Source organism: Anomaloglossus baeobatrachus, chromosome 2 (assembly GCF_048569485.1).
Source record: "Anomaloglossus baeobatrachus isolate aAnoBae1 chromosome 2, aAnoBae1.hap1, whole genome shotgun sequence".
NCBI classification, from domain to species: domain Eukaryota; kingdom Metazoa; phylum Chordata; class Amphibia; order Anura; family Aromobatidae; genus Anomaloglossus; species Anomaloglossus baeobatrachus.
The window spans coordinates 737,517,101-737,800,131 of record NC_134354.1 but is presented as its reverse complement, the minus strand read 5'-3'; the positions used below and the strand labels follow the sequence as shown (position 1 = coordinate 737,800,131).

The 283,031-nt window shown below is 46.0% G+C and overlaps 1 protein-coding gene across 1 annotated transcript; it reads right to left on the bottom strand.

Annotated features, from left to right (window-relative positions):
• Positions 1-56,176: 56,176 nt before the first annotated feature.
• Positions 56,177-270,570, bottom strand: CRYL1 (crystallin lambda 1). Its single transcript, XM_075334644.1, has 8 exons — positions 270,402-270,570; positions 246,405-246,512; positions 233,733-233,859; positions 122,489-122,650; positions 116,103-116,297; positions 91,859-91,964; positions 71,258-71,364; positions 56,177-58,024 (listed from the first exon to the last, which is right to left on the bottom strand). Exons 1-8 carry the CDS (start codon positions 270,440-270,442, stop codon positions 57,911-57,913), a joined length of 960 nt encoding a protein of 319 aa, XP_075190759.1. The 5' UTR covers positions 270,443-270,570; the 3' UTR covers positions 56,177-57,910.
• Between the last annotated feature and the right edge of the window lie 12,461 nt (positions 270,571-283,031).

Sequence of the window (283,031 nt, the reverse complement as noted above, 5' to 3'; positions counted from 1 at the left end):
TTTTTCAGAAAAATAAAACCGGTGTAGGACGGCAGCCCGCGGACGGTCTGCATTTTGCTAAGGGGGAATGTGACGCCCTGGGCAAGCCAGGGGTCACAGGTCACAACATCACCACACCCCACACCCCAGGTAGGCACATCACAGCTAAACTACAAATCCTTGTTGCCTTCCTCCAGAGGCTGATGATTCACACCAGGGGGTGGGCCAGGCGGTGGGCTCCGCCCACAGAGGAGGTCACAGCTCTGGAGGCGGGAAAAACCAGGCAGTCAGCTCAGGGACGAGCTGGAGTGAACAACAGAGATTAGCCCAGGCAGGGCTTGAGTGCAGACAGCTCAGGGAGGAGCAGGAGTGAGGAGCTAAGTAGAGGAGTTAAGAAAGTGAGAGTGAAAGTAGAAAAGTGGAAAAAGGAGGAAAGCAAGTGAAGTGACAGAAGAGAAAGAAAGCCTGAAGGGTCCAGCTTTGTGTAGGGCCAGATCAGCAAGGTCAGCGACGGCGGTGACTGTCTGGAGGGGGACCGTTTGGAAGTTCCTGGAAGGACCCCGTTGGCTGTATGCCCGGTGGTCTGGAGCAGTGTTCCGAAGGACAGTCAGCACCAGGGCAGGGGCCTCTCGGACCCCGGCAAGGCTAGGAGTCGCCAAATTTGCCGAATCCGTCAGTGAAGGGGACGTAGATCCCCCAACAACCAAGTCCCGATTGAAGGCAACAGCCCAACCCGAACCGGAGAGACACCGCCACCGCCACGGCACCAGTTTCTCAGGGCCAGCGCCTGCGGGCAAAGTGTAGGGCTCCTCCGGCCCAGATTGAAGCCGGGGAGCGGGTAACCGGAGGGAATCCACCGCTACCACAAGTCAACCATAGGTGCAAGGAAGAGGGACATCACCGTCACCTACCGGGAGTGCAGGTGCAGCCGTCTGTGGGACCGTCCTACCAGCCGTTTGGTTTACCGTAAAAACTGTGTCCACGTCTCAGGCTGAGTGAGTACCACAGTGCCGCAAGGCACAGCGCTGCCCCCGCGTCCCTGCGCCCACCAGGCCCTACACTTTACATCTCATCACTGGGCCCCGGGATCACCAACTCCTACCCACGGAGGGGCAACACAACACCTGGCTGCTCCGCATCACCATCCCCGGGACCCCCATACTGAGCAGCGGTGGTGCAATCACCACAACCGTGGGTGGCGTCACGGACAATAATCAACCCCACACCCAACAACCCCCCTTTCACTCACGGGCGAGGAGTGCCGCTCGAGAAACCCCCGGGATCCGGCCTACAGCTCGAGCCACCACTGAGCAGCGGCCGCCGGACCCGAGCAGAAGGAGGTGAGCGCGGTGTGCTGACACCCTCCTCCCCGCCCGCGACAACTGTTGATGAGGACAGGGCTGGCGATCAGTCATGATTATGTAAGAATGACACCACTGGACACTTTAAAAGGAGGCTGATGCTTGGTATCATTGTTTCTTTTCAGTTAACCATGGTTATCTCTAAAGAAACATGTGCAGCCATCATTGCTCTGCACAAAAATAGCCTAACAGGGAAGAGTATCGGAGCTACAAAGATTGCACCTCAGTCAACAATCTATCGCATCATCAAGAGCTTCAAGGAGAGAGCTTCCATTGTTGCCAAAAAGGCTCCAGGGCGCCCAAGAAGGACCAGCAAACGCCAGGACCGTATCTTAAAACTGTTTCAGCTGCGGGATCGGACTACCAGCAGTGCCGAGCTAGCTCAGCAATGGCAGCAGGCTGGTGTGAGTGCTTCTGCACGCACTTTGAGGTGGACACTGCTTGAGCAAGGCCTGGTTTCAAGGAGGGCAGCAAAGAAGCCACTTCTCTCCAGAAAAAACATCAGGGACCGACTGATATTCTGCAAAAGGTACAGGGAATGGACTGCTGAGGACTGGGGTAAAGTCATTTTCTCAGATAAATCCCCTTTTCGATTGTTTGGGATATCTGGAAAACAGCTTATTAGGAGAAGAAGAGGTGAGCGCTACCACCAGTCTTGTCTCATGCCAACTGTTAAGCATCCTGAAACCATTCATGTGTGGGGTTGCTTCTCAGCCAAGGGAATCGGCTCACTCACAGTCTTGCCTAAAAACACAGCCATGAATAAAGAATGGTACCAGAATGTCCTCCAAGAGCAACTTCTCCCAACTGTCCACGAGCAGTTTGGCGCCCAACAATGCCTTTTCCAGCATGATGGAGCACCTTGCCATAAAGCAAAGGTGATCACTAAATGGCTCATGGAACAAAACATAGAGATTTTGGGTCCATGGCCAGGAAACTCCCCAGATCCTAATCCCATTGAGAACTTGTGGGCAATCATCAAGAGACAGGTGGACAAACAAAAACCAACAAATTCTGGCAAAATGCAAGCATTGCTTATGCAAGAATGGACAGCTATCAGTCAGGATTTGATCCAGAAGTTGATTGAGAGCATGCCAGGGAGAATTGCAGAGGTCCTGAAGAAGAAGGGTCAACACTGCAAATATTGACTTGCTGCAACTGTCAATATAACCTTTTGGTACTCATAATATGATTGCTATTATATTTCTGTATGTGATGTAAACATCAGAGAAACACAATTAAAAACCAGAGGGCAACATATCATGTGAAAATATAATTTTGGTGTCATTCTCAAAACCTTTGGCCATGACTGTACAGTATGTCCACCCATATCCTGTCCACCGCCATTAACTTGAGAACGGCGGCAGCTATAGGCATAGAAGTGGTGTCTAGGTATAGTAAAGTAGCCATGCGCTGCGCATTGAAACCACCTATTGCGCCACCTGGTGGAAAACAACGGAGTTAGCATTTTTATCTTGAAAACGGAACGAGATAGAGAAAGTTAATGGCGGTGGCCAGGATATGGGTGGACAGACACACTGTATTTGAACATTGTAATAAAATCACTCCTATTCCTTTGTTTTTCCAAACTGAATAACCCCAAGTTTAATAACCTGTCTTGGTATTGCAGGTCATGCATTCCTTTAATAACCTTGGTTGCTCTTCTCTGCACCCGCTCTAGTTCAGCTCTGTTCTCCTTATACACAAAAATTGTACACAGTGTTTTAAGTGTGATCGCACTAGTGACTTAAATAGCGGTAAAACTATGTTCTTCTGATGAGCATCTATGCCTCTTTTAATGCATCCTATTATTGTATTAGCCTTGGCAGCAGCTGCTTAACACTGGTCAGTAAAGTTGAGTTTGCCGTCCACCCATACACGGTGGATGACCTTACATTTATCCACATTAAACTTCAATTGCCATTTCTCAGCCCAAGGGTGGTGTCACACACAGCGACGACGACAATGTCGTCGCTGCTACGTCACCATTTTCTGTGACGTAGCAGCGACGTCCCATCGCTGTCGCTGTGTGTGACATCCAGCAACGACCTGGCCCCTGCTGTGAGGTCGCCGGTCGTTGCTGAATGTCCAGCTTCATTTTTTGGTCGTCGCTCTCCTGCTGTGACGCACACATCGCTGTGTGTGACAGCAAGAGAGCGACGAAATGAAGCGAGCCGGGAGCAGGAGCCGGCATCTGGCAGCTGCGGTAAGCTGTAACCAGGGTAAACATCGGGTAACCAAGGGAAGCCCTTTCCCTGGTTACCCGATATTTACCTTCGTTACCAGCGTCCGCCGCTCTCGCTGCCAGTGCCGGCTCCCTGCTCTCTGCACATGTAGCTGCAGTACACATCGGGTAATTAACCCGATGTTTACTGTAGCTAGGAGTGCAAGGAGCCAGCGCTAAGCAGTGTGCGCGGCTCCCTGCTCTCTGCACATGTAGCACAGCGACGCGTGTCGTTATGAACGCTGCTGCTTCTGCTGTCTTTGACAGCTAAGCAGCGATCTTAACAGCGACTTACAAGGTCGCTGTTGCGTCACAGAAAATGGTGACGTAACAGCGACGTCGCTATGTGTGAACCCAGCTCAAGCCTCCAGGTTACATAAATCCTTCAGGGATATTAAATTATCCTTCTCTGAACTGATTACCTTGCAGAGTTTAGTATCATCTGCAAATATTTAAATTCTCCTTTCTATGCCCCATACAAGGTCATTAATAAATATGTTAAAAAGAAATCAATTACGGTAATATACCCACAGAAATAATGAAAAACACTGTATGTGACGCAGCTACTGATTGGCTGAGAAGTCATTTCCTGTCATTTCTTATGTATTGACACATGACCAGGAAGTAGAGACAAGCAGAATCTAACTCACAGCAATCACACATAGAGTTACAATACGTGATCAGGAGGAAATAAAAAGCAGGGAGCAAAAAAACAGACAAGAAAATTCCCACAACACACCAAACAGCACTCAGTAGTTCACCAGCAACTAGATCACAATAGTATATGGACTGGTATCGCCTAAAGCTATAATCGGCACAGGAAGTCAGTTTCCACCCTCTTAAAAAGGTGGATAGAAGCTGTGATAGGTTTCTGATAACGTGATCCTAAAGGTAACTAGCAGGCTAGGAGACATTGACCCTTACCAGCCTGATCACTAATGAGCACACAACTGGTGAACACCTGAACCTGCCTGTGCAACTCAGAAGCCCCAGAGAAACCATAGTGTGGAGTGTCAGATTCTGTGGTGTGAATAGCACCAGATGCCGCCAAGACACTTGGCGAGTTTTGAGCCAAACGCCATGTGACACATAACTAAGAAGTTCCCCAATAATGAAATAACAAGGTGATGTACTCTCATATACCAATGTAAATGCACCCAGCAGAACAACTGGAGTAACACAAAATCGCCCACATACTAATATAATATAATATTTTAATGACAAATAATTTTAAACAAATGATTAAAATAGAAAGGTCAGTAATAGAAATTACAAGATGAGGCGGAACAACAGGGGTATATTATGAATTCCAAAGGAAGTATCACTATTTGACCAATGTCATAAAACGTTCAAAGCGCAACCGTGATTTATCAATGTGATGGTAATTAAAAAAAAACAGATGGATATGGAAAGTCAAAGAATAACTGATATAAATAAATATAACAATACAAATATTATAAGGTAAATTTAACCATGAACTTTCTAAGTCTTCTGCACTTGTATGGGAAATTGGCTGAAGACAAGCTTCTTACTTTCTGGATGAGATGTTGTAAAGCAGCATCCAGGAGGGTTACCTAATTTTTAATTGTTTTGTATATAAACTCCTTTTCTCCCATGTCTGCCTGTAAGAGGTTTAGCTTTCGGGGTGCAGCCTTTAACACTTAACTTGGTACCCTACTTGAGGATAACTTAGCTACTCACAAGGACTCCTCAACTGCAAAATGAAGCAATTGTTTACTCAACAAAGGGCACAATCTTGGCAGGTACCTAGGTTAGCAGTTACACTTCAGTGTTGAGGCACAGAGCTTGCTGGTTGTAAAGCAGCAACAAGAGAATTCTCTTAATACAACTAATACAGTATATCATTGCAGGGTTTAGCAGGATTTAGCAGGCTTGCTCAGTCATTCTTATAACCTGCCCAGACATAGGCTTTAGGCCTAAAGGCTGCTTTACATGCAGCAACATCGCTAGTGATGTCGCTGGTGAAAGTGTCGCGGGCGGGGAGGACGCCGTCGATGCTGCGCTCTCGCTGGCGCTCGGCTCCGGCGCTGCTGCGGCTGCTGCTCGGTGGCTCGAGCGGTGGCCCGGATCCAGGGACTCGAGCGGCGCTCCTCGCCCGTGAGTGAAAGGGGTGGTTTGGTTTGGGGATTTGGTCCGTGACGCCACCCACGGGTTGTGGTGAGGTTGGACACCACCGCTGCTGTTGACGGGGATCCCGGGAGCGATGGCTGGGAGCAGCTGGGATGTTGTTTCCCCCTCCGTGGGTAGGGGGTTGGTGGTCCCGGGGCCCGATGAGGTGACGGGGAAGCAGGGTTGGCAAGGTGCAGGGGGCGCTTGGACTGCGCAGCGCGGTGGCGGACGGCACAGTAGCACTCACTCAGCCACAAATGGATGCAAGTCTCTGGTAAAACAAATGGCTGGATGGACGGGTCCCGCAGCCGGCTGCTGTGGTTTCTCCCGGACGGTTGGTGGTGGCTGCCTTTCCCTGCACCTTTTGTGTATCTTCGGTCCCGATGGCTTCCCACCGGTAACCCACTCCCCAGCGTGGATATGTGCCAGAGGAGCCCTTTTGCTCGCAGACTCTGGCCCTGGGAACTCTAACTGTGGCAGTAGCTGTATTTCCCTTGTGCTGTTTGGACGGTTGCCTTCAATCAGGTCTTGGCTGTTTGGAAACCCCTGGGGTTCCAGTCACTAACGGATTTGACCTGTTTAACGACGACTCCAAGCCTAGTCGGGGTCCGCAGGCCCTGCCAGTTTGTGCTGGCTTCACTTCGCTCCCCGGTTCGGTACCGGCGGGTCACCGCCTGTCCCCGGTCCTACGGTTCCGCGTCGATTTGCCTCTCCTGCAGACGGCCACCACCGTCTGCCAACCTTGCTCTCGGTGCCCGGGCCACGTGCCCGGACACGGTCAGTTTTGCTCCTCACTACTACTTCACTCCTCTCCTGACTCCTACTCAGATCTGAACTGACTTCCTTTTTCCCGCCTCCAGGACTGTGAACTCCTCAGTGGGTGAGGACAACCGCCTGGCTCCACCCCACCTGGTGTGGACATCAGCCCCTGGAGGGAGGCAACAAGGATTTGTGTCTGACTGATGTGCCTATCTCGGGGTGGGGGGTGTTGTGTTGTAGTACCTGTGACGACCTGGCTAGTCCAGGGCGCCACAAAAGCACCCACCCCCGTCGGTTGTGCGTCACGAGCAATTCACTGCCCGTGGCGCACAATATCGTTAATCCCCATCACACGTACTTACCTGCCTAGCGACTTCGCTGTGGCCGGCGAACCACCTCCTTTCTAAGGGGGCGGTTTGTGCGGTGTCACAGCGATGTCACACGGCAGCCATCCAATAGAAGCGGAGGTGCGGAGAACAGCCGAAAGAAAGTGTCTCCCACCTCGTGTTACGTCACCGCCGGAGTCTGCTCCAGCAACTTCTGCTCCGATCGCCAGGCGACACCGTGTTCCTGCCGTGGATGGTGCTGGTGATGGGAGAGGAGTCGATGCCAGCAGCACCGGTGGGCGCAGGCTCCGATCATCCACTGGGCTGGGTTATCTTGGGATCTGCAGTACCGCTGGCTGACTGTAGGTGGCGGATGTCTCCCAGCTGAAGTACCATCATTCAGCTACAGCTAATGGGAATACACCACACCCTTCTTATTCCCCCTCCTGTCTGCTGGACTCTGCCAGAGATAGTTCTGATTCTGGCTCATGTGCTGTTTGTTTTGTGTTTCCTGTGCGCTGACTTGCTTGTTGTTGACTTCCCTTCTGCCTGCTGTTTTGTACCTCGCTGCCCGACCTGGATCTGACCACTGCTACGTTTTCTGTTTACGCCTTTGCCTGCCGATTCTGTCCCTGTTCTGCTGTTCCTGGTTTGACCCTGCCTGACCACTACTCTCATCGGACTGCAGCCTTCCACGGGTAGAGATCTCCAGTGCCTTGTGTAATTCCAAATCCCTGTATAGGGGTTAAAGGGTTTCAGGGTTCTAGGGTCCTGCTTGGTGAGGCGTTTCCCTTTAGTCTGTCCATTACATCCTACCTGAGTCTGTTTATCCAGGCAGGCGTTACACCTCGTTACCGGAGGACGCAGGTACGGTGTTGTTCCTCGTTCCTGGGGTGTCACACGTAGCGATGTGTGCTGCCTCAGGAACAATGAACAACTTGCGTCCTGCAACAGCAACGATATTTGAGATTAGAACGACGTGTCAACGATCAACGATTAGGTGAGTATTTTTGATCGTTAGCGGTCGTTCGTACGTTTCACACACAATGACGTCTCTAACGAGGTCAGATGTGCGTCATGAATTCCGTGACCCCAACGACATCTCGTTAGCGATGTCGTTGCATGTAAAGCCCCCTTAAGACACACGGCATGAAATTCGGAGCGAGTGGAATGCGCTAAAATATGAGTGATTATTTTCTCAGCCCTAATCAAACCGAGAAAATAGTCGCACACCATTCAATTCTATGGGGCGAGAGAAAAATCGCACTGCACTCGCAAACACCGGTGTTCTGTGAGTGCAGAGTGAGAATGGCAATAGCAATGGAGGAGAGAGGGAGATAAATCCCTCCCTCCACTCAACAGCGCTGGTCCGCCCCTCCTCAGAACTGGCCCGCCACCCACAGCTGTGGTCCGATCGTATGATCGGACCTCAGTTGCAGTGACACTCGCATGACACTTAGCTCCTGCTGGTCGGCCAGCGTGAGCCGAGTGCCATGCGAGGATCGCAGTAGTCTCCCATGTGGCCCCGGCCTTAGGCTGGAAATAATCTACAATAGCTCATTATATCCAGTGTCACCAGTATTTATGGTGCTCCAGTAGGTTCAATAACAGGGGTCCAGACCAAATACACAGCAAAAGTGGCATTACATAATCACCCAGTTTGCTCTCACTAATCTCTCAGCTGGCCTTACTCAAGTTACAAATACAAACACGCTCAGTTAACAGAAGCATGCATGTTGTTAGGGCCAGGTGGACGGGCAGACCCAGGAGGTGGATCCACTGGGCCGAACTCCTTGATGATGGTAAGGGATCCGGTAGCTGGAGCACTACAGGTAGCAGGACAGTCCGTGCACACGAGTATAATGGAGAAGTCCCTGGGACCACGGAGTCACTGATGGTAGTCCGGGTGACGGAGCTCAGGTTCGGAAGCCGAGATGATGTCAGGCGGAGTCCGGAACCGATGGAGCGAGATGACGGGTCACCGCAGGGATCAGAGATGGTACGGACTGTCAGGATGGCAGATAGACAGCGTTCGGGGTTCGGGATTCGGCAGGACCGGATGGCAAGGCAGGATCGGCTCTAGAAGAGAGAGAGGTGAGTATCTCACAGGAACACAAGGAGACCTGACTCCTAGCTTGGGAAACACGAAGAACAGGCCCCGCCCACTTGGACACTAAACCCCTTTATACCCTGTACCTGTGTGCTTCATTTCCTGTCAGTGGACGCTGGCCCTTTAAGAAAGGGTCAATGACCGCGCGCGAGCCCTAATGCGCATGCGCGCGGCCCGGGTGCCAGAAGCCAGAGCAGGAAGCTGAGAGGAGGAAGCAGCAGAGCCGGGCTGGGGCTGGGAAGCCGACGGGCGCCGGGAGCGGGGACCAGGAGGCCTGGGAAGTGCAGGAAATGGAGGCTGGAGAGCGGGGAGCGTGGCATGTGAGCCGGGGATCAGAGCAGGGGACCCGGGGAGCGTGACAGTACCCCCCCCCACGCCCCCCTCCCCGCAACGGGACAGGAAGGCACGGATCAGAGGAGTGCCCACATTCTCCCGGGGCTCCCAGGACCTATCCTCAGGACCATACCCTGCCCAGTCCACCAGGAAGAACTGTCGACCCCGTACGGTCTTCATGGCCACAATATCCCTTACCGCATAGATGTCGTCATCGGCAATAGGAGGAGGAGCCGAACTGGCAGCAGCGGAGAAGGGACCAAGGACAACCGGCTTGAGCAGGGAGACGTGGAAGGAATTGGGTATCCTCATCGTGGCCGGGAGCTGTAGCTTGTAGGAGACCTCATTGATCTTGCTGAGGACTTTAAACGGCCCGATGTAGCGAGGTCCCAGCTTGTATGATGGTAGCTTCAATCGGACGTACTTGGAAGCAAGCCAGACGAGATCTCCAGGAGAGAAACACGGAGGGTCCAGACGTCTCTTGTCTGCGTGTCTCTTCATCCGCAGGGAGGCACGTGCAAGGGACGCCTTAACAGAGTCCCAAATGGTTGTAAAGTCACGGGCTACAGCATCAGCAGCAGGGACATCCGAGGAAGAGGATACAGGCAATGGGACGGTAGGTTGAAGTCCGTAAATGACATGGAAGGGAGAGCTGGAGGAGGACTCACTGACGTGGTGGTTATGGGAGAATTCAGCCCAAGGAAGAAGCGTGGACCAGTCGTCATGATGGGCGTTGACGTAGTGACGTAAGAAGGCGGTCAAGATCTGATTGACCCGTTCCACTTGGCCGTTCGACTGAGGATGGTAGGCTGAAGAAAAGTCCAGAGTCACTCCCAGATGTTTGCAGAGAGCCCTCCAGAAGCGGGAGGTGAACTGAGTTCCTCTGTCGGACACAATGTGTGATGGAAAGCCATGCAAGTGGAAGATGTGATGTATATAGGCGTCCGCGAGTTCCTGGGCAGAGGGCAGTCCAGCCATAGGGACGAAATGAGCCATTTTAGAGAACCGATCCACCACGACCCATATGACTGTGTGTCCGGAGGACAATGGCAAGTCCGTAATAAAGTCCATCGCAATGTGTTGCCATGGAACTGAGGGTATAGGCAGAGGCAGAAGACGGCCATATGGCAGGTGTTTGGGCGTCTTGTTCCTGGCACAAGAGGAGCAGGCAGAGACAAAAGAAGCGACGTCCGTGCGAAGGGATGGCCACCAGTAATGATGTACAATCGCACTCCAAGTTCTCTTCTGACCAGCATGACCGGCTGTTTTCGAGGCATGGCCCCAGTGTAACACTTTTTGCCTGTCAGTCTCAGAGACATAGGTCTTCCCGGGCGGTATCTGGGCCAGGGTGACAGGGGCCACCGGAATGATTTTACTAGGACAGATGATGGGTTGGGATGTCTCCTCCTCCTGCTCCATGGGCATGAAAGACCTGGACAAGGCATCTGCGCATACATTCTTGTCCACGGGTCGGAAATGGAGCTGGAAATCGAATCTGGCAAAGAACAAGGACCACCTGGCTTGCCGTGGGTTCAGTCGCTGAGCAGACCGCAGGTATTCCAGGTTCTTGTGGTCCGTGTAAATAATAACGGGGTACACTGCTCCTTCCAGAAGGTAGCGCCATTCCTCCAGAGCCAGTTTGACTGCCAATAGCTCTCGGTCACCGATGGTGTAGTTGCGTTCAGGCGCTGAGAAGCTCTTGGAGAAGAAACCGCAAGTCACCATCTTCCCGGAGGAGGACTTCTGCATGAGCACTGCTCCGGCTCCCGAGGAGGAGGCATCCACCTCCAAGGTGAACTGGCGGTTTAACTCCGGACGGTGGAGTACAGGAGAGGAGGCAAATGCCCGCTTCAGAGAGCCAAACGCGGCGTCGGCCGCAGGTGACCAGTCCTTTGGATTAGCCCCCTTCTTAGTCAAGGCGGAGAGAGGAGCAGTCAGAGCAGAGAAGTGAGGGATGAACTGGCGGTAATAGTTGGCGAATCCCAGAAAGCGTTGGATTGCCTTCAGTCCAGAAGGAGGAGGCCAGTTGAGAATGGAGGAGACCTTCTTTGGATCCATCTGTAGTCCGGTATCGGAGATGAGGTAACGCAGGAAGGGGAGAGAAGACTGCTCAAAGACACACTTCTCGTACTTGGCGTACAGACGATTCTCTCTCAGTCTCTGTAGAACCAGCTGCACGTTCTCTCTGTGGGTCTGGAGGTCCGGAGAGAAGACAAGGATATCATCCAGATACACCACCACACAGACGTAGAGAAGGTCCCGGAACACGTCGTTCACCAATTCTTGAAAGACTGCTGGTGCGTTACACAGGCCGAAGGGCATCACGCAGTATTCATAGTGCCCATCGCGAGTATTGAACGCGGTCTTCCATTCGTCCCCAGAGCGGATGCGGACCAGGTTGTAGGCACCCCGAAGATCCAACTTGGTGAACACACGAGCTCCTCTAAGCCGATCAAACAATTCGGGGATGAGCGGCAGGGGGTACTTGTTTTTCACGGTGATTTGGTTCAATCCCCGGTAGTCTATGCATGGGCGTAAGTCGCCCTCTTTCTTCTTAACGAAGAAGAAGCCTGCTCCAGCAGGAGAGGAGGATCTCCGAATGAATCCCCTTGCCAGGCTCTCTGTGATGTAAGTAGACATAGCCCTTGTTTCGGCTGGAGACAGTGGATATATCCGTCCTCGAGGTGGTGTAGTTCCCGGGAGCAGGTCGATAGCACAATCGTAAGGACGATGTGGCGGAAGTACCTCTGACTCCTTTTTATCAAAGACGTCCGCGAAGGACCAATAGGCCGGGGGCAGTCCCGGTAGGGACTCTGGGACCGGGGGTCGTCGGATGGGTTGTATGGTCTTCAGACAGTTCTCATGGCAAGAAGAGCCCCATCGGGTGATTTCACCAGTGCCCCAGCTGACTGATGGTTCGTGTGTCCGTAACCAGGGAAGTCCCAGCAGGATTTGATGGGACATGTGTGGGAGGACGTAGAGAGCGATGTTCTCGGTGTGCAGGGCACCGATACGCAGTTCGACCGGCCTGGTGATCCAGGAGATGGTGTCAGAGAGGGGTCTCCCATCCACAGAGGCTATCACGAGGGGTTTGTCGAGTGGAGTAACAGGCACCTGGTACTTGTCCACCGTGGCCTGCTGGATGAAATTGCCTGCTGCCCCAGAATCGAGGTACGCCTCAGCCGTGAACCGCGTCTCTCCCGTTGTCACTTGCACAGTCCATGTAACCGGATCTGAGAGAGTCCCAGCACCTAGGGTGGCCTCTCCTACCAACCCTAGGCTTTGGAGTTTCCCGGCCTCTCTGGGCAGGAGCGTAGCAGGTGTGTGCCCTCTCCGCAGTAGAAGCAGAGACCCTTGGCGAGCCGCTCTGCTCGACGTTGTTCAGACTGCCACACACGGTCGATCTGCATGGGCTCGTGGACGGAGACACCAGATGCCGTTGACTGGAGTACGGCGGGCTTCTGCGGAGGAGAGGAATGCCGTACCGGACGTCTCTCACGGGACACCTCTTTGGATCGCTCCTGAAAGCGAATGTCCACTCGAGTCGCTAGGGTAATCAGGGCATCCAGGGTGGACGGTACGTCACGACCAGCCAGCTCATCTTTAATTCGGCCCGAGAGTCCTTCCCAGAAGGCGGCGGTTAGGGCCTCGTTGTTCCACCCGAGTTCCGAAGCCAAGGTGCGAAAACGGATGGCGTATTGACCCACCGTCAGAGTCCCCTGACGTAACCGGAGAAGAGATGAGGCAGACGCGGAGGCGCGTCCGGGCTCGTCAAAGGTGCCACGAAAAGCCTGCAGGAACTCCTGGATGTTCGTGGTCACAGGATCCTCCCTTTCCCACAAGGGGTTCATCCACGCCAGTGCCTCACCCTCTAGATGGGACATGATGAAGGCGACCTTGGCTTGGTCGGAGGCAAACAAATGCGGCAGCTGTGTGAAATGGAGGGAGCATTGGTTTAGGAATCCCCTGCAGGTCTTGGGATCTCCGGCGTACCGGGGTGGTGAGGCCAAACGAAGTCTGGAAGCATCCGAAGAGGCTGCCACGGGAGCTGGAGCCGTGGATTGACTAGTGGAAGCCCGAGATGCTGAAGATGTAACTGACGCTTGTAGCGTGTTCAGGCGGGCGTCCACAGAAGACATGAATTGCAGCATGCGGGTCTGAGTCTCACGCTGGCGTGTGAGTTCCTCCTGTAAGGCTGCTAGTGCTGCAGCGGGATCCATGGCCTGTTCTTACTGTTAGGGCCAGGTGGACGGGCAGACCCAGGAGGTGGATCCACTGGGCCGAACTCCTTGATGATGGTAAGGGGTCCGGTAGCTGGAGCACTACAGGTAGCAGGACAGTCCGTGCACACGAGTATAATGGAGAAGTCCCTGGGACCACGGAGTCACTGATGGTAGTCTGGGTGACGGAGCTCAGGTTCGGAAGCCGAGATGATGTCAGGCGGAGTCCGGAACCGATGGAGCGAGATGACGGGTCACCGCAGGGATCAGAGAAGGTACGGACTGTCAGGATGGCAGATAGACAGCGTTCGGGGTTCGGGATTCGGCAGGACCGGATGGCAAGGCAGGATCGGCTCTAGAAGAGAGAGAGGTGAGTATCTCACAGGAACACAAGGAGACCTGACTCCTAGCTTGGGAAACACGAAGAACAGGCCCCGCCCACTTGGACACTAAACCCCTTTATACCCTGTACCTGTGTGCTTCATTTCCTGTCAGTGGACGCTGGCCCTTTAAGAAAGAGTCAATGACCGCGCGCGCGCCCTAATGCGCATGCGCGCGGCCCGGGTGCCAGAAGCCAGAGCAGGAAGCTGAGAGGAGGAAGCAGCAGAGCCGGGCTGGGGCTGGGAAGCCGACGGGCGCCGGGAGCGGGGACCAGGAGGCCTGGGAAGTGCAGGAAATGGAGGCTGGAGAGCGGGGAGCGTGGCAGGTGAGCCGGGGATCAGAGCAGGGGACCCGGGGAGCGTGACACATGTACAGTATATCACAAAAGTGAATATACCCCTCCCATTTTTGGAAATTTTTTATTGTATCATTTTATTGGACAACACTGTAGATTGGACACTTTGATACCCTGTAAAGTAGTCAGTAGGGATGAGTGGACCCATGGAACTTTGAGTTTGCTGTGTTCTGCCAGACTTTAGTTAAAAGTTCAGTTCGGGACTCCATATAAGTGAATGGAGACAAGCACTTCTCTTCTGTAAAATGTAGTAAGGGCTAGGGGGCTGCAAAAGGAAGCAAAATGGGGGGCAATCTCAATGCAAACAAATTTCGAATAGTGCAATTGTTTAATTAAACCCCATTTGTTAAAAATATTTTAACCCCAAATACATGCACTTAAGTTAAAAAAAACCAATATCCCCAAAGGCAGGGAGGGATACGCTCGCTCAGCTGAGTCCAGACACAGCGGTGATTATCACAGTGAGTCCCCACCCCTTGCCTCTATTTATACACCACCGGCACACTGCTGGCCACGGTCTCCCGTTGAAGCACATGCGAAACACGTGTCGGGACCGGGTCCACATGTGAGGCTGACAGACTCCCTTTCTGGGTGCTATACATACCACAGGTAGGTCCTTCAGGTGCCAATTTACCCACCACTATATGACTTTTTTTTTCTTTCTGAGATTATTCTGGTGGTGTTACATACTGGTGTACTCAGGCCCTAATTTGGACCTTATCCTGTTGGTTACTGTTTAATGTATGGATATTCCATCACTCCACTAGCCCAGGGGGTATACTATTGATATCTTTTGGTTACTTATATGCCCCCTGGGATATAGTAATACCACTTTCTTCCCAGTTTTAGCTAAGGGGTAGTCTGTCTCCCTCCCTGGGACCTTTTTCCCTCTCTGTCTCATCTAATTGGATTTTAACTATGTATGTCTAACTACCAACTGTCATCACATGTGATTTTTTATATTTGTACTTTTTGTAATAATAACTGTATACTTTTTCACAACTGTGGTACAGTAGTTTTACTGAAAAAAACATGATAAATACCCCTTCTTGTTCACAAGTTTTTGTATCCCCAAAGGCAGGTAGCCTCCAATACTGACTTTTAATGAATACTAAATAAACAGCGTAACATATGGCATAAAAGTAAGCTTGGTGGTCCTGTTGTGTATTTCCCAGTGTGATACATTTGATCAGTTATTACAATGCTATTTACAGTGTAGACATTTTACAAAGAGTGTCTTCTTTGGTCCATTAGACAAAACCCTAAAACAGATAATTAGGATTACCTAAATGACTGAATGTTTTATTGTCCTAAACTGAGACACAATAGGGATATTTATCCGCAGAAATTATGCATCTTTCAGTTCCCATCACGCCCCTTTCCATGCCATTATTTTATATCTTCTTGACGATATTATAGTCATTAAAGTAATAACTTTCTCACATACAAACATGTATTCTTCATTATTTACCCTTAGGCCCAAAGAGAAGAAGCATATGGAGACAGTCAGGATTAAATATTCTCATTAGTAGATATATGGTGGATATAGGAGACTTTGAATTAGCAAAAATCTCATTTACTGTTCAACAACATGTTCTAAAGTCCAATAATTGGGGAAAACGATTGAAATTTTATGTAGAGTACAATTATAATGTAGTCACGTTAATATGCTGTACACTACGTGCTAAAGTTCATGTGAAGGTGCAAAGCAGCAACACGTTCTACACGTTGATGACTAAAAACTCATATTAATGGTATTGCATCAGAATAAAAAAGATATAATATGTAATATAAAATGTAATATATATAACACGTTCTATGTGATATTGAGAAACCAAGGAAAAAAATGTGAAAACATACCCTGCTGTAACTAAATAAAAGCATAGTGCATATAAACATAGGGTACTTAGTAAACACTGTTTTTGATCAAAAAAAAGCATAAAGCTATCCCACCAAACGTCAAGGTGTACCAAGTTGGGATAGTACCTACACTCTCTAATATTAAAACCTTACCATGGGTCTAAAATAGGCCTCAATGTGGCTAAGGGCTGAGAGCGACCGGGTCCCAACAGGACACACACAGTCAGGGGGATTCACAGAATGAAATGTCCAGCTCGCTAAGAAGGGGGCCACTCCCTGTTTGTACTGAATACAAAAAAACTACATAAAAACAAAAGTGAGCCGGAGTATGAGATGGTATACATGGAACTTGTGAGACCATGTTCACACTGGCCATGAGACAAAGAGAAACCAAGGAAAAAAATGTGAAAACATACCCTGCTGTAACTAAATAAAAGCATAGTGCATATAAACATAGGGTACTTAGTAAACACTGTTTTTGATCAAAAAAAGCATAAAGCTATCCCACCAAACGTCAAGGTGTACCCAGTTGGGATAGTACCTACACTCTCTAATATTAAAACCTTACCATGGGTCTAAAATAGGCCTCAATGTGGCTAAGGGCTGAGAGCGACCGGGTCCCAACAGGACACACACAGTCAGGGGGATTCACAGAATGAAATGTCCAGCTCGCTAAGAAGGGGGCCACTCCCTGTTTGTACTGAATACAAAAAAACTACATAAAAACAAAAAAGTGAGCCGGAGTATGAGATGGTATACATGGAACTTGTGAGACCATGTTCACACTGGCCATGAGACAAAGAGAAACCAAGGAAAAAAATGTGAAAACATACCCTGCTGTAACTAAATAAAAGCATAGTGCATATAAACATAGGGTACTTAGTAAACACTGTTTTTGATCAAAAAAAGCATAAAGCTATCCCACCAAACGTCAAGGTGTACCCAGTTGGGATAGTACCTACACTCTCTAATATTAAAACCTTACCATGGGTCTAAAATAGGCCTCAATGTGGCTAAGGGCTGAGAGCGACCGGGTCCCAACAGGACACACACAGTCAGGGGGATTCACAGAATGAAATGTCCAGCTCGCTAAGAAGGGGGCCACTCCCTGTTTGTACTGAATACAAAAAAACTACATAAAAACAAAAAAGTGAGCCGGAGTATGAGATGGTATACATGGAACTTGTGAGACCATGTTCACACTGGCCATGAGACAAAGAGAAACCAAGGAAAAAATGTGAAAACATACCCTGCTGTAACTAAATAAAAGCATAGTGCATATAAACATAGGGTACTTAGTAAACACTGTTTTTGATCAAAAAAAGCATAAAGCTATCCCACCAAACGTCAAGGTGTACCCAGTTGGGATAGTACCTACACTCTCTAATATTAAAACCTTACCATGGGTCTAAAATAGGCCTCAATGTGGCTAAGGGCTGAGAGCGACCGGGTCCCAACAGGACACACACAGTCAGGGGGATTCACAGAATGAAATGTCCAGCTCGCTAAGAAGGGGGCCACTCCCTGTTTGTACTGAATACAAAAAACTACATAAAAACAAAATTTTTTTTTAGAAGGTTTTAATATTAGAGAGTGTAGGTACTATCCCAACTGGGTACACCTTGACGTTTGGTGGGATAGCTTTATGCTTTTTTTGATCAAAAACAGTGTTTACTAAGTACCCTATGTTTATATGCACTATGCTTTTATTTAGTTACAGCAGGGTATGTTTTCACATTTTTTTCCTTGGTTTCTCTTTGTCTCATGGCCAGTGTGAACATGGTCTCACATGTTCCATGTATACCATCTCATACTCCGGCTCACTTTTTTGTTTTCATGTAGTTTTTTTGTATTCAGTACAAACAGGGAGTGGCCCCCTTCTTAGCGAGCTGGACATTTCATTCTGTGAATCCCCCTGACTGTGTGTGTCCTGTTGGGACCCGGTCGCTCTCAGCCCTTAGCCACATTAAGGCCTATTTTAGACCCATGGTAAGGTTTTAATATTAGAGAGTGTAGGTACTATCCCAACTGGGTACACCTTGACGTTTGGTGGGATAGCTTTATGCTTTTTTTGATCAAAAACCGTGTTTACTAAGTACCCTATGTTTATATGCACTATGCTTTTATTTAGTTACAGCAGGGTATGTTTTCACATTTTTTTCCTTGGTTTCTCTTTGTCTCATGGCCAGTGTGAACATGGTCTCACAAGTTCCATGTATACCATCTCATACTCCGGCTCACTTTTTTGTTTTTATGTAGTTTTTTTGTATTCAGTACAAACAGGGAGTGGCCCCCTTCTTAGCGAGCTGGACATTTCATTCTGTGAATCCCCCTGACTGTGTGTGTCCTGTTGGGACCCGGTCGCTCTCAGCCCTTAGCCACATTGAGGCCTATTTTAGACCCATGGTAAGGTTTTAATATTAGAGAGTGTAGGTACTATCCCAACTGGGTACACCTTGACGTTTGGTGGGATAGCTTTATGCTTTTTTTTATCAAAAACAGTGTTTACTAAGTACCCTATGTTTATATGCACTATGCTTTTATTTAGTTACAGCAGGGTATGTTTTCACATTTTTTTCCTTGGTTTCTCTTTGTCTCATGGCCAGTGTGAACATGGTCTCACAAGTTCCATGTATACCATCTCATACTCCGGCTCACTTTTTTGTTTTTATGTAGTTTTTTTGTATTCAGTACAAACAGGGAGTGGCCCCCTTCTTAGCGAGCTGGACATTTCATTCTGTGAATCCCCCTGACTGTGTGTGTCCTGTTGGGACCCGGTCGCTCTCAGCCCTTAGCCACATTGAGGCCTATTTTAGACCCATGGTAAGGTTTTAATATTAGAGAGTGTAGGTACTATCCCAACTGGGTACACCTTGACGTTTGGTGGGATAGCTTTATGCTTTTTTTGATCAAAAACAGTGTTTACTAAGTACCCTATGTTTATATGCACTATGCTTTTATTTAGTTACAGCAGGGTATGTTTTCACATTTTTTTCCTTGGTTTCTCTTTGTCTCATGGCCAGTGTGAACATGGTCTCACAAGTTCCATGTATACCATCTCATACTCCGGCTCACTTTTTTGTTTTTATGTAGTTTTTTTGTATTCAGTACAAACAGGGAGTGGCCCCCTTCTTAGCGAGCTGGACATTTCATTCTGTGAATCCCCCTGACTGTGTGTGTCCTGTTGGGACCCGGTCGCTCTCAGCCCTTAGCCACATTGAGGCCTATTTTAGACCCATGGTAAGGTTTTAATATTAGAGAGTGTAGGTACTATCCCAACTGGGTACACCTTGACGTTTGGTGGGATAGCTTTATGCTTTTTTTGATCAAAAACAGTGTTTACTAAGTAACCTATGTTTATATGCACTATGCTTTTATTTAGTTACAGCAGGGTATGTTTTCACATTTTTTTCCTTGGTTTCTCTTTGTCTCATGGCCAGTGTGAACATGGTCTCACAAGTTCCATGTATACCATCTCATACTCCGGCTCACTTTTTTGTTTTTATGTAGTTTTTTTGTATTCAGTACAAACAGGGAGTGGCCCCCTTCTTAGCGAGCTGGACATTTCATTCTGTGAATCCCCCTGACTGTGTGTGTCCTGTTGGGACCCGGTCGCTCTCAGCCCTTAGCCACATTGAGGCCTATTTTAGACCCATGGTAAGGTTTTAATATTAGAGAGTGTAGGTACTATCCCAACTGGGTACACCTTGACGTTTGGTGGGATAGCTTTATGCTTTTTTTGATCAAAAACAGTGTTTACTAAGTAACCTATGTTTATATGCACTATGCTTTTATTTAGTTACAGCAGGGTATGTTTTCACATTTTTTTCCTTGGTTTCTCTTTGTCTCATGGCCAGTGTGAACATGGTCTCACATGTTCCATGTATACCATCTCATACTCCGGCTCACTTTTTTGTTCTATGTGATATTGACTGTATTGGATCAGAACAATATATTTTGCATACATACACACATATGTATATATATATATGTGTGTTTATATATATATATATATATATATATATATATATATATATATATATATATATATATATATATACACAGTCACGGCCAAAGGTGTTGACACCCTTGAAATTGTTCCAGAAAATGAAGTATTTCTGGAAGAAAATGATTGCAATTACACGTTTTGTCCTACACGTTTATTTCCTTTGTGTGTATTGCAATGACACTATTAAAAAAAAAATCAGAGAAAGAAAAAGGCAATTGGACATAATTTCACACAATACCCCAAAAATGGACAGGACAAAATTGTTGGCACCATCAACTTAATATTTGTTTGCACACCTTTTGGAATAAAAAATTGCAATCAATCACTTCCTATAACAAGCTTCTTAAACCTCTCAACTGCAATTTTGGACTCTTCTTTTGCAATCTGCTCCAGGTCTCTTATATTTGAAGGCGCCTTCTCCCAACAGCAATTTGAACATCTCTCCACCGGGGTTTAATGGGATTTAGATCCAGACTAATTGCTGGCCACTTCAGAATTCTAGGCAATTCCACATTACTGGTAGCACAAAGGCTCTGGGAAAGTGCTATGTCTCTCACCCAAGTAAAAATTCAGCTAAATCTGCACTCCCAAATCCAAATGGCCGCCTTCCTTCCGATCACCCCGTGTCTAAATCACAGTTAATGTCCACATGTTTGGCATTGTTGTAGTGAGGAGAGGTCCCTTAATTTACGGGGTGTATGTCTCTAGAAGCATGAACTGGGCTCAATTACCGGGTACTACAATGTAGTGGGCATTACAAGAGCTTATTTGCAATTTTTAATTCTGCAACATTCACTGAATTTGACTTTATGGGTGTTTTCTACAGACTAAATCAACAGTTCACCTGTAGATGAATTCCCAGAGGTGTAATTGCCAAAATTTGGTTACTTGAGGGGGTTTCTTCTGTTCTGGCACTTAGAGGCTCTGCAAATGGAGTCCACAAACTATCCTAGGAAAATCTGTGCTTCAAAAGTCAAATTTACTCTCCTTCCCTCTCGAATCCTGCAGTGTTGCTAAACAGTGTTGTACAGTCCACATGTGAGTTATTGCTACATTTTTGAGAAAATGTGTCACACATTATGGGGCCTTTTTTTATCTACTCTCTTTACGATAATTGGAAATCTGGGGTTAAAACAACATTTTAGTGTTGAAAATGTAATTATTCTTTCTTCACAGCCCAATAGTCTAAAATTTTGTGACATATATCAATATGCTCACTGCAACACTAGAAGAATTCATTAAGGGATGCAATTTGTGAAATAGAGCCACTTGTTGGGGATTTCTGCTGTTTTGGCACCTCAGGGGCTCTGTCAATGTGACATGGCACCCGCAAACCATTCCAACTAAATCTGAACTCAAATATGGCGCTCCTTCCCTTCTTCATTTTGTACTGTGTCTCAAAAGTAGCTTTCGATAACATATGGGATATTGGCGTACTCAGGAGAAATTGCACAACAAACTTATGACATATTTTCTCCTGTTACCCTAGTGAAAATGAACATTGTTGGGTTAAAATAACATTCTTCTGGTAAAAATGTATTTTTGCATTTTCACAGCTCAACGTTAAAATATTATGTGAACCTAAGGGTTTAAGGTGCACATCAAACATCTAAATAATTTCTTGAGGATCTAGTTTCCAAAAATGGGGTCACTTGTGGTCACTTGTGGGGGGGTTTCTCTGTTTAGGCACATTAGGGGCTCTCCAAACGCAACATGGCATCCGCAAACAATTCCAGCCAATTTAGCTTTCAAAATATCAAATGGCGCTCCTTCTCTTCCAAGCTCTGCTGTACACCGAAATAGTAGTTTTCCACCACATTAGGGGTATTGGTATACTCAGATGAAATTGCGCAACAAATTGTATGGTGCATTTTCACCTGTGACCCTTGTGAAAATGAGAGATTTTGGGTTAAAGCAACATTTTTGTGGTAAAAAATATTTTTTTTCATTTTCACGGTTCAACATTATAAAATTCTGTGAAGCACCTGGAGTTTCAAGGTGCTCACCAAACATCTTGATAAATTTCTTAAGTATTCTAAAATATGGTCACTTGTTGAGGGTTTTCCCTGTTTAGGTACATGAGGGGGCTATCCAAATGCGATCTGCTAGCTGTTTCAGACTATTTTTCGCTCTAAAATTCAAATTCTTCCCTTCTGAGCCTTGCCATGCGCCTAAACAGTAGATTTCTACCACTTATGGGGTATTGGAGAAATTGCACAACAAATTGTATGGAGCATTTTCTCTTGTTGCCCTTGTGAAAATGCAAATTTTGGGGCTCAGTTATAATACTGTAATATATTATTTTGTATGTAATAAAATATCAAGGTTTTCAGGTCCCAGTCTAATTTTTACTTTTAATATAAAGTGGCCAATTTGTTCTGTAAGTACTTTCCTGTTATACGTATAGTCTGTATAGTGGCAATGCCCATTAAATTACACATAGTCAATGTTTACATACATCTTAGCACTTGTATATAATACAGTCACAGTAAAGCCCCCGTCACACATAGCGAGATCGCTAGCGAGATCACTGAAACATCACTGGTTTTGTAACGTATCAGCGACCTCGCCAGGGATATCGCTGTGTGACAAGCAGCAGTGAGCGGGCCCCTGCTGCGAGGTCGCGGATTGTGACAAAACGATCAGGACCATTTTTTGCTCGTTGGTCTCCCGCTGTGCAGCACGCATTGGCGTGTTTGACGGCGGGAGACCAACGAGCGTCGGTTCTGAGTGTGCAGGGAACCGTCATTACACGGGTCGCTGGTGGCTGATGACTGGTCGCTGTGGAGATCTGCCTGATTGACAGCTCAACAGCGACCATGTAGTGACGTTCCAGCAATCACTGCCAGGTCGGATTGCTGGTGGGATTGCTGGTACGTCGCTATGTGTAATGGGAGCCTAACTTGCACATCTTCCCACTTCTTTCTTTTAGGAGGTGCCGGTCAGTTTTTTTGTTTGTTTGTACATCATTGAAACATGTCAGAGTTTTGATTGTTGGGAGCTGGGATGCAAACAGTTCCAATTCCTAAAACAAGGAGCAAATAAGATAAGACAGAGTGATAATCCGCTGCCACATAAATCTGGCAGCAGCTCCTTCATTTGGAAAACAGAACCTCTTGTGTATTCCTGTGTATGGGAGAGATAGCTGTTGGACAAATGATAGGTCAGCCAACAGCTATCTAATATGTATGGACACCTTAAAATTAGATTCTTCTCCTTCGTTTTAGCGATCAATGGGGGTCTCAGTTCCAGGATCCGCATAGATAGTTTTTTTAAAAGTGCGGTCAAACTTTTATTAACTAACTGAGTTTTAATTAGGGAGATGTTACCATCTGTGACTTGTTGTTGCCAACATGAATGGGTACAATAATGAAGGATTTTCCAAACTGTGCCCATCAGTTCAATCCACCATTTGTCTTTGCTGCAGAGAATCTCAGTCATCTGTTTTGAAGGCGAGCGATCAAATGTCCCTTCCTTTGCATCCACGTTATTATACTCAAGCCAGAATCAGTGAGTGCTCACAATTATCTACTCTTTCCATGATATTGGACACAAAGACCATTTGTTCAGCTACCCTTTTTTCCTAACGTCTCTGCGCCAAGAAGTTTTCATGACACGGATATTGACTAGCTGTTATGAGGATGAAATATCAGGGAGAAGGAATCAGTCTTTCTCTCTGTAGAACAGCTGCTAGAATCCAAAATCCTGTTCTATGGTCTCTCTGTGGAGGTTAATTTAGGAGGTACAATAATAATAATAATAATAATTTTATTCATTTATATAGCGCTATTAATTCCACAGCGCTTTACATACATTTGCAACACTGTCCCCATTGGGGCTCACAATCTAGAGTCCCTATCTGTATGTCTTTGGAGTGTGGGAGGAAACCGGAGTACCCGGAGGAAACCCACGCAAACACGGGGAGAACATACAAACTCCTTGCAGATGGTGTCCTTGGTGGGATTTGAACCCAGGACCCCAGCGCTGCAAGGCTGCAGTGCTAACCACTGAGCCACCGTGCCGCCCAATTAATTACCATTTATTTAAGCTAAAAGGTCTTGTTCTCACCTAACATATTTTGTGGTGGTGGGGAGGGGGGAGAACTGCATTTTTCTACATTTTAAAAAATATCCAGATTTTCCGTGAGACCCAATAGCATTTTTAAAAAGCTGATCTTGTTGAGTTATTGGGAAGCCCCCGTCTGACCTGCCTGTTGTGGTATACTGCAATAACTGGAAACATTTTTCCAGGTTTTTGTATTGCGTATTGATTAATTATGGCATAACACACCAATAAGACTTTCTTCACATAGGCTTTGTTGCTTCCTTTTATAATTAAGCCACAATGTTGTGCCAGTGTTATGGTCTGTACAATCAAAATGATGTGCTACCACATTTACCACAACAGTAAAGGTGGTAATTAGTGAAATTCAGTAATAACATAGTTAACAACTCAACGATCAAAGCTCTCTGAGCTTCGTATATGTCGAAAGCACTTTTGTGCCAGAAATTGTCATCTGACAGAGAGGCAAAATGATTTAAAACTGGTATTCAGGGAGTGTTCAAAGTCCCCCCAGATCTCACAAACCAGCAGGAAGGGTAGTATCAGGCCAATATGGCTTAAACCCAACTGCCATATTGTATAATGCTTGAGGTGCGCTGGATATAGAGCTAAGGTCATTAGGGGGCACATTAGTCTTATTTTTTCCTATATACCACTAACTCACTTCTTACTGTCAACTTAGCAGAACTTAAAGGGGATGTCTACTTTATAACCTCCAACTATCTATCTCACAGCTATAGTCAAGCATGTTTTTAATTATCTTTATGTACTTTAATTCTGTCATTTCATGTGTCATACCAGTGTCAGACTAGACTGCTGAAATTTCATCAATAACATTAATTCTGGGAGTCCATTGTTTAGCTTTAGCAATTTCCAGACCAAAAATAGGTCTCTTCAAACTAATAACCTCATGTATGCATATGAGCCCTAGTGCATGCCCTTATTATCTCCCGCCTGGAATATTGCAACCCCCTGCTCTGTGGCCTCCCTTCTAACAGTCTCGCACCCCTACAATCTATTCAACACTATGCTGCCCAACTAATCCACCTGTCCCCCCCGCTACTTTCCGAACTCTCCTCAATGCCAATCCCTTCACTGGCTTCCCATTGCCCAACAACTCCAGTTGAAAACTTTAACCATAACCTACAAAGCCATCCACAACCTGTTTTCTCCTTACATCTGTGACCTAGTCTCCCAGAACGTACCCGCATGTAACCTTCGATCCTCACAAGATCTCCTTCTCTACTCCCCTCTCGTCTCCTCTTCCCACCACCGCATCCAAGATTTCTCCAATGCCTCTCCCATACTCTGGCATGCTCTGCCAAAACATACCAGACTCTCGACTACCTTGACAAGCTTCAAAAGGAACTTGAAGACCCACGTCTTCCGACAAGCCTACAACCTGCCGTAACCCTCAGTCCGCTAGAGCGCCTCAACGACCATTTCTACCCTTACCTACTGTATCCTCACCCATCCATTGTAGAGTGTGAGCCCTCGTGGACAGGGTCCTCTCTCCTCCTGTACTAGTCTGTGCCTTGTTTTGTTTATGATTATTGTACTTGTCCCTACTATGTATACCCCTTTTCACATGTATAGCGCCATGGAATAAATGGCACTATAGTAATAATGATATGGATCAGAAGACCGAAGACCTGCAATCAGTCCGGCAATTGACGTCTGTACAAGGACCATTATATGCAGACTTAGATTGATGCCTTGGACTAGGTGTCTTATTAAACGCAACAAGGTTAAACAGAAAGGCAGCACTCACCGGAGTTGAAGGCACGGTGCATTTTTTCTTGAGAACGGTGCTCTTACATGTGGTGGGACAGGTACAAAGGCGGGGAGGTGAGGGGAGCTAAGACGTCGGATGATGGGCCGTTTCACACAGCTTGTGCTTTCACGAGTCCAGTTTATGTGCACAGCAGGGCTCTGAAGGGAACGATTGCTATTTGAATTTTGGAGACCAAACTTAGCTGGAATAGATAGCAGATGCCATGTCACATTTAGAGAGCCTCTGATGTGACAAAATAGTGGAAACCCCCACAACTGACCCGTTTCTAAAAATTAGACCCCTGAAGAAAATTATCTAGAGGTGTGGTGAGCACCTTGAACTCACAGATGCTTCACATAATTTTATAATGTTACGCCATGAAAATTAAAAAATACATTTTTACCACAAAAATGTTACTTTAACCCCAATCTCCCAACATCCTAAATGCAGAGATCGTTATTGAGTATGTCATTTAAGGGGTTAAATAGTCAGAGGCACTTGCCCTGGCTGTGATTGCCAGAGCTCAGCTATCACTTAGGCATCCTTCATACATCCGTGTCTCCGGTATGTGTGACGTCCGTTTTCACATGTACTGGAGACATGGACATACGTAGACCCATTAAAATCAATGGGTTTGAGCACACGTCCTTGTTTTCACATGAACTGTATGTTCATGTGGAGCACAGGCATGTCCGTGTACTGCACATGGCGACATGTCTATTTTCTGCCGGCAGCACAGGTGTGACACGATGTGATCTGTGTGACATCAGTGTGACATGTACCTAAGAAAAACAGGTGACATAAAAATGAAGAATTTTTATACTTACCTGTCTCCGGCGTTGCTGTTTCTGCCTCTGCTGTTGCCTCCGGGTCCCGCCCATTATGCTCATGAATATTCACTGCACTCACCGCAGACCCGGAAGTAACAGCAGCGCGAGAGACAGGTAAGTATAGCAGCTCATGCTGTCCGTGTGCTATCCGGATGTCACACGGCTAGGACAGGGACATCACAGGTAGAAAACAAACATACGCACCTACACCACGGACCATGCAAAACGCTAGTGTTTTACATGGACGTGTAAAGGAGGCCTTATGCCAAGCTTCCGGCACTGATAATAAAGGCACAGCTCCTATGCCCGCACTATTGCCATGCAATAATGAATTAGGCCCTTTAGTTTGCAGAACTTTTTTGACAACGGATCTTTGCTGGATCCATTCTAACAGATGATTACAGGACATGTTAACTTAGCCAAACATAGGTAGTTTGCACAAGATCCCCTTTGTTTTATATATTTTTTTTTGAGGTGTCAGAAATTGACTAAAGTGGAATGATTTAATAATCCTCATTTGATGCATTTTTACATTAACTTACATTAACAATGGAGCAGAAAGCCACACAGCCTTGCCTGTATTCAGTACTCATCTGTTTGCAGGTTGTTATGGTCAGCTCAGGTGTCATTGTTTCTTTAAGGATTCTTTGCATTTAAAACAGTAATCTTAGTTATCAAATCACTACAAATAGTGATATCTTCTTTCTTCCACAATAGCTCTTCTCTATAAGTATTCAGGAAATTGGGTTTCAGCTATTTAATTGCATTGATCAGTAAACAGTCCAGCAAATCAGTGACAGACTATCCAGGATTTAAGAGATTTTAGTATTTGAAGAGAATCAATGAAAAACAATGGAAGTCAATAGGAAAGTATGGACGAAACAATAACACTTAACACGTCAGACATGCTGCGATTGCATTGCATGGTTATATACATAAAGGTTTGTCCCCTAACCCTGATTTATAGGACTTTGCTGTGAGATCACTTAAAATTGGGGGTCAATGAGTAAGTGATAATTGTAGACATAATGAACAGTGGAAGAAGAATCTATTTGGCTTATTAACATGTGTTAAAACTGCTCCTGCTGTCTGTCAATCAAATGATCTTAAGGCTGCTCTCCATCCTCTTTTTTGTTGTTTTCAAAGACCATGTGTTGAATCATATTTTTTTTATCCATTTTTGGTCAGTGTTTCATCAGTTTTTCTTGTATACAAAAAGTAAGAGAAAATTCAAGCTTGATGACCTGTCCATTTAGACTGAACTTAATTCTGCTTAATATTAATATTAACATTAATTATAATATTTTATATTAATATTAATTGTATCACTTAATTTTGAGCAGAATTAAGTATGCTGACATCCCCAGATATACAGAATAAGTCAACACACAGCCCCTATACACAGCATGAGCCATCATATAGCCTCCTATATACAAAATGAGATGTCAGACAGCCCCATATACACCATATGAGCCCACATACAGCTCCCTAGATACAGTATGAGCTCCCCATAGCCTCTCTATATATAGTGTGAGCCCCCATACAGCCTCTGTATATAGTATAAGCCCCAACACAGTCTCCTAAACACAGCATGAGCCCCACATAGCAACTTTTATACAGTATGAGCCCCCACATAGCCTCCTATATACAGTATGAGCCCTTACATAGCCCCATATATACAGTATGAGCCCCCACATAGCTTCCTATAAGCATTATGAGCCCTCATATAGCCTCTATATACAGTATGAGCACTCACACAGCCTCCTATATACATTATGATTACACAAAGCCTCATATATATACACACATATATGTGTGTGTGTGTATATATATATATATATATATATATATATATATACACACACACACATATATGTGTGTGTGTGTATATATATATATATATATATGTGTGTCGTTGGCGGGGAGGGGGGCCGCTGCGCTCGGGTCCGGCTCTGGGGCTGCTGCTTGCTCGCCACTGCTCGGTGGCTCAAGCGGTGGGCCGGATCCGGGGATTAGAGCGGCGCTCCTCGCCCGTGAGTGAAAGGGGTGGTTTGGGGTTGGAGGGTATGGTCCGTGACGCCACCCACTGTTTGTGGTGAGGTTGGGACACCACCGCTGCTCTGGACTGGGAATCCCGGGAGCGATGACAGGGAGCAGCCGAGATGTTTCTCTCCCCTCCGTGGGTAGGGGGATTTGGTGGTCTCGGGGCCCGGTGAGGTGTCGGGGGAGGCAGGGTTGGCGAGGTGCAGGGTCGCGGGAGCAGCGCGGTGCCTGACGGCACGGTGGTACTCACTCAGCCAATGATGAATACAGAGTCTCTGGTAAAACAAACGGCTGGATGGGCGGGTCCCGCAGCCGGCTGCGGTGGTTACTCCCGGACGGGTGGTGGTGGCTGCCTTTCCCTGCACCTGTTGTGTGTCTTCGTCCCAATGGCTTCCCACCGGAAACCCACTCCCCAGCTTGGACGTGTGCCGGAGGAGCCCCTTTTGCCCGCAGGCTCTGGCCCTGGGAATTCTAGCTGTGGCGGTAGCTGTATTTCCCTTTCTCTGTTTGGACGGTTGCCTTCTATCGGGTCTTTGCTGCTAGGAAACCCCGGAGGTTCCAGTCGCTAACGGATTTGACCGGTTTAACGGCGACTCCAAGCCTGGTCGGGGTCCGTAGGCCCTGCCGGTTTGTGCTGGCTTCTCTTCGCTCCCCGGTTCGGTACCGGCGGGCCACCGCCCGTCCCCGGTCCTACGGTTCCGCGTCGATCGGCCTCTCCTGCAGACGGCCACCACCGTCTGCCAACCTTGCTCTTGGTGCCCGGGCCACGTACCCGGACACGGTCAGTCTGCTCTTTCTCCTCAACTACCACTTCTCGCTCCTTCTCCTTAACTACACTACACTGACTTCCCTTCCCGCCTCCAGGACTGTGAACTCTTCAGTGGGCGGGGCCAACCACCCGGCTCCACCCCACCTGGGGTGGACATCAGCCCGTGGAGGGAGGCAACAAGGATTTGTGTGTGACTGATGTGCCTATCTCGGGGTGTGGGGTGTGTTGTTGCAGTACCTGTGACGACCTGGCTTGTCCAGGGCGCCACATATCCCCTTAGTTAAATGCAGACCGTCCGCGGGCTGCCCGTCCATCACCGGTTTTATTTTTGTAAGCAGTTCCTTACGCATGGTTGCAAAAGGTCCCTACGGGGACTAGTTGCCGGCAACGGCTGGTTCAATAATGGTTGACAATCTGGTTACAGTTCGGGTGATTACTTTTCATTTACTCACATAACGGTGCTGATGGTCAAAACGGGGACACCTGTGTAACAGAGGGACCGCTGACTCACTTCAGGTCCATCCCACAGACCGGGGGAGGGGGCTGGGCTGGTGCTTGGGGCACCTGGCCTCCTCTCAGCTTGGCGTCCAGGGCAAACCAGCCCCTCTCTCCACAATGTCGTGTGTACTGGACCAGATCCCCTGGGAGCAGGTTACGGCCCGGGTGGTCCTCCGGTAAGTGGGCATTAAAGTCCCGGCGGGCTACGAAGACTTCGGCCTCCAGGCCCGGCTCAAAGATGAATCCGTACCCCTGATGGACATCAAACTTCCTTACTTGCCCCTCGTGGATTGGGCCCCGTACCTGGAAGGTGGCTCTGCGGAGGCTCTCCTCCTCTTGGATGGTGCGGGCTATCAATTCAGCCTTCCTCTTTTCTCTCTCCGCAATTTCTCGGCCCAGCGGGGTCGGTTCCCTGTCCCAGTAAGGGGCTACTGCTTGCCCCTGCGCGCGAGTCGGGCCTCGCGAGACTTCCACTACACTGCCCATTACTGGCATCCTAGGTGGAAGTTCCCGCGGTGACATGGCCTGGGGCGCTGCCTCGCAGCAACGACCCGGCACAGCCTCAGCCGAGGCATGGGGGATGGGTACAGGGGTCCTCTCCCGCTTGACCTCCGCCTTCTCCTGCACGGGACGGGCCGCCGGTGCCGGCACGGAACCAGGCACGATCGCCGCAAGTGCCTCTGGTACATCTCCATCAGCGGGCCACGGCTTCGGCATCTTCCGGGGAAGTGGTTCAGGGCGGCCACGGGCTTCGGCTGCAGGTCGGTCCGCTTGGGCGGACGGGCAGGGTGTCGCTACCGGTTGTGCGGGTAGCGGGCCTAGTGGCGGGGCAGCAGCAGCCAAGACGGGTAGCGGGGGAGGCAGCAGGACGAGCGGGGGCAGACCGGGCCCCTCAGCCGCGACGACCGATCCAGTAGGAATACAGGGGCATGGGTCGCTTACCCGCTCTTCCAGAACTTCCTCCAACTCGTGTCTCTGTATGGCTGCCACCACGTCCGCCATGTCGGCCTCCCACTCCTCTAAGAGGAGTTGCATTCGGACCTGCAGACAGCTACTCAGCTGGACGGACCGGACCTCCACCCACGCCGCGGTGCCGGGCGCGGGGGCTACGGTGTTGCTGGACGGACTATGCATGCTGATAGCGGTATGTTCCAGGAACCAAATATGGCCGCAGAGTCCTGGCGTCCCTGCTTTTATAGCCGCGGTTTACATGCGGCCGGACGCCATCCGTCCCCCTTAGTCTTTTCCCAGCACCTCCTCTTCAGGGGCGGAGCTTCGGCTTTCGCGCCTCCACTGCTCGAGAAGACGCTCGAGCGGGAAGATCTTCGCGCCCAAGATGGCGGCTTCTGAAATTTTTCGGCCGGACACCTCCGGCGGGACACAAGGTGCACTTCTACCAGCCGGTAGAATGGTAAGATCCTGTTCGTGACGCCAAGTTGTCGCGGGCGGGGAGGGGGGCCGCTGTGCTCACCGCGCTCGGGTCCGGCTCTGGGGCTGCTGCTTGCTCGCCGCTGCTCGGTGGCTCGAGCGGTGGGCCGGATCCGGGGACTAGAGCGGCGCTCCTTGCCCGTGAGTGAAAGGGGTGGTTTGGGGTTGGAGGGTATGGTCCGTGACGCCACCCACGGTTTGTGGTGAGGTTGGGACACCACCGCTGCTCTGGACGGGGATCCCGGGAGCGATGACAGGAAGCAGCTGAGATGTTTCTCTCCCCTCCGTGGGTAGGGGGATTTGGTGGTCCCGGGGCCCGGTGAGGTGTCGGGGGAGGCAGGGTTGGCGAGGTGCAGGGTCGCGGGGGCAGCGCAGTGCCTGACGGCACGGTGGTACTCACTCAGCCAATGATGAATACAGAGTCTCCGGTAAAACAAACGGCTGGATGGACGGGTCCCGCAGCCGGCTGCGGTGGTTACTCCCGGACAGGTGGTGGTGGCTGCCTTTCCCTGCACCTGTTGTGTGTCTTCGGTCCCGATGGCTTCCCACCGGTAACCCGCTCCCCAGCTTGGATGTGTGCCGGAGGAGCCCTTTTTCCCGCAGGCTCTGGCCCTGGGAATTCTAGCTGTGGCGGTAGCTGTATTGTTGGGTGTGTTGTTGCAGTACCTGTGACGACCTGGCTTGTCCAGGGTGCCACATATGAGCCCCTACATAGCCCCATATATATAGTATGGGCCCCACATAGCCTCGTATATACATTAAGAGCGCTTATGTAGCCCCCTATATACAGTAGGAGTCCTCGCATAGCCTCTTATAAACCCATAAGGAAACTAGAGTATAATCTCCAGCACTTCAAAGAAGGTTAAAAATATTATTGAGGTTCTATTAAAAAAGATCCATCGATCATGAAAACAGTGAGGCGGGACACATTAAGAGAAATCCAACATGTTTCAGCTAGTAGAGCCTTATTCAAGGATTTTCTATTTTCTTATAAACCTATAGACTTGAATGGTCAAGTTACATCCAATTCTTGACGTCAAATTGGGCATGCTGTGATTTTTTTCCTCGGACCACTTGGTCCAAAGAAAAAATTGGATAAGTGCACTGCCTCACTGAATATCGGTCTGAGTACAATCCAATGTTTTAACCAATAACCAGGACTCATCCAACACATAACCATGGAAGCTCTTCCACTGGGACTGGACTAGGGTAGGTGCTGGAGTGGCCATCATGAGGTATGGGACCTTTTGCCCATTAGTTCAGTAACCCGGGAGGCGGGGCACCAACAGGGGAACTTAAGAGCCATCTCACACACACAGTTAGTTAGCTCCGGACGCGGCAAGCAGCAGGTCGCACTTAGAAAGAGACAGCAGTCAGAAGTGACACGGACAGTTCGGGGGCCTGAGGTCTGAAGCTGGTGGCTCGACCCGGGTTCTTAGGAAAGAAGGGGGATTCCAGAGTTCACGGGGAGTGCAGAAGGCACCCGTGACCCGTTCCACGACCCAGGAGCTGGGGTGGAGGGAAACGGTCGAAAGGTGATGCACAGAATGAAAAGCCAGCCTTGACCTCTGAAGTATCGGGGATTAGCTGAAGCTCGGTACTTCAACGGCAGCATGTTTCCAGTGAGTAAAAGAACTTGAACTGCACCCTCTGTGTCGTTCCATCACTGCCGGCGCTCGCATTTTTACGCCCCTTCGCCATAGGCGACTACTACCACCATCATCCTCCCTGGGGCCTGAGCTCTGCCTGTGGAGAGCTGTACCATCTGAGCTGTGTCATCTTCCCCAGAGAAGAAGTTCCGCAACAACGGCTAATATTGGCCGCACACCACAGGTGGTGTCACGAACAACTACTCCCATCATCCCCATCCCCATCTTTATTGACACCGCCAGGGTCACGGAACCGGGCAAGGCCACTGCGGTGACCCAGGAGAAGAACCGCGGCCCAGTGACAGGTAACCCCAGACCCAGTGGGCGCGTCAACTTGGCGTCACAAACAGGAGTTTGTGCCCGCAACTGCGGGTACTGTGCGCCTATAAACTGTATACTAAGTGACTGTGTAACACCCCTGGACTATCGGGTCGTCACAGGGTATTGCACAATCTGCCCTCCCGTGCAATATCTGCCTCCTTCTTGGTTGTGGGTCCCTAACTACATGTTGTTGCCTACATCAGCTATTAAAATCCTAGGTACACTCTGCACCACACTCACCAGACACACCAGTGGACGGCCTGAGTGGAATAGGGTCGCCGACTTGGGGGGTTGGTTAAGGGGAGGTCAGAAGTGTCAGGAGCAGGAGAGTAGAGTGTTAGAAGTGAAGGAGAGAGGATGTCAGGAGCCGGATTCCTTGGAAACACCTAGGTAGCAGACGAAGGTCTGGACCTAGTAGGAGCTGGACCCCCGGTCGCAGGGGATCGTGTCAGGGGCATGGAACTGTCGAGGAGGACAGCCAGCGGCCTTGTACCATCACCGGGCTGGGACCAGGGCACGACTGGGTACGTGGACCCTAGGTCAGGGAGTAGCTTCAGGCAACCTGATAATTTACACGACGAGAATGGAGCCTTCACGATCCGCTCTCCACCCACTCCAAAATCGGGGTACTAGCGCAACGAGGGGGATAGGACTTTCCACAAAAACGGTCCAGAAAATCGCAAGCGTGAACCCTGAGAGCAAGCTCCCACAGTTACCCATACTGGGGAGCGGGACCTGACTAGTTCCATACTACCGGGACCAACAGAGAAGTGAATTTAGTGCCAGGAGAAAGGTCATGGATCACCAGGCAGCACCATTGGGGACGGGACCTGAACTAGCTCCCCTCAGCGGCAGCGGTATCCAGCACTTTGGTTTATCCAGTTGTCGGTGTCAGTTTACTGGACTGAGTGAGTACGCAAGTGACCCCCTTCACTCCCCACGGCACTCCACAAACACCATTACAGAATACCGGGGCATTGCACCCTACCCGTGGAGGGTTCTAAAACCTGCCTGCCCCATTCCATCACCCCTGGGTACTCCCAACTGCAGCAGTTGTACTCCAATTACCATATACCACGCGTGGCGTCACGAACTCTAACACAATCCCCTGTAAATACCCCCTTCATTTGAGTGGCCGCACGACCCCCGGGTCCGGAGACCCCTCGAGCCACCGCGGATCCGGATCCAAGCAGCTCGGCTGCTGACATGGGGGCTGCACAACTGTACACTAGCGGCCATTGAAAACAACAGGCGCCATATGTAATCACCCTGTCTGGGTGTGTCCACCCTTCGTGGGCTGGGTGACAGAATGACGCGAAGTGTTGTGCCTGCCCACCACGGCTAGAACAGAGAAACGAAACTTATCCAAGAAAACTGACCCGCCCCCTGGAGAGTGCATAAGAATGGGCTGACTGTGCAGCCAGTGACCAAATGTAAGATGGCGGAGAGCAATCGGAGCACCCAGGAGTGCAGGGTGGAAGCGGCCAGCTCCCCTGGTCGTCACGAGGAAGCACCGGTGACGCGACCAGTGATCGCACCAGAGCTACAGGAGGAAGAAGTGAGGCGGTTGAGGGCTCAGTTGCTGGAGCTGCAGAAGGGAACTATCCGGAGGTCGGCGACGCCGACCCTAGAGGGGAAGGAACCTGACACCGATGGAGTGCATGGAGCGTCAGCGCCTGTGGCCCTGGAAGCCGGCGATGATGATCTGGTGGGAACATTAGCAGTGCCTCCGGCTGATGCACCTGGCCGCGGCAGATCAAACGTGGCCTGGGACGCAATGGTCGACAAAGAAAAAGGGCTGCAGGCTCCCTTGGAACCGTCCATCACAGCGGGCTCGATTGCAGTGGCCTGCGAGCAACAACTGAGAAAGTTGCTCGAGAACAGGAGGAACGCCAGGCTCAGTTTGAAAACTTGGAAGTCTGGAACCTGGCTGCCAAGGGTGGTGCCGTAAGGAGCGACCCTCAGCACAGGAGCTGCTGAGGCACGGTGTGGTGGTTCGCTTTGACCTAGAGCTGGGGTGGGAATCCGGGATGATGAAGGACGTATTTGTTTCCCGGAGGGACGTGGAATCCCACCTCAGCAGAGGACACCCAGATCATGACCTGTACCCGGGCCATCATGTCACCTACACCCGTCAAAGAAGTGAGAGGGGATGGCATGCCCTGGATGTGCGGGTAGACTGGTTACATGAGCACATGGACTTCGACAGTAAAATGGACCTGAGTCCTGACACCATGGGATCTTGTGACCAGTAGACCCAAACCAGGATGTCCATGGCTTACTTGCAACCCCGGTAAGCTGCAATGACACTGAGAACTTGGGACTAGCAAGGTCCTGTATATAGTTCCGCTGATAAGTGTTGATATGGACAGCAGGACCTTTGAACTTGGTGTGGCCAAGACTTCCATTGCAAATAATTTGCACCTGTTGTGCACCCTACAAGAATTTACAAGACCCAAAAACCTGTTGGTGTGCTGAAGAGGAGAAGCAGGGTCTGGAACGCTCTGAGCACACCAGGAGCCTACGTTGGGGGTTCGGGGCAGTTCCCCAATATTGTTATTGCTGCTAAATTGTTACACTTAAGTGAAAAAGTTTTATGCAAAGTGAAAAGTTTTATGCCAAATGAAAAGTTTATTGCACAATTGAGAGTTTGATGTAGAAGGGAATGTCTATTGCCCAAAGTGAATGCCTAATATTGAGAACCAATGTTCATTGCATTTACAGTGTCAAAAGGTTTTATGTGACAAATGTGAACTTTAGGGAAGGTTGTAACGTTCAAGAAACCGTGCCTCCCATAAGGGGAAGAAATGTTATTGTTCTTACGCATATCCAATTTTGCAGTTTCACTGTATTGCTTTAATTACAGTCCACAGAAGTGCTGTGATTCACTGTGGGGGTATGTGGCGCCCCTGCGGCTTCAGGCGCCACAGGGTACTGCACCTCACCCGGGGTGGAGTATTCATCTTGGATTCGGAGGAGGTCATCACCGGTAAACACCACCAACACACTTATCCAACACATAACCACGGGAGCTGTTCCACTGGGACTGGGCTAGGTAGGTGTGGAGGTGGCCATCATGAAGTATGGGACCTCTTGCTAATAGTTCAGTAACCCGGGAGGCGGGGCACCAACAGGGGAAGTTAGGATCCATCTCACACACATAGTTAGTTAGCTTTGGGTGCGGCAAGCACCAGGTCGCACTTAGAAAGAGACAGCAGTCAGAAGTGACACGAACAGTTCGGGGCCCATGGTCTGGAGCTGGAGGCTTAACTTGGGTTCTTAGGAAAGAAGGGGGATCCCAGCACCCATGACCCGTTCCACGTCCCAGGAGCTGGGGCGGAGGGAAACCGTTGAAAGGTGATGCACAGAAGGAAACGCCAGCCTTGACCTCCGAAGTATCCGGGATCGGCTGAAGCCCATCACAGCGTAGCTCGGTACTTCAACGGCAGTGTGTTTCCAGTGAGTAAAAGAACTTGAACTGCACCCTCTGTGTCGTTCCATCACTGCCGGCGCTCGCATCTTTGCAGCCCTTCGCCATAGGCGACTACTACCACCATCATCCTCCCTGGGGCCTGAGCTCTTCCTGTGGAGAGCTGTACCATCCGAGCTGATTATCATCCGCCCTGGAGAAGAAGTACTGCCGCGGCAGCTAATATTGGCCGCACACCACAGGTGGCATCACAAACAACTACTCCAATCATCCCCACCCCCATCTTTATTGACACCACCGGGGTCCACCCAAGAGAAGAACCGCGGCTTGGTGATGAGTAAACCCAGACGCTGTGGGCGCGTCACCTGCCCAATTGGTTTAAAACAGATGTAAGAGGGGGAAAAAATCCACCACTTCATACGAACCAGGTTCCTGGAAAAATTGACATTGTCTGTGGTTTGATAGTTGGTTTGTATATTGAGCTCCTTGTCGTTCAAAGATTCTGACTGAAGAGTCAATAAAAAAAAGTACTGATTGTAGACGGGTACTGATAGCAAAGTACATTGTAGGAGTTGGAGTTTCAAGTTATTTATGCTGATTCCACAATAAACAAACAAAGGTAAACAGTAAACTATTTGTAAGAATTGGAAATGAAAGCTAATGCTGGACTCCTGGGCCCCAGTGTTGGGATCTAGTAATAAGCTGAAAACTGTGGATGAACCTGGCGACATTCCCCTGCAGCCCCAGAACAGAATATTACATAGTCCTCACTGAAATCAGTGATTTACAGATATCATACATGGACATGGTGAGAGGGGCAACATCACTCACCCCTTTTTCCACAAACACAGAAATGTTTTGTTTTTTTTTACGGAAGCAAAATCAGGAGCAAATCGGAAGCAAAATCAGGATCCTCTTACGTGAACCCGTTGACTAATTCGGTAAAATTGTACCTGATCAATCACTTTCATCACATACAGCCATGCAATATTTCTGTCATATCATGAAAATTAGTCAATGACTAAACACAGTACATCAGTACTCCTTTTTAGGCCCGTTACAGTACACAGTACTCCTTTTTAGGCCCGTTTCACACATTCGGCATTTCGCCGGATTGCCGGATCCGGCACACTCCAGTACAGTGCAATACAGTACAATGGCATCGCTATGTCATGCTGTCATGTGACCGGTGCATGTGACCAGATCTTGCCGCGATGCCATTGTACAGTATTACACTGTACTGGAGTGTGTCGGATCTGGCAATCCGGCGAAATGCCTGATGTGTGAAACGGGCCTTACTCAATCAACATCCATGCAAAACAGACTGGCACACTGCCCTTTATATGAAGAAAATGTGAATAATATTTGAGGAAGAAGAGTTTAGATGACACAGTGGGTGTTGGAGGTTCTTTAGTGACTGACATAATGAATTAAACTTGTAGTCCTCAAACTTGTTTGGTTGGGATCGTCCTTAGGGTATGATCATATTTGCGTTTGACTTGGACGAGTGGTATCTGATGTTTTATCGGATAGCACTCACTCCAATGTTATACTATGGGGCACTATCTTCTCTGCACTTGTGCTCCGATTCTTGTATGCAAGAAAATCAGAATACAGTGATTGACACCCGGCTCACACTCTTAGCACAGATTGAGCACAGTGTCATTACCATACTGCATCTGATTCTCTTGCATGAGAATTCTGGACACATATAAAGAATAATATTACTGAAGAAGCCAGAAATCCAGTAAAAAAAGAGTTAGAAAAGACCCCCGCAGCCATGGTTAACAGAAGAGACCTAAAGATCATCAGAGAAAGACAAACGTCAAAATCAAAAGATAACAAGCAGGACACAGATATCATCAGTAAAAGACTAAAGAGAGCCATTCAAGCAGACAAAGAACTTTAATACCAAAAGATATGTACAGAAATAGAAAATGAACATCTAAAGGGCAAGACCAGGAAGGCATACCAAAATATCAAAGAGATACGACAAACGTTTCAGCCAAGAGTGGGACTGTTGAAAGACGACAATGGGAACAAACTAACTGAGCTAGAAGAGATCAAGGAAAGAAGGAAAGAATACACATTTGCAAGTATGACTCAGTAATACGGGAAGAGACTGAACCTGGAAATGATAGAGAACCAAACATCTTGAAAGAAAAAGCTTCTGCCAAAAAAACAAATCCCCTGGATTTGACAATATTTCACTAGAGCTAATAAAGTTTTCTGAAGCAGCAGTTGATGTCATCACGCCCCTGTGTCAACAAATATGGACAACTGGAAAATGGCTCAATAACTGTACAAAAGTGTTTGTTTCTATTCTTTTTTTTTATCCAATCAATTTTTATTGTAGAAAGTTACAGTACAAAAAAGAAGAAATTCAGGTATCATTGGCAATAATACACAAAAGGAATAACGCAGTAACAAGTAGTAATATAACCTTTGATTGCGATTCATATTTCCTATCAGACCACCAACAATCATGTCTGATCCATGTTGCAACTTTCTTAGGTTAATCAATACCCAATACGTATAGAGTCAACCTACCAATTTAATCTTTAATCCTCAAAACGAGGGATCCAAACAACCAGAACCAGAGAGTAAGAAGGAAGAGAAGAAAGGGGAAGAGGGAGAGAGTTGGGGGAGAGGGGAGAACCATGGAGGGTTGCAAGGAGGTAACCAGGGAGGGGTGTAAGGGGGTAATTAGATGGCGTTGCGGGGTAGCCCAAGCAGTAAAAATATCAGAGATATAAACACCTTGAATATTGACATGTGCTACGAGTGATCTCCCTGCATAACACTCTCTTTGACCCTATTTGACCCACTTTTTTTCCTATCAGACAGTTTGCCCTAGAAACAGATGCCTGACAGGGCCTATTCGGAAGAAAGGAGATGCAACCAACTGTGGAAACTATGACTATTCCGCTCATACTTCATGCCAGCAAAACACTACTGAAGAGCCTACAGCCTTGTTTTGACATAGAGCTGCCAGAGCTACGATCAGGGTTTAGAAATGGAGGAACAAGACATGTAATTGCTAAAATCAGATGGATAATGGAAAAGGCCAAAAATATAACAAGGAGCTCTGCTTTTGCTTCTTCGATTACAGCAAAACCTTTGACTGTGTTGATTATCAAGGATAACAGATTATTTAAATAGTACAAGGAGTAACATCACATATAGTATTTATAGAAAACCCCTTATTATTAATTAATAAAAACCAACAATTTACATAATATTATTAAAAACATCCCATGGACATAAGGTGATACTTTGTGCAAATAAACGTGACTTAGTTAAGCAACCCGTGCAAACCTATTGGTGTTGTAAGAGTGGGTATAGAATACAGCATGAAATTGTGGCGGGTAAGGGGCAGTACTAACTGTTCCCTGATTAACAACCCGACCTCCAGCAGAGGTCGGCAACCTAAATAGCAGCTATGGTGTCTCCACTCAATGAAGGCTGAGCCTGAAATAATCCCTTACTAACCTAACTGAACAATAGTCACTAAGTTAGTGAATGACAATTAACCCCAGTGGGCCCACCCAAATGGCAGGTCTAGGTAAAAAAATAAACAGGGTTCATCAGGAAAGTCATAGGTATATGGCATAATGGCTCAGCATTAAAGATAAATGCTTCTTTTCGGTAGATGAAGCGGGGGACTAATGAACACATTTTTTAATAGATAGCTTTGCGCCAAACACACATTAAGATCCGGTTTAACTATGTACCGGATCCTTGGATACATTCGGGACAGTGTTAGGGAATCCACTTCTGTCTAACATCAAAGTTAATCCGTGGACCGCAAATGCGCTCCACGAAAGAATGGGCCGTTTGGAACCTCCCCTTGCTGGAGCACAAATGTGATCCATTGTGGAGTTAGGAACCTGAAGTTCATGCCCTGAAACGCAAATGCTCTCAAGGGGGCGCCCGCTGATTCGGATGTAAAGACAAGTGGAACACAGCCATAGTCACGTAAGCAAACATATGCATTTCACCCAGCCATATAGTAAATTAAATTAGGGGGCAAAGTGCTGTGCCAAGACTTCTATGAATAATGCAAGCAGATTAACACTTATAGATATTGACCCAATGTAGTTAAATAAATAAAATAATAAAGCCCCATATAAAAATGGGAAAAAGCTTTTAAGGTCAACAACTACAAAGATCAACCACAGATCAAAATAAAGAAAATAAGGGGAAAAAAATCAATATTGATTTTAAATATAAAAGGGTAAGACGAAATGGTCCATCCAGAAGGTAGACCCCATATTGGACCAATAGTATACCAGAGGTGGTGTTTTCAGAAGAACAATGTAGTCATATTTCATGCAGCTTTTTAGAAAACAGAAAACATAATTTTGGGGGAATAACTCATTATAAAAAAAGCAACCAAAGATAAGCTGCTTGTTCAAACCCCTTGGTTAAACAGGGTAAAATCTAAAGACTGACTCTCTTTTTGCAACAAACGTTTGTTCCAGCCACCTTTTATCCGGAAGGGTGTCACTACCTCAATGACCAGGAAAGATAAGTCACTGACCACCCCACCATGTAAATATCTCAGAAGTGAAAGAGGGATACCAGGGCACTACTTTGCATATAGCCAGCCATTCCATCCAATGCAGAAAAAAGTCACGTATTCAGTGGCTAGAGGCAAACACTGGGGTGCTTATATCCATAGATAGCAAATCATGCAGTGTTCAAGTAGAAAAAATATAGCACTCACCAGATTATTTTGCTGTGCAGGATCCTGTTTATTTAAACAGCGGAGGTTACATGTGCGGAGAGGGCTGGTGGGGAGAGGGAGTGAACGCCTTGGCAGACGACGGCCGTTTCGCACCTGTCCGGTGCTTCAGCTGGTCTTTCCAGCTGAAGCACCGGACAGGTGCGAAACGGCCGTCGTCTGCCAAGGCATTCACTCCCTCTCCCCACCAGCCCTCTCCGCACATGTAACCTCCGCTGTTTAAATAAACAGGATCCTGCACAGCAAAATAATCTGGTGAGTGCTATATTTTTTCTACTTGAACACTGCATGTAAATATCTCATATGCCTTGCCAAAGAGTTCTCTGTATTGTTTCTGATGCCCCCTAATCCTCTTGCAGAACTCTCTTTTTGTTTTTCCAATATAATTTAAGGGACCACCATAACTGGCCGGATAAACCACCACTTCTGTTCCACAATTTACAAAATCCCATAAGAGAGTAACTTTGCCCGTAATGGGACGTACGAAATTTTTTCAGGGTGTCACCAATCTGTCAAACTTACAATATCCGTATTTATACATTCCCAGTAGAAACTATGAACCAATCTGTCTCCAACCCTTTCTGAAAGAAACTGAGGGAAATCGTGGGATGAATTCTGTCAGAATAGGGTCAGCCAAAATAATCCCCCAGTGTTTTCGTAAAGAGCTTAATACTTTATACCTACAATTGTCAAATGTGCCTATGACACTCGTGATAGCCCTCAAGTCACTTTTTATTTGGGCATCCACAAGGATTTTCTCTCCTGACCTACTGCATATTTATAAACCTTATTCAAAGTTTTTCCATGGGTGGCCCCTGTATTCCTGGGTGATGGCTACTCCAGTGCAATAAATTGTAGCAGTGGGTTTCCAATACCTTCTGGTCTTAATAAGCCCTTGTTTCTTAATCAAAGCTTTCAAAAACGCCAACTCACAGGTGTGTATCTCTGATGTGAAAAAGAGGCCCAAGGAATTCCGATTAAGATCTGTTACAAAATTTCAAGGAAAAGGCATCGCTCGTCCAGAGGATAAGAATATCATCGATGAACCTCCTCCAAAATAAAATATGGTGTACTCATTTAGAGGGAGGTTCACAGAAGACATGAGCATCCTCCCACCAGCCCAGTAACAAATTGGCATACGATGGGGCAGAGGGACTCCTCATCGCAGTGCCCCTGAGCTGGTGGTAAAACCAACTAGGAACCTTCACAGCAACCAAGAAGGAAAAGTCCATACAGAACATTCTGACACAGCGTAGTTCAAAGTAGAGCACATTGTCGAACAAGGCTGCATCTTCTCACCATTTCTCTTCAATTTATATGCAGAAGCTATTTTCTGCAATCTTCACTCCGCTTAGCTACCACTGTCCCACACACTGCCCTGGTAGTAGCACCTGGCGTATATTAGTAGGCAAGCCCATCTTCACCATTAGAGGCTCTGGTAAAAACCCGGTATGCGCTTATTTAAGTCCCTCCCACATTCAGGGTAAGCATGGGTCCACCTGTGGTCCAGGGGGTCCACTCCTGTTCGCAACTATGAAAGTGATAATCTGCAAGTAAAAAGTGTTTTTAGAGGTGACGGGTTCCTTTTAAAGTACATTGAATCCATTTCCTCATGTAGATTTTATCAGTTGTCGCCATCTGATGAATGTCACTGAACAGGGAGGACTATTTGTATAGCAAGTGAACACAATGTGCATAACAGTTACTTTTATAAAGTTGACAAAGAGATTATATTCCTGCGAACTGAATTTCTCTGCAAACATTAAATTGCACAGACACAGTGTTCCTATATAAAATCATTGGTGATACTGGATGCGGAAACCTCTCACTAACAACTGATATAAAACAAAGACTAAGATAAATCATTATGATGGGAATCATTGTCACTGTACAAAATGGGCCAGTTACTACTATGTTTCTGGTTAAGGATTATCTTTTTGGTACATATTATATGTGCTCAAAGGTCAGGAAGTAGAAGTACTAGGTTTTTCAGGGTAAAGAAAGCATAGAAAACACATTTTTATAAAGCACTAGTTGTAGTACCTGGCATTGCCCGGGATAGTAACTGTCTCACTGTTTCTCTCCCAGGCTCTGTCTGTCTCCCTCTCTGTCTGTCTCTCTCTCTGGGTCCGTCTCTCTCTATCTCTTTGTCTGTATGTCTCTCTCTTTCCCTGTCTCTTTCCCTGTCTGTCTCTATCCCTGTCTGTCTCTTTCCCTGCAGGTCTCTTTGTCTGTGTCTGTCTCTTTGTCTGAGTCTGTCTGATTCTATATTTGTCTGTCTCTTTGGCTGTCTGTCTCTGCCTGTCTGTCTCTTTCCCTGTCTGTGTCTGTCTGTTTCTTTGTATGTCTCTGTCTGTCTGTCTCTTTCCCTGTCTCTTTGTCTGTCTGTCTCTTTCCCTGGCTGCATTGTAACATCTCAACATTGCATTCAAGGGCATGGCTGTGCATTCTTCTGAAGTTCTGGCTGCATTGTGGCTCCCAGCTCCATTGATTTCAATGGAGAAATGTTTTTTGGCGAATAACTGTAAAGTGCGGGGTTAAAATTTCCCCTCAAAACACACCAGATTGCCTTAAAGGGAATCAATCACCAGGATTTTCAGATATAACCTAAAGCCAGTGCTATACTGGAACTATCAGGCTGAGTCTATACATACCTTTAGTGGTCAGCTCGGGGGGGTGAGGGGCCTCAGCCAACAGAAAAATGTTGCTTCATGGTATCAGCTCTGTTGGTTGGTTGACCCCTTGTGGTCACATGGGTATGACCTCACACAGGTCCTGCAAGGGAAAAAGTTAATTGTTTGTATAATTCTTATGCTAATTCTAACAGGGGCAGGGGATAACTATGAATACTCCCTCCCAGATATTATCTGATCCTCAGCTGCTGTCACTCAAAAAGCTGCCGATTTTATAACATTTACTTTCTTCGGTTTCAAAACCTATACATACAATCTGACCACTACAGGTATGTATACTGAAGAATAAGCCTGATAGTGCCAGTATAACACTGGCTTTAGGTTATATATGAAAATCCTGATGATTGGTTTCCTTTAATTACACAGTGATGTAAAATTTGGGTTTTTCAAAAGTGTTTGAAACCCAATGTTTTCTTATGCACTGATTTAAAAAAGCACTTCTATTTTTAACCATCACCTATGGATTTTGCACAAAATTAAATATGTACAAGCGAGAGGAACAAGAAAAATCTTTATTGTAGCCAAAAATGTACACAATATTATATATAAATTATTGAACATTCATTCTGCAACGTTATTGGAAATTAATTCTTGCGCCTTTTCCTTTTCTCTTGAAAGCTTCTCTTGATCCCTTTTCTCTTATAGAAGTCCTGTAGATCTTCTCTGTGAAGCAGCAGCAGTTATCCCCCATCATGTTGACGTTCTATCTACCTTGGTATCATCGTTCTATCTCCTTCATATCCTGATGAAATCTTTCTTACAGCACCAATGTTTTTAGGAAAATAGTATAAATGGGGTGGCTTTGAAACGTTTCAGCATGTTCTACACCATGGACATAAATTATAGATCTTTATTACCTAGAAAGGTCTTCATGTTTTCTTTAAAAGAATCCAAAGTTCTTTTCTCAACAGCTTTTATTTTTGATTCAAACACGTCGTCGTTTATGAGTTTCTGAATATCCGGACACACAAAGCTACCTTTTTTAAGTTTTGCTTTAGACAGTCCCTGAAAATTGGTACACAGGTACTTAAAAGTCTGAAGATTACCAAACGATTTTGGGTTCCAATGTAATACCCAGTGTCGGAAAGCTGAGTTTGCATCCTAGGTCATGGGTCAGGTCGTCACAGGGTACTGCACGCTCTTTATCTCGTAGTGCAGGACTCAACCCCTCTTGGTTCCCAACTTGCAGCATTGCCTCCATCAGCATTCAAAATCCCAATCACACTTCACACTACACCCTGTCAGGCACACCAGTGGGCTGCTAAGCTGGAATAGGGCCGCTCACCTAGGGGTCAGGCAGGGAGGTGGGAGGTGACAAGGGAGTTGAGTGGGAGCCCTCGAGCAGTGAGGAGCTTGAGGGAAGCTGGTTGGAGCTCCCAGGGGAGAAGTAGATTGGGTTGGAGATGTTGGTCTGGACCCGGAGGAGTCGGAGACCCGGTCGTGGGATATTGGGACTGGGTGCCTGGACTAGTCTTGGAGGACAGTCAGCAGCTCGAGTACAATAGCCGCCTGGGACCGAAAGCACGTCGGGGTACTGGACCCTAGGTCGGGGAGAGGCTTCAAGTAACCCGGCAATTAACCCGCGGAGGATAGGGCCTTTATGGACTGTCCCCACGAAGCTCAGAGATCGGGTGCACTAGCGCAACGAGGGGGATAGGGCTTTCCAACTAAAGCAGGCCACTGAAATCCCAAGCGTGAGCTCCTGAGAGCACAGCTCCTTCACACCAAAAAGTGGGAAGCAGGGCCCAGACAGTTTCAAGCTTACGGGCCACTTTGACTACTAAAATCTGTGCACACAGGCAGGCTCCGGACCGTCAGGCAGTGCTGCAGGGGACAGAACCCGGATGAGCTCCCCCAAGATGCCAGCGGCACACAGAGACTTGGTTTACTACATTGTCAGCGTCTGCTTTCCTTCTGAGTGAGTACCTGATCACCCCTTGCCCCAGCGAGCCTGCGCTCCCCTGCAATCCATCCCACCATCCAGAGTCACGGGGCCTTCCTTACCCTTGGAGGGTAACGTCATCTAGCTGCCCCCATTCCATCACCCCGGTTACTCCCAATGGCAGTACTCCATATTACCGCACACCCCGGGTGGCGTCACAAACTATCTAATCCCCCTGTAAATAACCGCCCATCATGTTTTAGAGTGACCCTGAGCCCCCAGGTCTGGAGACCCTCGAGCCACGAGCAGTGACACCCGGATCCGAGCGGTTCGACTGCTGCAGGGGCGGTACACTTTTACGGGTCCACCATGGACCTGTAGAAGTGCTACTCCAAGGGCGAAACGGCAGCCGTCGTCCTTGCTTCCCACATCCTCCCTTTGTTTCTTGTTGTCCATGTAAAATAAAGGACTGTTTTTCCCCTGCTTTGGGTGAGTGCCCCTCTATTTTCTACGATTTTTTGGACACAAAGGAAATAAACACTTATAACAAAACGTGTGATTGCAATCATTTTCTAGGAGAAATACTTCATTTTCTTGAACAATTTCAAGGGTGCCAACACTTTCAGCCATGACTGTACATCACCACCAAAACTACATATCACAGAAACACATTACAAGATATCACATTACATTCCTTTTTACATGGCATAATATTCACAAAAGACCGGATATATTATTCACACTACAGTATAATAACGTGATTGGTGTCTTCAGGGGTAGGAATGCAAGAGCCACAGTCTCCAATGACTCCTACATCAACCTTTACAGCTGGCAAAATGCAGTCACACATAACATTCTCCTGCCTTTTGCCAGTCACAAACTTGTCCATCAGATTGTCAGAAAGTGAAGTTTGATCTGTCTCTCCATAGAACACATTTACACTGACCCAGAGTCCAGTGGTGACATGCTTACTAGAGATGAGATCGCTTTACATATCTACTATACAGGTGAGTGGTCTTTGGCTGGAGACAGCAGTTGCACAAATTTCATCATCATCATCGGAGATCCCACGCTCATCTTATAACTTGTATGCTGCACGCAGCAAAGATGACGTTACACCAAGCCGACAAATTAAACGCCACGCTGAAAGACCCATAGTCTTAGGAAATTTGTGCAGCATCTGTCCACAGCCAGAGAACACTGACCTCAACCATTGGCCAAGGTGTCACTAAAGGTACCGTCACACATAACAAGATCGCTAGCGAGATCGCTGCTGAGTCACGGTTTCTGTGACGCAATAGCAATCCCGTTAGTAATCTCGTTATGTGTGACATCTACCACCGATCAGGCCCCTGCTGTGAGGTCGCCGGTCGTTGCAAAATGGTCCAGGCCATTTTCTTCAAAGGCGATGTCCAGCTGGGCAGGACACATCGCTGTGTTTGACACTGTGTGACAGGGTCACAGTGACTGCTGAGATCGTTATACAGGTCGCTACTGCGACCTGTATTGTTCCTGCATCGCTGGTAAGTTCTGACTGTGTGACATCTCACCAGCGACCTCCCAGCGACTTACCACCGATCCCTAGTGTGGCACCCCTGAGGCTTCCGTTGCCACAGGACATTGCACCCCATCCAGCGGTGTGATGTCCCATTCTGGGTGAGGAAAGGAGTGAACGCCGGTCCCCTGGCAAATCCACACTACACCCATTTTTAGGAACACACTGGGACCAGGGATAGTGGCAGCTACCCTCCCATGCTGCACGCTGGGAGGGGCCGTAAGACCAATCCCTGCTCCTATAGGGTAGATCAGAGCAACTGGGGAGGTGGGAGGAGCCACCAGAGAGCAGACACTGAAAGGAAGGTCAAGTGTAGTCAGTTGAAGTGAAGAGTTGAAGAGAGTGAGGGGAAGGAGAAGGAGGTCTGCAGGAGGCAGACGGGAAGGAGAAGCAGAAGAGAAGCTCTAGTCAGACAGGAACTAAAGAAAGAAGAAAGTGACGCTTCCTGGTGAAGAACCTGGGACTCAGAGGGTCCAGGTGACACCAAGCAGAGGAAGATAAGCGATTCCAGGGCCACGGATAGCTGGTGAGCTGTGGTGGCCTGTTCCACAGGAACATCGGTGGAGGGATCAAGCTGCAACAGGGGACGGTCCCTAGAAACAGAAGGAGTGCAAAATCATCTCCAACAGTAAAAACCGAGGCCCAGGGAAAGTTGCAAACTCCCCGGGCTACAGCCCACAGCAGAACCTCTAGAAAGGGGATAATCATCCGACAGGTGACCCCCCCAGCCTGGAGGCTGTAGTGGAGGCCGAGCCAGATTCATCCTAAAAAGGCAAGGTTTAAGGAGACAGCTGCAGACAGAGACACTTGAGAGAAGGGTACCGGCTTTCACTCCAGAAATTACCCAGGATCAGTGGAGGTCCCTGACAGTGGGTCTCAGCAGTCCAGAGGCACCAATGTGCACCTACCAGGAACTGTGAGTAAACAACTTGAACTGCACCCTTGGTGTTGCCTCTGTTATTTCATCTGCATAGACACTCACAAGCACCAACTGTGCCCCGGGGCACCGCTCCACCTGTGGGGAGCAGTACCATCATTGCTGCCATTCCATCACCCCGGAGGCCTCATACAGCAGCGGCGGCTTAATAGCCGCATACCACAGGTGGCGTCACGAACACAAACTTTATTCACCCCAAGTCTGAAGCCATATTTAATTGACACCCACCAGGGCCTCGGAGTTGGGCCCCGCCACCACTGACGACCCCCGGACTAGTCCGGCCCGGCACCGGGTGTCCCATAGCCCTGGGGTGGGCGAGTCACTATCAGGTGGCATCGTTTTAAGGATCGTTGGTAAGTCGTTGTGTGTGACTGGGCCTTTAGTGTTCTGCCTATCTCTAGTGCATTGCATGTAATGTGCTTGGTAATGTAAGACTTGCAGGCATCTACTCAGCCATAGAAACCCATAGCATAAAGTTCCCAGTAGACAGCTTTTGTGCTGAGGTTAAAACCAAAGGTTTGGATCGGCAGTTATGGAGGAGTCAGCAAAGCATTGGTGACTTTTCTGCCCTCTGCTCCTCAGCACTTGGTGACCTCACCACCTCACATGGTCTCTTCATGGCTGAGTTGCTGCACCTCCTTCCACTTCTCAATGATACCAGTCACAGGTGATGGGGGAATATTCAGATAACAACATTAAAAGCTGTCTTCATACATTAAAGATGGTTGAACTCACCAATCTCATTGGCATTGCAAACAGTATAATATACAGTGCCTACAAGTAGTATTCAACCCCCTGCAGATTTAGCAGGTTTGATAAGATGCAAATAAGTTAGAGCCTGCAAACTTCAAACAAGAGCAGGATTTATGAACAGATGCATAAATCTTACAAACCAACAAGTTATTTTGCTCAGTTAAATTTTAATAAATTTTCAACATAAAAGTGTGGGTCAATTATTATTCAACCCCTAGGTTTAATATTTTGTGGAATAACCCTTGTTTGCAATTACAGCTAATAATCGTCTTTTATAAGACCTGATCAGGCCGGCACAGGTCTCTGGAGTTATCTTGGCCCACTCCTCCATGCAGATCTTCTCCAAGTTATCTAGGTTCTTTGGGTGTCTCATGTGGACTTTAATCTTGAGCTCCTTCCACAAGTTTTCAATTGGGTTAAGGTCAGGAGACTGACTAGGCCACTGCAACACCTTGATTTTTTCCCTCTTGAACCAGGCCTTGGTTTTCTTGGCTGTGTGCTTTGGATTGTTGTCTTGTTGGAAGATGAAATGATGACCCATCTTAAGATCCTTGATGGAGGAGCGGAGGTTCTTGGCCAAAATCTCCAGGTAGGCCGTGCTATCCATCTTCCCATGGATGCGGACCAGATGGCCAGGCCCCTTGACTGAGAAACAGCCCCACAGCATGATGCTGCCACCACCATGCTTGACTGTAGGGATGGTATTCTTGGGGTCGTATGCAGTGCCATCCAGTCTCCAAACGTCACGTGTGTGGTTGGCACCAAAGATCTCGATCTTGGTCTCATCAGACCAGAGAACCTTGAACCAGTCTGTCTCAGAGTCCTCCAAGTGATCATGAGCAAACTGTAGACGAGCCTTGACATGACGCTTTGAAAGTAAAGGTACCTTACGGGCTCGTCTGGAACGGAGACCATTGCGGTGGAGTACGTTACTTATGGTATTGACTGAAACCAATGTCCCCACTGCCATGAGATCTTCCCAGAGCTCCTTCCTTGTTGTCCTTGGGTTAGCCTTGACTCTTCGGACAAGCCTGGCCTCGGCACGGGTGGAAACTTTCAAAGGCTGTCCAGGCCGTGGAAGGCTAACAGTAGTTCCATAAGCCTTCCACTTCCGGATGATGCTCCCAACAGTGGAGAGAGGTAGGCCCCTTGCCAGCCTTGTGACCCTCCACGATCTTGTCTTTGATGGCCTTGGAATGCTCCTTTGTCTTTCCCATGTTGACCAAGTATGAGTGCTGTTCACAAGTTTGGGGAGGGTCTTAATTAGTCAAAAAAGGCTGGAAAAAGAGATAATTAATCCAAACATGTGAAGCTCATTGTTCTTTGTGCCTGAAATACTTCTTAATACTTTAGGGGAACCAAACAGAATTCTTGTGGTTTGAGGGGTTGAATAATAAATGACCCTCTGAATAAACTTTTCACAATTTAAAAAAAAATAAAAAAAGAAATAACATTCTTTTTTGCTGCAGTGCATTTCGCACTTCCAGGCTGATCTACAGTCCAAATGTCACAATGCCAAGTTAATTCCGAATGTGTAAACCTGCTAAATCTGCAGGGGGTTGAATACTACTTGTAGGCACTGTACATGAGGGAAGTCAGCAGGCCCCTCTCTCCTTCCTTCCCTCCTATTCTGTCAGGAGGTAGGACAGACAATGTGAAATTCATGTGGTATCTGGCAGCATTGTTCTCCGCATTAAACCTATTATGCATCTTAGATAAGTGGTTAATGAGGAGTCAAGAGAAAAAAGATCAGACATATGAACCTTTACACATAGTAGGCTACCAAAACTCACTATCATATATACATTACTTATAACCTTCTATCTCATCCCTGATTAGAAAAGTCAGGTTCTACTATTGATTTAGGGGTACTTCACACACAGCGAGATCGCTACTGAGATCGCTGCTGAGTCACAGTTTTTGTGACCTCATTAGCGATCTCGCTGTGTGTGACACTGAGCAGCGATCTGGCCCCTGCTGTGAGATCGCTGCTCGTTACACACAGCCCTGGTTCGTTTTTTTATTGTTGCTCTCCTGCTGATAAGCATACATCGCTGTGTGTGACAGCGAGAGAGCAACAATCCTGAATGTGCAGGGAGCAGGAGCCAGCGTCTGACAGCCTGCGGTAAGCTGTAACCAAGGTAAACATCGGGTAACCAAGGTGGTTACCCGATATTTACCTTCGTTACCAGCCTCCACAGCTCTCACGCTGCCAGTGCCGGCTCCTGCTCCCTGCACACACTAAGCGACCAGCGACCATGTAGCGATGCAGCAGCGATCCTGACCAGGTCAGATCGCTGGTCAGATCGCTGCTGCATCGCTAAAGTGTGAAGGTACCCTTAGAGTAGAAAAGACCAACAAATGTACCAGTCAACCTTTTCATTGTGAGAAGAGAACTGAACAGTATGGATCTAAAAAGATGTGAAGCTGTCAAAAATCCATTGTAAAAAAAAAATAAAAAATTAAAAAGACAAAAAATTGCGCTAGAAAAGACCCAAAAATGGACTTTAGTTGCATATTACAAACAAACACTGTGTAGCCTAAGCTTGCAATCATGAGTAACTCTATGTGCCCAAGTGCGTAACAATCACAGTCGCAGAGGTCGTGACCATGACCGGGCCCAGGAATGGAGGGGGACCCATGATGCCAGTGCCGACCTCAGCTGGTTGTGCGTCTGAGGATCTCTGCATCGCAAGACACACAGCAGGCCAAACAGAGGCCGTTAGCTGACATCAGAGTCACATGGCAGTAAAGTCATACTTCGCCATAGCAGGTATATTGATGTCAGTTGCCGGCCACTGCAACAGCTACAGAGGAGCATGCCATGTGACATGGGAAGAGGAAAAGTGAGCAGAATGATATTTATATATGAGGTTTTTTTATGCGTCATAGGCAAAACAAGGAACATCTATAACTGAAAGGGGCCCTGGATGGGGACATATATACCAGGATGGGGGACACACTGTATATACCAAGATGGGGGAAATGTTGGAAATGTTTACCAGGATGGGGGATATATTTACCAGGTTGCAGTGGGGATTGGGACATATATGTGTATATATTATATTTGTTCAGGATGTGGGTCATACGTACCAGCAAGGGCTCAAGATGGGAACATATATACCAGGATGGGGGATATATATACCAGAATGAGGGATATATTTACCAAGGAGGGGCTCAGGATGGGGACATATAAACCAAGATGGGCTCAGGATGGGGATATATTTACCAGCAGGCGGGACATATATAACAGGATGGGGTACCTATTTACTAGGAAGGGGCTCAGGATGGGGACATATACATCAGGATGGGCTCAGGATGGTGACATATTTAACAGGACAGAGGACATATTTACCAGGATTAGGGACATATACCTTGGATGGGGTACATATTTACGAGGAAGGGGCTCAGGATGACGACATGTGTACCAGGATGGGCTCAGTATGGTGACATATTTAACAAGATAGAGGACATATTTATCAGAATGGAGGACATATATCCCAAGAAGAGGCTCAGAATGGGGGACATATATACCAGGATGGGAAAGATATATATCAGGATGGGGGATATTACTACATAATAACAGGGGAGGAGAAGGCAACACATATGTCCTGATAGGATTTAGACTGCTACAATGACCCATATATCTGACCTACATGCAGAGGGGGTCCAGGTTCAAATTTTGCAGTGGGGCCCATCTAACTCTAGTTATGCCACAGTATGTGCCCCTTCTTACCATGAACAGGGAGAGGTAAGTGATCTCTCTCCCTGCCTCCTGAATGCTGCGATTGCATTGCTCGCAACATTCAGGGGGTTAAAATACCCGAAGTGGGGCGGGCACCGCTCCGGGCAGTGAGTGCTAGGTCCTGGCTGTAACATCAGCTGGAGATCTGGTAGCAATCACGGGTTTAGCCAAAAAAAAGCACAAAAAAGCAGGAAAAAAGGCAAGTGCAAAAATGCACAAAAGCAATAAAAATACACGTGTGACGCCCTGGCAAAGCCAGGTTGTCACAGAAAGAGTTAATCCTCCTTGGTAATCTGATCCCACACCGGTGCAGCAAGACAAACCACATCCCCCAGGGTAAGAGAAAAGCAGAGCAGAGGGGAGGGGCTGGAGCAGAGTGTTTGGAGAGGAGACAGAAGAGGAGTCTGGAGTTGTAGCTCCCAGGCTGATAGTGAAGCGTGCTCCGAGAGGGCCGGGACAGGCCGTAGTGAGGAAGGGGCCAGAGGTAGCCGGAGCAGGGTAGTGGCCCCTCGGTACCTAGGGTGACCCGGATCACTACAGGGGAGTGGATTCCCTCTTCCCGGCTGAGGAGAAAGAGGAAGAGAGTGGAGAGAAAGGCACCTGGCTGCAGGGAAAGAACAGGAGCTGCTGCACCGTGTGTGGAACACTAATACCCCCATACCGAAGGCTGCGGACACCGGCAATTCCTAGTTTACCAGTGACTCTGTGTGGAATACTTGTGAGTACGCCCGTGCCCTCGGGCATCGCACCGCAGCCCTGCGCCCTGCTCCCTGCTTACCCCATCACCGGGCCCCGGGACAACCAACCCCATACCCACGGAGGGGAGAAATAACATCTAGCTGCTCCATACCATCGCTCCCGGGATCCCAGTCCAGAGCAGCGGTGGTGTTCCAACCTCACCACAACCGTGGGTGGCGTCACGGAAAATCTCCCTTACCAAATCCCCTTTTACTGTGGAGCCTGGGATCACAGACCGGGTCACGCCACCGTGATACCCACAGAAGTGACCCTGTGGCCCGGATCTGAGTACCCCTGGTCCCCGGGCGACACATTTGGCATCACGAACAGGATCGAACCCATCCAGTTACCTGGAGGAAGTGCGCCTTGCCCCGTCCGTCAGCGGCGTCCCGCTGAGGAAAAATCCCGAAGTCCGCCATTTTAGCCGCCATTTTAGGCGCCAAAAACAACAGCTTGGCGCCTTCTTCTCCGAGCGGCGGGCGCGAAAAAGAGGCTCCGCCCCCTGAGAACGCGGGCGGAAGTGAAGCTCCGGAGGACCGGAAGCGAAAAGGGAAACTTTAAAAGTTGCTAGAAGGACTGCTCCCGAGTACCAAGGGGGAGCAGGAAGAAGGAACCGCAGTTTATGTGACTAGGACTGTAAATGCAGGGACGCCAGGACTTTGCCTAATTCCGTTCCTGGACAAGCAGTAGCCGCAACCCCGATGACATCTTACCCGGCTCCGGCAGTCCGCCCAGCCGCCACGGTGATGACGTCGGCTCCGGCAGTCCGCCCGGCCGCAACGGAGGTGGCACCAGATTGGATGTCTGCCCCAGATGTGGCGCCAGCCGCTCCCAGGTACCCCGTCATGGCTGTGGAGCAGCCGGAGTGCACCTGCAGAGAGGAGGAGCAGGCCAGTGAGAGATGGAGCCCTCGGCAGTTAGCGATGCCGGTTGTAGCCGGCGCCGAGGGAATCCAAGTAGGCCTGGCTTCTGAGCAGGAGGCAGAGCACGGAACCCGTGCCCCGTACTGGGAGTGGCGGCAGCGGCAGTGGTAGTGGAGAATGGACGGCTACCCACAAGTTAAAAAGTTGACTGTTTTATGGACTGTCACCCCTGTTGAGCGCCCTCAAGTTCAGGAGGAGGCCGTCTGCTCCGCAGGTGTGGGGTGGCAGAACAGTTTAAAGTTTTAGAAAACGTACCTCCCGATGTGGGAAGATGTATGACTGTAATGTGTTTATTTTCCCTTTTTCCAGTTTAATAAATGTTGGTGCCCAGACGGCCCGAGGACGGGCCATGTTTTACCAAGGGGGTGTGTGACGCCCTGGCAAAGCCAGGTTGTCACAGAAAGAGTTAATCCTCCTTGGTAATCTGATCCCACATCGGTGCAGCAAGACAAACCACATCCCCCAGGGTAAGAGAAAAGCAGAGCAGAGGGGAGGGGCTGGAGCAGAGTGTTTGGAGAGGAGACAGAAGAGGAGTCTGGAGTTGTAGCTCCCAGGCTGATAGTGAAGCGTGCTCCGAGAGGGCCGGGACAGGCCGTAGTGAGGAAGGGGCCAGAGGTAGCCGGAGCAGGGTAGTGGCCCCTCGGTACCTAGGGTGACCCGATCACTACAGGGGAGTGGATTCCCCGTTCCCGGCTGAGGAGAAAGAGGAAGAGAGTGGAGAGAAAGGCACCTGGCTGCAGGGAAAGAACAGGAGCTGCTGCACCGTGTGTGGGACACTAACACCCCCGTACCGAAGGCTGCGGACACCGGCAATTCCTAGTTTACCAGTGACTCTGTGTGGAATACTTGTGAGCACGCCCGTGCCCTCGGGCATCGCACCGCAGCCCTGTGCCCTGCTCCCTGCTTACCCCATCACCGGGCTTCGGGACAACCAACCCCCTACCCACGGAGGGGAGAAATAACATCTAGCTGCTCCATACCATCGCTCCCGGGATCCCCGTCCAGAGCAGCGGTGGTGTTCCAACCTCACCACAACCGTGGGTGGCGTCACGGAAAATCTCCCTTACCAAATCCCCTTTTACTGTGGAGCCTGGGATCACAGACCGGGTCACGCCACCGTGATACCCACAGAAGTGACCCTGTGGCCCGGATCGGAGTACCCCTGGTCCCCGGGCGACACACACGTTTTTTCAGCTGCTTTTTTCCTGCTAAAACATGCTTTTTATGTGCAGAAAAGAAGCTCACAAAAAAGCAACGTGGGCACATAGCCTAATAGTGAAAACTTGTCACTCTTATGTAGGAGCACATATAACAGACCTATGAGCTGCAGAGAACATTAAATAACAGAAGGGTAAAATCACATCCAACTTTAATGGAAAATTTTCAAAATACACAAAATACAGAAAATATTCTCAGATATGTGAAACGGAATGTGAATAATTGAGGCTGCTATTTTATCTGAGCTACCATTTACAGCATTTAGAGATTTGCTTTACGCCAGATACTTGGATAATAGGCATTAACTAGAAAGAACTCACTTCATTTATGGGAGAGTTGTGCTCTGTGATCTCTGCAAAACTCATTCTGCAGCCTGGAGAAGGAGATGATCTATGAACATCACCTATTGTGAATGATGGATTTTGCGTTATCTGTATATGTGTTACGTTTCATTACAATCATGCCTGTGGTAAGGAGACAACTGAGAAGTGATCTCTACATAATAGGAAGTATCAGTCCAATATGAGGCTCAGCAGGAGAATGAAAACTGCAAGTTTTCAGGATTTTATTTCAATCTAGAGACATCAAAGTATGAAAAAAGCACCAAAAATTATCAAAATGGGTTTCACATAAAAACTTGATTTAAACAATACGCAATTTTCTGATAACACATTCCCTCTAATTTAAGAGGTCAGCAGTGAATAAACTCGAAGACATTTACAAATCTAAAAAATGAGGGAAAAAAGTACATTTTTCTTTACTGAATTTGCTACAGTCTTAGAAAAAATGTTTCTTGTGGGAACATGGTCCAAATACGCCATTACTTTCCGCAGTATTCAATGAGAATATCAGTAGGCTTGTCCCAAACTTAAAAGAATAGGTACAAAACAAAGCTCCCAACAGGGATACTCTTTCGGAATGAGAAGTACAGATGGTTGAAGAGGAGCAAATTATTTCCTTTTATTTGACCATACTGCGTTTTGGGTAGGTGTTTACCTTTTTCCAGACTAGATTATCAGTTAATCTGAAAAGGGGGTGCACACTACACAAAATTCAAAAATGGAAGTTGAACCCTAAGGTTTGGGTGGAACTGGTCAACTATCTAATGTGTAAGGGGACCTCCTGATTCTCCACCGACAACATAAGGGAGGAACTGGAATTGTGCTGTTGGACTTTAACTATCCAATATTATTGTCCACTACTAACGGTACAATTAGGATTCTATCTGGTCACAAGAAAGGAATACATGCCAACTGTTGCGAACTTACTGAAACTGTAGCAATTTTTCAGAAATAGTTCCAGCAAATTCATGTTGTCCGAGGCCAAAAGTAATGGAGTTTATACAAATCCTGCCCACAAATGGTTTCTAGGCGGTATTGGGGATGGGACTAAAGCTTCCTTAAGTTGCCAGCACCAATATTGTTAACTATAGAAAGGTTAGGGCAAAAATATAGCACCTTGTAACAGGGTAGATGTTATCAACCCAATTTTGAAAGCACTTCCATGGTCATGCTCGGAGCACCTAGCAATCAGGAAGGTTTCTAATAATAAAAAAAGCAAATTCTCTAGTAAACAAAATGCAAAATCAGTAAAAAAAACCTTTATGATAGAAGAAATATTTTTTGATAAATGGTCCCTGTGTATAAGCTAATACTATACAGAAATGGCCTCTACGTAGGCACATAATCAAACATGAAGCACATAAAATCATGGTAGAAACATAAGATCTCACTCGAGTAATATTGCTCTGCAATATAAAAACACCAGAATGCCCTTTTTTTGGCAGCACATGTATGTATTCAAGCCAAAGGGCAGGGATTAACAAGTGCACTGAATGACATTTTGAATCATCTGGACGCAAACATGAATTAATTCTTTTTCAGTTCTTTCTTCAGCTTGGCTAGGTGACTCAGGCATGCATCCCTCCATTCTCTCCGTGCCTTAAGCTGGTCAGGTTTATCCGTTTGTTCCTCCCACAATGCCTGCAAAAGAATGAAATATGGATTGAATCATGCCTCGTTAAGTTGTTTCATATGGATACAACCCAGGCTACTGTTTTTATCCTACAATGTGGACATTATATATGAGTAGTAGCTGAATGTCTAAGAGAATGATGCAACAAGTAGGTCCACATTTCATCAGAACGTATATTGTGTTGGGTATTATACCGGATACTACTGAAAAGGATCTGCTTGTGATCAGTATGGCTAGAGTTCTGTATATAGCACGGAAAACCATTGCCTCGCATTGGAAGCAGTCTGCCCACCGATGGTGGAGGAGTTTATCAATAGTACTATACGGTAGGAGAAAAGGGTACCGTATTTTTCGGATTATAAGATGCCCTTTTCCTCCCAAAAATTTAGGAAGAAAATGAGAGGCGCGTCTTGTAATGTAAATATAGCTTACCGACAGGTGGAGAATGGGCGCTGTGCTGGGGGCTGTGCTGGCTGTGGTGGGGGCTATGCTGGCTGCAGTGGGTGTCACGGGCGGAGGAGGAGACGCCGCGCTCTCCCACTGCTCGGGTCCGGCTGCCGCGGCTGCTGCGGCCTGCTGCTGCTCGGTGGCTCGAGCGATGGGCCGGATCCCGGGGACTCTAACGGTGCTCCTCGCCCGTGAGTGAAAGGGGGTTGGTTGTGGGGATTGTTTATTGTCCGTGACGCCACCCACGGTTGTGGTGATTGAGTGAACACCACCGCTGCTCTGGCTGGGGAACCCGGGAGTGATGGTATGGAGCAGCCAGTTGTTGTTTTGCCCCTCCGTGGGTAGGGGTTGGTGATCCCGGGGCCCAGTGATGGAATTGAATGGTGGACAGGCGGGTATGGGGCCTGTGGAGGTGCAGGGGCGCAGGGGCAGCGCTGTGCCGCACGGCACGGAGGTACTCACTCAGCCAGTAAACACGACACAGTTCTCGGTAAACAAACGGCTGGTTGGACGGGTCCCTCGGACGGTTACGGTGCTGATGTTCCCTGCAGTTGACGGTGACGGTCTCTTGCCTGCACCTATGTGTAGTTGTTTGGTAACAATGGGTTCCCACCGGTAACCCACTCCCCAGCTTGGATATGAGCCGGAGGAGCTCCACTCTTGCCCGCAGGCGCTGGCCCTGGGAAACTGGTGCCTTGGCGGTGGCGGAGTCTCCCCTTAATGGTCGGACTGTTGCCTTCAAACGGGACTTGGTTGTTGGGAGACAGTCGTCCCCTTCACTGACGGATTTGGCAAATTATGGCGACTCCTAGCCTTGCCGGGATCCGAAAAGCCCCTGCCCTGGTGCTGACTGTTCTTCGTATACCGCTCCGGTACTGCCGGGTCACCACCCGTCCACGGTCCTTTCGGCAACCTCCGAGCAGCCTCTCCTGCCAACCTTGCTGTCTCAGTTCGGGGCACACACCCGGACCAACTTCAGGCCTCTTGCTGTCACTTTCTCTGTCACTTCTCTCACTTTCCTCCTTTACCACTTCACCAGCTTCACTCTCACTTCCTTTCACTTTCACTGCCCTAGCTGGACTCCTGGTTTTCCCGCCTCCAGAGCTGTGAACTCCTCGGTGGGTGGAGCCAACCGCCTGGCCCACCCCCTGGTGTGGACACCAGCCCCTGGAGGAAGGCAACAAGGATTTTAGTTTTGACTTTGTGTGTACCTGCAGGGAATGTGGGGTGCGTGTGGTGTTGTGACCTGTGACCCCTGGCTTGCCCAGGGCGTCACATTCCCCCTTAGCAAAACGCAGACCGTCCTCGGGCTGCCCGTCCAACACCGGTTTTATTTTCCTTTTTGTTTTTCTGTGAAAATAGAAAAAACGGTAACATGTTTACAATTAAAATAACTTCTTCCCACATCGGGAGGTACTCTTACTTAAACGGTTTCAAACGGTGTACGGTTACGGTCTCCGCTCTCTCCCACCCAAGTAACCTCGCCCTGATGCTGCCCCTAAAGCCCAGGCAGCACCCCTTGACCCCAGTCCTGCACCAAGTCACCCGAACGAGATCTGTCCTTCCCCTCCAGAGGGTAGCCACCGGTTCCTGTGGTGGCTGGGCCCCAGCCGGCTCCACTGCGGGCCCTCCCTCCAACCTGCCGGAGGCGGCAACTGCGGAAACGGTAACGGTAGCACAATTTATTTACATTCCACTTAACGTTTGTGGTTGCCCTGCAAGTTCACGGGCTTGTCCATAAGGAGTCCCTTATGCAACTTTTTTAACGGTCCCCACGGGGACAACGGTGCCGGCAACGCCCGGTTTTCCCAATCACGGTGCAAATCAGATGACTGTTCGGTTCTATTTACTTATCATCATTTTTCAAACAAACACCAACAAACTTCCTCCCCCCTTTTAAAGGACGGTTTCCCTGTACCTAAGTGGGGGTCTACCTAGGTTGGGACGGGTGGACCTCCGGGGTCCAGTGTAAGTAGGGCTAGGCGGTGGGGTAGAGGGAACAATCAGTTCCTCCTCCCTGCTATCGTGTAGGGCAGGCGGAGGCATAGGGGAGTTGGGTACAGGTTCATCCTTGGGCACTGGTACTGACTCACGGCTGACCGCTTCCATCACATCTTCATCCACGGGTTGTGGGAACAGTATCACTGGAAGTATCACCGCGCCGTTCTGTGTAGGCCAGTCCGCTGGGAAGTCTCCCATCGCAGTGTGGATCACCTCTTTTGCCTTCTCTGCTGATCGGGGAACCGGTACTTCGGCCGCCGCTCTTAATGCTGGGGGGCACCTTTTCAGATGGTCCCGGGAAACGGTGGCCAAAGTGCCCCCTTGGTCACGACTGATTTGATAGGCCTTCCCATCTTCCCATCCTGTGGGCTGTATGACGTACGGACTTTGTTCCCACTGATCATCCAGCTTGTGGGTTCTCCTCTTCCGCTTCAGTACGACATCTCCGGGTTGAAAAGGGCCAGCAGACGCCTTTTGATTGAAGCGCTGCTCCTGCAGTTCCCGACTCCGACTCAAGTTCTTCTCCACATATTCTTGAATCTGCCGGTATTGTACCCTCCGCCGAGTTTCCCATTCAGCTGTCGAAGGGAGTGCTTCTGGGGCCCCCAATCCCATTTCCAGGTCCACCGGCAGTCGGCCGGGGCAAGCCCTCATCAGATATGCTGGTGTGCACTTCGTTGAACTGGACGGGATGTTGTTGTACAGATCAACCAAGTCGGGTAGCTTCTCTGGCCACAGGTTCCGCTCTTCCAGCGGTAACGTCTTGAGGAGTCCCAGGACCAAATGGTTCATTTTCTCACACATGCCGTTGTTCTGGGCATAGTAAGGGGTGGTCCGAATCTTCTTACAGCCGTACAACTGGCAGAACTCATGGAACACCTCTGCTTCAAAAGCCGGGCCTTGGTCAGTAAGCACCTTTTCTGGGTATCCATGTGGTCGGCAGAAATAAGCCTGGAACGCTCTAGCGGCAGTACGACCAGTTAGGTCCTTGACTGGGACAACCACCATAAATCTTGAATAGTGGTCTACTATGGTCAACGCGTAGGCGTACCCACTTCGGCTGGGGGTGAGCTTGACATGGTCCAGGGCGACCAGCTCCAGCGGCTGATGAGTGATGATCGGGTGTAGGGGCGCCCTCTGGCTAGCCTCGTCCTTCCTCCTTAGCGTGCAAGGACCGCACTCTCGGCACCAGGCTTCCACCAACTCCCGCATCCCGCTCCAATAGAACCGCTTCCTCAACAGCATTTCCAGCTTCTTCCATCCGAAGTGTCCGGCACCATCATGGTATGCCCGCAAAACAGTGGATACATCAGCTTGGGGAATAACCAACTGGCAGATTTTCTCATGAGTCTTCGGGTGGATCAGCTCGCGGTACAGCTTCCCTTGATGTAGATACAGCCGTTTCCGTTCCTTCCACAAGCGTTGGGCTTCAGCTGGGGCGGCAGGGTCCATTCCAGTAGCGCCTTGTTCCACCAGGGTCTTGACGAGGCGGACAGCCGGCGCCTGGTTTTGAGCTTCCTGCCACTCTTGACTGGGCTGTGGATCCAGGTCCACCCGTTGTTGGTGAACATGTACCTTCTCAGTTGGCGGCTGGTGAAATGCAGGCAACTCGATCTCTTCGAGGTCGTCATCCTCGCCCCCTTCTTCCGACAAGTGGGGCATCCGAGAGAGTGCATCAGCATTGATGTTGACACGACCAGCCCTGTATTTGATGGTGAAGTCATAATTGGCTAGTCTGGCCACCCACCGCTGCTCCAACGCGCCCAACTTGGCCGTGTCCAGGTGAGTCAACGGGTTGTTATCCGTGAAAGCGGTGAATTTTGCTGCGGCCAAGTAGTGGCGGAACCGCTCTGTGATAGCCCACACCAGTGCCAGGAGCTCGAGCTTGAAGGAGCTGTAGTTCTCAGGGTTCCTTTCAGTTGGCCGGAGCTTTCGGCTAGCATAAGCAATCACTTTCTCCTTCCCATCCTGGACCTGAGACAGGACTGCCCCTAATCCCACATTGCTGGCGTCTGTGTAGAGGATGAATGGGCAGCCATAGTCGGGGTACGCTAGGACCTCTTCTCCGGTCAAAGCCGCTTTCAGCTGGCAGAAGGATTCCTCATGCCCTTCCTCCCACACCAGCCGGGCTCCGATGGGTCTAGCACCTTTGGTCTGTCCCACGAGGAGGTCTTGCATGGGGGCAGCCATCTTCGTGTACCCCTTGATGAAGCGCCTGTAGTACCCCACCAGACCCAGGAACTGCCTTACTTCTCTCACTGTGGTTGGTCTCGGCCAGCCTTGGATGACAGTGATCTTCTCAGGGTCGGGAGCGACACCTTCCGCACTCACCACATGGCCCAGGTACTGCACTCTGGGTTTCAGCAGGTGACACTTGGAGGGCTTCAACTTCATCCCGTATTTAGCAAGGGAAGCGAACACCTCGGCCAGGTGCTCCAGATGGGCTTCATACGTCTGGGAGTACACAATCACATCATCTAAGTATAACAGGACGGTCTCGAAGTTGAGATGTCCCAGACAGCACTCCATCAGCCGTTGGAAGGTTCCTGGGGCGTTGCACAGCCCGAACGGCATACTATTGAATTCACAGAGCCCCATTGGAGTAGTGAAGGCGGTTTTCTCCCGGTCCTCCGGTGCCACGGCCACCTGCCAGTATCCGCTGGTAAGGTCAAGGGTAGAGAAGTAATTTGCAGTTCTCAGTGCGGCCAGAGACTCTTCAATACGGGGCAGCGGATAAGCATCTTTATGCGTTATCTGGTTAATCTTCCGGTAGTCCACACACATCCGCATGGTGCCATCCTTCTTCTTGACCAGCACCAACGGGGCAGCCCAGGGACTACAGCTGTCCCGAATAACCCCTGCCTCCTTCATGTTCCTCAACATATCTTTGGCGCACTGATAATGCGCAGGGGGAATAGGCCTGTACCTCTCTTTGATAGGGGGGTGCTCACCGGTGGGGATGTGGTGTTGGACCCCCTTAATCTGCCCAAAGTCTAAGGGATGTTTGCTGAAAACTTGCTCATACTCCCGCACCACCCTGTACACCCCCTCTTTGTGATGTGTAGGGGTATCGTCAGTGCCCACATGTAGCTGTTGGTGCCACTCATTTAACTCCCCTTGAGGCAGGTGAGTGCTGGCAGTAGGTGGAGAGACCGGGGGAGCTGCCTCATGAATCGTGTGGGGATCTAGGGTGAGCAGTTTGGCAAGGGTAGCATACCGGGGAAGCCTGACTTCTTCCTCCCCACAATTCAGCACCCTCACGGGCACTCTCCCCTTCTTTACATCTACCACCCCTCGGGCGGCCATTACGATGGGCCAGTGTTCAGAGGGCATGGGCTCTATCATGGCAGGGTAGTCACGCCCCTGGGGTCCCACTGCCGCTCTACACCAAATCATCATTTCACTCCTAGGGGGTACAATCAATGGAGCAGCATCCATCACTCTCACTCCACCAATCTCTCCTCCTGTTGAGTTCACATGTTGGCGGTACATCAAGGCTCGGATCTCACGCTGTACAGCTCTCTGTCGGCTTCCCGCCGCCGTGGCGGCCAACTGCTGCAGTAGGGCCAACACATCACCCATACACTGCTCCATCACATTGGTTCCTAGCACTATCTTCGGGTTATGGTCACTGGGTTCGTTCATAATCACAATCATACCCTGGTGTTGCAGTTCAGCTCGCCCCACAGTCATAGCCACTTGTTTATACCCCACTTGGGTCAATGGAAGTCCATCAGCGGCAATCAATGTTATACTAGTATCGGGGGGTGCCAGCTCGTCTGTCCCCCAATACCGCTGGTATAATGTGTAGGGTATGGTGGTTACCTGTGATCCAGTGTCCAAAAGAGCCATCACCGGTATGCCGTCCACAGCCACGGGGATGATGGGTCGGGGACCGATGTACTGGTCCCGCCAGTCTGGGGGGCCACGTGGTTCTACTCCTGAGGATTGGCCCGTGGCCCCAGGGGTTGCTCGTTTAACGGGCACTGTCGGAAGTAATGGCCAGGCTTATTGCACTTGTAGTAGCAGGTTGAAGGTCTGCTCCGTGGGTTGCTAGCACCTTTCCGCTGCATCCAGGGAACATCTTCAGGGCTGTCGGCGAGCTGGATCCTGGGTGGAGGCTGGGACCTGGTCAAAGGCTGAAGTGCAGCGAGAATCTTGGCGAGGTCTCCATCCATTCGACGGACTTGGGCTGCCAGTTCTTCCATTGTGCTGCTGGGGGCTGTAGGCCGTGGAGAGGCTGGTGGAGCAGGGGCCACTGTGACAGGGGCTGTCTCAATTGGCCACGGAGCTGACTCCGAGATTTCTGAAGCTGGGGGCTGCAGTGCTTTAATGGCCCGTTCCTTTAATACAGCAAAGTCCACATCAGGGTGTTCCAGGGCCCACAGCCGGAGCTGTTTGCGATCATCAGAGGACCTCATCCCCTGCACGAATTGCTCTACTAACATCTTGTTGCTGTCCGCCTCATTGATAGTGTCTACCCGCTTTAGGGTGCGAAGAGCGGTTTGCAGGCGTAAAGCGTAGTCCCGAATGCTATCCGCAGGCCGTTGCCGGCATTGGTAAAACTGCATCCTCAGCTTAGCTTCGGTACGGGTCTCAAAGGCCGTCTGTAGCTTCTCAAAGATGGTGGTTACAGAGAGCCGGTCCCCCTCGGCCCAGGTCTCCGCTTCCTGCTCAGCCGCGCTGGTTAACTGGCCCAGCACTACCGCTGCACGTTGCTTATCAGTCAGGGGGTACAATTCCAAAAGCGGATTAAGTTTTTTCCGGAAGACCTGTAAAGCATCAGGTTTCCCGTCATACTGCGGTAGCCAGGTAGCTCCAGGAGCATAGAGCAAGGAGAACGGCATCACCTGAGCGAGAGCGGGGGCCGCGGCACCTCCCGCCAGCACGGCCGGGACTTGGGCAGGCCCATTCCCATCCACAGGTGCCACTGCGGCTGGGACCACCGCTCCTCCAGCGGCTCTGTCAGGCGCAGACATCTTGTTTCCGTCCCCCTTAGCTTCTTTCCGGCCCCTCCTCTATCGGGGCGGGGTTTTGGCCTTCGCGCCTCTGCTACTCGAGAAGACGCTCGAGCGGGAACTCTTCGCGCCAAGATGGCGGCTTCTGAAATTTTCTGGCCGGACACCTCCGGCGGTAACAAGGCGCACCTCTACCAGATGGCAGAGCGGTAAGATCCTGTTCGTGACGCCAAGTTGTCGCGGGCGGAGGGGGGACGCCGCACTCTCCCACTGCTCGGGTCCGGCTGCCGCGGCTGCTGCGGCCTGCTGCTGCTCGGTGGCTCGAGCGATGGGCCGGATCCCGGGGACTCTAGCGGCGCTCCTCGCCCGTGAGTGAAAGGGGGTTGGTTGTGGGGATTGTTTATTGTCCGTGACGCCTCCCACCGTTGTGGTGATTGAGTGTACACTACCGCTGCTCTGGCTGGGGAACCCGGGAGTGATGGTATGGAGCAGCCAGTTGTTGTTTTGCCCCTCCGTGGGTAGGGGTTGGTGATCCCGGGGCCCAGTGATGGAATTGGATGGTGGACAGGCGGGTATGGGGCCTGTGGAGGTGCAGGGGCGCAGGGGCAGCCAGTAAACATGACACAGTTCTCGGTAAACAAACGGCTGGTTGGACGGGTCCCTCGGACGATTACGGTGCTGATGTTCCCTGCAGTTGACAGTGACGTCTCTTCCCTGCACCTATGTGTAGTTGTTTGGTAACGATGGGTTCCCACCGGTAACCCGCTCCCCAGCTTGGATATGAGCCGGAGGAGCTCCACTCTTGCCCGCAGGCGCTGGCCCTGGGAAACTGGTGCCTTGGTGGTGGCGGTGTCTCCCCTTAATGGTCGGACTGTTGCCTTCAAACGGGACTTGGTTGTTGGGAGACAGTCGTCCCCTTCACTGACGGATTTGGCAAATTATGGCGACTCCTAGCCTTGCCGGGATCCGAAAAGCCCCTGCCCTGGTGCTGACTGTTCTTCGTATACCGCTCCGGTACCACCGGGTCACCACCCGTCCACGGTCCTTTGAGCAGCCTCTCCTGCAGACGGTCACCGCCGTCTGCCAACCTTGCTGTCTCAGTCCGGGGCACACACCCGGACCAACTTCAGGCTTCTTGCTGTCACTTTCTCTGTCACTTCTCTCACTTTCCTCCTTTACCACTTCACCAGCTTCACTCTCACTTCCTTTCACTGCCCTAGCTGGACTCCTGGTTTTCCCGCCTCCAGAGCTGTGAACTCCTCGGTGGGTGGAGCCAACCGCCTGGCCCACCCCCTGGTGTGGACACCAGCCCCTGGAGGAAGGCAACAAGGATTTTAGTTTTGACTTTGTGTGTACCTGCAGGGAATGTGGGGTGCGTGTGGTGTTGTGACCTGTGACCCCTGGCTTGCCCAGGGCATCACAGTGGGGGCTGTGCTGGCTGCAGTGGGGGCTGTGCTGGTTGTGTAGAGCAGGGCAGTACAGCGGGTGAGATGCTCTGTCAGCGGTGCCAGCTTCAAATTATAGCGCCCGTAGTCAGCATAGTGCACAGATGGAGCTCTCGGCTCAAGAGCTCATCTGCACACACGCCGCCTTCCGTCCATTGATCTCCCAGCAGCGGACTTAAGGAAAATGGCGCCCGAAGGTGGCGCATGTGCAGATGAGATATCGGCTTATCATTGAGCAAAACACTCAATCTGCGCATGCGCCAACTCCGGACTCCATTTCTTTGAAACCCGCACCGCCCTGCTCCACACAGCCAGCACGGTGCCCACAGCCAGTACAGCCCCTACCACAGCCAGCATAGCCCCCACTGCAGCCAGCACAGCCTTCAATGCAGTGCCTGCAGCATCGCCCTACTGCAGCACTGCCCCTGCCTCCTGTGACGCCGCTCCACCACTGCTGCCGCTCCCCCTCCGGTGAGACACTACCGGAGTATAAGACGAACCAAATTTTTTTACCTTTTTTATCTCTAAGTTTGTGGTTCATCTTATAATCCGATGCATCTTATAAAATGAAAAATACAGTATATATTCAAATAAAGTCTTTCGAAAAAAAATGTGATAAAATCTGGAGCCCTTGGCTCAATACCCTGGGGCTCTATTCTCAAGTTTTACTATTAGAGAACCTGTTTCCTATGCTTTGGTAATTACCCTTATATTCCTAATTAGCTCCCTCTAATTTTCTACTTTACGATAAGGTTTCATGACTATGTTCATTGCTCACTACTCATACCACCTGGTATTAAATGTCTGAAAGTTTTTAGTTCAATGCTGTAAAAGTTTCTCTGTTCCTTTTTTGCTGTTTTATTCTTCTCTCTTCTATATGTTTATATATAGGTCGACCCAAGGCAATAATAGTTCTAATGTGATATTGGGGGAAGGGATCTCTTTCTGTGTCGTGTATTGCTGCGTTTTTCCACCCATCCGATGCATTGTAAAAACGCAGTGAAACGCAGTAAAAAACGTAGTGTTTTTACAGCTGCGTTTTTGTGCGTTTTTAGCGGCCAGAAATGCAGCGTTTTTGATGCCACAAAAAATGGTAAGGTGCGAACATAGCCTATAAGGTGTTTGTCTTAAATTAGTATGCAAAAAATCTATAATAAAAATAATCTGATTTAAAAAAAAAACTTGGTCCACACATGAAAATGTGTTTGCAGGACGCTGGTGGATTCCATGGACTCTAAAGGGCACTTTACACGCTGCGATATCGCTATCGATGTCGCTAGCGAACGTACCCGCCCCCGTCGGTTGTGCGTCACGGGCAAATCGCTGCCCGTGACGCACAACATCGCTTACAACCGTCACACGGACTTACCTTCCCTGCGACATCGCTGTGGCCAGTGAACTGCCTCTTTTCTAAGGGGGCAGTTCGTGCAGCGTCACACGGCAGCCATCCAACAGAAGCGGAGGAGCGGAGATGAGCAGGCGGGATATCCCGCCTACCTTCTTCCTTCCTGATTGCCGGTGGACGCAGGTAAGGAGATGTTCGTCGTTCCTGCGGTGTCACACATAGCGATGTGTGATGCCGCAGGAACGACGAACAACCAGTGGCATGCACCACCAACGATATTATGAAAAGGAGCGACGTGTCAACGATCAACGATTTTTGACGCTTTAGCGATCGTTGATCGTAGCTCCTAGCTGTCACACGCTGCGATGTCGCTAACGACGCCGGATGTGCGTCACAAACACCGTGACACAGACGATATATCGTTAGCGATGTCGCAGCGTGTAAAGCCCCCTAAGTCAACAAAAAGACCAAACGTCATCAGGTTCTATCGGGTATTACCACACTGAATGCTGGGTCTTCAGGGCTCTAGTGGCAACCTATGATCAATGAAATTCTTTATAATTTCCCTTAATTTGCACTGTAGTTGAAATTCTTTCATTGGCCCTATTAGTCTGTGCGCACCATGAAAAAAAGCACCATAAAAAAACACTAATGGACACTGATTCATGGGCTGTATTTGATGTTGTTCCACCAAGCTGATCAAGAAACATTCCTGTACAATCTTACTGTAACTTAATTACAAAAGATAAGGGCTCATGTGTATGGTATAGGACAGGACAGGATGCGAAACCTGTTTGGCTTCTTAGGCTGAGTTCACACGTCTAGCATTTATACATTTGAAAGGGATCCAGCAGCAATCTGTTATCTTAGCCAGAAAACAAAATATTCTTGCTGGGTTTAAAAAAATAAATAAATAAGATTGTTACTGGATCAGATTTTTTTTCTTGTTACATTGAAGTATTTGCAAAATAGATTCATTAAACAGTCATCCTTTTATCCATGAGCATCCCTACAAGTCAACAAAGGAATGGCTTTGCCATAACATGATCGAAGTTTTGGAGAGGCCCAGCCAAAGCACAGTCCTGTACGTGACCTGCATGGGGCCCATTAGATGCCCTCGTAATCTGACAGATTTGGCAGAGCAATGGGCCAATTCTAGATGTTGTCATCAATTCAAAGGGTATTTTAACAAAATATTAATTTAAAGGATTATTCCCATTTCCAAGATCCTATTCCAATATGTAGTAGGCGTAATAATATTAATATTGGCAAATGCCTCCAATTACACTGGGGAACGCAATTTTTTAGGAGTTAGGTCAGACAACTGTTCTTAATTAATTTTTGGATGCTGAATCCAGAAATTATCTCAGTTTTTCTCTATCACGTCAAGTTTTTGAACTATAGGATTTTTGTCTTCTCAAAAATATGTAAACTACTGTACCTAAAAAGTGTTTGTTTTTTTTTAAATAGTACAAATATGAGCAAAAAATGAAATATATAAGAAATAGGCACTGTCTCAGTTGTGACTACTCTTACAAGTTGCCACGTAGCTCTATATGAGTCGAATTGTACTCAGATAACAAGTCTTATTACAGAAATCAGTGCAATTGTGCTTCTATGGCAGGTAAGTTGAGGAGGAAAAACTTGACGTGATAGAAAAAAACTGACTACATTTTTGGAATCAGGAGGCCAATTTTAGTATAAATCAGCTCAAAAACCTAACTCAACAGAATTTTTTTTTCAAATTGTTCCCCAGTGTTATATATGTAGTCTAGTTCTCCTGATATAGCCACGTCTGTTACCTTATGTGCAGAGCACTACAGCTTAGGTATCCATGGTTACATCCACTCATATAGTGACAGTTAGTTGCTCATGGTCATAACCATGGATACCTATGCTGCAATGCCCTCCACATGAAGTAAGAGACATGGCTATATCAGGAGAACTATACTACATTTGTAATTGGAGGTATTTGCTAATATTATTATTACACTTACAACATATTGGGATAGGATCTTTAAGACGGGAAGACCCCTTTAAGGGTGTACGTATTTATGCAATCACATTATTTTAGTTCATTATTTTTCTTCTAATAAAAAGTCCAAAACAATTCTTCTTGGTATGATTTTCCTTTTGTTTACATGATAAAAACGTTGCATTTTAATAAGGGTATAATAAAATATAATAGACTAAACATACTGAGACACATTTCTTCATACATGAATTCAGATTTTTCATTCATTCCCATTGCTCCAACTCAGCAATTTAGCCATCAAGTGGAAACGTGTTCTGTGGAGTGATGAATCACGCTTCTTTATCCGGCCGGCTGAGGGATGAGTCTGGGTTTGGTGAATGCCAGGGAATTGTTACCGGTCTGACTTTATTGTAGAAAAAGTAAAGTTTGGTGAAGAAGGGATAAATGATATGGGGATGTTTTTTCAAGGGTCGACTTTGACGCCTTACTTCAAGTGAAGGGAAATCTTAATGCTTCAGAACAAGACATTGTGTGGAAACATTTTGGGGAAGGCCTTTTCTGTTCCCCATGAATCTTGTCACAATGCAAGGTCAATAAAGGTTTGATTACTGTAGTTTGGTGTGGAAGAACATGACCGGCCACACAGAGCCCGAACCTCACCCCCATTGAACACTTTAGGAATAAACTAGAACAGAGATTGGGGCCCGGCCCTCTCTTCCAACATCAATGTCTGACCTCACAAATGTTCTTCTGGATGAATGAGCCAAAATTCCCACAGACACTTTAAAAAGTAGAAAGGCTTCCGATAATTGTGGACCTGTTATTTTTTGCTATAAGTGATGGACTCCATATAAATGCCTTTGGATTTAGAATGAGAGCTCATAAAAGCTCCTGAAGCGGTTACTTCCTAATATGTAGGGGTCCCAATACTTTTGTCTATATCTAGTGCATATTATAACAATTGTGATAGAAATTTGGTCCTAAAAACATTTTGTGGTTTAGAGTTGGTCATTATTTTTAAGCTTACTAAGAAACTATAGAAACCAATACATTCAGATCCTTCTCCGTACCTGGTCAATTTTTTCTGCAACGTCACCTGAAAAAGGGGGAACTGGTCCAAAAGTTCCCAAAACTCGTTTCATGCCTTCTCCATATCGTTCACAGTAACTTTTAAAGCCTGGAACATATCAATGAATATATAGCAGTATTTTATTTTGAAGAAAATAAATGTATTTTTAATAACAACATCAGTAACCAATGCAACGACACAATTCCTGCTTCACCACATAGCTCCACACTGGTTTGTTGTAGAGAATAATGCTTCAAATAAAGTTGATAAATGTGGCCATTTTCTTTCTACAGGTTGCTAAAACTTTTACATAAATTTCCAAGTCACCACCATTTATTATAGTTTATGAATGTCTTTAAGTTTGATGAAGAAATTTTTGCCTAACTATTAGTGATGAGTGAGCACTAATATGCTCAGGTGCTCTGTACTCGTAACTAGTGATGAGCGAGTACTATCATGCTCGGGTGCTCTACTCGTAATTAGTGATGAGCGAGCACTACCATGCTCTGGGGTTCGGTACTCATAACTAATGATGAGCGAGCACTATCATGCTCAGGTGCTCTGTACTCGTAACTAGTGATGAGCGAGCACTACCATGTTCAGGTGCTCTCTACTCGTAACTAGTGATGAGTGAGCACTACCATGCTCGGGTGCTCTGTATTCGTAACTAGTGATGAGCGAGTACTACCATGCTCGGGTGCTCTACTCGTAATTAGTGATGAGCGAGCACTACCATGCTCTGGGGTTCGGTAGTCATAACTAATGATGAGCGAGCACTACCATGCTCAGGTGCTCTGTACTCGTAACTAGTGATGAGCGAGCACTACCATGTTCAGGTGCTCTCTACTCGTAACTAGTGATGAGTGAGCACTACCATGCTCGGGTGCTCTGTACTCGTAACTAGTGATGAGCGAGTACTACCATGCTTGGGTGCTCTACTTGTAATTAGTGATGAGCGAGCACTACCATGCTCTGGGGTTCGGTACTCATAACTAGTGATGAGCGAGCACTACCATGCTCGGGGTTCGGTATTGATAACTAGTGATGAGCGAACATTACCATGCTCGGGAGCTCGGTACTTGTAACTAGTCATGCATGAGCACTACCGAGCTCGGGTACTCAGTGCTCGTAACGAGTAGTGATGAGCAAGAACTACCATGCTTAGGTGCTCAGTACTTGTAACTAGTGATGAGCGAGCACTACCATGCTTGGATGCTGTGTACTCGTAACTAGTTATGAGCAAGCACTACCATCCTCAGGTGCTCGGTACTCGTAACAAGTAGTGATGAGCGAGCACTACCATGCTCCCGTGCTTGGTACTTGTGAAGAGTAGTGATGGGTGAGCACTACCAAGCTTGGGTGCTCGGTACTCGATACAAGCAGATGGATGCTTGGATGGGCGCGACCCGAGTATAATGGAAATCAATGGCGGACTCAATAATTTTTCTGAGAAATTTGGAAAAATGCTTGAGTCCCTTATTGACTGCCATTACACTCAGGTACTTGAGTCGCGCCCATCGACGCATCAACTGCTCGTTACGAGTACGAGCACCAGAGCATGTTAGTGCTCGCTCATCACTAGTTATGAGTACCAAGAACCTGAGCATGGTAGTGCCCGCTCATCACTAGTTATGAGTACCAAGAACCTGAGCATGGTAGTGCCCGCTCATCACTAGTTATGAGTACTGTGAACCCAAGCATGGTAGTGCCCGCTCATCACTAGTTACGAGTACCAAGAACCCGAGCATGATAGTGCCCGCTCATCACTAGTTATGAGTATCAAGAACCCAAGCGTGGTAGTGCTCGCTCATCACTACTAGCTACTTAGCAGACATTGTGTCTGTAACATACACTTATTAGAATTACAAAAATATGTCAGATTTCTTCTTGAAACAGTCCATATCTGTCAACAAGTTGTTTGTGTTGCTGCAGATCAGACCCAGTGAACAGACCCAGATGAGCTGCAATACCAGACATAACCAATGGACCAATGTGGCGCTGTTTAAAGAAGAAAGCAGCCATATTTCACTAATCCTGAACAACTGCTTCAAAATGCAAATTCTCCAACTGAAAACAGGCCAGCCAATCTAACAAATCTAAAAACGATTAGTGTACTGTAGGCAGAAGTAGACTGAATTCTGTACTACTTTACTGCAGCTGCTCAGGGGACACAAGTCTGGGTCTGTTGTGCCATAGGCAGAAAACAGACTGCTGCAACCTATGGTCTGAATATCAACTGAGAGGACAATGCCTGGGACCTAACGCTGCCAGATCTACACCTGGATGAATCTGGGTCATCTTCTGTAAGGTTATACAACGTACAGTATAATAACAATTACAGTTCCATACATATGAAATACTTTTAATTTTAGAATACCAGTTAATATGGCCATATCCAGTCGGTTTTGAAAGCTTTAGTGCATTAAGAATCTAAAAATTAAGCATCTTTGCAAATAGGGTTGATTGAAATATAGAGTCGTGGAGCAAAGTTTTAAGACTGACACAAATTTTGGTTTCCATAGCTTGCGAATTCAGTGTTTTTAGACCTTTTAGTCACGTTTCTCTGGTTACTGAAGTAAAATTGTAATCCTTTCATACGTTTTTAAAGTTTTGTTGATGAATACATTAAGTTTATGCAAACACTCAATATTTACAGTGCTAATCTATCAAGGGTGTGTCACGGGTGACAGACAAGTCCTGTGGTGTCCGGCTATAGAAGGTAAGGAGGGAGAAAAAGCTCTGCATGAAAAGTAGTGCACACCGAGAGAAAATATTAACAATAAATACAATTAGAAAATATTTTATTAGATATCAACCACAAACAACACATTAAAAACATTTAAAATACACCATAACCCTCACACCCCATGCGTAATGCAGTCCACAACATCAAAGATAATACAATTGTAAAAAGAGGGACCTGCAGAATTGAATAACAGTAACAAACACTAGCCTGTAATAAATATCCAACCAGGACCAATATGGCCTGAATAGCCTAATAGTCACAATACAGTATTGTATATGTGCATAAATAATACAAAAATAATAACATATACTATCTCAAAATTTGTATTATACATTGAATGCACTTAGTGAAAAATCCTAATACACCAAATATAAACTGATGAAGCTGCTGTGTGGTGTGGTAAAGGGACAGAATCAAACCTAGGGTAGATAATACTAAGCCTGAGGTAAAATGACCCCATCATAGGCATACAGAGCTAATCACTCCATTGGGAGGGATTGGCGGGCTAGTGTAACTGCAAAAGACCCATAGCAACCTGGGGGTGGAGGAAAACTGACCCTACGTGGCTTTGTCAGGGGTAAGTTTGAAGAGCAATAGTTGGTCGTTTGTTGTTTTTCCTTGTTTGTTATTCCTGTGTGTCCATTAGCGCCTACTGCCTAGTTCATAGAATGGTAGAGTTGGAAGGGACCTCAAGGGCCATCAGGTCGAACCCCCTGCGAGTGATGGCTTTCCTAAATCATCCCAGCTATATGTTTATCCAGTTTCTGCTTGAAGATTTCCATTGATGGAGAGCTCACCACCTCTCGCGGTAGCCTGTTCCACTCCCTGACAGTTGACAAAGAGCTCATCCCATCCGCTCCCTACCTAGGGCCCAGATCAGGGCTAGCTAAGCAGATCGGCGCATAGGTGCGAAAACTATCTAGTAACGTGAAGGAACCCAGCGGTAGGCTTGGTCAGGGGTCACCAACTCCCCCTCCACTAGACACAGGATTTCCCTTCCCTTTCGCCAATGGTTTGACACTTCCCTGTACCTAGTGTGACATGATCCTTGTTTTTTCAGACTATTTCCTCTAGACCAGATATGCTGGACATCAGCTTCTGGGCCGAATCCTGACAGATGACAACCAATTCTTGTCTAGTCAGTGCTTAGAGTTTAACCCAAATTCTGTGTTGTCCACTTACTTTATAAGAACGGACCACAGGTTCTAAATGAAATTGAAATCTAGGGAGTTTCCTGGCCATGGACCCAAAATGTCAATGTTTCGTTCAGTGAGCCACTTAGTTCTCATTTTTGCACTGTGACATGGCTTTCATCGTGCTGGAGGAACATTGTTCGGCACTAAATTGGTCCTGGATGGCTGGGTGAAGTTGCTTTTGGAGGATGTTTATATCCCATTCTTTATCCATGGCAATGTTCTTAGGTAATATTGTGAGTGAGCGTCATCCATGGATGACAAGAAGTCCCACAAATAAACCTGTAATGAACAATGCTTTTTCCAGCACCATGGCGCACCATTTCACAAGACAAAATTGATAATGAAGCGGATCAGGGAACAAAAGATTGAAATTTTGGATTCATGGACAGATTTCAATCCCACTGAGAACAGGTGGTTAATCCTCAAACAACAGAAATATAGAAACTGGGCTATACTTCAAGCACAGATTAGACAAGAATGAGTTGTCATCAGTCAGGATTTAGCCCAGAAGCAGATATCTAGTTGCCACGGCGAAGGGCAGAGGTCTTTAAAAATAAATAAGGGTCAACACTGTAAATATTGAGTCTTTATATAAATTCAATGTGTTAAAAGTTTAAAAATTCATGAAATGTTTATTTAGTGTACATTAAGGCTATGTGCACATGCTGCATTTTTTTGATGCTGTGTTTTTGGCCGCTAAAAACGCACAAAAACGCACCCGCGGCAAAAAAAAGCGGCAAAAAACGCATGCGTTTTTGTCGCGATTTGGTGCGTTTTTGGCTGCGTTTTTGATCTCTGCGTTTTGCTGCGTTTTTCCAATGCATTGCATGGGCGGGAAAACGCAGGAAAGAATTGACATGTCCATTTTTTTTTTTTAAGCTCAAAAACGCAGCTTAAAAAAAAAGTTGTGTGCGGACAGCAAAAATGAAAACTCATAGACTTTGCTGGGGAAGCAAAGTCATGCAGTTTTGAGGCCAAAAACGCACCCGAAAAACGCGCAAAAACGCCGCGAAAAACGCACTGTGTGAACTTACCCTTATAACCGACTGACTACAGGATCGAAAAAAAACACAGAAGCAACAAACTATATGGAAACCAAAATTTGTGTCGTCTCCAAACTTTTGTCCACAACTGTACAACCATTTTATGTACAGAGCTGCTATGCATACATGTTCTTTAATCGTATGGGGAAAATAAAGGGTTAAAGAAGTGGTTCACCGATATTCATTATTGGCTACAGCGATAGTATGTTGTGAAACAAGGCTTCTCTCAAATACCTTGTGTTTCCAATACTGTAGTGCATGTGAGCGGCGCTATTGCGGACCACTCTTCCCCATTGCTTGATCCCCGGGCTGCGTGACCTCGGGGATCCGGTGATGTCACGTCAACTTCCTGTTCACCTGACATCACCGAGGCCGGCCCCAGTCTCTGTGAGTCACTGGGCTGTGGGCAGAGTTTCACCGCTCATCACAGCCCAGCGTGTCTCCTGCTTGCGGCTGTCTGCAGCAAAGGAGGAGGGAGCAGGGTGATGGTGGGCTGTGACGCAGGGCTGTGCTGAGTGGTGAAACTCCTCCCACAGCCCAGTCACTCACAGGGACCGGGGCCGGCCGCGGTGATATCAGGTGAACAGGAAGTTGACGTGACATCACCATATCCCCGAGGTCACGGATCCTGGGGGTCAGGTGATGGGGAAGAGCGGTCCGCAATAGCGCTGCTATTAATAGGCACTATTGGCAGCACAAGGTATTTGAGAAAAACCTTGTTTCTCAATATATCGCTGTGGCCAATAATGAATATGGGTGAACCACCCCTTTAACCATCTGATCTACCATGAAGAATTCAAGAGACTTATATGGTTGAACAGTGATTTATTTTACACGTTTCGGAGATCGTAGTCTCCTTCATCAGGAAATTAACAGATGTACCAGATGTATTTTCCTGATGAGGAAGACTATGATCTCCGAAACGCGTAGAATAAATCACTGTTCAAATTTATAAGTCTCTTGGATCCTTCACGGTAGCATGGATGGTTAACCCTTTCTCTTCGCCATACAATTGATTCTAAACAAGGGCTGCAGCAGCTGTATCTTTAACATTCTTATAGCAGTTGTGACTTCACGTCATTTTATCCACTCCTGTTATAGGATAAGACCCTATGTTTGTGCCATTATTTTTTTCCAGCACATCTTTACATGTTTCTCCATTGTTCTAAATAAAGAGTCTGGGTGTATTCTGATCTTGAAGCCATATGTCCTTTCATTTACCTATTACTTTTCAAGAATGCCAAAGCGATTGATTCTCCGCTGTAGTCGTGGTGCACATGGAGGGTAAATAGTGAAAAGTCAGAGAAGTTCCAGAACTCACGGAAAAGAAAATCCTTATATCATTATTACGTCATCCTAATCCAAATGAATGTTTCATTCCATTTAGAGCTTTCAAAAGCACTATGTATAAACCATAGTACTACGGTATATTCTGCTGTGGAAAGCTCGGGATGTAATGAAATGCTCAGTTGGATCAGGGTGAAGTAATAAAGATATAAGGTTATCCCTTCCATGAGTGTTGGAGTTCTCAAATTTTGCAACTGTACAGTCCCTGACAGAAGTTCTGTCTCTTATCTATGTTATGTAAATAAACGCTTATAACCTGACTTTAAATTCATCCATTGGTTTTATAAATTACTCTTTTGAAAGCTGAAACCCTCACAAATTTGGTTTAGGTTATGAAAATAAAGTTGCTGCAAAGCTGAAATATTGATCATTTAATGAACACAGAAAGGTCAGATTTTGGCAAGACAAAAGTTTTGTTGCCTTGTCATAGAATGCACCCAATCCTAGCTTACATCCTCACCTGTGCTCACTAAATGATCGGTTAATTGGTGGGTGTGTATAAAAAGAAGCCCAGCACCCCAGACCTTCAGTTGAACTGCAACTTGACCTCTGACAAAATGCCAAAAATCCACCCTTTGACCAAAGCCTTGATTATCAAGAGGCTGAAGAACAGATCCACTGCAGAGGTGGCTGGCACCTTTAATGTGTCTCAGCGTCAAGTACAAAGAATTAAAAAAATATTTGAAGAGACTGGAGATGTTTTTGACAAGCCTAGATACGACAGACCCCGCAAGACAACTGCTCAGGAGGAACATTTGTTGGTTAGAAAATCCAAATCCTGACCCTCTTCCACTGCAGCAGAGCTCCAACAGGCCTGGTCACTTCAAGTCCCTGCGTCAACTAGAACAGTTTGTAGGATTCTGTCTCAAAATGGCCTCCATGGTTGAATCAGTGCCCAGAAGCCAGCACTAAACAAAAGGCAATTAAAAAAACGCGTAGCATTTGCCAAGTCCCACAGCCTGCTAAACCCATGGACGCTGGAAAAGTGGCAGAAGGTGGATTTCTCTGATCTTCAGTCTTCAGTTGAATTACACCACAGACGCCGCTAAAACTGCAGGAGTCCTACTGGAGCCCGTATGGATCCAGAAAACAGTTAAGTTTGATGGTGGAAAGATCATGGTCTGGGGTTAAATTCAGTATGGGGGTGTGCGAATCATTTGCAAGGTGGAAGGCAATATCAATAGCCTAAAATACCAAGAAGTATTAGCTACCTCTTACATTCCCAATCATAAAAGGGGTCAAATTCTGCAGCAGGATGTTGCTCCATCTCATACATCCATCTCTGTAACAAAGTTCATCCTGGCAAAGAAGATCAAGGTGCTCAAGGACTGGCCAGCCCGGGCACCAGACATGAACATCACTGAACATGTTTGGGGTAGGATGAAAGAGGAAGCTTGGAAGGCAAAACCAAAGAATCTAGATGAACTCTGTTAGGCATGTAAGACTGCATTCTTTGCTATTCCTGATGACTTCATCAATAAATTGTATGCATCATTGTTGAACTGCATAGATGCAGTCCTTCAAGCTCATGGAAGTCACACAAAATCTATATATATAATTGCCTTATTCTGTCTGTCTGTCTGTCTTGCTCCAAAATTGTGTCCTTACAGTGACAACCGTCGGATTGGCCACTGGGCTCGGCCTGGCCCCGCCCCCCCCACGGATTGGCCACTTGGCTCGGGCCCGCCCCCGCATGGATTAACCGTTTGGCCAGGCCCGCCCCGCGCACGCGATGCCCGCTAGGCCACGCCCCCCGCACGCGATGCTTGCTAGGCCACGCCCCCGCACGTGATGGCCGCTAGGCCACGCCCCGCGCACGATTTCCGCTAGGCCACGCCCCCTACACACGATGACCGTTAGGCCACGCCCCCTCATACGATGCTCATTCAGAATGGGGGGATGAAACACGATGGGGGGTGTGCAGCATAGAGGATGGAGCATGATGGGGGGTGCAGCATGGGGGTTGGACCACGATGGGGGGTGCCAAGAATGGGGGGATGAAACACGATGGGGGGTGTGCAGCATGGGGGATGGAGCACGATGGGTGGGTGCAGCATGGGGGATGGAGCACGATAGGGGGTGCGCAGCATGGGGGATGGAGCACGATGGGGGGTGCGCAGCATGGGGGATGGAGCATGATGGGGAGTGCAGCATGGGGGATGGAGCACGATGGGGGGGTGCAGCATGGGGGATGGAGCACAATGGGGGGTGCAGCGTGGAGGATGGAGCATGATGGGGGGTGCCCAGAATGGGGGGATGAAACACGATGAAGGGTGCGCAGCATGGGGGATGGAGCACGATGGGGGGTGCGCAGCATGGGGGATGAAGCATGATGGGGGGTGCGCAGCATGGTGGATGGAGCACGATGGAGGATGCAGCATGGGGGATGGACCACGATGGGGGGTGCACACCTCCCCCCAAAACACACACACACCGCACAACATACCACACACACACTGGGAACCACAAACACTGCCCTACACAGACACCCACACACACAACACCCAACACACAAACACCGCGGCACACACAAATATACGCACATACCGCACAACACACACATTGCACAAAACATACCTCCCCCCAAAACACACACACGCACCCCACAGCCACACCCACACAAAACCGCGCAACACACACAGCACCACACACACACACAACGCTACAGACACACAGCGCTCCACAAACAACGCAACACACACAACGCAACACACAAACAACACCGCTCTCACACACACACCCCCCCGCACACCACAACACATATATATATATATATATATATAACAGAAATCATGCATTAACTACACAATACTTAAATTCTAGAATACCCGATGCGTAGAATCGGGCCACCTTCTAGTATTAAATATGGCTCTAATAGCATCGCAACTTCATTCACCAATGTTATGCAACATACAGTTAGGTCCGGAAATATTTGGACAGTGACACAAGTTTTGTTATTTTAGCTGTTTACAAAAACATGTTCAGAAATACAATTATATATATAAAATATGGGCTGAAAGTGCACACTCCCAGCTGCAATATGAGAGTTTTCACATCCAAATCGGAGAAAGGGTTTAGGAATCATAGCTCTGTAATGCATAGCCTCCTCTTTTTCAAGGGACCAAAAGTAATTGGACAAGGGACTCTAAGGGCTGCAATTAACTCTGAAGGCATCTCCCTCATTAACCTGTAATCAATGAAGTAGTTAAAACGTCTGGGGTTGATTACAGGTGTGTGGTTTTGCATTTGGAAGCTGTTGCTCTGACCAGACAACATGCGGTCTAAGGAACTCTCAATTGAGGTGAAGCAGAACATCCTGAGGCTGAAAAAAAAAGAAAAAATCCATCAGAGAGATAGCAGACATGCTTGGAGTAGCAAAATCAACAGTCGGGTACATTCTGAGAAAAAAGGAATTGACTGGTGAGCTTGGGAACTCAAAAAGGCCTGGGCGTCCACGGATGACAACAGTGGTGGATGATCGCCGCATACTTTCTTTGGTGAAGAAGAACCCGTTCACAACATCAACTGAAGTCCAGAACACTCTCAGTGAAGTAGGTGTATCTATCTCTAAGTCAACAGTAAAGAGAAGACTCCATGAAAGTAAATACAAAGGGTTCACATCTAGATGCAAACCATTCATCAATTCCAAAAATAGACAGGCCAGAGTTACATTTGCTGAAAAACACCTCATGAAGCCAGCTCAGTTCTGGAAAAGTATTCTATGGACAGATGAGACAAAGATCAACCTGTACCAGAATGATGGGAAGAAAAAAGTTTGGAGAAGAAAGGGAACGGCACATGATCCAAGGCACACCACATCCTCTGTAAAACATGGTGGAGGCAACGTGATGGCATGGGCATGCATGGCTTTCAATGGCACTGGGTCACTTGTGTTTATTGATGACATAACAGCAGACAAGAGTAGCCGGATGAATTCTGAAGTGTACCGGGATATACTTTCAGCCCAGATTCAGCCAAATGCCGCAAAGTTGATCGGACGGCGCTTCATAGTACAGATGGACAATGACCCCAAGCATACAGCCAAAGCTACCCAGGAGTTCATGAGTGCAAAAAAGTGGAACATTCTGCAATGGCCAAGTCAATCACCAGATCTTAACCCAATTGAGCATGCATTTCACTTGCTCAAATCCAGACTTAAGACGGAAAGACCCACAAACAAGCAAGACCTGAAGGCTGCGGCTGTAAAGGCCTGGCAAAGCATTAAGAAGGAGGAAACCCAGCGTTTGGTGATGTCCATGGGTTCCAGACTTAAGGCAGTGATTGCCTCCAAAGGATTCGCAACAAAATATTGAAAATAAAAATATTTTGTTTGGGTTTGGTTTATTTGTCCAATTACTTTTGACATCCTAAAATGTGGAGTGTTTGTAAAGAAATGTGTACAATTCCTACAATTTCTATCAGATATTTTTGTTCAAATCTTCAAATTAAACGTTACAATCTGCACTTGAATTCTGTTGTAGATATTTCATTTCAAATCCAATATGGTGGCATGCAGAGCCCAACTCGCGAAAATTGTGTCACTGTCCAAATATTTCTGGACCTAACTGTATCTTTGTAGTAGAAGTTAATTATTTGTTTGAATTTCACATTACTTTCTGTGGGCAACAAAACTTTTGTCTTGACAAATTCTGACCTTTCTGTGTTCATTAAATGATCAATATTTCAGCTTTGCAGCAACTTTATTTTCATAACCTAGACCAAATTTGGGAGGGTTTCAGCTTTCAAAAGAGCAATTTATGAAACCAATGGATGAATTTAAAGTCAGGTTATAAGCTTTTATGTACATAACATGGATAAGCGACAGAACGTCTGTCAGGGACTGTAGGGTTAGCCTGCACTCGACTTGATTTGTAGTCTGTTACCGTTGAGACCCATACGTCTGTCAGGGACTGTAGGGTTGGCCTGCACTCGGCTTGATTTCTAGTCTGTTGTCGTTGAGACCCATAGATCTGCAGAATATGTTTAGTCAAGATTTGTGCAAAGCCGTTTTTCCTTTAGCTACATTGTAGTAAAAAAAAAAATGGAATGCCGAACATAACATTCAAGAAATAAAACTTCCGACATAATTACCGGTAAGTCTAATATACTGTTTCGATTATCAGTGCTTCTTAGCTACATGAATGAAGAGTTCTGGAACTTGTACAGTGCATGGATTCCAGACAACATCAGTACTGGAATCAGTTCACACTACTATCATGTTCTGCTATTTGAGGCTATTCTGCTGTGATTCTTGCTAAAATAATGGACAGATTCTTCTTTCCCTGAGTTGAAGCATTATAGTCTATTCAGCACTCAGGTTTCCGTCTCACCAGAGTCTGGTGCTCTCATTGTCTTATTTATTTTGTCTTTAGGATTCAGTCCAATTTACCTTTTAGCCAAAAGGTCCCGTAGGATGTACAGGATTTTCTCACTAGGTCACCTTTTGAACTATGAGGAAGACGGGAGAGCAGGCTGTAGCCTCGTGGTGACATATTACTGACACTTCTGTCTGTGATCCAAACATTAACTAGTCTCTGATCTTACCTGACAACTTCTTGGCTAGATTTATACTCCTTGTGTTTACATTTCGTGGAACTATTGACCATGTCTATGGGCATGTCACCAAACACACTGGGAGATTTCCAATGACAATATAGCACAATGTGAATTGAGCCATGAAGGATGGCCACTGGGATCCCCACCGATCTCAGTAACGAGGCTCTGAAATACCCTGTTTAAATGCAGGGGCGGCAGACGCACTCCACTACTCCATTCATTCTCAATGAGACTGGCACCGTATTCTGGCGCTGTGTTCTGCTATGCCTGGCAGTCCGAAAGAGAATGAATGGAGCATGGAACAGTAGAGCCCGTGTCCGTCCACCACTTAATTCAAAAAGGCATTTCGGAGCTCTATTACCGGGCTGGTGGGGGTCCCAGCGGCCAAACCCCAAGTTATCACATATCCTATGAGAACATGTTAAATGTTATTTATTAAAGGGAACCCATCACCATGAAAATGCAGTTCAATTTGCTATTTCTGTATGCACACTTATACATAGAAAGCTGTCAATCATTGATAATGCACAAAATCCCAGAAAAAGCAGAAGTATAAGTGATTAAAACAAAAAAGTTATACTGAATCTTTTCTTAGAAATTTAATAACATCAATCTACTGTGCACCCCCTCCTCTATAACATAATGACTGCAGATTGGATTGCATTTTCATGTTGACAGATTCCCTTTAACAATTTAAAAACTTGTAAAAGGTGGGACGGACCCTTTAAGTTAATTAAAACATTATATTTTTACAAAACTTACAATCAATATGGTAATAAAATATACAGATAGTTCTAGTTTAAAGAGCATGCCATCTTAACTATCGGCGGGATGTTATAAAGCAGGAGTAGCTGTGTAAATTGATATATAGTTTTTATGGAAAAAGATATACCTTGTATTTTATACATTCAGATCCCGGCTCACTTGGGAGTCCAATGTGCGGTCCTAATCAGTGATTGACATAAATCACTATTTATGCTCATGTGACGCCCTGGACCAGCCAGGTAGTCCCAGATAGAGCCCCGCACAACACCAGTCCCCTAACAAGGTGTCAGCAGCCAAACCATTAAAACCTATTCACCTCTCTCAGTGCTTGATGGACACACCAGGGGGCAGAGCCAGGCGGTTGGCCACACCCACCAAGGAGTTCAGAGAGCCTGAGGCAGGAAAAACAGTTCAGTTTAGTCTAGGAGTGGAGTTTCAGAGTTGAGTGGAGGAGGTCAGGCCTCTGTGACAGGCCTGTAGCAGACTGACAGGTGCCAGGGTAGGAGCCCGGGCACCTTTGGCTAGGAGGCATACGGAGGCCTCTGCCTGCAGGAGCCGGGAAGACGGCTCGGTAGTGGCCCGCCGGTACTGACCCGGGGAAACGACTGGAAACCAGAGCACAAAGGGGGGTACTCAGACCCTGAAGCTAGGTCCAGAAGCTGCTGGGGGCTAGCTAATTAACTGACTGTGGCCAGGACTATAGGTCCTTTCCCACCCAAAGTTCCGACTGAAGACAATAGCCCAACGAGGGGGATAGAAAGCCACCGCCATGGCAAAGAGATCCCATGGGCCAGTGTCTGCGGGCAAAGGGCTCTTCCGACATCTACAAGCCGGGAAACGGACTCCTGTATTGCAAGTTCAGGTAGTCCATCATCACAAACAGGTGCAGCAGAAAGGCAGAGACCACCAACCGGGTGGGGGACCAGACTGCAGCCGGTTGCGGGCACCAACCACCATCACCTTGGTTTACCAGAGACTTGTGTGTGTTTCTAATCGTGAGTACACCAGTGCCCTCCGGCTGCCCATATCCCTACACAGCCAAACACCCCCCCCAACGGATCCCGGGGCCACCATCCGTACCCACAGAGGGTTTAACAACTTGCTGCGTAACATCTCCCCCGGGTGCCTGGTAAACAGCAGCGGTGGTGTCCACCTTCACCACATCCCGCGGGTGGCGTCACGAACTTAACCACGGCTTCGGCCGTACACCTACGTCTTGTAAACCAGCCCCTTTCAGATTAAAGTGACCACAGGGCCCCCGGGACCGGAGACGCTCGAGCCACCCACCAGCGAGCCCGGATCGGAGTGGCTCGGCTGCAGCCGAGCACGGGGCGGTACACTCATACAATAAAGAGTGTCAATCAATCATTTAGTGAAACCACCCACTGGATGAAAGTAAAGCCAGCAGGAAATGCACTGTATTTTTTCAGATTATAAGACACACTTTGCCTCCCAAAAATTGGGAGGAAAATGACCACTCACCCCTGCGTCTTATAATCCGAATGTAGCTTACCGGGAGGAGGTGGAGAATGGTCACAGGAGGCATGGGCAATACTGTGGGTGCTGTGCTGTGGGCGCTGTGTTGTGGGCACTGTGCTGGTGATCGCTGCAGGCACAGTGCTCGTGATCGCTGCAGGGGCCATCCTGAAAATGTCGGCAGTGTGGGCTTCAAATAATGGTGCCCTGAGTCGGCATGTGCGCAGATGGAGCTCTAGGCCTAATATCTCATCTGCGCATGCGCTGCCTTTGGCCCATTGATCTCCCAGTATCAGACAGATACTGAAAATGGTGCACATGTGCAGATGAGATCTTGGCATGTCATTGAGCAGATAGCTCAATCTGCGCACGTGCTGACTCCAGGCGCCATTTCTTTGAAGTCCGCAGCGCCGACAGTTTCTGGATGTTCCATGCCTCACAGTGCCCGCAGCGCACATCTGGGACACCCGCTGCACTGCCCGCAGCATCGCCCTGCTCCACCACCTTCCCTGCCTCCTGTGAGCCTTCACCACTGCTGCCACTCTCAGTAAGACACCACAGGATAAAACGGACTCCATTTTTTTTTTTACTTTTTTTTCCTCTAAATTTGGGGTGCGTCTTACAATTTGGTGCATCTTATAAAATGAAAATTACGGTATATACGCTACATATGTAGAAATGCAGAATTACTGCTGCATCAGCTTATTGATTAATATAATAGCTATTCCTTTTTACCAGATAAAACAAATGACTAATCTGAGAACAAACCTACTGCACATATTTTTTATATTTGAAGCTGATTTTGCAATTTCAGTGACGTGTGTGCTTAAGGCTAAGTTCCCATGATGAGTATTAGGTGAGTTTTTGATGTTGCACATTTTCTGCACCTATTAGGTAAATTAGATTACTTGTGTTTTTTTAATTGCATTTTAAGTGCCTTTTTTATCCCTGCGGTTTCTGTCTCTTATTGGTATTCCACGTTTTAAATAAAGCCGCTTTGTTTTTGATACTTCCTGGTATCTGGCTTTGATATAATTTTATGGATACAGTCATTTCTGGATTACATTCACGCACTAAAACAAAAAAGCGTTTACTTGCGGAGAAAATCTGCCCATAAAACTTAGCATGAAGCAAAGAGTCATCTCACCTGTCTGGTGAGCGGTCAGAGGCTCCAATATTCAAGACCAGAAAAAGGGGAAATTTGACCAGGACACAAGTCATTCAAGATAAAAACTCAATTTATTGAAGTCCAAAAAAAAATCAGTGGCACTTCCGGTACCAGCGCTGAGATGTGAGGAGGTGGAGGAAAGAGCTCTGGAGTACCCACAAGCCTAATACCGGCTTCTGAACACAAAAATCACGGCATAACAACAGGCAGAGGAGGAGACAGCGGTAGATGGAAAGATACCTGCTACGGAGTGGGGATACGCAGTGAAAATCCGGCGGGGACTAGTCAGGCAGACCAAAGATGGCATCCAAGATGGCGCTGGACATGATGCAGGAGGAGAGGAGGGAGAAAGTGCAGTAGCGTTCAGCAGGGAGCGAGCGCGGTAAACAGAGCGAGCAGGTCAGAGAAGTACAACAGACGCGGGGAGGAGAAATAGATTACCCCCGGCTTGTAAAGGAGGTCGCAGAGCACCTGACAAGCGACATCAAAGAGGCACTGTCCTCCTTGGTAAAAAAGGCCTTGACAGGATTACAGGTGACTGTAAAGCACAGCATGATAGCCAGCTAGCAGAAATGAAACAGAGTGCCAGAGGCAGAAGATGTGGCTGACAGAATGGAAGGTTGACTTAAAGATCTCGACATATCTAATCAGGCAATGAAGGAAAAGATAGATGATCTTCAGAACAGATCCAAAAGGAGTAATATGAGGTTAGTGGGGTTGACGTAATCAGTTACAGCCAGACAATTAGATCTGCTAGGTGAAGCTGACCTGCCCCAAGTATTGGGCCTGACCCATCGGTACTAGGTTGAAAGAGCACATAGAGTGGGCCCCATAAGAGAGCCAGAGGGAGGGAGAGGAGTGGGTGCTTCAAACAATTTGGGCAAGCTACAAAAAGCCAGACAGATTATTATAAAACTCCTTGAATACAAAGACAAAGAGGAGATCCTACAAGCCTTCAGAAATAGAAAGCAGCCTCTGGCACTTAAAGGCCATAAGATCTTATTGTTTGGGGACTACTCAGCAGAGGTGACTAGAAAAGGAAGGAGTTCAGTAAAGTTTGCACAGCACTATATGGCAAGAGGATCAAGTTCCAATTATTACTATTATATCCCGCCACATTGAAGGTGCAAAGTCAAGATGGAGCTCTTCAGATATTCCGGGATCCCCAAGAAGCAGAGGACTATCTCCAGAATGGGAGGTTGATAGCATCACAGGAAAAAAGGGAGAGACAGGGGGGAAGCTACCGAAGTAGACGGAGACGGATTTTCTCAGTCAACAGTGGTCGGAGAGCCGAGCCAGGATCCAGGTCAAGATCTACCAGTCATTTATCCGTCAAGCCCAAAAGAGAAGTGATGACCAGCGAGTACTGCAGCAAGACGAGGAAAGGGGGGAAACAGTTACGCATGAAGCGGACTGGCGAACAGAGGAGCTGGAGGTCGGGAACAGGCCCATAGTTGTTGGAGAACTCTAAATTTTTTCTTATATAAGTGTACCTGGTTACACAGGATGGAGGAAGAAAGTAAAGAATATTTTTTTTTTTTGCTTTCGCTCTCTTCTTTCTTTTTATTTTCCTCTCTCTCGTTTTTTTCTGTATCTCCCTCTTCTGCCTTTCTTTTATTTTTCTTCTTAGATCTGGTCTGGACCTTCCCCTCACTTTTTCCTTCAGATAATGTCAAAGCTTGTGAAGGACAGGAAATGTGTGATATGATACTGTGATCCAGCAGGAGTCGGGGGGTAAGAAGGAGCTGATGATATCTTAGAAAATATGGAAGTAGATTATTATGAGTGTCATGTTAAGTTGGCTGGTTGCCATATAAAGTTGTGGGGAGGTGTTAGGGAGGGGGCATATTTCTCTGAAGGGGCGATATGGTGAAGCACTTACAAGACGGTGGAACTTATTTCAATAGATCATGGTTAATATAATAACTTGGAACGTAAAGGGGCTGCGGTCGCCACACAAACACAACATGGTCCTGAGACATCTTAAAAGATTAAGGGTGGATATTGCCCTCTTACAGGAGACACTTACTGGAGAAGAATTTCTTTCGTACGAACAAAATGTGGGTGGGTGGCGTTTATGGTTCCCCTTCTGTGGGAAGGAAAGCAGGGGTCTTAATTTTGATTAACCGGAGTTTTGTACACACAGACGTGTCCCAAGACAAAGATAAGGAAGGGAGACACATTCATTTGGTCATAGCCAGTCCCCAGGGAAACCTAAGCATTCACAATATCTACACCCCTAATACAGACCAGAAGTCTTATTTTGAGTCCCTGACAAACAAATTATTGACTGATGTAGCTACTAACAAACTAATAGGAGGAGACTTCAACACAGTTTTGTCGGTGGATAAGGATAGACAGAGCGCCGCGGGTAGGGGGGGGATATCAAGATCTGAGGGCAATACTAACTCCTAACGTCCCGGGTAAGACGCTTGGAGCATGAGCCCAACAGCTAGCAGATCAGGAGGGGGAGGAGAAGATTTTGCTAAGGTGGATGGAGAATAGGAAACATGTTGTTAATGAAAGCTGGAGGGAATCTCAGTTCCGTTTAATGCATAGAGCTATATATGGATTTAACATCCCTAATACAAAACACCCGGACAAACTATTATGCTGTCCAAAATGTAAGGCGGAGAGGACTGATTTGTTCCATGGGATATGGCAATGTAATGAAATTCAAAAGTTTTGGATACAGGTCCAGTCACAAATTTGGGATGTATGGAAAATAAGGCTGGAGTTGGAACCGATCTTTTGGTTATTTCATTTTAGATGGCAAGAAGAGGGGGAGGAGGAGAAAATAAGATGAAGTTGCCTGTCTTGTTCCATTCCATAGTGATGTTGGGCAAGAGGGCAATATTGCAGAAATGGCTAGTAAAATAAGTTCTGTCACGAGAGGATTTAGTAAAGAGGTTAAAAAATTTACTCTACTTGGAAAAAATGGGTGTGGAAAGAGATAAAGACAAACAGACAAAAAAATTTTTTTTGGGAAAGTGGAGATCATTCATAGTAAGATTTTGCTCGGAAGAAGAGATCCGTCAGGTAGTTTCTCCATTTGCAAACATGGAATGTTACCTTACTAAAGATTTGAGGGGCTCCTTAGATAAATTGAAAATTCAGGAGAGATGGGGGGAGTTAACTTGTTAACTTAGAGATTGTTATTGATAAGACTGAGGCAAGGTCCGGAAGTGGTGCACCTAAAGAGGGTAAAGTTGGGCAGGGTTTTTTGTTGTTGGAGGTTTCGCTAAGAGGGTGGAGGGCGGGTAGGGAGGATAGATTAATATTAGGGTAGTAGCACTTGTTGAAGGGGGAGGAAGGGATATACATGAGAGGCCTTCCCTCCTGTTAGGCTGTTAATTCGATATATATGTTTTTGTCCCTAATCCCTTTCTTTGATTCTGTACCCTGATATAAGAAAATTTTTTAATAAAGATTATGTTTAAAAAAAAAACAAAATCAGTGGCAATATGTCCAATATCATGGAACAGAGCACAAAATCGGAGAAATATAGCATATTACATATTGGACATATTGCCACTGATTTTTATTGGACTTCAATAAATTGAGTTTTATTTTAGATTACTTGTGTCCTGGTCAAATTTCCCCTTTCTCTGCCATAAAACTCAGCATAGCCACAAGAGAAATTGACACTGTGGATTTGAAACACACACCGCAGGTCATTTTATGCATAGTGGGCAGGGGATTTTTAGCAATCTCATCCACTCTGCTGAAAATGCAAGACGCCACGTTTTTGGCGAAAATAGGCAATTTCAAAAAACCCTCCTGTGCAAACAGCCTAAAATGTGTTTTCTGTTTATGGGATTTGCATACAGTGCTCATACCGTGTTTTTTCCAAAAGCAAGACCTCCCTCAAAAACAAGCCCTTGCAGGCATTTTCTGCATTTTCAGAACAAGGCTTAAATATAAGCCCTTTGCCGAAAATAGCCCTAATCGTGGTTGAATAATGAAGTGTCCATGCAACTAAAAATGTTAAAGAATACCGCATGACACTTCATTATATACAGTGGACACTCGCACACATCAGATCTCACACACACAAACATCAAATCACACACACAATCACCCATCAGATCTCATACACACTCACCACATCCAGCGATACCGATTTCTTCTGGCTGGCAGAATCCTGAGACACAGTGCAGTGGAACGCAGAGGACCTGCGGTGGAATGCATCAATGTGTTCCACTGCCAGGTCCTCCATGCACTGCGTCCCAATCTTTCCCTGCTGGCTGGAACAATCAGTATTGTTGGATGTGGTGAGTGTGAGTTTGTGCGATCTGATGTGTGATTGTGTGTGTGATGTGATGTAAGTATGAGAGTGTGTGTGTGTGTGTGTGTGCGTGTGTGCGCGATCTGATGTATGCGAGTGTGTTGGTCAGAAGCAGGGGATGCAGCATAGAGCTTACCTGCCAGGAGCATCCGCCGAAGCTCACAGGACGACCTGGGAGCCACACAGATGTCTGGGGTTTGGTATGTATGGTTCTCCTGGGAAAGGGTGTCTGCTTTTTTTGGCGGGGGGTAAACTTACCCCCAACCATGTTTCTCCAAGAATAAGACCTACCCCGAAAATAAGCCCTAGTCCTTTTTTCGGGGCAAAAAAAAAAGTATAAGACAGTGTCTTATTTTTGGAAAACAACGGTATCTGCAGGATGTAAGTGATACACAAGCCCTACAGTTGGGGTATGTGCATACATGGAGTACCTGCAGCATATGTTTCTGCTGTGAAAACCAAACTGTCGGTAGCAAAAACACTGTGCAAATGTACTTTTTTTTTGCTGTGTTTTTGCCACATTTTCAAGTGTGCTTTTGATGCTTATTAACTTGCGTTTTTTTCCCCATTCAAATTTGCATAGATGAAAAATGCTGGAAGAAATGACGATACAGATTTGAAAAATTTGCAAAGAAAAAATAAGCAACATGTAACAAGTCTTTAGGTTGGGCTTAATAGAGTAATGTGAAAAGAAACTTCAATAAACACATTAGAACGCTACGATGGAATCTTACTCATATATTTTATGGAAAGGCAGACACTTATTCCTTAAGTGAGTGAAGAATATATACCCACCATCATACATTGTAAATTAAGTTTCTAATACTCTGCATTTTTACTGTGGGTGGAGATGATCAAGTAAATCTTCATTTTTGGATATTATGACTTACAAAGTTGTAATAAAAGCCTGTATAATAAAACATACAGCCCAGATATAAAGAAAGGGTATTAAGTCAATGACGTGGCTTTGTTATAGAGTGGTTTGTATGATTTCCTTGTCATTAGATTCACGGTTACCTTCTGCATTCAGATGTGCCGTTTCAAGGGGACCAAGAAAAGCGTATCTCATTCCAAGACCTTCGGACATGACAGTGTCCACATCTCTCGGTGATATCACTCCATCCTGTTTAATAAGAGCACAGCAATCGAAGAAAGAGAACCTGTTAACCATTTTAAAGCTGCTGAATTTTATTACACAGGTTTATACATTTCTTTCTTATTTCCTGTTATGTATATACAGTGGCGGAAAAAGGTATTTGATACACTGCTGCTTTTGCAAGTTTTCCCATCCACAAAGAATGGGGAGGTCTATAGTATTTATCATAGGTAAACTTCAACTGTGATAAAATAACAAAAAAAAAACAAAAAACAGAAAATCACATTGTATGATTTTTAAATAATTAGCATTTTATTGCATGAAATAAGTATTTGATACAATAAAAAACAGGACTTAATATTTGGTAGAAACCTTTGGTTGCAGTTACAAAGGTCAGATGTTTCCTGTAGTTCTTGACCAGGTTTGCACACAGAGCAGCAGGCATTTTGGCATCTCCCCCATACATCTTCTCCAGATCTTTCAGGTTCCGGGACTGTCACTGGGCAACACTGAGTTTCAGCTTTCTACAAAGATTTTCTATTGGGTTCAGGTCTGGAGACGGGCTAGGCCACTCCAGGACCTTGAAATGCTTCTTAGTTGTCGTGGCTGTGTGTTTCGGATCATTGGCATACTAGAAGACTCAGCCATGACCCATCTTCAATGCTCTTACTGAGGGAAGGAGATTGTTGGCCAAAATATTACGATACATGACCCCATGCATTCTCCCTTGAATACGATGCAGTCATCTTGTACTCTTTGCAAAAAAAGCACCCCAAAGTATGATGTTTCCACTCCCATGTTTTATGGTTGGGATGGTGTTCTTGGGGTTGTACTCAACCTTCTTTCTCCTAAAATACCGAGTGGAGTTGATACCAAAAAGTTCTATTTTAGTCTCATCTGACCACATGACCTTCTCCCATGCCTCCTCTGGATCATCCAGATGGTCATTCGTCATCTTCAATTGGGCCTGGATATTTGCTGACCTTGTGGGCCCTGCAGGATTTTAATCCATGACAGCGTAATGTGTTACTTACTCTAATCTTTGAAACTGTGGTCCCAGCTCTATTTAGGTCATTGACTGGCCCCTCCAGTTTCTCAGAATCATCCTTACCCCATGAGGCAAGATCTTGCATGGACCCACAGACCAAGTAAGATTGACAGTCCTCTTGTGTTTCTTCCATATTCTATTACTTGCGCCAACAGTTGTCTTCTCACCAAGCTGCTTGCCTATTGTTTCGTAGCCCATCCCAGCCTTGTGCAAGTATATAATTTTGTCCCTATTGTCTTTAGAAAGCTCTTTGGTCTTAGCCATGCAGAAGAAGTTGGAGTGTGATTGATTGTGTGTATGGACAGGTGTCTTTTATATAGCTAATGGGTTCAAAAAGGTGAAATTAATACAAGTAAGGAGTGCACAGTAGGAGGAAAAATAATAGGTCTGTGGGAGCCAGAATTCTTCCTGGATAGTAGGTGATAAAACATTTATTTCATGCAATAAAATGCAAATTAATTATTTAAAAATGTGATTTTCTGATTTTTCTTTTGGATTCTATGTGTAACAGTTGAAGTGTACCTACCAAAAAAAGTACAGCCCTCTCCATTCTTTGTAGGTGGGAAAACGTGCAAAATCGGCAGTGTATCAAATACTTATTTTCATCACTGTAGATACAGTGCCTACAAGTAGTATTCAACCCCCTGCAGATTTAGCAGGTTTGATAAGATGCAAATAAGTTAGAGCCTGCAAACGTCAAACATGAGCAGGATTTATTAACATATGCATAAATCTTACAAACCAACAAGTTATGTTGCTCAGTTAAATTTTAATAAATTTTCAACATAAAAGTGTGGGTCAATTATTATTCAACCCCTAGGTTTAATATTTTGTGGAATAACCCTTGTTTGCAATTACAGCTAATAATCGTCTTTTATAAGACCTGATCAGGCCGGCACAGGTCTCTGGAGTTATCTTGGCCCACTCCTCCATGCAGATCTTCTCCAAGTTATCTAGGTTCTTTGGGTGTCTCATGTGGACTTTAATCTGGAGCTCCTTCCACAAGTTTTCAATTGGCTTAAGGTCAGGAGATTGACTAGGCCACTGCAACACCTTGTTTTTTTCCCTCTTGAACCAGGCCTTGGTTTTCTTGGCTGTGTGCTTTGGGTCGTTGTCTTGTTGGAAGATGAAATGACGACCCATCTTAAGATCCTTGATGGAGGAGCGGAGGTTCTTGGCCAAAATCTCCAGGTAGGCCGTGCTATCCATCTTCCCATGGATGCGGACCAGATGGCCAGGCCCCTTGGCTGAGAAACAGCCCCACAGCATGATGCTGCCACCACCATGCTTGACTGTAGGGATGGTATTCTTGGGGTCGTATGCAGTGCCATCCAGTCTCCAAACGTCACGTGTGTGGTTGGCACCAAAGATCTCGATCTTGGTCTCATCAGACCAGAGAACCTTGAACCAGTCTGTCTCAGAGTCCTCCAAGTGATCATGAGCAAACTGTAGACGAGCCTTGACATGACGTTTTGAAAGTAAAGGTACCTTACGGGCTCGTCTGGAACGGAGACCATTGCGGTGGAGTACGTTACTTATGGTATTGACTGAAACCAATGTCCCCACTGCCATGAGATCTTCCCGGAGCTCCTTCCTTGTTGTCCTTGGGTTAGCCTTGACTCTTCGGACAAGCCTGGCCTCGGCACGGGTGGAAACTTTCAAAGGCTGTTCAGGCCGTGGAAGGCTAACAGTAGTTCCATAAGCCTTCCACTTCCGGATGATGCTCCCAACAGTGGAGACAGGTAGGCCCAACTCCTTGGAAAGGGTTTTGTACCACTTGCCAGCCTTGTGACCCTCCACAATCTTGTCTCTGATGGCCTTGGAATGCTCCTTTGTCTTTCCCATGTTGACCAAGTATGAGTGCTGTTCACAAGTTTGGGGAGGGTCTTAATTAGTCAGAAAAGGCTGGAAAAAGAGATAATTAATCCAAACATGTGAAGCTCATTGTTCTTTGTGCCTGAAATACTTCTTAATACTTTAGGGGAACCAAACAGAATTCTGGTGGTTTGAGGGGTTGAATAATAAATGACCCTCTGAATAAACTTTTCACAATTTAAAAAAAAAAAAAAAAAAAAAAAAGAAATAACATTCTTTTTTGCTGCAGTGCATTTCACTTTTCCAGGCTGATCTACAGTCCAAATGTCACAATGCCAAGTTAATTCCGAATGTGTAAACCTGCTAAATCTGCAGGGGGTTGAATACTACTTGTAGGCACTGTAACACCAATTTATTCTGTGGGGTTGTAGACAAATTATATACACTCACAACAGTCCCACTAGTTGTCCACAATCTATTGTTAGGAAAAAAATTCTGAAAACAAACAGTTGAGGGGAATTCATCAACACTAGAATTTTTCTACATCGGTTTTGAATCAAAGCTCCCTGCAGAAAGATGCGTCAAATTTATTAGGAGGAGGCATATGGCTCTTAAGTTTTTAGAGGATGTTTTTACGGACTGTCTGTGCACCACAATACGAAATTTGAGTTGGAGAAAATTTCTAGGATAATTTTATGTTGTAAAAATGCTAAAAGCTATAACATTTTTGTGCACAGACTGAAATAAAAAAAATGCAACTTTTTTTCATTTCTTTTTTTTCTTTTTTTTACCAGGTGTGTAATGTGGTTTTTCTTATGTACTTACATTTTCTATATTGTATCAGATTGCCAAAAGATACATTCTAACAGTTCTGAGTTTTGATAACACTTGTAAGTAAGAAAAATAAATCTAGAAAGGTACGGTAGTTACTATAACACTTCCAACAATGCACAGCACAATAGAGGGTGTGATTTCCTTGTATCCTTGCATAATTACAGTTTTTTATGCACAAGCTTCATCACAATGAAAACATACACATTGACATTTGTTGGAGATTGATAAATGTTACCATTGGATAACTACAAACATAATACAGACTGGATAAGATATGCTGTACAAGTATTGTGACACCTACACATTACACCTACAGGAGCTTTTATGACATCCTATTCTAAATACTTAGGTATTAACCCCTGAAAGAGAATCTGTCACCAGGAGTTTGCCCCTACACTATTCCACTCTCAGGCAGGCTTTGCAGGTTGCGACATCGCGAGCCGATGCTGCGATGTCGCACGCGATAGTCCCCGCCCCCGTCGCAGGTGCGATATCTTGTGATAGCTGCTGCAGCGAATATTATCGCTACGCCAGCTTCACATGCACTCACCTGCCCTGCGACCGTCGCTCTGGCCGGTGACCCGCCTCCTTCCTAAGGGGGCGGGTCATGTGGCGTCATAGCGACGTCACACGGCAGGCGGCCAATAGCGGCGGAGGTGCGTAGATGATCAGGATGTAAACATCCCGCCCACCTCCTTCCTTCCGCATAGCCGGCGGCGGCAGGTAAGGTGATGTTCCTCGCTCCTGCGTCGTTATACACAGCGATGTGTGCTGCCGCAGGAACGAGGAACAGCATTGTACCTGTCGCTGCAGCATAACTATGAAAAAGTCGGAGCCTGCACCGATGATAAGATAACGACGCTTTTGCGCTCGTTAATCGTATCATCTAGCATTTACACACTACGATCTCGAAAGTGACGCCGTAAGTGCGTCACTTTCGATTTGACCCCACCGACATCGCATGTGCGATGTTGCAACGTGCAAAGCCGCGCTTAGATTAGGTGATGACCCTGATCCCAGTGATGTGTTACTTACTGGTCTGTATGTTGTATTTTTTGGAAAAATCACTATTTTATCAGCAGGAGATTATCACTAAAGGACAAGTAAACTGGTTCCATGTAGTCAATCATGAACTCTGGTTAACTCCTCCCCTACCACTGATTGGCATCTTTCTGCCTATGCACAGTGGAAAAAGAAACAGAAAGCTTCCAATCAATGGTGTAGGTTGCAGAGAAAACAGTGATTTTATGAAAATAAAAAAAATACAGCAATCTGGCCAGTTGAATGGATGAATCTCCCCCGACATCTTGCTGATCTCAGATAGTATAGTGAAAATCTGGTGACAGCTTCCTTATAACAAAGGCCGTAATAAATGTACAACTGCGCTATCTTTGTAAGAAGCGAGCTCAGGATCTGATCCCTCTCTGTATATCACATGTGATGGCTATGTTATACAGCCAGCAACCTATAGCAATCATCAAGTCAGTTTAACTCCTTAATACCCCACTCCAGCGATTTTTTTTATTTTTTTTCCAGAGCTGGAGTGGTGCTTAAAATTGAACTCCCCAGCCCTCAGTCCTATACTCATCCTCCAGTGTCTTCACCTTTTTTCAGCATCGCTCTGGTCTTGCAGCACTATCTTGTAACTGTAATTTCTGACTGGTTGGAAGTAAGGTAAGAAGTTACGTCACAAGCTCTCAATTCAAGTCTATGAGGGCCAGAACAGGACTCCTATAGACTTGTATGGAGTTGTGACCTCTGGTGAAACACTGCAGCTGTCGGCAAGTCACAAATTAAGGAAGACACTGGAAACAGATGAAGATGGCGGCAGGTTGGTATAAGACACGGGGCAGGGGACTTAGATGTATATACATAGTACAGACAAAAAGTTTGGACACACCTTCCCATTCAAAGAGTTTTCTTTATTTTCATGACTGAAAATTGTAGATTCACATTAAAGGCATCAAAACTATGTATTAACACATATGAAATACTTAACAAAACAGTGTGAAACAACTGAAAATATGTCTTATATTCTAGGTTCTTCAAAGTAGCCAACTTTTGCTTTGATTACTGCTTTGCACACTCTTGGCATTCTGTTGATGAGGTTCAAGAGGTAGTCACTGGAAATGGTTCTCACTTCACAGGTGTGTCCTGTCAGGTTTAATAAGTGGGATTTCTTGCCTTATAAATGGGGTTGGGACCATCAGTTGTGTTGTGCAAAAGTCTGGTGGATACACAGCTGATAGTTCTACTGAATAGACTGTTAGGCTATGCGCCCACGCTGCGGAAAATTTGCGGAATTTGCCGCGATTTTTTCGAAGAAATTCAGCGGATTTTTCGAAAATCTGCAGTACAGCGAGTCCCCAGCAATTTCTATGGCATTTTGGAACTGCTGTGCCCATTCTACATTTTTTTCCACAGCGGAAATAATGCGGATTTCCCTGCAGAAAAATCTGCAGCATGTGCATTATTCCTGCGGATTTTTCCGCACGATCCCATCCTTGATAGAAGATACCGGAGCCACTTCCTCCAGTGCAGAGGAGCACGGTGGAGCCAGGAGCAGGAAGTGGGTGGGGCATGCATGAGCTCCGGTTATGTGACAGCAGAAGCTAGTTCAGGCCCGCCCACCTTCTCCGGCAATGTGCAGACAGACATGGCCGGAGAGTGAAGTGCTGCGTGATGGAGGTAAGTATGAACTCCCGATCACTACAGAACTTGTTCTGCATTGAGGATGCAGTGCCGAAGCCATGGTACTGTATCCTCAATGCAGAATGCCCGCAGCATATCCACAGGACATTCCGCAATAAAACCACAGCACTTAAACAGACAAAGTTGTGCTGCGGTTTTCTGAGAGCTCCTGCGGAATGTCCTGCGGATATATCCACAGGACACTTTACCTGTGGGCACATAGCCTTAGAATTTGTATTATGGCAAACAAAAAGCAGCTAAGTAAAGAAAAATGAGTGGCCATCATTACTTTAAGAAATGAAGGTCAGTCAGTCCGAAAAATTGGGAAAACTTTGAAAGTGTTCCTAAGTGCAGTGACAAAAACCATCAAATGCTACAAAGAAACTGGCTCACATGAGGACCGCCCCAAGAAAAGAAGGCCAAGAGTCACCTCTGCTGCAGAGGATAGGTTTATCTGAGTCACCAGCCTCAGAAATCGCAGGTTAACAGCAGCTCAGATTAGAGACCAGGTCAATGCCACATAGAGTTCTAGCAGCAGGCACATCTCTAGAACAACTGTTAAGATGAGACTTTTTGCAGCAGGCCTTCATGGTAAAATAGCTGCTAGGAAACCACTGCTAAGGACAGGCAACAAGCAGAAGAGACTTATTTGGGCTATAGAACACAAGGAATGGACATTAGACAAGTGGAAATCTGTGGTTTGGTCTGATGAGTCCAAATTTGAGATCTTTGGCTCCAACCACCGTGTCTTTGTGCGACACAAAAAAAATGAACGGATAGACTCTAAATGCCCGATTTCCACTGTGAAGCATGGAGGAGAAAGTGTGATGGTGTGGGGGTGCTTTGCTGGTGACACTGTTGCGCATTTATTCAAAATTGAAGGGATACTGAACCAGCATGGCTACCACAACATCTTGCAGTGACATGCTATTCCATCTGGTTTGCGTTTAGTTGGACCATCATTTATTTTTCAACAGGACAATGACCCAAAACACACCTCCAGGCTGTGTAAGGGCTATTTGACTAAGAAGCAGAGTGATGGGGTGCTATGTCAGATGACCTGGCCTCCACAGTCACCAGACCTGAACCCAATTAAGATGGTTTGGGGTGAGCTGGACCGCAGAGTGAAGGCAAAAAGGGCCAACAAGTGCTAAGCATCTCTGGGAACTCCTTCAAGACTGTTGGAAGACCATTTCCGGTGACTACCTCTTGAAGCTCATCAAGAGAATGCCAAGAGTGTGCAAAGCAGTAATCAAAGCGAAAGGTGGCTACTATGAAGAACCTAGAATATAAGACATATTTTCAGTTGTTTCACACTTTTTTAGGTATTTCATTCCATATGTGTTAATTCATAGTTTTTATGCCTTCAATGTGAATGTACAATTTTCATAGTTATGAAAATAAAGAAAAATCTTTGAATGAGAAGGTGTGTCCAAACTTTTGGTCTGTACTATATATATATATATACATATATATATAAATATAAACACACACAGTGTGTCCACCCATATCCTGTCCACCACCATTAACTTGAGAATGGCGGCAGCTATAGGAATAGTAGTGGTGTCTAGGTATCGTAAAGTAGTCACGCGCTACGTAATTAAACCACCTATAGCACCACCTGGTGGAAAACAACGGAGTAAGCATTTTTATCTTGAAAACAGAACGAGATAGAGAAAAAGGTGAATTAAAAAATTGTAGGGCATCATTAATTCAATACAAATCGACACCTTGCATACAGAAATGCTATGATATGAAACCCATGACCCCCCCCCCCCCAAACATTGAATGCGGGTCTCAATGAAACCGCAGAGACTATGTCCGCTTGTCCTTGCCGGCGCAACCCGCATCATCCTTCCTGGGGTCCGCTCCACCTGTGGGGAGCAGAAACATCTTAGCTGCTACAACCATCCGCCCCGGAGGACAGTGACAGCAGCGGCGGCTAATCCCTGGCCGCGTACCACCGGTGGCATCACAAAACAAACATCCTTCATCATCCCAGGGCCACCTGTGACATCCCCAGACACAACATCACCAGGTCCTGCGACGAGTAAAGTTAACCCCTTGGGTGCTACAGAATCAGAGAGCGTTGGTGACTTTTCTGCCCTCTGCTCCTCGATATTTGATGACCCTGCTCTTTAACTTTACATAGTCTCCACTTTCATGGCCAAGTTGCAGTGGTTCCAGTTTCCTATGATATCACTAAGGGTGTGTTCACACATGGTTTTTTTTTTTCTGCATTTTTGGTGTGGAAAACCAAAGTGTTTTACAGTAGGAAAACGGAATGTAATGTCTTAAATTTCATGCATTTGCAGCTTATTTGTTTCTTGCAGATTTGAACCCTCAAAGCAGTTTTCATATCTGAGGCGTCAATTCTTTCAGCATTCTTTCACAAATTCTCATGAATAGGAAAAAAACACGAGTTAAAACATATCAAAAATTTAAGCACTAATGTGCATACCTTATGCAGGATTTTTCCTACTAACACATTTTTGCTGCAGGGAAAAAACGCTGCAAAAACGCAATGTGTGAACAAACACAAGGCCACGTGCACACGTTGAGTATTTGGTGAGTTTTTATCTCAACATTTGTAGCCAAAACCAGGAGTGGAACAATCAGAGGAAAAATATAATAGAAACACGGGCACCACTTCTGTATTACCCTTGTCCATATAGTGTATATATCACTATAGTGCATGCATGTGCGTGTATTTTTGCAATGTCATAAGTTTTTATTTCTAAGGCTCATGTGCATGGAGATGTGCCAGGGTGTGACTAAGAAAGGCTGGCAGAGCATATGCCGGAGGTGCAGGAGTGGGTGAGAGGAGTCACCGCTACTATTTTTTTGTAGAATAGATTGTGTAATGGAGCAGAGAGATCAGCACTATTTTAGGCCTCTTTCACCTATAAGTATTTCATCAGTATTTGTATGTCAAAACCAGGAGCATCTCCTAAATACAGTTTTTTTTCTATAAGTTCCATTCTTGGCTTTAGCATACAAACAGTGATGTAAAAATAGTGACGTGTGAATGAGGCCTTATGGGGAATATGGTATAATCGGCCCTATTTTGTTGTCACTATTGTGAGATTAATACCGTAATACAAGTCTATAAAAAAATTAAAAATTTAGGTGCCAAGGTTTTTGGAATGAATTTAGGGTATTTTGAAGGTGCTGAATGAAACAAAAAATACCATTACTTTTCCTGAATTGGTTCTAGTTCGGATAATAGATATACATGAAAATAATAAATTCCCCCAATGCGATTTGTGTGAGATAATAACAATTTAAGAAAACAAGAAGATGGAAAGAGGTGTGCAAGAAACTTTTTGGGATCACCAAAGAATATAAAGAAAATTGATTTTTATTCAATATATGCAAAGCCAGATGTACAAACACAACAAATAGATATAAAAACACTTAAAAGCAGTGAGCACAAAGTCACGCACACTGTGTTCCTGTAAGGAAAAACACACAATGCTCAGGCATCTAAATACAAATGGCAAAGAATGTGCTGTAGAAAACCCAAAACCCTGACTACAAGAGGGAAAAGTGGGTCAGTGCAAATACACAACAAAGTAATAATGCAATCACATATGATAATAAACAAATCAATCATAGTGATGAGAAAAAAAACAATCATCCCATGTTTGGTCACAGATATTAAACGTTTCTTGCACACCACTTTCTGTCTTCTTGTTTTCTTAAATTGCTGATATTTGACTTGTTTTTTGGTTGATCCCTCTTTATTATCTGTGGTGTCCGCCAAATGTTTTTTTTTCTGGCCCTGTGTGATAATAACAATTGCAATAGTTTTTGGTCTATCTTTTGACTTTTTAATAGAGATGAGGGAACTTCTGGTTCGTTGTTCGTACCGAACACGGACTTTGCAAAAAAATCAGAGTTCGGTTTTGGAGTTAAGGTGCTTTACATATGCAAACCACTTGATCTTGGGTACGTTTGGTTCTCGGCTCAGTGCGAGCCACTTGTAGAGTTTGAATGGGTTACACTGGTGGTAAAACAGCGTTATCCGATGTAGTTCCCCCCCCAAAAAAAAACTGGGGAAAAAAACTCGCCCTCCCCCAGAAGTGCTCTTTTTATGGCTGGTTGTGTGTGGGCATACAGCTGAACTGTCTAATGAGTGATTTCCATTGGGGTTCAGGTCAAGTCCGGGTCCCACACTAAAACGTTACCTAAGTCTGAACCCGCCAAACCTGAACTTCAACAGGTGCACTCATCTCTACTCTTTAAGTGTGTCCTAGCTAATGAAGTATCCCAAGAAATTATTTTGTATTTCAATCTGTAGGCCTACAATGCTATAAAAGCGACTTTGTGAAGCAAGAATTCTACTGTGAATTTTCTGAGGAATGAAGTCGGCTACAGTAAAAGTTTGTAAATCCAGTCTTGGTTTATACCCAAAAATTTCTGTCTTAATAAGTAAATAAATACATGTAAAAATGAGCCTGCATGAACAATCCTTATGTATTCTGGTATGTTCGGGGAGAGTAGATGGTTGAAAAACAAAGAAGAAATATCACAGACTTTGTGGATCGAGTATACTTGGCTTATTTTAGAGTACAGCTTGGAGACCAGGTTAAGTCTTGTGTTCCATGTATGGTTTTGCAAAACATTTATGGAGCACCTACAACAATAGACAAAAGGTGAAAGAAAAAGCTTAAACTTTGTTGTGCCAATGGTATGGAGAGAACTGAAAAACCAGGATGATGATTGATATTTTTATGTTGTAAAGAATAAAGGCTTTAATCGGTACAAGGATTATCCGGATTTGGAATCGACAAGATGACCTATTACACATGACAATGCCGTTTCCATACTAGTGTCTACCTGACGACCAGACCATCCACTGTCAGACTCTGAAGAGAGGTAGGGATTGGAGAGTATGGCAGGTAGTAGAAATGGAAGGGAATTTGAGCGAAGCTCTTTGAGGCCTCAACCATTAAGCCAAAAAGAACTCAATGACCTGATGCGAGACTTAACTCCATCCAAGCACCTGAACTTTTAGCATCTAGACTTAAAGAACGAAATGTTGTAAAAGGTGGAAGTTAAAATTACAGCCTATCGGACAAGACAAGATAGGCTTCTCCCATATTTGAACCAAGGGGAAGAACTTGTATACTGAAATTATATCCCAGGAATTATACTTCAAATGGGACTAACGGAATATCAACCAGAAGACCGGCCGCTTTATATACACAGTTCCATTAGAAGGTGGAAATGTGTTCTCTTGCACAATGATAACCGTTATTCATCTCTTCCCATTCCATTAAAAATGGATCAGTTAAATACCGATGAAACACAAATGTAAAACTCAAGTTAAAAGGATTGTTTCCAATGGCTTTAATGGCTAAGTTAGATCTCCTAAACAGACATGTTCTAAGTCTCACTGATCCGACACACAAATCCATTTTTAAAAGTGAGTGTGTATGGCTCAACGAAGAGCTATAGGTGCGGTGCTTATTTTTTAAACACATACAGTATGTGTAGAATGGATGTGAGATGAAAGCCTAACAAACCACTATATTACGGGCTCTACTGCATGAATTTATAGTCTGGTCATGGATATTTTCTTGGTTTCAGAGTACACGCCACTAACAGAAAACTTTCCGACTTCTTACTGCAATACATTACTGTAAATTTATCCTATTTCATAATGCTGTGGTAAGAAGGAATGACATCTCAAACTTGTATAAAACCTTGAAGAACAAGTCTGTAAAAGAGAATAACAGGGACGTGTCTATGGTAAATGCTTGCACCGTTTCCATATCTCAAAAACATCAATATAAAATACCAAATGACTCATCTATTGTTTAAAGTGAAAATGTTCCACTGATATGGTGTTTGCTATCCTTACTTGCCTGAAGCCAACAATGTCCCCAGGTGTAGCAATGACCAAACCCAAAAGGTAAAGTTTGGGGTTTGTACCAGACACATAGTCTCCAGTGCTTGTGCTCAAAGACAAACTTCTCATGGAAGTCCACAGTCAAGTTTGGAGTTTGGATGTTGTTCATATGCTAATAAAGTTTGTTGAAAGGCTGCAGCGCAGCTGTCTGCTTTACCTTGGCTGGTTATCAAAAATAGGGGGGACTCAAGGCAATTAAAAAAAAATGTTCCCTATCCACATTTGTTTGCATGGCAATGGTCCAGCTCTTACCCCCAATTAGCTCCCTTTAGCCCTTACTATGACAATTTTACAGCCATTTTACAGCACCAAAGCTCGGGTCCCCGATGACTTATATGGCGTTCGGGTTGAAGTTCGGGTCAAGGCCAGATGCCAAACCCTACTTTTAACTAACATCTGGCTGACCCAGCGAACCCAAACATCAACTGATCTGCTGAGCCCTACCCAGGGGTTTCTACCTTAGCTTAAAATTGACTAATTGACTTAAGCGGGCTTTACATGCTACAATAAATCTTACGATGTGTCGGCAGGGTCACGTCGTAAGTGACGCACATCCAGCATCGTAAGTAATATTGTAGCGTGTAAAACCTACGTGCGATTGCGATTGAACGAAAAACCGTTCATCGCATGCACGTTGTTCAAAACCTAAAAATTGTACGTCAGGTTGTTCAATGTTCCCGAGGTAGCACACATCGCTGTGTGTGACACCCCGAGAATGATGAATTCAGCTTACCTGCGTCCCACGGCTCCCGCCGGCAATGCAGAAAGAAGGAGGTGGGCGGGATGTTTACGTCCCGCTCATCTCCGCCCCTCTGCTTCTATTGGCCTCCTGCCGCGTGACATCGCTGTGACGCCAAACGTCAGTCCCACTCCAGGAAGTGCATGTTCGCTGCCCACAGCGAGGTCATATGGAAGGGTAAGTATGTGTGACGGCAAATAATCGTTTGTGCGACACGGTCAACAAATTGAACGTGTCGCACATACGATGGCGGCGTGTCACATTGCATACCATATCGTATCGGCTGATACAGTGGGATCGGCTGCTGTTTGGAGGTGCAGGTTGGCAACAATGGTCAGGTAGCCAGGTCAGAACCAGAAAGGCAGACAAAATACAAAAATGTCAGGTAAGCGAATAGATAGAAAGTGCTAAGGTCAGAAAAAGGAAAATCCATTAGAAAACAGGAACATAAAATCAAGATGTGTAAACCAGACAAGCAGAACTATATCTGGCAGCTTCCAGCAAGAAGATGGGAGTTTTAGTAGGGTGTGGTGCAGTTCAATTGGCCTAGGTAGGGAGCTAACTACTACAAGTGACAGCACACACACACCCATAGTACCAGATTGGACAGCAGTACAAGTCCCAGCCACACTAGTTAGTGGCTGGACTGAGACTCCAACACCCAAAGCTTCTTTTCCCAACATCTACTCCATCACCATACGGTGCTAGTAGAATGAATACAGTGGTGCCTGGTGACAGGAGCTTGGAGCTGATGTAGTAGGAGCAGGTCCTAGAGGAGATGTGATACCTTGCTAAGTGACAATGAGAATGAAAAAGGTCACACAGTTTACTTCAGATTTTAAAAATAGATGAAAAATTGATGCAAAATATAAGAAAAACAAATGACACATGAGACACAAATGGTCCATTTTTTTCCACATAAAAAAAAAATGGATGTGTAAATGTGCTTTAATGTAAACTACGTTCTAGGCATTAAGCATAAAAAAATTAAGTCCAATATTTAAAGAGACAAGGAAGTTACACGTAGTTGTGCAACAATGATCATGAAAAGCACGGAGGAATGAGCTACGGCTTTACAAGAAATTACAGAGGAAATGGCAGTAAAGGAAGTAAAGGTGCTATATATAATGTCCTATTGAGAGTGCCTAAGGGTTTTTTCCTGGGTTTTAAAACTTATATATTTCTGCTCAGGATTGCAAAACAGATTCCTTTCCATGTATGTCTATTCTTCCCTCTTTCACATGGTGTCTCCTGCTGCTCCTTGTTTCCACCCATACGCATTGATGAAATGTCCATAGTGACTACTCAGGTGACTAGTAGTGATGAGTGAACCCGAGGTTCGATGTTTGGACCGAACACAGACTGAACAAAAAAAATGATCGCAGTTTGGGTGCTTTACATATGAAAACCACTCACGTAAGTGTGACGCCCTGGCCGGGCGAGGTAGTGACAGATAGGCCCCTGCACAACACCTTCCCTCACAGGTGACAGAAGCCGACCTTTAAACCCTAGTCACCCCCCCCCAGGGCAAGATGGACACACCAGGGGGTGGAACCAGGCGGTTGGAAGATGCCCACCAAGTAGTCTAGACAGCCCGAGGAGGGAAAACAAGGAGATTCTGTTAGAGTTCAAGTTGGAGAGGAGTGTGGGCTGGAGCTGTGTGCAGCTCCAGCAGAGGCGAATACCCCAAATTGAATGGTGCCAGGGTAGGAGCCCTGGTGCCATAGGCTAGGAGGCAGATGGCGGTCTCCGTCTGCAGGAGCTGGGAAAACGGCTCGGTGGAACCGAGGTAGACCAGGACAGGGTAGTAGCCCGCCGGTACCAACCCGGGGAACCGACTCGGAAACCGAAGCACACAGGGGGGTACTCGGACCCTGAAGCCAGGACCAAAAGCGACTGGAACTGGTTAATTAACCGATTGAGGCCAAGACTATAGGTCCTTTCCCACCCAAAGTCCCTATTAGACGACAACAGCCCACCGAGGGGGATAAAAGGCCACCGCCAAGGCTCAGAGATCCCACGAGTCAGCGTCTGTGGGCAAGGGCTCCTTAGGCCACATCCAGCCGGGAGCAGACTCCTGAAGTTGCAAGCACAGGCAGTCCACCATTCTAAAAAGGTGCAGGAGAAAGACAGAGACCACCAGCCGAGTGGGGGACCAGAACGCAGCCGGCTGCGGGCACCGACCACCATCACCTTGGTTTACCAGAAACTCGGGTGTTTCCTTAATAGTGAGTACACCAGCACCCTGCGGTCGCCCATCTCCCTGCACCAAAACCCCAACGGGCCCCGGGGCCACCATCCCTGCCCACGGAGGGGTTAAAAACTTGCTTCACAACATGTCCCCCGGGTGCCCCCGGAACTGCAGCGGTGGTGTCCAACCTCACCACACACCGTGGGTGGCGTAACGAACTTAATACGGCTCAACCCGTACATATACGTCCTAAATCCACCATCCCTTCCCCTTTTCATACGGAGTGTCCGCAGGACTCCCCGGGTCCAGAGACCCTCGAGCCACCCACCGGAAGGTCCGGATCCGAGCAGCGGCAGGCTGCTGGCACGGGGGCAGCACATAAGCATCTCTGTGGTCGGGTACGCTCGGTGCTCAGCCCAGCTTGAGTCGTTGCAGTGTTTGAACGGCTCGAACTGGGGGTAACAACAGCATGATCGGAGGTAGTGTGCACCAAACAAACAAAACTGAACAACTAGTAACTTCCACTGGGGTTCGGGTTAAGTCCGGGTGCAAAACTGAACTTTTTCAGACGTCCGGCTGCACCTGCCGAACCGAGTTTCCACAGGTTCACTCTAGTGACTACTGTTTTATTTTTCTAAAGATCCAGTGGCCATGTCATAAAGAGAATGTACTGTATCACTGTGGGGTTTTCAGCTATGACAAGGAATGTAATAAGTTTAAAATACATATTTTGTTAGAAAACCATATAATGAAATTTGGTTAAAATTCTAAGATAACTGTAGATTCTCTCATCAGAGAGAATCGGGCCGATTATGCAAATGACAAACTGGTCAAACTCTGTTCAGAGTGTCAGCATAGTGTGCTCCGATTCACTCAGATGAGGAGAAGATGGAGAAAAGAATGACTCCATCTTCTCCTGTGTCAGTCCACGTAAATCAAACTGAATGCAGATGTCATCCAAGTGCAGACTGATGTTATCCAGGCACTCGTTAACTTGCATGGCCGGCTGCGATCCAAATATTGGATCAAACTCAGAAATGATGCGATTGTCTCCTCAGATAGACTCTAAAGGCGGCGTTACACGCAACAATTTATCGTGCGATCGCACCCGCCCCCTTCGTTTGTGCGTCACGGGCAACTCATTGTCACGGCGGCGAACATCCTCTTCCTGAGGGGGGAGAGACTTCGGCGTCACAGCGACGTCACACAGCGGCCGCCCAATAGAAGCTGAGGGGCGGAGATGAGCGGGACGTAACATCCCGCCCACCTCCTTCCTTACTCATTGCCGGCGGGACGCAGGTAAGTTGTGAACAACGAACAACCTGCGCGCAGAAGGAGGAACGACATTATGGAAATGAACAACGTGTCAACGAGCAACGATAAGGTGAGTATTTTTGCTCGTTAACAGTCGTTCGGAGGTGTCACACGGTACGACATCTCTAACGATGCCGGATGTGCGTCACGAATTCCGTGACCCCGATGACATATCGCACGATATATCGTACCGTGTAACGCTGCCTTAATTCTAACATGGGTCCAAGTCGATCTGGTGATTTGTTGGTTCACACTAGGATCGAAAATACGGTTGCATGAACCTGGCCCAAATATTGTTTATTTGCCTATCTATTCAAGAAATTCTTAAAATATAGCAGATTTGACAAGGAGCCGATAGCTGACAGTTTATATCTTCCAGAGCTTACTTAACCAGGTTTGCTGTACAGATACGTACACAGCATAGAACAAGGACAACTTTATCTTTTATTCTGAAATGCTGCAACGTAAAACATAATTTACCAATAAGACAGGAAGAGGGAACTAGTCATCTGGGCGGCTCCCACTGGACTTACCAGTATGTCTTATATTTCTCTATCGATTGCTTCACTTAAGCTTTCCTCATTAATGGTTCCATTAACTAATAAGACTTTCTGCTATAGTAGATCTATGACTCTGGGAGAACAGACCATGGATTTAGTTCATACGTTTATTGGTCTCCACTATGTTCATTATACTGGTACCATTATTTAATACGTAAAGTTTTTAAAACGCTGCTATTTTGTCATTGAAGTCTTTCAGGAAGAGCAAATCATTCCATTTTTATTTACAAATATCAAATTTGGACGCAGATGTATCTCGTTAGACTATTGATATCTAAAACTCATTTGGACAAGCTGATCGGTTAACATGCCAGCAACCATTAGAAAAATTAGCAATGTATTCGTTCGTCAGGTGATTGTACGAGTATGTTGGTATTAAAATAATTATCAGCAACACATCATCTTGTGCCAACAGAATATAAGCTGCTGATGACATTGATCTTCCATTTACACAGAATGTCTGAGGACCAAAAACGTCATTAAATGACCTCCAATAGGCTCATAAATAGCTGATCGCCATTCGCACCTTTAGAGCATGTCTTCTTTTGCACTCCAAACATGTAATTAATGACAGCTCAACTTTCATCATCAATTACTTGTAACTGATTGGCTTCTTTATTGCCATTGCCACTAGCTTTTAAAGCCATTGGCCATGGATATCTGTCCTTTGATTGGCTGGTCTTGAGGGAATCGATTTTATCATGTATGTTACACAAGGTTATTGTCACAATCACTTTGGGATAGTGGGGAACTGGGGCTGCTAAGCTGGCCCTCAAGCTACGGAGCATTATGCTATCCCTATTCTCAGGAGTACTCCTAATGGTGGAGAGGCCTGAGTCTCCTTCATGCTCCTGACCAGTCCTGATCTGATTCCCCCTGTTGAAACCACAGAAAATGACACAAAAGGGAAAATACAAAACTCTGTCACCCAGCACGCACACACACAGGATAAGACAATACGAGATTCTGGAGGAAAACAAGAGCAGGAAGGAAGTACAAAACAACAGGGGAAAACTCCACAAACACACTAAGCAAAAAGAACCACTAAACACAACTTTCACCAGACAGAGTCTTGCACACCACACCTCACAGACCACTACTGAATAAACTATGGCTTGCATGGGTAGAAGTATTTCAACAGTATAAATAGGAGGGGAGCAGATGTGATGGATCTCCCCACAACATATGATCAAAGAAGCAAGCAGACTAGCATAGATAAACTCTTCCTAATCTGCCTATGAATCAGCACACATAAGGTCGACGCCTGAGTCTGCCTGTGTTGATCCCAGTCACCAGAGAAACCATCGGGCAAAATGTCAGAATCTGCAATTTGCACAGAGTCCAATGCCACAATAACAATCGGTGATGTTTGTGCAAAACTCCGTGTGACAGTACCCCTCCCTTTAAGAGGGGCCACCGGATCCTCAGGACCCGGTCTCTCAGAATGGAGATGATGGAATATCCTAACCAAGCGCTCAGCATGGATATCTTAGGCTGGTACCCAAGTCCTCTCCTCAGGAGAATAACTTCACAAATGAACCAAATACTGTAAAGATCGGTGAACAAAATGAGAATCAATGATTTTGGACACCTGAAATTCTAACGACTAAGACCGGAGGCAGTTATTTGAGATATGACCAACAGAAATATTAGGCAGATTAGACAGCAAATAAACTTCAGGACATTGAAAGAGTGGATGGATGAAAGGTAGTCAACTTCACTGAGGAAATACCCCAACAAAGAAATTCGGCTGTTTATTTGATGACAGGAGAAAACTTCTGAAGTCAAAGTTATCCAAAAAAAAGAGAAGATTGCTAGATTTTTAAATGTAGAAATAAATTTACTTCTGATAGATTGTTCCTACTTGTAGCGACAACGCATGGCAAGAAAGCAGACGGTATTTATAGATGATTGACTTGTCCACAGGAGTCACTGGTGTTCTGAGATAAGGGTCTGATGAATGAAACGGAGTCTAGGAAAGCTTGTAGAGAAACAAGAGACTTCTGGAAAGTCAGAGACACTGGAAACGTATTCTACAAGACGGAGAAACATTTGCCACCAATACATATTGTTCAAATTTAACTCTCAGGCCAAAGAACACAATTGTCTGGCACATTGGCCGACAGTGTAGACATCTTTGGATTATTATATTACCAGAAAGAAGTAAGCAGTCAAATGCATCACCAAATAATGGAGACATGATATACAGTGCCTACAAGTAGTATTCAACCCCCTGCAGACTTAGCAGGTTTACACATTCGGAATTAACTTGGCATTGTGACATTTGGACTGTAGATCAGCCTGGAAGTGTGAAATGCACTGCAGCAAAAAAGAATGTTATTTCTTTTTTTTTAAATTGTGAAAAGTTTATTCAGAGGGTCATTTATTATTCATCCCCTCAAACAACAAGAATTCTGTTTTGTTCCCCTAAAGTATTAAGAAGTATTTCAGGCACAAAGAACAATGAGCTTCACATGTTTGGATTAATTATCTCTTTTTCCAGCCTTTTCTGACTAATTAAGACCCTCCCCAAACTTGTGAACAGCACTCATACTTGGTCAACATGGGAAAGACAAAGGAGCATTCCAAGGCCATCAGAGACAAGATCGTGGATGGTCACAAGGCTGGCAAGGGGTACAAAACCCTTTCCAAGGAGTTGGGCCTACCTGTCTCCACTGTTGGGAGCATCATCCCGAAGTGGAAGGCTTATGAAACTACTGTTAGCCTTCCACGGCCTGGACAGCCTTTGAAAGTTTCCACCCGTGCCGAGGCCAGGCTTGTCCGAAGAGTCAAGGCTAACCCAAGGACAACAAGGAAGGAGCGCCGGGAAGATGTCATGGCAGTGGGGACATTGGTTTCAGTCAATACCATAAGTAACGTACTCCACCGCAATGGTCTCCGTTCCAGACGAGCCCGTAAGGTACCTTTACTTTCAAAGCATCATGTCAAGGCTCGTCTACAGTTTGCTCATGATCACTTGGAGGACTCTGAGACAGACTGGTTCGAGGTCTGATGAGACCAAGATCGAGATCATTGGTGCCAACCACACACGTGACGTTTGGAGACTGGATGGTACTGCATACGACCCCAAGAATACCATCCCTACAGTCAAGCATGGTGGTGGCAGCATCATGCTGTGGGGCTGTTTCTCAGCCAAGGGGCCTGGCCATCTGGTCCGCATCCATGGGAAGATGGATAGCACGGCCTACCTGGAGATTTTGGCCAAGAACCTCCGCTCCTCCATCAAGGATCTTAAGGTGGGTCGTCATTTCATCTTCCAACAAGACAACGACCCAAAGCACACAGCCAAGAAAACCAAGGCCTGGTTCAAGAGGGAAAAAATGAAGGTGTTGCAGTGGCCTAGACAGTCTCCTGACCTTAACCCAATTGAAAACTTGTGGAAGGAGCTCAAGATTAAAGTCCACATGAGACACCCAAAGAACCTAGATAACTTGGAGAAGATCTGCATGGAGGAGTGGGCCAAGATAACTCCAGAGACCTGTGCCGGCCTGATCAGGTCTTACAAAAGACGATTATTAGCTGTAATTGCAAACAAGGGTTATTCCACAAAATATTAAACCTAGGGGTTGAATAATAATTGACCCACACTTTTATGTTGAAAATTTATTAAAATTTAACTGAGCAACATAACTTGTTGGTTTGTAAGATTTATGCATCTGTTAATAAATCCTGCTCTTGTTTGAAGTTTGCAGGCTCTAACTTATTTGCATCTTATAAAACCTGCTAAATCTGCAGGGGGTTGAATACTACTTGTAGGCACTGTAAGGCTATGTGCGCACAGTGCGTTTTTCGCGGCGTTTTTGCGCGTTTTTCGGGTGCGTTTTTGGCCTCAAAACTGCAGGACTTTGCTTCCCCAGCAAAGTCTATGAGTTTTCATTTTTGCTGTCCGCACACATCTGTTTTTTTTACCTGCGTTTTTGAGTTTAAAAAAAAAAATGGACATGTCAGTTCTTTCCTGCGTTTTTCTGCGTTTTCCCCTCATGCAATGCATTGGAAAAACGCAGCAAAACGCAGAGGTCAAAAACGCAGTAAAACGCAGCCAAAAACGCACCAAATCGCGGCAAAAATGCATGCGTTTTTGTGCGTTTTTAGCGGCCAAAAACGCACTAAAGCGCAGCGTCAAAAAGACGCAGTGTGCGAACCTTAGAGAGCTTTGCTCGGTCAGAAGAAAAATGAAGAGTCAGAAATGATGTATTGGTCCCAGAATTCCTGATAGGTTTTGGAATTACCCTCATAATGTGAAGATGAAGACGAGGGAAAAAAACAGACTGTGGATGAATAGAAAGATTACAACTAATGAGGTCTGTAAAAGAATAGATGAAGCCACGAGTCAGACTTAGCATCCAGAGGAGACAAGGCTTACAATTGAACTGAGATGTTTTGCTGGAAAATCTCTTCTCGACATAAAAATCAGGGGTGTCAAACTCAAGGCCCATGGGCCAAGTCTGACTCGCCATATCATTTTATGTGGCCCCCGTACGGTCTTCATTATACAAGATTTCTCCTCCCCTTCTCTTTAATGTCTTTAATGTCCCTTTGATGTCAGGTACGTGGCTGGAAATCCTGCATCTGCTGCCTGCCATCTCTCCTCTGCACTGTCCTGCTCTACTGTGGACACTGTCTTAAATTTTGATGGGCAGAGGACAGACGGCAGGCAGAATGCGCAGCAGCGGGATTTCCAGCCACGCACCTGACGTCAAAGAGAAATCCTGTATAATGAAAACGGGGGGAAGTCGTATCTTCTGGGCAGCGCACGCCCCATAGCCTGTAAGTTCACAGCTATTAAATATGATTTTTACAGAACAAGCCAACATCCAGGAGGCATACCGGTATGAATAGTTTCGGTAGTATACAATCTGCGTGCCCATATCAAGAACTAAAAAAACTAAAAAGGGTGAAAGATTCCCTTTGAAGAGCAGTGTGGAGGTATGCGCTGAAACTCAAAGTCCAAGATGTCACCCCCCCCCTAATACGTACTGGCTGCATTTTATGTCAACACAGCCAGTGTTTAGAAGAGGGTCGGAGCCAGAAAAAGGGAGCTAGTGCCATTGTGGAATCTGAGCAGATGCAGCCAGTGCTTTGTAGAGGGAGCAGCACCAAGTCAACAAGCGGGTGCGATCTTTGACATCTAGAGGACACAGTCAGCAGGCAATTACCAAAAGAGTTATCATAAGCCCTGGTAGCAGGTTCTATCTTTGAATCTTTAAATCAACCGGAGGCTGCCAGTACTTAACATAGGGTAAGGCAAAAGCAAAGGGAGCAGGTTCCATCTTTGATTTAGAGCAGATGCAGCCAATACTTAGTTTAGGGAGACTTTAGTCTATCTTTGACTTTGAGGTCTGGGACAGCGCCTTTAGCCCTACAACCCAGTGATGCGCCCTTAGCCCTACAACCCAGGGACAGGGCCCTTATACCTACCACTCAGGGACAGCTCCCACAGCCGTACAACCCAGGGATAGCACCCTTAGCCTTTCAACCTAGGTACAGCGTCCTTAGCCCTACAACCCAGTAACAGCGTCCTTAACCCTATAACTAAGGGACAGCATTCTTAGCCCTACAAACCAGGGACAGCTTCCTTAGCCCTACAACCCAGGCACAATTCCCTTAGACCTACCACCCAGACACAGTGCCCATAATAACCCTACAACCCAAGGACAGCTCCCATAACCCTGCAACCCAAGGACAGTGCCCTTAGGCCTACAACGCAGGGACAGTGCCCTTAGCCCAAAACCCAGGGACAGTGCTCTTAGCCCTACAACCCAATAACAACGTCTTTAGCCCTACAACCCAAGGAGAGCACCATTAGACCTACAACCCAGAGACAGCGCTCTGAGCCCTACAACACAGGAACAGCGCTCTTAGCTCTACCAAGCAGGGACAGCATTCTTAACCCTATTACCCAGGGTCAGCTCTCTTACCTTTTTACCCAGGGAGAGCGCTCTTAGCACTACTACCCAGAGACAGCTCTTTTAGCTCTACTACTCAAGAACAGTTCTATTAGATCTAATACCCAATAACAGCTGTCTTAGCCCTATTACCTAAGAAAAGTGTCCTACTGCCCAAGGACAGCTCTCTTATAGCTCTACTACCCAGGGACAGCTCTCTTATAACCCTACTTCCCAGGGACAGCTTTCTTATAGCACTACTACCCAGGGACACCTAGGGACATCTCACTTATAGCCCTACTAACCAGGAACAGCTGTCATATAGCCCTACTACCCAGTGACAGCTGTCATATAGCCCAACTACCCAGGGACAGCTCTTGTATAGCCCAACCACCCAGGAACTGCTCTCGTGCATACCTACTATCAGGGACAGCTCTCTTGCAGCCCCTGGCTAGTTTGTGCATTGCAGTCCATGCTCGTACTGTGTTGTATGGAGAGCTGCATGAGTCCTTACAATTACAAGTGGCCCTTTGAAGGCAACCATAATACTGATATGGCCCTTGGTGAAAATGAGTTTAACATACCTGTCATAAATATTCAAGATCAATTTCAGTAGTTAGCTCAATGATATCAGCATGTGAAACATTGAGTCTAGCGCCTGAGTAAATTGTAACAATGACCACCTGGACATGTACATCTACATTCACTGACGGATTTTATTTAAACGAAAACTGTCAGCAGATTTTTCTATCTAATCTGACAGAAGCATAAGGTAGCGAAAGAGACCCTGATTCCAGTGATGTATCAATTACAGTAGTATACTGGGTTGTGATAAAGTCACAGTTTTCTTTGCTGCTGATCTTGCAGAGCTCAGTTCTTGACATTTTTCTTGTTTAATAAATTTGCAAAAATGTCTACATTTTTGGTTCTTTTTCTGTCAAGATGGGGTGCAGGGTATACATTTTTGAGAAAAAAAAAATGAACATTTTTGAATTTACCAAATGGCTGCAATGAAACAGAGGGAAAAATTTAAAGGGGTCTGAATACTTTCCATACCCACTGTATGTTCTCATAGATCAGCGGAACATATGATATCACATTACATTATTTTGCAGCACGCTGAATGTGGTCTACTGTGCATATATTTTACCTGGACAAGTCTCCATGCTTCGCTAATCACTGCAAACTGGAGTCGATTCAACACAAACCCATCAGTCTCTTTCATTAATTTTACAGGTGACTGACCAATTTTCTTCATGAGAGAATATGTTCTCTCCACTGTGACTGGTTCTGTCTGTGGGTGGGGAACCAATTCAACCAGAGGAACATAATACGGTGGATTCACCTGTTTATCAGGAAAAAAAAAGAGACCAAGTATTAACCCTTAAGTCATTATTATCCATATTTGCACATAGTCAGACTAGACTTCCAAAGGATCCTCTAAGTTATATTGAACGAGTCTGCTAGTGGAAAAACTAGGGGACCATACAAAGTGCACTGAAACCCTAAACAGTTAAAATTCAATTTTTATTGAAAATAACTTTACAATAATAAATAAAAAGACATAACCATAGCTAGTATCTCCAGGGGCTAGCACCAAAGAGCATATTAACAATAATATTGTAACGCCCATGCCAGCATCCCAGGACTGTCCTGAGTCCTGGTGGGGACACTGTTCATTTCACCTTCCTAGCCACCCAGCGGTTGCTGCCTCCTCCCTGCTCCATGCTGCTGTCTCCCAGAGACTGCAAACACCACACAGTCATCCTGGGACTGCCCGAAGGATGCGGACATGCCCCTTTTCTTAAAGAACCAGCACACTTTGACCCAGAAGTGCCATTCGGGTCAACTCTGAGGCATTAAGTATTTAAGGCACCTTCTCCTTAAGGGAGGTGCCTGAGCAATGAGTTAGTTACATTTCTAGTTCTCAGGTCTTTGGTGCTGCTGTTACTGAGTTATATTCTGCTGCTGACTCATATTTACTTCTAATCTGCTGCTGCTACAATTATCCACGTTGGCCAGCTACAACGATACTAGCTGCTGCATGTATCCACACCAGCCGCCTACCACGGTACCCGCTGCCACGAGTATCCTCTTCGGCTGCTAATACCGCATTTATCCATACCGGTCAAATCCACGACACCGGCTGCTACTGTTCCAATCTTCAGAGACTTTCTGTGTCTGTACCCCTGGGGCCAGACATTGCAGCACCCACTCTCACACTTGCAGTGCAACACCCTCACCATTAGAGGCTCTGGAGAAAACAGGTATGGTTCCGCAATCAAGCCCCTCTGGGTTTTCTGTATGCTGTGGCCCAGTGGGTATGCTAATTCCTTGCTTGCCTTGCAAGCATAACAATTATCAACAGTGTAAATCGGATGATCTTACATATAATTGTAGTAATAGCTGTCCATAGTAAAAAAAAAGACTAAATATTAGCACATAAAGAGAGGCCTTACAATAAAGAAACCGCTCACAGTCAAAAGTGACCAAGCACAGTATGCTTAGAATATGACAACCTATAGAGTATCAGGGTAACCACCAGATAAAGTGCAATGAGGAGGATTTATCTCCCTCTCTCCTCCGTTGCCAGTTTATTGCCATTCTCGCTCTGCACTCGCAGTACACTGGTGTACTGCAAGTGCAGTGCGATTTTTCTCTCGCCCCATAGACTTGAATGGGTGCGAGAGAAACAAGGATCGCATTGCACCCGCAGCATGCTGCAACGGTTTTCTCGGTCCGATTAGGGCTGAGAAAATAATCGCTCATGGGTGCTGACACATTAATTGGTCAGAGTGGAATGCGATAAAACATCGCATTCCACTCGCTCCGATTTTCATGCCTTATATGTAAGATCATCCGATTTACTGTGTTGATATTATTGTTCATACCCTGTTTGGTGCTGGAATCATGGAGCTACTGTACTAGCTATGGTTATGTCTATTTATTTAATATTTTAAAGTTATTTTCAATAAAAAAAATGATTTTTTCTATTTAGGTTTTCAGTGCACTTTGTATGGTCCCCTAGTTTTTCCAATTTGATATATCATATATTTGGTGCATACCTGATTAATTTAGTATTAATGAGTATTTACGGATCCCCTTGTTTAGCCCATAATTATGCTCCCGTAAGAATTAGCTTAAAGTGTTGTCCTGGCATAAAATATTAATGACCTATCCTTAGGTTAGGTCACCAATATCAGATTGGTGGGTGTACCACACACTGCACCCCTACTGATCAGCTGTCATTAACTGCTGAGATGACTGGATGTATACATTGAATGGAGCTGAACAGCACAGCTACGTTTAATGTGTAGCTGCCACTGCCAAGTTACATAGATCAGCATGCATGGTGACCACAGCTAAAGTGTTTCTGGTACCCAGTAGCATCCCTGCAGCCAGGCAAACTTTGTTTTGTTGTATTTTTATATTATGTATTTTTTTCTGTTTAGCCTTGGTTCCAGCAATGCATCCATTTGGCCCATATATCTTTAACTTAGGCTGGACTCACACTTGCGAGTGATTCACGCAGGTCTTGCATCACTTCACCCGGCACAGCCGCACAGGGGCGGATCAGCTGCATGAATTTCTATGCAGCTGACACGCTCCTGTCTGTAGAGCGGCAGGCCATGCCAGGTGAAGCAATGCAAGACTCGGAAGTGTGACTCTGGCCTTCACAAAAGACTGCCAAAACTCATCCACCTTTTCACGCTCAATTTGTTGACTTAGACCAAATGGAAAAATTAGTTTTTGTCATCCTTTAACTTTGTGTGGCAGCGTATCTTGCTGTGGTGCTGGGCCTGTGGGCTGGGGTGGCCCGGAGGCAGCAAGGTTGTTGTTGGGCACCTAGGTCTCTCATTCCTGGTGGTCACCATGCAGTGCTAATCTAGATATACAATTGCCTCACCTAAAGAATTTGCCATGCTGTCAAATTATAAACTTAAATAAAAAAGAAAACCTCATTTTCATTAACCCTAGAATGCATACCTGGGGCCTCGTAGACCTGCTAGGTTACTTGTTTTCTATTGTAGATTTCTATGGTTGCGCGTTCTAGGGTTAATGAATACTTAAAGGGAATCTGTCAGCAGATTTGTGCAGCATGTTGTAGGCAAAGAGTTTCTGAAACTAACCATGTTTAACTTAGATCACTGTGTGCAGCCATTCTGAATTTACAGTATCTAATTTAGTTTAGCAGAGCTGGGAGGTATCCTTGCCCACACCAGGCTCTCAATAGAGAGGGAGCATTGACTGTGAGGTGTCAATCACAGTAGGGGGTGTGTGGGACTGCCTTGCAGGAGCTGAGGAGTCAAACCAATGTTAATCAAAGGGCAATAGATAAAACAGTTTAGATAAACAATAGCTTGCACAGATAAGAGAAGCACAGTTGTATTTTTTTATTAACCCTTGCAGCACGCTGTCCTCAGCTTTCATTGAAAAAATCCTGGTGACAGATTCCCTTTAATAATTGGATGTGCGGTCCATGTCAAATCTACAGTTGCAGATAATTTGAGTTGATATAGTCCTAATTAAAAGTGATACCAGTTAGTGAAATATGCTCCATTCCATCAGTCTTTTTTAGATTGGTACAGAATATTCTAAATTTTGTCATATACTTAGCTACATACACAATTAACATCTATAGCTGTTGAAATATTTCTTCTTTTTAATAGGAGGCCATACACATCAGGTCAGCATTAAATATGAGCAGATCGATTCATGCCACCTCGGTTCACCGTTCAGCTCAGTGCTTTCAGGCTGTGGACAGAAGTTGCACAAATTTCCTCACCCTCTGGGATCCCACGCTAATGATTAGCCGGGCTGGCGAGACGTCAGCTTTGTGCCACACAGATGTCATCCCACGAGTCCAGCGAATCGAACTCTGCACCGAGGAAACCCAGAAGCTCAGGAATTTGTACAACTTTTTTCCCCGGCCAGAAAGCACTGACCTGGACAGAGCATTGGGGTTGTACAAAGCGATCTGCTCATCTCTAGTCAGCATCAACTGAACTTCTGCAGAAATGTCTACTGTTTATTGGTGTTTCCCAAACCATCAATGGCAAATGAGGTTAAATACGGATCAGGGATATTGGATTTCAACACATCAGATTCTTTGTTCTGAAGGATGACAACTCACTATCATAGGCGTTTGGCAGCGGCTTATTACTCTTCCCTTTTGCGAACATAAGCGTACTTTGCTTGGGATGATGAAAGTGAAAGATGTCGGCAAACAAATGGGAAACTGGCAGCCATCCAAGTTGCATGGACTCCTTTGCCATAAAATAACAATTACTGAGAATAGTAGTTTTTTTTTCTATGGAACTTGAAGTCATTCCTAATGTAATATTTATTCAGCTATCAAATTTCTGCACACTTGGAAAATCACTCTCACTGTTGTAGAAATGTTTTAGTGTGTAATAATTTGATCACTGGTTTCTCAAGTCTTCCACTTCTATTTTAAAGAGTCCATTGCTGCACCGCCGCCTGGATATCTGCTTGACTGTGGACAGTTCTCTCCTGGAGATTGATATTTTTGGATCAGCCGTTGCCCTAAACTGTGCGCTCTCTGATGTTTTTGAACAATTGTGAACATTCATTGGTTTCACTCACCAAGTTGATGATGGTTCGTTACTATGGATGACCGAATACCTCAAATATTCGGCTTCGCAAATATTTGCCGAATAGGTCGCCGCTATTCGACTATTTGCGAATATTCGATGCGCAATGTAAGTCTATGGGAAACCCGAATAACGACTATTTGGAACTATTCGGGATTCCCATAGACTTCCATTGAGCATGGGAATATTCGCATAGCGGCGACCTATTTGTCGAATATTCGCGAAGCCGAATATTTGAGATATTCGATCATCCCTATTCGTTACAGCCATCATCTCATTAGCATTTTATCTGATCTATATGGGTTTCCTCAATGGACAACTTTAAGCTGGTGTCACACACAGCGACAACGACAACGACGTCGCTGCTACGTCACCATTTTCTGTGACGTTGCAGCGACGTCCCGTCGCTGTCGCTGTGTGTGACATCCAGCAACGACCTGGCCCCTGCTGTGAGGTCGCCGGTCGTTGCTGAATGTCCAGCTTCATTTTTTAATGTATTAATTTTATTGAAAATTCAAAAAAACCTTGCAAAGGAATTGAACTAAAGACAGAAAATAGCTCTGACGTTGCGGCCACAGGCCTTGTTCACAGAGTCTGTCACTAATAGTTCTGTATTCCAGGGAGAATGCTGAATCAATATAGACGTGGTAGTTACATATAGGGTATGGATGGGATACCAGGAACGCCTGGGATGTATTTTCTGAGCCTGTGTGGACGCCAGCACTCACGTGCCTTGGCTGTATTGGCCGTCCTATACAGCCAAGGCACGTGAGTGCTGGCGTCCACACAGGCTCAGAAAATACATCCCAGGCGTTCCTGGTATCCCATCCATACCCTATATGTAACTACCACGTCTATATTGATTCAGCATTCTCCCTGGAATACAGAACTATTAGTGACAGACTCTGTGAACAAGGCCTGTGGCCGCAACGTCAGAGCTATTTTCTGTCTTTAGTTCAATTCCTTTGCAAGGTTTTTTTGAATTTTCAATAAAATTAATACATTATTTATCACATTGAGTGTGCAGTGTACCTCTACTTGTATATTGAAGGGTTTTACCCATTCACTAGCACCTCGCCCTCTAATTAGTGTGCACGCCCCTCTTTCCTATCAGCTTCATTTTTTAGTCGTCACTCTCCCGCTGTGACACACACATCGCTGTGTGTGACAGCGAGAGAGCGACGAAATGAAGCGAGCAGGGAGCAGGAGCCGGCGTCTGGCAGCTGCGGTAAGCTGTAACCAGTGTAAACATTGGGTAACCAAGGGAAAGCCCTTTCCCTGGTTACCCGATATTTACCTTCGTTACCAGCCTCCGCCCTTGCTGCCAGTGCTGGCTCCTGCTCTGTGCACATGTGGCTGCAGTACACATCGGGTAATTAACCCGATGTATACTGTAGCAAGGAGAGCAAGGAGCCAGCGCTAAGCAGTGTGCGCGGCTCCCTGCTCTCTGCACTGTGACATGTAGCTGCAGCACACATCGGGTAATTAACCCGATGTGTACTGTACCTAGGAGAGCAAGGAGCCAGCGCTAAGCGCGGCTCCCTGCTCTCTGCACATATAGCACAGCGACGTTATGATCGCTGCTGCTTCTGCTGTGTTTGACAGCTAAGCAGCGATCATAACAGCGACTTACAAGGTCGCTGTTACGTCACAGAAAATGGTGACGTAACAGCGACGTCGTTGTCGCTGTCGCTTAGTGTGAACCCAGCTTTAGATATCCTACAGTGTTGTTTTATCATGAATTAAATTTTAACCTTTTTCTAAATTTGGGCCAACACCAGCTAGGAGGCTCTAAAAAACACCCAAGCGTCATGCAGTTCCCCGGCTCCTAGACAGACTATTAAACAAAATTATACCATTTTAATATATGTAAAAATCACAGGGTTTATCTACCAAACTAGTTGATATGTTGGGAACTCACGGGATGTGCAACTATGCAGTTCTTGACATGTTGGAGTCCATTAAACATTTTTGTTGGTGCGAGGCAAGACGTTGAGCTGCTTATTATGGCTGAATCGCTGATGTGACGATCTATCTCAGAAAATATCTTCAGCTTTAATTCCAGATTCTCTGGGACGCATTCCTAAAAACAATAAAAATAATCACCAGAAGCTCAATTATTTTTATTAGAGGAACCATCAAGCCCTGGCAAGAACATTTTCACAATATGAAGCAAAAGGATATTGAGAAGGGTGGAGCTGTTTTCCAAAGAAAGTGAAATAATTCAATGCACGTATAGCCTTCAACCAATGGAGTATAATTGACCGAATAGTGGTGATCATGATGGACAAATGTAGAATATGCGAGCACTGTTTATTCACATTACTATCTACTTTTTCTAACTAGATATGTAAATAAGTGAATTAAGAGTGCTACATCTGGCAAAGTTAGATGATTGATTGAAACTTAAAATTTTTGGTGTCCTAATGTTCTAATGTTCTTGCCTAAATAGTTCAAATACTGGATGCTTCTCGATTCTTTCAGTTTCCAGAAGTGGCACCGCTCATATTTTTTTTCTACAAGACTGTAAGTTCAATTCCTGCTGGATGTATTTTACAAAGAATTTCATCTTACCTTTCACCTCTACCTAGTCTGAAAAACTCAAATTTGGCAACAGTTTTGCCGGCGTCACATGGTATGATATATCGGGCGATATGTCGGCAGGGTCACGTCGTAAGTGACGCACATCCGCCATCGTTTGATATATCGTAGCGTATGACAGCTATGAGCGACGGTGAATGAGCAAAAATACTGACCTTATCATTGCTCCTTGACACGTTGCTCATTTTCAAAAAGTCGGTTCTTCTTCTGTGCTCCGGTTGTTCATCGTTCCCGAGGCAGCACACATCGCTCCTTGTGACACCTCGGGAATCATGAACACAGCTTACCTGCGTCCCAACGGCAATGCGGTAGGAAGAAGGTGGGCGGGATGTTTACATCCTGCTCATCTTCGCCCCTCCGCTTCTATTGGCCGGCCGCTGTGTGACGTCGCTGTGACGCCGAACGTCCCTCCCACTTCAGGAAGAGGATGTTCACCGCCCACAGCGAAGTTGCTCAGCAGGTAAGTGCGTGTGACGGGGGGTTACCGACTTTGTGCGCCACGGGCAACTAATTGCCCGTGACGCACAAACGACGGGGGCGGGTACGATTGCTCGTGTGATCGCACGGTAGATCGTACCGTGTGAAGCCGGCATTAGGCTATGTGCACACATAATATTTCAAGGAGTTTTTTTGGAGCAGAAATTTAGCGGAAACTCTCCAAATCACTAAACTCCTGAAACACTGTGTTTCTGTTCAATGGCACATGGTGCTTTTTAATCCACCACTGCAGTTTGTTTTCTTTCTCAAGGTCACTTCAGGAATAAGCTTGCAATTTTTTTCCTGAATTGACTCAGACATCTATTTAGCTGTCGTTTTTGCATCACCAGCATCTTTTTCCTATGTCTGCTATTAAGAGAGCGGAAGTCGCCTGAAAAATGAACCTGTTGAGAGAACGAGACCGCGCTCATCTAGTCAGAATGTGGCCACTGTTACTGACTTTGACACCGTCAAATCCTCAAAGCGCACAAAGTGTGGACTCACAGGTCTACAGTCACATAGAGTGACTGCACACATATGGATTTAACCAGTAGAGTTGAGCGCGGTTCTAGGTTCGAGGTTCTCCAGTTCTAGGCTCGAGTGATTTTGGGGGCTGTTCGAGATCGAACTAGAACTCGAGCTTTTTGCAAAAGCTCGATAGTTCTAGATACGTTCGAGAACGGTTCTAGCAGCAAAAAGCAGGGCTTTTTACAGCTACAGTGTGCAGGAGCCATCGCTGGCAGCCTGCCAGAAGCTGGTAACCAAGATAAACATCGGGTATCCAACCAAAGCGCTTTGGTTAGTAACCCGATGTTTATCCTAGTTACGTGCAGGAAGCACACACTTCCCCGCTCAGCTCACTCCGCCCCCTCCTGCACGCGGCATGTACACACACACTCACACACACACACACACACACACACACACATACTCACATACACACACACACACACACATGGTCCCGCTCGGCTTACCTGCGGTGATGAAGTCCCGCCATCCCGACCTCAGCGCTGTCACTGTCCTCCATGGCCGCCGCTTGTCACATCACCTCTCGCTTCCGACCCGAGACTGACTAGCGGTGACGTCACGGGCCTCTCGCGATACTTGGTGTGAAGGCGCCGGTCATTGAACTCAGTGACAGGGGCTGTCAGTGTGCTGGAGATCAGCGCAGGTAATGTACCTCGCTGACAGCAGCACTTGTCATGCCCTGCAGTGACCTGGGCTGACCCATTGATGTTAGCTCAGGTCACTGCACTGCTCTCCCAGCCAATGGGGAACATCCTGCTCTTCATTGACTGGGACAGTGTGGATCGTCATGGCAACCCCTTGGATTACAGCAGACCTGGATTTGTTTTTCATTCTAATAAATTGGTTAAAGAGGGAATGTTTTGGGGAGTGTTTTTTCAAATAAAAATGTGTTTGTCGTCTATTTTTTTTATTACTGACTGGGTTGGTGATGTCGGGTATCTGATAGACGCCTGACCTCACCAACCCCAGGGCTTGATGCCAGGTGACATTACACATCTGGTATTAACCCCATATATTACCCCGTTTGCCACCGCACCAGGGCGCGGGATGAGCTGGGGCGAAGCACCAGGATTGGCGCATCTAATGGATGCGCCACTTCTGGGGCGGCTGCGGCCTGCTATTTTTAGGCTGGGGAGAGTCCAATAACCATGGACCTCCCTAGTCTGAGAATATCAGGCCCCAGCTGTCTGCTTTACCTTGGCTGGTGATCCAATCTTGGGGGACCCCTACGTGTTTTTTTTTTTAAATTATTTATTTAATTTAAAATAACAGCGTGGGGTGCCCTCAGTTTTGGATTACCAGCCAAGGTGAGGTTGCCAGCTGTGGTCTGCAGGCTACAGCCGTCTGCTTTACCCTAGCTGGCTACAAAACTAGGGGGAACCCTACGTCATTTTTTTTTTCATTTTTTTGGCTAAATACAAAGCTAAGCACCCCTTAGTGCCACATGAAAGGCACCAAAGGGTGCTCCACTTTTTCTCCACTTTTTCTACATTTTGTCTCCACTTTTTCTACATTTTTTTCTACATTTCTTCTCCACTTTTTCTCCACTTTTTCTTCACTTTTTCTCCACTTTTTCTCCACTTTTTCTCCACTTTTTCCTCCACTTTTTCCTCCACTTTTTCTCCACTTTTTCTCCACTTTTTCTCCACTTTTTCTACATTTTTTTCTCCACTTTTTCTCCACTTTTTCTCCATTTTTACTCCACTTTTTCTCCACTTTTTCTCCACTTTTTCTCCACTTTTTCTCCATCTTTTTCTCCATCTTTTTCTCCACTTTTTCTCCACTTTTTCTCCACTTTTTCTCCATTTTTTTTCTCCACTTTTTCTCCACTTTTTCTCCACTTTTTCTCCACTTTTTCTCCACTTTTTCTCCGTTCTTTTTCTATGGTCAGTCTACCCATTAGCTCTGCCATGCATACTGTAGCTCTACACCTACTGCACATGTTACTTTATGATTGACATCTCTTTCGTACCAGAGCTGTCTAAGCCTACTCTGACCCCATATTTGTCATTACTATATTGTCCTTGTACTGTATTATGACATTTGTATCATGTGTTTCATTTCTTGCTGTGTTGCAATTTTTTTGCTGCATCCCAATTGTACCTCTACATTGTTCGAGTTTATGTTATTGTTCTCTCACTCTTATGTGATACTGATTATTGTCATTTTTCATGATTACAAGCAGATAAGTCCAATCTGACGAAGGCTCAGGCCGAAACGTCATTTGTAACTTGTTTTGGACAAAAACATATATGCTTATGAAAAAAAAATTTTCTTAATACGGACCAATAAAGAGTGATTTTGCATTACTATCCGTTGTGACTTACTGACTTAGTCTGGGAGATTTAGAGTGCCAAGGTTACTCACTAATTTTATCTATTATTACCTCTGAGCACCTATATACCAGTGAGCAGAGCTTCATCTACAGTAGTTCTCCTGATTAGGCATGCCCTTACCTCATGAGCAGGGCATTGCAGCTTTGGTAGCAACCATTACGACATGGACTCTGCTGCTGTGGACCCGGGGAGAGTGAGTGCAGATTCATTGCACCCACACTCCTCACATGAAGGGTCCGCACTCCTAGAAAATGGGGGATACGTTCCCTGAGTGTCTCCCCCCCATATTCTAGACGGTCCAGAGTCGTCGTGGGACCCCTTTATTTTTTTTCTTACAATAAATTGGTGAAAGAGGAAATGTTTTGGGGACTGTTTTTTCAAATAAATTTCTTTTGTCGATTTTTTTTTTTTTTGTTAGTACTGACAGTTTATGATGTTGGGTATCTAATAGACGCCATGACATCACAAACTGCTGGGCTTGATCTCAGGTGACTTTACAGCTAGTATCAACCCGATTTATTACCCCGTTTGCCACTGCACCAGGGCACGGACGGGATGAGTTGGGGTGAAGCGCCAGGATTGGCGCATCTAGTGGATGCGCCACGTCTGGGGTGCCTGCGGCCTGCTATTTTTAGGCTGTGAAGGCCCAATAACTATGGACCTTCCCACCCTGAGAATGCCAGACCACAGCTGTCCGCTTTACCTTGGCTGGTGATCCAATTTGGGGGGGACCCTACTTTTATTGTGTAATTATTAATATTTATAAAATAATTATAAAAAAGAGCCTGAGGGGAGCTCCACATTGGATCCCCAACCACGGTAAAGCTGCCAGCTGTGGTTTTCAGGCTACAGCCGTCTGCTTTACCCTAGCTGGCTATCAAAAATGGGGGGACCCAACGTCATTTTTTTTTTTTACTTTTTTAAATAGAAAAAATTAATGGGCTTCCCTGTATTTTGATTGCCAACCAAGGTAACGGCAGGCAGATGGGGGTGGCAACCCATAGCTGTCTGCTTTATCTGCTGAGAATCAAAAATACCGCGGAGCGCTACGTCATTTTTTTAAAGATTTATTTTTACAGCACTGTGATGTCCAGCAATCAAAATACAGGGAAGCCCATTTTATTTTTAGTTATTTAAATAAATAATTAAAAAAAATATATATGGGCTCCCGCTGCATTTTTTGTATTGCTAGCTAAGGGTAATCCAAGCAGCTACTGGCTGCTAACCCCCACTGCTTGGTGTTACCTTCACTGGCAATGGAAAATCCAGGGAAGCATTTTTTTTTTTTTTGCCAAAAAACTACAAAAAAAAGGATGTGAGCTTCGCCATATTTTTGTATGCTAGCCAGGTATAGCAGGCAGGTGCTGGAAGAGTTGGATACAGCACCAGAAGATGGCGCTTCTATGAAAGTGCCATTTTCTGAGGCTGCTGCAGACTGCAATTCGCAGCAGTGGGGCCCAGAAAGCTCAGGCCAACCTGTGCTGCGGATTCCAATCCCCAGCTGCCTAGTTGTACCTGGCTGGACACAAAAATGGGGCGAAGCCTACGTCATTTGTTTTCTAATTATTTCATGAAATTCATGAAATAATAAAAAAAGGGCTTCCCTTTATTTTTGGTTCCCAGCTGGGTACAAATAGGCAACTGGGGGTTGGGGGCAGCCGTACCTGCCTGCTGTACCTGGCTAGCATACAAAAATATGGCGAAGCCCACATAATTTTTTCAGGGGGCAAAAAACTTCTGCATACAGTCCTGGATGGAGTATGCTGAGCCTTGTAGTTCTGCAGCTGCTGTCTGTCTGTATGGAGAAGAGCAGACAGCAGCTGCAGAACTACAAGGCTCAGCATACTCCATCCAGGACTGTATGCAGAAGTTTTTTGCCCACCAAAAAAATGACGTGGGCTTCGCCATATTTTTGTATGCTAGCCAGGTACAGCAGGCAGCCACGGGCTGCCTCCAACCCCCAGTTGCCTATTTGTACCCGGCTGGGAACCAAAAATATAGGGAAGCCCATTTTTTTTTAATTATTTCACTTATTTCATGAAATAATTAAAAAACAAATGACGTGGGCTTCGCCCCATTTTTGTGTCCAGCCGGGTACAACTAGGCAGCTGGGGATTGGAATCCGCAGCACAGGTTAGCCCGAGGTTTCTGGGCGCCTCTGCTGCGGATTTCAGTCCGCAGCCGTCCCAGAAAATGGCGCTCTCATAGAAGCGCCATCATCTGGCGCTGTATCCAACTCTTCCAACAGCCCTGGAGCCGGGTGGCTTGTTGGGTAATCATGAGTTAATACTGGCTTTGTTTTACTAGCCAGTATTAAGCCAGAGATTCTTAATGTCAGGCACGTTTGACCCGGCCATTAAGAATCTCCAATAAAGGGTTAAAAAAAAGACACCACACAGAGAAAAAATACTTTAATAGAAATAAATACACAGACACATTAGAGACTCCATCTTTATTACCCCCTGTCAGCCCTCCACGATCCTGCTCTTCTGTCTTCTTTCTTTCTAGTGTAGTAGTAGTGACGATTGTAGTGAGGATGAGGTTCACCAGCCCATCACTTGGGGCTGGGGAACCTCATCCTCAGTACAATCCTCATTAGTGTAGTAGTAGTGACGATTGTAGTGAGGATGAGGTTCACCAGCCCATCACTTGGGGCTGGGGAACCTCATCCTCACTACAATCCTCACTAGTGTAGTAGTAGTGACGATTGTAGTGAGGATGAGGTTCACCAGCTCAACACTTGGGGCTGGGGAACCTCATCCTCAGTACAATCCTCACTACAATCGGGAAGCAGCGTGCAGCCTTCACTCCGTGAGTGATCAGTGCTGGCTGTCAGCGGTAACAGCGGTAACGCTGACAGACGCGTTACCATAGCAACGGTGCTCTCGGAGCTGCGGTTAGCGGTGACGTCACCGCTAACTGCATTGCTATGGCAACGGTGATCTCCGTTAATGACCGGCTGTGTCAGCCGGTCCCTAACGGAACGGGGAGTCGACCGTGTGCTAGAGCATGTCGCCGGTACACGGCGATACACATATGTGCACCGTGTACCGGAGAGATGCACTCGCAGGTCCTACATGACGCGTCATAGTCATGTGACCAGTCTGTAGCCAATGAGATAATAGCCACGTGACTGGTCACATGGCTATTTTGACGTCACGATAGGTCCTGCATCTCTGCTGGAAGTGCCGGTCACGGGAGGATTCAGCGATCATCGGATGGAATAGCGGCAGGAGACAGAGTGCAGAAGGGATCGCGGGGAACGGTAAGTGTTATGGCAATGTTTATTAACTGTTTGTGTACATTTATAATGCATTTTTATGTGTTTGTGATTGCCTCCCATTATAGCCTATAGGTTCGAGTTCGGTTCGTCGAACGTTCGACGAATCGAACTCGAACGGGACCCCCGTTCGGTGAACCGACCTCGAGCCGAACCGGGACCGGTTCGCTCATCTCTATTAACCAGGTCAACCGCTGTAGCCCTTAGCTGTCTGCTGTACCTTGGCTATAGGTATATATAATAATATAATAATAGAGAAGATCTCATACTTTTTTATGTGATTAAATTTATTTAATTAAAAAAAAAAATGATGTGCGGTCCCCCCTATTTTTGATAACTAACCAAGGTAAAGCACACAGCTGGAAGCCGGTATTACCAGGCTGGAAAGGCCCATGGCTATTCAGACCTTACTAGTCTAAAAATAGCAGCCCACAGCCACCTAGAAGTAGCACATCCATTAGATGTGCCAATTTTTGCGCTTTACCCAGCTCATCCCGATTGCCCTTGTGCAGTAACACTGCCGCGGTCCCTCACGCTACCCTCTGTGTGACACAAAAAGCACAAGGATGACACACATGTACACACAGAAGGACAAAATGGACCATTCAACATGTGCGTTTTTTCCATGGATGGGTGAAGGGGGCCTTAGAGGCACTTGATGGCTAACTAAAGGCAGCATCAAAGGCAGGGACACTGCTGATGACTTAAAGATACGTCATCGGTCAAGAAGGGGTTAATACAATCTTTCTTGGCATATAGAATCCCAATGAATAAGTCTTTTGCATATTAGGCGGGTGGACTGTTTAATTGAGAATACTTGTCTTCAATTATTGGTTAGTGGAAATGTAGCCCTGAGGCTATGAGGAAGCTAGACCCCTGATGAAATTTATTTAGATGTGTGGTGAGCAGCTTGAGCCCCCAGGCGCTTCTCAGAATTTTACAACGCCGAACTGTAAAAATGAAAAAAAAAAAAAAATTACAATTTATATTATATATATATATATATATATATATATATATATATACACACACATATATATATATATATATATATAATTATTTTTTCCAAAAAAATGTTGTTAGAACCACAAACTTATTTCACTTCCACAATTGTAGTAAGAGAAAATGGATGCTAAAATTTATTGTGTAGTTTCTCCTGAGTATGCAGATACCCCATATATGGTGGGAAACTGCTGTTTGGACACACTGCCAAGCTCAAGAAGAAGTGACATTTTAGAGCGCAGACTTGGATGGAATAGTCTGTGGGCGCATTGTCGCATTTGGAGATCCCCTAATGTGCTAATACAGTGGAAACCCAGCACACGTGACCCCATTTTGAAAACTAGACCCCTAAGCTGAAAACAATGATTAGTAAGCAAACCTAAATATCTTCACCCGACGAACAAGTCTTATGCATGTTAGCTGGGTGGATTGTTTAGATAGGCCTATTAAGTGAAAATGCATGTTCTCAATTATTGACCAGCGTAAATGTAATGTTAAGGCTATGTTCAGACTGATTTTTTAAAGAGGTTTTTATGAGCCGGTCCTCTCTAAAAAAAAGCCTCCTCATAAGCTCTTGGACAACTCTTCAAATTAATTTAAATAGGAAATCCACTTTGCTGTTAATATAAGAAGTTTTTGAGTTTTCCTGATGAAGTTCTGAAGAACGCCTGTGAAAGGGTATGTATAATCCTGAAGTAAACTTCTTCAAACTAGACACTGTCCAATCAAAAGGCTGCAAAGAACATTTCAGAAAAAAATTCTTTCAAACCTGCTTCAGGATACTCTTCAAGAAAAACTCCTCCAAAAAGCAGAGTTTCTGAGGCCTCCGACACACATCCGTGCCGCCGGTACGTGTTTGCCATTTTTTGGACGTATTGGCGGCACGGAGACACGTTCAGCAATGCTACCCTATTGTAGCAGGCACACACACGGAAAACCACAAGGAACGTGTGTCCGTGTGCGTTTGTACGTGTGTGTTTTTCTACACGCTGAAATGTCCACGTTTTCTCCGGCAGCACGGGTGTCACACGGCCCGCACCCGTACCACACGGATGTAGTGTGGATGCGGTCCCGTGTGACACGCGCCGGAGAAAACACACGTCAGTGAAAAAAAAACCAAAACATTTACTCACCTTTTCCAGCCCTCCTGTCTCTGCCGCTGCTGCCACTTGCTGCCGACCGCCGCTCATTATGCTCATTTAATATTCACTTCACTGCGGCCGGCAGCAGCGGGGAGTCGGCAGGAACGGAGACCGAAGAGCAGCACCACGGACAGCAGCAAGGACCACGTGAGTATGCAAATTACCGGTGGACCGCACGTACCCAAGACACGTACTTACCACACGCTACACACAGGGTAAATACGTGTCTCGCGGCACGTGCGTGTTTTTAATGGAAGTGTGTTTCAGGCCTTAAGTAGTTTTCATTGAAAACCTCAAAAAACTGCATGTGCACATATTCTAAGAGAAGAAGTTCACACAAATTTTCAAATCACAGCTATCCATTAATCATAGTTTGCATTTTGGCAATATCAAAATGTTTACTAGGCAACTGCAAAATAGTTACTTTGAGGATGGTAAGAGAGGTATCACAAGTTTGAGTTTCTATGCAAAGCCATAAAAAGAGTCCAAAGAATAGACCCATTGTGTCAGTTAATAGTGAAAGGCAATGCCCCTCTACCCGGATCGTATGAAAACCTGAAATAAGAAAACTCAAGGTTGCAAGAAACCCAACCAGCTCTGATTATCCAGGATGCATGAATGGGCAGTTTGCTGAAAGGCTCATTTACACTGGGATAATTGTCGTGTGCTTTTGGATCACTCCAATAAAGTATTTGTCAGGCACAAAATCATCCACCCCGATCAGAGACACCAAGTACTTATAGACAATATGAACCTTGCACTTTACAGGGAACTTCACGACCTGTTGCTTAACTTCAGAAAGCGTAGACAAGACCGATACTATTCTCTCTTTTCTGGGAAAGTTCATTGCACAAAAGGAAATTAAATACATTACAAGACTTTTCATGAGAGATACATAAGAAAAATAATAAAACATTGTGATCAGCCTCACCTCTCCAGTTGCAGAAATAATATGCATTTTTGAAAATAAAGTCTTCCAAAAAGTAAAACTAATAGGGATGATCGAATACCTCAAATATTCGGCTTCGCGAATATTTTCCCAATAGGTCGCCGATATGCGAAGATTCGATGCGCAATGTAAGTCTATGCGAAGCCCGAATAGTTCCGAATAGTTGTTATTCGGGTTTCCCATAGACTTACATTGCGCATCGAATCTTCGCGAATAGTCGAATAGCTGCAACCTATTTGGAAAATATTCGAGAAGCCAAATATTTGAGGTATTCGATCATCCCTAAAAAATAACTATCCGACTTTCTCAGAAAATAAGATAGAGTCTTATATTATTTTTTGTTTGGAAACATGGCCTAGGGCTTATTTTCAGGGGATGTCTTATTTTTTTCCCATAACCAACAATCCACATTCATTCTTAGACAAAAAAATTAACATTTCTTCAAATATAATCATACCACTTTCTGGAACATCAACATGACTCTCCAAACCCTGTATGTAAGACATGAGTACACATTATATATTATTATTATTTATTATTATAGCGCCATTTATTCCATGGCGCTTTACAAGTGAAAGAGGGTATACGTACAACAATCATTAACAGTACAAAACAGACTGGTATAGGAGGAGAGAGGACCCTGCCCGCAAGGGCTCACAGTCTACAGGGAATGGGTGATGGTACAATAGGTGAGGACAGAGCTGGTTGCACAGTGGTGTACTGGACTGAGGGCTATTGTAGGTTGTAGGCTTGTTGGAAGAGGTGGGTCTTGAGGTTCCTCTTGAAGCTTTCCACGGTAGGGGAGAGTCTGATATGCTGAGGTAGTGTGTTCCAGAGTATGGGGGAGGCATGGGAGAAATCTTGTATGCGATTGTGGGAAGAGGAGATGAGAGGGGAGTAGAGAAAAAGATCTTGTGAGGATCTGAGGTTGCGTGCAGGTAGGTACCGGGAGACTATGTCACAGATGTAAGGAGGAGACAGGTTGTGGATGACTTTGTATGTCATGGTTAATGTTTTGAACTGGAGTTGTTGGGCGATGGGAAGCCAGTGAAGGGATTGGCAGAGTGGCGAGGCTGGGTAATAGCGAGGGGAGAGGTGGATTAAGTGGGCCGCAGAGTTTAAGATAGATTGGAGGGGTGCAAGAGTGTTGGAAGGGAGGCCAGAGAGCAGGAGGTTGCAGTAGTCGAGGCGGGAGATGATGAGGGCATGCACCAATGTTTTTGCTGATTCTTGGTTAAGGAAAGCACGGATCCGGGAGATATTTTTGAGTTGTAGTCTGCATGAGGTGAAGAGGGCTTGGATGTGTGGCTTGAAGGATAGAGCAGAGTCGAGGGTTACTCCAAGGCAACGACCTTGTGAGACTGGGGAGAATGAGCAACCATCAAGTTTAATGGAAAGGCTTGTTGGAGGACATGAGTGAGGAGGAGGAAAGACAATGAACTCTGTTTTGTCCATGTTAAGAGATATAGATATATATATATATACAGTACAGACCAAAGGTTTGGACACACCTTCTCATTCAAAGAGTTTTCTTTATTTTCATTGACAATTGTACATTCACATTGAAGGCATAGAAAACTAGGAATTAACACGTTTGGAATGAAATACTTAACAAAAAATTGTAAAACAACTGAAAATATGTCTTATATTCTAGGTTCTTCAAAGTAGCCACCTTTTGCTTTGCACACTCTTGGCATTCTCTTGATGAGCTTCAAGAGGTAGTCACCGGAAATGGTTTTCACTTGACAGGTGTGCCCTGTCAGGTTTAATAACTAAATGGGATTGGGACCATCAGTTGTGTTGTGCAGAAGTCTGGTGGATACACAGCTGATAGTCCTACTGAATAGACTGTTAGAATTTGTATTATGGCAAGAAAAAAGAAGCTAAGTAAAGAAAAACAAGTGGAAATTAGTACTTTAAGAAATGAAGGTCAGTCAGTCGGAAAATTGGGAAAACTTTGAAAATGTCCCCAAGTGCAGTGGCAAAAAACATCAAATGCTACAAAGAAACTGGCTCACATGAGGACCACCCCAGGAAAGGAAGACCAAGAGTCACCTCTGCTGTGGAGGATAAGTTTATCCGAGTCACCAGCCTCAGAAATCGCAGGTAACAGCAGCTCAGATTAGAGACCAGTTCAATGCCACACAGAGTTCTAGCAGCAGACACATCTCTAGAACAACTGTTAAGAGGAGACTTTGTGCAGCAGGCCTTCATGGTAAAATAGCTGCTAGGAAACCACTACTAATGTCTTTGTGCGACGCAGAAAAGGTGAACGGACGGACTCTACAAGCCTGGTTCCCACCGTGAAGCATGGAGGAGGTGTGATGGTGTGGGGGTTCTTTGCTGGTGATACTGTTGGGGATTTATTCAAAATTAAAGGCATACTAAACCAGCATGGCTACCACAGCATCTTGCAGTGGTATGCTATTCCATCCGACCATCATATATTTTTCAACAGGACAATGACCCCAAACACACCTCCAGGCTGTATAAGGGTTATTTGACTAAGAAGGAGAGTGATGGGGTGCTACGCCAGATGACCTGGCCTCCACAGTCACCAGACCTGAACCAAATCGAGATGGTTTGGGGTGAGCTGGACCGCAGAGTGAAGGCCAAAGGGTCAAAAAGTGCTAAGCATCTCTGGGAACTCCTTCAAGACTGTTGGAAGACCATTTCCAGTGACTACCTCTTGAAGCTCATCAAGACAATGCCAAGAGTGTGCAAAGCAGTAATCAAAGCAAAAGGTGGCTACTTTGAAGAACCTAGAATATAAGACATATTTTCAGTTGTTTCACACTTTTCTGTTAAGTATTTCATTCCACATGTGTTAATTCATAGTTTTGATACCTTCAATGTGAACCTACAATTTTCAGAGTCATGAAAATAAAGAAAACTCTTTGAATGAGAAAGTGTGTCCAAACTTTTGGTCTGTACTGTATATATTACACATACATACATACACTCACATGTATATACACACACTGCACATACATATCGGTCAGTCTCCTTTCAGCTCTAGCCTCCTGCAGTTAAAAGACCTTTGATATCAAGGTCCCATAAAGGTCCTTAAGCAGTATTAACCTCGGAATAGAAACACTGGGGGTCCCTAAGAGAATGGGGGCCCTGAAATTTGCCCATTTTCACTTCCCCTAATGCCAACTGACTTTAACTAGGTCTTATTGTTGAAGTAGGGCTTCAAGCATATGCCAAAAAAGCCTGTAAAATCATGCTAGGGCTTATTTTCGGGGTAGGTTTAATTTTTAAGGAAACTTGGAGACTACAGACATAATCGTGCCAGAATCATCATTCACTTTTCATTTTGTCTGTCTTGTACGAGTAGTTTTTGCTGATGATTGTTGCTCAAATTTAGTCAAAATGAGGCATGCAGGTCACAAATTTGGCGCAAAGTCAACTTTTTTTTTTCTTATCACATCACTTTTTCAAAATGTTGCAAAAGATGCGACTTTTTATTTAAAGTGTAGAAAATCACACCAGGGAAGGTGGAAGGGAAGAATGGAGTAGAATTTAGCATTTTTTTTTTTTAAAAAGTTGCAATAGATGAATCAGTTGAAAACATCTGGAATCCTTAGACTTTGCTGGCAATACTGCCCCCCCCAAACAAAACCAGAAAAGAACGTTTAGGGTAAGTTCACACAGTGCATTTTTCCGCGTTTTTCGGGTGCGTTTTTGCTCGGAAAACTGCATGACTTTGCTTCCCCAGCAAAGTCTATGAGTTTTCATTTTTGCCGTCTGCGCACAGCGTTTTTTTTTTAGCTGCGTTTTTGTGGTGCCCACAAAAACTCAGCATGTCAATTATTTCTGCGTTTTTCACTGCGTTTTCCACCCATTGAGTTCAATGAGATGTTCAAAAACGCAATGAAAAACGCAAATTGCAAATATAACTGCGTTTTAGTATGTTTCTATGACTAAAAACGCAGCTATAAACTCAAGGGGTGGGTAGTACAGTGACATGTACAGATAGAGGATTCCTTCTGTCAGTAAACACAGAAGCGTGAATCCTCCCGGTACCGCCACCGCTGCTTTAATCTCCCGTCCAGCGCCATGTCTGCTCCCGTGCGGCGCCATGTATCTTGGGCGGCGGGGCGCTGCGCTCGCTAACGCTCGGGTCCGGCGCAGCTGCGGCGCTGCTGCGGCTGCTGCTCGGTGGCTCGAGCAGTGGGCCGGATCCGGGGGCTCGAGCGGCGCTCCTCGCCCGTGAGTGAAAAGGGGGTTGGTTTGTTTTGGGGATTTAGTCCGTAACGCCACCCACGGGTCGTGGTGAAGATGGTCACCACCGCTGCTGGTGACGGGGATCCCGGGAGCGATGGTAGGGAGCAGCTGGGATGTTGTTTTCCCCCTCCGTGGGTAGGGGTTGTTGGTCCCGGGGCCCGGTGGTGTAACGGGGAGGCAGGGTAGGTGAGGTGCAGGGTTGCAGGGACAGCGCGGCACGGTGCCGGATGGCACGGGTGTACTCACTCAGCAAGAGATGCACAAAGTCTCCGGTAAACCAAACGGCTGGATGGACGGGTCCCGCAGCCGGCTGCAGTGTCTCTCCCCGGACAGGTGATGGCGGCTGTCTTTCCCTGCACCTTTGTGTACTGTCTTGACTACGATGGGTCCCCAACGGTAGTCCGCTCCCCGGTGTATGGTTGCCGGAGGAGCCCGTTTGCCCGCAGGCGCTGGCCCTTGGGTCTCTAGCTTTAGGCGGTAGCTGTATACCCTCACGGTGCTGACTGTTGCCTTCAAACGGGTCTTTGGTTGTTAGGAAACCCCTGGGGTTCCTGTCACACTCGGATTTGACTGTTCACGGCAACTCCAAGCCTAGTTGGGGTAAGATGGCCCTGCCTGTGTGTGCTGGCTTCACTTCGCTCCCTGGTCGGTACCGGCGGGCCACCGCCCGACCCCGTTCCTACGGTTCCGCGTCGATCCACCACTCCTGCAGACGGCCACCACCTTCTGCCAACCTTGTTGTCAGTGCCTGGGCCACAAACCCAGACACTCTCCACTTGACTCCTCTCACTTCACTCCAAAACTACTCTGACTGCTCTTTCCCGCCTCCAGGCCTGTGAACTCCTCAGTGGGCGGGGCCAACCGCTTGGCTCCGCCCCACTGGTGTGGACATCAGACCCTGCAGGGAGGCAACAAGAGTTTTGTGTTTGGCTAATGTTGCTGTCTAGTGGGGATGGGGGTGTATGTGTGTTACCTGTGACGACCTAGCTAGTCCAGGGCACCACACATGTCTGGATAGGAGGTGGAAGCAGCTGAGAAATCAAAAGTGAACAGTAGAAAAAAAAAAGGCATACTCACCTGTCAGCAGACTCCCGGTGCCATGTCCGCTCCCAGCTCCTCTCCCGGTACCGCCAGCCCCGCTCCGGCTGTGTGCAGATTCCCGGGTACGTCCGCTAACTGCAGGACCTGGCGGTGGATGACCTGATGTGGTCATCTGATGTGGCACCTGACACATCAGCTGATCGTAAGTCTCGTGGTGACGCCGGCTTTTTACCGCCCGGCTTAAACTATCAGCTGATGCCATCAGGAGACCGCTTCACTGATTACCGGCAGCTCCTGCAGCGATCGGATGGGAGTCAGCACGGACGTGTGTATTTTTGTTGAGTTTTTTTGTTTGTTTTTTTGGCACCGATGCATCAGCTTATTGTTTAAACGGCTTTTATACAATCAGCTGATGTGTGATATGATTCACATCCTTGAACCTGACACATCATCTGATTGCTTTGCCTTCCAGCCAACCGATCAGATGATATTAGATCTGGATTAGACGGCGCGGGACCCTTGACCCAGGATTACTGTGGAGGAGGGGGGTTCTTTATTTCAATAAAGATGGAGTCACTAATTGTGTTGTGTTTTATTTCTAATAAAAAAAAATTTCTGTGTGTTGTGTTTTTTTTATCTTTACTAGAAATTTATGGTGGTCATGTCTAACATTGGCGTGACACCATAAATTTCGGGCTTAGGGCCAGCTGATAATATACAGCTAGCCCTAACCCCATTATTACCCAGGGAGCCACCCGGCATCAGGGCAGCTGGAAGCGTTGGATACAGCGCCAGAAGATAGCGCTTCTATGAAAGCGCCATTTTCTGGGGTGGCTGCAGACTGCAATTCGCAGCGGGGGTGCTCAGAAAGCTTGGGCACCCTGCACTGCGGATTCCAATCCCCAGCTGCCTAATTGTACCTGGCTGGACTCAAAAATTGGGCGAAGCCCACGTCATTTTTTTTTTAATTATTTCATGAAATTAATGAAATAATAAAAAAAGGGCTTCCCAGTCGGGTACAAATAGGCAGCTGGGGGTTGGGGGCAGCCCGTACCTGTCTGCTGTACCTGGCTAGCATACAAAAATATGGCGAAGCCCACATCATTTTTTTTTTGGGGGGGGGCAAAAAACTCCTGCATACAGTCCTGGATGGAGTATGCTGAGCCTTGTAGTTCTGTAGCTGCTGTCTGCTCTCCTGCATACACTAGTGGATGGAGTATGCTGAGCCTTGTAGTTCTGCTCCCCATGCCTCTCCTTCCGGCATACAGTCCTGGATGGAGCATGCTGAGCCTTGTAATTCTCCAGCTGCTGTCTGCTTTTCTGCATAAATTAGTGGATGGAGTATGCTGAGCCTTGTAGTTCTGCAGCTGTCTGCTCTCCTGCATACACTAGTGGAGAATGAAGAACATATTGAAGAAGGAAATGACATCAGACCTTTTTTTTTTTTCAACAATCTTTAATGGCATTGTTCACTGATAAAAAACGCATAAAAACGCAGTGAGCAAAACGCAGCAAAAAACGCACCAAAACGCGGCAAAAACGCATGCTAAAATAATGAAATACCATACATACCAACAAAAAAAGGTGAAAAACAGACAAAAGTAGACAAAAATAATGCAGAAAGACAATCTTAATTGAATGACAGGTTATTCTTACCAATGACCCGAATAGTTGTCTATAATAGAGGTGTGGGTTGATATAAAACAGACTATTATGCAACTTACTTTTTTGCTATGTCAATTTATTTTATATTCAAATTAAAACAAATGAGCAAATATCCTGCATTAAGTAAATAAAGTGATGCAAATAACATAGGGCACTTAGGTGACATAATTTTGATTAAAAGTGTGTGAATGTAATCTCCCCCCGACAAGGTGTACCCAATCAGGATGGTCCCTAGCTCTCATCTAGCTAGAAGCTAGCTGGACCATTCCAAAAACTAGAATCTATATAATAATAATTGAAGCTACTGGAATTTTAAGAGCTCCTAAGTACCGTACTTATGTCTGCTATCAATTACTAAACCGGTCAATGCCCATTACACAAAATAACCTACCCAACAGGTCTAACTGGCTCATTCTGTGGCTACTATAGTTGCCACTTAAAGCTTTTAGCTAGAACTGCAATTATCTTCAGGTTCTTCCACTGAAATTTTTTTGCCGAGTTAGACCAATCTCCTATATGTCTTGGGGTTTTTTTAAATCAAAATGAGGATTAATTTTTGGCAAAAGAATTTTTCAAGAAAATGCGAGAGAATGATTCCCCTTGCAGAAGTCCTCATATTGATGCCCTCAAAACGATGTGGGAGCAGATCTGTACATTACCTGTATATTATATTATTGTTTTTACTCTTAATTTATTTTTTGTTCTCTCTCCTTAGAGAAATCTGTAACGAATAGGTTACTCACAAATGTTGATGTTTCATCAGTATTTGAAAGTCAAAATCATGACCAGAAAGTGTAAATCAAATAAACCGACCAGTTCTGTGTTTTGGATTACAAATACTTTTGACATACCGGCCAAAAAATCAGTGTGATTAGCTGCTTAATGGGTAAAATATCTTCACTAAGTAGATATTTTATCCCTTTACCCCCAGCCTGTTTTCACCTTCCTGACCAGGCAATTTTTTTCAGTTCTGACCAATGTCACCTTATCAGGTTATAACTCTGGAACGCTTCAAGGGATCCCGGTGATTCTGAGATTGTAATTTTGTGAAATATTGTACTAATATTGTACATCAGTGGTAAATTTAGGACAATACTTTTGCGTTTATATGTCGCGTTTGTAGAGCACCCTATGTGCCTACACAGTGGAAACCCACCCCCATAAGTGACCCCATTTTGGAAACTAAACCCCTCAAAGAATTTAGCTAGATGTGTTGCGAGCACCTTGAACCCCCAGGTGCTTCACTGAAGATTACAACGATGAACTGTGAAAATGAAAAATGTTTTTTTCCCACAAAAATGTTGCTTCAGCCCCAAATTATTTCAGTTTCACAACAGTAGAAAGAGAAAATGGACAGTGTGTTTTGCAGTTTCTCCTGCGTACGTTGAAACCCCATAAATTGTGGAACTTGCGGCGTTGTAGAGCGGTTTGTGGGAATGCACTTAACGCAGCGCCATTCATGTAGATGTCATGAAGAGGTAAAAAAAAAAGAAAGAAATTAATGATTCAGAATTAGGATTACAAAATAAACAGATGATGAAATTCACGTAGTCTGACTACATTACTCTGTGACCCATGGATTATGCACACAGCGACGTGGCCTTTCATACGGTGACATTCAGACATTTTTCTGACTGGTTTTATACAAATCTGCCAAACATCAAGGCATGCTTGAAACGGCAAACATCTTTGTGCATACTAAAGGGGGCTTTACACGCTATGATATCGTTAATGTTTTATCGTCGGGGTCACGTCGTTAGTGACTCACATCCGGCGTCATTAACGATATCGCAGCGTGTGACATTTACCAGCGACCTTAAGCGACCTCAAAAATGGTGAAAATCGTTCACCATGGAGAGGTCGTCCCAAAACCAAAAATCGGTAATGGTTGATTATCGATGTGGTTCGTCGCTCCTGTGGCAGCACACATCGCTGTGTGTGACACCGCAGGAGCGAGGAACGTCTCCTTACCTGTCGCTGGCCGCAATGCGGAAGGAAGTGGGCGGAATGTTACGTCCCGCTCATCTCCGCCCCTCCGCTTTGATTGGCCGACCGCTTAGTGACGTCGCGGTGACGTCGCTGTGATGCCGAACATCCCTCCCCCTTGAGGGAGGGATTGTTCGGCAGTCACAGCGCCGACGCCGACCAGGTAAGTGCGTGTGACGCTGCCGTAGCGATAATGTTCGCTGCGGCAGCGATCACACGATATCGCATGCACGACGGGGGCGGGTGCTTTTGCGTATGATATCGCTAGCAATTGCTAGCGATATCGTAGCGTGTAAAGCCCGCTTAAGTCCTCTGGAGCTTATATGGTAAGACAAAGAGTTGTCTCCAATGATTTCATGCAGTGCAGCAAGGAGTGGCGGATTAAAGGGAACCTTTTATGTGAAAAAACGCTCAACCTGCAAATATGGGGTTAATCTGTAGGTTAATAGCATTGTCATCCTGCCCGGCACCTGCACTTTAAAGGAAGAAATGTACTTTAATCCCCCCTGCAGTGTTCGGGTTTCCGTCATGGCGGCGGCGCAGGTTCAGTCACTGCTCTGTGTGTTGAGAGCAGCAGCTGTAACTGCATCCCTCGCACTGACTGACAGCTGCTTCTAATGCAGAGCGGATGTCAGTCAGTGTGGGAGGGCATGGTTAAAGTTGTCACTCCTGATACACAGAGCGATGACTAACCCCGCGCCATCGCCACCTCCATGCCTGAAATCTGCCTGGAGAATTAAAGTTCTTTTCCTCTCGGCAGCAGGATTCAAATTGCAGGCTCTGGGCAGATTTCAAATGCTATTAAAGAGGATGTCCACTACTTTGACGTTCATGGCCTATCCTTAAGATAGGTCATCAATGTCTGATCGGCCATGATGCGTATTGCCCTCCGTGAGCCGTGTTTATGGCACACGTGTGTTCTCCGTGATAACACACGGAAAACGGGAACTTTCTACTCACCTGTCCCTGGCTTCGCACTCTGTGGTGCTGATCTTCGGTCTCCAGTCCTGCCGACTCCCCGCTGCTGCTGCTTCCGGCAGCAGTGAAGTGAATATGCAATGAACATAATGAGCGGCGGTCGGAAGCAAGTGACAGCAGCGGCAGAGACTGCAGGGCTAGAGAAGGTGAGTAAAGGGGTTTTTTTTCTCGCAGACACATGTGTTTACTCAGGTGCGTGTCACACGGAACACATCCGTGTGGTCCGTTTACGTTCCGTGTGACCCGTTTGCGTTCCGTGTGACACCCGTGATGCCGGAGAAAAACGGACATGTCTACGTGTGGAGCACACGGGCACACGTATGCTCCACATGTACACACGGTCCATGGCAGAATACGCACGTGAGCGCAGACCCATTGATTTTAATGGGTATACGTGTGCCCGTGTCTCCGGTACGTGAGGAAATGGACGAAACACGTACCGAAGACACGGACGTGTGAAGGAGGCCTTAGAATGGGAGGTGGCAGTGCAGTACCCGGTCGCGGCCACTATCAGGAGACGGAGCAGCACCGGAACAGAGCATTTCTGGCCGCCTGCTGCCACCGCCAGGACCGAGAGCAGCTGATTGGTGGGGATGCGGCGTGTCAGACCCCAGCCGATCAGACATTGATGACCTATCCTTGGGATAGGCCATAAATGTCAAAGTAGTGGACAACCCCTTTAACCTGCAGACTAACCCCATATCTGCAGGTAAATAGCATTTTTTTATGAGACTGGTTTCCTTAAACCCTGTGGGAGCCTCTATGCAGTCAACATCTTGCGGCCCCTCTAGCTAATTATTCTATTTTTATATTTACTAATATCATTTTTGATACACCAATTACATTTTATTAAGCAGAATCAAAATTATGTTAATCAAACTTCATTAAAACTCAGAAAAAGATAATTAACTGATGTCGACCTTGAATGTAGGCTGATATGTACTCGTGTGTGTTCCCTAAGCTGCTACTCATGAATATTCTATTATGATCCAGAATCGTCGAGAACTGGAGGCCATTTACCTCTCCGCCATTCCTGCTCCCCATTCTCTACAATCACACAGCTGACACTCATGATCTCATAGATGCCTCTCCTCTTCTACGCTTGAATTCTCGAATATGTCCAAGAGCAGCCGAAACATTATTTTACTACTGCTTGCTGTACTGTTCCCATTGGAGCTCCGTTGCTCCAGCCAGCCTCCATTGTTAGCCAGAAGGGCTGGCACGCTTATTGTAAATCAATATTATATTTCATCCGTTGTCTGGGGCCTCCAAAAGGCAAGGCGGGGGCCATAGGCAGGTATCTACTATGCCTAATCGGTAATCCGGGATTAGCAGTACGGTTCCATGCCTGAGCATGAGCTTCTAATCTGTGATCATGCCAAGTTTGTTAAAACATTTAATTTTGAAATAAACAGATCAATCCAAAACTGATACAATCAATGTAACACGCACTGTGTAATTAAAATGAAGCAAATTACTTGTTTGGACTTGCATGTACTCAGATCATCCTGTACTGGTATCAGTGCCAGTCTCAGTCACTTGGAACAGGGAGGATACTACATGCATCTAATGAAGAAATTCACTGGAAAAATCCAGAATGCTTTAGATTTATAACAGTCATGTACAGTGAAATTTAGAGCAAGCAGTATGGTTCTGGGCACAATTTGATCAACAAATCCACCAGGGGAAGTAACACCGTGGGTCCAGAAGTATGATGTGACGCTCTGGCCTATCAGGTCGTCACAGGGTATTGTGCAATCTGCCCTTCTGCACAGTATCCACTCCTCCTTGGTTACGGATCCTGGTCCTTTGGTGTTGCTAACAGTTTAGCCAATCAAAATCCTAGGAACACTTTGCACCGAACCCACCAGACACACCATTGGGGGGGCCTGAAGGGAATAGGGCTGCTCACATAGGGGGTTGGTATGGGAAAGTGAGAAAGTGACAGAGAAGCAAAACAGGAGTGAAAGGAGTAGGAGGTGAAAGGTGACTCTCCGAGAGGGAGAGGTCACTTGTCCGGAGCAGGGCTCCTGAAGTTTACTAGGTGGCAGACGTTGGTCTGGGCCTGGTAGGAGCTGGAACCCCGGTCTTAGGGGATCGCGTCAAGGGGCACGGACTGCTGAGGAGGGCAGACGGCGGCCTTGAGCCATCACTGGGCAGGGGCCAGGGCACGATGGGGTACGTGGACCCTAGGCCGGGAAGTAGCTTCACGCGTCCTGGTAATTTACTCGACGGGGGTGAAGACTTCAAGATTCATCCCCAACCCTCTCCAAAATCGGGGTACTAGCGCACCGATGGGATAGGACTTTCCCAAATACAGTCCAAAGAAATTGTACGCGTGAACCCTGAGAGCAAGCTCACTCCGTTAGCCATACGGGTGAGCGGGACTCGAAAAGTTTCAAGCTTGAGGGTCCAACTAGTGAGAAGTTGCCATGGAAAAGGCCACAGGCTAACAGCAACACCAAGGGCACGGATCGACACGTGCTCCCTCCATGCTGCAGCAGTGCTCAGAATTCTGGTTTACAAGCTGTCGGAGTTGTTATTCTTGGACTGAGTGAGAACGCTGAAAAGCCCCTTTTCCTCTACCCAATGGCACCCCAGTCACCAACACCCAACGGGCCTCGGGGGACAAACCCCCTATCCACGGAGGGGTTAAACATCCTGCTGCCACAACACCGCCACCGGGCTCCCCAACAGCAGCGGTGGTCTCCTGCATTACCACGCACCGTGGGTGGCGTCACGAACTTACACATCCCCCTGTACATATCTCCCTCCTCTCTTTTAAATTTGCGTGTCCGTGCGAACCCCCGGGTCCGGAGACCCCTCGAGCCGCCGCGGCTCCGTATCCGAGCAGCTCGGCCGCTGGCACGAGGGCAGTACAATGACATTTACACCTAAACCATTTACTCTATCAATACAGCCAAGTAGTTAGCATGCTAACTTCCTGCCTCAGTCAGCTTGCTGACTGATAGCCCCTTCTGGGCATTTAGGCAACAGGGAGCTAGCTGTCACTTAGTTTGACATTGGCAGAGACACCCCATTACAGTGCACAGTGGAAGAGAAGAAGCTGCTCAACTGAAGTGACGACACCGGAAGCTGAGAAATCTCCGTCAGGAACAGTCTATGACTACTCTGAGAAGGTAGAGACCGGTGGCAGGCAGAACAGGCAGGTAGTTAGCAACAAACTGTCTGTAAGTTATTAGCCTGTTGTAAAAAATAAGAAAAATTCCGAATAACCACCTTAGGCTATTTTACTTTTATTCTAGTTGACAACATTCCCAATGTAAAATCTGAAATTACACTTCCATTAGCCAAAAACCACACTGTGTGAAATGACTAACAGCAGACTTTTGGCAGATACATTATCAGATACTATATGTACGGTAGTTTGTCGGGTCTTGCTTTTCTTTTCTAAACATGTAGGTATTTACATTGGCACCCTCGCTGTGGGTTCTGCTCACCTCTATGTACTAAATCTTAAATATATAGTCAGAGGTGATTGTGCAATTGTACACAAAACATTATGTATGTTTAACATCTCATATGTATTGTTTTAATAAATTGTGGTTGTGAGTTAAAAAAGAAATTGCATTAAGTTTTACACTTAATCTGCATACTTTATTTACAATCCATTATGTTTATCACCCCTGATAGTCAGTTTAATAGTCCATTGTCCCCAGGGAAGACAATCCACAGTCAGGAAAGTTCAGCAGTTGCTTGTGCCCGTCACCTTGTACAGAACACATGGACACTCTGCTAAACTGAGAGTGCATGTGTTGAGGGGAAGGAAAAGACAGTGATAGGTTTCTGATTTATATGACCAGCTTTATAATAAAGCAGACGCTTTTTGGTCTATTGGCCATTTTACATTCGACAGTTGGTCTAAATTGTTGAGTTTAAGGAACATTATTGTAATGTGTTTGGTTGGCTTTTCCACAATTGAAATTTATGCCCATCCATGGAATACTAATTAATTACTGATCGCTGAGAGTCCAACCATGAACAGCAATCTATACAGAGCCCTTGTAAAAAAAAAGCAAGCAGAGGTGCTCATTTTCAAACTTAGCTCTATACATGGTCTATGGCAGGGTTCCCCAACTCCAGTCCTCAAGGCCCACCAACAGTGCATGTTTTCAGGATTTCCTTAGCATTGCACTGCTGTTGGAACCAGCACCTGGGCAGGTAATTACATTAACACCTGTGCAATACTAAGGAAATCCCAAAAACCTGCACTGTTGGTGGGCCTTGAGGACTGGAGTTGGGGACCTCTGGTCTATGGGACTGCTAGGACAAGTGGAGTAATGTGCTCCACTGTCTCCAGTAGTACCATTGAGAAAGAATGGAGCGGAGGTCGAATATGAGCACCTTTGATCAATTTAGAAGGCGCTCTTCGGAGCCCTGCGTCATGGCTGTGGTATGGGTGACAGACAGTCCTGTGGTGTCCAGCTATAGAGGATCGCAACATTTGGCTGAGCACAATGTTCCCTGACCTTCTATTATTTCTGCTTAGTTTTCATCCCTTTCCCTTTAGGAGCCTGCAGAGTTCATCAGCTTGTCAGCTGGTTTTTTTTTTATCAGCCTTGGTGTCTTTATATACCTGCATTTTCCCTTACTTTGTGCTGGTGATAGCTCTAATGCCCTTAAAAGGTCTTCAGTGCAAGCAGTCGGCTTGTATAAATCTGGAGAGACTTTGTTGTTGTTGCAGTGCCTCTCCCTGAGTCATTTGGAGATGTTATTTGTTCACTTTCCCCCTGTTTGTTATCCCTGTGTCTTCTTTAGAGCTTAGTGGTGTTGACAAGCACTCATCCCGTCTGCTCCCTACCTAGGGCCTACTTCAGAGTCAGCCAGGATGAGGTATCTAACTCAGCGCATAGGTGTGGAACCTATCTAGGTAGTGAGGGAAGCCAAGGCCCAGCGGTAGGCTTGGTCAGGTGTCACCATCTCCCCCTTCCCTAGACACAGGGTTTTCCTTCCCTTTCACTGTTTGCTTGGAATTTCCTTGTACCTAGCATGATACCCTGTTCTTGGAGTCGCTGGTTGTCCCATCAGTCAGACTCACAGTGATTACTAACTTATCTATTATGCTATGAATATGAAATTCAAATGTGGGAGAACCCCTTAAATTCACTCTTAGATTTTCTTTCTAAATACATATATCACAAGAGTAAAGCGCTACTTCGTGCTCACTGAGGGTTTTTTTTTTTTACGTATTCTCCAATACACATCTTGTTAAAGACAATTTGTCACCAGGTTTTTACAACCGAATCTAAGAGCAGCATATTATAGAGACAGAGACCCTGATTCCAGACTTGTGTCACTTATTGCTTGCTGAATTTTTTTTTTTTTATAAATCCACTTTTTATCAGCAGATTATCACTAGAGGACTAGTAACCTGCTGCTATGTAGTCCTCCGTTCATGAACTCTGTAAAACCTCACCCCTACCAGTGATTGACAGTTTTCTGCCTATGCACAGTGTACATAGAAACGGCCAATCAGTGGGATTTGGGTGGGGTTACACAGAGCTGGGCAACTGCTAGATTGGCAGCAGTTAAAATAGGTATGGTCACATTTTCTTTGGCCATCCAAGTTTCATTCACGAGCAGTGTTCGACCACAGCACTGACATATAGCACTGGCATAGCACTGTCCCATGAGCACCAGGAGATCATCACCTGGTAAAAGGGGTGAGTATAAGGTTTATTTTTTTATTTTTTTATATATATATATATATATATATATATATATATATATATATATATACACACACACATATATATATGAATGAGGCACTGCAGTTAATAACTAGTCGTTTACGGCTTCTTTTATTTTACTTATCACATTCAAATAACCACATTAATAGAGGGTACGTGCATGGACCTTTTACCATACATTTGACCGAGCTTGGACGTCTTCTTGGTTTGCTTTGCCTTACCATTCTTTTCTACTGCATTGCATTACGGCGCAGTTACTACACTGCATAGGCAGGCAGCCAAGCAGCCATTCATGCAGACTTTAACTCGTCCCCAGCCTCTGATCACACAAAATCAATCTTGAAAGGAGACATATCAGTGGTACTGATGGCGGGTATGGTCTCATCTGTACCTGTTATGCTGGCCACTCCTAGTTCTCCAACCCTTTGGGAATCTGGTGTCCTATCAATCATCAATAACGTCTAACAGATATTTATGAGTCTACATTTCACCCGAGACCTGAAATTGTGGATTCACAATAAGATATTTAAATATGTAAGAAAGATTTGCGGTGCTAGCTGCTATGTAACACCATTCCAGACATTTAGGGGGAACCCACACTTTCTAGAGGGCAGGCCCACAGTGGCATATGAGATTTTGGCCACACAAAAATGTCAGATGGTGGTGGATATGCTGGATTCCGGCTTTTCTTTACTAACTTTTGAGGAATCGAGACGCCGCTTTCCAGCATTCACGCACAAACCTTTCTTATTCCTTCAAGCTCGTAGCTTGGCACTAAAAATATTGCTTAAGGAGCAGGAGTAGGGCCAAGTAGAAAATTGGACACTTTTATCCGTAACGCTAGGACGCAGGCCACCTCCACTAGCCAGATATACTCGTTGCTACGTCCTCACTGGAACAGGGAGGAGGAGAAGGCGGGCCCGGCGAAATGGAAAACAGAGTTCCCGGAATATGAGATAGCAGATATACTGGGAGCTACCCTGTCTCTTGTAAAATTAGTGCCATATGCTAGTTACACAGACATGGCTTTGCGGGTCTTTCATAGGGCGTACATATCACCTCTGGTTCGGTCCAGAATGTCATCTACAATATACGCTTGCGCTAAGTGTGGTCTGGAAAAAGCTACACTATACCATCAGTTTTGGGAATGCACGCAAATTTTGGAACTGTGGAAACAAGTACATCTGAGAATTCAAAGCACATACAAGATTAAATTCCAGTTAACCCCTCAATGGGCCATCTTTAATATCCTAGGGGAGACTCAGCAAAGTATCCCCAGGGGAACAAAGGCGGCACTTTCTATTTAGGCAGTGGCCACTAGGAAAAGCATTTTACACCAATGGATAAACTCGAATCCCCCAACTATGGCATTGGTTGACACAAAAATCAAATTTCTGTTTAAAATGGAGAGATTGGAGACGCTGACAAACAAGGAAAAATTGACCAGGAAATTTTTTGAAACATGGAGTCCATACATCCAGACACTCCCCATAGACACTAAAAATAGTCTTAGATCACAATTTGAAAATATCTCATGGTACCTGCAGGAGGTCATTGGAGGGCACAACCCAATATCATAAAGATCTAGGTTTGGAGAGAGGACACACAGAGGTGGGGTGGGGGGAGGTCGGGAGGGGGGTTGGGATTCAAGGAGATACATTATCCGTAATTTTGTAGTATAATAACATAATCATAATGTATTGTATTATATGATTATTGATTATATGTTTTTGTTATTAAAATCTAATAAAAAAAGGTTAAAAACAAATATTTAAATATAAAAACCTTTAACAGCTTTGCCTTCCTTAAAAAAAAACAACAAAAAACTAATAGACAAAACATATTTTACATTTAAGAATGGCATTTCAAAGTATTGTACAACCCTTTAATAATTAGGCTTTTTCTGGATTAATTTTACTTTTAATATATAAAAGAACCAAAAAACAAAAGGAGCCTCCATGGCCCTTTTACCAGGCATCTGTTACTGTTAGGGCCAGGTGGACGGGCAGACCCAGGAGGTGGATCCACTGGGCCGAACTCCTTGATGATGGTAAGGGGTCTGGTAGCTGGAGCACTACAGATAACAGGACAGTCCGAGCACACGAGTATAATGGAGAAGTCCCTGGGACCACGGAGTCACTGATGGTAGTCCGGGTGACGGAGCTCAGGTTCGGAAGCCGAGATGATGTCAGGCGGAGTCCGGAACCGTTGGAGCGAGATGACGGGTCACCGCAGGGATCAGAGATGGTACGAATGGTCAGGATGGCAGATAGACAGCGTTCGGTGTTCGGGATTCGGCAGGACCGGATGGCAAGACAGGATCGGCTCTAGAAGAGAGAGAGGTGAGTATCTCACAGGAACACAAGGAGACCTGACTCCTAGCTTGGGAAACACGAAGAACAGGCCCCGCCCACTTGGACACTAAACCCCTTTATACCCTGTACCTGTGTGCTTCATTTCCTGTCAGTGGACGCTGGCCCTTTAAGAAAGGGTCAATGACCGCGCGCGCGCCCTAATGCGCATGCGCGCGGCCCGGGTGCCAGAAGCCAGAGCAGGAAGCTGAGAGGAGGAAGCAGCAGAGCCGGGCTGGGGCTGGGAAACCGACGGGCGCCGGGAGCGGGGACCAGGAGGCCTGGGGATTGCAGGACATGGCGGCTGGAGAGCGGGGAGCGTGGCAGGTGAGCCGGGGATCAGAGCAGGGGACCCGGGGAGCGTGACAGTACCCCCCCCCACGCCCCCCTCCCCGCAACCGGGACAGGAAGGCACGGATCAGAGGAGTGCCCACATTCTCCCGGGGCTCCCAGGACCTATCCTCAGGACCATACCCTGCCCAGTCCACCAGGAAGAACTGTCGACCCCGTACGGTCTTCATGGCCACGATATCCCTTACCGCATAGATGTCGTCATCGGCAATAGGAGGAGGAGCCGAACTGGTAGCAGCGGAGAAGGGACCAAGGACAACCGGCTTGAGCAGGGAGACGTGGAAGGAATTGGGTATCTTCATCGTGACTGGGAGCTGTAGCTTGTAGGAGACCTCATTGATCTTACTGAGGACTTTAAACGGCCCGATGTAGCGAGGTCCCAGCTTGTAGGATGGTATCTTCAATCGGACGTACTTGGAAGCAAGCCAGACGAGATCTCCAGGAGAGAAACACGGAGGGTCCAGACGTCTCTTGTCTGCGTGTCTCTTCATCCGCAGGGAGGCACGTGCAAGGGACGCCTTAACAGAGTCCCAAATGGTTGTAAAGTCACGGGCTACAGCATCAGCAGCAGGGACATCCGAGGAAGAGGATACAGGCAATGGGACGGAAGGCTGAAGTCCGTAAACGACATGGAAGGGAGAGCTGGAAGAGGACTCACTGACGTGGTGGTTATGGGAGAATTCAGCCCAAGGAAGAAGCGTGGACCAGTCGTCATGATGGGCGTTGACGTAGTGACGTAAGAAGTAGGTCAATATCTGATTGACCCGTTCCACTTGGCCGTTCGACTGAGGATGGTAGGCTGAAGAAAAGTCCAGAGTCACTCCCAGATGTTTGCAGAGAGCCCTCCAGAAGCGGGAGGTGAACTGAGTTCCTCTGTCGGACACAATGTGTGATGGAAAGCCATGCAAGCGGAAGATGTGATGTATATAGGCGTCCGCGAGTTCCTGGGCAGAGGGCAGTCCAGCCATAGGGACGAAATGAGCCATTTTAGAGAACCGATCCACCACGACCCATATGACTGTGTGTCCGGAGGACAATGGCAAGTCTGTAATAAAGTCCATCGCAATGTGTTGCCACGGAAGTGAGGGTATAGGCAGAGGCAGAAGACGGCCATATGGCAGGTGTTTGGGCGTCTTGTTCCTGGCACAAGAGGAGCAGGCAGAGACAAAAGAGGCGACGTCCGTGCGAAGGGATGGCCACCAATAATGACGTACAATCGCACTCCAAGTTCTCTTCTGACCAGCATGACCGGCTGTTTTCGAGGCATGGCCCCAGTGTAACACTTTTTGCCTGTCAGTCTCAGAGACATAGGTCTTCCCGGGCGGTATCTGGGCCAGGGTGACAGGGGCCACCGGAATGATTTTACTAGGACAGATGATGGGTTGGGATGTCTCCTCCTCCTGCTCCATGGGCATGAAAGACCTGGACAAGGCATCAGCGCGTACATTCTTGTCCGCGGGTCGGAAATGGAGCTGGAAATCGAATCTGGCAAAGAACAAGGACCACCTGGCTTGCCGTGGGTTCAGTCGCTGAGCAGACCGCAGGTATTCCAGGTTCTTGTGGTCCGTGTAAATAATAACGGGGTACACTGCTCCTTCCAGAAGGTAGCGCCATTCTTCCAGAGCCAGTTTGACTGCCAATAGCTCTCTGTCACCGATTGTGTAGTTGCGTTCGGGCGCTGAGAAGCTCTTGGAGAAGAAACCGCAAGTCACCATCTTCCCGGAGGAGGACTTCTGCATGAGCACTGCTCCGGCTCCCGAGGAGGAGGCATCCACCTCCAAGGTGAACTGGCGGTTTAACTCCGGACGGTGGAGTACAGGAGAGGAGGCAAATGCCCGCTTCAGAGAGCCAAACGCGGCGTCGACCGCAGGTGACCAGTCCTTTGGATTAGCCCCCTTCTTGGTCAAGGCGGAGAGAGGAGTAGTCAGAGCAGAGAAATGAGGGATGAACTGGCGGTAATAGTTGGCGAATCCCAGAAAGCGTTGGATTGCCTTCAGTCCAGAAGGAGGAGGCCAGTTGAGAATGGAGGAGACCTTCTTCGGATCCATCTGCAGTCCGGTATCGGAGATGAGGTAACCCAGGAAGGGGAGAGAAGACTGCTCAAAGACACACTTCTCGTACTTGGAGTACAGACGATTCTCTCTCAGTCTTTGTAGAACCAGCTGCACGTTCTCTCTGTGGGTTTGGAGGTCCGGAGAGAAGACAAGGATATCATCCAGATACACCACCACACAGACGTAGAGAAGGTCCCGGAAAACGTCGTTCACCAATTCTTGAAAGACCGCTGGTGCGTGACACAGGCCGAAGGGCATCACGCAGTATTCATAGTGCCCATCCCGAGTATTGAACGCGGTCTTCCATTCGTCCCCAGAGCGGATGCGGACCAGGTTGTAGGCACCCCGAAGATCCAACTTGGTGAACACACGAGCTCCTCTAAGCCGATCAAACAATTCGGGGATGAGCGGCAGGTGGTACTTGTTTTTCACGGTGATTTGGTTCAATCCCCGGTAGTCTATGCATGGGCGTAAGTCGCCTTCTTTCTTCTTCACGAAGAAGAAACCTGCTCCAGCAGGAGAGGAGGATCTCCGAATGAATCCCCTTGCCAGGCTCTCTGTGATGTAAGTAGACATGGCCCTTGTTTCGGCTGGAGACAGTGGATATATCCGTCCTCGAGGTGGTGTAGTTCCTGGGAGCAGGTCGATGGCACAATCGTAAGGACGATGTGGCGGAAGTACCTCTGACTCCTTTTTATCAAAGACGTCCGCGAAGGACCAGTAGGCCAAGGGCAGTCCCGGTAGGGACTCTGGAACCGGAGGTCGCTTGATGGGTTGTATGGTCTTCAGACAGTTCTCATGGCAAGAAGAGCCCCATCGGGTGATTTCACCAGTGCCCCAGCTGACGGATGGTTCGTGCGTTCGTAACCAGGGAAGTCCCAGCAGGATTTGATGGGACATGTGTGGGAGGACGTAGAGAGCGATGTTCTCGGTGTGCAGGGCACTGATACGCAGTTCGACCGGCTTGGTGATCCAGGAGATGGTGTCAGAGAGGGGTCTCCCATCCACAGAGGCTATCACGAGGGGTTTGTCGAGTGGAGTAACAGGCACCTGGTACTTGTCCACAGTGGCCTGCTGGATGAAATTGCCTGCTGCCCCAGAATCGAGGTACGCCTCAGCCGTGAACCGCGTCTCTCCCGTTGTCACTTGCACAGTCCATGTAACCGGGTCTGAGAGAGTCCCAGCACCTAGGGTGGCCTCTCCTACCAACCCTAGGCTTTGGAGTTTCCCGGCCTCTCTGGACAGGAGCGTAGCAGGTGTGTGCCCTCTCCGCAGTAGAAGCAGAGGCCCTTGGCGAGCCGCTCTGCTCGACGTTTTTCAGACTGCCGCACGCGGTCGATCTGCATGGGCTCGTGGACGGAGACACCAGATGCCGTTGACTGGAGTACGGCGGGCTTCTGCGGAGGAGAGGAATGTCGTACCGGACGTCTCTCACGGGACACCTCTTTGGATCGCTCCTGAAAGCGAATGTCCACTCGAGTCGCTAGGGTAATCAGGGCATCCAGGGTGGACGGTACGTCACGACCAGCCAGCTCGTCTTTAATTCAACCCGAGAGTCCTTCCCAGAAGGCGGCGGTTAGGGCCTCGTTGTTCCACCCGAGTTCCGAAGCCAAGGTGCGAAAACGGATGGCGTATTGACCCACCGTCAGAGTCCCCTGACGTAACCGGAGAAGAGATGAGGCAGACGCGGAGGCGCGTCCAGGCTCGTCAAAGGTGCCACGAAATGCCTGCAGGAACTCCTGGATGTTCGTGGTCACAGGATCCTCCCTTTCCCACAAGGGGTTCATCCACGCCAGTGCCTCACCCTCTAGATGGGACATGATGAAGGCGACCTTGGCTTGGTCGGAGGCAAACAAATGCGGCAGCTGCGTGAAATGGAGGGAGCATTGGTTTAGGAATCCCCTGCAGGTCTTGGGATCTCCGGCGTACCGGGGTGGTGAGGCCAAACGAAGTCTGGAAGCATCCGAAGAGGCTGCCATGGGAGCTGGAGCCGTGGATTGACTAGTGGAAGCCCGAGATGCTGAAGATGTCACTGACGCTTGTAGCGTGTTCAGGCGGGCGTCCACAGAAGACATGAATTGCAGCATGCGGGTCTGAGTCTCACGCTGGCGTGAGAGTTCCTCCTGTAAGGCTGCTAGTGCTTCAGCGGGATCCATGGCCTGTTCTTACTGTTACTGTTAGGGCCAGGTGGACGGGCAGACCCAGGAGGTGGATCCACTGGGCCGAACTCCTTGATGATGGTAAGGGGTCTGGTAGCTGGAGCACTACAGATAACAGGACAGTCCGAGCACACGAGTATAATGGAGAAGTCCCTGGGACCACGGAGTCATTGATGGTAGTCCGGGTGACGGAGCTCAGGTTCGGAAGCCGAGATGATGTCAGGCGGAGTCCGGAACCGTTGGAGCGAGATGACGGGTCACCGCAGGGATCAGAGATGGTACGAACGGTCAGGATGGCAGATAGACAGCGTTCGGTGTTCGGGATTCGGCAGGACCGGATGGCAAGACAGGATCGGCTCTAGAAGAGAGAGAGGTGAGTATCTCACAGGAACACAAGGAGACCTGACTCCTAGCTTGGGAAACACGAAGAACAGGCCGCGCCCACTTGGACACTAAACCCCTTTATAATCTGTACCTGTGTGCTTCATTTCCTGTCAGTGGACGCTGGCCCTTTAAGAAAGGGTCAATGACCGCGCACGCGCCCTAATGCGCATGCGCGCGGCCCGGGTGCCAGAAGCCAGAGCAGGAAGCTGAGAGGAGGAAGCAGCAGAGCCGGGCTGGGGCTGGGAAACCGACGGGCGCCGGGAGCGGGGACCAGGAGGCCTGGGGATTGCAGGACATGGCGGCTGGAGAGCGGGGAGCGTGGCAGGTGAGCCGGGGATCAGAGCAGGGGACCCGGGGAGCGTGACAGCATCTGACTACTATGGGTGCTTTACTGGGTCCCTTTGACTTTCAATTAGCAGAAGACTTGCAATTTACTATGTGAAGAATCAAGAACACATACCACTAATAGAGAGTCTGAATATGTTAAGACGTGCACTTATAGATGGTTATAATAGTGAAGTGTAACGCCCGTAAAGGTACCGTACTCTTGCCTTCCCGGCCACCCAGCGGTGACTGCTCCATCCCCGATTCCTGCTGCTGACTCCCAGGGCTTTCGCACCCTGTACAAGTCTCTCAGGAGTGCCCCTTGGGTGTGTGAGCGGACACGCCACTTTTCTTAAAGGCCAGCATGTCCTCACCCGGAAGTGCCTCTCAGCATAGCTGAGAGGCATCAGGTATTTAAAGCACCTTCCCCTTAAGGGTGGTGCCTGGGCAATGAGTTCTATACGTTACTAGCTCTCAGGTCCCTTTGTGTGCTGCCACTGCTGTTACTCTGCTGTGTGCTGTTGCTGATTCCTATCGGTGTTTCAGTGCATGACAAGTCTGCTACTGCAACTATCCATGACAGCTGCTTCCAAGATGTCCACTGCTGCAAGTATCCTCTCTGGTCGCCTACTATGATATCCGCTGTAGCAACTATCACGCCAGCCGCTCCTACAATACCAGCCGCTGCTGCTACAACAACCCATATCAGCCGCTGCTACTGCATCCATCCATTCATCCATCCATTCTAGCCGAATCCACAATACCGGCTGCTGCTCATGCTATCAGAGACTGTCTGTGTCTAGATCTGTGGCGCCAGCCTGCCAAGGTACCATTGATTCCCTTGGGCTGCCGTCTGTTTGATACCTACCAGTGTGTGTGTCTATCGCCACTTCTGATGGCTTTAGTGAAGACTTGGTAGCTATTCTATTTTTCTCCAGGCCAGTGATCGGTACCTTCAGTCCAGTGAATCCTGTGTCGCTCAGCGAGCATTACAACAAGACATACAGTATCTATTAATGGTTATATTTCAATTTTCATGAGCATCCACCGTGTCGGTGAAAAGTTCTGTCTTAAATATGTATAAGTGGACACATATTTCGGGTAGAGTCAGTGATATAGTATTTCTGAAAGAACTCAATGGAACCCATTGGCAAAATCTCCAAAAACAATGCTTCTAGCTGAATGTTTTGGGTCCAACATTGGGAGTCCATCAAAGAATCTTTGGATCTCAAGTAAACCAATCCAATTCTGCTTATGCCTAAACATTGTCAGAAAGGATCTATGGCTTTGTGGAAAACCCCAGCCAGACCGGTATCTCCCCTATTTCTTGTGACCCCCCCCCCCCTCCCCCCACCCCCCCATGTAACATTAGTGACAATACTGTGCTAAAAAACGAGGTACTCACTCATGGGATGGGTGATAATACAAAGAACTTCCCGTTGTAAACCGGAGATTTTGCTAAAGGTGATACTGAGTTTATTTTATTAGGTGGGAATCCTGTGTATCTGTGAGATTACATAGGGCTTATCATGGCGGCCAGGAAGATTAGATTGGGCACCAGAAGCTTGGTTTTCACAAAGGTGTTATCACATCACTAAAACCTACAGATTTATCAACACCAAAGTCTAATATTTGTTCAAGTTAAAAGACAAAAACTCAAATATTTAACACAAGATATAAGGTTTTTATTTTTTTTTTTGTCTAAAGAGATTCAAAAGAAAGTGGAATGGAGACATATAGTCTTATGAGGTGAAGGCTTCTTAACTAATTCCAGTAAATATAGGGGAAAAAAATAAAATGTCCAAATGTGCCTAGAAATGCAAGCAGAGCATCTGGCTCACTACCTAGGTCAGTCTGGTTACGTGTATGACAAGAGGAGAGACCTAGATAACACTGTTTAGGAGGGTTTGCCTCATTAGGACAAACCTTTTCCAAATGTGGCGCAGGAATATCGAATAGTGGCAGTCACATGATGGGTTAATCTCACTTCTGGCACTGGAGAATACTGACAGTGAGCACTGTACATGATGCGAGGATTCACAAATCACAAATGGAGTCATAAAGTGACTCCAGACTTTTTTGTTAAACCTCTACACCCTCTTTAAGGCTATGTGCCCACGGGACTTTGTACCCGCGGGTTTTGCCGCGGAATACTTGCAGATTTATCGGGATTTTAAAGATAAATCCGCAGGTTTTAGCATGTACAGACACTCCCCATGTTATTCTATTGGACATGGGGAGTGCTGTGTCCATGCTGCGGTATGTGCGGCTGCGGAACATGTTGCGGAAGTCCCGCAGCCGCACATAACTGCATGTCAATTATTCCTACGGATTTACCTGCGGAATTCCCGGCCCCCCACTATGGAGATAGAGGCCGGGACTTCCACAGGTAAGTAGCACGAATGTCCGCAGGTTTACCGCAGCTATTTCGCTGGAATCCCGCAGCTATGTATAGCTGCGGATTCCAGGGAGCTTCTGCGAGAAACCTGCAGCCGTACCTGCGGATATATCCACGGGTACATAGTCCCGTGGGCAGATAGCCTTAGGCATATGGTGGTGGTCAATGAGAGGAGAAAGGGCCCCAGCTCTGTATCTTGCCCTCCTGGGGCTTTTGCCTTCCTTTGGCTCAGCAGCATGTTAGATTAGATGTTGAACTCAATGAACTTTTGTTTTCTTTCCACCTTTAGGTTACGTTCCCACAATGAGCTTTTATGTGAATTTTTGATTTTGCAGTTTTTCTGTATTCATTATGTAAATTAGGTCACTTGCGTTTTTTCACTGTCTTTTTGATGCTACGGCTTTTGTCTCTTTTTGATATATCATATTTAAAGGGGTTATCCGGCTTATTTTGACTTTTTTTTTCTTTTTACCCTATTGGGCTACATTGGGGCAGGTAAGTAGATAATGAGCACTTACCTGCCCTGCTGTCAGCCCCTCTCCCCCGGCTCAGAGCAGTCATGTGACCATTCCTGACGCGATTTTGCTGCTTCCGGTCATTTCATGTCAACATGCAGGACCATGTTGACATGCAAATCTGTGAACAGCATGTTGCCGCCCTGCTGGGCGGCTACAGTGCATGGAGTCCCCGCCCCCTTCATGAACGCTCCCACACATTCCCCTTCACCCCGTACTCTCCCCACCCATGCTGTTACTGCCAGAACCTGGCCCCCTGCTCAGGATAGCAGGAGTGCCCGAGCGGTATGTGTCTCGCTCCAGCCCCGGAGTGCTGATACTGCAGGAGTGCACTGCAGTATCAGCAGCTTCTCACCCTGCAGCGGGGATGACGAGCGCTGCTGTCAGGAGGTTAGATGAGATCATTACCTGCTGTGACGATCTTCGCTTAACTCCTGACGTCATCGCTGTCACTGCCTTCTGTGCCTGCTGCGTTCTCACATCACTAGCGGTGACGTCACGGGCGATACTGCTGAGAATGCGGAGGGCAAAGAAGTCAGTGACAGCGCTGACGTCAGCACTGCAGGAGATAGTCACAGTAGGTAATGATCTCATCTAACCTCCTGACAGCAGCGCTCGTCATCCCCTGCAGTGACCTGGGCTGACCTATTGATGTGAGCTCAGGTCACTGCATTACTTTCCCAACCAATGGGGAACATTCTATTCTTCATTGACTGGGAAAGTGACAATGGTTTGGATCGTCGTGGGACCCCCTTATTGGATTACGCTGGACCTGGATTTGTTTTTGTTTTCAATAAATTGGTGAAAGACGGAATGTTTTGGGGAGTGTTTTTTCAAATAAAAAAAAATAGACAACAAAAAAAGTTTTATTACTGACTGGGTTGGTGATGTCAGGTATCTGATAGACGCGTGACATCACTAACCCCAGGGCCTGATGCCAGGTGACATTACACATCTGGCATCAACCCCATATATTACCCCGTTTGCCACCACACCAGGGCACGGGATGAGTTGGGGCAAAGCACCAGGATTGGCGCATCTAATGGATGCGCCACTTATGGGGTGGCTGTAGCCTGCTATTTTTAGGCTGGGGAGTGTCGAATAACAGTGGACCTCCCTAGTCTGAGAATATCAGACCACAGCTGTCCGCTTTACCTTTTATGGTGCTCCAATTTAGGGGGGACCCCATGTTTTTTGTTTTAAATTATTTAAATTGGTTCTAGTTCGGATAATAGAGATACATGAAAATAATAAATTCCTCCAATGCGATTTGTGTGAGATAATAACAATTTAAGAAAACAAGAAGATGGAAAGTGGTGTGCAAGAAACCTTTTGGGATCATCAAAGAATATAATGAAAATTGATTTTATTCAATATATGCAAAGCCAGACGTACAAACACAACAAATAGATATAAAAACACTTAAGGCTATGTGCGCACTAGGCCATTTTACCCGCGGATTTACCCGCGGTTTTGCTGCGGAAATTTCTTGAGAAAAGTTTGAAATCTTTCAGACATTTCCCAGCAAAAACTATGGGAAAAAAATAGCTGTGCGCACACTGCGGTTTTTTCTCAAGAAAATTCTTTCTGAAGATTTTCTTGAGAAACTTTCTTGAGAAAATGTGCATGTCACTTCTTTTCCGCAGGTACCTGCGGTATACCCCCGGTATTTCACTCCATTCACTGTAATGTAATCACGAAATACCGGGGGTATACCGCAGGTAGCAAATGATGTGCGGTATACCCCCGGTATAGCCGCGATTTACATGTGGTAATGCTCATCGCTGCCTGCGGTTTTGCAGGAAGTGATGTCATTATGACAGAAGAGGAAGCGGAGCAGAGTAAAACACAGACGTCACACTCCCTGGTCGCCGCACAGAAGCACTTCAGTGTGACCTCCAGGTGCCCGTGCAGTCTGTGCCCTGCTCCGGCCCCGCGGCTGCCTGCCCTGCATTGTGTCAGTGTCTGCCCACAGTGTCAGCAGCTTGTCACGCTGCAGCGCAGGCAGACACTCACACACAGCAGTGCGTGCAGCGCGGGGATGACGAGCGCTGCTGAAAGGAGGTGAGAAGAGATCATTACCTGCAGTGACGATCTCCTGCCTCCTGACGTCACCGCGGTCACTGCTGTCTATGCCCGTCTCGCGAGCGGCCCGAGACTGTCACTAGCGGTGACGTCACGGGCTCTCGCGATACTGCTGACAACGCGGCGGGCATAGAAGGCAGTGACAGCGCTGATGGCAGGACTGCAGGAGATCATCACAGCAGGTAATGATCTCATCTATCCTGCTGACAGCAGCGCTCGTCATCCCCTGTAGTGACCTGGGCTATTGATGTTAGCTCAGGTCACTGCATTGCTCTCCCAGCCAATGGGGAACATTCTGTTCATTGAATGGGACAGTGATTATGGTATGGATCGCCATGGGACACCCCCCCTTATTGGATTACGCCGGACGTGGAATTGATTGTTCTTTTTAACAAATTGGTGAAAGAAGGAATGTTTTGAGCAGTGTTTTTTCAAATAAAACTTTTTTTGTTGTCTATTTTTTATTTCTTACTGACTGGGTTGGTGATGTCGGTTATCTGATAGACGCCTGACATCACAAACCCCAGGGCTTGATGCCAGGTGACATTACACATCTGGTATCAACCCCATATATTACTTCGTTTGCCAACGCACCAGGGCAACAGGATGAGTTGGAGCGAAGCGCCAGGATTGGCACGTCTAATGCGGCCTGCTATTTTTAGGTTGGGGAGTGTCCAATAACAGTGGACCTCCCTAGTCTGAGAATACTAGACCACAGCTGTCCGCTTTACCTTGGCTGGTGATCCAATTTGGGGGGGACCCCACGTTTTGTTTTAAATTATTTATTTCATGTAAAATAACAGCGTGGGGTGTCCTCTGTTTTGGATTACCAGCCAAGGTGAAGCTACCAGCTGTGGTTTGCAGGCTGCAGCCGTCTGCTTTACCCTAGCTGGCTACAAAAGATGGGGGGACCTCATGTCGTTTTTTGTTTTTAATTATTTATTTATTTTTTGGCTAAATACAAGGCTAAGCACCCTTTAGTGCCACATGAAAGTCACAAAAGGGTGCCAGCTTAGAATATGCAGGGGGGTAGGACATTATATGCCTTTCTCATCTATATATCTATCTATCTATCCCTCCCTCTATTCATTCATTCATCCCTCTATCTCTCTGTCTCTATATCTATCTATTCATCTCTATATCTACTCATCTATTTATCTTGCTTGCTGCTTCCGTTTTTTGCAGTCCGCAAAAAAACAGAAGGCACACGGATGACACACGGATGCATCCATGAAAAAAAAATGGACCCTTTTTTGACGGACCGCAAAAACGGAATGGTCATGTGAATGTAGCCTACATGTGCTCCCTATGGGGGTAGGGTTCGGTACAGAACGATGGTGAGGGGGGGGGGTCGGTACAGAGCGCCGTGTGTGTGTGTGTGGGGGGGAGGGTTGCGGAGTCTGATGTGGTGTGGGGCACAGAGCCTGATGTGTGTGTGTGTGTGTGTGTGTGTGTGTGTGTGTGTGTGTGGTGCAGAGCCCGATGTGGGGCTATTATTTCCACTGCTAGAGTGATAACAGGTCAGGTGCTGGGGCAGAATACTGACAGGGAATGTGTGTGCAGAGGGCGGGCAGAGGGCGGGGCTGACAGGGGGAGGGGCTGGACACTGAGGCCGGGCGGTGCCAGCTCTGACTGGGAGGTTTAGTACAGGAAGTGGTCAGTTTGCTGGAGCTGAATGTAAACAAAGAGCTGCAGAGAATAAAGTCATAATTCAAGAGGAACAAAAGTTAGAAAACAAAAAAATAACAATGTAGGGGTGTTTTATATGACAATACAGCACAGATAAACTCAAAATGTTTTGGTAAGCTAATGTCGGACAACTCCTTTAAATAAAGCTGCTCTGTATTTGATACTTCTTGGTATTTGGCTTTCCCAAAATGTAATGAATATAGTCATGAGGAATTACATACGTTCTTAGTGCCTTCCTGCAGCGGAAATGCACTAAAAACGCACATGCGTTTTTTACCTGAAACGTTTCAATATTTCATAAAATTCTATGGGGAAAATCTGCACATACTAACTCGTAAGAGAAATTGACATGTGGTGGATTTGAAACATTCACCGCAGATCAGTTTATGCACAGATTTCTATAAATCCCATCCACTTTGATCGCTGACACGTCGTTCAGTTTCAAAATATTGTTCATCGTTTGGAACGCAGCAGACATATTGCTACATTTGACACCCTGCCAACGATGAACAACATCCACACGACCGCCTTGGTCAAACAATATATCGCTGAACGATGTTGCGTCGTTTGTGAGATGCGTACGTGTGACCGCTAATAAACGACCTATGTGCGATCTCGGCAAATCGTATCTACGATTTGGGCGTGTCACATCGCTACTGAGATCGTCAGATAAATCGTAGCGTGTAAAGCGGCCTTAAGACCAGGAAGTTATTGTCATGGATTAAAAGAGACATGGACTCAAGGGTCAGGGATATAATACTACCACTCCACAAAGCATTAGTGGAATATGGAATATGTATCACTGGAATATGCAATTCAGTTCTAGGCAAAAGTTTGTAGAAAGGATAAGTCACGCTGGGTATGGGAAGTACCAAGCAAGCGTCAAAATGTAAGGTAATGGGAACCCTGCATCTAGGGAACAGGGGGTTTGTGACCCCTGACCATACCTACTGCTGATCTCTGGGGTCCCTCACCACCCTAAATGGCGTCTGCACCTATGCGCTGAGCCAGATTCCTGACCCTAGGTATCCCTAGTAGAAATGACCAAACCTGAGGTTCGGTTTTCAAACTGAACACTAAATTTAAAAATCAAGGTTCAGGTTTGGGGTTTGGATGCTTTACAAGCGAACAAAACTGGTGCTCAGGTACACTTGGTGCTCAGCCCTGTGCAAGCCGCTTGCAGTGTTTGAACGCCGCACACTTGGGGTAACAACAGCGTGATCACATGTAGTGTGCAAGAAAAAAAGTTTCAAAAAGCCAGCATACCCTCCCCCGGAAGTGATCTGCTTGTGGCTGGCTGTGAGTGGGCGGAGACTCAAACTGCCAATCAGTGACTTGATATGGGGATCCGGTCAAGCTCGAGTCTGTGGAGTTAAATATATGCTTAAGTAAATGTGAAAAATTATTTTTGGGATGTTTGGTACAGTGGGTCAAAGACTGGGATCGGGAGAGAAAGATGAGCTCTTTTGGGGCTGACTAGATCACATAATGTAGTTGTGCATGTGCTTGCTCTTCTTCCTTTTTATAAACCGTCTTAGCTGTACCTGTGTAAGATTGGCCAGTACAATTAGTCATTGCAGGTTTCGTTTTACCTGAAATATTAGCGGAAATATTGAAATATTAGAACTTGTCTTGTCGCCTAAAAACATGAGTCATTTCTATGTCATGTTTGTTGATGACTTCCCTTTAATTTGTTTAAAATTTCACAATGTCTTCATTAGATATACTCCAGCCTAGCACAATAAGACAGTGTGGGTTTTTGGGCTGCTATCAAATGACACAGAATCTGATCTTACATAATTTTTATCTTAAGACAATGAAAGTTGGAACAACTTGTCAGTTTGTAATGCCCTGGATTCCCAGCACATTTCAACATTTCATCATTTAAAGTGATCACTTCAGGAAATTAGAATTGTGCCGTATTCAAGGAAAATACCATAACTTAGATCGGGGTGGGCAATTAATTTTCCCATGGGGCCGCATGAGAAATTGGGATGGTGTTAGAGGGCCGGACTAATATAATTAACTCGGTTCTACACACACACACATACATATACATATAGAGTTTTCTTTATCTCCATGACTCGGAAAATTGTAGATTCACATTGAAGGCATCAAAACTATGAATTAAAACATGTGGAATGAAATACTTAAAAAAGTGTGAAACAACTGAACATATGTCTCATATTCTAGGTTCTTCAAAGTAGCCACCTTTTACTTTCATTACCACTTTGCACACTCTTGGCATTCTCTTGATGAGCTTCAAGAGGTAGTCACCAGAAATGGTTTTCCAACAGTCTTGAAGGAGTTCCCAGAGATGCTTAGCACTTGTTGGCCCTTTTGCCTTCACTCTGCGGTCCAGCTCACCCCAAACCATCTCGATTGGGTTCAGGTCTGGTGACTGTGGAGGCCAGGTCATCTGGCGTAGCACCCCATCACTCTCCTTCTTAGTCAAATAGCCCTTACACAGCCTGGAGGTGTGTTTGGGGTCATTGTCCTGTTGAAAAATAAATGATGGTCCAACTAAACGCAAACCGGATGGAATAGCACGCCGCTGCAAGATGCTATGGTAGCCATGCTGGTTCTGTATGCCTTCAATTTTGAATAAATCCCCAACAGTGTCACCAGCAAAGCATCCCCTCACCATCACACCTCCTCCTCCATGCTTCACGGTGGGAACCAGCCATGTAGAGTCCATCCATTCACCTTTTCTACAAAGACACGGTGGTTGGATCCAAAGATCTCAAATTTGGACTCATCAGACCAAAGCACAGATTTCCACTGGTCTAATGTCCATTCCTCGTGTTCTTTAGCCCAAACAAGTCTCTTCTGCTTGTTGGCTGTCCTTAGCAGTGGTTTCCTAGCAGCTATTTTACCATGAAGGCCTGCTGCACAACGTCTCCTCTTAACAGTTGTTCTAGAGATGAGGTGTGTCCAAACTTTTGGTCTGTACTGTATATACCGTATTTTTCACTTTATAAGACGCACCTGATTATAAGACGCACCCCCAAATTTGGTGAAGGAAAAGAGAATTTTTTTTAAATGTTAAATGGGGTCCATCTTATAATGCCAGTGTCCATCTAACAAATCATATAGGGTATATGTCCCTCATAGCCCCCCATCCTAACATTAGCCCCCTTAATCTGGATATGGCCCCCTTATATTGAATATAGCCCCCTTGTGATGGCACACGTTCCCCTGTGCTGCCTATAGCCCCCTATGGATTGCACACGTTCCCTGTGCTGCCTATGGCCCCCTATGGATTGCATACGTTCCCCTGTGCTGCCTATGGCCCCCTGTGGATTGCATACGCTCCCCTGTGCTGCCTATGGCCCCCTATGGATTGCATACGTTCCCCTGTGCTGCCTATGGCCCCCTATGGATTGCATACGATCCCTTTGTGCTGCCTATGGCCCTCTATGAATTGCATACGTTCCCCTGTGCTGCCTATGGCCCCCTATGGATTGCATATGTTCCCCTGTGCTGACTATGGCCCCCTATGGATTGCACAAATCCCCCTGTGTTAGATATCGCCCCCATGCTGCTGCCCATAGTAAAATAAAACACTCTTTCCTTACCTCCTCCAGCGCTGATCTCCCTCCTGTCTCCCTCCGTGCTTCTGTTCCTCCACTTCCTGGTTCTTCGTGCCGGTCATGTGATCGGCACAGCAGAGTGAGATCTCTGCGTGCCTGATCACAGTGGAAGCAGGGACACCGGGGAGAAACGCTGGAGGGGGTAAGTAAAGCTTTTTTATTTTAGAATGAGCAGCAGAATGGGGGCCATATCTAACACAGGGGGGGCATGTGCCATCACAGGGGGGCGCAGGGACATATAATATGCACCGCTCCCCCAGCCCATCACTGCGGTGCGGTTTCAGCACCACGGAGATGGACAGCGGATGTGCATATTATATGAGCGGGAGCAGGAGATCAAAGGCTGCAGCCCGCAGCGTTCACCTGCGCTCCAGAGCTTCCCCCACCTCCCCCGGACCCTGCAGTATATATATATATATATATATATATACATATCCCGTATATTCGGCTTATAAGATGCACCCCCTACTTTCCCCCAAAATTTGGGGGAACAAAAGTTCGTCTTATAAAGCGAAAAATACGGTATATATATATATATATATATATATATATATATATATATATATATATATATATACACACACACGCATATATATATATACTGTGTGTGTATATAATATATATACACATACACACAATGTATACATACATACACACACAATCCCCATATACTATATCACTACACCCGCCACATACTACACCTGTAATATACATCCCTATACACTACACCTGTAATAAACTACACCTATATATACTATACCACTATATACTACATCACTACACCCCTATATACACCTGTATTATACTACACCCCTATATACACCTGTATTATACTACACCACTACACCCCTATATACACCTGTATTATACTACACACATATATACACCTGTATAATACACCAGTACACCCCTATATACACCTGTATTATACTACACCCCTATATTACTACACCTGTATTATACACCACTACACCCCTATATACACCTGTATTATACACCACTACACCCCTATATATACCTGTATTATACTACACCACTACACCCCTATATACACCTGTATTATACTACACCACTACACCCCTATATACACCTGTATTGTACTACACCACTACACCCCTATATATACCTGTATTATACTACACCAGTACACCCCTATATACACCTGTATTATACTACACCAGTACACCCCTATATACACCTGTATTATACTACACCACTACACCCCTATATACACCTGTATTATACTACACCACTACACCCCTATATACACCTGTATTATACTACACCACTACACCCCTATATACACCTGTATTATACTACACCACTACACTCCTATATACACCTATATTATACTACACCACTACACCCCTATATACACCTGTATTATACAGGTGTGTAGTATAATACAGGTGTATATAGGGGTGTAGTGGTGTAGTATAATACAGGTGTATATAGGGGTGTAGTATAATACAGGTGTATATAGGGATGTAGTGGTGTAGTATAATACAGATGTATAAAGGGGTGTAGTATAATACAGGTGTATATAGGGGTGTAGTATAATACAGGTGTATATAGGGATGTAGTGGTGTAGTATAATACAGATGTATATAGGGGTGTAGTATAATACAGGTGTATATAGGGGTGTAGTATAATACAGGTGTATATAGGGGTGTAGTAGTTACTAGTAACCACTCACCTCTCTCTTCTTATTGTTCCCTCCTCAGGCACCTCTGTACGAGCCCCCCGCTGAGCGGCTTCTCTTTCACATGCCCAGGCTGCGCCAATGCTGTATTCCTAGGAGCCCCCGCCGCTGCTTCTCTCCGTACGGGCCCACGCCGCTGCAGCTTCTGCTCCTGCCGGGCGGGAACTTTTCAAATGACACACGTGCGCCGTACTGACGATATCAGGGCGCGCGTCTGTCACAGACAAAGGTGTCGGGCAGGGAACAGAGGAGAGATTCCTGCATTCCGCTGCCTGCACTGACTGTGCGGAGCTGCAGGATCGCTCCCTGCCCGGCACGCAGCGTGGGATGAGGGCAATCTGACCACAGGCCTCCCGGAGCAAGGAGCTCCGGACAACAGGTCAGGTTGCCCTCATCACTGACCGGCCAGCAAGGAGTCAGGACGCCCTGAACCAGGCGGACAGGTCACAGAGAGTAGGCGGGCCGGATGTGACCCGCGGGCCACCCCTTGCCCAGGTCTGATTTAGATAGTAAACCATTTTTCGGCTTAAGCTAGCTCATCATGCAAATGAGAGCTGCATGTGTCGAATCAGAAAGTCACAAGGATCAGTTATAGGGGGTCCGGCGGCCAACTGCAGCATATAAGAATGGGCAAAGTATCTACAGAATCTGCTCTATAGCGAAGTAATGAGTGGTCTCTAAAGGCCCATTTACACACAACGATATCGCTAACGAGATATCGTTGGAGTCACGGTGTTGGTGACGCACACCCGGCCTCGTTAGCGATGTCGTTGTGTGTGATACCTTTTTACGATCAGTAACCATTGCAAAAAGGTGTCAAATCGTTCATCATGTACACGTCGTTCATTTTTAAAAAATCGTTCCTCGTTTGGAAAACAGGTTGTTTGTCGTTCCTGCGGCAGCACACATCGCTATGTGTGACACCGCAGGAACGAGGAACAACATCGTACCTACGGCCGCCGGCAATGAGGAATGAAGGAGGTGGGCGGGATGTTCCGGCCGCTCATCTCCGCCCCTCCGCTTCTACTGGGTGGCCGCTTAGTGACACCGCTGTGACGCCAAACGAACCTCCCCCTTAAAGGAGATATTGTTCGGCGGCCACAGTGACGTCTGTGAACAGGTAACTGCGTGTGACGCTGCCGTAGCGATATTATTCGCTACGGAAGCGATCACCCCGTGACGCGCCACCGACGTGGGCGGGTGCTATCGCTCGCGACATTGCTAGCGATATCGCAGCGTGTTAAGCCCGCTTAAGAGGAAATATGGAACAGTCTTATTAAAACCAAACTGCTCTATTGCCTATATCTAGAAATGTACGAACCCGTCGGCGTTCGGTTGATGGGTACAGCCGGACTTTAGATAAAGATCAGTTTGGAATATAATTTCAGGGAAAAAATAAAAAAAAACTCACCAGAAAAAAACACCAGCTAACAAGGGTCAAATGGCAAATGCATTTGCAGGATGCGGCCGGGCCCCTATAATAAAGGTGGGGGTAACACAGGTGCAGAATACTGTTGACACAACCAGGGCCGGCTCCAGGTTTTTGTGGGCCCTGGGCAGAAGAGTCCCGGTGGGCCCCATCCACACGCAGACACACACATACGTACACATACATATACATATTTAAAGACAAACTCACAAAAATACGTATAGAACTGACATATCTATACAGTCATATACACTGACATACATAGATACACATCATACATGCATACAGACACACACAACACAACTCTGCTAGATACATACATACAGACACACACAGCTCTGCTGGATACATACACACATAGCTCTGCTACATACACACATAGCTCTGCTACATACATACACACATAGCTCTGCTACATACATACACACATAGCTCTGCTGCATACATACACACATAGCTCTGCTACATACATACACACATAGCTCTGCTACATACATACACACATAGCTCTGCTGCATACATACACACATAGCTCTGCTACATACATACACATAGCTCTGCTACATACATACATGAATCTGCTACATACATACACACATAGCTCTGCTACATACATACACACATAGCTCTGCTACATATATACACACATAGCTCTGCTGCATAGATAGCTCTGCTACATACATACATACACATAGCTCTGCTACATACATACATGAATCTGCTACATACATACACACATAGCTCTGCTACATACATACACACATAGCTCTGCTACATACATACACACAAAGCTCTGCTGCATACATAGCTCTGCTACACACATACATACACATAGCTCTGCTACATACATACATGAATCTGCTACATACATACACACATAGCTCTGCTGCATACATACAGACACACACGCGGCTCTGGGGGGCCCACACACAGCTCCAGGGGCCAGCACATACAGCACCGGGGGGGCAGGGCATACACCTAAGGGGGGAGAAGCCCATACAGCTCCCCAGGGCCCATAAATCGGTGGGCGGTGAGGGCACATACCGCTCAGGTCACGGTGGAGAGGGGGCCCACACAACGCTGGAGAGGGGGCCCACACAGCGCCAGAGAGGGGGCCCACACAGCGCCGGAGAGGGGGCCCACACAGCGCCGGAGAGGGGGCCCACACAGCGCCGGAGAGAAGAGCTGTGCTGGGGGTCGGTGGCTGGCACTGCAACTCCTTCATCTCTGGGACTGAGCAGGACGCCGGTCGGTAGCTCCGCCCACAGATGAAGTTCAAACCAGGAAGTCTGTGCACCTTAAAGGGACGGCGCTGCAGATTCCTGCCGAGGACTGCGGTACCCGGAACTTGGCCCGGGGGCAGCAGAACTAAGGCGAGGGGGCCCCGGCCAAGGGGCACCAGAGCTGACGAGGCCGAGTGGGCCCCCCTGGCTCTCCAGGGCCCCGGCATTTGCCCAGGTATGCCGCATGCTGACGCCGGCCCTGGACACAACCACTCACAGTCTACCATTTCATGGAGGGGGTGGCTGCTGGTATTAAACATGCACACTAATGAGGTTTACATAGGGCGCCAGTCACACAGGTAGGTACGTGTTATGCACAGTTTCTGGCTTACAGCCTATTGATGATGCCCATACTATTACATCAGGTGGGCTTAAGGCTACTTTACATGCTGCGACATCGCTAGCGATCTCATTAGCGATGTGAAATTCTAGAGCGCAAGTGCGATCTTTCGAGATCGTACATAGGTCATTTTACGCATGTGCGATCTCGACAGGTCGCACTTGCGATCTAGAATTTCACATCGCTAATGAGATCGCTAGCGATTTCGCAGCATGTAAAGTAGCCTTTAGGCATTGTATAAGTCCATCAACATACAGGACAGAAACCTCAAAGTGCTTGGCTGCATCCTGCTGAAAATTGTGCAATAGAAAATTATATAAAATGATAATTAATGTGAGGTATTGGTCGATATTTTGGCCAAAATATGTAAGCTCGTAACTATAGTTGAGTGAGTACCTAACTATTCGTACTTGCTATACTCATAACAAGTACTGCCTAATACTCCCGTATTCATTCCGAATAACATGTGCAATGCAAGTCAATGGGAAAAAACTCGCAATGTAACGAGTAAACCAAATGCTGTACTATTTGTGCGAGTAGCAAATAGTGCAGAATTCGGGTTACTCGTTACATTGCGAGTATGCCCCATTGACTTGCATTGCACACGCTATTCGGAATGAATACACTAGTATTAGACAGTAGTCGTTATGAGTATAGCAAGAACGAATAGTTAGGTACTCGCTCAACTCTACTCATGTTGGCTGGTGGTTTTTCTGGTGAGTTATTTTTTTCTGAATTCATATAGTGATAGCAGACTACTGCTGATGTTTACAGCATTATAACCCTGCTCATAATCCCTGACTATTCCATGGCATCGTAAAAGAGAACATTTTTCCTTGACAATTAAAATGTACTCAACTATTGCTCTCTTAGTTTTATGAAGGAGTTGTTTGTTTTTTTTATAAAACAAATATGTTATGTGCTATTGCTTCTTCAGAATTTCTTATTACCCCGGATACTCGAATTTAAAACCTTTAATCAAACATTTCTAATTTGTGAAAAAAACTTAACGTATTGCAGATTTTTTTACTTCATATCAGGAATCAGCGCCTTTCATTTGGAAAAATCACCAATAATACATAGGTCAGCAGAATCTTTTTTTTACAAATTTAGACCAGATTATTATCTCCTGCTAATAAAACAGTTATTTTCATCAAAACTACAGAAAGCAACCTAGTAACTGACACATCACTGGAATCAGGGTCTCTGTCTCTACAGTATGCTGCTCTCAGATTAGGTGGCAAATATCTGATGCCATATTCCCTTTAAAAAGTTTAATCTTTGGTTTATATGTGTTTGTCTTGGATGTAAATGGCAAAAAATATATATTTAATAAAAATGAATCTAAATAAAAAAAAAAAGTGTAATTGGTCTTGTGACAATAACTAGGCCCAAAAATGGGCTAACATGAGAAAAAAAGCGATTTGCTCGTAATAATTTACTACAAATCTTTCAGATTTTTTACACATCACTGATTAGATAAAGGTCCCCCAAAACTACTGAGTTCTTTGGATTTCAACACATAATTTTAGTTTGCATGTAAGGCCGCCTGTAAACTAAACTTTTCCCGACGTGTGTTTTTACAGTACACTTTCTTCTTGTCGTGAGCAAGCTATGTGAGATAATACATTACGCCACACTATACGACTTGGGATACTATGGTAGGAAAAGAAGAACAGGTATAAGTGTACAGAGTGATGTAGGTCAAGTTCTGAGCAATTTGAACCCTACATAAATGATTTGAAGCAAACGGTAAGTAGGTCAAATAAGGTCCTACCGGGCTGTTTTCTGGCACTAGTACAAGTATTCACAGATTCTCCATAGCGTTAGAAGTCATCTAAGCTAATGTAATCTTGAATTAAAGGTGGAGTTCACTTCATACCAATCTGATATATCACATTATACAGACGGTTGTTGTCCAGTGCAGGTTGTACTTTAACGGGGTATTCCCATCTCTAAGATCCTATCCCAATATGTAGTAGGTGTAATAATAATATTAGTAAATACCTCTGTCACGAACCAGGGGGGTAGGAAGTGGAAGGAACAGCCCCCCTTTCCACCACCCTGCAGACCGAGCACGTGACACGCTCTCTAGCGCCCCTCTTATAGTCAGGCCAATTATGGAATTGCCCGACAATAAGCAAGGAGGCCGCTATTCTACTATGCAGATGATTGAAGGGTTCCCGGTGAGAGTAAGGTATATATTCCCCCGACCTCTGCGGACGTTATATATCTAAACCTCCCCAGGTCTCACTGGTTGCCCCACATTGATCCTTGGCATAAACTCGCTGCCACCAATCGATTACGATAACTATTACGCCGAGCACACAGACGTGGAATTCAGGATCGAGATAACAGAACAGCCCAAGATTAAATTATATATTTTAATCGCCCTAAAGCACACTAGAAACTACAATATATACAATATAGAATTTACAGAATATATATATAGGTCAGAGTATATTTACAGGTAAGTTATGGATCACAAGCAGGCATACAGATCAAGCAGTTACCTTATGAGTCTGGCTACAGGGGGGGGGCACCGTTCTACCAGGGATTCATGGACTTCCTCACATGTGTATCGGACACATGGCCCCCGGGTAAAGACAAGCCAAGAAGCCTACATTGTCTTTATCAAACTGGCTCAATCCATGTCCCCTCCGCTTTTGGTGACCTTGCAGAGGTGTACTGCCCCACCCCTGTCTTGAGTCTAAAATAATATCCCAAAGTGAATATGATCCGCAACTCCGGACTGGGAGGTCCGATCGGGACGGTTTTGGTGTCATCAGATCCGTCTGTGTCCCCTGTGCATACTGAGTCCAAGCACGACTCCTCTACCGGACTCCTACTCGCAGTTCTCTGTATCTCGCCACCCCCAGGGCGCGACAAAGAATTCGAGGGTATGCAGAGGTGCAGCTCGAAGTCCCGATTTTAACGATGTAGTGGGTGTATGACGCAGACGCACGGTAATTTCATAACTGTGTATAACGTTACGGAGCCAGGAATATGAACTCCTGCTGGGATAGAGCGTCCTGGATCTCTTTTGAAGCTTCCATTGTTTTTTCTAGTTTCCTACCCACTCCCTTTAATGAATGGACATAACCCCCATGGGGTCTTCCTCTGGCTTGGCTGTGTAATTGGATTCGACACCTTCCCAGATGCTGAGCATCTGAGAGGAATCTCTGTGTGTGCAGGGAGGGGGGGTGTATGTGTGGGACCAGCTGGCTGACATGAATAACTGTCATAATCATCCAGTATAATCCTCACAACCTCTAATTAGAAATGCAGTATAGTTCTCTTGATTAGCTATGTCGTTGACCTCATTTGCAGGATATTGCACTAGCTTAGGTATCCATTATCCATGGGTACAACCACAAGCAAATAACTGTTACTATATGAGTGGTTATAACCATGGATACCTAAGCTGCAATGCCCTGCACATGAGGTAAGAGACATAGCAAATTAGGAGAACTCTACTAAATTTCTAATTGGAGGTATTTCCTTATAATATTATCACTACACCTACTACATATTGGTATAGGATCTTGGAGATGGGAATAGCCTTGTAATACAAGCCTGACTTTAAAAAACAGCCTAACAAAAATAAATTGGGTATAGCCGTACTTGGAATGATCTAGATCTAACAATGGGTAGCACAATACTAATGTGGATCCTGCTGGGACCAAAATGGGGAGAGATGAATCCAGCAGGAAAGCTACCTATATCAATGAATACTGACAGCAGGAACAATAGAAAGTCAGGGAGCATTCTGTGCAGCACTGTGACCTTCTATGGCGAGAAACCACAAAACTGTCTATCACCTGTGACACACCTGTGACAGGTATGTGTGGAGACTGGAGAGCAAAGGGCAGAAAATTTCAAGGAAATAACAGAATCCCAACCATTTAGCATTAGGGTGGATCAATCATGCTTTGGGGTTGTGTTGCAGGTAATGGCATGAGGAACATTTCACAAGAGGGAAGAATGGATCAATGAAATTTCAACAAATTCTTGATGCAAACATAACACCGTTTGTAAAAAAGCTAAAGTTGAAAAGAGGATGGCTTCTACAAAATGGATAATGATACTAAACACACGTCAAAATCCACAATAGGCGACCTCAAAAGGCGCAATCTGAAAGTTTTACAATGGCCATCACAGTCCCCTGAGCTGAACATCATTGGAAATCTGTGGCTAGACCTCAAAAGAGCAGTGCATGCAAGTCGAGCCAGGAATCTCACAGAACTGGAAGACTTTTCCAAGGGAGAATGGATGAAAATCCTTCAAGACAAAGAGATTACAAACTGTGATACTTGCCCAAGGGGATGCTACTAAGTATTGAACATAGAGCAAGGAAGAAACACATGACCAAAAATCCAAATTGCAAAGGTGATAATCTTTATTGACACAGGGGTAGGTGCGGGGCGGCACGAAACAAGTGAGGGCACGAACCATCAATCTCTGACCAGAGCATATAGACAGTGTCAAAAAGTCTTATAAACTGACATGTAATCTAACCATATGCACATGTATATAATCAATCATAAATATTAAATCAGCAAATTTGTAGATATAGTGGGTATATGAACACAAAAATCAACCAGGCAAGGCTGTGTCACTATAGGATGGAAAGGAAAATTCATTCACATCCTATCCATGTGGGCCCCTGATCAGGGCTAAACCACAGCTGAAAGGATAAGGTTGGACAATGCCATAACAAAGCTGGACACTGTGTTACATTAAGAGTCAGGGAAACAACTCCAATACTTCATGTAGATGGAATAAACCAGTGGCACACTTTACCTGGGAGATTGTGGTGGTCAGAGAGAGGTGTCCATGTCCTTCCCTTATCTTAATTTTCCCATGGGGCCGCATGAGAAATTGGGATGGTGTTAGAGGGCCGGACTAATATAATTAACTCGGTTCTACACACACACACATACATATACATATAGAGTTTTCTTTATCTCCATGACTCGGAAAATTGTAGATTCACATTGAAGGCATCAAAACTATGAATTAAAACATGTGGAATGAAATACTTAAAAAAGTGTGAAACAACTGAACATATGTCTCATATTCTAGGTTCTTCAAAGTAGCCACCTTTTACTTTCATTACCACTTTGCACACTCTTGGCATTCTCTTGATGAGCTTCAAGAGGTAGTCACCAGAAATGGTTTTCCAACAGTCTTGAAGGAGTTCCCAGAGATGCTTAGCACTTGTTGGCCCTTTTGCCTTCACTCTGCGGTCCAGCTCACCCCAAACCATATCGATTGGGTTCAGGTCTGGTGACTGTGGAAGCCAGGTCATCTGGCGTAGCACCCCATCACTCTCCTTCTTAGTCAAATAGCCCTTACACAACCTGGAGGTGTGTTTGGGGTCATTGTCCTGTTGAAAAATAAATGATGGTCCAACTAAACGCAAACCGGATGGAATAGCACGCCGCTGCAAGATGCTATGGTAGCCATGCTGGTTCTGTATGCCTTCAATTTTGAATAAATCCCCAACAGTGTCACCAGCAAAGCATCCCCTCACCATCACTCCTCCTCCTCCATGCTTCACAGTGGGAACCAGCCATGTAGAGTCCATCCATTCACCTTTTCTACAAAGACACGGTGGTTGGATCCAAAGATCTCAAATTTGGACTCATCAGACCAAAGCACAGATTTCCACTGGTCTAATGTCCATTCCTCGTGTTCTTTAGCCCAAACAAGTCTCTTCTGCTTGTTGCCTGTGTGGAGGTGGCACTGAGCTATAGCTTGTTTGTTCAAACGTAATAAGAATATCTGTGTATATAACTAAATCAAAATGTAGATGTAGATGCAAAATTATCTGTCTGTCTGTGTAGCAATTGCACAGACCTATAGTATAATTCAAAGTTGTATAATCATGAAGGAGTTAACTAAAGATGATGAAGCCAGAATGTGAAGCTATAAACTCTTATCAGTAATGTTCACACAAAAGGAATGTACGGGAGGGCAGGAGTGATGTGAGAAATTGGGGAGTGAACGCACTCCTTCGTTAGTTTCAAGGTTATTTATGCTTACTTACTGTATAATTGGATCTATCGTATTATACGAGTGAGTTGGTGATGCTGGCTGAAAAGAGAGCATGTCTGTGTTCTTTGTCTTATATACATGGATATATATATATTGGCACTGATATACGGCAATACGGCGCCGTCTCTGGATATCCCAAATGAGGACTCCATTAGCAGTCTTCAATGCAAATTCCTCCCTTGACACCTGTCCTTAGCAGTGGTTTCCTAGCAGCTATTTTACCATGAAGGCATGCTGCACAACGTCTCCTCTTAACAGTTGATCTAGAGATGAGGTGTGTCCAAACTTTTGGTCTGTACTGTATATACCGTATTTTTCACTTTATAAGACGCACCTGATTATAAGACGCACCCCCAAATTTGGTGAAGGAAAAGAGAATTTTTTTTTTTAATGTTAAATGGGGTCCATCTTATAATGCCAGTGTCCATCTAACAAATCATATAGGGTATATGTTCCTCATAGCCCCCCATCCAAAAATTAGCCCCCTTAATCTGGATATGGCCCCCTTATATTGAATATAGCCCCCTTGTGATGGCACACGTTCCCCTGTGCTGCCTATAGCCCCCTATAGATTGCACACGTTCCCTGTGCTGCCTATGGCCCCCTATAGATTGCATACGTTCCCCTGTGCTGCCTATGGCCCCCTGTGGATTGCATACGCTCCCCTGTGCTGCCTATGGCCCCCTATGGATTGCATACGTTCCCCTGTGCTACCTATGGCCCCCTATAGATTGCATACATTCCCTTTGTGCTGCCTATGGCCCCCTATGAATTGCATACGTTCCCCTGTGCTGCCTATGGCCCCCTATGGATGGCATATGTTCCCCTGTGCTGCCTATGGCCCTCTATGGATTGCACAAATCCCCCTGTGTTAGATATCGCTCCCATGCTGCTGCCCATAGTAAAATAAAACACTCTTTCCTTACCTCCTCCAGCGCTGATCTCCCTCCTGTCTCCCTCCGTGCTTCTGTTCCTCCACTTCCTGGTTCTTCGTGCCGGTCATGTGATCGGCACAGCAGAGTGAGATCTCTGCGTGCCTGATCACAGTGGAAGCAGGGACACCGGGGAGAAATGCTGGAGGGGGTAAGTAAAGCTTTTTTATTTTAGAATGAGCAGCAGAATGGGGGCCATATCTAACACAGGGGGGGCATGTGCCATCACAGGGGGGCGCAGGGACATATAATATGCACCGCTCCCCCAGCCCGTCACTGCGGTGCGGTTTCAGCACCACGGAGATGGACAGCGGATGTGCATATTATATGAGCGGGAGCAGGAGATCAAAGGCTGCAGCCCGCAACGTTCACCTGCGCTCCAGATTTGCCCCCACCTCCCCCGGACCCTGCAGTATATATCTATATATATATATATATATATATATATATATATATATATATATATATATATATATATATATCCCGTATATTCAACTTATAAGATGCACCCCCTACTTTCCCCCAAAATTTGGGGGAACAAAAGTTCGTCTTATAAAGCGAAAAATACGGTATATATATATATATATATACAGTTAGGTCCAGAAATATTTGGACAGTGACACAAGTTTTGTTATTTTAGCTGTTTACAAAAACATGTTCAGAAATACAATTATATATATATAATATGGGCTGAAAGTGCACACTCCCAGCTGCAATATGAGAGTTTTCACATCCAAATCGGAGAAAGGGTTTAGGAATCATAGCTCTGTAATGCATAGCCTCCTCTTTTTCAAGGGACCAAAAGTAATTGGACAAGGGACTCTAAGGGCTGCAATTAACTCTGAAGGCGTCTCCCTCGTTAACCTGTAATCAATAAAGTAGTTAAAAGGTCTGGGGTTGATTACAGGTGTGTGGTTTTGCATTTGGAAGCTGTTGCTGTGACCAGACAACATGCGGTCTAAGGAACTCTCAATTGAGGTGAAGCAGAACATCCTGAGGCTGAAAAAAAGAAAAAATCCATCAGAGAGATAGCAGACATGCTTGGAGTAGCAAAATCAACAGTCGGGTACATTCTGAGAAAAAAGGAATTGACTGGTGAGCTTGGGAACTCAAAAAGGCCTGGGCGTCCACGGATGACAACAGTGGTGGATGATCGCCGCATACTTTCTTTGGTGAAGAAGAACCCGTTCACAACATCAACTGAAGTCCAGAACACTCTCAGTGAAGTAGGTGTATCTGTCTCTAAGTCAACAGTAAAGAGAAGACTCCATGAAAGTAAATACAAAGGGTTCACATCTAGATGCAAACCATTCATCAATTCCAAAAATAGACAGGCCAGAGTTAAATTTGCTGAAAAACACCTCATGAAGCCAGCTCAGTTCTGGAAAAGTATTCTATGGACAGATGAGACAAAGATCAACCTGTACCAGAATGATGGGAAGAAAAAAGTTTGGAGAAGAAAGGGAACGGCACATGATCCAAGGCACACCACATCCTCTGTAAAACATAGTGGAGGCAACGTGATGGCATGGGCATGCATGGCTTTCAATGGCACTGGGTCACTTGTGTTTATTGATGACATAACAGCAGACAAGAGTAGCCGGATGAATTCTGAAGTGTACCGGGATATACTTTCAGCCCAGATTCAGCCAAATGCCGCAAAGTTGATCGGACGGCGCTTCATAGTACAGATGGACAATGACCCCAAGCATACAGCCAAAGCTACCCAGGAGTTCATGAGTGCAAAAAATTGGAACATTCTGCAATGGTCAAGTCAATCACCAGATCTTAACCCAATTGAGCATGGATTTCGCTTGCTCAAATCCAGACTTAAGACGGAAAGACCCACAAACAAGCAAGACCTGAAGGCTGCGGCTGTAAAGGCCTGGCAAAGCATTAAGAAGGAGGAAACCCAGCGTTTGGTGATGTCCATGGGTTCCAAACTTAAGGCAGTGATTGCCTCCAAAGGATTCGCAACAAAATATTGAAAATAAAAATATTTTGTTTGGGTTTGGTTTATTTGTCCAATTACTTTTGACCTCCTAAAATGTGGAGTGTTTGTAAAGAAATGTGTACAATTCCTACAATTTCTATCAGATATTTTTGTTCAAACCTTCAAATTAAACGTTACAATCTGCACTTGAATTCTGTTGTAGAGGTTTCATTTCAAATCCAATGTGGTGGCATGCAGAGCCCAACTCGCGAAAATTGTGTCACTGTCCAAATATTTCTGGACCTAACTGTATATATATACACACACACACACGCATATATATATACTGTGTGTGTATATAATATATATACACATACACATAATGTATACATACATACACACACAATCCCCATATACTATATCACTACACCCGCCACATACTACACCTGTAATATACATCCCTATACACTACACCTGTAATAAACTACACCTCTATATACTATACCACTATATACTACATCACTACACCCCTATATACACCTGTATTATACTACACCCCTATATACACCTGTATTATACTACACCACTACACCCCTATATACACCTGTATTATACTACACACCTATATACACCTGTATAATACACCAGTACACCCCTATATACACCTGTATTATACTACACCCCTATATTACTACACCTGTATTATACACCACAACACCCCTATATACACCTGTATTATACACCACTACACCCCTATATACACCTGTATTATACTACACCACTACACCCCTATATACACCTGTATTATACTACACCCCTATATACACCTGTATTATACTACACCACTACACCCCTATATACACCTGTATTATACTACACCTGTACACCCCTATATACACCTGTATTATACTACACCAGTACACCCCTATATACACCTGTATTATACTACACCTGTACACCCCTATATACACCTGTATTATACTACATCACTACACCCCTATATACACCTGTATTATACTACACCACTACACTCCTATATACACCTGTATTATACTACACCAATACACCCCTATATACACCTGTATTATACAGGTGTGTATATAGGGGTGTAGTATAATACAGGTGTATATAGGGGTGTAGTGGTGTAGTATAATACAGGTGTATATAGGGGTGTAGTGTAATACAGGTGTATATAGGGGTGTAGTGGTGTAGTATAATACAGATGTATATAGGGGTGTAGTATAATACAGGTGTATATAGGGGTGTAGTAGTTACTAGTAACCACTCACCTCTCTCTTCTTATTGTTCCCTCCTCAGGCACCTCTGTACGAGCCCCCCGCTGAGCGGCTTCTCTTTCACATGCCCAGGCTGTGCCGATGCTGTATTCCTAGGAGCCCCCGCCACTGCTTCTCTCCGTACGGGCCCACGCCGCTGCAGCTTCTTCTCCTGCCGGGCGGGAACTTTTCAAATGACACACGTGCGCCGTACTGACGATATCAGGGCGCGCGTCTGTCACAGACAAAGGTGTCGGGCAGGGAACAGAGGAGAGATTCCTGCGTTCCGCTGCCTGCGCTGACTGTGCGGAGCTGCAGGATCGCTCCCTGCCCAGCACGCAGCGTGTAATGAGGGCAATCTGACCACAGGCCTCCCGGAGCAAGGAGCTCCGGACAACAGGTCAGATTGCCCTCATGACTGACCGGCCAGCAAGGAGTCAGGACGCCCTGAACCAGGCGGGCAGGTCACAGAGAGTAGGCGGGCCGGATGTGACCCGCGGGCCACCCCTTGCCCAGGTCTGACTTAGATGGTAAACCATTTTTCGGCTTAAGCTAGTTCATGTGTCGAATCAGAAAGTCACAAGGATCAGTTATAGGGGGTCCGGCGGCCAACTGCAGCAAATAAGAATGGGCAAAGTATCTACAGAATCTGCTCTATAGCGAGGTAATGAGTGGTCTCTAAAGGCCCATTTACACACAACGATATCGCTAACGAGATATCGTCGGAGTCACGGTGTTGGTGACGCACACCCGGCCTCGTTAGCGATGTCGTTGTGTGTGACACCTTTTTACGATCAGTAACCATCGCAAAAAGGTGTCAAATCGTTCATCGTGTACACGTCGTTCATTTTTAAAAAATCGTTCCTCGTTTGGAAAACAGGTTGTTTGTCGTTCCTGCGGCAGCACACATCGCTATGTGTGACACCGCAGGAACGAGGAACAACATCGTACCTACGGCCGCCGGCAATGAGGAATGAAGGAGGTGGGTGGGATGTTCCGGCCGCTCATCTCCGCCCCTCCGCTTCTACTGGGTGGCCGCTTAGTGACACCGCTGTGACGCCAAACGAACCTCCCCCTTAAAGGAGATATTGTTCGGCGGCCACAGTGACGTCTGTGAACAGGTAACTGCGTGTGACGCTGCCGTAGCGATATTATTCGCTACGGAAGCGATCAACCCGTGACGCGCCACCGACGTGGGCGGGTGCTATCGCTCGCGACATGGCTAGCGATATCGCAGCGTGTTAAGCCCGCTTAAGAGGAAATATGGAACAGTCTTATTAAAACCAAACTGCTCTATTGCCTATATCTAGAAATGTACGAACCCGTCGGCGTTCGGTTGATGGGTACAGCCGGACTTTAGATAAAGATCAGTTTGGAATATAATTTCAGGGAAAAAATAAAAAAAAAACTCACCAGAAAAAAACACCAGCTAACATGGGTCAAATGGCAAATGCATTTGCAGGATGCGGCCGGGCCCCTATAATAAAGGTGGGGGTAACACAGGTGCAGAATACTGTTGACACAACCAGGGCCGGCTCCAGGTTTTTGTGGGCCCTGGCCGGAAGAGTCCCGGTGGGCCCCATCCACACGCAGACACACACATACACGTACACATACATATACATATTTAAAGACAAACTCACAAAAATACGTATAGAACTGACATATCTATACAGTCATATACACTGACATACATAGATACACATCATACATGCATACAGACACACACACACAACACAACACTGCTAGATACATACATACAGACACACACAGCTCTGCTGGATACATACACACATAGCCCTGCTACATACGCACATAGCTCTGCTACATACATACACACATAGCTCTGCTACATACATACACACATAGCTCTGCTGCATACATACACACATAGCTCTGCTATATACATACACACATAGCTCTGCTACATACATACACACATAGCTCTGCTGCATACATACACACATAGCTCTGCTACATACATAGCTCTGCTACATACATACATACACATAGCTCTGCTACATAGATACATACACATAGCTCTGCTACATACATACATACACATAGCTCTGCTACATACATACATGAATCTGCTACATACATACACACACAGCTCTGCTACATACATACACACATAGCTCTGCTACATACATACACACATAGCTCTGCTGCATACATAGCTCTGCTACATACATACATACACATAGCTCTGCTACATACATACATGAATCTGCTACATACATACACACATAGCTCTGCTACATACATACACACATAGCTCTGCTACATACATACACACATAGCTCTGCTGCATACATAGTTCTGCTACATACATACATACACATAGCTCTGCTACATACATACATGAATCTGCTACATACATACACAGATAGCTCTGCTGCATACATACAGACACACACGCGGCTCTGGGGGGCCCACACACAGCTCCAGGGGCCAGCACATACAGCACCGGGGGAGCAGGGCATACACCTAAGGGGGGAGAAGCCCATACAGCTCCTCAGGGCCCATAAATCGGGGGGCGGTGAGGGCACATACCGCTCAGGTCACGGTGGAGAGGGGGCCCACACAACGCCGGAGAGGGGGCCCACACAGCGCCGGAGAGGGGGCCCACACAGCGCCGGAGAGGGGGCCCACACAGCGCCGGAGAGAAGAGCTGTGTTGGGGGTCGGTGGCTGGCACTGCAACTCCTTCATCTGTGGGACTGAGCAGGACGCCGGTCGGTAGCTCCGCCCACAGATGAAGTTCAAACCAGGAAGTCTGCGCGCCTTAAAGGGACGGCGCTGCAGATTCCTGCCGAGGACTGCGGTACCCTGAACTCGGCCCGGGGGCAGCAGAACTAAGGCGAGGGGGCCCCGGCCAAGGGGCACCAGAACTGACGAGGCCGAGTGGGCCCCCCCGGCTCTCCAGGGCCCCGGCATTTGCCCAGGTATGCCGCATGCTGACGCCGGCCCTGGACACAACCACTCACAGTCTACCATTTCATGGAGGGGGTGGCTGCTGGTATTAAACATGCACACTAATGAGGTTTACATAGGGCGGCAGTCACACAGGTACGTGTTATGCACAGTTTCTGGCTTACAGCCTATTGATGATGCCCATACTATTACATCAGGCGGGCTTAGGCATTGTATAAGTCCATCAACATACAGGACAGAAACCTCAAAGTGCTTGGCTGCATCCTGCTGAAAATTGTGCAATAGAAAATTATATAAAATGATAATTAATGTGAGGTATTGGTCGATATTTTGGCCAAAATATGTAAGCTCGTAACTAGAGTTGAGTGAGTACCTAACTATTCGTACTTGCTATACTCATAACAAGTACTGCCTAATACTCCCGTATTCATTCCGAATAACATGTGCAATGCAAGTCAATGGGAAAAAACTCGCAATGTAACGAGTAAACCAAATGCTGTACTATTTGTGCGAGTAGCAAATAGTGCAGAATTCGGGTTACTCGTTACATTGCGAGTATGCCCCATTGACTTGCATTGCACACGCTATTCGGAATGAATACACTAGTATTAGACAGTACTCGTTATGAGTATAGCAAGAACGAATAGTTAGGTACTCGCTCAACTCTACTCATGTTGGCTGGTGGTTTTTCTGGTGAGTTATTTTTTTCTGAATTCATATAGTGATAGCAGACTACTGCTGATGTTTACAGCATTATAACCCTGCTCATAATCCCTGACTATTCCATGGCATCGTAAAAGAGAACATTTTTCCTTGACAATTAAAATGTACTCAACTATTGCTCTCTTAGTTTTATGAAAGAGTTGTTTGTTTTTTTTATAAAACAAATATGTTATGTGCTATTGCTTCTTCAGAATTTCTTATTACCCCGGATACTCGAATTTAAAACCTTTAATCAAACATTTCTAATTTGTGAAAAAAAACTTAACGTATTGCAGATTTTTTTACTTCATATCAGGAATCAGCGCCTTTCATTTGGAAAAATCACCAATAATACATAGGTCAGCAGAATCTTTTTTTTACAAATTTAGACCAGATTATTATCTCCTGCTAATAAAACAGTTATTTTCATCAAAACTACAGAAAGCAACCTAGTAACTGACACATCACTGGAATCAGGGTCTCTGTCTCTACATTATGCTGCTCTCAGATTAGGTGGCAAATATCTGATGACATATTCCCTTTAAAAAGTTTAATCTTTGGTTTATATGTGTTTGTCTTGGATGTAAATGGCAAAAAATATATATTTAATAAAAATTAATCTAAATAAAAAAAAAAAGCGTAATTGGTCTTGTGACAATAACTAGGCCCAAAAATGGGCTAACATGAGAAAAAAAGCGATTTGCTCGTAATAATTTACTACAAATCTTTCAGATTTTTTACACATCACTGATTAGATAAAGGTCCCCCAAAACTACTGAGTTCTTTGGATTTCAACACATAATTTTAGTTTGCATGTAAGGCCGCCTGTAAACTAAACTTTTCCCGACGCGTGTTTTTACAGTACACTTTCTTCTTGTCGTGAGCAACCTATGTGAGATAATACATTACTCCACACTATAGGACTTGGGATACTATGGTAGGAAAAGAAGAACAGGTATAAGTGTACAGAGTGATGTAGGTCAAGTTCTGAGCAATTTGAACCCTACATAAATGATTTGAAGCAAACGGTAAGTAGGTCAAATAAGGTCCTACCGGGCTGTTTTCTGGCACTAGTACAAGTATTCACAGATTCTCCATAGCGTTAGAAGTCATCTAAGCTAATGTAATCTTGAATTAAAGGTGGAGTTCACTTCATACCAATCTGATATATCACATTATACAGACGCTTGTTGTCCAGTGCAGGTTGTACTTTAACGGGGTATTCCCATCTCTAAGATCCTATCCCAATATGTAATAGGTGTAATAATAATATTAGTAAATACCTCTGTCACGAACCAGGGGGGTAGGAAGTGGAAGGAACAGCCCCCCTTTCCACCACCCTGCAGACCGAGCACGTGACACGCTCTCTAGCGCCCCTCTTATAGTCAGGCCAATTATGGAATTGCCCGACAATAAGCAAGGAGGCCGCTATTCTACTATGCCAATGATTGAAGGGTTCCCGGTGAGAGTAAGGTATATATTCCCCCGACCTCTGCGGACGTTATATATCTAAACCTCCCCAGGTCTCACTGGTTGCCCCACATTGATCCGTGGCATAAACTCGCTGCCACCAATCGATTACGATAACTATTACGCCAAGCACACAGACGTGGAATTCAGGATCGAGATAACAGAACAGCCCAAGATTAAATTATATATTTTAATCGCCCTAAAGCACACTAGAAACTACAATATATACAATATAGAATTTACAGAATATATATATATAGGTCAGAGTACATTTACAGGTAAGTTATGGATCACAAGCAGGCATACAGATCAAGCAGTTACCTTATGAGTCTGGCTACAGGGGGGGCACCGTTCTACCAGGGATTCATGGACTTCCTCACATGTGTATCGGACACATGGCCCCCGAGTAAAGACAAGCCAAGAAGCCTACATTGTCTTTATCAAACTGGCTCAATCCATGTCCCCTCCGCTTTTGGTGACCTTGCAGAGGTGTACTGCCCCACCCCTGTCTTGAGTCTAAAATAATATCCCAAAGTGAATATGATCCGCAACTACGGACTGGGAGGTCCGATCGGGACGGTTTTGGTGCCATCAGATCCGTCTGTGTCCCCTGTTCATACTGAGTCCAAGCACGACTCCTCTACCAGACTCCTACTCGCAGTTCTCTGTATCTCGCCACCCCCAGGGCGCGACAAAGAATTCGAGGGTATGCAGAGGTGCAGCTCGAAGTCCCGATTTTAACGATGTAGTGGGTGTATGACGCAGACGCACGGTAATTTTATAACTGTGTATAACGTTACGGAGCCAGGAATATGAACTCCTGCTGGGATAGAGCGTCCTGGATCTCTTTTGAAGCTTCCATTGTTTTTTCTAGTTTCCTACCCACTCCCTTTGATGAATGGACATAACCCCCATGGGGTCTTCCTCTGGCTTGGCTGTGTAATTGGATTCGACACCTTCCCAGATGCTAAGCATCTGAGAGGAATCTCTGTGTGTGCAGGGAGGGGGGGTGTATGTGTGGGACCAGCTGGCTGACATGAATAACTGTCATAATCATCCAGTATAATCCTCACAACCTCTAATTAGAAATGCAGTATAGTTCTCTTGATTAGCTATGTCGTTGACCTCATTTGCAGGATATTGCACTAGCTTAGGTATCCATTATCCATGGGTACAACCACAAGCAAATAACTGTTACTATATGAGTGGTTATAACCATGGATACCTAAGCTGCAATGCCCTGCACATGAGGTAAGAGACATAGCAAATTAGGAGAACTCTACTAAATTTCTAATTGGAGGTATTTGCTTATAATATTATCACTACACCTACTACATATTGGTATAGGATCTTGGAGATGGGAATAGCCTTGTAATACAAGCCTGACTTTAAAAAACAGCCTAACAAAAATAAATTGGGTATAGCCGTACTTGGAATGATCTAGATCTAACAATGGGTAGCACAATACTAATGTGGAACCTGCTGGGACCAAAATGGGGAGAGATGAATCCAGCAGGAAAGCTACCTATATCAATGAATACTGACAGCAGGAACAATAGAAAGTCAGGGAGCTTTCTGTGCAGCACTGTGACCTTCTATGGCGAGAAACCACAAAACTGTCTATCACCTGTGACACACCTGTGACAGGTATGTGTGGAGACTGGAGAGCAAAGGGCAGAGAATTTCAGGGAAATAACATAATCCCAACCATTTAGCATTAGGGTGGATCAATCATGCTTTGGGGTTGTGTTGCAGGTAATGGCATGAGGAACATTTCACAAGAGGGAAGAATGGATCAATGAAATTTCAACAAATTATTGATGCAAACATAACACCGTTTGTAAAAAAGCTGAAGTTGAAAAGAGGATGGCTTCTACAAAATGGATAATGATACTAAACACACGTCAAAATCCACAATAGGCGACCTCAAAAGGCGCAATCTGAAAGTTTTACAATGGCCATCACAGTCCCCTGAGCTGAACATCATTGGAAATCTGTGGCTAGACCTCAAAAGAGCAGTGCATGCAAGTCGAGCCAGGAATCTCACAGAACTGGAAGACTTTTCCAAGAGAGAATGGATAAAAATCCTTCCAGACAAAGAGATTACAAACTGTGATACTTGCCCAAGGGGATGCTACTAGGTATTGAACATAGAGCAAGGAAGAAACACACGACCAAAAATCCAAATTGCAAAGGTGATAATCTTTATTGACACAGGGGTAGGTGCGGGACGGCACGAAACAAGTGAGGGTACGAACCATCAATCTCTGACCAGAGCATATAGACCAGGGGTCGGGAACCTATGGCTCGCGAGCCAGATATGGCTCTTTTGATGGCCGTATCTGGCTCGCAGACAGGGCTCCTACCTGTCTATGGGAAGGATCAGGGCCGGCGTCAGCACGGAATCTGCAGCGCCGTCCCTTTAAGGCGCGCAGACTTCCTGGTTTGAACTTCATCTGTGGGCGGAGCTACCGACCGGCCTGCTCAGTCCCACAGATGAAGGAGTTGCAGTGCCAGCCAGCGACCCCCAGCACAGCTCTTCTCTCCGGCGCTGTGTGGACCCCCTCTCCGGCGCTGTGTGGGCCCCCTCTCCGGCGCTGTGTGGGCCCCCTCTCCACCGTGACCTGAGAGGTATGTGCCCTCCCCGCCCCCCGATTTATGGGCCCTGGGGAGCTGTATGGGCTTCTCCCCCCTTAGGTGTATGCCCTGCCCCCCCGGTGCTGTATGTGCTGGCCCCTGGAGCTGTGTGTGTGGGCCCCACAGAGCTACGTGTGTGTCTGTATGTATGTAGCAGAGCTATGTGTGTATGTATGTAGCAGATTCATGTATGTATGTATGTAGCAGAGCTATGTATGCAGCAGAGCTATGTGTGTATGTATGTAGCAGAGCTATGTGTGTATGTATGTAGCAGAGCTATGTGTGTATGTATGTAGCAGAGCTATGTGTGTATGTATGTAGCAGAGCTATGTGTGTATGTATGTAGCAGATTCATGTATGTATGTAGCAGAGCTATGTGTATGTATGTATGTAGCAGAGCTATGTATGTAGCAGAGCTATGTATGTAGCAGAGCTATGTGTGTATGTATGTAGCAGAGCTATGTGTGTATGTATGTAGCAGAGCTATGTGTGTATGTATGTAGCAGAGCTATGTGTGTATGTATGTAGCAGATTCATGTATGTATGTAGCAGAGCTATGTGTATGTATGTATGTAGCAGAGCTATGTATGTAGCAGAGCTATGTATGTAGCAGAGCTATGTGTGTATGTATGTAGCAGAGCTATGTATGTATGTATGTAGCAGAGCTATGTGTGTATGTAGCAGAGCTATGTATGTAGCAGAGCTATGTGTGTATGTATGTAGCAGAGCTATGTGTGTATGTATGTAGCAGAGCTATGTGTGTATGTATGTAGCAGATTCATGTATGTATGTAGCAGAGCTATGTGTATGTATGTATGTAGCAGAGCTATGTATGTAGCAGAGCTATGTGTGTATGTATGTAGCAGAGCTATGTGTGTATGTATGTAGCAGAGCTATGTGTGTATGTATCCAGCAGAGCTGTGTATGTATGTAGCAGAGCTATGTGTGTATGTAGCAGAGCTATGTGTGTATGTAGCAGAGCTATGTGTGTATGTATCCAGCAGAGCTGTGTATGTATGTAGCAGAGCTATGTGTGTATGTAGCAGAGCTATGTATGTATGTATCCAGCAGAGCTGTGTATGTATGTAGCAGAGCTATGTGTGTATGTATCCAGCAGAGCTGTGTGTATATGTAGCAGAGCTATGTGTGTATGTATCCAGCAGAGCTGTGTATGTATGTAGCAGAGCTATGTGTGTATGTATCCAGCAGAGCTGTGTGTGTATGTAGCAGAGCTATGTGTGTATGTATCCAGCAGAGCTGTGTATGTATGTAGCAGAGCTATGTGTGTATGTATCCAGCAGAGCTGTGTGTGTATGTAGCAGAGCTATGTGTGTATGTAGCAGAGCTATGTGTATATGTATCCAGCAGAGCTGTGTATGTATGTAGCAGAGCTATGTGTGTATGTATCCAGCAGAGCTGTGTGTGTATGTAGCAGAGCTATGTGTGTATGTAGCAGAGCTATGTGTGTATGTATCCAGCAGAGCTGTGTATGTATGTAGCAGAGCTATGTGTGTATGTATCCAGCAGAGCTGTGTATGTATGTAGCAGAGCTATGTGTGTATGTAGCAGAGCTATGTGTGTATGTATCCAGCAGAGCTGTGTATGTATGTAGCAGAGCTATGTGTGTATGTATCCAGCAGAGCTGTGTATGTATGTAGCAGAGCTATGTGTGTATGTAGCAGAGCTATGTGTGTATGTATCCAGCAGAGCTATGTGTGTATGTATGTATGTATCTAGCAGAGTTGTGTTGTGTGTGTCTGTATGCATGTATGATGTGTATCTATGTATGTCAGTGTATATGACTGTATAGATATGTCAGTTCTATACGTATTTTTGTGAGTTTGTCTTTAAATATGTATATGTATGTGTACGTACGTGTGTGTCTGCGTGTGGATGGGGCCCACCGGGACTCTTCCGCCCAGGGCCCACAAAAACCTGGAGCCGGCCCTGGGAAGGATGCATGCACCGCGCTCCATCAGGCCGCGGTGCACGCTGATATTGGTAGTTCTTGGATGGCCTGATAAGCATTGGCGGCAGTGGTGAGCGGCAGGGAGCATGGACTACATTTCCCATAACTCCCTGCATAGCCGCGCCGTCTGCAAGCACGCACCTGCGTCCCCTAGTGAAGCGGCATCTGCCTCCTCCCTTGTGTCTCCCTTGGACGTTCCAGAAACCCCTGGCTGTGCTGCTGCTTTGAAGGTGAACATTATAACATGGAAATTGTTACACAGCCTCATGGTCAGCAGCAGTGAGCTGCATCAATAAAGGGGCTGTGTAATACAGTGTGTCCCACCAACCCCCCCTTCCCACTTCACCCCTGAAAATAATCCCACATAATCCATTATATAGCCCCCCCCAAAAAAAATAAAAATATGGCCTTAAAAAACATCTGCCACCCATATTACACTCTTGGGGGCTTTAAATTAATCTCTTGTGGGCATAAGAAACTGATTTAAAGGACCACTATCAGGGCAAAAATCTGTTCTGAGCGCTTCTTTACAGCTCTGGAGGTCTCCCAGAGCTGTAATAAAGCGCTCAGGAACGGCGCCCGTGCTATATGTTATTGGGGCGCTAGCCCTTGTTTTTACCTTCTCTGTAAAATAATAAAATAGATAATTGACATAACTGACAATGCGTTGTGTGACATGTCCAATATTCCAGCTTCTTTCTTCTGCGAATGCCTCAAAGCTGGCATTCTCTCAACATCAGGTGGGAAGAATGCCAGCTTCCAGTCATGCGCAGGAAAAAGAAGAAGCCAGACTGCTGGACTGATGTCATGCATCGCAAGTTCACAATGTAAGTTATTTATTTGATTTTTTTTACTGCTAATTACCATTGTTTTAGTCCAGTTGTGGCTTTATACAGCAGGGAGCAGCATTCCTTGCTGTACTAAGTGAACATTGGAGCGATTGATCTGTCAATGGCCCTTTAAACATATTGTACGGCTTTCGCGGAATTATATTTCAAAATATGTGGCGTTTACGGCTCTCTTAGCCAAAAAGGTTCCTGACCCCTGATATAGACAGTGTCAAAAAGTCTTATAAACTGACATGTAATCTAACCATATGCACATGTATATAATCAATCATAAATATGAAATCAGCAAATTGGTAGATATAGTGGGTATATGAACACAAAAATCAACCAGGCAAGGCTGTGTCACTATAGGATGGAAAGGAAAATTTATTCACATCCTATCCATGTGGGCCCCTGATCAGGGCTAAACCACAGCTGAAAGGATAAGGTTGGACAATGCCATAACAAAGCTGGACACTGTGTTACATTAAGAGTCAGGGAAACAACTCCAATACTTCATGTAGATGGAATAAACCAGTGGCACACTTTACCTGGGAGATTGTGGTGGTCAGAGAGAGGTGTCCGTGCCCTTCCCTTATCCTTTCAGCTGTGGTTCATTTTCCTTTCATTTTCCTTTCCATCCTATAGTGACACAGCCTTGCCTGGTTGATTTTTGTGTTCATATACCCACTATATCTACCAATTTGCTGATTTCATATTTATGATTGATTATATACATGTGCATATGGTTAGATTACATGTCAGTTTATAAGACTTTTTGACACTGTCTATATGCTCTGGTCAGAGATTGATGGTTCGTGCCCTCACTTGTTTCGTGCCGCCCCGCACCTACCCCTGTGTCAATAAAGATTATCACCTTTGCAATTTGGATTTTTGGTCGTGTGTTTCTTCCTTGCTCTATAATTATTACGACTTATCCTCAGTCCCCATCCAGTCCCTTATGCATAATATGGTTTTTATTGTTCATATATGTATCTGGTAAATCATGGTGTGGCTGTGTTTCTATTTGAATATTAATATTACTGTGCTTTGCACAGACATTTGTGTTTCAGCCATGGACTACAAGGCTAAAGAAAAAAGTTGGCTGGACCAGGCCAATCAGGTGTATGGTGATTTGGAGTGCGGTACGGCATCTACTAGTGATCACAATCTTGAGGAGGCGTTCCTTATAATTCAACAATTGCATCTGAAAAGATCCAAATTATGGTGGAATCGCCTATTTCTACAGAGATATATTTCTAAAAAGTTCATACCCCGAGGGTTAAGAGTTCGTGTAATTCCAACATTTTTCATTGATGACCAATCATTCATTACGAGATGGGAGGATGCGTGCAACGCATGTTCCTTGACCTTCATGGAATTATTGGTCGAGTCTAACACCAAGAGCATCTCTAATATTGATACATTATTGGACGAAGCACAGTCCAAATTTAAAGAGACATGTCCTTCGGATCAGATATCCATCTTTGATTCAAGATTGGAGAAAAATCTTGACGGTTGTGTCAAAAAAATCCATGACACACAAGCCAAAAAATGGGCCCGTGATCTACGTGATTTCTCTCAAAAGATGGTTTACTCCTGGAGACAGGATCCCCCTGGATCACCTAGGGCTGTTCGCGCCTCCTCCTTTTCATCCTTGTCCACAGTTAGCAATCAGTCAGATGCACCTTCTGCTCAATCTAGTATTACTACCCGATCTGGCTTATTGATTGGGAGACCGAGAGAGAACAAGACATCTACTATGAAATCAAACAACTATAGAACTCCAGGATATAAACACTCCAACAAGGTGATCAACCTTAGCTCGTATGTCTTGTCCTCTTCTGATATCTCACTCTTGGAAAAGGGTTTTTGCCTGGAGTGGTATTGAAGCCGGCGGACAAGGGTGGTAACATTGTGGTGTAGCCAAAGGATCTCTATGAGAGGGAGGCATTTAGGCAGCTACGGGACAGGGTCTGCTACAAAAAGCTGACCTTTAATCCTTTGTCTGCCTTCACTGCCTCGCTGCATGGGATCCTGAAAACTGCACTTGATAGCAATCTTATCACCCAGGACTTGGCTTCAGCCCTCCAGGTATCTGAGCCAGTGATCCCTACACTGTACCTCCTGCCAAAGATTCACAAGGATGTAAATCTTCCTCCAGGGAGACCAATTATTTCCGGTAGAGGGAACTTCCTAGAGCATGTAAACCGCTGGATTGATACCAAACTCCAGCCACTTGTGGAGGGATTACCATCTTTTATTAAAGATACTAGCGATTTCCTTAGGAAGATTGACGGACTGAGTATTGGTGATGATACTATGCTGGTGACGGGGGATGTAGAATCCCTCTACAGCAGCATTAAGCATTGTGACGGACTTCGGGCCACCCGATTCTTCTTAGATATGTCGAATTTATTACCTGACATGGTGGCCCTTATCATGGAGTTATTGGAGTTTACCTTAACTCATAATTTCTTTGTCTTCAAGGGGTCCTTCTACCTGCAGCTCCAGGGAACAGCGATGGGGGCTTCTTTTGCCCCCTCATATGCCAACCTGTTCCTGGGGCTGTGGGAGAGGGACCTCTTCCTGTCGGATCGGTTGCCATCGATGGACCGCGTCCCCCTTTGGACGCGGTACATCGATGACATCTTTTTGATCTGGCAGGGTACGGAGACAGAGCTCCATGACTTCATGAAGGTCCTGAACTTTAATGATTTAAATATCCGTATCACCTATACTCACCATGCTCAGTCCGTCGACTTTCTTGACGTTATCGTCAAAAGAGACGCCCTAAATACTATTCAAACAGACATTTTCCGTAAGAAGACTGCGGGGAACGTGCTGTTGCATGCATCCTCATCGCATCCTGGCCACATGATTCGATCCATCCCAGTGGGCCAGTTCCTGCGTCTCCGCAGGATCTGCTCCACTGATTTGGATTTTGAAGCACGAACCCTGGACCTCAAACATAGATTTTATGCAAGAGGTTACAGTAAGCGATGTGTGAAAAGAGCTTACAACAGGGCGAGACACTCTACCCGTCACTCCCTGTTGTATGCCCCCAAGAGACCTCAATCGCGGGAAACTCTGAGATTTGTTACCGATTACCATGGCCAATTTTCAGCCATGAGATCGTGCCTGCAGAAATTTTGGCCAGTTCTGCAGGCCGATCCGATTTTGGCTCAGATGATCCCCAATAGGCCAATGCTGAGTATTTGCAGATCCAAAAATCTTCGTGACCATCTTGTTGCAAGCCATTATGATGAGGGCACTCAGCCGCCTCCCTTTGGTCCTGTGGCCCCTCGCATTGGCTGTGTACCATGTGGTCGTTGTGTGGCCTGTCCAAATGTGGACAGGACGGACATGTTCATGGACTCTACGGGGAACACACTTTCTCCATCAAGAAATTCATTTCCTGTACCATGTCGGCGGTCATCTACTATGCTACCTGCCCCTGCCCCAAAATATATGTCAGCCTGACAACCAGGCAATTTAAAGTACGTATTCGGGAGCATGTTAACGGGATAGTCGCAGCGGCTAACTGCTCTGATATCCTATCACTTAAAACTATCCCTCGTCACTTTAGACAATACCATCAATCGGATCCGACATTGTTAAGGGTCAGGGGCATTGACCACCTTGATTCTAACATCCGTGGTGGAAAGATTAGTCAAAGACTGGCCAGGATGGAGACAAGATGGATTTGGACATTAAAAACTCTTCACCCTTTGGGATTTAACGAGAATATTTCTTATGCCCCATTTTTGTGATAGCCGTGGTCCTCTTTTTAGTAAATAGGAGGGGGTTTTGTTGTTTTTTGGTTTTATTGTTACTCATTTTAACCTTGATCTATTTTAGGCGTCTTCCCTCTGATTTCAGGATTTGATATTGAGGGTGGAAGTTGGAGTGCTGCATCATCTTAAGTTGTTATCGATTCCATGAGGAAACTGGACTACACCAAGCAAGAAGTATAATGATTATTAACAATCTGTGTCACATGTCAATTGGCATGTTGGACATTATGTATGAGAGATACTGTATATGCGTTATTTACCTTCTGGTGTAAAATGACCATCTGTGCCCTTTCCTCATCTATATTGTTATCTTTTATGCATCATCTGGCTATTTTTAGCATGATATGTTGTCAGATATTCCATATATATAATATATCTATAGCCTCTGATATCACATATGATATATCAATTTATGATTATATTTATATTTATATTTGTATTGCAATACTTGGTGGCTATTTTGAGATATATTTATATATTTCCACCCCTGATGATACTCCATTCTCTACATTTAAGTGTTAAATCCTGTCGTTTATATCGCTGGTTTGAGTGCTGGTGCGCATGCGTCCGGGAGCGGTGGACGTCATTGCACTGCCGCGCCGCTTATTCCCTGTGTGACGTCTGCTCGCATGGCGGCCACGTGATGCTCACACGTGGCGGTCATGTGACCGGAACTGTCGGACGGGAGGCGGTGCGGTTGGCGCTATGCGTCCCGCGCTGCCTTGGATACTACCTGCGTCACTGACACGTCAACCGGCGCTGATTGGTTGACGCTCCTTTTAAACTTACACTCCCCCTCACTTGTCCACGCCCCCTGACGAAGGCTCCATAGCCGAAACGGCAGTCAGGGAAGGATACGGACACCTCTCTCTGACCACCACAATCTCCCAGGTAAAGTGTGCCCCTGGTTTATTCCATCTACATGAAGTATTGGAGTTGTTTCCCTGACTCTTAATGTAACACAGTGTCCAGCTTTGTTATGGCATTGTCCAACCTTATCCTTTCAGCTGTGGTTTAGCCCTGATCAGGGGCCCACATGGATAGGATGTGAATGAATTTTCCTTTCCATCCTATAGTGACACAGCCTTGCCTGGTTGATTTTTGTGTTCATATACCCACTATATCTACCAATTTGCTGATTTCATATTTATGCTTGATTATATACATGTGCATATGGTTAGATTACATGTCAGTTTATAAGACTTTTTGACACTGTCTATATGCTCTGGTCAGAGATTGATGGTTCGTGCCCTCACTTGTTTCGTGCCGCCCCGCACCTACCCCTGTGTCAATAAAGATTATCACCTTTGCAATTTGGATTTTTGGTCGTGTGTTTCTTCCTTGCTCTATAATTATTACGACTTATCCTCAGTCCCCATCCAGTCCCTTATGCATAATATGGTTTTTATTGTTCATATATGTATCTGGTAAATCATGGTGTGGCTGTGGCTCTATTTGAATATATAGGTATTGAACATGCAGTGTGCCAAAACATTTTTCTTTTTTGTTAATTTACAAATGTAAAAGATGCAAATATATATTTTTTTATCCTATAATACAAAGGAAATGTGTTATCTTTATTTTTATGCCTTTTAGAGATCATTTCATCTTCAACTTGCTTACCTGTTCACAATAACAGTAATTTTGACCAGGGGTGCCAAACTTTACATTCATATATACAGTTAGGTCCAGAAATATTTGGACAGTGACACAATTTTCGCGAGTTGGGCTCTGCATGCCACCACATTGGATTTGAAATGAAACCTCTACAACAGAATTCAAGTGCAGATTGTAACGTTTAATTTGAAGGTTTGAACAAAAATATCTGATAGAAATTGTAGGAATTGTACACATTTCTTTACAAACACTCCACATTTTAGGAGGTCAAAAGTAATTGGACAAATAACCCAAACCCAAACAAAATATTTTTATTTTCAATATTTTGTTGCAAATCCTTTGGAGGCAATCACTGCCTTAAGTCTAGAACCCATGGACATCACCAAACGCTGGGTTTCCTCCTTCTTAATGTTTTGCTTGTTTGTGGGTCTTTCCGTCTTAAGTCTGGATTTGAGCAAGTGAAATGCATGCTCAATTGGGTTAAGATCTGGTGATTGACTTGGCCATTGCAGAATGTTCCACTTTTTTGCACTCATGAACTCCTGGGTAGCTTTGGCTGTATGCATGGGGTCATTGTCCATCTGTACTATGAAGCGCCGTCCGATCAACTTTGCGGCATTTGGCTGAATCTGGGCTGAAAGTATATCCCTGTACACTTCAGAATTCATCCGGCTACTCTTGTCTGCTGTTATGTCATCAATAAACACAAGTGACCCAGTGCCATTGAAAGCCATGCATGCCCATGCCATCACGTTGCCTCCACCATGTTTTACAGAGGATGTGGTGTGCCTTGGATCATGTGCCGTTCCCTTTCTTCTCCAAACTTTTTTCTTCCCATCATTCTGGTACAGGTTGATCTTTGTCTCATCTGTCCATAGAATACTTTTCCAGAACTGAGCTGGCTTCATGAGGTGTTTTTCAGCAAATTTAACTCTGGCCTGTCTATTTTTGGAATTGATGAATGGTTTGCATTTAGATGTGAACCCTTTGTATTTACTTTCATGGAGTCTTCTCTTTACTGTTGACTTAGAGACAGATACACCTACTTCACTGAGAGTGTTCTGGACTTCAGTTGATGTTGTGAACGGGTTCTTCTTCACCAAAGAAAGTATGCGGCGATCATCCACCACTGTTGTCATCCGTGGACGCCCAGGCCTTTTTGAGTTCCCAAGCTCACCAGTCAATTCCTTTTTTCTCAGAATGTACTCAACTGTTGATTTTGCTACTCCAAGCATGTCTGCTATCTCTCTGATGGATTTTTTCTTTTTTTTCAGCCTCAGGATGTTCTGCTTCACCTCAATTTAGAGTTCCTTAGACCGCATGTTGTCTGGTCACAGCAACAGCTTCCAAATGCAAAACCACACACCTGTAATCAACCCCAGACCTTTTAACTACTTCATTGATTACAGGTTAACGAGGGAGACGCCTTCAGAGTTAATTGCAGCCCTTAGAGTCCCTTGTCCAATTACTTTTGGTCCCTTGAAAAAGAGGAGGCTATGCATTACAGAGCTATGATTCCTAAACCCTTTCTCCGATTTGGATGTGAAAACTCTCATATTGCAGCTGGGAGTGTGCACTTTCAGCCCATATTATATATATAATTGTATTTCTGAACATGTTTTTGTAAACAGCTAATATAACAAAACTTGTGTCACTGTCCAAATATTTCTGGCCCTGACTGTACAAGTGTATCTCAATAAATTAGAATATCATCAAAAAGTTAATTTATTTCAGTAATTCAATACGAAAAGGGAAACACAAATATTATATAAAAGTTCTTACACACAGAGGGATCTATTCCTATATATAACACCTCTGCCACACTCACGTGAAAATCACGCACTTGCCACGAGACACGTATTTTCCTTGCATGTTGCGTGAGGTAAGTACGTGTCTCCGGTACGTGTGGGCCACGTGTGTTCTCCGGGTACTATCTGGGATAACACACGGAGAACCGGTAATTTACATACTCACGTGGTCCTTGCTGCTGTCCAGGGTACTGATCTCCGGCTCCAGCCAAGCCCACTCCCTGATGATGCTGCTTCCAGCCGAGTGGAGGGGTGAAGGCGCCCGTGACATCACGCCCCCCTCCTTAACACGTTCATAATGAGCGCCGGACGGCAGCAACTGTTTGAAGCGAAAGATTCTGCAGGGCTGAAGGAGGTATTTGTTTTTTTTATTTTAAAATAATGACACGTGTTCCTCCGGCGCGTGTCACATGGGACCGCATCCACACTACATCCGTGTGGTGCGGGTGCGGGCCGTGTGACACCCGTGATGCCGGAGAAAAACGGACATGTCGGAGTAAGGCTCTGTGCGCACTAGAAAAGTGATTTTTCTCAAGAAAATTTCTTGAGAAACTTCTGGGAGTTGAAGATTTCCGCACCTGCGGAAAATTCCGCGGGAAAAACGCATGCGGATTTGCCGCGGATTTACCACAGGTTGGTCCCTGCGGTTTTGCAATAAATAATATAGATAATCGATAGACAGATAATGGATAGAGGAAAAGATGGATAGATGAATAGATAGATAGATAGATAGATAGACGAGAAAGACCTATATAATGTCCCACCTCCCTGCATTTTCTAAGCTGGCACCCTTTAGTGACTTTCATGTGGCACTAAAGGGTGCTTAGCCTTGTATTTAGTCATAAAATAAATAAATAATTAAAAAAAAAAACGACGTGAGGTCCCCCCATCTTTTGTAGCCAGTTAGGGTAAAGCAGACGGCTGCAGCCTGCAAACCACAGCTGGCAGCTTCACCTTGGCTGGTAATCCAAAACAGAGGGCACCCCAAGCTGTTATTTTACATTAAATAAATAATTTAAAACAAAAAACGTGGGGTCCCCCCCAAATTGCATCACCAGCCGAGGTAAAGCGGACAGCTGTGGTCTGGTATTCTCAGACTAGGGAGGTCCACTGTTATTGGACACTCCCCAGCCTAAAAATAGCAGGCCGCAGCCGCCCCAGAAGTGGCGTATCCATTAGACGTGCCAATCCTGGCGCTTCGCCCCAACTCATCCCGTTGCCCTGGTGCGTTGGCAAACGAGGTAATATATGGGGTTGATGCCAGATGTGTAATGTCACCTGGCATCAAGCCCTGGGGTTGGTGAGGTCGGGCGTCTATCAGATACCCGACATCACCAACCCAGTCATTAAGAAATAAAAAATAGACAACAAAAAAAGTTTTATTTGAGCTAACATCAATAGCCCAGGTCACTGCATGGGATGCCGAGCGCTGCTGCCAGGAGGATAGATGAGATCATTACCTGCTGTGATCATCTCCTGTACTGCTGACGTCAGCGCTGTCACTGACTTCTATGCCCGCCGCGTTGTCAGAAGTATCGCGAGAGCCCGTGAGATCACCGCTAGTGACAGTCTCGGGCCGCTCGCGAGACGGGCATAGACAGCAGTGACCGCGGTGACGTCAGGAGGCAGGAGATCGTCACAGCAGGTAATGATCTCACCTCCTGACAGCAGCGATCGTCATCCCCGCGGCTGCCAGCATTGCAGGATGTCAGTGTCTGCCTGCGCTGCCGCGTGACAGGCTGCTGACACTGCGGGCAGACACTGACACCCTGCAGTGCAGTGTCAGTGTCTGCCTGTGTCAGTGTCTGCCTGCGCTGCAGCGTGACAAGCTGCTGACACTGCGGGCAGACACTGACACACAGCAGTGCAGGCAGCCGCGAGGCTGGAGCGGGACACAGACTGCACGGGCACCTGGAGGTCGCACGGAAGTGCTTCTGTGCGGCGTCCAGGGAGTGTGACGTGTGTGTTTACTCTGCTCCGCTTCCTCTTCCTGGCATAATGACATCGCTTCCTGCAAAACCACAGGCAGCGATGAGCATTACCGCAGGTAAATCGCGGCTATACCGGGGGTATACCGCACATCATTTGCTACCTGCGGTATACCCCCGGAATTTCACGATTACATTACAGTGAATGGAGTGAAATTCCGGGGGTATTCCCTAGGTACCTGCGGAAAATAATGGACATGCTCATTTTCTCAAGAAAGTTTCTCGAGAAAATTTTCTCAAGAAATATTCTTGAGAAAAATCCGCAGCGTGCGCACAGCTATTTTTTTTTCACATAGGTTTTGCTGGGAAATGTCTGCAGAAAGGTTTCAAATCTTTCTCAAGAAATTTCCGCAGCAAATCCGTGGGTAAATCCGCGGGTAAAACGGCCTAGTGCGCACATAGCCTAAGAAACTCACGGACACACCTAATTACAGAACGGATACGCGTTCCGTTCAAAAATACTTACGTGTGTCCAATACATTAGGAAAATATTGGCCCACGTATGTACGTGTCTCCGGTACGTGAAAACTGCCAAACACGTACCGGAGGCACGAACGTGTGACATAGGCCTTATATAGAGTCATTACACATAGAAGGATCTATTCCTATATATTACATAGAGTCATTACACAAAGTGATCTATTTCTAGTGTTTATTTCTGTTAATATTGATGATTATGGCTTACAGCCAATGAAAACCCAAAAGTCATTATCTCAGAAAATTAGAATACTGTATACATTCAAGTATAAGTCGACCTAAGTATAAGCCGAGGCCCCTAATTTTACCACAAAAAACTAGGAAAACGTATTGACTCCAGTATAAGCTTATGGTAGGAAATTCAGCAGCTACTGGTACATTTCAAAAATAAAAATAGATACCAATAAAATGTAATATGCCCCATCCTTGCCTTTTGTAGTAATGTGCCCCATCCTGTAGTAATGTGCCCATTCTTGTGCCCCATCCTGTAGTATTGTGCCCATGCTGTAGTAATGTGTCGCATCCTGTAGTAATATGCTCATTCTTGTAACCCATCCTGTGACATTGTGCCCATCCTGTAGTAATGTGCCCCATCCTGTAGCTTTGTGCCCATCCTTGGTGCCCCATTGTGTAATAATGTGCCCATCCTGTAGTTATGTGCCCATCATTGTGGCCCAACCTGTAGTAATGTGCCCATTCTTGTGCCCCATCCTGTAGTATTGTGCCCATCCTGTAGTAATGTGTCCCATCCTGTAGTAATATGCTCCTTCTTGTACCCCATCCTGTAGCATAGTGCCCATCCTGTAGTAATGTGCCCATCCTATAGTTATGTACGCATCCTTGTGCCCATCCTACAGCAATGTGCCCATCTGTGTGCCCATCCTGTAGTAATGTACCCCATTCTTGTGCCCCATCCTGTAATAATATGCCCCATCCTTGTGCCCTGTAGTAATGTGCCCATTGTTTAGTAATGTCCTCATTCCGGTCCCCTTCTTGTCCTGTCTAGGATATTCTAATTTATTGAGATGCACTTGTATGTGTGTGAATGTGTATATACAGTCATATGAAAAAGTTTGGGCACCCCTATTAATGTTAACCTTTTTTCTTTATAACAATTTGGGTTTTTGCAGCAGCTATTTCAGTTTGATATATCTAATAACTGATGGACTGAGTAATATTTCTGGTTTCAAATGAGATTTATTGTACTAACAGAAAATGGGCAATCCGCATTTAAACAAAATTTGACCGGTGCAAAAGTATGGGCACCTCAACATAAAAGTGACATTAATATTTTGTAGATCCTCCTTTTGCAAAAATAACAGCCTCTAGTCGCTTCCTGTAGCTTTTAATGAGTTCCTGGATCCTGGATAAAGGTAGATTTGACCATTCCTGTTTACAAAACAATTCCAGTTCAGTTAAGTTTGATGGTCGCCGAGCATGGACAGCACGCTTCAAATCATCCCACAGATTTTCAATGATATTCAGGTCTGGGGACTGGGATGGCCATTCCAGAACATTGTAATTGTTCCTCTGCATGAATGCCTCAGTAGATTTGGAGAGGTGTTTTGGATCATTGTCTTGCTGAAATATCCATCCCCTGCATAACTTCAACTTCGTCACTGATTCTTGCACATTATTGTCAAGAATCTGCTGATACTGAGTTGAATCCATGCGACCCTCAACTTTAACAAGATTCCCGGTGCCGGCATTGGCCACACAGCCCCAAAGCATGATGGAACCTCCACCACATTTTACTGTGGGTAGCAAGTGCTTCTCTTGGAATGCCGTTTTTTTTTGCCTCCATGCAAAACGCCTTTTTGTATGACCAAATAACTCAATCTTTGTTTCATCAGTCCAAAGGACCTTCTTCCAAAATGTAGCTGGCTTGTCCAAATGTGCTTTTGCATACCTCAGGCGACTCTGTGGCGTGCTTGCAGAAACGGCTTCTTTTGCATCACTCTCCCATACAGCTTCTCCTTGTGCAACGTGCGCTGTATTGTTGACTGATGCACATTGACACCATCTGCAGCAAGATGAAGCTGCAGGTCTTTGGAGGTGGTCTGTGGATTGTCCTTGACTGTTCTCACCATTCTTCTTCTCTGCCTTTCTGATATTTTTCTTGGCCTGCCACTTCTGGGCTTAACAAGAACTGTACCTGTGTTCTTCCATTTCCTTACTATGTTCCTCACAGTGGAAACTGACAGTTTAAATCTCTGAGACAACTTTTTGTATCCTTCCCCTGAACAACTATGTTGAATAATCTTTGTTTTCAGATCATTTGAGAGTTGTTTTGAGGAGCCCATGATGCCACTCTTCATAGGAGATTCAAATCGGAGAACAACTTGCAAGTGGCCACCTTAAATACCTTTTCTCATGATTGGATACACCTGCCTATGAAGTGTAAAGCTCAATGAGGTTACAAAACCAATTTAGTGCTTTAGTAAGTCAGTAAAAAGTAGTTAGGAGTGTTCAAATCAAGAAATTGATAAGGGTGCCCATACTTTTGCACCGGTCAAATTTTGTTTAAATGCGGATCGCACATTTTCTGTTAGTAGAATAAACCTCATTTCAATCCAGAAATATTACTCAGTCTATCAGTTATTAGATATATGAAACTGAAATAGCTGCTGCAAAAACCCAAATTGTTATAAAGAAAAAAGGTTAACATTAATAGGGGCGCCCAAACTTTTTCATTTGACTGTATATGTATGTGTATATATATATATATATATATATATATATATATATATATATATATATATATATATACACACACTGTAAATACAGTATATATATGCAAAGGATATAGTATTTGACATGATGTAGTACACTGTACATGTAAACAATGGGATGCCAAGGTTAGTTAAAAACCCTGCAGTCTCGGTGTAGCCGGTTACCTACACAAATAGCGTTTGCCACTTATAGGATCTATGGTATTAAGTCTGCTCTCACCGCCCTAGCCAGCTTCAGCCCTTGCACTTCTCCAATGTTGGAGATGCAAAGTTACTTCTGCTAGCAGCATGGGAGAGCGCTCAGATCGCACCATGACGTGACCATGCCGTGAACTGCCAATCTTTAGGAGAGCCTCCAGCAAACAAGAAAGCTACTTTAGGTGGCAGAGGAGAAGTGCACTTGGAAAGAAAACTGAGAAAATCCCTTTAAGATGCCCACATCTTCCACAGATATCAGTGAACACTTGATCAACCAACATATATTCCTCCTAAAACTACAATACCCATCTATGCACATATAGCCATGCATGCATGACTTCCAAACAAGCATGCTCCTGCCAACCACCTTCATCCATCCCAAGAATAAGAAGACTGCAATTGCTGCTTTCGCCTAATATTATTTGTCAAGTGGTTCCAAGCATCTGTTTATGGTTCTCGGTGCCCCGGTTTTATTTATTTATTTTTTAAAGAAAATATTCTTCATTACTGAAATTTCATTATAACCTAGTATTAAAAACTTTCTCATACCTCCTGATTCATGGTGATCAAATAACACTACTGGGTGGAGAACGTTCACATATCTTTACATGCCCCTAAATTCTTATTAGATACGTCTTTTGGTGGGAACTTTGCATTAATAAATCAGAAATTGTTCTTTGTACACCATCCTAACGCTGTGCTGTATGATTTCCCAAAATCTTGAAAACATACTTTAATATTTGGAGTTCAAAAGGCATAGAAGAGAGTTGATTTCACACACATTTACAGTGAACCAGTTGACTTTGGGATATTTTTACACACAATTTATATATTTAAAAAAGGTCATTGTCAAGAAGTTTCCAGAAGTCATTAAGTCATTTCCAGGATATCTAAATTCTTAAGAGGTCAACAGATTTTTGCTATGTAATCTGAATACAGCATGGTGAGGGGGCTAAAGGCCCCGTCACACTAAGCAACATCGCTAGCAACATTGCTGCTAACGAACAACTTTTGTGACGTAGCAGCGATGTTGCTAGAGATGTTGCTGTGTGTGACATCCAGCAACAACCTGGCCCCTGCTGTGAGGTCGTTGGTTGTTGCTGAATGTCCTGGGCCATTTTTTAGTTGTTGCTGTCCCGCTGTGAAGCACAGATCGCTGTGTGTGACAGCGAGACAGCAACAACTAAATGTGCAGGCAGCAGGAGCCGGCTTCTGCGGACACTGGTAACCACAGTAAACATCGGGTAACCAAGAAGCCCTGTCCTTGGTTACCCGATATTTACCTTTGTTACCAGCCTCCGCCGCTCTAGCTGTCAGTGCCGGCTCCTGCTCTGTGCACATGTAGCTGCAGGACACATCGAGTTAATTAACCCGATGTGTGCTGTAGCTAGGAGAGCAAGGAGCCAGCGCTAAGCATTGTGCGCTGCTCCCTGCTCTGTGCACATTTAGCTGCAGCACACATCGGGTAATTAACCCGATGTGTGCTGTAACTAGGAGAGCAAGGAGCCAGCGCTAAGCATTGTGCGCTGCTCCCTGCTCTGTGCACATTTAGCTGCAGCACACATCGGGTAATTAACCCGATGTGTGCTGTAACTAGGAGAGCAAGGAGCCAGCGCTCAGTGTGCGCTGCTCCCTGCTCTCTGCACGTGTAGCTGCAGCACACATCGGGTAATTAACCCGATGTGTGCTGTAACTAGGAGAGCAAGGAGCCAGCGCTCAGTGTGCGCTGCTCCCTGCTCTCTGCACGTGTAGCTGCGTGCGCTGGTAACCAAGGTAAATATCGGGTTGGTTACCCGATATTTACCTTAGTTACCAAGCGCAGCATCTTCCACGCGGCGCTGGGGGCTGGTCACTGGTTGCTGGTGAGCTCACCAGCAACTCATGTAGCGACGCTCCAGCGATCCCTGCCAGGTCAGGTTGCTGGTGGGATCGCTGGAGCGTCGCTTAGTGTGACATCTCACCAGCAACCTCCTAGCAACTTACCAGCGATCCCTATCGTTGTTGGGATCACTGGTAAGTTGCTTAGTGTGACTGGACCTTAACACTGTGATTTCAGCAATGCATCTTTCATCACCCTGGGTTCAGTTGTTTACCTGCAATGTTTGTTTTAGCTTCAGGAGGGGAGAGTTCAGCTTGTCCAGCACACCTCCTGCTGTGATTAGCAGCTCATTGTCTATAAACTTTGTGCATAGAGAGCCCGATTGAGGTGAGGGAAACTTTTTGAGCTCTGCTACTTGCTAAATCTAAAAACATTAATTGTGTCAGAACCATTGCACTCATGAAAACTAAGTGATATATAGTGGGATTCAGGGTCTATTTGACTACACCATGCTACTCTCAGATGAGGTAGCAAAAAACCTGCTGACATTTCTTTTACTTTGAAATTTTCTTTGACAAACATGAGAATAACCCTGACATCCGAGTGCAGTCCAATGATTTCCACACACCCGTAGACTTGAATGGGTGTGTATCATCCAATTTGTGCTTCAAATTGCAGAATGGTTTGAATCATCATGAGAAAAAAAATTCTGATCAACACTGCCCCAAAGAATAACATTGGTCCGAGTGCAATACGATAAAACACAGGATAGATCTTGTCCGATGTACATGCTCATGTAAGTGAGCCCAGACCTTAAGAAAAATACCGCCAGTTCACTTTTACCAGAGAATGAATGCCATAAAAACAAAACTCAAAAATAAAAGGAAGAATATTTTTTATTTTTTTTCACCATTTCATCCCATTCGGAATTTTTTTTTTTGTTCCTGTTTTTTCAGTACATCATATTGTAAAATGAATATTGTCAATCAAAACTACAACTCGTCCCACAAAAATAAAAGCGCTCATGCTGCTATGTCAATGGCAAAATAAAAAAGTTATGGCTCATGGAACAAGGAGAAGAAAAAAAAGACAGCGCAAAAATGAAAAATGGCGGGATCTTAAGGCCTTGTGTGCACACTGCGTTTTTATCCACGGTTTTGCTGCAGAAATTTCTTGAGAAATGTTTGTAACCTTTCTCCAGACATTTCCCAGCAAAACCTATGGGACAAAAAATAGCTGTGCGCACACTGCGTTTTTTTTCTCAAGAACATTCTTTCTGCAGAATTTCTTGAGAAAATTTCTTGAGAAAATGAGCATGTAACCTCTTTTCCGCAGGTACCTGCGGTTTTTGACATAGATAATATGGTAAAAACCTCGGGGACCAACTTGCGTAAAATCCGCAGCAAATTGCGGCAAAAACGCGGGTGCGGTTTTAGCGCGGTTTTTACCACAGATGCGGGATTCTTTCAGAGGGTCCGTTTTTTTCTTAAGAAAATGGCACTTTCTAGTGCGCACATAGCCTTAAAGGGTTAAACTTCCCATCAAAGGGAATTCTAGTTTACCACTTGAGTCTGTATTAAACCCCTTAACCCCTTCAGCCCCCAGCCTATTTTGACCTTACTGACCTCGCCATTTTGCGCAATTCTGACCAGTGTCCCTTTATGAGGTTATAACTCTGGAACGCTTCAACGGATCCTGGCGATTCTGACATTGTTTTTTTGTGACATATTGTACTTCGTGAAAGTGGTAGATTTAGGCCGATATTTTTTGCGTCCATTTTTGAAAATTTCGGAAATTTGGCGAAAATCTAGAAAATTGCGCAATTTTCAAAATTTGAAATTTTATGCCCGTAAATCTGAGAAATATGTCACACAAAATAGTTACTAAATAACATTTCCCACTTGTCTACGTTACACCAGCGCAATTTTCAAAACAAAATTTTTTTTTGTTAGGAAGTTACAAGGGGTCAAAGTTCATCAGCAATTTCTCATTTTTCCAACAAAATTTACAAAAAACTTTTTTTAGGGACCACATCACATTTGAAGCGACTTTGAGAGGCCGAGGTGACAGAAAATACCCAAAAGTGACCCCATTCTAAAAACTGCACCGCTCAGGCTACTCAAAACCACATCCAAGAAGTTTATTACCCCTTTAGTTGCTTCATAAGAATCAAAGTAATGTGGAAGGAAAAAATGAAAATTTACTTTTTTTACACAAAAATGTTACTTTAGCCATAAAATGTAGCATTTCACAAGGGTATCAGGAAAAATTACACCATAAAATTTATTGTGCAATTTCTCCTGAGTACGCAGATACCTCATATGTGGTGGTAATCAAATGTTTAAGTGCACGGCAGGGCTCGGAAGGCAAGAAGCGCCATTTAACTTTTCAAACACAAAATTGTCTGGAATCGTAAGGGGATGCCATGTTGCGTTTGGAGACCCCCTGAGGTACCTAAACAATGGAACTCCTGCACAAGTGACCCCATTTTGGAAACTAGACCCATCATGGAATTTTTTTAGAGGTTTTATGAGCCCTTTGAACCCCTGGGGGCTTCACAGAAGTTTATAACGTTGAGCCGTGAAAATATTTATACTTTTTTTTACCACAAAATTGTTACTTCAACCAGGTAGCTTTTTTTTCACAAGTGTATCAGGAAAAATTACACCATAAAATGTATTGTGCAATTTCTCCTGAGTACACAGATACCTCATATGTGGTGGAAATCAAGTGTTTGGGTGCACGGCAAGGCTCGGAAGGCAAGGAGCACTATTTGACTTTTGGAGCTAATTTTCCATTCAAAAAGTCAAATGGCGCTCCTTCCCTTCCGAGCCCTGCCGTGCACCCAAACAGTGGTTTATGACCACATATGAGGTATCTATGTACTCAGGAGAAATTGCCCAACAAATTTTTAGGATCCATTTTATCCTGTTGCCCATGTGAAAATGAAAAAAATTGAGGCTAAAAGACAATTTGTGGAAAAAAAAAAGTACTTTTTCATTTTTACGGATCAATTTGTGAAGCACCTGGAGGTTCAAAGTACTCACTATGCATCTAGATAAGTTCCTTGGGAGGTCTAGTTTCCAAAATGGGGGTCACTTTTGGGGGAGCACCAATGTGTAGGCACACAGGGGCTCTCCATACGCGACATGGTGTCTGCTAACAATTTGAATGGAAAATTAGCTCCAATTATTTACGGACACCATGTGGCGTATGGAGAATATGTAGTGTATGTCAGGTTGGTGTTTGTGTAGTGTAGTATACGTCAGGTTGGTGTGTGTGTGTAGTGTAGTATACATCAGGTTGGTGTGTGTGGTGTTTACCACACACACATCAACCTGACGTACACTACACCCCACACCAAACTAACATACACTACACCCCACACCAACCTGACTTAGTTTATGTTAGGTTGGTGTGTGGTGTATGTCAGTATGGTGTGTGTGGTGTATACTACACCACACATACCAACCTGACATACACTACACCACACACACACACATCAACCTGACCTACACTACACCACATACCAACCTGACGTAGTGTATGTCAAGTTGGTATGTGGTGAAGTGTAGGTCAGGTTGATGTGTGTGTGTGGTGTAGTGTACGTCAGGTTGGTATGTGTGGTGTAGTATACACCACACACACCATACTGACATACACCACACACCAACCTAACATACACTAAGTAAGGTTGGTGTGCAGTGTGGTATAGGGTAGTGTACCTCAGGTTGGTGTGTGTCAGGTTGATGTGTGGTGTAGTATACACCACACACACACACACACACACACACACACACACACACACACACACACACACACACACACACACACACCAACCTGACGTACACTATACTACACCGCATACCAACCTGACGTAGTGTATTTCAGGTTAGTGTGGTGTAATGTACTTCAGTTTGGTATGTGTGGTTTAGTGCACTAGCGCTAGGTTGGGGGTTACTCACAATTTACTGTGGGTCTTCCTCCATGGCCTCCGGCTCTTCTCCTCCCAGCCTCCGGCTCTTCTCCTCCCGGCCTCCGGATGATTTCTTGTCCTGCGACGTCAAGTCTGTATCACTGGAGGAGGAAGAGTGGGAGAAATAGAGAAAAGTGGGACCCTCTCCCTCACTATCAGCTACGGAGGGACGAGCAGGACATTTGTGTGCGCGTGTGCAAAAAAACAAACAAACCATAAACTTTATTTTAGTGTGCTTGTGTATGTGGAAGTGTTTGGTGAAACTTTCTACTGCAGGAGAGGGCTGAGGAGATGCAGGAGCCGTAATCACTGGGGCGCAATCACCGGGGCGCAGGGGGACGCAATCACAAGGGGATGCAATCACAGGGACGCAATCGCAGGGGTGTAATTACCGGGGCGCAGGGGGATGCATAATCACAGGGGCGTAGTCGCAGGGATGCATAATCACAGGGGCGTAATCACCGGGGCACAGGGGGACGCAATCGCAGGGGGACGCAATCGCAGGGGCGCAGATGGGACGCAATCGCAGGGGCACAGATGGGACGCAATCGCAGGGGCGCAGATCGCAGCGGCGCAGGTGGGGCGATCGCAGGGGTGCAGATCGCAGCGACGCAGGTGGGGCGTTCGCAGGGACGCAGATCGCAGCGGCGCAGGTGGGGCGATCACAGGGACGCAGATCGCAGGGGCGCAGATGGGGCGATCACAGGGGCGCAGGTGGGGCGATCGCAGGGGCGCAGATCGCAGGGGTGCAGATCGTAGGGGCGCAGGTGGGTGATCGCAGGGGCGCAGATCGCAGGGGCGCAGGTAGGCGATCGCAGGGGCGCAGATCACAGGAGCGCAGAACGCAGGGGCGCAGGTGGGTTGATCGCAGGGGCGCAAGTGGGACGATCGCAGGGGCGCAGATCGCAGGGGCGCAGATCGCAGGGGCACAGGTGGGGCGATCGCAGGGGCGCAGATCGCAGGGGCGCAGGTGGGGCGATCGCAGGGGCGCAGGTGGGGCGATCGCAGGGGCGCAGATCGCAGGGGCGCAGATCGCAGGGGCGCAGGTAGGCGATCGCAGGGGCGCAGATCACAGGAGCGCAGAACGCAGGGGCGCAGGTGGGGCGATCGCAGGGGCGCAAGTGGGACGATCGCAGGGGCGCAGATCGCAGGGGCGCAGATCGCAGGGGCACAGGTGGGGCGATCGCAGGGGCGCAGATCGCAGGGGCGCAGGTGGGGTGATCGCAGGGGCGCAGGTGGGGCGATCGCAGTGGCGCAGATCGCAGGGGCGCAGATCGTAGGGGCGCAGGTGGGCGATCGCAGAGGCGCAGATCGCAGGGGCGCAGGTGGGGCAATCGCAGGGGTGCAGATCGCAGGGGCGCAGGTGGGGCGATCGCAGGGGCGCAGGTGGGGCGATCGCAGGGGCGCAGGTAGGGTGATCTCAGGGGCGCAGATCGCAGGGGTGCAGATCGCAGGGGCGCAGGTGGGGCGATCACAGGGACGCAGATCGCAGGGGCGCAAGTGGGGCGATCGCAGGGGCGCAGATCGCAGGGGCACAGGTGGGGTGATCGCAGGGGCGCAGATCGCAAAGGCGCAGGTGGGGCGATCGCAGCAGCGCAGATCGCAGGGGCGCAGATCGTAGGGGCGCAGGTGGGTGATCGCAGAGGCGCAGATCGCAGGGGGCGCAGATCGCAGGGGCGCAGGTGGGGCAATCGCAGGGGTGCAGATGGCAGGGGCGCAGGTGGGGCGATCGCAGGGGTGCAGGTGGGGCGATCGCAGGGGCGCAGGTGGGGCGATCACAGGGGCGCAGATCGCAGGGGCACAGGTGGGGCGATCGCAGGGGCGCAGATCGCAGGGGCCCAGGTGGGGTGATCGCAGGGGCGCAGATCGCAAAGGCGCAGGTGGGGCGATCGCAGGGGCGCAGATCGCAGGGGCGCAGATCGCAGGGGCGCAGATCGCAGGGGAGCAGGGTGGTCCGGGTGATCACCCCCTGCTGCCCAGTGATCAGCCTCCTGCTACCCAGTGATCAGCCCCCTGCTGCCCAGTGATCACCAGGGCGGGGGATTGATCACTGGCAGCAGCAGCAGTCACTCACATCAGCCGGGTGTCAGAAGCAGGACACCGGCGGAGAGTGATCACAGGAAGCAGAGGTCGGGAAAGGCAGTGGAGGTCAGTGTGGGTTGGGGGGGTTAGAATCGGACGGCGGGGGGAGCGGAGGTCGGGGTGGGGGTGGGATCGGACAACGGGGGGGGCAGAAGACAGCGGGGGGGCGGAAGACAGCAGAGGGGAGCACGGAACAGCAAAGAAGGGAGGGGGAAGACAGCACAGAAACGAAGGGAAATACAGCAAAGAGGGGAGAAAAACTTACCGGATGGTGATCGGTGGCGGCAGATCGCAGTGTCAGCGGCAGCAGGTGACCCTCCTCTTCAGCTTCGCAGTCGACGGTCAGGATGAAGCTGAAGGGGGAGGGCACCCACCGGTCACATCGCTCCTCCACATCTGATTGGAGGGATAGCGTCACATGGACGCTACCTCCAATCAGATGGGGGGGCATTACACGGAGCTCTCCCTGCTCCAGCCAATGGCTGATGATATTGCATCATCAGCCATGGCTGGAGTGTAGTATTTCACCAAGTTTCATTGGTGAAATATTACAATCGTTCTGATTGAATGTGAAAGTGAAAGTGAAAGTGACACTTTCAAAAGCCATTTAAATAGATAATAAAACAAGCGCACTATGAGAAGCACCCGTGGAATCCTTTTAGCGTTTAAAAAATTAGAATTGCTCACCTTTGTTGGTTGTGCGCCCCCGCACAACTTCAGTGAAGGCTAATCAGTCTGGAGTTCCTCCGAACAGATCCTATGTCCAGGCTTCCAACATCCAGATTGTGGGTATCGTTGTCGGCTACTGATTTCCACCGGCACCATGGAAATCAGGTTCTTGTTCCTCTCTCCTCCAGCTAACCAGCTGGATTTTTTGATATGTCAGCAGGTCCTTTGCTGCTAATACCGATTCCCAAAAGGGAGGGGGTAAATGGATAATTATTTCGGTCTAATATAGCGCAAAAAGGATATTTGCTGATATTAATTATTTGAACTTTATTGAATAGGCACTCCTATTATTACAACGCGTTTCAGCAGAGTTGCTTTCATCAGGTAAAATACTACTCCTATTTTACCTGATGAAAGCAACTCTGCTGAAACGCGTTGTAATAATAGGAGTGCCTATTCAATAAAGTTCAAATAATTAATATCAGCAAATATCCTTTTTGCGCTATATTAGACCGAAATAATTATCCACTTTCAAAAGCCAATCAGAGCGATCGTAGCCACAGGGGGGCAAAGCCACCCCCCCTGGGCTCAACTACAAGTCCTTATGTACCTGCAGCGCTGGTGACATTTCAGTAAACCCGGTCACCAGCGCTGCAGGAACGGAAACCTGCCATGACGCATACAGTGCGTCAAAGATCGGGAAGGCACAAGGTTTCATGACGCATATGGTGCGTCAAAGGTCGGGAAGGGGTTAATGACCGCGGGCGGTAACATTATGTCTTAAGTCATATAGTTGTAATCACCTGCGGCTGCTGAAAGCAGCTGGCGGTGATCAGCGCACATGTCAGCTGATTTGAACAGCTGACATGTATGCTTCGCAAGCACAGGTGGATCTGCAATCCACCCGTGCCTGTTAACCCCTTAAAAATCGGGCTGTAAAAATGGGACCATGCAATTTAAATCCCCGAAACGGTAAATCTTCATTCACCAGGCTCCATCAGCGGCGCTGTGATGTGATCACTGTGAGCCGATGGTTGCCATGGTAACACAGGGTCATGTGATGATTCCTGTAGCTCACATGATTCAGTTCCTGTAACAAGCGACCGAGTGCTGCCAGTAACAGGAGATGAGTATTTCTGGTGATCTGAGCTCTGTAGCTGTGATGAACAGAAATTAATGAGTGATCAGACTGCTCATCCTTATAGTCCTCTAGGGGGAGTAGTAAATTAAAAAAAAAACAAAAAAAACCCCCAGCTTTTTAAAAAAACAAAAACCTATAAGTTCAAATGACCCCCTATTTGCCCCATTGAAAACTAAAGGGTTAAAAAATTAAAAATATACACACATTTGGTATCGCTGCATTGAGAAATTCCCGAACTGTCAAAACATAAAATCACTTACGCTGATCAGTAAATGGCGTAGTGGCAAAATTATTCCAAACGCCAAAATTAAATTTTTTTTGGTTGCTGCAAATTTTGCACAAAATGCAATAACAGACAATCAAAACATAGCATCTGCGCTAAAGTGGTACCGTTAAAAACATCAGCTTGAGATGCAAAAAATAAGCAATCACTGATCCATAGATCCTAAAAAATGACGCTACGGGTCGTGGAAAATGGCGCAAAAAGTGTGGCATGGTTTTTGGGCAAACTTCTGATTTTTTTTTTTTAACATCTTAGATAAAAGTAAACCTATACATGTTTGGTGTTTACAAACCTGTAGAGATCTGAGGCATCACACCCACACATCAGTTTTACCATATAGTGAACATGGTGAATAAAATATCCCAAAAGCATCATGCAATCACACTTATTTTTTGCAATTTTTCCGCACGTTTGCCGTTTTCCAGTACACTATATGGTAAAACTTATGGTTTCATTTAAAAGTACAAATCATCCCGCAAAAAAACAAGCCCTCATATGGAAAGATTGATGGAAAAATTAAAAAAGATACAGCTCTCGGAAGAAGGGGAGCAAAAAAACCAAAACAAAAACAAACGAAAAACGGAAAAATGAGCCAGGGGTGTAGGGGTTATATCTTGAGTTTTATGTTGTTCGGTGCATATTCTGTACTAGTAAAATTTTCAAAGCATCAAGTGCTTAATTTAAGTACTCTGATAGGGAGTCTAAAATGACAATAATGCAAAATGAGGAAGGCTGGGTGACTCCAAGCTTTTAATGAGCGTTAAAGGGTAAAAGTGGCCTAATCTGCTAATTAAAGTATTTAGCACAGGTAAATTCTTAGGAGACGCAGCATTCTCATAATTGGGAATAAAACCGTTGTTAAAAGTCTTATAGTCTCCAAAATAATTAGATCATTTCAGGAGATTATCACAACATGTAAAAACGTAGAGTATTTTCCTTTGTTTAATCTCATTGTCATCTGAAAAAATAATAGGACATTAATTTCCCTTCCCCAGTTACACGGCATCCATGCTTATGTTTTTAAGGAAATATACATTGTGGCTCCAAAATGCGTCATTTTTTAAAATGTTTCTGCACGATAAGACCTGCTATCTCAGATATACGTGATTAGGTGTATAGAGACAGAAATCACATAGTCCTGGTGGCTAATGAGGCCCCTCGGCCATAGAGATATTATTATAAATCTAACATGGTAAATATGAGTCATATTTAAAACAGGGGCCCAGAAAGTTCATTCTCTGAACCTTCTCATTGTCTTGAATCCTAAATCTTTACATTATCCAAAGCATACCAACTAAGTGATGAGTGAGCACTACCATTCTTGGAAACTCAGGACTCGTAACTAGTGATGAGTGAGCACTACCATGCTCGGGTGCTCTGTACTCGTAACTAGTGATGAGCGGGCACTACCATGCTCGGGTGCTCAGTACTCGTAACTAGTGATGAGTGGGCACTACCATACTCGGTACTCGTAACTAGTGATGAGCGAGCACTACCATGCTCGGGTGCTCGGTACTCAAAACTAGTGATGAGCGAGCACTACCATGCTTAGGTACTTGAGTCTTGCCCATCTGAGCAACAGATGCTTGTTACGAGACAGGATCAGCCGAGCATGGTAATACTCGCTCATCACTAGTTATGAGTACTGAGCACCCGAGCATAGCAGTGCTCGCTCATCACTAGTGCCAAGTTCCGATCATGGTAGTGCTCACTTATCACTACGGTAGTTACGAGTACCTAACATTCAAGCATGGTAGTGCTCAATCATCACTCGTTACAAGTACAGAGCACCCGACCATGGTAGTGCCCATTCATCACTAGTTCTGAGTCCTGAGTTTCAGATAATGATAATGCGCACTCATAACTAGTTCGAGTATCTAGCATCGAGTAATTTAGTGCCCTCTCATCATTAGCCCTGAATCCTGAGTTTCTGAGAATGGTAGTGCTCACTCATCACTAGTGCGAGTATCTAGCATCCAAGCATGATAGTGCTCACTCATCACTAGTTATGAGTACCGAGCACCCAAGCATGGTAGTGCTCACTCATCACTAGTTCCAAATTCTGAGTTTCTGAGAATGGTAGTTTTCACTCATCACTAGTTCGAGTATCTAGCACCCGAGCATGGTGGTGCTTGCTCATCACTAGTTACGAGTACTGAGCACCTGAGCACGGTAGTGCCCGCTCATCACTAGTTCCGAGTCCTGAGTTTCTAAGAATGGTAGTGATTAGGGATGATCGAATACTTTGAATATTCGGCTTCGCGAATATTTTCCGAATACCTCGCCACTATTCGACTATTCGCGAATATTCAATGCGCAATGTAAGTCTATGGAAAACCCGAATAACAACTATTTGGAACTATTCGGGCTTCTCATAGACTTACATTGCGCATTGAATAGTTGAATAGCGACGAGGTATTTGGAAAATATTCGCGAAGCCGAATAATTGATGTATTCGATCATCCCTAGTAGTGATCACTAGTTCGAGTATCTAGCTTCTGAACATAGTAGTGCCCGTTCATCACTAGTTTCGAGTCCTGAGCTTCAGAGAATGGTAGTGCCTACTCATCACAAGTTCGAGAATCTAGCATCCAAGCATGGTAGTGCTCCTCATCACTAATACCACCAACACTTCATGTGTGGGATCTGACATGTTGAGTAAATAAAGGGCATGGGGTAAGTTGTCACTTTTTCTACACCTATTTTTGCATGAAAAGGTTGAGTGAATAAAACACTTTTCTGCATAAGACCATGGAAAGACTGATTTGTTAAAAAAAAAAAAGGAAATAGGACAAGGTGACCTTGAGCAATATTCTATATAGTTTAAGGTTACAGTGTGGTTTCACTTTTTTTTAATATTCAGTTTGGTACATATTTTAATGAGAACTAGACTTTCGCTTACCTCATATATAAGGTTTCTATGCATTTATATTCAGATTATAACACAAAAAGGTGTGGCAGAGGTTTATGCAAATTAATTTTTGCCTTGAGAAATTTCATAGGAAGCATCAATTAACCTCACGTTTTCCAACACACGCATGGACAAGTGAAAGCAATATTAACATAATCAAGAGAATATGCACCCGATCCTAACAGAAAGCTTAAAGGAAAACTGTATTTTACTGAGTGGACTATGGACAATTTCAATTTTACAATATTTCTTTATTTTTCCAAATATTTAAATCAGCTAGAACTGACATTAATCTATGGAAACATACGTGGGAGTGAGTAACAGAATACATTAAAGGGAAATTCCCACAAACAAAGTTAATTTTAATCAATAGATCTTGGAATAATAATAATTTCCACAATTGGATGTGTTTATGAAAAATGTTCCTGTGCTGAGATAATCTTATATATGTGTCCCTGCTATGTGCTGTGTAATGGCCGTGTCTGACTGTACAGGGACATGATCTGATCATACCACATCTCCGGGGCCAGGGTGGTAGTAATAACACATACACACATTGCAGCATGGGATCGTACCTGATTCTTTCTGTGAGGTAAAATATTTACCTCAAAGAAACAATTATTTGGGATCCCGTACTGTAATGTCTTTATACTTTTTTGCTTTCTCCCCTGTGCAGGAGCTGTGGTATGATCAGACCATGTCCCTGTACGGTCAGACACGTCCATTACACAGTACATAGCAGGGACACATATATAAGATTATCTCAGCACTGGAACAATTTTTTTTAAACACATCCAATTGTGGAAATTATTATTATTCCAAGATCTATTGATTAAAATAAACTTTAATATTAATTTTATTCTTGGGAAAACCCTTTAAGTACATCTGAAAGACAGAAGTGAGGGGTAAAATCATGTGAGAGACTGAAAAAAACGTGGGATCTTGTATGAGAACATTTATATTTTATGTGTTTATAATGCTTGCATATATAGAACACACATATTCTGCAGCGCCTGCTAAAATTATGTGAAATTTAATGTCAGAATTCTTTCTTTGAACCCCAATGGTTAATGGGGCTCACAATATAATTTAACCTATTGCTGCCTGTCATAAGAGCTTGTTTCCATTTAAGTCAGTTAGCGGAGTTCTCGCAGAGGAAGAGGTGTTTTTCTTGCAGAGATCCCCAGTGATTAGCAGTTATTTGTCATGAAGCCTGGTAGCAAACGTTCAATTAAAATGGGAATTGAGCATTACACAGTGCCAATAATGATCCATAGTGTTATATAATTCAGGACAGGTCAGGTCCTGCAGGGCAGGTGGCAGATTTTGAAACTTCTCTCTACCTTAGCCAAGATATAAGGAGAATCCCAAACTGAAGATACCTCTCTATTAAAGGGAATCTGTCACCAGGTTTTTGCTATGTAATCTCAGAGCAGCATAATGTAGAGATAGAGACCCTGACTCCAGTGATGTGTCACTTACTGAGCGGTTTGCTGTCATTTTGATTACATCAATGTTTTCTGTGTTGCAGATCTAGCAGTTATACGGAGCTCATGAATATGCTGGATTACATGGCAGCACACCAAGTAGTCCTCTAATGATAATCTACTACTGATTAAACAGTGATTTTATCAAAACTGCACTGAGCAGTCCAGTAAGTGACATCGCTGGAATCAGGATCTCTGCTCTCAGATTGGTTGGCACAAACCTGGTGACAGATTCCCTTTAACTCAGTACTCCCTAATAAAGTATATTAAAGGATTATTCCCAGAATTGAAAGTTATCCCCTATTCATAAGACGGAGGATAACTTACTGATTGGTGGTAGTACAACTGTTGGGACCCCAAGCAATCACGTGAATGGGACAATGGTTCCTAAGAAGGAAGCTCGGGAGAGAACAATCTTGAAGATAGTGGATGTAAGCTTGCTCAATCTCGGATCCATTTCTTGTCAATTTAACTGCTAAAAATAATGGCGGTATTAATAGAGTTCTATGGGCTTATATTATTGATGATGCTATTGTCGCGGGCGGAGGGGACGCGCTCGCCATGCTCGGGTCCGGGGCTTCTGCTGCTGCTCGGTGGCTCGAGCGGTGGGCCGGACGCGGGAACTCGAGCAGCGCTCCTCACCCGTGAGTGAAAAGGGATGGTTTGTTTGGGGGGTATGGTTTGTGACGCCACCCACGGGACGTGGTGATTATTAGCACCACCGCTGCTGGTGACGGGGATCCTGGGAAGGATGGTAGGGAGCAGCTAGGATGTTGTCCCCTCCGTGGGTAGGGGTTGGTGATCCCGGGGCCCGGTGGTGTAACGGGGAGGCTGGACGGCTGAGAGAGGGGTTGCAGGGACAGCGCGGCGCGGTGCCGGATGGCACTGGTTTACTCACTCAGACAGTCAATGACAGAGTCTCTGGTAAACCAAACGGCTGGATGGACGGGTCCCGCAGCCGGCTGCAGTGTTGTTGTGCTCTCCTCGGACAGTGTGATGGTGGCTGTCTTTCCCTGCACCTGTTTGAATGTTCTGACTCCTGTGGTTGCCCACCGATAGTCCGCTCCCCGGCGTATAGGTGCCGTAGGAGCCCGTTTTGCCCGCAGGCGCTGGTCCCTGGATCTCCAGCCTGTGGCGGTGGCTGTATATCCTCTCGGTGTGGACTGTTGCCTTCTGTCGGGTCTTGGTTGTTGGGAAACCCCTGGGGTTCCTGTCACACTCGGATTTGACTGTTGTCGGCAGCTCCAAGCCTGGTCGGGGTCCGATGGCCCTGCCTGTGTGCTTAGCTTTACTCCGCTCCCCGGTTCGGTACCGGCGGGCCAACGCCTGACCCCGGTCCTACGGCTCTGCAGAGATTCACTAACTCCTGCAGATGGCCACCACCGTCTGCCAACCTTGCTGTCAGTGCCTGGGCTCTGACCCAGACACTTGCAGTTTTTACTCCTCTCACTTTCACCTCCAAACTCAACTAACTACTGTTCCCGCCTCCAGGCCTTTGAACTCCTCGGTGGGTGGGGCCAACCGCCTGGCTCCGCCCCACCTGGTGTGGACATCAGACTCTGGAGGGAGGCACAAAGGGTTTTGTCTGACTGGTGTAACTGTCTAGGTAAAGGGGTGTGTATGTTGTTATGTCTGTGACTACCTGGCTAATCCAGGGCATCACACTATCCTTAGGACAGACCATTAATTTCAGACTGGACGGGGTTCAATACACGAGCACCGATCAGCTGTTATTAGCTCCGGCGCTGGATGGAAGTAAACAATGAACAAAGACAGAACAGCGCAGCTCTGTTCACTGACTTGAGACTTTGAGTGTACTTGATAAAGACCCCTGTAACATCCTGGGGTTGAGTGGGTTTTACCCGACTCGTTGCCTGCCCTGTTTTCGTGACCCCAAGGAGTACAGGATGGTGGGAACGTGGTGGACGGGAGCAAGGATGGAGGATAAATACGGTGGAGGATGGGGGTGTTGGTGAGAAAAGTCTTTTTAGATTGTGACGCCACCTGTGGTCCGCGGCCAAAGATGGGACGCCGCTGCGGGTGCTGCTCTCTGGGGCTGATGGTGAAGGTCGCAGCCGGGATGGTGTCGCTCCCCAGGCGGAGCGGGGTTACCCCGGGGAGGATGATGGAGGACGGACGGGGGGTGGTAGTCCCCATTGGTGCTGCAGCGCTGGGCGACAGCGACGGCAAATGAGAGGCAGGGGCTGCGGTTCCAGGTCTTTTACTCACTGGTAGTTCAGGCGCTGCCACAGAGTACTGGTCTCTGTCACAATGGGCTCCAGCCGATCCCGGATAGTCGGCAGTCACCGTCGGTGCCCGTGGAAGTCTTTCTAGTGAACTGTCCCCTGTTTGCTATCCGGAACCCAAGCTGAGCCTTCAGTCCATGATCTGTTTGTACCAAGGACTATGACAAGAACAAGGGGGCATTCTCTTCGATTGGAGGAAAGAAAATTCCTACATCAGCATAGAAGAGGGTTCTTCACGGTAAGAGCAGTGAGGCTCTGGAACTCTCTTCCTGAGGAAGTGGTGATGGCCAACTCACTGAATGAATTTAAGAGAGGAATGGATGCTTTTCTTGATAGCAAAAGTATAGAAGGTTATAAATAGCATAATCTTACAGGTAGATAGAAGAGCGACCAAGATTATTAGAGGAATGGGTGGGCTGCAACACCAAGACAGGTTATTAAACTTGGGGTTATTTAGTTTGGAAAAACAAAGGCTTAGGGGGGATCTAATCACAATGTATAAACATATGAGGGGACAGTACAGAGACCTTTCCAAAGATCTCTTTACACCTAGGCCTGCGACTGGAACACGGGAGCATCTGCTACGTCTTGAGGAAAGAAGGTTTAATCATAACTACAGACGAGGATTCTTTACTGTACGAGCAGTGAGACTATGGAACTCTCTGCCACATGATGTTGTAATGAGTGATTCACTACTAACATTTAAGCAGAGCCTGGATGCCTTTCTTGAAAAATATAATATTACCAGTTATGTATATTAGATTTTATGACAGGGTGTTGATCCAGGGAACTAGTCTGATTGCCGTATGTGGAGTCAGGAAGGAATTTTTTTCCCTATTGGAGCTTGTTTGACACATTGGTTTTTTTTGCCTTCCTCTGGATCAACATGTTAGGCTACGGGTTGAACTACAGTTAGGTCCAGAAATATTTGGACAGTGACACAATTTTCGCGAGTTGGGCTCTGCATGCCACCACATTGGATTTGAAATGAAATCTCTACAACAGAATTCAAGTGCAGATTGTAACGTTTAATTTGAAGGTTTGAACAAAAATATCTGATAGAAATTGTATGAATTGTACACATTTCTTTACAAACACTCCCCATTTTAGGAGGTCAAAAGTAATTGGACAAATAAACCAAACCCAAACAAAATATTTTTATTTTCAATATTTTGTTGCGAATCCTTTCGAGGCAATCACTGCCTTAAGTCTGGAACCCATGGACATCACCAAACGCTGTGTTTCCTCCTTCTTAATGCTTTGCCAGGCCTTTACAGCCGCAGCCTTCAGGTCTTGCTTCTTTGTGGGTCTTTCCGTCTTAAGTCTGGATTTGAGCAAGTGAAATGCATGCTCAATTGGGTTAAGATCTGGTGATTGACTTGGCCATTGCAGAATGTTCCACTTTTTTGCACTCATGAACTCCTGGGTAGCTTTGGCTGTATGCTTGGGGTCATTGTCCATCTGTACTATGAAGCGCCGTCCGATCAACTTTGCGGCATTTGGCTGAATCTGGGCTGAAAGTATATCCCGGTACACTTCAGAATTCATCCGGCTACTCTTGTCTGCTGTTATGTCATCAATAAACACAAGTGACCCAGTGCCATTGAAAGCCATGCATGCCCATGCCATCACGTTGCCTCCACCATGATTTACAGAGGATGTGGTGTGCCTTGGATCATGTGCCGTTCCCTTTCTTCTCCAAACTTTTTTCTTCCCATCATTCTGGTACAGGTTGATCTTTGTATCATCTGTCCATAGAATACTTTTCCAGAACTGAGCTGGTTCATGAGGTGTTTTCTGAACATGTTTTTGTAAACAGCTAAAATAACAAAACTTGTGTCACTGTCCAAATATTTCTGGACCTAACTGTAGATGGACTTAAGGCCCTGTCACACACAGAGATAAATCTTTGACAGATCTGTGGTTGCAGTGAAATCATGGACATATTGTTCCATTTGTACACAGCCACAAACCTGGCACTGATTGTCCACAATTTCACTGCAACCACAGATCTGCCGCAGATTTATCTGTGTGTGTGACAGGGCCTTTAGAGTCTCCCTTCAACCTTAAAAACTATGAAACTATGAAGCCACGGGCCCATGAAGGAAGGGAAACACTCGACTCCTGTTGTCAGTGCGAGATGTTATCCCAAGCTGTGCCCGGGAAAGTCTGCTCCAGTGAGATGGTTGCGCCTTCTTCTTACCCCAAGTGGTACCCACTCCCAGTGGTTGTCCTAGCGACTGGGGAAATCCCATGCTTCATGATGGCTAACCTCCCAGTCTTCCCTAGTCCACCCTCATGTGGGAAAGCACCTAATTGTTTTATGTGTATGGTTTTGTGAAGGCAGTTAACCCCCTCCTAACCCGGGATGGATATTACCCCTTAAAGGAGGTGTAATACCCTGTGGCGCCTAAAGCTTCAGGGGCGCCACACCCCCATAGGGACAAACGTTGTCATTTTTACGTATGGCAGAATAAATTTTGTTTTACGTTCACACCCGGGAATTGGATGTTGTCTCTTGCAAATATACTGGACTACCCACCATCAAAAGACAAGAGGGTAGTGGGGAATGGGTTAAAACGGTTATATGGTGCCTCTGACTTAACCATATTTTGTGCATGGCTGGTAAGGATCGTGTTTACGTCTTATTCTAAATGGCAAGGGATCTGTCAGTACAAAGCAAGAGGACATTGATGTAACATTAGCAGTGACCTCCTGATGTAAAAATGAGATGCTCTGGAAAACATCTTTATTTTCTAAAAGAAATAAATGGTTAGCAAGCTTTCTATTCTCTCTTTAAAAAGAGGTCCTGCAGTAGTGACTATACAATTTTTAAGTCCTTAGAACTCACCTCGATAGGGGCGGACATATCATTGGTATAACCTGCCAAAGAGCAAAAGGGGCCAAAGAGCAAAAGGGGACAAAGAGCAAAAGGGGACAAAGAGCAAAAGGGACCCAAGAGTAAAAGGGACCCAAGAATAAAACGCGTCCAAGAGTAAAAAGGGATCCAAGAGTAAAAAGGGGTCCAAGAGTAAAAGGGGTCCAAGAGTAAAAGGGGTCCAAGAGTAAAAGGAGCCCAAAAGCAAAAGGGGCCTGAGAGCAAAATTGGCCTGAGAGCAAAGGGCCTGAGAGCACAAGGGGCCCAAAAGCAAAAGGAGGCCGAAAACAAAAGTGGCCCAAACAAAAGGAGCCCGAGAGCAAAAGGAGCCCGAGAGCAAAAGGAGCCCGAGAGCAAAAGGGGTCCTAGAGCAAAAAGGTGGAAAAGAGCAAAAGGGCCCCAAGAGCAAAAGGGGCTCAAGAAGAAAAGGGGCCCATTTCCACTTCTAAAGCAGGTGGAATTGTGCATTATGATGAGCTGTTGGACTGCAAAAGGGCCCATATACTGTTCCTGCAGAGGGGTCCTTTTTTTGTCTGTGTCCACCAGTGCACTTCAAAGTAACATTATCTGTATAAATCATTACATATTACATATACTGAACCTGACAGAGAAATAATAATCTATTGTGCTATCGCGGTCTGTATTATAAAGCTTCACTAGTTGCTGCTCACATTTATTTACAATGATTATTATTTTATTAGCCAATAAAGATCTGACATAAATCTATCTGTCACAGCGAGGACTTACACAGGAATACCATTATGCAATAATAATAAAAACCCATTAGCTGGTCAGGGACTCGTCCCAGTCCTGTGAATTGGCCCGTGTCGCATATTCAAGTAATAGCACGTTTTATCCAGGACAAAATTGTAGCCAGACTAAGTCGTAATAAAACATAAAAGCACATTTCTAAGAAGCGCTGCAATTGCTGCTACTTACACCACACCTCAGGAACAGGGGCAGGAAAGGATTTACATTAAGATCAGTCTGTGTCATCATTTCTCCCAGCATTTATAGCCACATCTCTTCAAACCATGATCTTCCCTTAATACTCGGTAATCACGACTATTATCACATGTGCCGCAGGGAAGGTGCAAATTAGAAAGAAATTATGATAAAAAGAATAAAACAGTAAGCAGATTTTTGATTAAATTTTATTCTCACTTAAGGAGGTTCTCTCAAAAAAACATCTTTCCATATGGTCCATCATAATGGTGAGTATTCATGCCAAGAAGTTCTGGCCTGCCCGTGTTACATTTGAGTCACTGTACACAATTCTACTTTTCCCCTACCGTAGGACAGCAAATTCCCAAATTCCCAGTTGTTCACTTTATATCACTAAGTGTTTATATAGGACAGGAATTGGGAATTACACACGTGGTCAAAATTGTTGATACCCCTCGTTTAATGAAAGAAAACCCTACAATGGTCACACAAATAACTTGAATCTGACAAAAGTAATAATAAATAAAACATCTATGAAAATGAACAAATGAAGGTCAAACATTGCTGCTTTTCTGCTTCCACAGAATTTAAAAAAAAAAAAATAATAAAAACGCATGAAATAGGCCTGGACAGAAATGATGGCGCCCTCCTCCTCCTCCTCTTCCTCAACTTAATATTTTGTTGCACAACCTTTTGAGGCAATCACTGCAATCAAACAATTCCTGTAACTGCCAATGAGACTTCTGCTCCTCTCGACAGGTATTTTGGCTGCTCCTCAAGACAAACTGCTCCAGTTGTCTGGTGTTTGAAGGTTGCCTTTTCCAGATGCCATGTTGCAGCTTTTTCCAAAGATGCTCAATAGGATTTAGGTCAGGGCTCATAGAAGGCCACTTCAGAATAGTCCAATGTTTTCCTCTTAGCCATTCTTGGGTGTTTTTAGCTGTGTGTTTTGGGTCATTATCCTGTTGCAAGACCCATGACCTGTGACTGAGATCAAGCTTTCTGACACTGGGCAGCATATTTCTCTCTAGAATCCCTTGATAGTCTTGATATTTCATTGTACCCTGTACAGATTCAAGGTACCCTGTGCCAGATGTGACAAAGCAGCCCCAAAACATAACAGAACTTCCTCCATGTTTCACAGTAGGGACAGTGTTCTTCTCTTGATTTGCTTCATTTTTCCATCTGTGAACATAGAACTGATGTGCCTTGCCAAAAAGTTAAATTTTTGTCTCATCTGTCCATAGGACATTCTCCCAGAAGCTTTATGGCTTGTCAACATATAGTTTGGCAAATTCCAGTCTGGCTTTTTTATGTTTTTTTTTCAACAATGGTGTCTTCCTTGGTCATATCCCATGAAGTCAACTTTAGTTAAAACAACAACAGCTGGTACGATCTGACACTGATGTTCCTTGAGCTTGAAGTTCACCTTTAATCTCTTTAGAGGTTTCTCTGGGGTCTTCTGTCGCTTTGATTTGTCATCAATTTTCCTCCTGCAGCCTTGTCCAGGGAGGTTGGCTACAGTCCCATGGATCTTAAATTTCTGATTATTATTATTTTATAATTATTATTAATTATTATTATTATTATTGCGTCATCCATTCCATGTCACTTTACATGTGAAAGGGGTATACATAATAGGGACACGTACAATAATCATAAACAATACAAGGCACAGACTGGTACAGGAGGCTAGAGGTTCCTGCCCACGAGGGCTCACAGTCTATAATATGTGCAACTATAGTCACAGGAAAAGCAAGCTGCTTGGAGATGGTCTTATAACCTTTACCTTTAACATGCTTGTCTATAATTTTCTTTCTAATTTCCTGAGACAACTCTTTCCTTTGCTTCCTCTGGTCCATGTTGTGTGTGGTACACACCATGTCACCAAACAGCACAGTGAGTATCTGTAGCCATATATACAGGCCCACTGACTAATTACAAGATTGTAGACATTTTGGGGATTTTCTTTCATTAAACGAGGCGTACCATCAATTTTGTCACATGTGTAAATGGTTGACGGTCAATCGCTGAATGAAAGAATAATCACCATGCACATTACACAATCTTTAAAGGTTGAATTAGAAATTTTTTTAGCTCACAACAACACAACAACCACTTTATGAGTGTGGCTCTCCAAGCTGGAGCCGAGCATACTTACCGCAGTTTAGCCATGTCCAATTCAATAAGATCAGCCACAATATCACAAATCTACGAATGCCATTGTGCATGGGAATGCACTGAATTCTCACCGTGTCATAGTTATTGCTTTAAGGTACCGTCACACATAACGAGATCGCTAGGGAGATCGCTGCTGAGTCACGGTTTCTGTTAGCGATCTCGTTATGTGTGACACCTACAAGCGATCAGCCCCTGCTGTGAGATCTATAGTCGTTGCCAAATGGTCCAGGCCATTTTCTTCAAAGGCGATGTCCTGCTGGGCAGGACACATCGCTGTGTTTGACGCTGTGTGACAGGGTCACAGTGACTGCTGAGATCGTTATACAAGTCGCTACTATGACCTGTATTGTTCCTGCATCGTTGGTAAGGTCTGACTGTGTGACATCTCACCAGCGACCTCCCAGCTACTTACCAGTGATCCCTATCAGGTCGCATCGTTTTTGGGATCGCTGGTAAGTCGTTGTGTGTGACTGGGCCTTTAGTTTCCTGGCTTTATCAGAGTTTTTGGTTATCTATCCCTGTCCCATTAGTAAATATACCAAGGATAATGTTGGATTTTAAGATGCCAGATCCTTTGTGTTTTTTGGTGACAAGTAATTCCTGGCAGCAGCTTATTCCCTTCCAATTTATTGAACGGAGCACGCATGCTTGGCTGATCTGAGCAATTTACTGCTAGCCAAAGAAGTAGATAGATGGTCATAATTTAGCATTTTGTCACAAATTTTAGGATTCTTGCCCACCACCAATACTCCTACAGCTGTTGTGATTTTTACAGTAAAAAAAGCTTGACCTTAATCTGGTTGCTATGGTTTAGAGTATCGCAACCCGCCATATTAAATGAAGCACAGAAAACTAAAATTGGCACAAATTTATTAAAAGGAAGATAAGCCATTCACGTGGAAGTTTTAAATACAACCCCAGGTAAACTTTATTGCGCAACCTGGCACATTACAAAAATCCATCTCATGGCATATGCCTCTACTCGTCTATTCCTGACGTCAAAGATGTTTGATGAGGGTAAATTGTCTGTTACAAATTGTCCTTTATATTACTACATACCAAAACAAAGGTAAATACACTATTCTCTACATCTATTCAAAAACCTTGTGGGAGATTTAGCCACCTAAATGTGCAGGAATTCAAGGGGACATGGTCTCTCTGACAAGGTGTCTGAGAAAATAAGAAAGGGATGTAGCTCAACAAGCAACATCTAGCTCGAAAATTAAGGTACACATTTTTTGGCAAAAAGCAAGCCAAACAACAGGTGGCATAAACTTAGAGTAGTTTTGCACTGTCTAATACTTTGAAATTAGCCATATGCCCATTGTCTAAAGGTTAAGCCACCCGGAATGGAAGTAAATGTCTCACATTCATAGGTCTCCAGCTTTTTAAACCTACTTTTACACGAAAAATCGCAATTCTCAAATAAGTCAAATCTGCAAATTGTGGGCTGGTTCCATGTGCAGCTCTGTGAGCTCATTTGCATTGTGAATCAGTGCCAGTGAAACTAGAACTGTCTAGCTCAGCTGCTTGTGCCCACGATCCTTGGGCAGTTGCGGTCTCTCGTTGTTTTCCCTCTGCGGAGACTGCTTATGTCTCCACAGCAAAGAACTGACATGCTGTGGCTTGGAAAGCCGCACTGCAGGTCTGTTTTTGCTGTGGGAAAATACACTGCTTCCAAAACGCTGTGAACCCTGATGTTGGCACGCAGCCTAAAGGGTACTTTACACACAACGATATCGCTAACGAAATATCGTCGGGGTCACGGTGTTCGTGACACACATCTGGCGCAGTTAGTGATATCATTGTGTGTGACTAAAAGGAGCGACGATCAACGATCGCAAAAACGTCAAAAACGGTTGATCGCTGACACGTCACTCCTTTTCATAATATCGTTGGTGGTGCATGCCGCTGGTTGTTTGTCGTTCCTGCGGTATCACACATCGCTATGTGTGACACTGCAGGAATGACGAACCTCTCCTTACCTGCGTCCACCGGCAATGAGGAAGGAAGGAGGTGGGCGGCATGTTGCTGCCGCTCATCTCCGCCCCTCCTCTGCTATTGGGTGGACACTTAGTGACGCCGCTGTGACATCGCTGTTATGCCGAACACACCTCCCCCTTGAAGGAGGGATTGTTTGGTGTCTCCAGCGATGTCGCTGAGCAGGTATGTGCGTGTGACGCTGCCGTAGCGATATTGTTCGCTACGGCAGCGATCACCCCATGACAAAACAGCGACGTGGGCGGGTGCTATCGCGCACGTCATCGCTAGCTATCGCTAGCAATGTCGCAGCGTGTAAAGCACCCTTAAGGCCAAACAAGGCAGGTATTTTTCACCACAAACACAACAAATCTGCAGCAAATTTGATATGAAACACATTGCATTCCAAAAAGGGTGAATACAGAATAGAAATGTTTCTGAATTTTAATGCTGCAAATCATAAAATCTCTGAATTTTGCATATTTGTTATTGGTTACATGTGGATGCCTTGGGGCAGATTTACTAAAAATGTCAATTTTATTGTACACTTCATGTAACTGTACACCACTTATTAGTTGGATTATTTTACACCAAAAGCCATGGCCCTTTCTTGGGAAGCCATGTCCTTTTGTCAAGAGAGTAAGAAAAAGTATTTGAAATTTTCGCAGGCTTTTGGTGTGAAAACTGCAATGTGTAAATTTACCTTAAATGTCATTGCTTTCTTTAGTCTTGGCCAACTTGGGGCTACAGTACCACAATGAGCTTTTGCTGAGTTTCTGATACTGTTTTTTGCTGCTTAAAAAACAAAGCATCTTACAGTTCTAGTAAAGCTTCTTTTAGACACAGTGTAAACTGACCTGTGATGTGGTGTTTCAATTCAGCAACATGTCAATTTCTCTTGCGGGTATACTGAGTTTTATGTGCAGATTTTCCCCATAGATTTGCATCAGATGTGGAAAACCTACAGATAGAAATTACACATGTATTTTCATTGCGTTTCCTAGTCAGAAACACATCAAAAGCGCATGTAATCTGCACCTACGCATAGCAATAAAGTTTTGTCAAAGCCAAACACCAGGAAGTATAAAAACAAAGCAGCTTAAATTTCAAGTATGGCACACCAAAGATAGACAACAAATTGCAGCGTCAAAAACGCAATAAAACTAGATGTAAAAAGAAGCACAGAAATGAAAAAAATGCAAGTAACCTAATTTAAATAATAGGTGCAGAAATTCTGCAACATCAAATACTCACCAAAAGCTCATGGTGGGATGGAAACAAAGTCTAAAGTGGCTGTCCACTACTCAATCAACCCCTCTCAATCACAATATTTGCTCCATATAAAATAATAAACGCTATACTCATCTCTGTTTCCACCAATGTCAGCGCCGGGTCTCCCGTAACATTATTATAATTGGATCTCTAAGCAACAGTGGTGGATGGGAGACGAGCCACCTGGTAGGAGGTGATAGCTATGAGGGGTTATAATCAGTTTGTGGTGGTTATTGCTGAGAACTGCAGCTCAGCTCCTGAACATGAGGTGATATATTGGTCAAGTAGTATTGAATACAGCATTTGCTGTATAACATTATTAGTAGTGATGAGCGAGCAATATAATAATTACAATTTAAAATTATAAATAAAAAAATTAAATTCTTTACCGGGACTAGAACTCCCGATGTTATGCTTCTTAGGCGGGCCGCTTTATCCACTACTCTAGTGCCTCTTACAATATAGATAGGCAGATTTTGTAATCTTGAAGCCTGCTGTGCTGACTGAAGTCTCTGCTAACCGCGTGAGTCACTTCAGTGCCAATACATCTGGAGCAGAGCTGACAGTGTCGTGTGGATTACGTCGGACCTGGAGGGGTATTTTTGGGATTAATAGAGGAGTGAACCAGGGTTGTTTTTTTGTCTTTTATTCCAAATAAAGGATTTTTCAGTGTGTGTGTTTCTTTACTTTCAGTTCAATCATGAAAGGTGCCTCGGGGAGAGGCCTGCCATGATTAAACTCATTATTACCCCAATTGCCACCGCACCAGGGCAATTCGGGATGAGCCGGGTAGAGTCCCCCAGGACTGTCGCACCTAATGGATGCGGCAATTCTGGGCAGCTGCTGGGTGATATTGTTAGGCTGGAGAGCTCCCCATACCATGGCACTCTCCATCCTGACAATGCCAGCCTCCAGCCGTGTGGCTTTATCCTGGCTGGTATGAAATATGGGGGAACCGCATTTTTTTATTTTTTTTTTATTTATTTATTTTAATGCACGATATAGACCCGCCCACCAGCGGCTGTGATTGGTTGCAGTGAGACAGCTGTCACTCAGCTTGGGGACGTGTCTGACTGCAACCAATCATGGGCACCGGTGGGCGGGGAAAGCACGGAATAACTAATTGACTAATGAAGCGGCAGCCATTTTCTAAAGAGGAAAAGACGCCGCAGATTTCTGACAGCCGTGGAGCGAGACGCCCGTGATCGGTGAGTAGGAAAGGGAGAGGGATTGTGCTGGGGATGCAGGACACATGCAGATAGCAACATATGCAGATAGCCTTACTGTTAAAAGCCACGTTTATGGTGATCGAACCATTCTCGAACGTAACTCGAACTGTCGAGCTTTTAGCAAAAAGCTCGAGTTCGATCTCGAGCATCCCCAAAATCGCTCGAACATGAAATTGGCAAACCCCGAACATCGCTCAACTCTAGTCCTTGGTAGACGTACACTTTTCCAACAATGATCTAAAAACACAATTGTTGCATTTCTGAAGAACAGGGTGAAAGTGATTCAGTAGCCAAGTGTCTCTTGATCTGAACCCAATTAAACACCTATGGGGAATTCTGAAGAGACAAGTTTTCATCACTCTCCATCCAGCATACAGGCTCAAATACAGATTGTTTTTGTTTTCAGTGGGATATTGATAAAAATCTTACTTTTCCAAGGGGCTGTACTCATTTATGCTGAGCACTGTATTTATTTTTTATAATGAATATCTACATAAACACAAGCCTCTAATCCCTGTGCTCCCAAGATACCCAAGTACATGGATAGCTTGACCCAATAGGTTTACAGTACAATAATTATAGTTACACTGTAAGTGATTAGAGATGAGCGAACCTGAAAAGTAAAGTTCAGTGTTCGTACTGAACAAGGAATTTACCAAATATACAGCCTTCGAGTTCAGAGCATGGGTGTTTTACGTATGCTAACCACTCACTAGAGCATCGCTGTGCTCTGGTGCGCTCAGTGCGAGCCATTTGCAGTGTTTGAATGGCATACACTGGGGATAACAAGAGGCGTTATCGGATGTAGTGTGTACAAACAAAAAAAAAATGGAAAATGCCCACCCAACCTTGACCGGAAGTGCGCTGTTTATGGCTGGCTGTATGTGGGTGGAAACCTGAACTGCCCAATCGGTGAGTTCTATTGGAGTTCTGGTCAAGTCCAGGTCCAGAGCTGGACTTTATCTAAAGTCTGGCTGAACCCACCAAACCATATTCGAACGGGTCCGCTCATCTCTATATGTGATATTTTTGTTAAAAAAAAAAAATGGAAAAACATAAAAAACAGTTGTACATCAGTGCTTTGGATCCGTTTCCATCAGTGTTTTGTCTGTGTGTCAGTTTTACCATCAGTGTTTCATCAGTGATTTTCATGTAAGAAAAAAATAATAAATGATAAAGCTTCTCCTATCTACTGTAATGTAAGGCTGTGTGCGAACGTTGCGTTTTTTCATGCGTTTACGCAGCGTTTTAAACTGCAGCGTAAATGCATGCATTGTGCTTCCCCAGTAAAGTCTATGAGAATTAAGCAAATTCCATGCGCACGTTGCGTTTTTAAACGCAGCATTTTGGATGACAAATATTTGACAAAATCGATGCGTTTAAAAAAGCAACATGTCACTACTTTTGTGCGTTTTGGATGCTTTTCCCTCACTGTCTGTGGGAGAGCAAGCATCCAGAACGCATTCAATCTGCATTCAAAATAATAATAATAATAATAATTTTATTCATTTCTATAGCGCTATTAATTCCACAGCGCTTTACATACATTGGCAACGCTGTCACCATTGGGGCTCACAATCTAGAGTCCCTGTCTGTATGTCTTTGGAGTGTGGGAGGAAACCGGAGTACCCGGAGGAAACCCACACAAACACAGGGAGAACATACAAACTCCTTGCAGATGGTGTCCTTTACGGGATTTGAACGCAGGACCCCAGCGCTGCAAGACTGCAGTGCTAACTACTGAGCCACCGTGCCGCCAAAACGCAGCGGTTTTGGATGCTTTTTGAACTCACATGCAGTGACAAAACGCTGCAGATTATTTGTCAAGCCAGAACGCAGTGTGTGTACATACCCATAATCACAGACAACACATGGACTTATACACAGATGCTATCCATGTGGTTTTTGTGATTTTCATGAACCCATAAACTTTGGTGGATAATTTTGATCCTTAACGCAAAACCCACAATCCACAAAGAAAAACCTTGGACATGTGAATAGCTCCATAGATTATATTGGTTACGTGTTCTATCCATGTTTATCACATGAGTAATGGACGTCTATATGAGGCCTGGTATGTTCTATGATACTGGGGTATTTGTGCTAAAGCAAATCTAGTAACTTACTTGAATGAATATGGCGCCCTCTAATGCCGTCTTCAAATCAGTGAAACCAATAATCAAGGAGATTTGCTCCTCCGAGCTCAGACTTCCTCTTAGCATTCCTGATTTTCTCAGTTCTTCTATCTGATTCCTAAAAGGGGGGAGAAAACATAAAATTGTAGAACTAAAAAAAAAAAAAAAAAAGTTCTTATTTTTTTTGTATTCAGACATTGCTTATTTTATGAACAGAGCAGCTACATCAGCAGTTTAAGAGATACCCTCTGGCTGGCTATGGAGTTTAAGGGAATCTGTCGGCAGGTTTTTGCTATCTCATCTGAGAGCAGCATGATGTAGGGAAAGAGAGTCTGAATCCAATGATGTATCACTTAGATTACTGGCTGCAGCCATTCTCACACAGTCACAATTTTTAGCTTTAGTCATGTAGCAGAGCTGTGAGAGCTGTTCCACTCACACCAGGCTCGCTATAGAGATTGTACATAGACAGTTGGGGGTCAGTCCGAGGAGAGGGTGTGCCGGACTGCCCTGCACGTGACTTTGTAGTCCTGCAATGATACGTCTTGCTGCTGAAAGTGAGAGCTCTGGAGTTAAATGCAGGTAACCGCAGCCAGGCCTCGTATTACTGCCGGTTCCTCTGGTGGCCAGTCCTACGCTGATGGTGAGGGCGGAGTTATACCAAGCTCATGAATATGAAGGACTATATGGCAGCAGGTTTATTATTTCTCTAGTGATAATGACTGGCGAGTGTGGTCACCACTGTTCGGTACTCAATCAAGCATCAGGGTGCTTGGGTACTCACAGTGCATGGCCGAGTATCACGGGTCCTCGGATATTACGTCCTTGAAACAACGAACACAAAGCACAGGCTTGCTTCACTGCATGATGTATCTAGGCACCCCAGGGAGAGCCATATGCAGTCTCTGAATGGCTCTCTCTGGGGATTAAAACAATGTTTTTGGATATAGTGTGCTCTCTTTATTGCTGGCTGTATGTGGGTGGAGAGACAAATTTCCCAACCATTGATTTCCATTATAATCGTTACTCTAGTTGAGCCCTTTCAGAGCGTTTGACCTGCTCGGCTCGAGTAATGAGCACCCGAGCATTTTAGTGCTCGCACATCACTAGTCATAGCCTAAAAATCACTATTTTATCAACAATAGGTTATGTTCACACTTCCGCTATTTGGTAACAGTTACAATCCGCCGCTCTGAGAAACAACGTAATCTGTTTGGTGGATTACATTGTTTCCCATAGACTTGTATGAGCGGCAGATTGCGACTGATGACCTTGCGTTGCATCCGCCGCGTGGCGCATCAGTCGTTTACCGACTGGCCGTCGGGCGGGAGGGACGCTGAATGCAACATTTTTTGTAGCGGCAAAAAAACGCACTCCACAGGATTCCGTCGGAATCCGTCAGGAGGCATAATGCATGTCTATGGTGCAGGATACCGTTATCATGCGTCACGCGACGGAGACCGGTGCAGGATTCCGTCAGGTTCTACAGAGCATGCCCAGCATGTCGAGCCGTAGGTTTGAAATTGTCTGAAATCTCTCTTTCTCTCCCTGTGTGCAAGAACTTTTTGCTCTCCTACAGCAGAGTTGCACTGAATATTTTCCAAGAATCTGCGCTACTCACAGGGGAAAATTATGCTGGACACTTGATCAAGATGGAAATCTGCCTGTGAATGAAATTCTCCAAGAAATGAAAGTACCTGTATCTGACGAAAGGGACAATATTTTTATCTGATTTAATTTAAAAGTGGCTTTACTAAGGGTATTTGAGATATTGGGAAAATCTCTTTTGGCATTGCGATACTGGAAATGTTCTCACATTGCAATGTCACTGAACATTGGAATAGTGTCATGTTATTAGCAATAAAATAGCTGTGTTTGTCATGTTATTTTCACAGTGCTGTTTACTTTTTTGTTGGATCCCAGAACATTCATGTTCAAATGGCCAATTATCTCACCGGGGTCATATTTGATTTTATCTCAGATCAACTCAGGTAGAAGTAATATTAAACTGGACTTGATGGACTTTGGCACTGTGGAGTGTCAGGCTGTACCAGAGACACCGCCTGAAATGTCTGCTGAATGGAATATCAAAATCAGACTGTTGCTTTCACACATCAGTTTTTTGCAATCAGGCACAATCCAGTTTGTGCCTGATGCAACGGATCCGGCAGCAAATGTGCAAAAAAACAGACCAACCGGATGCGTTTTTTTCCGGATACGTTGGCCAGGCGTGCCGGAGGGGGTCTCGATTGGCCGGGCAGGCCGGGGGGGTCTCTTTTGGCCGGGCGGGCCGGGAGGGTCTCGTCGGGCCGGGTGGTTCACGTCTGGCTGGGCTATCACTCACGGGCGGTCGGTGGGGCTGCTTCTCTCCTCGTGCGTGCGGTCTTTCTGGGGCAGGAAGTGTCAGCAGGAAGTAGGCTGGGAAAATAGATCCAGCCTACTGGAGCATGCGCAGTGCAAAAAACCGCATGCGGCGGCCAGATGCGGTTTTTGCCGCATCGCGCCAAATCCGGCGTCCATTGGCATGCATTGGAAAAAGTGCCGCATCAGCAGGATGCGTCGCGATGCGGTTTTTTTTTTTTGCCGGACAAAAAAAACGCGCCAGGCAATGCTGCATCCGGCCGCCGCATGGGCTAAATATGCCGCATCCGGCAGAAACCGGACCGAACGCAAGGCCATGCGGCACAATCCGGCACTAATGAAAGTCTATGTGGAAAAAACGCAACCGGCGGCAAAAAAAAATTGGTTGCGTTTTTTCTGCAAACAGCCGGATTGTGCCGCACAGCAAAAACCGGATGTGTGAAAGCAGCCTTAGGCAACATGAAAATCCTGGGTACAGAAACAACATTTATCACGTTACGTACCCACAAGGAATCCAACAGCTTGGACCCCCTGATCATCAGATCTGTCGTCCTGCGCCCCCTGGTCACACATGAGCACTACTATTCTATTCAATGTCTAGGGGTCTGACAGATTGATAGCACAGCGCATGACCATCTCCGTCAGTCCTATAGACACTGAATAGAAAGGTAGCGTGAACTCCTAACTATTGCTATAATCTTAGAGCCCCCACTTTTTATGAATGATGGGGGTCTTAGTGTTCACACACATGACAGATTTTACGGATAGGTTGTCAATGTTGTTCATGAGCTACCCGTCTAATATTAAGAAATATTGGTGTACAGTAATTCACCCCATATGAGCAATGATACTAACTGGAAACATACAGTATAGGGGAAATTTAAAAAGAGACTTGTCACAATGTGACTATAGATGTCAAGCCAGGAACAAGAGGACTCCCGGCAAGCGGCGCAACACAGCGGGAACACCAGGGTAATGTCACGCCAGAAGAACGGAGGATCCCTGGCAAGCAACGCAATACAAAGGGTAAAACAGGGAAGTGATACAATGGTAGGCCGTGGTGCTAGGGAGAAGGGAGAGGAGTCACTTCCTAACACTCAAGTGAGGCTGATCCCTGCACTCAATAGCATACCTATAAGGGTCCTTCCCCCCTTACGATCATGTGCCTAGGCCCTTGCTGACCCTAAAATCGCCTTGACTAGTAAAGGCCAGAGAGACGCTAGTCTCACTAATTACAATAAGACAATATGAGGAAGGTAAGACACATGGGTGGGGAAAGACCCAATAAAAGCACTTCTTGTATTCTTCCATAGGAATCTTTGCAGCTGCAATAATAACAACACCACAGTTATGCAGCAATGAGCTCCTTCACCATGGGATTGAGCTATATACCCGCCAATAGTTAATGTATATGGGAGCAGAGGCAGAATGATGGTTAAGAAAGATATTGATTTCACCTGTTTGATCTTGGGTTGACGATTGCATTGTTCTCCAAGAGATAACCCACCGGTTGACGTGTCAGCTGGTAGCTTTCTCATAGAGAATACAGCTGACAGAATACGGAGCAAGCTCTCCTGTGTATGGGAGAGTCGGCTGATATGGCTGTCGACCATATCATCGTTTGGTCGACAGCCAGCTAAATTGTATGATCAACCTTTCCAAGGGGCAAGAAAACTCTTGGAGCTCTTGACTCTTTCATACTTGTAAGCCCCAGTCATGGGTCACTCGTGGGTCAGCCAAAAAAATGTCTGTCTTGTTTTTGAGGACAGAATGACAGGTAATCTGTTATCTCTGTAGTCATCAGTGTTGCAAAATAGTTTCAATGGTAAAAGTTTCACAACTGCTTGTATAAAATATGTTTAGCTCTGTAACCCAATATTTTCATTGAATAATCAGTGATTGCTTCTTTAGGCATGAATGGAAAATGAAAATAAAAAAGATTCATGAGATAAAGTAAATTCTAATTGTCAGTCAGAAAAAAAAATCCACCTGCAGGAAAACATTTTTTACAAAAATATAATCATCTCTAGATATATCTCAACTTTCATAAACTGCATTTGAACCTTTCAGCACATTTTTCCTTATTTCAGTAGTTTTATTGCTGTGTAGGCACTTGCCCACCAATAACAATGCACCATTTTTGGAGAGATCTGATGTGCCAGTCATGAGAAATCTAGAATCACTGGGATAACTAAAGGGAGCTTTACACGTTACGATATCGTTAATGTTTTATCGTCAGGGTCACGTTATTAGTGACGCACATCCGGCGTCATTAACGATATCGCAGCGTGTGACACTTACCAGCGACCTTAAGCGACCTCAAAAATGGTGGAAATCGTTCATCATGGAGAGGTCGTCCCAAAACCAAAAATCGGTAATGGTTGATTATCGATGTTGTTCGTCGCTCCTGCGACAGCACACATCGCTGTGTGTGACACCGCAGGAGCGAGGAACGTATCCTTACCTGACGCCGGCCGCAACGGAACGAAGAAGGTGGGCGGGATGTTACGTCCCGCTCATCTCCGCCCCTCCGCTTTGATTGGCCGGCTGCTTAGTGACGTCGCGGTGACGTCGCTGTGATGACGAACGTCCCTCCCCCTTAAGGGAGGGATTGTTTGGCAGTCACAGTGACAGTGACGCCGCCAACCAGGTAAGTGCGTGTGACGCTGCCGTAGCGATAATGTTCACTACGGCAGTAAACACACGATATCGCACACACGACGGAGGCGGGTGCTTACACGCTCGATATCGCTAGCAATGACGTAGCGTGTAAAGCCCGCTTAAGATACGAAAAATGGAGCTCTCCCAAGATGGTGAAAAACAACTGCAGTGGTTAGACGGAAGAGAATAAAGGTCTTGCCAAGTGAAAGAAGAAAAGTCAGCAGGTACTCTGTGTGTCTGCAGACTGTTGAATCATGACATTGTGCAATGTGAACACACTGACAATTCCTGTGTATTATCCATGTGGGTGGGCAGTTAGGCAGCCACAGGTATCTAATTTTCATACTTGTGGTCAGGGACTGAACAGACTCTCTTTTGATAGAACATTGAGAAGATTAAAAGTCTCTAGTTGGCATGATTGTAAGTATGAAAATCTTAAACATGTGGTCATGTGACCGCCCATCCCCAAGGGGTATACAAAAGAATTATGGCAGTGTGTCCATTGCACATTGTCACAATTCAGCAGTCTGCAGTCACTGAGAGACGGCAGACTTCTCTTCTTAGAATGGACAACCCCTTTAAAAGGTTCTTGTCATGATGTGACTGTAGGACAGCGAGGAACAGGGGCTCCAATGTTGTTGCTCATGCTAGCGGTCCCTAGCCTATCCCTAACCTCAGCACAAAATGTAAAGGTTCAATACTAAAACACATACCCATTGGCTCCACTTAACCACGATTCTGTTATATACACGGACTGCTGGTGGCGCGCTGCAAAGAAGCATGTAGAATAGAACTGAAGCAGCAGCACTCATCATGTGTGTCCAGGAATCCTCCATTCAAATTTACAGGTCTATGAGATCACCGAATATGCAAAATGTTGGTTGCCACTATATGTAAATCAGGTTTTTGTGATTAAATCTAGTTTTAAAAAAAAATTGGCGATTTTTTTTTTCTCCACATCAATCTGAATTTTAAATAGAATTCTTATGGTTTACAGACGGGTCCCTGGGGTATTTTCAAACTCATATTTGTTGTTTCAGGAAACAACACATGTACATAGCCACAATGGGTAAATCCTCACCCTAGCTTTTATATTGAAGTGTCAAATAAGCCTGTGCAAACATTAATATAAAGGGAGATGGAGCAGGGGATCTGTAAGATCAAATGTCTAATTGGAGGATCCTGTTTTATCAGCTGTATATTAAGATGTTTGTCATTGACATACTGTCTCTGTGGATAAGGATCCCGCTGAAAACTCTTCTTGAAAGAACAGATAGCATGAGTCTAAATAATCCCCAGTAGCAAGTGTGAAAATCGCAAAGTTAATTTTGTTTTCTTGTAATAAAGATTTTCATATGAAGAAAAAAATAAAAAATTGCAGAAATTAAAAAAAAAATACATGTAAAGGCTTTTTCCTGAAACTCCGCTATCCACCAACATATTCTGGTGTTGTCCAATGTCTGGAGAGGTCGTGGAGGGCCAAATCACTACTATACGACCTAGGACGAGCAAGCTGAATCATTTGCTAGGTATGTCCCTCAGTAAACTGTGAGTTTGCATGCATGGACTACTACACACTTTGGATGCCCGACCTCTATGGTCACGGCATACATCGGACATTCTTCTTCTATCAGATCAGCGCAGCTTCAGAGGGGCTGTAAGGAGAAAGCTGGATACTATATACTTCAACTAGGAGACAATGCTGTATGTATGTACTATGACTATTATGGACTCTAGAGTAAGACAGTATCATATAACCAAGTCTAATGAGCTACCAAGTACTATCTCAATATAAGCAGTACTGTTCTGCCATCTATTGCTGATAGTTGGTAGTGCACATACTTTTTACAATTATATGAGTGGAACCAGCTTATTATTCATTTGTGACTTATAAGACACAGATTCTGCTACTTGAAATCTTTTTTATTTTATATCTGCTCGCCCAAACCATTACTCATCTGATGATACAATATCAAAGCCAATTCTGCAAATCAGAGTCAACAATAGCCCTAAAAGTCCTCTATATCAGGCAAAAATAGCAGAGACTAAAACTTAACTTTTAATATAAATATTAAAAGCCTGAATAGGCAATAATGTGCAAAGATACAAAAACCATAAGGTGCAATAATCAAAAACAGGGTCAATCTCACCCGATCCTTGTCAACAGGGTCAATCTCACCACATCCTCCTTGGGAGGATTATTTATGAGGTTGTTGGGCAGACAGCATACTCGGGTGCTGCCCTTGTCAGGGCGGAGGTTTACACATGGGGCACAACGGGGATAAGCTATACCATTTAAACCTGTATCAGTCTGGTGTCTTCCAACCTGTGCCTTTGATATTTTGATTGGTGCCAAATTTATCCGTGCAGAAGCATCGGGTGAGATTGACCCTGTTTTTGATTATTGCACCTTATGTTTTTTGTATCTTTTCACATTACTGCCTATGTAGGTTTTTAATATTTATTAACAGTTAAGTTTTAGTCCCTGGTATTTTTGCTTGTTCATCTGATGATACCAATAAAAGAGCCACTAACTATCAGGCCCCGAATCACCGGTTTAAAGCACCACTCTAGGGTTTGAGGGGTTTTTTTTTGTTTTGTTTTTTATATATGTATTTCAGAGCTGGAGTGGTGCTTTAAATATAATAAGTCTCCTGCCCCCAGTCTTATACTCACCTGTCACACACCTCATCTTTCTCCAACTTGGCTCTGGTTGGTCTCTTGTGATTTGTGACCTGCCGGCAGCTCCAGTGTTTCATAGAGTACTCTAGAGGTCACAAATCAATGTAACTCTATGAGAATCTCATTATAATAATAATAATAATCTTTATTTCTACAGCACCAACATATTCAGCAGCGCTTTACAATTCAGAGGTTCATATACAAACATTCATAAGTAATAGCTATAGAAGATACAATAATTAAAGCACAAATAAAGACAACCCGTCTCGTAAGAGCTTACAATCTACAATGGGGTGAGGTGAGGGTGGCAAGGTACAAGTGTTTATTTACAACAACGGTCCAGCCATCTCGAAGAAATGAGGGATATATAAAGGCTGCATAAGCCGGTCATCAGTCAGTCTTTGTAATGCTTTTGGGTGCGGTTCAGTTTGATGGAAAGTTATGTTCTGAGAAGGGGCTCTATATGAATTGCCTTTGATTAGGGAGGGTGTTAGGCAACCCTAAAAAGGGAGCATTTGAAGCTGAGTAAGTTGTGGTTCGTCCTAGTTTTTTGGGGTACAGCATTCCAGAGGATTGATGCAGCTCAAGAGAAGTCTTGGAGCCGGGAGTGGGAGTTTCGAATTAGTGTGGATGTTAGTCAAAAGTCATTTGCAGAGTGTAGAGCACTGATAGGGTGATAGACAGAGATAAGGGTGGAGATGTAGGGGGGTGCTGCACTGTGGAGAGCTTTGTGGGTGAGAACAAGCAATTGAAATTGGATCCTATGATGTATCGGCAGCCAGCGCAATGACTGGCACAGAGCGTTCTGGCTCTCAGACAGTTGCATTGACAGCTTGTAACGTAAGTTATGAGCACGATATGGCATCGCATTACCAGTATAATACAAGGGCAGACATTTAAAGTGCCGCTCCAGTGCTGAAGAAAAAATTACTCTCACAGTGCTTCACAGACGTGATGATCACTGTCCCCATTGGGGCTCATAATCTGAGTTCCCTATCTATATGCCTTTGGAGTGTGGGAGGAAACCAGAGAATCGGAAAGAAACCCACACAAACATGAGGAGAACATACAAACGTCTTGCAGATGTTGTTCTTAGTGGGATTTGACCCTAGCATTGCAAGACTACAGTGTAACCACTGAGCCACCATGCTGCCCATGTACCTCTTTTAATAGACTTTAGGTAGAGGGGGCTTAACAATGCCAGACTATTCCACCTGGCTCCTAAAATCCAAGACCTGACACAAGAAACACACAATACATTACTTGGCTTCTTCAGCGATGGTCCTCATAAGGAGGTTATTTTTTTTTTTTTACATTTTTTTAGCCTCCTTAACCCTGTCAACCCAGAGCCTGTTTTACCTTCTTGACCAGGCCAAATTTTACAATTCTGACCAGTGTCACTTTATAAGGTAATAAATAGAAAGGAGGCGGTTCGCCGGCAACAGCGACGTCGCTAGGCAGGTAAGTCCGTGTGACGGCTTCAAACGTTTTTGTGCGCCACGGTCAGCGATTTGCCCGTGACGCACAAACGACAGGGACGCGATACCGCTAGCGATATCGCTGCGTGTAACACCCCCTTTACTCCGGACTCCGTTTGGCCTTTGTTCGTCGGTGTCCTTCTTTTCAAAGGATTGATTGCTCTCATTGAGAGAAACAAAATTAAAATTTTGTAGTTGTGATTCCTTTTAATGGCTAACTAAAAAAAAAGTTTTCAAAGGTGCACAAAGTATTGTTGACCGCACTTTTGTGCATGCCTAAAAAGACAAAAAAGTAAAAAAAATTGGACACCGCCGGTTCACAGGCCAGACAGGAGTTCAAAGTAACTCCATCTGCCTAATTATAATTAGACATGAGCTGATCATCAGACATATGTGGCTAACAGGCGCAGCCGCACCTGTTAACCCCTTAGAACACGCTGTAAAACGATGACAGCACGATTTAAAGGCCCGTGGCAGGGATCGCGCCATTCCCCACCGCCATCGCTGGTCCCGTAACACCAATGTGTGGTCATGTTAGCGCGAGGTCAGCTGATGACCCCTGACACTGCCATGACTCACTTCCTGTGAGAGACGACAGAGCGCCGGCACTCACAGGAGATGAGTATTTCTGCTGATCTGAACAATGCCACCCTGATCAGCAGAAATGCACAGGCAATCTGACTGTGAAGTGATAATGTCCCTTAGGGGAAATAGAAAAATAAATAACAAAAATGTAAAAAAAAAGGTTAAAAAAATGAAAAAATAAAAAACCTAAAAGTTCAAATCCCCCCCTTTTGCCACATTGAAAATAAAAGTTACAAAAAAAAATACATTTGTTATTTTCAAAAAATAAACTTTATTCACTGAGTGCTGTGGAATTGTCTCTTACTATTTGGATTACTTCTACCACGGTACACTTACCCATTCCTGTTCGGTGTGCCTACAATTTACATTCCTATAATTTTACATATATCTTAAGATTGGTTCTGTTCCGATATCTATGTATTAAGCTCGGTTCTGCTTTCGTGTCTATGTAGTAAACTTAGTTCTGTTCTCATATCTATGCAGTACGCTCGGTTGTGTTCCGGTATCTATGAAGTGAACTCTGTTCTGCTCCCACATTCATATAGTAAACTTGATTCTGCTCCGTATGCATGTAGTAAATTTGATTCTGTTTCCACAACTATGTAGTAAGCTCAGTTCCATTCCCGTATCTATGCAGTACGCTCAGATTTCTTCCTGTAGCTATGTGATAAGCTCATTTCTGTTCCTGTATCTATGTAGTGAACTCTGTTCTACTTCCTTATTCATGTAGTAAGCTTGACTTTGCTCCGTATCTATGTAGTAAGCTTGCCGATGCTCCATATCTATGTTGTAAGCTTTATTCTATTTTCATATCTATGTAGTAAGCTTGGTTCTGTTCCTGTATCAATGTAGTAAGTTCAGTTCTCTTTCAGCATCTATGTAGTTAGCGCAATTCTGCTCCTATATTTATATAGTAAGCGCAGTTGTTTCCATTTCTATGTAATTAGCGGAGTTCTGTTCCCGAATCTATGTAGTAAGCTTGGTTCTGTTCCCATATTTGTGCAGGAAGCTCAGTTCTGTTCATGTATCCATGTAGTATGCTGTGCTCTATTCCAGTATCTATAAAGTATGCTCGGTTCTGTTCCTATAACTATGTTGTAAATTCAATTCTGTTCACTTATCTATGCAGTAATGTTGGTTCTATTGCTATGTTTAGATAGAAATTTTGGTTCTGTTCCTGTATTTATATAGTAATCTTGGTTCTTTTTCCATATCTGTGTAGTAAGCTTGGTTCTGTTAACGCTTCTATGTAGTATACTAGGTTCTGTTCACGTTTTTACAGTGGCAAGCAAAAGGGTAACAATGTTTTGAACGTTTGACTTTCAGGCTTTATATCTAACCACCCACAACATTTTTGAGCGTGAGAGTACCATAATATTGCAGACAATAATCTTGGCTATATCATACATAAATTTGACTTGACACTATTTAGCATACGATTAGTTATGCAGAATCTTGTCTTAAGGGGGCTTGACACACTACGATATCGCTAATGCGGAGTCGTTGGGGTCACGGAATTTGTGACGCACATCCGGCCGCATTAGTGATGTTGTTGCGTGTGACACCGATGAGCGATTTTGCATCGTCGCAAAAACGTGCAAAATCGCTCATCGGTGACATGGGGGTCCATTCTCAAATATCGTTACTGAAGCAGTAACAAAGTTGTTCATCGTTGCTGCGGCAGCACACATCGCTATGTGTGACGCCGCAGGAACGAGGAAGCTCAGCTTACCTGCCTCCCGGCCACAATGCGGAAGGAAGGAGGTGGGCGGGATGTTACGTCCCGCTCATCTCCGCCCCTCCGCTTCTATTGGGCGGCCGCTCAGTGACGTCGCTGTGACGCCGCACGGACAGCCCCCTTAGAAAGGAGGCGGTTCGCAGGTCACAGCGACGTCGCCGGACAGGTAAGTACGTTTGACGGGTCTGGGCGATGTTGTGCGGCACGGGCAGCGATTTGCCCGTGTCGCACAACAGATGGGGGCGGGTACCCACGCTAGCGATATCGGGACCGATATCGCAGTGTGTAAAGAGGCCTTTACTCTTTTGCCCCATTGTATATAGTAAACCTGGTTCTTTTCCTGTATCTGTGCAGTAAGCTTAGTTCTGTTCCTGTATCTATGTAGTAGGTTCCATTGTATACCCATATCTATGTACTCGTTGTGATGATACGCCACTAGGTGTCTCTCGAAGCTACTAAAAACAGGGCAGTCAAACATGTCGGTGGTCAAAAGCCAGGAAGTCAGATAAGGTAAATAGGAAGTGAGCAGAGCCAAGGTCAGGGTACAAGCCAGAGGTCATAAGCCAGCAAGTTACATACGTTACATAGGGAGCGAGCTGAGCCGAGGTCAGGGTACAAGCCGGAGATCAGAAGTCAGAAAAGGTACACAGGGAGCAAGCGGAGCTGAGGTCAGGGTACAAGCTGGAGGTCAGAAGTATGAGGGAGAACGTCAGAGTCAGGGGCACGGTCAGAGAAGGGTAACAAAGGTCCGGGGTAGGGAGGCAAGATCAGAACAACAAAATTTGCCAATCAGCCCCTGGTCATCAATGTCAGATTGGTGGGAGTGCAACACTATGTACTGCAGTTTCTGATCTGCAGTACCCAGCACATGATGGCTCTTTGCTGTTCAGCAATGCAAGTGTTTACATACGCCTGATGCACTTAAAAACAGGTGATTGGTGGGGGTACTGGGTGTCGGACCCCCACCAATCTGTTAATGAATACCTAGATAAGGATAAACTCATTAATATCATAATAGTCCAGTTTAATGTTACAAAATCAGTTTAATTGGCTTCTGTTAACTTTGATTTTTGAGGTCCATCAGGCTGTATATTTTTGACTTCTAGATAGAATTGTCTGCGTCTAGTAATTATAAAGTTATTACAAATTGAATCATACCGTATATCTTCCAGAGCTGCGGTGACTTGTTCTTTCACAATATCATACAGTCTGACTTTAAAGCCACCGCTTGCAAACACCATGGCCCAGCTTCGACCAATGAGACCACTGAAGAAAAAAAAAAGGGAAAAAAGTTAGTAATCATTTTTCATATATTTCATAAGTCCTGCAGTTATTTTTGGAATACTTTGGCTCTACAAGCTATTTTGCTATGGAAAGTATTTACTATGCAGCTCCCACAACAAAGGTCCAGCAAAAAACTCTGTAGAAGTATAGATCAGTTCAGTGAGTGGCTATATGTTGACATGCTGCAAATCTCAAACCCGCAAATCTTGTTAATTTACGCTGCAGATATTTTCTGCATGCGCGTGCATAAGATTACTTGGAATCTCATGATCTCTTTTTATTTCTGACACAGACACACATGCATGTTCAGACTGGCCCTAAGGGGCACTGGTGGACACAGATAGAAAAGGGGTTAATAAATTGGAGTAAGAGGGTGTTTTTTTTTCTTTCTTTTTTTTTTTAAGTATAGGAGTTTGTTTTGTGCTGATTTCTTTTTACTTACATGATTAGTAATGGGGGGACCCCACACCATTTTTTTTAAATTATTATTCAAACAATTAAAAAAAACAACAAAACACCTGGGGTCCCTTCTATTTTTACACAGCCAAGATAATGCACACAGTGAGGTGGAGGGAGGGGCTGCAGCCTCCAGCTGTCTACTTTATCTGCGTTGGGTATCAAAATACGGGGGACCCTAGTCTCACTGTAACCAATCACAGACACTGTCACACAGGGTGGGCAGGGGAATCAGTGAATATGCATGAGATTTAATAAGTGGACCCTAAAGCAGGGTGACAGCTGCATGGGGACTGAGTAAATATAATGTCCTGCTTTGCAGCCCGCTAGCCCTTACTAACACCATTGTATAGAACACAAATCCGAGTCCCCATAGACTTATATAGGGTTCAGGTTCAAGTCTGGTCCCGAACCAAACTTTTCATTTTAAGTTCGGCCGGACCAAACAAACCTAAATATCTGTGGGTTTGCCCACCTCTATAATTATGATTTCCAAAGAAGGGGATCAGATTTGATCCTAACAAGTTAGGCATATGTTTCCAATTAGTTCTTGTTTTTTCTCTTTGGAAATTATAGCAGTGCTTGAAATTTTGTTAACCCTTCAGAATTTTCCTTATTTCTGCATTAATTTGATCTAAAAATACATAACATTTTCACAAGTCTTTAAAATTTAGAGAACAAAATAAAAATTTTAGAACTTGTAATCTTTTTTACTGAGGAACATGATTTAATATCACATGTCTGTGAGTGGCAAAATTATGTGAACATTTGCTTTCAGTATCTGGTGTGACCCCTTTGTGCAGCAATAAAAGCATCTAAGGGTTTATGGTAATTGATGATTACTCCTGCACATCAGAATTTATTCCATTCCTCCCTATAAATTAACTATTTTGTTATGCTGGTGGATTTTCTCCCATGAATTACTTATTTCAGCCATCTACAACAGTTATATATTATAAATGTCATGATTCATGCACAGCTCTGCCATTCCTGATCCAGTGCATGTATCCTACCTCTGGGAGGGGCTTGTTTGCTCTGGCTTTGTTCCGGGGGTCACGCCGCTATATCTTGGTGCTGCTGTCTCCTGGATGCCGCCAGTGATATTTCCGGCTTGGTGTCATGCTACTCCTCTGAGAACTACTCTGATTTGTTTCCCTGCTACCCGATACCTTTGTCCTGACCCCTGACCTGCCCAACCCCAATCTCTCCGGCCCGGTCTGACCTCGGTTCCGCCTCCCCTGCCTGACCTCCGTCCCTCCAGCACTGCCTGACCTCCGATGTCCCTGCTCGCTGCGTCCTCCGTGTGTCCTGCCCAGTCTTACCTCTGTGTTTCACCAGTTTATGTAGTTTGTTTCCCAGTATCCAACCTCGGCTCTGTTCTTGACTGTGACTAGTTTTGCTCTCTGTTCCAAGACATGACTTGCCGGCATTGACCCATTTCTGTTTGACTTCTCTGCCTATTAGTTTGGCAACCTCTGGTGGGCATCTCCACTCAGGTTAGTTTTCCTGCCTGAGTGTCTGTACCACCTAGTGGTAGTCTGACAACAAAGGTCAAGACTTTGACATGATCACTCCAAAACGTTAACAACTTGTGTGCTTTGGGTCATGGAGTTGCATCATGACTCACATTTTCTTAAGATTCAGCTCATGGACAGATGTCCTGATCTTTTCATTTAGAATTTGCTGCTAAAATTCAGAATTCATTGTTCCATCAATGATGGCAAGCCGTCCTGGCCAATATCCAGCAAAACATCCCAAACCATAATTCTACTATCACTGTATTCCACAGTTATTTTGAGGTTTTAATGCTGTAGTGCATCATTTTACTCCAAACTTTTACATCCGTGTCTGTGTTGGCCCCATCTGACTTTGTCCTCAAGTGCTTTTGTTACGGGCAACAATGTGACAACTTTGTTTCATATTCTAGGACTTGTGATGCCATCCAAGCAAGGAGCTAAGGTAGGTTTCACATTGTCTCTCTTCCGTGAGCATTGTACAGGGCTTCCACTATATAAATCCATGAGTTTTCCCTAAATTGTTGCTGTCCCAATCATGTGGGATATTTAGTTTCCATTCTGATTTTTTGACCTTTGCCTTATGATTCTGCATTGTTTTTGAATTCCCTGGTTTTAATCCGGTTTAGACAACCCCTCTCTGTTAGCGTGCTTCACTGACCAGCAGCCCCTCCGTGAACCCAACCCAGGGAGCACTGTGTCCAAATCCCTTTACATGGGGTTGAAGGGTAAAGGCTAGGGTTCCTCTGATATGTAACAGATGTAGTTTTTAGCGCAAAGCAGCTGCCAAACTATAAAGAACAGAGTAAGACCTCTCTCAGTTGGACCAGGATCCCGCAGAACAAGTTCAGCATTGTGAAGCCTCTTTGGCAAAAATCACTTCATCACCTCCCGTAAATTTTCTCAAACACAAGATGAATGTGCCTAACTAATTTTCAGATGAAAACAATAAGATGTTTTACCTTTAAAGAAAGTTGTGGCCTTTACTTCAGCCTCCACCCACATATGTCTGGTTCTGAAAACCAGTATGTGGATTCACTACTTCTCTGCTGCATATTGCTCCTCAGCCTTCAGCCTTTTCCCCACCGCCTGATGTTCCAAATTTCTCCACAGTTGGCTTTTTTTTTTAAGGTCCATCTGCTTCTGTATGATGACCATGACTATTTAGCGTTAGTCGAAAGTAAAATAGCATCCCCACGCCAAGGAACATGTACAGATGAGGAATATTTTATACTGAGGTCGAAGCTGGGCCATAGACTCTCAATAGAATGACCAAGCACTTCACCATCACTTCAATACTGGACATCCAGACCAAATCAAAGACATGTTAGTACAGTTTCTTCTACGTGACTCTCTTTCTTCAGCTTTGCCCTTGACAATTTGTCTTCATAGGTGGTTGCATAAACTCTGACAAGAATGCATCACTACCTATTACTTAAGTGGCTACTACACTTAAGGAAGACCCCATGCAGTTTCGGGTGACTAAATACCATAAACAACAAAGGGTCAATAGAGTAAAGGAGAATTTGTGAAGCTGCTATGGAAAGTTATAAATGTTCCTGCCCAAGATTACTGCCCACTGACAAGTACCAGTGCCTTTGTGGGTATAGGGATCCCCACCTGGGGCACAAGTATTTTCTTATGATTCTGCAAAATATTGCTCTCTGTTTATGTTGTTTAGAGAAATCTGTGTAGCTCAAGGACTTTATTAGTTCTAGTTCCAAAGCAAATTTTGGTCTTTATGTAGTTGTTATCCAAAATGTATGCATAGACAATTCTTTTTTTGCTAAACTTAAAAAAATGTGTTTTCCTGATACCAGATGTAAACTTCCTGGGGAATATCTTGTTTTTCTAAAGATATCCGAATCTCTGAAATCCTTGCAGCCCTTCTTTGGTTGGTGAATTACTATTGTAAATGTATTACATATTTTTCCAAGGTAGTTAAATCAGTCAATGGTTGGGCTAAGAAAAGGTCTGATTTAATCAACTGGAAACATGAGGCAGTTCATGCTTTTCCTGAGTTAAAGGGAGCTTTCTCACCTGGCCCTGTGTCACGATGGTCTCTCGTCATTAGACTTGTGACAGGTTTGAGGCCAGAGTCTCACTTTGGCTTGTGAGACTCTGGATTTTAAATGTTTTCCCTTTCCTTTGGTGCAGTGCAGTTTAATATCAGTTTCACTGCTAGCAGCTCCTGGCTAACTCTTCTCCTATGCAGCTGGTTTGTGATCACACCCATTCCCTTTAAATAGTCACATGTACCATCACATGACGCGGGTAATAGAATATCCATTCTATTAGCCAGAGAGGAGTAAGGTTACCCAGTTAGCCACTGGAGCCTTGCTGGTGGTGTTAATCCTTCTGGTGGAAGCAGTGTTGGCTGGAGTCCTGGTGTCTGTCTGAAGCCGTGAAGTTGGTGAATTCCTTTTGTTTATCCCGTAGTCGGTCTTCTTTTCCTCATGGTATATTAATGCAGGGGTGGAACTAGCGCTCGCGCTGGCCAACTCAATAGTCAGGGTGAGAATAGGGCAAGCGAGGGCCTAGGCACATGATCGGTGACAGGGTATAAGAACCCAAATTCTTTGATCGACCTAGTATTGTATGGAAATCATCTATGAATTCCATGATTCTGTACTCGCAGGTCATCTTTGGAGTAACATTTTATCAGATTGGTATCTAGAAAATTTTATGGCCAACCATTCTTTGAGATCGTAAGGAATATTTCATGGCATGTGAAATTTGTCACAACACCACAAACCCGTCCCTAAAGGTCAGGTCCTGGAATCCATCTCTCTCTGTGGACATTATTACTGACCAACCATCCTCCAAAGGATAGGGCTGTTATTTGGGTGGTGATATACAGACTCAGTAAATTGTGTCATTTTGTTTCTCTGTCTGGATTACCTAAGTCCCAAACCCTAAGTGAGTTATTTATTAAATACATTGTGCATTTGTCAAGGTTGGGAATTTTGGGGAACCACAAATGGGGTTTCTCAGGGTCACAGAGTTGGATTTCAAATCGATCTGCGGAGATATAAATTAATCTGACAATAATGATCACGTATTCACTGTTTGAGCAGAAGCAAGCTTCTGGCTGATGTATTAAAATCTCATGATTATACAGTCCAACATTTGACCTTGAAACGGAAACAAGGAGTAAAGATAAAGTCCCAGTTTCACATCTCAGTTGGTGAGAACCAACATGTTATGAATACAATCAATGTGTTATGAATACTTCTTTGTTCATTGTACATTTTAGCTTATCCATCTTGGTTAACACATTCCCGAGTGCACATCTTAAAATCATATTATGGCGTCTATGCGATTGTCATACAGACATATAGATAATTATGCAACAACATCTATGGTTTAATTACATACTTATTATTTAATTATATATATGCAGATTATCTTATTACATCTGGACAAACTGCGTACAGCCCAGGCCTTACCCCCACACATTTACACGAGATTCCCCATAAAAATTGTTTCCCACCAAAGAATTCAATTTGTTTCATAATTTTGGAGGACATTCTATAATCTAATCAATTTTTAATTATCTTTATCGACTGCCTACCACCCAGGGATCAATGATCAGACTGAATGTGTTACCCAGATAATCAAGCAGTATCTTAAATATTCTGTCTCTGATCAGCAGTTTCACTGGGAACAATATCTGCCTTTAGCTGAGCTTGCCATTAATAATTAGCATTAGAAGTCAATTAACACCTCTCTGTTTTTCTGTAATCATTCTCGCTTTGGGTCTTTTCCAAATTAGTTGTCCAGAGACTGGAAAATCCATAGACAAGTTTAAAGTTATCTGGTCCAAGGTCATTGAAAACCTGAGAAGGGCCCTGTCAAACAGACCTCTCCTAAATGAAGAAGCATGTGTATGCCAAGAATCGGTCTTGGGGACCTGATGTGGTTATCCACTAAAAATATTAAAACTCAAGATCCCTTCCATGATTGGTTCATTCAAAATATGAGCTAAAACATACTATGTACCAGTGCACCCAGTTAGAAACCCTCCTACTCCTGTGTTGGTTAGAGACGATCTAGAGTATGAGGGACAAAAAAAATCGTACATTGTCGGGTTGTAAAAGGCTCCCTGAAATATCTTATTACTGTGGAAGAGTTATGGGACAGAGGAAAAATGTTGTGTTTCGGCTAATAATGTCAATGCTGCTGACAACCCTATCAGGAGCTTCATCAATCTTTTTCGCATAAGCTTAGTCCTAAGGGTTAAGAATTATGAAGTCTCTCGGAAGGACGAAGAAGTGCTGTTACCTAAGTTTCTGTGTTTGTTCCCTCTGATCATGTAGCTGGGCAATGCTGCACATTTATTGCAGGTGACAGTGCAACAGCTGTTTAATATTGTGGGATTTCTGGTGCTGTCCAAGCAGGGAGCGAATAGGCTAATTCCTAATATAAAGAGAAACCAAGGGAAAAATTGTGAAAACATACCCTGCTGTAACTAAATAAAAGCATAGTGCATATAAACATAGGGTACTTAGTAAACACTGTTTTTGATAAAAAAAAAGCATAAAGCTATCCCACCAACGTTGGTGGGATAGCTTTATGCTTTTTTTGATCAAAAACAGTGTTTACTAAGTACCCTATGTTTATATGCACTATGCTTTTATTTAGTTACAGCAGGGTATGTTTTCACAATTTTTCCCTTGGTTTCTCTTTGTCTTATGGCCAGTGTGAACATGAGCTCACAAGCTCCATGTATACCATCTCATACTCCGGCTCATTTTTTTGTTTTTTTTGTTTTTTAATTCCTAATATAGTCTTCTCAATATCTGCTATCTGTGAGCCTTTGAGAGGGATCACAGGATGAAAATATCTAGCTTTATGTCTCTTATTGCTAGTTAAAGTTTATACCTGACCTTGGTTCTTTCCTTTACCTCTGCAGTCCTGATCATCTGTGTTATTTCATTTCTGAGCACAAAATGTCTGACCTTTCTCTTAAGATTGTAATTTATTTTTTGACTTCTCTGGGTTTGACCTTTCTTAGATGACTGTTTTCTGCTAACCCACTCTGTTCGCCAACAGCCTCTTTGTGGACCTAACCCAGGTGGCCCTTAGTTGAGATCCCTGTACAGGGGTGAAAGGGTGAAGGCCAAGGTTCTTCTTGGACTTGATATATATAGTGTCACCGAAGAACAGAGACACCCATATAACCCAACTCCACACCAGGGACTGTTTTAGGTAAGTATTATAAAATTCTTTCTACGTTCTACACAGCGGCCTTGGCTCTTATACACAGCATATTAGAATGCTGTATATAAGACCCCGGTGGTGGTGGCCAGAGCTTATAGGCCCCAAATCTGCTGACAGGTTCCCTTTAACACTTTCATATTTCTATGCAGTTGTTCAGGTTCACTCTCCTTAGCAAAATTGTTTTATTCAGGGACTTAAATGGGTTTAAGTGGGGATTCTTTTGTATCACAAAAAGATGGAATTGGGTTTTATACTTTGGAGCACTGTCTTGCTCAAAAACCCAGTTGTGCTTAAGCTTCAGACAACGAATTGATAACTAGTTTGAATAAATTGTGCTTTACATGCTGCGACATCGCTAGTGATAGCTAGCGATGTCGTGCGCGATAGCGCCCGCCCCAGCCGTTCCTGCGAAATGTGGTGATCGCTGCCGTAGCGACATTATCGCTACAGCAGCGTCACACGCACATACCTTTTCAGCGACGTCGCTGTGACCGCTAAACAATCCCTTCTTCAAGGGGGAGGTGTGTTTGGTATCATAGCGACGTCACTGCGGTGTCACTAAGCGGCCGCCCAATAGAAGAGGGGGGACAGAGATGAGCAGGACGTAACATCCCGCCCACCTCCTTCCTTCCGCATTGCTGGTGAACGTAGATAAGGAGATGTTCGTCGTTCCTGCGGTGTCACAAATAGCGATGTGTGGTGCCGCAGGAACGATGAACAACATCGTACCTGTGGCAGCAGCGATATTTTGAAAAAGGAGCGACATGTCAACGATCATCGATTTTTAACGATTTTGCGATCGTTGATCGTCGCTCCTTGGTGTCACACGCTGCGATGTCGCTAACAGCGCCGGATGTGCGTCACTAACGACGTGACCCCGATGATATATCGTTAGCGAGATCGCAGCGTGTAAAGCACCCTTAAGTTGATGCAGCAGTGATGTAGCACACACAAAAAAAAAACCACATCGTTGTTGCAGACATCCAGGGGAGGATTATAAGAAGCCTGGGGAAATCAACACTAAAATTATCCCAGAACATCAGAAGAAAAACATTTCAATGTGGTTCGAAATCATTCACCTGAAGTCATATCGAGTGACAGTTGCAGAAGAGTTAAAGGAGGGAATGAACAGAACTGTGTGGTGTACTGAAATTCTCTGCTGTATATGATAGACAATGACTATTTGCTCTCGTTGTACTACATCATGGCTGTTGATGCGTGGTTCGATGTAACTGGTAGAACATTAGGTACTAACACACAGAAAATTCACAAACTGCAGCAACAGCTATTTCATAATTAAAAAATCTGTGTTTGGCGAGCTGCTATTAGGCTTCGGAGTTTGGATACAGAGTTCTTCGATAAGCATGTAGATAAAGCCATGTACATGGAGGGTTTTGAGCAATTGTATGAATGTGAACTGCTCCCAAGAATTGGTGTGCTTTCTTTCAACAAAAAACAGGGTTCTGTATTTCATGGCCCATCCTTTTTCCAGTGCCACATTCAGAAATCTCCAAACTTTGTCTTCCTTTTTTTCTTATTGCGATGATCTACTTGGTTTTCAGCGATGCTTCTGTGGCGCCCTGGGCAAGCCAGGACGTCACAAGCACTACACCAACACACCTCACACTCCCAGTCAGGCACACCAAAGTCAGACAAAAACCCTTGTTGCCTCCCTCCAGGGGCTGATGTCCACACCAGGGGGTGGGCCAGGCGGTTGGCCCCGCCCACCGAGGAGTTCACAGTCCTGGAGGCGGGAAAAACAGTTAGTTGAAGTTTGGAAGTGAAAGTGAGAGGAGAGAAAAGTGGTAAAGGAGCAGACAGAAAGTGGTCCGGGTGTGTGGCCCGGACGGAACAGCAAGGTTGGCAGAAGGTGGTGACCGTCTGCAGGAGAGGCCGATTGGAGCTAGCCGTAAGGACCGTTGACGGGCGGTGGCCCGGCGGTACCGGACCGGTACGCAAAGAGAAGCCAGCACCATCCGGTAGGGGCTTACGGACCCCGGCAAGGCTAGGAGTCGCCGTGTAATTTGTCAAATCTGTTAGTGAAGGGAACCTCCTGGGTTTCCCAGCAGCCAAGTCCCGACAGAAGGCAACAGTCCAACCGTTAGAGGGAAACACGGTCACCGCCAAGGCTAAAGTTCCCAGGGCCAGAGCCTGTGGGCAAAAGGGGCTCCTTCAGCAACCTTCAAGCTGGGGAGCGGGTTACCAGTGGGAACCCATTGGAACCGTTTACACTACACAGGTGCAGGGAAAGGCAGTCACCATCAACCTGCCGGGAGGAGAAACACCGCAGCCGTCTGTGGGACCCGTCCATCCAGCCGTTTGTTTTACCGGAGACTTTGCATTCGTCATTGGCTGAGTGAGTACCACCGTGCCGTGCGGCACAGCGCTGCCCCCGCAACCCTGCACCTCACCAGGCCCCGTAACCCGCCTGCCATCCATCCCTACCCCATCACCGGGCCCCGGGACCAACCAACCCCCTACCCACGGAGGGGAGAACCAACATCCAAGCTGCTCCCTGTCATCGCTCCCGGGATCCCCGTCCAGAGCAGCGGTGGCGTCACCAATCTCACCACAACTGTGGGTGGCGTCACGGACAATATAAATCCCCAAAACCAAACCCCTTTTCACTCACAGGCGAGGAACGCCGCTCGAGTCCCCGGGATCCGGCCCACCGCTCTCACCACCACCGAGCAGCAGCAGCCGGACCCAAGCAGTGGGAGAGCGCAGCGTCCCCTCCTCCGCCCGCGACAACTTGGCGTCACGAACAGGATCTTACCGCTCTGCCGTCTGGTAGAGGTGCGCCTTGTGACCGCCGGAGGTGTCCGGCCGAAAAATGTAAGAAGCCGCCATCTTGGGCGCGAAAAATACCCGCTCGAGTGTCTCCTCGAGCAGTGGAGGCGCGAAGGCCAAAACCCCGCCCCTGTAGAGGAGCCGGAAAGAGACTAAGGGGGACTGATGGCGTCTGGCCGCATGTAGCCCGCGGCTATAAAAGCAGAGACGCCAAGGCCCTGCGGCCATCTTGTTGCTGGTTCCTGGAAGAGGCCACCAGAGCCATGTTTATGCCGCCCCGCAGCACCGTAGCCCCCGCGCCTGGAACCGCGGCGTGGGTGGAGATCCGGACCGCTCAGCTCCAACAACGGCTGCAGTTCAAGATGCAGCTCCTCCTGAAGGAGTGGGAGGCCGACATGGCGGAGGTTGTGGCGACCGTGCGGAGACGCGAGGAAGAGGGAGTTTCGGAAGGGAGGGTGAATGACCCACGCCCCTGTACCCCTAGTGGGTCGGTCATCGCGGCCGAGGTACCCAGTCCACACCCGCTCACCCAGCTACCTCCCCCGCTACCCGTATTGGCCGCCGCGCCCCCGCCACTAGGCCCGCTACCACCGCAACCGGAAGCGGTACCCCGCACGTCCGCCCAGGCGGATCGGCCTGCAGCCGGAGCCCGTGATCGACCAGAACAGCTACCGTGGAAGGTGCCGAAGCCCGAACCGGAGGTATCTGCGGAGACTTCCCCCGAGCCGGAGCCGACAGGCCGCTCCGTGCAGGAGGCCTGGTGGAAGAGGACCCCTGCGCCCATCCCCCACACCTCGGCTGAGGTTGCGCCGGGTTGCCGCTGCAGGGCAGCACCCCAGGCCAAGTCACCGTGGGACCTTCCACCCAGATTGCCAGTGGTGGGCAGTGTCCAGAACGTCTCGCGGGGCCCGACCCGTGCGCCGGAGCTCGCAGCAGCCCCATATTGGGACAGGGAGCAGACACTGCTGGGCCCGGAGATCGCGGAAAGGGAGAGGAAGAAGGCAGAGTTGGTGGCCCGCACGATCCGGGAAAAAGAAAGCCTCCGGCAAGCGACCTTCCGTGTCCGGGGCCCCCTGTATGAAGGGCAGGTGAGGCGGTTTGATGTCCGCCGGGGCTATGGCTTTATTTACGAGCCAGGCCTGGAGGCCGAAGTCTTTGTAGCCCGGCGGGATGTCAACGCCCACCTGCCGGAGGAGCACCCAGGCCGCAACCTGATGCCGGGAGACCTGGTGCAGTACACCCGGCACTGCGGGGAGAGGGGGTGGTTTGCGTTGGATGCAAAGTTGAGGGGCAGCCAAGAGGCCCGGGTGTCCACCGCGCCCCCTCCCCCAGCCGACACCGAAGAGTCCGAGTGATGGCAGCGGAGTCCCGTTGCGAGCTGTCCCCATTGGGACCACCAAAGTACCGTTTAAAAGTTTTAAAAAAGATTGTGAATGATAAGTGAATGATTACCAAAGAAGTCACCTGATTGACCATCCCTGATTTGAACCGGTCGTTGCCGGCAACTGTTGTCCCCGTGGGGACTGTTTGCAATCAATGCGTAGAAACTGCTACGGACAAGCCCGAGAACAGGCAGGGCAACCACAAACTTGTGGTGTGTAAATAAAAATGTTGGCTTTACCGTAACTGCCTCCGGAGAGGCTGATTTGGAGGATGGGCCTGGAGGGAAGTGATCGCCCAGGCCCGCCACTACCGCAACCGGTGGCGATCCTCCGGGGTTTCAGGGGTTCGCCATGGACGTGGGTCCCCTGAAAAGGACAGAACCCGCTCGGGTAACTTGTGCTGGACTGGGGTCAAGGGGTGCTGCCCATTTGCTTAGGGGCAGCATCAGGGCCAGGTTGCTTGGGTGGGAGAGAGCGGAAGCCGTTACCGTTAGCAACGTTTAAGTATGTGCCTCCCGATGTGGGAAGATTGCAAATGTTTTTATATGTTAACCGTTTATCTTTTTCAGTTGTGAAAATAAAACCGGTGATGGACGGGCAGCCCGCGGACGATCTGCATTTTACTAAGGGGGAATGTGGCGCCCTGGGCAAGCCAGGACGTCACAAGCACTACACCAACACACCCCACACTTCCAATCAGGCACACCAAAGTCAGACAAAAACCCTTGTTGCCTCCCTCCAGGGGCTGATGTCCACACCAGGGGGTGGGCCAGGCGGTTGGCCCCGCCCACCGAGGAGTTCACAGTCCTGGAGGCGGGAAAAACAGTTAGTTGAAGTTTGGAAGTGAAAGTGAGAGGAGAGAAAAGTGGTAAAGGAGCAGACAGAAAGTGGTCCGGGTGTGTGGCCCGGACGGAACAGCAAGGTTGGCAGACGGTGGTGACCGTCTGCAGGAGAGGCAGATTGGAGCTAGCCGTAAGGACCGTGGACGGGCGGTGGCCCAGCGGTACCGGACCGGTACGCAAAGATAAGCCAGCACCATCCGGCAGGGGCTTACGGACCCCGGCAAGGCTAGGAGTCGCCGTGCAATTTGTCAAATCCGTTAGCGAAGGGAACCTCCTGGGTTTCCCAGCAGCCAAGTCCCGACAGAAGGCAACAGTCCAACCGTTAGAGGGAAACACGGTCACCGCCAAGGCTAAAGTTCCCAGGGCCAGGGCCTGCGGGCAAAAGGGGCTCCTTCAGCAACCTTCAAGCTGGGGAGCGGGTTACCAGTGGGAACCCATTGGAACCGTTTACACTACATAGGTGCAGGGAAAGGCAGTCACCATCAACCTGCCGGGAGGAGAAACACCGCAGCCGTCTGTGGGACCCGTCCATCCAGCCGTTTGTTTTACCGGAGACTTTGCATTCGTCATTGGCTGAGTGAGTACCACCGTGCCGTGCGGCACAGCGCTGCCCCCGCAACCCTGCACCTCACCAGGCCCCGTAACCCGCCTGCGATCCATCCCTACCCCATCACCGGGCCCCGGGACCAACCAACCCCCTACCCACGGAGGGGAGAACCAACATCCAAGCTGCTCCCTGTCATCGCTCCCGGGATCCCCGGGATCCGGCCCAACGCTCGCGCCACCACCGAGCAGCAGCAGCCGGACCCGAGCAGTGGGAGAGCGCAGCAACCCCTCCTCCGCCCGCGACACTTCATTGGAGGTGCGGCCATAAAATGAGTTTTGTTTTTTTTTTACATGACTTCTAAATAGAGATGAGCGGACCCATGGCAGGTCGGTTTGGGATCTGGACTTGATCTGAACACCAATGGAAGTCACATATTGAGTAGTTCAGGTCTCTGCCCACGTGTAGCCAGCCATAAATAGATCACTTATTGGGGAGGGTGGGTTTTTTCCCCCCATTTATTTATTTTTTTTTTTACACACTTTATCCTATCACACTGTTGTTACCCCCAGTGAGAGCAATTCTGCCACTGCAAGCAGCTCGCACTGGGTTGAGCACTAAGAATACCCAAGCACAGAGATACTTGCGTAAGTGGTTTGCATATATAGTGACCCCAAAATATTTTTTTCTTTAAGCCTGTGTTTGATACGCACACCGAAACTCAGGTTTCTCTGCTTCTAAATAAAGATATCCTTAAGGCCCAGTTCACACAATTCTAATTGATGGTCAGTATACGAAGTGCAATACCTGGATTGACCACAGGTCTCCCAGTCCTAACCTGACCTTACATCCTCATAGAAGCATAGGTGGCTGCAATTTCATGTCGGGAGACCCACCATCACATGGAGTACTGCAGTCTGTGTATGGACCGTGAAATATGCTTGTGTGAGCCCAGCCTTAAGGGTACTTCTCACATAGCGAGATCGCTAGCGAGATCGCTGTTGAGTCACAGGTTTTGTGACGTACCAGTGACCTCATCAGCGATCTCGCGGTGTGTGACACTAAGCAGCGACCTGACCCCTGCTGTGAAATTGCTGATCATTACACACTGTTCTGGTTCATTTTTTCCTCGTCGGGCTCCCACAGGGAAGGACGCATCGCTGTGTTTGACGCTGTGTGACAGGGTCCCAATCACCACCGAGATCGTTATACAGGTTGCTACTGCGCCCTCTATCGTTACTGCGTCATTGGTAAGGTCTGACTGTGTGACATCTCACCAGCGACCTGCCAGTGACTTGCCAGTGACTTACCAGCGATCCTGACCAGGTCGTATCGCGGTCGGAATCGCTGGTACGTCGTTTAGTGTGACGGTATCCTTAAGGTGAAGTGAAGGAGTCCACATTATTCTGTAACCAATTTGTTTCGAACACATGTACCAATAAGAAACCCTATACACCCACATGTACTGAAAATGCACAATAGATTGCATTTTCACAGCTTTTTTTCTGGTAATGGTTTGTATTTTGTTGCCTGTTAAGCATCAACTCATTGGTTTTACATTAGTTTTTGTTTTTTACAAAAATACAATTTTTTTTAGGTGTTTTGACACTGTTAGCTTAAAAAAATGCTACAGTAACACGTACTACAATCTGTGCATTTTGTTAAACAATATGTCAAAATATACCAGCTAGACGGGAGCCAAGAGTACACTGTCTGGTGAACAGTAGCTAGTGGAAAAGTTAATATCCATGTCAGTTTTCCCTGGTTTGTACATTTACCTGGAGCCACACATCAGATACATTATCAAATGCAAAAATAGACAAGTTTTCATCGTGTTATTGTCACGTACACACTTCTCAGCACGTAACGTGGGGTGTGCCTGCAAGGGTTAATTTATTTCCACTCACTCAATCTCTGTTACAGGCTATAAAGTGACCATAAATCACACCCTGATACAGTCCACACACCCCGGCGCCACCAATCAACCACATGGGGTGAGGAGCCCCCAAAATATACTACTGTCTGACAATGAACAGGGTCACACACTCTCCGTAAGTCTATGGATTCTACAGAGCATACAAGGATCAAACTTATTAAAATGTTAAGCTTTAATATAAAAAATACAGTAAAAAGTTGTAAAAGAAAATTGACACACAATTATGCAAAACCGTTATAAAGGGGAGAAAATAACAGAAATACTTAAACTTCTCAGTCAAAGGTTACCTTCTGTTTCCTTGGGGGGAGTAGAAAAGCTTTTTTATGTATGTGACGGGGTATGCGACAGAGCAGTAAGGGACGCCAGGCCAAGGAACAATCCAAGAAGATTTAATGAGGCAGGGAGCATAAAACATGCAATATTAAAATGGTTCTTTAGAGTCCACACAAAGGAACTAGGTCCGGGGGCGCCAAGGAGAATGCAAAAGTCCTCAAAGTCCAATATCCATGTACGGGCGATAAGGAGCTGGCCTTAGCACAGGTCCTCACCCTTCACTCAACAAAGCATAACTAAAAACTAAAACATGGGGCTGAATCTCCCACCCCTCCTTAGATCCACCCCCTTAACATTTGCTACTTGTAGTTAGAAAAGGGTTCCTAGACACAGCCTCCAGAGATTGTGTACTAGGCAAGCCCCCTGCAGAGGAGAACAATATATATGCAACCCCCCCCCAAATCAAGGACAATAGCTACGGCTGAAGCCTGATTGCAATATGATACAGGCTGGGGGGATATAATCTTACAACCCCTTCCCCCCTCAATTGGTGTACGGACTAGTGACCTCAACAGGTCGCTTGTCAAGTACACGTAAACATGGTGGACCTGACTCAGGGCTCTTCTTGGCTGGACAATCCGTCTGCATTTTGGTGTTGGCTGCCCCTTCTATATTGTATGGTAAAGTTATATGGTTGAAGAGCCAGGCTCCATCGTAGTAATCGTCCATTGTCCCCAGAGACTCTGTTCAGCCAGGTGAGGGGATTGTGATCAGTAACCACAGTGAATTCTCGTCCATACAGATACGGCCGTAGTTTCCTAAGGGCCCACACTACAGCCAGACATTCTTTTTCAACAGTTGCATAGGCCACTTCTCGGTCCAGCAGTTTCCTGCTGAGGTAGGTAATGGGGTGCTCCTCCCCGGCTGCATTCACCTGGCTGAGGACAGCTCCCAGTCCATAAGAAGAGGCATCCGTCTGCACAATGAATCTCCTCTTGTAGTCTGGAGCAGCCAGAACAGGATCGCAGACCAAGGCGTCCTTCAGCCGGTTAAAAGCCTCATCACAGGCTGGAGTCCAGATCACCAGCCGGGGCATCGTTTTCTTCGTGAGGTCTGTAAGGGGCTTGGCCACACTGCTGAAATGAGAAACAAATTTTCGGTAATAACTGGCAGTGCCCAAAAAAGCCATAACTTGTTTCTTGGTTTGGGGTACAGGCCAGTCTCTAATAGCCTGGATTTTGGCAGGTTCAGGACGTAACTTCCCCCCTCCTACTCGATGCCCTAGATATTGGACTTCACCCATCCCCAATTGGCATTTATCAGGTCGAATAGTTAGGCCTGCTGTGAGAATCCGGTCGAGAACAACAGCTACTTGATTCAGATGTTCCTCCCATGTGTGGCTGAAGATGGCGATATCATCCAGGTAGGCACAAGCGAAGTCGCCACATCCCCGGAGGATCTGGTCCACCATTCTCTGAAAGGTTGCAGGGGCGTTTTTCATTCCGAAAGGCATATTTAGAAATTCATACAGACCAAAGGGGGTTATAAAAGCCGACTTTTCTCTACCTTCCTCCGTCAGGGGAATTTGCCAGTATCCCTTACTGAGATCCAAGGTGGTGACGTATCGTGCCCCAGCTAGCCGGTCTAGAAGTTCATCAATGCGGGGCATTGGGTAAGCATCACTGATGGTATGGTCATTTAGTCGTCTGTAGTCCACACAAAATCGAGTACTCACATCTTTCTTGGGTACTAACACAACAGGAGAGGCCCAAGGACTATGGGAGGCCTGAATCACCCCAAGCTGTAACATCTCCTCCAGCTCATGCTGCATGGTGTTTCTAACTGATTCTGGTACCCGGTAGGGAGCCTGTTGTATGGGACAGATGCCCTAAGTGTCCACATGATGTTGGGTTACTGTGGTTCGACCTGGTCGGGATGAGAAAGCAGCCTGTCTCTGATGGAGCACTCCCAGCATTTGTTTTTTCTGTAAGGAATCTAAGTGATCTCTCAGAGGAACCTGTTCCACAGTGGATGGGGCTCTGGCTGCTTCAACAAGATCAGGTAATGGGTCCTCATCCTCCTGACCATCTTCTGAAGCCAGCCGACAGCTTGCTATCATAGGTAATGTCCGGTCATGGTACTCCTTAATGATATTCACATGGACAGTCCTTAATCTTAGACACTGATCATCTAGAGCAAGAAGGTAATTGGTGTCGTTTAGTTTTCTGAGAACCCGGAAGGGACCCTCCCATGTTGTCTGGAGTTTATTTTGCCGATGGGGAACAATCATTAAGACTTGTTGTCCCTCTACAAATTCTCGATAGCGTGCTTTGCGGTCATACCATGTCTTCTGTCTGGTTTGAGTCATCCGTACATGATCCTGAGCCAAACTAGCAAGTTGAGCCAGGGTTTCCCGAAGCTTGAGGACATATGGAACAACAGGGGTTCCTGTATCTTCAACTTGCCCCTCCCAATATTCCTTTAGCAGAGTTAAGGGTCCTCTGACCTTTCTTCCATAGAGTAGTTCAAAGGGGGAAAACCCAGTGGACTCCTGGGGAACTTCCCGATAGGCAAACAGGAGATGGGGTAGGTACTTCTCCCAGTCGGAATCACTGTCAGTGAAGGCCCTTAGCATATTTTTCAGTGTTTGATTAAACCGTTCACAAAGTCCATTGGTTTGAGGATGGTATGCTGTAGTTCGAATTGCCCGTATTCCACAGGTGCGCCACAGACACTGCACCAACTCTGACATAAACTGGGAGCCTTGGTCCGATAAGATTTCACTGGGGAATCCTACTCGGGTGAAAATGGTAACAAGGGCCTCGGCCACCTTGGCTGCAGAAATACTTGACAAGGCCACGGCTTCTGGATATCGGGTGGCATAGTCCACAACAGTGAGAATGTACTGCTTTCCAGATTTACTTGGTTTAGCCAGTGGTCCAATGAGATCGACAGCTACTCTTTGAAAGGGTTTTTCTATTATAGGGAGTGGTTGCAAGGGTGCCTTTGGGTGATCTCCGGGTCGCCCTCTACGCTGACATATGTCGCAGGTTCGGCAGAAATGCGCCACTGCTTGAGAAATTCCAGGTCAATAGAAAATTTGAGTCAATCGTCTCTCGGTGCGGGTTTTCCCTTGATGGCCAGCAGTAGGAATGTCATGAGCAAGGTGTAATAGGGAAATTCTGTATTTCTGAGGAACAATCAGCTGTTTGCTATAAGTCCAGGGCTTATCTAAGGAGTCAGCGTTGGTAACTCGATATAGGAGTCCATTTTCTCTGATAATTTTTTCCCCATTTTCTCCTAACTGCCCTACTTCAGCCCGAGCTCTAAAGCTAGCCAGGGTGGGGTCAGTCTCTACCTCTTGTCTAAACTGAACTTTATCCCAAGTGACATTCATATGAGACCCACAAGAAGAATCACTCACCGGCTGTGAAAGCAGTTCGGGTGGCCTCAGTTCCATTGATGGGTTGAACACGTCCACATCTGCTGCTCTCTTTGCTTGACTTCTGGTTATCGCGCCGACAAAGTGGCATTGAAGATTCCCCACATCATTCCCTAGAAGAATGTCTGCAGGAAGGCCGCTCATCACACCAATCGTGCATTGTTTTGCTCCAAAGCCATAATCCAGGGTCACACTCGCTCTTGGAATGTACCTTTGAGTACCTCCAGCCAATTCAATAGCAATTCCTGGTCCCTTTTGAATTGCTTCTGGTTGAATTACTCGGGGATCTGCGATGGTGAGAAAAGCCCCAGTGTCACGAAAGCCAACAACTTTTTGGCCATCCAGCACAACCTCCTGTAGATGTTTATGCTGAAGATCAGAAGAACAGGCGGCTGTGGCTCGCACCCCATAGACTCCTGGTAGGGAAGTCAACATATCAGAGTCACTTGGCAAATCATCAGGGAATGAATCCAGCTCTTCTCCTGTTGAGGGTGTCTGTAGATAATGAACAGGCAAAGGGGGTCTGTAACTGTTTTGCCTCTGAGCACCTGGACAGTGAGCTTGCAGATGACCAGGCTGCCCACATCCATAACATCTGCGTTCTATGAGTCTTTCTCCACGTCGTACTCCCAAAGAGGAGGCAGGAGTAGTAGGAGGCACATTCACACGGGGTCCGCCATGTGTTGGTAGTCTATTGGGACGGTGAACATTGGAGGCCAAAGGACAAGGGACCACTGGTGTTGGGGAGCTGGTAGTTTTTTTGTCACCGACTAGTAGCCTTTTCCATTGAGGCTTGATGGTGAGCACCTCATCAGCTAGAGCGGCAGCTTGTTCCACAGTTGATGGCTTTCTCTCGCGCACCCATTCCCTGATTTCAGCAGGGCACCTGGCATAGAACTGCTCTTTCAGGATGACCTGGAGGAAGGTCTCCCAAGTTAAGGCTCCCTCTCCCTCCAGCCAGCGATGGCATACTTGTTTCAGTCTGTGGGCAAACATTTTGAAAGACACTTCTCCATCACAGGCTAATGTACGGAACTTAGTCCTATAAGTATCTGGGGTCACGGCATAATGTTCCAGAATGGTCTGTTTTATCTCCCCATACTCACAATTCCACTGAGGGTCCATAGCTCTATAGGCGTCGGCAGCTCCACCCTCCAAGAGGCCCACACAGGTGTCTGACTCGCTCTCTTTCTGGGACTTCCATTAATCGGCACTGATGCTCAAAGTCCTGAAAAAAGCCCTCAATGTCACCTGCAGCTTCATTAAATGGCTTAAAGTCCTTGCGGGACACTCTGGAGAATTCCCTCATAGTTGGTGCTGTGGTTAAAGTTTGTCTGGAGCCTCTAGCTGCTTCCACAGCAAATCTCCTCTCCAGCAATGCCCTCTCCTTAGCTCCGCGAATAGCCTCCCTCTTATCTTCTATGGTGGCCTCATCTCCAAGCAGTGCCATCTCCTCCTCATACCACAAAATCCATTGACTTTTTTGGGTATTTACCTCCAGCTCCCGTCTTTCCTCCCTTTGCTGTGGAAATTGTTCCTCGGTGCCATCTTGCAGGCAAGCGTTTTCCAATGCCTCAATTAGTTGCTCCTTAGAGAGTCCTTTGTAACCGACTCCTAATTCACGGGCCATTGTTTGTAGGCTCACCACAGTCCAGTTCCTGTATCCTGAGGTTCTGAATCCAGATGTTAATGGGCCGTTGTCCTCCATTCTTTCTGTTCTGATCCCGCCGCTGCCACCAGTTTGAGACGGGGTATGCGACAGAGCAGTAAGGGACGCCAGGCCAAGGAACAATCCAAGAAGATTTAATGAGGCAGGGAGCATAAAACATGCAATATTAAAATGGTTCTTTAGAGTACACACAAAGGAAATAGGTCCGGGGGCGCCAAGGAGAATGCAAAAGTCCTCAAAGTCCAATATCCATGTACGGGCGATAAGGAGCTGGCCTTAGCACAGGTCTTCACCCTTCACTCAACAAAGCCTAACTAAAAACTAAAACATGGGGCTGAATCTCCCAACCCTCCTTAGATCCACCCCCTTAACATTTGCTACATGTAGCTAGAAAAGGGTTCCTAGACACAGCCTCCAGAGATTGTGTACTAGGCAAGCCCCCTGCAGAGGAGAACAATATATATGCAACCCCCCCCAAATCAAGGACAATAGCTACGGCTGAAGCCTGATTGCAATATGATACAGGCTGGGGGGATATAATGTTACAATGTACGACCCAGCTTTTAATATGTTTGACCCTAGGCTTTTGTTTCCAGGATGGCCTAGATTTTAATATTTCAATCTCAGGTCTTTGAATGGACTGGGGACTACTTTAGGGGTGAGTACCTTGCATATTAAATACCCTGATTCTTCCATACACCCCCCTTCTTAGAAAAAGGGAATACTGGCCAAAAGGGACCATCAGGTCAGGCTTTGAAGCTCTGTGTCCCTGGCCAATGTGACACCCTCTGAATTCTCCTGGCCCCCCCTTGATTCTGAGTTCCTGTAATCAAAACCCTAAGGCTATGTGCCCACGGGACCTCGTACCCGTGGATATATCCGCAGGTACGTCCAGAGTTTTCCGCAGCAGCTCCCCGGAATCCACAGTTATACATAGCTGCGGGATTCCAGCGAAATAGCTGCGGTATTTCTGCATAAATAATTGACATGCAGTTATGTGCGGCTGCGGGACATGCGCAGCATATTCCACAGCCGCATATACTGCAGCATGGACACAGACACTCTCCATGTCCCATAGGATAACATGGGGAGTGTCTGTACTTCCTGAAACCTGCAGATTTATCTAGAAAATCCAGATAAATCTTTCAGGTTTTCCGTGGGAAAATTCGCGGGTACAGAGTCCCGTGGGCACATAGCATTAAAGGTTATGCCCTTTGTGTAGAAATGGCAAACTTAAACCACTGTTACTTTGTTTCTGCTATTATAGCACCCCTGAGACCCTCACGGATCTACAGGGAAATGCATCCTCTTGAGGATGCAGGACCTACCCTTTGGGACCTGGAGTACCAGTGCCGATTCCATCCAAACACGACCAAAATCCTAGTTCACCACTCCACACTGGGCATAGAGGGTTAACCATGTAAGGGGATGGTCGCCATGGGAACCAGTCCTTGGGTATAGCCAGCCTGGTGGGAGGAGTCATTCAGTCAGTCGGTAGTGAGGAGAGAGTCGAGTAGCACACAGGAGAGGTGTGTGAACATGCCTGAGCTGGGTCCGTGTAACGGTGACCCCGGGGGCACAGGAGAGAGGTTGCCAGGACAGGTAACAGAGATACCGCTGGGACCGGAACACGCACGGGGCACAGGGCCCTAGGTCAAGCGCAAGTTTTAGACTGTTTGGCAAATACCTGCCTGTTGAGGACACCTTCACGGACTTCACCGAACCAAATAATCTGGGGGCATTAGCAGTAAACTAGGATCGGGGTTCGGACACTTATCTCCCCACATGGTCCGCGCTGCCCGCCATACGGAGATGGACACTGTACCCCAAAAGGGACAGTCGGGGCTACCAAACGCTACACGCTACAGGGACCCAATCAACAAAGAGTGCCGGGGACAGAGCAACCTGGGTCACTACATTGGCACTGGTCCTCCAAGGTACCTGAACCAGCAACCCCTGTGTCCACAGTAAGTAGAGACTGTTAAAGACAACCTGGTGTGGTCTCCGTTATTGCCCAGTTAGATCTCCCAGGCACAGCCCTACCTATGGAGGGCCTATCATCACAGCTGCCACTACCATCAGCCCTGGGAGTACCCACATTCAGCAGCGGCGGTTCTCCATCCTTAACCGCAACCCGCAGGTGGCGTCACATGACAAAAAACTCTTTACTCCCCTGTAAATACTCCCATTAACAAAAGGGGCCCAGAGCACAGGACCGGTCAACGGCCAACAAAGTGACATTCTCATTTATTACTGTACGGGATCGAGTACCCCTTCTCTGGGCGCTAGACTATCATACATATCCCTTACAGTTATATATTGCCTTTATTTTACTCACTTATATAGCACTTTTAATTCCACAGTGCTTTTACAGATGTGATCATCACTGTCCCCACTGGGGCTCACAATCTACATTACCAGTATGTCTTTGGAATTGGGAGGAATCCAAAGGAAACCCATGCAAACACATGGAGAACATATAAACTCCTTGCAGATGGTGTTTTTGGTTGGATTTGAACCCAGGACCCCAGCACTGCAAGACTGCAGTGCTAACCACTGAGCCACCGTGCTGCTCTCTGTTATATTCAGTTTCCACCTGCTTTTGGTTCCTGTGTCCATTTTTACTATTTGTGTATCAACTATTTTTCTCGTACGAGTACGAAACTGATGATGGTTTCCCAAACTTCTAGACATGTCAGTGAAAACACCACAATATGCAGATGCAATACAGTTGGCATTGTGTGATATCCATTTTTTATTATTTTTTTGTTTTCGCGGATGTCCCTTTTTTCTTTTGGACAGTTTCATATATTATAATATGTACATGTTCTATAGAATAAGCACGGCTAGAACATGTGTGCAAAAATCACACATGTGAATGAGGTCTAAAGGCCCTGTCACACACAGATCTGTGGCAGATCTGTGGCAGATCTGTGGCAAATCTGTGGTTGCAGTGAAACTGTGGACAATCAGTGCCAGCTTTGTGGCTGTGTACAAATAGAACAATATGTCCATGATTTCACTGCAACCACAGATCTGCCAAAGATTTATCTCTGTGTGTGACGGGGCCTTAAGTGCCAGAAATATGCAGTGTGTATGGCACTCTGCAGTTTGCGGACACATTGGCAACATGATGGAATGTAAACGCCTGGCAAGTTAATTTTGGAAACACGCGTACGTATGGTATTTGCATTGAATTTGCTCCTTTTATATCACGGAATTGCCATTAACAAACCATACAAATACAGTATATTAATGTTATTATAACTTTCCAAATAAGTTGAAGTCAGAGGATGTGTTTATGCAACCTTTCTGTATGGAAAGACACAGATACACTACAATGTGGAAAGTTATCCAGGATCAGCGGTTTTGTTTCCTGTTTTTTGGAGGGGGGATGGGAAATGTGGAAACTTCAAACTCTGAGCTTAAAATAAAATTATACAATAGTCACATAAAAGCAATGTATAATTTGCTGTATAATCTAAAATTATCATTTTAATTATTTATACATTTTTTAAAAAATAATAAATCTATTAAACATAAATATCTATTAAAATACCTTTAAAGTGTCTCTATTTTACAGGTATAGACAAAATAATTTTTCCTATGGGCTCCTGTATTAAATTTTAAATTTGGTATATAAAGGCGCTTCAAATATTGTAGAACTTCAAAATCCAACATGGCAGTTTTGGAAGTTGAAATTTCTACACAATTGCTTATTTCTGCCGTAAACACTTAACGTAATCTAAATGCACACGACAATTGCAATTCTAGCAGCATGCTTTATATAAGTAAGTTACCTTCCAATAATCACAATACTCCCTTCCTTTGGGTCAGGCATGTTCACCGGTAGTGTGTTTTGACTACAGATTCAGATTGCAGGAAGGATCCAGACTAGCACAGAGTTTCACAACCCTGACTATTTACTTGCTGTCTGCACAAGTCTCATGTAATCTTTGCTGTGATTGGCCTCCTGAAAGGCTCCAGCCTGAAACATGACATCGGCAGGGGGATTGGGTGCTGATATTCAGGGCAGTGCCCCACCTTCATTTCATACAGATCTGGTATGGCAAACACAAACTCTCCATAGTTGTAGGACAGCTCTTCCTGATGCAAACTATCAGAAGCGTAGTACAAAAAGTAGGCTTGGCCAGTCGGTTAACCCTTCTGTGGCCTGAACATTGCTTCACCTGTATGAGATGTCAAAGTGTACTTGTTAAACTTGCATAGATGGCAATTCACAGATGTAGGACCACGGGGGAACACTATTCTCCTTATGGAGACTTTGCAAGCCCGTCTGGCTGCCAGTGAGGGGACTTATAGCTGCCATGCCCCTCTGCAATGTAGATGTAGGACGTAATTCGTAAGACGCTGGATTGTCATAACTCATCACATCAGCAAACACAGAATGCTGACAATCTATTAAAGCATATCATTAGGAAAATGAATTGATCACAAACATGTTCCGCAGCGCTTTATATACATCATCAACACTGTCTCCATTGGGACTCACAATATAAATTCCCTATTATCAATATGTCATTGGAGTGCGGGAAGAAACTGGTACAAAGGCATGCAAACACAGGTAGAACATACAAACCCCTTTGCGGAAGTTTTCCTTGGCAGGATGAGGTATAAAATGATGAGCATTGAAGGGGATGTCCTTTTAATTTACATATATGCTGGGTGCCACAGAATGACATTCCACATAGCTTATTGGCGCATGTAGATAAATATATTACCCGTAATGGAGCAATTTTGGAGCATGATCTATTATAAGTCTGTGTTGTTTCATTCCTTTATGACTAATAGAAATGTATGTTTAGTTGCTGCCAGTGTAAGACTATGAAGGGACGCACCACTTAGTAGGGACAAATGTGACTCTTAACACGCAGCTGTCACGAATGTTGACGTTGTTGACGGGGTTATATATTTCTCTAGAACTGATTTATCTATTTATGAAGATAAACGTCTAGGGAGAATCACAGAGCAGCAATTCAATAAAGAGTTATAAGAAAAGATATTCCAGAACTTTGATTTCATAGAAAACATTAGGATTAGAGATTAGTAAACCTGCGGTTTGGTGTTGGAACCAAACACAGACTTTACAAGGAAATCCATGTTCGGGTTTGGAGTTCGGGTGCTTTACGTATGCTAGCCACTCAAGTGGGCATCGCTGTGCTTCGGTACGCTCAGTGCGAGCCACTTGCAGTGTTTGAACGGCTTGTATTAGGAGTACAGCGTTATCGGATGTAGTGTGCACAAACAAGAACAAAAAAAACTCTCCTTTACCCCCTTGGAAGTGCTCTGTTTATGGTTGCCTATATGAGGGTGGAGACCCGAACTGCCCAATCAGTTACTTCCAATATGGTTTCGGGTCAAGTTCAGGTCCAGAACAGAACTTTAATGTCTGGCTGAACTCGCCGAACACGGACTTCCACGGGTCCGCTCATTTCTCATCAGGATATATTAGAGTGGGGATAGGTCCTCTTTAAGTAGGTGCAAATATGAAATTTATTAGGAACAAGAAATTAAAGATATGTACACACTTGCACAGAATATTTTGAATTGTTCATTTGCTTTCTAAAAGCAAAGTTAAACTTTTTTAATAGTCATCATAATAAAAGTCTACAATTTGAGAATCACAGTTTTGACAGGTCTCTCGGTGCTAGATATAGTAGAAGGTCGGAAAGGCTTTGTACACATCTCCACAAAGAGGAGACTGGAGAAAAAGGACCTGTGTATCTCAGGGATGGCAAAAAAAAGGTTAAAATCACTTAACATTGTCCTGATAGAGTTAATGAAGATAGTAGCATACTGGATATACACAGACCTCACATCCAGCCTGTATTACTGGGAGAAACACTAATACAAGAGTACAGGAGAAAAATCTACACCTTGGAGTACACTACATACTGTATATCAGGAAGTCAAAAAATGAATGTAGAAATGAAGATTGAGACTGAAACTTAAGGCCACTTTACACACAGCGACATCGCTAGCGATGTCGTTGGTGAAAGCACCCACCCCTGCAGGTTGTATGTCACGGGCAAATCGCTGCCCGTGGCGCACAACATCGCTAACACCCGTCACACATACTTACCTGCCTAGCGACGTCGCTGTGGCCGGCAAACCGCCTGCTTTCTAAGGGGGTGGTTTGTGCGGCGTCACAGCGGTGTCACTAAGCGGCTGCCCAATAGAAGCAGAAGGGCGGAGATGAGCGGCCGTAACATCCCGCCCACCTCCTTCCTTCCTCATTGGCGGCGGCTGCAGGTACGATGTTGTTCCTCGTTCCTGCGGTGTCACACATAGCGATGTGTGCTGCCACACGAACGATGAACAACCTGCGTCCTGCAACAGCAACGATATTTGAGATTAGAACGACGTGTCAACGATCAACAATATGGTGAGTATTTTTGATCGTTAACAGTCGTTCCTGAGTTTCACACGCAACAACGTCACAAATTATGTGACCCCAACGACATCTCGTTAGTGATGTCGTTGTGTGTAAAGTGGCCTTTAGTCTTTACCTTAATTTAATAAAATTACACTAACATGTAAAAATACATTTTACTACGTCACAAAGGTGTCTACAGCCTTTACTTGAACTACCTTATTACTGTACATGTCATGATCCTTTTATCTGGTGTGGGAATTAAAATATCAGTGAGGGAGATGCAAGTCATTTATACGTGTAGCATTTTAACATAAAATTGGATATATATTTTAAAAGGAGTCTATATGTTCCTCCAGGTTCTCTATTTTACTACTAGGCAAATAAAATCAAGTAGACTTGAAATTGTTTGTCTACATCCAATGTACATTAACGTTTACTGAATAAATGGGCGTATAGTCTGAAGTATACAAATAAGGTTTTGTTTAGCTGTAAGAAAATGTGTTCTCTCACTAATAGAATAGTGTTTAAAATTAACACATTTAGTCAATCATATATTCTCAGGTACAAATGAAACTAACACCTCAAAGTGTAACATATTGTTGCCCTCTTTGGCCTGGGTCTGCTTACAGGAGGAATTATAATTATAGATCGGTTACCTAATAACAATACAGCTTTCCAAATGTGATGACAAACATACAAATATTTGTGGAGTAAGACTAACATAAGAATAAAAAGAGGATAAATGAAGTTCTATAAAGGAGATGTTTTATTTAAGATAATAGGTAAAACTGCAAAGTGCCTGTAAAAACAAGAAAGTTTTCATTCACTTATTAAAAATCTTGTCTGTTCTCAAGAGCAGGAATGAATGTGTGACATGGATTTATGTCTTTTAAGACACTTCTCAAGAGTGGAGGAATTTTTAATTTAGTTTGTACAGCTCACTGACAAAGTTTCCTGCCACCTTGCTATCTATAAGTGGCAAGAAGCACAGACAACTTGCAGGTTCTTTTATTTAGAGCCTGCTTATGTCACCCTGAAGTTGGTCGGATCACTAGTCGACCAGCCTGAGTGCCCCTGAATTTCTCCAATGTGTAGGGGCAAAGTAGCTTGATAAACCTCTCATCGTGGGCTAGCAAAGGATCCATATTCAGAAACGCACTGCCTCTGCAAATCAGGAAGTCTGAAGGTAGAGCAACAGTGCACTTTGTAAGAAAAGAAGATGGGAACCCTTTTTAAAGGGAACCTGTCAGGTCCCATATGCGCTCTAACCTATAAGCAGGGTGTTGTGTGGCCTAGAAACCCCTTCTTACCCATACCTGTGCTGTAATATTGTGTAATATGATTTTATTAAAAAAAAAACGTTTTATTAATTACATATTCCCTATTTTTCTTGGTATCACGCCCCTGTGGGCGTGATATCATGGATTTACATGAGCGACATCACCAACAGCTCCTGGTGAGTACACGCGTGCTTGCCATTCACACAGCCTTCATATCCGGGTGTTTACTACCGGTTTTAGACGCGCTTTGCGCATGCTCGGAACCGCAGGAGTCTTCTGATCACGTGCAGTGCGCTTGTGAAGCTGGCAAGTAAACACCCGGATATGAAGGCTACGTGAACGGCAAGCACACATGCGCAGGATCTCCGGGAGCTGACGGTGACGTCAGTCATGTAAATACATGGTACCACGGAAAGCATGCAAATGCTCACAGGACGATGCAACGCCCAGGAGACTAGACCCTCTTCTATTTACATAGGCAACATGTAAGCTCTAAAACTTTTTTTTCTAAAATCATATTACACAATACAACACAACACAGGGATGGGTAGGAAGGAGTTACTAGGCCACACATCACCCTGCTTGTAGGTTAGAGCGCATATTGGACCTGACAGGTTCCCTTTAAAGTCACCAGATTTTTGCTCCCCCATCTGAGAGCAGCATAACGTGAACGGCCGCTGTGTAGAACGTAAAAATGACTTTATAATACTCACCTAAACGGTCTGTTCGGTGCAGACTGGTCAGATGGGTGTCTCCGTTCTCTGGGTGCGGCGCCTCCTCTTTCGGCCATCTTTGTCCTCCTTCTTTTGAAGCCTGGGTGCATGACACGTCCTACGTCATACACACAGGCAGGCATTGAGGTCCCGCTCATGTGCACTACAATACTTCGATCTGCCCTGCTGAAAGCAGATCAAAGTGCGACTGCGCAGGACCTCAATGCAGCCTGTGAGTATGACGTAGGGCGCGCCATACACCCAGGCTTCTGAAGAAGGAAGACAAAGATGGCCGAAAGAGGAGGCGCCGCACCCGGAGAATGAAGACACCCATCCGACTAGTCTGCACCGCACCGACCGTTCAGGTGAGTATTATAAAGTCATTTTTACGTTCTACACAGCGGCCTGGGCTCTTATATATAGTATGTTAGAATGCTCTATATAAGAGCCCAGTGGTGTGGCTGCAGCTTATAGTCACCAGATCTGGTGACAGGTTCCCGTTAAGCCTTGTGAGCCCTGTGCCAAATCAGAGCTTGCGTCACTGTCTCTGCATGTGGACGAATCGAACATCAAGAGGTCAATGAAGCCAGCACAAATTGAGCGCAGGGATCATATGACGTAACCACTTCAAGTGAGCCACGGAAGAGTGAGTACTGAAACGGCTGGAATTGTGCCAACAGCAGAGGCAAGTATAAGGCTACGTTCTCAAAATCAGTGTTTGTTGAGTTTTTGATGCTGCAGAATTTCTGCACCTTGGTATTACTAATGTAAAATGTATTTAGATAAATTTAGGTCCCGCTCACACAAGTATTTTTAATTCCTACTCTTTTCCGTTCAAGGTACATAGAAACAGGATATATGTGAAGAAATTAATTGAGTAAAGATGCAAACCATAACCAAGGGACGATGTTACTTTACTGGGGAAAAAAATGGAGCAAATAAAAGTCCGGTGTTGTTCATCCTATGAAGAATCTGTGGTAGTAACTAGGACGCTGACAAGCTTGGAACTGGCAAAAAAGCCATTTTCACACATCCAACTTTCATGGTCCGTATTTGGACAGCAATGATTGGATCAGCCATGGGTCTCCTAACCCAAAATAATTAACTTTATATATGCCTTTGAGGCTGTTGAGTTTGGGCCAAGACTTAGAAACCTTATACAAGTCTGTAGTGCCCCTGAGACTGGTCGCTACAGGGTATATCGTTATATCCTTCCCGGGCAGAAAGAGGTTAACCCAGTAAGTTTACACACACCTCACATAGCTCATCTAAACATAGTCAGGAAGTGACTCAGCCAGTTCCTAGCAGACACAAGCACTGGGGGAATTCCAGGTCACCATAACAATGAACTGGATCCTTGCAAAGGTGGAGGGGCAGGAGTAGGAGTAAGTTACAAAACAGACAGGAAGTAGAGGTCAGTTCCAGTCAGACAGAGACAGAGCAGACATGCTGTGAAGCAGCTCCCTGAGGGGTTGCTTTCAGGCACCCCTCAGGGAGGCAGCACAGAACTGTCTGGGATGTAACACCGCACCGAACTCTGCAAGAGTCTCCTGCAGAGGGGAGCCAGCGAGACCAAGGCTAGTAACACCCGGAGGGACGGGACCCGGTACCAGTAATCGTGGGCTAAAGGAGTACGGTCACCAGGGAGAGTACGGTGAAGTACTCATGGGACTGAGCACAGGCGGTGTACAGAACCCTAGTTCAGGAAGACGCTTCAAGCTCACCTGATAAAAGTCTGCCGAGTGAGGGGACTATCCAGGACCTCACTGACGTAAGTGTCCGTGGCACAGCACCAAAGAGGGAACCTGGGAACAGGGACAGAGGTCCAGCCCATAAAGAGGTTCAAGCTGCCTGCCATATGGGCCAAGATAGAGAGTGAGAGAGAGAGAGCAGGAGGGGATCCCCAGACAACTTCAGGCCACGGGGACCCACCAAGTACAGCGTCGTGCACGGGGTAGAAATCCCACCGATTACCAGATCGGATTGGACCTCAGACCTGCCCGGGTTCGACTGAAGTCTCTGACGGCGAGGACCATCACATGGGGTGTGATACATTCTTAACCAGAGAATAAAAGCATCTGGAACCCGCACCCGGTGACTCTGTGAGTAAATACCGCTGCCCTGTGGTCCGGTGGACTGCCGCTCCGTTCTCGCCAACCTCCCGGGGTCCCGCTCTGTCTGTGGTGAGCTATACCATCCTGGCTGCACCCAATACCTGCCCCGGAGAGAGTCTCTGCAGCGGCGGCTAATTCCTGGCCGAACACCACGCGTGGCACTGCAAAGAATCCCCCATTCCCATCCAACATCGCTCCTGGGAGAGGAAAAGTTGCAGGAAGGGTCTGCGCTGGAGGAGGCCGAGACTCCAGCCACCACTGCAACCGGTGACACGCTCCCGAGGGACCATTCGTCCTCCTTCCATCCCCCTCACACTTGTTTGTCTTTTCATGTAGCCAACAGGACCACGGAGCCGGGTCAGGCCAGTCACAGCAACCCCAAGAAACAACTGGCCCGGTGACGAGTACCCTAATGGTACCGTCACACTAAACAACTTTCCAGCGATCCCAACAACGATACAACCTGATAGGGATCGCTGGTAAGTTGCTAGGAGGTTGCTGGTGAGAGGTCACACAGTCAGACGCTCCAGCGATGCCACCAGCAACCTTGCCTGGCAGGGATCGCTGGAGCATCGCTACACGGGTTGCTGGTGAGCTGTCACCAGCAACCAGTGACCAGCCCCCAGCCAGCAGCGACGCACTGAAGCGATGCTGCGCTTGGTAACTAAGGTAAATATCGGGTAACCAACCCGATATTTACCTTGGTTACCAGCGCACGCAGCTACACGTGCAGAGAGCAGCACACACCGCTTAGCGCTGGCTCCCTGCTCTCCTAGTTACAGCACACATCGGGTTAATTACCCGATGTGTGCTGTAGCTACATGTGCAGAGAGCAGGGAGCAGCGCACACCGCTTAGCGCTGGCTCCCTGCTCTCCTAGTTACAGCACACATCGGGTTAATTACCCGATGTGTGCTGTAGCTACATGTGCAGAGAGCAGGGAGCCGCGCACACTGCTTAGCGCTGGCTCCCTGCTCTCCTAGCTACAGTACACATCGGGTTAATTACCCAATGTGTACTGCAGCTACATGTGCAGAGAGCAGGGAGCCGCGCACACTGCTTAGCGCTGGCTCCCTGCTCTCCTAGCTACAGTACACATCGGGTTAATTACCCGATGTGTACTGCAGCTACATGTGCAAGGAGCAGGAGCCGGCACTGACAGTGAGAGCGGCGGAGGCTGGTAACGAAGGTAAATATCGGGTAACCAAGGACAGGGCTTCTTGGTTACCCGATGTTTACCGTGGTTACCAGTGTCCGCAAAAGCCGGCTCCTGCTGCCTGCACATTTAGTTGTTGCTGTCTCGCTGTCACACACAGCGATCTGTTCACAGCGGGACAGCAACAACTAAAAAATGGCCCAGGCCATTCAGCAACAACCAACGACCTCACAGCAGGGGCCAGGTTGTTGCTGGATGTCACACACAGCAACATCACTAGCAACATCGCTGCTACGTCACAAAAGTTGTTCGTTAGCAGCGATGTTGCTAGCGATGTTGCTTAGTGTGACGGGGCCTTTACAAGGCGAATTGTCAATTTCGTGAAGTTCTACAGGATATTAGAGCAGCAATCAGGCAAACAAAAGTCCCACAATGAAACAGTGAAAAAAAAGTTAAAATCTATATAAATTTCAAAGTAAAATATGAAAAAACTAAGTGGCAAATTTTATTTTATTATTGTGAAAATAAAAGTAACCACACGTGTGCCTCCAGAATGAACCAAGCTATGAAAAGAGATCAAAAAGTAATTTAGAAAGTATATAGTCGCATAGGAAAAAATAGTATAATTGAAATGTCATCTAGAACTGCCTATCAACTTCATATTTTTTCTATACGCGGCCCATTTACCTGGCCGAGTAGAGCAAACATTTAGGTGAGTGTAGATAGGTTGTTTAAATGAAGCAAGACCCTGGACAGATTTTCTGAAGACACTTTTTTTCATCAAAAGAATAACTTCCTCCCAAATTTCAAAATTTTGAAAAAAAAACCCAAACAATATGCAGATGCACAGCCTACAGCAACGTATTGATATACTTACACCTGCACTGCAAATGTTAGGCCTAGGACACACGGCGAGAAAAATGGTGCGAGTGGAATGTGATTAAAAAAAATCGCATTCCACTCGGACCAATATTACTCTATGGGGCGGCTCCCATGAGCGATTATTTCCTCAGCCCTAATCGTACCGAGAAAATGCTGCGAGTGGAATGCATTCCTGTTCAACTCGCACCCATACACGTCTATGGGGCGAGAGAAACATCGCATTGCTCTTGAGTTACACCGGTGTAACGAGAGAGCAGTGTGACTCTCGCATCATCTAGCAACGCAGGAAAATGGGAGATCCTATAGGAGATAGGGAGATGGATCCCTTCCTCTCCTCTGCAGCGACGGCCCTCCTCTCCGCAGCGCTGCCCCCTCCCCCTCTGCAGTGCCGATCGGACCCCAGTCACATGACACTCGCATGACACTCGGCTCCCGCTGTGCTGCGAGTGTGTGCTGAGTGTCATGCGAGCACTTGCACAAATCCCCATTTGGCCTCGGCATTATGCTCATGGGGCATTTGTGTAACTTTATTGTGAGTGTGATAGAAAAATTTAATGCTAAGCAAAGTTATCACCTCGGGGTCGGTATGTGCAGCCTGTACGGGATCTTTTTGCAGCAGGTAGACTTTTGATCTAAGTTGTAGCATGGTTATTACCATAACTGTCTGCTGGCCAGTTGTTTATTACTTCATTAATTCTGTTAATCTGTGAAAGAGTTCAGTGCTGGTGACTGTGGGTAACTGTGGGTTATGTTTTCTGTGATTTAGTTAAAAATAGTAACCAAGGATCTATAAGCATTCCAGAGGAAAGCACAAGGCCGATCTCTTATTTAATCTGTTGCTTCCTTTACTATATTGTAGATGGGATTGTGGGACAGTCACATCTGACATACATGACCTGCCATTACTAGCCTTTGAAGATATAGGCCACTTTTTTGCTGTTAACAAAACAATTCAGCAAGCAGATATTCTTCATATCACTCACCCCCCAAATAGATATGCATGCTTAGTTAGGTTGCTGAAATCTAAGGATGCATTTACAATGAAAGATAATTGTGAATGAGAGTTCTGAAGAATGAACAAGCAAAATGCTCATTTATTGGGTGAAAAAATCTTTTGTACAGCACAAAAGATCATTGTTTTTGCTGGTGCATCATCCTGCCTTGACAGGTCTCATACTGCCAAGATCAGTGTCAGTCTATGTACACTGAGCGATTTATTACAGATCCATTACATACTCTATGTCTCAGTGCGCATTGTTTGGTCTACTTGTGTAAAAAGGCTAATAAGTGACACGTGATCGCTAATCAGTAAAAGTATACCAACCGGCAGTGGAGTAGTGCCACCGATCGATATGTGGAAACGAGTGCTATATCTTGATTAATTTGGCAACATCTTCTCATCCGCAATCGGTTGTACTAAAATAGTCCCTATAGTGCTAGCATCGTACTGAGGCTACACAGTAAATACAGAGAAAACCCAATAACTGCTACAGAATAAACCACTTTTTACATTAATGTCCTCCTTCCTGTAAACCATGAAAAGCTGATCAGGCAGAAACCATTCACGGTTATCAACTGACACACACAATATGATAATTTAGCTGATTTCCCAGTCCAGAAAATATAAATACCTGACACTGGGGTGCCAGCACAAGTAGACGTTCTTTAAAATCTACAGTGTCAATTGATAGATCGCCATGGCACTACTCCCTCCCAGTCCTAAAACAGAAACGTCAAGGACGTGTTCTCAATTAAGACCTGTGGTCAAAACTGCCTCCTCAAAAGGGAATTGTTTTTCTCCTTATAAAAACATTACTTTACTAGAAGGTGGCCCGATTCTACGCATCGGGTATTCCAGAATTTACGTATTGTGTAGTTCATGTATGATTTTTGATATATATATATTATATATATATATATATATATATATATATATATAGATGTTGTTGTGTGTAGTTACCAAGTGTTTGTGTAGGGGCTGTACATGTTCTGGGTGTTGTCTGGGTGTGACGGGGGGTGAGAGCGGTGTTGTATGTGTGTTGCGTGTGTTGCGTTGTTTGTGGAGCGCTGTGTGTCTGTAGCGTTGTGTGTGTGTTGCGCGGTTTGTGTGTGTGTGGTGTGTTTTGGGGGGAGGTATTTTTTGTGCAATGTGTGTGTTGTGCGGTATGTGCGTATATTTGTGTGTGCCGCGGTGTTTGTGTGTTGGGTGTTGTGTGTGTGCAGCGTTGTCTGTGTGTGTGGGTGTCTGTGTAGGGCAGTTGTTTGTGGTTCCCAGTGTGTGTGTGTGTGGTGTGTGGTGTGTTGTGCAGTGCGCGCGCGTGTGTGTGTGTGTGTGTGTGTGTGTTGGGGGGAGGTGCGCACTCCCAAACGTGCTCCATCCCCCATGCAGCGCACTCCCCATCGTGCTCCATCCCCCATGCAGCGCATTCCCCATCGTGCTCCATCCCCTATGCTGCGCACCCCCCATCGTGCTCCATCTCCCATGCTGCGCACTCCCAAACGTGCTCCATCCGCCATGCTGCGCACTGCCAAACGTGCTCCATCCGCCATGCTGCGCACTCCCAAACGTGCTCCATCCGCCATACTCCGCACTCCCCATCGTGCTCCATCCCCGATGCTGCGCACCCCCCCATCATGCTCCATCCCCGATGCTGCGCACCCCCCCATCGTGCTCCATCCCCCATGCTGCACCAGCATCAGCCTCTCTGCCCCCAGCATCAGCTTCTCTGCCCCCAGCATCACCCTCTCTCCTCCCAGCATCAGCCTCTCTCCTCCCAGCATCAGCCTCTCTCCTCCCAGCATCAGCCTCTCTCCTCCCAGCATCAGCCTCTCCTCTCTGTCCCCAGCATCAGCCTCTCTCCTCCCAGCCTTCCCCAGCATCAGCCTCCACCAGCATCAGCCTCTCTCCTTCCAGCCTCCCCCAGCATCAGCCTCCGCCAGCATCAGCCTCTCTCCTTCCAGCCTCCTCCAGCATCAGCCTCCCTCTCCCAGCCTTCCCCAGGATCAGCTTCTCTCCTCCCAGCGTCCGTCCTCCCAGCCTTCCCCAGCATCAGCTTTCCCCTCCCAGCCTCCCTCAGCATCAGCCTTCCCCAGCATCTGCCTCTCTCCTCCCAGCCTCAGCCTCTCTCCTTCCAGCCTCCCCCAGCATCAGCCTCTCTCCTTCCAGCCTCCCTCAGCATCAGCCTCCCCTTCCCAGCCTTCCCCAGGATCAGCCTCTCTCCTCCCAGCCTCCTTCCTCCCAGCCTCCCCCTCCCAGCCTCCCTCAGCATCAGCCTTCCGCTCCCAGTCTCCCCCAGCATCAGCCTCCCCAAGCATCAGCCTCCACCAGCATCAGCCTCTCTCCTTCCAGCCTCCCCCAGCATCAGCCTCTCTCCTTCCAGCCTCCCTCAGCATCAGCCTCCCGTTCCCAGCCTTCCCCAGGATCAGCCTCTCTCCTCCCAGCCTCCTTCCTCCCAGCCTCCCCCTCCCAGCCTCCCTCAGCATCAGCCTTCCCCTCCCAGTCTCCCCCAGCATCAGCCTCCCCAAGCATCAGCCTCCACCAGCATCAGCCTCTCTCCTTCCAGCCTCCCCCAGCATCAGCCTCCCCAAGCATCAGCCTCCACCAGCATCAGCCTCCCTCGTCCCAGCCTCCCCCAGCATCAGCCTCCCCCTCCCAGCCTCCCCCAGCATCAGCCTCTCTCCTCCCAGCATCAGCCTCTCTCATCCCAGCATCAGCCTCTCTCCTCCCAGCATCAGCCTCTCCTCTCTGTCCCCAGCATCAGCCTCTCTCCTCCCAGCCTTCCCCAGCATCAGCCTCTCTCCTCCCAGCCTCCCCCAGCATCAGCCTCCCCCAGCATCAGCCTCTCTTCTTCCAGCCTCCCCCAGCATCAGCCTCTCTCCTTCCAGCCTC

Coding starts and splice junctions, on each gene's coding strand:
- CRYL1 (XM_075334644.1), bottom strand. CDS start 270,442: ATGCCTGACCCAAAGGAAGGGAGTATTGTGATTATTGGAAG. Junction 91,965..116,102: donor AAGCATGGAGACTTGTCCAG/GTAAAATATATG, acceptor CTTATTAAACAG/GATGGAGTGATATCACCGAG. Junction 58,025..71,257: donor TTGCAGAAAAAATTGACCAG/GTACGGAGAAGG, acceptor ATTCTTTTGCAG/GCATTGTGGGAGGAACAAAC.